Here is a 220702-nt window from a genome sequence, read left to right as displayed (position 1 = left end):
ATGAGATCGGCTAACTCACCTTCAGTTGAAAATTGAAAAACAATATAACTACTCCCCTCGTCACGACGAGAATCGAACCCAGGTCTTTTTCAATCGAAGGGTGCAGTGCTTTCTGTTCTATCAAAATATTTTATTTTCTCAAAAGCATCTATGTACATTCGGACGAACTATTTACATATATACAATAAGTACATAGCATGCTTATTTCAGTTAACAATTTTCATTTACAGCATGATAATGAATACAATAAAATAATTCCACACCTTCGGGACAAAATAATTTGTCCCGAAGGTGTGGAAAGAGGGGAAAATGGTTTCACTGCAAAAAGGAGGATCCAAGCCTACGGTTGCAAATTACCGACTGATCAGCATATCAGGAGTCGTTGTCAAGGTCTCAGAGAAAGTAGTCAAGGGAAAAATACAGGAATGGATTGATGAAAACGAGATACTGTACAGGGGACAGCATGGCTTTGTGAAGGGTAGATCATGCTTCAGTAACTTGCTCAAGTTTTATAACAAGGTGACGGCTGAACTGGATAAGGGAAATGGGTTTACAGTGATACTGCTGGACCTGGCAAAGGCGTTTGACAGGATACCACATGGAATACTAATCTGTAAACTACAACATATGGGAATGGATATAGGGTTGGTGAGGTGGATAGGTGGTTGGTTGATGGAGAGATATCAAAGAGTAGTTTATTCAGGAGTAGAGTCCAAAAGACGGCCTGTGACTAGTGGTGTGCCGCAAGGTTCTGTTCTTGGACCACTGCTGTTTAATCTGTTCATTAACGATATAGGGAAGGATCTAAGTGGAACAATTCATTTGTTTGCTGATGATGCAAAGTTGGGTAGGGCAATAGTGAATGCAGAAGATGTCAAAGTCTTGCAGGATGACTTAGATAGATTGGAGTTCTGGGCTAAGGAGAATGGATGTCAATTTAATGTGACAAAATGTAAGGTTATGCATTTTGGGGTGAAAAGATTAGCAGCAGTATATCACATTGGTGGAACTGTACTCCAAGAGATTGATGAGGCCAGGGACTTGGGAGTGTTGGTGGATAGGGAGATGAAGTTTAGGAGGCACACTGCAAAAGTAGCTAAATCAGCTCATCAACTCACTTGGTTGTTGAAAAATACCTTGACGAGCAGAGACAAGCAAGTTATTGTACCTCTGTACCGAGCCTTGATAAGACTTCATCTCGACTACTGTGCGCAGATCTGGTCACCTCGGTTCCTTCTTGACGGGGAGGAGGTGGAGAAGATCCAGAGGCGAGTGACTAAGATGATAACAGGTCTATGGAATGAACCATATGAGAACAGGTTGAAGATTTGTGGGTTGCAGAAACTAGTTGATAGGCAGAGGAGGGGAGATATGATTGAGACATTCAAATTGCTAAAGGGATTCTATAGGATTAATTCAGAGGATATTTTTGAGATCAGGACTGGTGGTGGGAGAACTAGGGGACACCTATGGAAGCTGGGCAAGAGTGTGGTTAGCAGGGGTGTTAGAGCTGGGTTCTTTATTTTTAGAGTGGTAAATGAGTGGAATAAGCTGCCAGAGTCTGTTGTGGGTGCTATGACGGTGAACGAGTTCAAGACAAGGTATGATAGATACTGTGAGAATGTAATCGCATAGTTGTGTGGGCATGATGTTTAGGGCCTCCCTCGATGAGTCTAAGGACTCCTGGAGTCGCCCGAAATAATAATAATAATAATAATACAATATACAATAACATATATGCAATAAGTACATGGCATGCTTATTTCAGTTAACATTTTTGATTTATGTATTTATTTATTTATTATTATTTACATTTTTTTTTTTTTTTTTTTGCAACATGATAACATGCCCAATATCTATTTTCACCTAGAGTCAAATCTAGGTGAAAATAGCTTTGACTATCTTTTGGGCAGTTATTTTGTCATTTAACATTCATTGAAATATTAACATATTTTTAACCAACTGAAAATTATAAGACATATACTTCCTCTTATGCAAATAGATCTGTTCATTACTATACAATATTTCTACACTTATATATACATATTTACATTATGTGTTTAGTTTTCTATTCCATTATTTTTTTCTTTCAGAGTGAATTGTATTGGCTTGTTTTCATGTTTTTTCTTTATGGTGGGTCTTTTTTTTCTATTATTTGTATGTTTTCTTCATATTCATCAGAGATAAGGCCTGTCTTCTGCCATTGGTGTTTGGTTATCTTTTTTCTGTTTATTGTGTCTGTTATGTTCATTTAGTTGTTTGTTAAGTTTTTGCATTATATCTGGGCCTGTATCTCTTCCATAAATTCTGTCACATCTGTATGTCCAGATAGAGTACATTGTTGTTATAATTACAATTGCTTTGGTTATTGTTATGTTTCCCTCCTTTAGCCAGAGTAGTGTGTGTTCTGTGACCGGTTCTTTGTGTTTTATGAATTTCTGAACAGTGTTCCATATTGGAGAGGTGTGGGGGCAGTATAACATTATGTGATATAGTGTTTCTGGTTCCGGGCAGAAGTAGCATTTGGCTGGGGCTTGAAGTGGAATACCTTTGTATGCGCACCACATTCTGGTGGGTAGGCAAGCGTGGTGAACCTTGTAATAAAATGTTTTTAGTTTCGGGTGTATGGGTAATCTGAATGCCTTTTTGAGTACATTGGATAATTTAATTTTACCTTTTTCAAACTCTCGGTGTTGTGGTGGTGGTATAACTGCTCGCGTGAGAATGATAAGTGCAATTTTTGGTTTCATTTTGAGGAAATCTTTTATTGCTATATGATTATTAATGAATTTGTACCTCTCCGTAACTTCAATCAACATTTTTGGTATTTTGCCATTCGATTGTGGAAGAGAACAAATTATTTGGTGGGGCATTATTCTTTGCATGTAGTGTATGATATATGCACTCCATGCTTTGTGTTCCGAGTAAGCTCTCTCTATGATTTTTGCTCCTGCGCTTAGAGTTTTAAAATGTACATTTATTAAACCAAGTCCTCCAGCTTCTATATCATGAAATATTGTACACCTTCGTATGGGTTCGTATTTCGAATCCCAAATAAATTTTGCACATTCTGTGAATTTTGTCAACTTCGTTGCCATTGTAATTAATGTTGGCTACAAGGTACCATATTTTTGATAGTAAGAGCTGGTTACATATTTTTGCCCTGCTTCTAATTGATAGTTGTCTGGGTCTCATTTGTGAAATTTTTTTAGTAATTTTGTTATGAGCTACTTCCCATTGCTTGTTATGATGGGTTTGGTCCCCTATGGTGATTCCTAAAAGAGGGAGGTGTTCATTAATTTTAATTTCGTTTGGCACGGTTGGCTTATTTGCCCACCTGCCGACGAACATCGCGTGGCATTTATGAAAGTTGAGTTTTCATGCGGATGCCTTTTCAAAAGATTTAAATACATTACAAGCAATCGTGAAGGACTCGGCTGTGGTTAGCGTTAACGTAACATCGTCGGCATAGGCTAGTACTTTTGTTTTACCTTCTTCTCCTATATGAGTACCCGCTATGCCGGGATGTCCCGATATCGCTCGTATCACCGGGTCTAAAGCAAGAGCATATAGGATCATAGATAGGCTGTCTCCCTGTGTAACCGAGCAGTCAATTTTAACAGGTGCCGACAGTTTCTTGTTGATTATGAGTCGTGACTGTGCAATGTTATATATGTTTGACATTAAGTTTTGAAATTTCTTCCCGAAACCTGCAGCTTTAATGACTTCTTTCAGGTACTGGTAACTAACCGAATCGAAGGCTTTTTCTATGTCCAGACTTACCAACAGGCATGGTTGTTGTGTTGCCTGGTAGTGTTCATATATGCATCTAACTGTCAGAATATTATCTTCTATTTTTCTGTTTTTAACGCCGCAGGTTTGGAATCCTGATATTATTTTATGTATGTGTATTTGAATTCGTTGTGATATGATTTTGGATAAGATTTTATAGTCTGTATTCAGGAGTATAATGCCTCTCCATTGTGAGTTTGCGTTGTTTGCGGTGTCTTTATTTTTTGGTATCAGTGTTATGTAACCGAGGTTGAAATATTCTGGGATGCTTTCCGAATTCTGTATTTCGTTCAGCATTTTCACAAATAGTGTCTCAAACAGGAGGTAATAAGCTTTATAAAATTCCGCAGTGAGACCGTCAGGTCCTGGAGATTTGTGTAGTGGCATGGACTTTATAGTATTTTTGCATTCAGTTTTTGTAATGGGGGAATCTATAATTTCAACTTCTGACTTTGATAATCTCGGTAAGGTTTTTAATAAATTTTGTGTTTCTGTTTTATCACTTTGTTTTTGGGAGAAGGTAGTTGTGTATTGTGAGTGGAAGAATCGCAGGAGATTTGCATCTCCCTCGACCTCTGTCCCCTCATGTTTTATTTTATGAATGGTGTTTTTTTGTTTTCTCTGCTCTTCAAAGAGCCAAGCTGCTTTGGACGTCCCTTCATCATGTTCCATTGTTCTGATTTTTGCACATATCCAGGCCCCTTCAGTCTCTTTTATTTCTATTTGTTTCAATTTTGCTTTAAGAGCGTTGATAGCTATTTTATTTTCTGGGAGGGTTGTCTGTGTTGTATTGTCGTGTTAGTTCTATTTTCTATTTCTGTTATGTTGTCTAATATTCTTTTTATTTCTGTTGTAAATGTGTCTGTGTTGATTATACTGTTGTTTAGCTTCCAGAGTGGGTAGTTTCGGTTGGTGTATGTGTTTTTGTCGTTAGCCCCATGTAGTGGTGACTAAAAGTCAATGGCAAGTGGCAAACCTCCTTAACGGTTAATCCCATATATCTGCTTATGTACATTTTGTCTAGCCGTGAGGCATTGGTGGGGGAATAATGAGTATAAGCTTTACATGTTGGATATAATTCTCGGAATATGTCTTTGAGTTGACATCGCTGTATAATGTGTGAAAAATTGTTTTTTGTTGTAGCATTTTTTACTTCTATGTCTAATATATTGTTTTCAACAAAATTCATGTCTCCGGCCGCAATTATATTTCTTGAGTTTGCTAGTTTGGTTTCTAGGGTCTCCCAAAAGTGTTTTTTTGTGTGTGTTCAGCCAGCCGGGCCGTATACGTTAATTGACGACACTATTTGATCTTCCCAGACTATTTCAACCTCTAGCACTCTGTGTTCTATTAGAGTAGAATGTGATAATAATTGTATGCTACTTCTCTTACTTATCAAAGTCATTAAACCTGCAATGCCATTACTTTGGGCTTGTTCACCAAGAATGTAGTAGTGGCACTGCAGATTTCTGTGTAGTTTTTGTTCTGCTTCTGAATTTTGTTTTAATCTGGTATCTTGTAGCATTACTATATCTACTTGGGTCTGGTATATTGTGTTTGTTAGCAATATTTGTGAAACCTGGTTATTCAATCCATTACAATTCATTGTAATTATCTTAATTGGCTTATTCTTCATTTTTTGTATATATATTAGCAGGCTTTATTTCTTTCTGTTTTTCCTTTTTCTCTTTTTGCTTTTACATTAGGTACGAAGTTGATTTTTTTACGTCTCCCTGGGGTAGAAGCACTGCCGTTTGCTTCATGTTTTCCCCTTTCGTCAGGTGTCATATTCTTTTCTTCCTCTTTTCTCATAGATACCTGATCTTTATCTGTTTCTAAACCAGTACTATTCCTTTCTCTTTCTTCCGTTGTTTTTTCTCCTTCTGGATCCACTGGTTGTGATGGCACAATTCATGTATTTTGAGAATCACCCCACTCCAATTCCTCCTCGTTGGTGCCTATTTGGTTTTCTTCTTCTAGATGATGTACAGTATTATTATTTTCTTGTACATCATCTACTGACACTAGCTCTTCTTCTTGGTTTGGTTGGTTTACTGCTGGTCGTTTAACCAACATTGATGCATATGTTTGCCCTTTACAGTCTTCCGTATCATGTCCGATTCTTTTGCATTTATCACACTTAGGTGCCGTACACTGCTTTCGCAAATGTCCAATTTTCCTGCATCTGAAACATGCCGGAGGTCGTCCTGGAATTATGATTATTCCGGTCATTTTTTGAACCTTAATTACGTACGGTGTATATCTTCTACTTTTGTATCTTCGTTCAGAGTTATAGTTAATTTTTTCTTATTAGAGAGAACATGGGCCCACTCTTTATCTTTACAACTGGCAATATTTTCTAAAAATTCAATTTTCCCGAATTTTTCAAAGTGCATAGCTACCAATCTGTTTGATATTTGGGGGGGTAACCAGTGTATAACAATGTCAATTTTACGGCATTTACTAATAGGTATTATTTCACCTTTTAAATTACGAACAATAATTTCTCTTAGTTTAACAAATTGTCTTTCACAGATAGGTGTTTAAAAGATATTAGAAATACATAATTATATTTTAACGCACCTAGGTGCCACACATCAGAACCTCTTACCTTTGCTTTTAAACCTTCTATTATATCCTCCTCTGTGTATAGGGCACCGATAGGGTCGAATTTCAATATGCAGGCTTTTGTCCAGTCAAGTTCTTCAGGTAGGTTTAGCGAGTTCAAGACGTCCATTCCGATATCCTTAGAATTATTCGGCGACGTTTCTGGAGATTTCATTGGAGAATCCTTTACTTTATTTTCTTTTCCAAGTGGCCAAACTGGATACTGTAGACTTGCAGGGTTGCGTTACAGATTTAACTGTGGTCGACATTCCTACGGCAATTACTTGCGGGAACACGGGCAATCACACTGATGATCGGCTTAAGCCGAACTAATCCACTTACAATGGGAAAATAGCTTAGACACCGAGCACAAAAAAACACGTCTGCACTGGTCGCTATCCAAACAACTTCTTGTTCTATCAATTGCGCTACGGACGTCAAACAATTATGAATTTTCTGGCAGTTAATATTATGCACAACAAGTGAATCAAATTTTAAAATCTTTCCAAACAATCTTTCCAAAAAATGTATCAAACATTTTAGTAATTACTTCATAAATTTTGATAATATTCAATCGGATGTATTAAATTAGAATAAAATAAATATTTCGAAAAATAACATTTCACATGCTCATTTTACCTAAGCAACCTTTGAAATTAACAATTAAGAGAAGTTCTAAATGGAGCTTCTCCATTGGAAGGAAATGGTATGATACTCGTCAGTATTTTAAAAAATTCTAGATTGAAATCCCATTTACACCAAAAATATGCAAATTGCGCGTTCGCATCGTCGCATGATAAGAATAAATCAGCAAAATGAAAATCGAAATAAAAGCATGTAGAATCCTCTTTTGAATCAAATATTTTTGAAAGAAAAATAAAAGTTCATTCGTAAACCCAATTATGGCTTATTCAACATAGAGCTCCAACACTACTGAATACTTTTGAGATTGTGAAATGGGACTACAGTTCTCAACACGAGTTTCACCAAAGAATGCAAATGTGGATAGAAATGTCGAGCAACTTTTGCTTTCACTTCGAAATGTTTGTACAGAACATTGATGAAAAACAAAATGATTAATATATGCCACTTAATAATATAAATGTTATCCATGCTCATGTTATGCATTTATGTTACTGCAAATAGTTAATTAGAGATTGAGCACAAAGAGAAATAATAAAGCAGCATATTTAACTGTTTTAGTATTTCGTCTCTGTCACAGAGACATTTTCTGGAATACAATGTTAAAATTGTAATAATACACAAAAAACAATAAATGGAATAAATAAAATTAGACGAAATGAAGACAAAGACTTTTAAGAGAGTTGCAATCTATGGGTGCTAAAGGAAAGCTTTAGTATTGGGTGGAAGGCATAAGAATTAAATTTTTCCAAAATCTTGGGAAATGTAATAGAACCATATTTATTAAGAGTGGGCTGGGTTTTTTTTTTCTGCTACTGGTTTTTAAAGCCTGTTTGAATCGTGTTTCAAATTTGTATATGAAGGATCATCTGCTATTTCCGTCGTGTACTCCATAACAGGAGCATATAATACAAAACTATCTTCTATAATTTTCTTCCATCTGATTCTGTGTGAAGAACATTGGTGCAAATTAAAGGAAATAATATTAAATTCGGCAGAAAAAACAATAGGTTACACAGAAAGAGAAAGTAAAAAGGATTGGATCTCGAATGAAGTAAAAAGGTCAAGCGAACAAAGGAAAAGCATGAAACTAAAACAGAACTATAACAGAAATAAATATAATCGATTAACCAGAGAAATTAGAAAACTAGTTAAAAGAGACAAGAATAACTGGTTAGAAGAAAAAAGCAAAATGGCAGAAAAGCTATCAGAAGAAAATAACCTTCATGGATTATACAAACAAACAGAATAAATTAGTGAGACACGGACAACAAAAATTATAATAATCAAAAACAAAGAGGGACAACTAATTGAAAGAAACAAAAATAATGGCCAGATGGGAAGAATACTTCAAAGATTTGTATAATAAAAACAGCTCCCAGGATATTACGATTCCAGCCACTGAAATGGAAGAGGAAACAAATATCTTTACCAAAGAAATAATAGCTCACAGCATAGAAAAACTCAAAACTAGGAAAGCACCTGGCATTGTTCAAATCCGTGCAGAATTCATAAAAGCAGGAAGGAACAACTTTTGGAACCATTAAAAACATTATTTGAAAGGATCTACAAAAACGAAGCAGTGCTTACTGGTTGGACAAAATCAGTAATAACCCCTATATACAAAAAAGGAGATAAAACAGAATGCAATAATTATAGAGGCATTAGCCACCTGAGTATCCCAAGTAAGGTTCTTACGAAAGTACTCCAAAAACAAATTAAGCCGTATATAGAACTGGCACTAGGAGAAGAACAAGACGGTTTCAGACCAGGGTGAAGCACAATTGATCAACTATTCACCTTAAGACAGCTAATAGAAAAGACACTAGAGTACAACCAAAGTTGCTACATAAATTTCATAGACTTTCGTCAGGCATTTGGGAGGCTCAGGGTGGACAGGGGTACACAGCATGAGAAAGGTGGATACTCCGAGAGGAGGTGAGAGCATGTGTAGAAAGGAATGGGATGACCTGGGATCAAGAGGAAACAGTTGGAATTGAAAAGGGTTTTAAAATGAATAAGCAGAAAGGGAAATGGCCCCAGTCGAGCATTGAGAGATCACATCGAGTGGGTGATATCAGTGGAACTATCTGTAGATCCAGAAATGAGCTGTTGTGTTTGTATACAAATGCTAGAAGTATAAGAAACAAGGCAGAAGAAATGGTTGCATTAATTGCGTCTCTTCACCCAAATATTGTCAGAATAAGTGAGACATGGTTGGAAGAGGACGTAATCCTGACAGGAATAGACATGGAAGGGTATGTTGTGTTTCGTCAGGATAGAAAGGGTAAAAATGGAGGGGGAGTGCTATTGATGATAGAGAAAGAGTTATGTCCATACAAAGTAGAGATGCAAGACGGAAATAGTACCAGTGGTTTTGAGGCAGTATGGTGTGAGATGGAAGTGAATGGAATCAAATACTTGGTTGGATGTTGTTATAGAGCTGGAAATGTGGGTGGTGGTGGTGGCGGTGATAATGAAATGTATAATCAAATTAGCCAAGCAAATAAGAAAAGGGTGATCATTATGGGTAATTTTAATTATGGCAATATAGACTGGAATGATGAGATAGCAACTGGAAGCAAAGAAAATGAGTTTCTAGAGTTTTTGTGGGATAACTACCTCAGGCAATATGTAACAATGGGTACGCGAGGATTGAGGATCTTGGATTTAGTCATCTCATCAGAGGATGTAATTATAAATGAGGTGTCAAATCCACCAGTTGATGATAGTGACCATGGGGTGATTACCTGGGTGGTTTCCAGCAGTGTGAGGACCTCTGTGAGAAAAGGGTATATGTGAAACTAGAAGGGGGTGATTATGAAGAGCTCAGGAGACAGCTTGTGGGTGTAACATGGAATTAGGAGTTAGCTGAAAAAGAGATCAATGCAGCTTGGGGGTTTTCAAAAACTATCTAGTAGATGCAATGTCTAAATATATTCCAAGGGTGAGAAGGTTAAATAAAGTAGTTGTGGGATGGATGAATAAAGAGATTAAGCATGCGATACAGAGAAAAAGGGCATTGTGGAGGCAGCATAAGAGAAGTGGAAATAACTAATTCCATGAGGATTACAAAGGCCAGGCAAGGTGGATGACTTGGTTGGTAAGTATAGCAAAAGTGAGGTATGATCAGCCGTTAGCTAATGAAACCAAAAAGAATCCTATGGAGCTCTTTCAATATGTAGCCAGCAAAAGAAAGAATGATTATGGAAGGATGACATTGATTGGAGAAAATGGTATAAAGACAGCTGTTGCAGAAAATGTGTGGTGAAGATACTTAATCAGCGGTTCATACAGGTCTTTCAATCTTGTGAATGTGACTTCATGGAGAGATTGAGAGCAGTAGATGACAGGGAGGAGAGACTGACTGTAAGTGAGCAAGAAGTGTATGGGGAGTTGAGTAAACTAGATGTTAATAAGGCTGTGGGACTTGATAATATATCCCCGCGTATTCTGAAGGATTTTGTGCCAGGGAGTTGACACCTGTCTTGACATATTTTTTTTAGTACGAGTCCTGCACTCGGTCAAGTCCCTAAGGAGTGGAAGGAGGGCAATATTGAGCCACTTCATAAAGGAGGTGATCGAACCTCAAGCATTAAACTGTAGGCCTATCTGTGTGTCAGGTGTTGTGGTTAAGTTGTTGGAGAAGCTTGTGAGACCTAGAATCCAGAGTTGGGTTGACAACAATGGTATCATCTTTGATGAACAGCATGGATATGCTAAAGGGAGGTCATGTTTTAGTAATCTACTTACTTATTACAATAAAGTGACTGCTTCTTTGGACAGAGGAGAAGGATACACGGCGATATACTTGGATTTCGCAAAGGCTTTTGATAAAGTACCTCATGATAAATTGATAGTCAAACTGGAGCGGATTGGGTTGGATATTAGATGTGCATTGGATTGTAGATTGGCTGTCTGATAGGTATCAACAAGTTGTGTGTGGGGGTACGATATCCAGGAAAAGGAAAGTCACTAGCGGAGTGCGTCAGGGATCTGTTTTAGGGCATTACTATTTAACTTGTATGTTAATGATATTGGTGAAGATTTGGAAGGATATATTCAGTTGTTTGCAGATGATGGAAAGTTGGGACGAATCATGAAGAGTAGTGAGGATGTTGTAACCTTGCAGGAAGACTTGAATAAATTGAGTGATTGGACACGGAAATGTGGATGTGCGTTCAATGTTGCAAAATGTAAGGTTTTAAAATTTGGAAAACAAAGATGGGATGTATAATTTATGCTTCGTGAGGATATATTGTTGGATGTGAAAGAAAAAAGAGATCTGAGAGTGATAGTGGATAAGGATCTGAAATTTAGAGGACACATAGCCAAAATTATGAAGACAACACAAAGGCTTCTGGGAATGATGCGCAGGACACTGCCGTGTAGAAGTAGGGAGATTCTTCTTCCGTTGTATAAGGCTTTGATTAGGCCACACATGGACTATTGTGTCCAGATTTGGTCACCTGGTTTTCAGAAGGATGAAGAGATGTTGGAAAGGGTCCAAAGTCGACTGACTAAGGTAGTTTCTGACCTCTGGAATGTCGAGTATGAGTAAAGCTTGAGGAGATGCAATTTGCAGGGTCTGGTGGACAGGAGGAAGAAGGGGGGGAGATATGATAGAGACCTACAAGTTAGTACGAGGTTCTTATAGGATCAATGCTGGAGAAGTTCTACAGAAAATAGTGGGAGATCGGGGGGAAACAGAGGTAATCCCTGTAAACTGTATAAAGAAGGTGTGAGTAGGGGAGTGAGAGGTAAGTTTTTTTCGTGCAGAGTTGTAAATGATTGGGATGCCTTGCGTGAGAGTGTGGTGTCTGCAGGGAGTTTGAATGTGTTCAAAGCACGGTATGATGAGCTGTGTGTGTGTGTGTGTGTGTGTGTGTGTGTGTGTGTGTGTGTGTGTGTGTGTGTGTGTGTGTGTGTGTGTGTGTGTGTGTGTGTGTGAGAGAGAGAGAGAGAGAGAGAGAGAGAGAGAGAGAGAGAGAGATAAAAGGACCTCCCAGATGAGTCTTTGACTCCATGAGGTGTTGGGTAATAATAATAATAATAATAATAATAATAATAATAATAATAATAATAATAATAATAATAATAATAATTTGATTCAATCTGTAGAAGAGAATTAGGGAAACTATGGAAGAATTTGGAATTCCCAACAAAACCATAAGAATAATAAAGAATCTGTATGGGAAATCTGAAAGTGCAGTACGAATGGAAGACACCTTAACCAACTGGTTCCACACAGAGAGTGGAGTAAGACAGGGATGCAATATGTCACCAGACCTGTTCAATCTTACACTGGAAGAAGCAACCAATAAGGCCTTAAACAATGAAAACTCCAGAATCAAAATATATGGGAAAAATTTGACAAAATTAAAATATGCAGACGACATTGCATTACTTGCAAGCACAGAAGAAACTCTACAGCGAATTTCTGATAAAATAAAGGAGGAGTGTATAAAATATGGATTAAACCTAAATATAGACAAAACAAAAATTATGCAAATAGGAAAAAGAAGCACCAATCTGAAAATTGAAATTGACAGTAAGAATCTAGAGCAGGTAGAAAACTTCACCTACCTTGGAGGAGTTATTGAGTACAATGGTGAAATTATAAAAGATATAAACAGACGAATCAGTTAAGCATCCCAAACATTTGAGCGACTTAATAAAATGGAAGGCAAGAGACATCAAACAAGTAAAAGTAAGAATCTGTGAAACAATTATTATTATTATTATTATAAAAATATCCATGGAGTCAAAGACTCATCATGGGAGGTCCACTGTCATACACACAATTTATCATACTGTGCCTTAAACATATTCACTGTCTCTGCGCACACCACACTCTCGGGCAAAACATTCCAATCACTCACCACTCTCCATGCAAAAAACCTGCTCCTCACTCCCTTGCTCACACCCTCCTTATACAGCTTCCAGGAATGACCTCTTGTTCTCCTGCTATCCTCACCCATTCTGTGCAAAACCTCCCCAACATTAATCTGGTAATAACCTCTTAACAGCTTACATTCTCAATCATATCCCCCCCCTCCTGCTTTTATCCACCAATTTCTGCAAATTGCATTTTGTCAATCTGTCTTCATACTCTACATTCCAGAGACCAGAAACCACCTTAGTCAATCGTCACTGAACTTTTTCCAACGCAATTTCATCTTTTTGAAAACCAGGTGACCAGATCTGTGCACAGTAATCCATATGCGGCCTGATCAAAGCCTTATACAAAGGAACCATAACATCCTTACTTCTACAAGTCAATGTCCTCCGCATCATTCCCATTATCCGCTGTGTTGTCTTCACTATTTTAGCAACATGTCCCTGAAATTTTAGGTGCTTGTCTACAATCACTCCCAGATCTCTCATTTCCTCTACCTCTTCCAAGATATTTGCACCGATTATGTACTTTACATCCTATCTCTGCTTCCCAAAATTCAGAACTTTATACTTTGAAAGATTGAATTGACATCCCCACTTATTTACCCATTCATCCAGTGTATTCATGTCCTCTTGCAAAGCTACAGCATCCACAGTACTCCTGATAGCTCTCCCCAACTTTGCATCATCTGCAAACGACTGCACATCACCATTTAGACCTCTTCAGATATCATTTACATACAAATTAAACAGCAATGGACCCAAAACAGACCCTTGGGTTACACCACTAGTAACTTTCTTCTTCTGGGATATCGCTTCTTCATAGACAACTCGCTGATTCCTATCAGACAGCCAATCTCCAATCCAGCGAACCAATCTACTTTTCAGCCCCATCCGTTCCAATTTAATTACCAGCTTGTCATGTGGCAATTTATCAAACGCCTTTGCAAAATCTAAATATACCACTGTATATGCAACACCCTTATCCAACACATTTGTCACTTTATTACAAAAAGTAAGCAGGTTGCTAAAGCACGATCTTCCTTTAGTAAATCCATGCTGTCCGCTATAGAGTATTTTTCTGTTGTCAACCCAATTCTTAGAATCTTATTCCTAAATAACTTCTCTAATACCTTGACCACAACTCCAGACACACAGACGGGTGGGTAATTCAGAGCCTTACTCTTATGACCTCCCTTTTGAATTGGAACAATTTTACCCTCTTTCCACTCTTTTGGAACTTGATCTAGTGAGAGACTCATGTTGAAAAGATACACAAAAGCTGTAGTTAACTCTCTAACACATTCCCTCAAGACACGGGGTGAAATAGCATCAAGTCCCACAGCCTTCTTTACATCAAGTATATTCATTCCTCATATACCTCCTGTTCACTTACTAACAGTTCCTCCTCTTCCTTCTTTCCCACTGCTTTCAAGCTCTGCATGAAGTTCACTCATTCACAAGAATAAAATACCTTTAGAAATTGCTCACTAAATATCTCAACTATATCCTCCGCAGCGGTTATCATGCCTCCGTTTTCACCAATCAATCCCATCCTACCATAATCATTCTTTCTTCTACTGGCGACATATCGAAAAAACTCCTTAAGATTTTTTTTGGCCGCTTTAGCTAACTGCTGCTCATACTGCATTTTTGCTACCCTTATCAAGCTAGTCACCTTTCTCGCATTCTCTTTGTACTTCTCATGCAACTGGTTGTTATAAATACTCATTTTGTGTTTCTTCCATAATACCTTCTTCTTCCAGATTGCATACCTTATCTCTTGATTCATCCATTTTACACCCACTCTATTTATCCTCTTGACCCTTGGAATACACTCTGATATTGCCTCCACCAAATATTTCTTGAGTATGGCCCAAGCAGCATTGATATCCTTTCCATCCAGTTCCTCTTTCCAATTTATTATCGCAAGCTGTTTCCTGAGCTTTTCGTAATTACCAGTCTTATAATTCCACATATATACCTTTCTAACAGACGTCCTTGAATGACGGGTCACCCTGCACGTGATCACTTCGTGGTCACTCTCACCAACTAGTGGAAGATTTGACACCTCATTTATAATAACATCGTCTGATGAGATGATAAAATCCAATACTCTTGATCCTCGTGTACCCTCCGTTACGTGCTGCCAAAGGTAATTATCTTTCAAAAACTCTAAAAATTCGTTTTCGTTACCTCCAGATGCAGTCTCTTGCTTCTAGTCTATATTACCATAATTAAAGTCGCCCATAATGATAACTTGTTTCTTGCTAGCTATGCCAATTTGCCTATACATTTCCTTCTCATTACCCTCCATATTACCAGGTCTATAGCAACACCCAACTAAATATTTCATCCTATTTACTTCTACCTCACACCATACTGCCTCAAAACCGTGACCACTATTTGCACCTTGCAATTCCACCTCAGATGGGCACAACTCATCTGCTACCATTAACAGTACTCCTGTCTTTCTTCCCTGTCTATCTTCACGAAAAATATCATATCAGTTCATCTCTATTCCTGTCAGGATGTCATCATCATCTAACCACGTCTCACTTATACCAACAATTTTGGGACGAACAGACTCGAGCAAAGCAAAAATTTCGTTCCCCTTGTTTCGAATACTTCTAGCATTAGTGAATAAATATAAGAAATCATTACTGCTTCTACAAGTCCTACAAATGTCACTCCTACGATTGAACTCTTCAACACCTTTTCCAGTCATTTTCTGTGTATGTTACCACCAATTCTACAACTTTCCTCATACCTAAACTCTTCCCACCCATCCCAGGCCATCTCAATCTGTGTTTGTCTGCTTACATATTCACCTCTGAATTCAGCACCGGCATGTTTCATAAAGCTTCTCCTCCCAATACTCCTCTATGGAAGTGAATGCTGGAATCTCAAAAAGGCTGAAGAGAAAAAATTATTAGTTACTGAAATGGGTTGGCTAAGAAGATTACTTGGAGTATCTCTGCTGGATCGACTAAGAAACGAAGACATAAGGAAACGACTAAAACAAGAAATAATAATAATAGACAAAATCTAAAAAAGAAGGCTGCGATGGTTTGTGACCAGAATGGGAACAGAAAGACTACCATCTAAAGCCCTGAATACAACGATGGAAGGTAAACGATCGAAAGGACTGCCCAGAATTAGATGGATAGACAAAATAAAAGAGGACCTGAAAACCAAATCACAACAAGCGACACCAAACTGGACAGAATTGTTCGGGCTCTCCCGGGACAGTTGGAAGTAGAAAGAGTTCATTCGGCCTCATCATTATCCACATAGATGATGGAAGAGAGAAGAGAGAAGAAGAAGACGATGCTGTGCAATGTATTTAAGCATGGTCTGCTACACCTGCCTGAATATAGTTATGGCGATGGCAAACGTATTTCTTCTGTTCTTCTAGGTGGATGTTAGCAGACCTGTTGCTAATATGATTTTGCAAGATCAAAGAACCTTGAAAACACCTGGAATAGGGAGGAGAGGAAGAGGATCCTTAGGAGAGTGGAAGCCACTTCAAACGAGGTTTGACAGCGGTGTAGAATACTGTATATCTTTAATTTTCTGGATATTAATCAGAGTATGAGTATCAGAGAATCGGTATCAGAGTTTATATCAGTAGTCGGAAGGATAAACAGAGTTGGGATTAAGTGGATGACTAGCAATATAAAATGCAGGAGCTGAAAAGAAAAAAAAAAAACATTGTGGAAGGAATACAAAAAGGTGATCAGCATGCCCATTAGCAGTATAAAGCACGAGCAAGAAGGGTGATTAGTATGGTAAGGATGGCTAAATCATATATTGAGAGAAAAATTAGCTAAGCAGGCCAAGTATATTAATCCAAAAGTTCCCCAGGGCTTTGTTCTAGGACCATTATTGATACAGCAGAAGATTTGAAGTGGGGGGGGGGGTATTCATTGTTTACCGACGATACAAACTAGGGAAATAGTTGATAAACTTGATGGAGATTTCTTACAAGATGATTTATATAATTTGACATTGTGGACAATAGTTTTCAATTTAATGTTGTAAAATGTAAGGTAATGATTGCACTTTAGGATGAAAAGATTACATACTTCGTATTATTTATGGTACCCGATTAGAGGAAATTGATGAGCTAGATATTTGGGGGTGATGATGGATAGAGATTTGAAATTCAGAGGAGATATATTGCAAGATTTAGCAAAATAGCTGAAAGAATTACTTGGATGTTCTTCAACATCCAAGTAATTCTTTCAGCTATTTTGACAAGTAAAGATAGGGAGGTTATTATCATTCTTCATAAGGCTATGATTATGCCAAATGTTGACTAATGTGCACAGATTAGGTCACCCGCATTTCTTGGGGATCGGGAGGTTGCAGAGAGAATTCAAAGACGAGGGACCTATCTGGTGACAGGTCTATGGAATATTCCATTTGAGAATAGATTGAAGGTTTGTGTGTCGAAGATTTAGCTGACAGGCGAATGAGAGGGGATATGATAAAAACTTATACGTTACTAAAGGAATTCTATAATAAGATTTACACGGAAGACATTTTTCAATATGGGGGAATAGGAGGGGACAAGGGGGTCATACTTGGAAGCTGCCTAAGAGTGTGGTTAGGTTCCTTTCTTGGGAGCGGAGAATAAGTAGAATAGGTTGCCACAGGTGGTTGATGTATGATAGGTATGATGTATCAGGAGATATATGATAGGTATTGTATTAATAAATACAGTAGCTCTCCCCCGATGAGTCTTTTGACTTCATGGAGTGCCCATATAAATAATAATAATAATATTTTAAATTAAGGGGATATAAAATCCACATTGTTTCAAAACCGAAATTTCGGTTTTGAAACAATGTGGATTTTATATCCCCTTAATTTAAAATATTGTTTATATCGCCGAAATGAAGCTTATTAGCTCTTTATATTTAAGTAATAATAATAATACTTTTTTTTTTTTCTGAGGTGGAAAGGACAGAAATTTTACAAGGGTTTTGATGACACCATATTGGTAAGAAGGGAGATTATGGCAGTTTATATATGTATTTACCTGTGATGGTGAGTTTTCTGTAAACTGCAAAAGAAAAGATGCCATTGAGCAGAGGTGTGATTAAGTATTTAAAAGGGCAAGCTGTTGTTATTATACACGAATTATACATGGAACCGCGAACAGATGCAGCTAACAAGTGCCGCCATCTCATGGTCTCTAATTTTATTGTCTAAACACAGTGTGGGTTCTACGGTCGATTTTCTTGAGTTTACGGACAAAAAACACGCGTTTCTGGAAGAAAAAACCTGATTACCCGTGGCAGAGATCGACTAACTATGGAACAGGTCGATAAAAGGCTTAGTAAAGGTTCCTCTAGAATAGAAAGCATTTTTTTCAAAATGCTCCATATGTAAATTGGCCAGAGGGCGAAGGTCTAAGGAACCGTAGAGGCAGTGGCGGGCTCGTGGCTTAAAATCGTGATGGGGGGGGGGGGTGCTGCAACTTTCGAAATATACATACACACTGTAAGTATAGTGTATACATGTTTGGATAAAATATCAAATTTATGGTAAAAATTTAAAAATAATTAAACATGAAAAAATATTGTTTATTATCGATAAAATTATACAGTTTGGTATAATTCAAAATTACTTAAAAATAAAATCCATTCCTTCAATTGTAATTAAAGGAATGGATTTACAATTTTTGGACATTACAATTAAATGCTTTAATTATAATGTCCAAATATTTAAAGAGACGGAGTAAACACGATAAGCACTACGAACGAACACTCCACTACTAGCTCGAACTGCATATAAACAACAATGGAACTGCGCGACGGACAGTGCCGCATTACGCTAATAACTCGCATCTCACTATGACGTGCATATGTTTGCGGGCGTTGCAAATACTAGCAATATGACACTGTGGTAAACACAATGCTGCTAGCGTCCTTCGCCCTCCTAAGTGCTACAAGATGGATTTTTATCATTTTTTATACAAAATAAGAGAATCATATAGGATCGTTGATGATAAAATTAAATATTACAAGCAAATATAAATAAATTAATAAATATATTTATATATCGAGAAAAATTGGGGGTGCTCCAGGTCCGTAGTTCCTATGCACGAGCCGCCCCTACATAGAGGGCACCCATCATAAGACTTTGGTCTACATTTATTCTAATTTAATTTCTTCCAGTTATTGTTTCTTGTATATATTGTATGTGATATTACACTTTAACATTGTATTCCTGAAGATGTCTCTGTGACAAAGCGATATACTGGAACGATTGCTCCTTAATAATGCTATTTAATTATTTCTTTTTGTGGTACAATTATTCCATTAAACTGCATTATGAGAGCAAAACATTTCATAAGCAAGATTTTGGCTTAGATGTAACAAAAATTGTGCAAGTTAAAAAAACCTAAGAGCCTTTGTAGCTCAGTGGAAGTGGAATTTACATTCCATAGCGCTTAATCGCCGAAGGAAGACATAGGTTCAAATCTAGTCGCCGACTAGAGGAACATTTTCTAAGTCTTTTTAAGAGACATCTCCGAGTTAATCGATCTCTGGCACTGGCAACGGGTTTCTTTTCCTGGAAACTCGGATTTTTCGGAACTGTAGTTTGACTTTGGATGCACTTCCACCTTTGGTGAAATAGGACAATAGCCGATAGCTTAACCTATCAAAAAATTAATGCACTGACACCCCTCTGTCTCTCTCTCTCTCTCTCTCTCTTTCTTTCACTCTCGTGCATTAAAGTCAGCTGTCAATTACTAAAAATAAAAAGTATGTAAAACCTTAAAATTGTTTGCCGCTGCTGTGAACAAATACACCTCGTGAGGTCAAATAAGAATAATTAAAAGTGTTCATTACTAATTATAATGAAGAGCCAAAGGCTTCAATTCGGCGACATGAACTTATTTAAGTTAAGGGATATTATATTATATCCCATATTGTTTCTTAGCCGAATAAGAAACTCAAAGAGTTTCATGCCGAATATAGAAACTATATAAAGTTCGGCGATTCCTTCGCTACAAACTTGGTATTAACTAGATCTACCTATCACCGATGAGACCTAAAAAAAGGTCGAAACCGGTCTGGGTAGTGACCTTCTCTCATAATGTTGAACAATAATACAGCTCCTAGGAGTTAAGTTCACATTATGGGTAAATATCAAGAATAGTGATAGGAGCTTGCTCCACCCTTTCTATGAGTTGCCTCAGCTTGCACTACCTTCAAGGGTCAGTTGCTGCACTATCCAGGTATTTGCTTACGCTTGGAATCGCCGAACTTTATATAGTTTCTATATTCGGCATGAAACTCTTTGAGTTTCTTATTTGGCTAAGAAACAATATGGGATATAATATAATATCCCTTAACTTAAATAAAAGTGTAAATTTTATTCATTTGGTTGATACTATATTTTATCGTGATTATATGTCTCTATTTCATTTTCGAATTGCTATTTAATTTCGAATTGCTATTTAATTTCGAATTGCAATTTAATATAATGAATTAAACATAATAGGGAAACATAGTCTGTGTGGTATTGGCTACCTATCACTATCATATGTTTGATTTTATACAATACCGATAGGTAGCGTTACAATATGAAAATGTTTTCACTCCTGTTTGCAATGTTCGTTTGTAGATCAAAAAAAAAAAAAACAATTTTGCTTTCAGATATCTTACAGACAAATTTCTCTTCGAATTTATCAGCAATCTTTTAACTATGCAACAAATTTCAGTTGATCGCTTGATCTACTGGAATTTGTTCCGTAGTATATCTAATGATCGCTGACACAAATAATGAAGTACAGAACCACTACGTACTGTACTTTAATCGCAATGATCATCACCATCTGCAAATTTTGTGCAGTAACTCTTGTTTGCTGTTGAATATTATATTACCGATAACCCACGTTAATTCGACTTGGATAAAGACAGAATCTATCAAATTTAAGCGTTGAATCTAATTAATGAAGGAACTAGAACTCTTAGAAAAAAGCGAGATCTATCGCTTTTGTTCTCCTCCTCCTTTAATCCGAAGCAGTCATAATGTAGGAGGGATAGTGCAGCTCAAGCTACGTAATACGAAAATTACGTGTGTTATAGTCAAGTAACTTGTTTCCATATAAATATTAGTGTCATGACAGTGTAGTTAATCACAACTGCGAAGTATTTTAGTATTTGCTTTGCCGAAGCATATATTCCTAACTAGTTTGTTCGGATTGCAACTGAAAAACCCGAGGAACACCCTACCATCTCCTTATGAGATTGGCTAACTTATTTTCTTTTGAAAGGACATTATAAAGATTCTACAAGACCTAGACGCAATTCGAATGGCGATATTTTTAACCAAATGGCATCAACGATATCAAATGAGCTGTAGAGTTATGAGGCAGACACCACGATCTTTGTGAAAATGAATAATAATAATAATAATAATAATAATAATAAGCTGATTTTTATAAACGTCAGACAAGCAGTGGTTCTAAAACTGCAACCAACACCCTGTTTTCTCAGTCCTTGCTTTTTCTTGAATTCTCAGAGATAAATTTTTCATGTGAGTTTTTCATAAAGTATAATGTACTTATGCGAGTATAAGTACATCATACTCATTTTAGAAGCAAGTATATTATATTTGCTTCTAAAACTACAACCAACACACTCTTTTCTCAGCACTTGCTTTTACACGATTTCTTAGAGCTAAATTTTTTCATGTGAGTTTTTTATAAAGTATGCTATACTGTCTATTAGCAATTGGAAGAACGGCGATACGTTGCACCCTTCGATTAAAAAAAAAGGCATAAATTCGATCCCCGTCGTGATTAGAGGTTTCTCGTGCATTAAAGTCAGCTGTCAAATACTAAAAATAAAAGTATGTAAAACCTTAAAATTGTTTGCCGCTGTGCTGTGAATAAATACAATTCGTGATTATGCGTCTCTAATTGAATGCGAATTAGTTGATCTCATACTGAGGTAGCAGGTTTTTTCTCTGGAAAACAAATTGGCCGTGAGAACAAACATAATTTACAGAAGAAAATACTAGTGTGGGAGTGGGAAATAGATGACGGTAGTGGCGTTTTGTGTAGGTGGTAGATTAAACAGTGAAGATGAACAGCTGTAGAGTTGAGTGGCCTCCCTCGATGAGTCCTTGGATTCCTTGGAGGTATCACGTAATAATAACAATACTAAATGATACTGTTATATTCATTTATATTTTACTACATTATAACAATAAAAGTTCGCATGTGAAGTAACTTCATGAAATACTTTTTTTTTTAATATAGTTATGATGAAATCCAGGCCTGTGTAGCTCAGTGGAAGTGGCGCTTGTATCCTACGTCATATGCTTCATATGCTATGCGTCTAATCACCAGGGGCGAATTCTTCATGCTTGCTATGTTTGCTGCGCAAGCTCATTACTTGAGAAAAAAGTAATATTTATTTGTTAATAAATGCATGCATTTTTAAACATTCTATTTAGGCTTTTATTTTTGTAGACAGAAGACGTCTTAAGCTTGCGCGGCAATAATTGAGCTTTGCGTTGTGTATCGAAGGCTGATGCTTGCTCGTCTAGTCAAAGCTATCTTGGCTTGATCGGTTGTCGGAGCTTCCTGGTCCTCGCTACAGCACTCTGATTTCATGCGCGCGCATAGCCATTTCCGCTCCCTTCACGTAGTCTTAAACACAGGCCATATGCAGTCAAAGTAGCTCTAGCCAGTGAGCTTCAGCCAGCCTTTACAAGTGCGCGTGTTACTTGGGAAAATTAAGTTACAACCAACTTTTTATGACGATGTTATTGACCAGTTCATAAAGAAGAACCGTAGGGTAGAATTTGTATTCAAGTAGCTAAATTGAAAAAGATAGAATATCATTTGTAAAATAAATGTTGTATTTGTATGATTAAATATACATAAATTTCTAAATATATAGTTTTAAATGGTCAGTAATTCATTATTCCGCTAATCAGTTTTCAATCACACCTCTCGTTCCCTGAATGATAACAAGAGCAAGCGTGAATTTCAAGACCAGCATTTTCCCCTGCTAATCACCACCTGAAGGAACTTTTTCTAAGCCTTTCTTCGACCGGTTCCGTTTTAGTCGATCTCTAGCACGTCAAGCGGTTTTTTTCTCCTGGAAACTGTGGTTTTTCTTTCCTGTAACTGAAAACATTGACCCTAGAACCCACTCTATATAACATATCCTGCTGGATTAGGTACCAATAGATGGCAGCACCTGTTTTACAGTCACTTCATCGATTACTGCTTATAATTATCTTATAATGATAATCTGAAGGTAGTGACAGAATAGAGTCTGTGTGAGAGAGTAATCGTTAATTCACAAAATCGCTCTCTTCTAAACAACATCTAATTTGAAAGAGAATTTTAGGTGTACCTCTCCAAATGTTAAAGTAGTACAGTATTCAAAAGTTGGGAGAATTTGAGACTTGAACAGAGGAAGTAAATGTGCAGATGATAAGTAATGTGTTGAGCGAAGTAGGATATCAATTTTTCTTGAAACTAAAGATGATTTAGAAGTGATGTGATTAGGAGTTAGAGTCCTTCCGAGAAGAGTGAGGTCTGATCTTGACTGTTAAGTTCAAAATTGCCACAGGTAAGGATGAAGAGCTATGTTTTTTTTTTTGTTGTTGTTGTTGTTGTTGTTGTTGTTGTTTTGCTAGAAAAAACACAAAATTTGTTTGGAAGAATTGAAGGTGACTATGTTGTTGGTGTTATACCCCCCCCCCTACAAGATAGTGTAGAGATCAATGTTTAGGGTCCTTATTGTAGACATAACTGAAGGCTTGACATTTGCGAGCTATAAAGTTCGTTCTATTAGTAGGAAAGACGTACAGTGCTAGCCCTTAAAGTACAGCGACTCTTTCATTTTCCAGTGTGAAATGTGAAATAGATATTTATGAAATATCGTCAGGTGGTACACAGTTTTTTTTTTTTTTTTTTTTTTCCAGGATAACTTAGAATACTGTCTGAATATTGGAAATCTGAACAAAAAATTCCATATCTGGGTTTCATCAGGATTGCTGGATTGTATAATTCTCAGTCAACTCGTGTACTAAAATGTGATACGAGTTGAGGTCCACTTGGATATAATAATAATAAAAAAAAATTTTAAAAATTTCATCTCGATTATGCAGTTTTTAATATAATAAATATAAATTCATTAACGCCCTTTTATTCCCAAAGCCTGTATTACAATTTGGCCAAACAGGTTCAAATGAAAATTCTTAAAAAGAACAGGCATGTTACACTACTCTCTACGTCTTGTACCCTACCTCTCTTTGTGTGAATATCACATTACGTATTTTATTTTCAACTAAAATGTATGGGGAAAAAAAAGAGAATTCGCATAGTGTTACTTGCAGTGGCGGCTCGTGGCTTGAAATCGTGGGGGTGCTGCAACTTTCGAAATATACATACACACTGTAAGTACAGTGTATACGTGTTTCGATAAAATATCCAAATTATGGTAAAAATTATAAAAAAATAATTAAACATGAAAAAATATTGTTTATTATCGATAAAATTATACAGTTTGGTATAATTCAAAATTACTTAAAAATAAAATTTGGACATTACAATTAAATTCTTTAATTGTAATGTCCAAATATTTAAAGAGACGGAGTAAACACGATAAGCACTACGAAAAAACTGCATATAAACAACAATGGAACTGCGCGACGGACAGTGCCGCATTACGCTAATGGCTCGCATCTCACTACGACGTGCATATGCTTGCGGGTGTAGCAATATGACACTGTGGTAAACACAGTGCTGCTACTAGCGTCCATCGCCCTCCTAAGTGCTACAAGATGAATTTTTATTATTTTTTATATAAAATAAGAGAATTGTATGATAAAATTAAATATTATAAGCAAATATAAATAAATTAATAAATATATTTATATAGAGAGAAAAATTGGGAGTGCTGCAGTTCCGTAGTGCCTATGCACGAGCAGCCCCTGGTTACTTGTGTATATATCGGAATATACACATGTTGATATACATGTAACTATCGTCAAGACAGGTTCACGAATTCAAGAATTCAGTCATTTCGGAATCAAAAAAAAATTTTTTTTTTTTTAAATTACAAGCCATTATTAACATTATTATTCATATCTACTTATTTACTTTACATACTTGTGTACATATCAGCATACAAGTACTTTCACATAAGTTATACGCATCTACGTTCTAATGATGACAATAATAATAATATAAGAAGAAACCGGAGAGGGGAAGTGGTTGAAATCACAGCCAAACAGCAAGATTTAAACAGAAATTAATTTAATTTCCTTAATGAAAGTGGAATAAAAAAGCAGAGGATCTTCTCAATGAAATTAAGTTATTGCTGCTATTATTGTATGATACTTACTTGAGTCAAAGGACACATCGAAAGAAGCAGTCTATACCAGTGCTTCCCAAACTTCTGGTTGTCAGGGCCCCCTTTGGAAAAATTAAAATATTTCACGCCCCTCCCCTTAAAAAAGCATAATATAGACATATATTATTATAATATTTATTGTATTTATATTCAATACAAAACATACACAGAGAATATTTCAAAAATCAAATGCAATATTACATTTTTAGCATCTTACATACACATTTGACATGGCACATTATCTCATATTTTTATATAGATAGATATATTGTTATTGTACATTTGCAGTACAAGCACATGAAACTTAAAACGATTAGTAATAAAGAAATAATTAAAAACATAAAAGAAGTTTAATAACAATTTAATGTGATGGATGTGTTTCAATACTGCTGCACAAAAAGTCAATATCAGGTGAAATATTTGAAACTGCAATTCTTAGATTTCTGCTTTGAAATTAAACTTACATGAATAAGCATATTCATATGCTTATTCATTAAGCGCCGAAATACGCAGGAAGCGAAATTTGTGAACCCGCACCAATGTGTGATTTTTTTCCCCATTAAATTATAAAAAATAACAAATAACAAAAAAGAAATAATAAATAATAAAAATTAAATACGTTTCTTTTAAGATAAAAAAATCTACTTAGTCTTAAAACATTTTCAATTCGTTTTCATTATTTCACGGCCCCCCACCTCAACAAAACCTACGGCCCCCAAGGGGGGTCGCGCCACAGTTTGGGAAGCGCTTAATTCTCCGCTATACGCTACTTAATTCTCCATCTACCTCTAGAGTGGTCAACTTCAAAAATTCACAAGTCAGAAAATTATATATATATATATATATATTTATTTATTTTTTTCCCAGTAGTTTGTAATTTAAGGCTTGTTTTATTAATCTTTCTGTTTTCATGTTCCATCCATTTATGTTTAATTTTTTAATTTTTTCTATCACTGATTCCTGGTTCAATTCTTTCATAATTTCTTCGTTTCTTTTGTGATCAAATAGAGCATACTTTGCAGGGTTTTTTCATAAATTTCATTTCAGTTGTTATTAATCTTTGTTTGTCTTTTTGTTTTATTGTCCAGATTTCGCTTTCATACATTAAGACTGGTAGGGCTAATGTATTGTATACTTTTAGTCTGGTTTGTTTGTGAGCATCTGTTATTTTTAAATATTTTGCAATTTTTGGTTTATATCTTTTTCATTTTCATATGTAATCATACAACCTAGGTAGTTAAATGAATTCACCTGTTCTAAGACCTTGTTATCTATTGCTATTTTAGGTCTTACTGGATCTTGTCCTTTAAAGGCCATAGTTTTTGATTTTTCTGTTGATATTATAATTCCATAATATTTGGCTATCTCATTTAGATTTAAAATAAAATATTTTCTGTAAGTTATCTTCAGAATTTGTAATTATTATTTGGTCACCAGTTTGGTCAATAATAATAATAATAATAATAATCACTGGCTTTAACAGGCCAAGTCTTGAATTTCGTAACTATAACTTCAGAATAAGGTGGTTAGGCCCTATGCTTATTAAGTTTTATTGTACAATGAAACCTGTGGAGAATTCATGACTAAACAAACACACGTAATAACCCTAGTAATAAATTTTAATAAGTAAATATTTCATCCTAAGTATCTTTAGGACATCGTCAGTACAGTTAATTCAAACAATACTAGGAATAACATACAGTTAGGGCGCATGATTAGAATGGAGTCCCAACATGCGTGCAGTAGCGTGTTATAGAATTAAATTAAAATATATCTGGAGGGGAAAAAAAAAGATTACATTAAAATAAGATAACATATATAAAAATTATTTTTACACAATTTTGTATGACAATTTCCCATACTTTAGGAATAGCAAGAACGTCATTACGGTTTAGATTAGGTCTGTGAAGTAGGGCTTCAGCACTTTCTTTATATAAACGTTCATATTTATATAAGTTTGAACAGACAGGTATAACAGAGGATTGAGTATCTTGTCCGAGTGAGTACAGACGTGTTTATCAGCGCTCCTTGTAGTTTTACAGCAGTGAAGTTAAGTTTTGTTTTTTAATGCTAAATTTAGAGTTACTTTCAACATTACAATTAAATAGTGATTATTGATGCGTCAACAGCGTGCTCGATCATCAGAGCAGGTAAGACTTTTTATTTTCACCTTCAAAAACATTTACCAGGTTCTCTCCTGTTCCCCGCCCAGTACAACACTCGGTGGTTGAAGGGACAAGGCAGGTCCTTCACCCACTTCAAGTCTAGATTATGGATTCACCATACGAAGATCTCTCCTTCAAAGAACTTCTAGCTATCTTTCGGCAAATTGGTAACATCTTACACACAAAATGGCCAGGAAAGGTAGAAGTTCACCAGATTATGGAGGTCGAGAAAGAAGACCCTCAAACCTCCGAACTTTCTCCTCGCCCTACACATGACAGCGTCATTTCTTCCGCTACAACTGACACAGACTCTAATGATTATCAGGAAGTCAGCAGAAAGAAGAGAAAGAAAGAGTCTCTTGCTGCAGAACATGAATTTGCCTCTCAAATGGACACATCAGCAAAATCTAGTGCAAGCACTGAGACAAATATACCGATACAGCCCAAAGAGAGGATCCCACCAGTAGTCCTACGATCTAAGGAAAAATGGTCGTTGCTTGCAGAGACGATGAAGAAAAGTAACATCAAGTTCTCGTCAGCCAAAAACACAGATGACGGAGTACGCATACAGCCTGAAGGAACAACGGACTACCGCCAGCTCATCAGACTTATGGACGATCATAAATTTCCATACCATACTTACCAACTTAAGAGTGAAAAGAACCTCAAGGTAGTGATCAGAGGATTGGTAGAAAACATAACAACAGAAGAAATAGCTACTGACCTCAGATTACAAGGCTTGGAGCCGATCAAGATTTCGCGAATGTATCGAGCAGACAAGCGCCCCATGCCTCTGGTCTTAGTAGAAATAAGTAAAGACCAGAGAGAAATTTATGATCTTAAAATAGTCTGCAACTTGGTCATCAAGACAGAACCACTACGAAGAAAGGCATCGGCTGGTCAATGCCATCGCTGCCAAAAATTTGGGCATGCGCAAATGTTATGCAGAGCAGACTACAAGTGTGTGAAGTGCGGTGGCAACCATCCCTCGCACACTTGCGTCAAGCCAAAGACCACACCTGCTAAATGTGCGAACTGCAATGGCCCACATCCTGCAAACTACAAGGGTTGCTCTCTCCACCCATCCAACCTTCAAAAGCCTAGACAGGAATTAACCCAGCCCACTCAGAAAAATATTGTGAGATCTGTGCCTGAATTCCAAGCGCGAAAAGTTACGCCAGATAAATCCTATGCTTCTGTGGTTTCCTCGAGTAACACTAAGGTACTCCCTGCAACTAACAGTCCAAATTCTTCAGCAATACTCGCTGCCTCACTTGGGGAGATGCTAATGGCCTTCAGCAAAACAAATCCAAGCCAGGCCGACACCAACAAATTCCTTAGGAATACTCAAGTCATCTTCTCCATGATTAATGACTAATCCGGCTTTAACATCAAATTCTATGCAGATAATATTCTGGAACGCAAACGGTCTCAACAGCAAAATTTTGGAATTACAGGAGCTTACAGATCATTTACAAATTGATATTCTCCTCATTAACGAAACACACCTACGTCCCTGCGATAATCCCAAACTCAGAAACTACTCTTTACTTAGAAATGACAGACTTAATGCCAGAGGTGGAGGCACTGCCATCTTTGTCAGAAGAAACATTCGCTATAATGAGACTAAGAAGATTAATACATCTAACCTCGAGGAGACAGGCATAGAAATTCTTACCAACAATGCAGGCAGCTTAAAAATTTATTCTGTATACAACCCCCCTGGCAAACCTCTACTCCCCTCTGATCTCTCTCAGCTACTAGATACAAATGAAGCAGTAATTGTAGCAGGAGACCTCAATTCCAAGCATCCTTTATGGAACAGCAAAAGCTTTAACAACAACGGAATGATCCTCTACAACTTTGCCTTGAAGAGAAATATCGTTATTGCAGGCCCGATTGAGCCAACACACTACGGAGCGATCGGCAGACCTGATGTTTTAGATATTGCTATTTTTAACAATATTTCTCATCATTTCCGACTTCAAGTGATTGACGAGCTAAGCTCAGATCACAATCCAGTACTCTTAAGTTTAGGGGAGGAACCTGAGCTCATTCCCACACAAACTTTGCAAAATTCAAGACTAAAATGAACACTATCATAGACTCAGTACCGACTATTTCCACCCGTGAAGAAATTGACGCGGCAGTCAACAATCTTGAATGTAAAATACAGGCTGGCTTATCCGCAGCTTGCTCTACTTCTACCCCAGCTCAAGTTAACTTACTCCCTGCAGAAATCCTTGCTCTGATAAGGAACAAAAATAGGCTCAGACGCCGCTATCACAACACGCTATCTCCGCAAGACCGTCGAGAACTAAACAGAGCGTCGAACCTAGTCCGTTACGCTTTAAAAGATCACAGAAACCAGCAATGGGAAAGAAAACTCTGTTCTCTCAAAACTGAAGATAATTCTCTGTGGAAGTTGACTAAAGCTCTCCGTACAGATCGCTCTAACATCCAGCCCATTCACGGAGAAAGAGGTCTTGTTTACAGAGATAACGAAAAAGCGGAAGCTCCCGTTCACGCCCTACAACTTCAGTGCCGTCCTAATTATGCACACGCGGATCTAGTCTTCATAGAAAAAATACATCGTAGGGTACGTTCTGTGCTTCGGCGATCTTGTAGCTGTGAAAATATCTGCCCCACCTCACCTAAAGAGGTCTATTCAATCATTAAGAAGCTTAAAAACAAAAAAGCCCCTGGTCCAGACGAAATTACCAACAAAACAATTAAAGCCCTTCCACACAAAGCTGTCATGCATTTAGTAGCCATTATAAATGCAATTCTGAGAATTAATTATTTCCCCTCAAGATGGAAACAAGCCGATATTTTCCTTATTCTCAAGCCTGGTAAAGCACCTCAGATGCCACAGAGCTATAGACCCATCAGTCTTCTATCATGCCTAGGAAAAATAGCAGAAAGAGTCATTCTCAACCGACTTAATGAGGAGGTGAATAAAAATAACATAATCCCGAAAGAACAATTTGGTTTCCGTACTGGACATAGCACTACACAGCAAATTCACAGACTGACTGAGTTCATCACTACAGGCTTTAACTGGAAACAGCACACAGGAGCTATCTTTCTAGATGTTGCAAAAGCTTTCGATACGGTCTGGCACAAAGGTCTCATCTACAAATTAATTGCAGCCAACATCCCTCTTTATCTTACCAAAATTATTAACTCCTTTCTACAGGACCGAAAAATTCAGGTTAAGTTGCGTGGAATTAGATCCTCACTGAAAAAAATCACTGCTGGTGTCCCTCAAGGCTCGCTGCTCTCACCGCTGCTTTTTAACATCTTTGTTTCTGATGTTCCTAGCACATCACTAACCACTATAGCTAGTTATGCGGATGATATGGCTATTCTTAGCAGATCACTCAGTCCTAATATAGCTACTCAGCGATTGCAAACTGCAGCAACAAATCTAGAGGACTGGTTCAAAAAATGGAGAATATCTGTAAATGCAGATAAAAGCACTGCCATTCTATTCACAAGAAGACAAGCATCTCACTTTGGAGAAGTTAAACTTTTTAACACAGCCATCCCATGGAGATCTAGCACCAAATATCTAGGCATTCAACTTGATAACCGTTTAAACTTTAACTCCCACATAGTTTATGCATGCAAAAAAGCAAACTCTGCAATTGTACAACTCTACTCTCTCCTCAATAGAAGAAGTCAAGTCAGCACTGATAACAAACTACGGATCTACAAAACAATTATCAGACCATCGTTAACTTACGGATCGCCAGCCTGGGGTCACACTTCCCCCACTAACATCAAAAAGCTACAAGTTATACAAAACAAGTGCCTCCGTATGATCTTCAACGTTCCGTGGTTTGTAAGAAATACTCTCTTACATCGAGATGCCAATATTCCAGATATTCCCACTTTCCTCCATGACAGTGCTGCTGCTTATTTTGCCAAAGCAGCTGTTCATCCAAATCAACTCATTCAAGAGTCATCCAATTATGACGAACACGATAGGTGGAAACATAAGCGCCCGAAAGCTGCTTTGCTTATCGATTCTGGTACCTCCGTACAACCCTAAATAGGGTGAGCCAGGTGCTCGCTAACACTTAATACATGATTATTTCATACCGATTAAGGGATCGAAGTCCACGGGACTGTAATCCATCAAGCCATATCAGGTTATCAGGTATAACAGATCTACCTGTCTGTTCATAGCAAGACGATTTACAGGAGCATGGAACCTCATACACGCCAGGTAGCATCTTATTACTTATTACTGTGGTTATCGTGTGTTTGTTTAGTCATGCTTATTAAGTATTCTTTGTCTGTAAATTGCATGTGTTCTACTGATCGGTTGGCTTGGTTGCAGACGAAAAACCAGCGTTTCTGGAAGGAACCCCCCCCCACCCCACCCCTCTTCTACCATCGTATGAGACCGACTAAATCACCTTCAGTTAAAAAGACCAGATAAAGGTTCTTCGCGTCCTAGAGTGCAGTCGAATCCAGGTCTTGAATCCAGGTCAAAGGGTTTCGTCTGTACCGAATGAGCTACGGAGTCTCAGAAGAAGAGGATCTCCATTGTTATTTTCTTTATCGTTTCGTTAGCATACAGCAATTCTTAGCTTTACACGGTTAATATATCCCGTGAAAAAGCAGTGCTAAGCTAAACCGTGACCGTGTTAGTCGAGTATACTAATCAATGAAACAAAAAAATTGTAACTCATTCATGGGCTTCGAAATCTTTACTTTTTTTTTTTTTTAATACCGCTATAACTATAAAAGACTAATAAGATGTTGTTAAAAGATTTTTTAAAAAATAAAAACATGTATTAAAAGAAAATTATAAGAAATACTTCGCACTGAGTTTTGTTTATTTATCTATTTTTATTTTTTATTTTTGTGCGTGTGTATATTTAGCAGTAACAGCTCGTAGCTATGTCTATATTCTGGCAACTTGCATACTGCGCTCACAATTAGACCCAATATCTATAATAAGCTATTGTTTAAAAATATTCAACAATTTGAAATAATGATTTAAATTCCTTTATGTCTTTTATTTAGCTATGTCCTTCGTTTTTACTTCTGCGTCGCAATCATCTTGCTACTCGCACGCCCGTTCATTGATATTAAGGAGGTTATCCCTCAGTTCTTTGGAATGAGAGTTTAATAATTCCCGAACATTTATTGAATGAGACAAGAGTTTGCACTTTTATCTTAATTAGTCCAAAATATTACGTGCAATTTTTGTTTTCGTATCTCTCATGTCTTATACAGTATATCTTAATTGCAGACAATGTATTCTAGTGGTGGTAGTATTGGGCGGTAGATGGCGCTGATGATAGTAGTATCGTGTAATTGGATGATTAAATAAGAGAGACGGTGAGTAGCTCAGCGGATGTGGCGTTTGCACACCGCCGCGCTTGGCTGCACGAAGGAAGACTTGGTTTCGAGTCTAGTCGGCGACTAGAGGAAATTTTTCTAAGCCTTTTTTCGACCGGTTCCCGAGTTAGTCGATCTCTGGCACGGGCAAGCAGGTTTTTCCTCCCGGAAACTCGGGTTTTTCGTCCTGTAAACTCAAGAAAATCGGCCGTAGAACCCACATTTTTCAGACATTAAATATATTGTGTTAGGGTTAGGGACCACGAGATGGCGGCACATTTGAGCCGTCTCTCTTCACTGCGTACCGCTTAATTAGTGATAGTCTTGGGCCATCTGTCTCTGATTGGGTACCAGTGGAGATTGAACTGCCCACTCAGTCTCCAAAAGTTAGATAGGGCTAAATGGCCTCGCCTAATCCCGTATACGGGAATAAAAAGGCGTTAGCTGATTTTTTTTTTTTTTTCTGACGGTGAGTTGTAGTGGAGTGATGGTCCTCTAACGATGAGTCCCTGGACTCCTTGGAGGTGCCAGGTAATAATAATAATCATAATCATTCATTTCAGTTTTCTCTCTAAAACGATACCTTTTCAATTATTTTTATTATTGACACTCACTACTTCATTCTGCCTTTTATCCATAGTCAATGTTAAAGGATAATTTAATATAAAAATGGTTATAATAAAGCAGTAGACAATTACTCAGTACGAGCTTATTTAATGGTGTATGAGCTACAAGGCTTACTAAGTCACAGTACACATATTCGGCATATACATCCACGCTCTTGTTAAAGTAACTCTTGGCAAAAACAGCGGGAATTAACTCACAATGAATTATTATACTGTAGTTCACGACAGGGCAGTGCCTCCGCATGTTTCTCTTCAAGCGGGAATTCATCCGAATTTTTTTGTGAACAGTTACAATGATATAGAAAATCTCAAATCTTTTGAAATGTTTTCTTTAGATAAATCGTTTGGTTTCTCATCCAATGATTGCACTATAAACAGGTGTTACCACGTGCTTTATGCAAACTGAAAATTAAAGTTGTTGCGAGGACAGTGTATTTATTATTATTAATAATATTATTATTATTATTTGACACCCCCAGGGAGTCCAAAGACTCATCGAGGGAGAGTGTGCCAACAGCATCGAACGATTGGGCCCCTTCCAACTACTTTCTTCCGTTGTATGCAGTATAGTGTCCGTGAGGAGGGAGCTGTTTTTTATTATACAAGATCAGTTTCATTCCAGTTGTCGCCAAATATAGTACTCGTACATAGATTCTGATTTTCCCTGTGCTATATTCAGTGAATATACACAATAAAGCTATGCAGCTATGCCTCACTTGGAAGTCAAGGACCTGACCAGCAGGAAGTGAATGTGCTAAGTGAATTTTTAACCCGTGTTAAATAAATTGTGGTATTAATTTATTAGCCATGATAAATCGAAAAGCATGTTATTCGAAACCGTATGAAAAGAGGGATTCCAGTATAAGATTATGAATAATATAATATTATAACTATTAATAGTATTGTTTATAAATAAAATGTATATTTTATATAGATTACATGTTTCAGATAAATAATGCTATTAGGAATTAGAATTACAATCCTGTTACATCGTAATGAAGAGCGATTTAAGTATAAGTAAGAATATGTAATCGTGACTCAGACGATCAGTCTGCGAACCTGTGGAATAGAAAATGAATGAATGAATGAATGGGTCACTCGTACGTTCATAAGCACTAAATGTCCATTGCTAAAATGCACCAACTGAAATCAGAAGATTTCAGTTGGTGTCAACAATGGTGTCAAACAGAAATGAACACTGTATTCACAGCTTTAATACAACCTCCAGTTTACAAAATTCATTTTCCTTATTTTATTTTAATGCCTAGTTCGTGAAATTCAGGACTTTCACATGTGTTCCGGGATGCGGGACAAAGGGTAAAGAATACAGGAGAGTCCGGAACGGTTGGCACCATATTTGCAATATTTTTTTTTGCAACAAAAGCACTAATACTATTTTCTGATAATTGCGCATGTTCTGTGGCTGGTTTTCGTGTATGTTGGATGAAACATGTGCATTTCTGGAAGGGGAAACCCTTGCTGCCTTTTTTTTTTTTTTTTTTTTTTTGGAAAAGCCATATAAAGGTGCCCTGTCGTTCTAGGGAGACTCTTAAATTTTTAATTGTATAATTAGCTGACATCGCGGTGAAATATTCAGTAAAGTATTACTAATTTTCATAGTAATTCAAGTACAATTTTGTGCAATACTAAAAATATTTGCAAATTAAATCCTACAACTACTTTTTTTTTTTTTAACTATTCAAATTCTGCGACACTTGAAATAGAATAATAAACCTAATAATTCTTGGCATCGTTAACCTGTCTTCCATCTTTCAGTTGTATTCATTTAACGAGAGAAAATTTGAAGTACCTTCCTTGGTTTATCTTACTCAAGTCTGTACTTGTGACATTCCTCAAAGATGTCTCATATTTCAGTTCTAAGACAGCAGTAATAGTTCATATCAGGAAAGCCGTAATGTGTAATATACTTCTCTTTTATGAACCTGAAAAGACAGCAAATTCAATGTAGTATGTAAATTAAATAGCTATAATTAATATAGGTGGAAAAAGTTATAAATTATATAGATAGAAATGAAAGTGTAATATTGCAGTTCTAAATGTGTTGTAAATTTTTATGATTCAATAATTCATTAAAAGAAAGGTGTGAATACTTTTATTTTGTTTTTTAAATAACAGATTAACTATTTGAAATCTGGAATTTTTTGTGTAATCTTAAAATACATATAACGAAATAAAAATTCTAGAAGATATTTTGAAGAAAAAAATTGCTTTTTTTTTTACGATTAAAAGTTTTAAGCATTTTTCTTCTTGAAAAAGAATATATGTCATGTTTAACGATTTCCTCAATGATAAAAATGAATATGTCACTGAAAGAATGAGAAAGGACTAGTTTTTCTTAAAAGATAGGGAACAACAATAATAACAACAGTTCTTATTATTATCATCAAACTCGATGGAAAAATACAGAAAGCTCAGTAATTTAAAACAAATTTAAAAATAAATAAAAATGGCTATTGTAATTTTACTTCAGTTTTTTTTTTTTTTTTCGGTGTTCTTTAGTACTTTTCGAAATGCGCGCGTGAGTGTGTGTATTTTTATATTGCATTTTTCTATATATACGAAAGTGATTCCATACGTTTCCTGCCTGACTAACTTTTAGTGATGATAGAAAGAAAACAACTGTGTCACTTTTCATCATAATCTCCCTTTACTTCAACGCACATTCTGGACAACTTCCCAATGCGTGGAAGTATTTCAATAGTGACCCTTATATGTTTCAGCACGTCAGTACTACTGCACTGAGCGTCCGAGACTAGTTTCTACAAAGCAACATTGGAGTATTGTATTGGTCGGCTCAGAAATCAGACCTCAATCCCATCGAACATCTTTGGGACAAATTAGAACCTGCGAATTCGTTCAAGACTACAGCGGCTGTGATCAGCATAGAAATTGGAAGAGCTTTACGCGAGAAATGGAACAATATTCCTGTTATGACGTATCAGAAATTGCTCGCAAGCATGCCCCGAAGGGTAGTTGCTATCATTCAGTCCAAAGAGGGCCCAACTCGGTACTGGAAACGTAATAAAAACACATTTTTTTGACCCAAATTAAGTATCCAAATATATAAAAAAATATATGTATATATATTCACCTTGCAAAAGCTGATATTATTATTATTATTATTTTATTCACATAATAATAATAATAATTATTATTATTATTCGTGACACCTCCAAGGAGTCCAAAGACTCATCGTGAGATGACACCTACTATACAACTGTCTCAACCACTACACCGAACCTCTACTATCAATCATCTCCATCAACGCCATCTACCGCCCACCACCACCACAAATAGTATATATATTTTTTCAATTGCGTGTGTTCTGAATGGCCGATTTCTCTGGATGCGGGATGAAAAATCCGAGTTTCCGGGAGAAAAAACCTTGCTACCTCCGTATGAGATCGGCTAACTCACCTTCGATAGAAAAAGTCTACATAAAGATTCCTCCCTTCACGACGAGAATCGAACTTAGACCTATTCCAATCGAAGGGCGCAATGTACACACAGTCAAAACAAGATATCATATAAACAAAAATTTGACTGGTGATACAGAACAATTCAGATTCCACCCAAGAATCTAAGAATAGTCCGTCAGGTAGCGTCGTAAAATATGGACTGTTCCAAGTAATGCTGTTTTTTCGTAGGTCATATGGGGTCACTTCTTTGATGTTTAATTGCTATAAATAGTTGGATATGAAGTTGCACCAAGTGCACCGATAACTATTGGGATGACTTTGGTGTGTTTAAGCCACAGTCTGCCAACTTCGATTGCCAGATCTCGATATTTAGTAATATTTTCCAGTTCTTTATTGTAAATGTTCTTATCACTGGGTACTGCGATATCAATAATCCAAACCTGTCGAAGTTCGATAATTGTAATGTCAGGTCTATTGTGTTCCAAATGCCGATCAGTTTGTATTCGAAAGTCCCGGAGAATTTTTGCTGTTTCGTTTTCCAATACAGTGTCTGTTTTATGCTGCCACCAGTATCAGAAGTAGGAAAGCCATATTTTTTGCATACATGCCAATAAATTATTTTGGCCACTTGATCATGGCGGTATTTATAGTCAGTTTGTGCTATTTTGCTGCAGGCACTGATTAGATGTTCTACAGTCTCATCTTTCTGATCGCATCTGCACTTGCTGTTATTATTGATGTTAATTTTTTTTACTTTGATTGCATTAGTTTGTAATGCCTGTTCTTGAGCTGCTAGAATAAATCCTTCTGTTTCTATTTTAATGTATCCGTATTGTAGCCATTGCCGTGTCTTGTTCACGTCAATTTTTTCCTCAATATCTCGAAGAAATTGGCCATGCAAGGGTTTATTTTTCCAGCGCACATATCGGTTATTTTGTTGTTTCTTTTTGTAATCGGATTTGTTTCCTGTTGCTTTTAGAAGGCCTTCTTATGTAATTGCTTGAAGCATTGGCTTAGAGTTATTGTCGATGTAACTTCTTAAACTAATTTCTTCTTCTTCCACAGTCTGTCTCACTTGCAGCAGACCCCGTCCACCTATTTTCCTCGGTAGACACAACTGGTCAACATCACTTCGTGGATGTAATGCATGATGCATAGTCACTAGTTTTCTAGTTTTGCCGTCCAGTCTGTATAGGATCTATTATGCCATCTGTGTATCGGATCACTGGTATAGCCCAAGAATTCATTGCTCTAATCGTGTTTAATCCATTTAGTTTTGTTTTCAGAATATTTCTAACTCTTTTGATGTATTCCGATGCTGCCTGTTGTTTAACTTTCGAGTGGAGAATGTCATTGGCTTCTAATATTCCTAGGTATTTACAGTGTTCGTCAGCTGAAATTGCTTTTATATATTTCTCTTGAGTAAAATTAAAACCTGCTAGTGTCATTAATTTTTCCTCGTTTAATAGATAAAATTGCGCATTTATCTAAACCAAATTCCATTTTGGTGTCCTGTATTAAACTTTATTAAAACAAGACCTGTCAAATTGCGTTTATTTGAAAAGCTTTGTATCGATATAGATTCACAACACAGACGGCTGCTTTTACACACTGAGGTAAATATTAAATTAACACTGAGGTAAAATTTAAAGAGTTGATGATGAGATTGATCCATGGATTAATTAAAGCAACTGTGCATGATGAGTGATACAACATTAATATGCAACTTTAGTCATTCAAGTCTGGAATTGACAAGTAATAATAATATCATAACTAGCTTGATACTAAAATCTGAAATTCCTACTCTACTCTCTAGACATTGCGACTAGAATGTTATAGTTACAAATAATAAAAATATAATTATGGTATTCCACTCTCCAATCAAGAGGCTGAGGATTCTAATCGTAGTGTGAGCATGAATATTTGTAATTGTCTTTAGCTGGAAGATGAATTGCATTGATGAATTGTGAGACCACTGCATCACTCACTGGAGGACTGAAGTGTCTTGAAAAAGTTTCATATTCGGTCTCTAGAGTAAGCATTATGAATTATGTAAAAATAATTAAAATAAATAAATAAATAGAAAAATCCTAAGCTTGTCCACAATATTCATGAGCGGTTCATATAAAGGATCTATAGCACCTTTCACGGGCGGAATTAGAAAATAAAAAATAAAGATAAATAATTCAGCTTTTTTAAATAGTTTTTTAAATGTCTCTTTAACCACGAATAAATGATGTGTGCATTCTAGCATAGTTTGCTCAAAAAAAAAAGAAAAAAAGGAAAAAAAAGACAGTTATATGTTCGTTTCCAGTCGCTAATTATTAGGTACTTTTTTACCAGGCCTTTCTTCGGCCAGATCTTTGGAACGGGAAGGCAGAATTTTTTCCTGGAATTGTTGTTGTTGTTATGATTCATCGAGAGACGTTTCCGACTCCTGGCGACTCCACGAACATACACTCTTCATTCCGATCTGTCCCTGACCATATCTTTCAGAACCTCCAAGCGCACTCCAATTGCTTCTTTAACTCTATCCACCCATCTAATTCTTGGCCTTCCTCTTCTCCTGCTTCCACCAACTTTAGCAAGCATCATCATCTTCTCCAGATTGTTATTTGCTCGCATAATATGTCCGAAGTGTGACAATTTTTGCTTGATGATCATAGCTTCAAGGGAGCAATCTAGCTTTATTCTGTCTATCACTGATTTATTTGTTTGCTTTGCAGTCCATGGTATTCTAGTAAGCGTCTCCAAACCCATAATTCAAATGCATCTATCTTCCTTCTTTCACTCTTTCTCAGGGTCCAACTTTCACATCCATACAGCACCAAAGTGCTGTATGGATGTGAATAAAAACGGAATACTATTTTTTTAACGATTCTGATTTTTGTTGTGAGGCTAATATCCTTATCTTTAAAGATCTTTCTTAAATTTGTCATTGCTTTTTTTCCGAGTAATAATCTTCTTCTAACTTCTTCGGTACAATAACCATCTTTATCAATTCGGGATCATAGAATTCCTTTTCCTGGAATACTGGAGTTTTAATCCCCACATCTCTAAAATCGACAGAGAACTCAGACTATTAATGACAGTAATGTGTTACTGTTTGATTCATTGATAGCATAAGCTCACCATCAGTGAAAGCAGAAGGATGGAGACTGGCTGCAAAACATCTTTGAAAAATGAGGTAGGGCTAAAAGAGCACTGCCTATTGCCTTTCGAAAAAAAAAGCATTACATAAATTTATTTATTTGGTGTTTTTTTTAATTTCCCAAAGAGAGTAGATAATACCGTTTAGCCATATCTTTTTGAAATATTGGTTGGTGGCCAGCTTCACCATCGCCATGAGTAGAAAATCATCTTAATCTCCACCCAGCATACTATAGATAAAAGTGTATTAAAATATAGCAGAAAATTGCAGGCATGTCTTGTTTCTAATCCTAACTGTATTACTGTTTAGAGAGAGAGAGAGAGAGAGAGTTTTGGGATTATAAATCCGATTTTCTTTTGTGAGTTAATACACCTACTTAGCTGTTGGAAGTTTTTTCCCACTTGGTTAGACTTTAATAAATATTTAGTTTAATCCTTTATCCAAGTGTAAGCAAACAAAGTTTGCACCTGAAGTATCTTCAGGACTGAGGCAACTCGTGGTAAAGTTGGAATAAGCTCTCATCACTTGTCTTAGTATCTCCCATGGATAAAGGGTTAAACTAAATTTATTATAGACTAACCAAGTGGAAAAAACTTCCAACATCTTTCTCTAGATCCAGAGTAATTTAATAATATGGTGAGACACCTTTTGGCAACTCGTATAGGTAAATATGATTTCTCCATTACTTCTACCTTAGTATCACCACCTCTGGGTCTGGCTCCCACTGACGAGACCTCAATAAAGGTCGAAACCGCTCTGAATAGTGGCCCTTCCCTTAATGCGTAGCATTATACATGTCCGCAAGGAGATGTGGTTTGCATTATGGGAAATACTAAGAGAAGTGATGAGAGCTTAGTCTACCTTTTCCAAGAGTTTCCTCAGGCCTGAAAATACCTCAGGCCAAACGTTGTTTGCTTACACTTGGATAAAGAGTTAAACTAAATTTACTACTTAGCTGTGTCGAAGAGGACTAGCTTAGGAGGTAAAGAGGAAAAAATCGCCTGACAAAAGTTTTATAATCAAACCGTTGATTTAACGTCTTTACATTACCACAAAACTATGTAAATACTGTAATAAGCTAAAAATATTAAAATTGAGTACTTCTAGTTTAAAAAGAGGATACTAATTTGTTATTTGACATTTGAAGTGAGATTAGTTTATGACAGTCGGGAATAGGATTTAAAAATCCGGAAAATAACATTACATAATTTAAGATTTCCTATACTGCAGTAATAAAATCAGTGCAACCGCTGTTGATATGATTGAGGCTTACAAATTTCAAGGATCATACAGGATTTCAATGATGGAATTTTTCAATTCATGGAAGGTGGGGAAAGGACGAGCGGTCATCCTTGGAAGCTGAGAATGAAGGCCGCCAAGAGGAGTGTGAGGGTTAGATTTCTCTCTCTGATGGTGGTGTGTGATTGAAATGGATTGCCATTGGATGTTGTGAGTGCAAGCAGTGTGAATGAATTCAAGAACAAGTATGACAACCTGTGCAGATATTATGTGGCCTCCCTCGGTGAGTCTCTGACTCCTTGGTGATCTCTCTTAATAATAATAATAATAATAATAATAATAATAATAATAATAATAATAATAATAATAATAATAATAATAATACTCTAGTATGGCCAATATTACTAGTAAATTATATATATATATATATATATATATATATATATATATATATATATATATATATATATATATATATATATATATATATATATATAAACTAAATACTTAAACAAAAAAAAAAAAACGAGTGTGGTTACTGTATATCGTATCCTCTTAGCTGTATATTGAAAATATGGAAGATTATCACTCTTCTTGTGCATTTCTCTTCCATGTACTCAAAACGTTTTCATGCACTTCTATAAGCTAAATACAGTACAGATTAGATTGGATACTTTCTTTGACAACTTGAAAGCACAATGGAGGTCCTATTTTATTGCATAAATACTGAAGCAATAACTTATTTGATTTTATATTGCAAAGACAGTTCTACTACGAAAGGAAGTGGGCGTTTCTTTCTCACATCCATGAAAGGTTTTTGAAATCTATAATATATTCGTACTGTCGGTTGGATAAGGATCTATTTTTATTAATTTTATGTAAGTTTTGCATTTTTATTTATTTATTTAACATAGTAAATAAATTCTACTATTCATGCGAAATAAATTTTTCAAGCTACTTCAACGCTTCAATAAGAAAGGCGTCCTCTCACACCAGGCGACGAAATTCATTCCCCGTCTAAAGAAAACAAAATTCGTTTCGAACCCGCTATAACATGTTGGTTAAAGTGCATTCTAACCATTCAGTCAACCGGACTGAAATAAGATAAAAGATAACTACTACATCTACTTAATGGCCTGAAAAATAATACATAAATTAGGTCTTCGGCTCACTAAATTTATATTTAACCAAGATCAAGTAACTCAGAAGCTGACTGGAAAAAAAAAAAAAAAAAAACCTTAAGAAATTCTTGAAGTCAGTGGCATTGTAAGGATTTTCTCTACTAATCTGGAGTCGGATTATTTACCATGTGTCAATAATGCCATGCAAAACTCGCACTGTTATTTTTACCTTTTTGAGACGGGAGGACAATCTCTGCCACTGCCTAAGCATTTTGAAACAACGCTGCTTCAAAATGTTTAGGCAGTGGCGAAGAAAAGAGCAGGAAACTATCATATGACAGTAGATGAAAAGGACAAAACTCAACCACCAGTATGTCCAGAAAGAGAGGTATTCTACACTTCAGAATTTATTTTTTTGTGGGGACTATTGCTTTATACTGAAGCAGGTCAATACAAAATTTGAATAATACCTACTATTACAATATTATATATTAACAAATATAATATTACTTTCCTCTGCAGGATAAAGACCATTACTGATAGTCGAAATACTAAAAACACTTCCGTACATCGACAACAGACCAGAGTCCCAGACTTTGTACTCAGAATGTGGCTCATATTTAACCCAGGAAACATCTGTGGAATAAGGCCGGTTCTGCGAAGTCAGAAGGAAAAAAACGACGCTAGGAACCAACATCAAACGAAACTGCAATCTCCATAAAAGTAGAACGTAAAGAAAGTGTTCCTACTTTTATCCAGCGCGCCAATGAACAATGGGCGAAATGGTCACGGCCCACAAAAACTGTAAAATAAATTTCAAGAAAGCCAGGAACACGGACAAGGGAGTCCGAATGCAGGCAGAGACGGTAGCCGACTATTGGGCACTCACTAAACTTTCAGACGAAAAACGTCTAATACCATACGATCGCTTTAAAAAAGCGAAAAAAAAACATTCAAAATGATACTCTGCAGCATAACAGAATCCATTGCCTCCGAGGAAGTCACAAAGATCCCAAAATCGCGGATTAAACCCTATTCAAGTAAGCCGTACGCTACGAGCAGAAAAACAGCCAACATCTCTTGTCCTAGTAGAAATCAGCAAACAATGCAGAGAACTTTACTACCTACACACGGTTTGCGACCTAGCTGTTAAACCAGAACCATTACGACGGAAGGCATCAACTTGATTATGACACCGTTGTCAAAAATTCGGCTTCGGCCACTTGTAACTGCTGCTAGGCAGATTTCCGCTATGTTAAATGCAGAGAAAACTACGAAGGCCTCCTGCAAAAAATCAAAACTGGAGCCATTAAATGCGCCAACTGCGGACCACAGGGTACGAGGGTGAAACCAATACTTGGCCACCCACAAATCAACAAATGAAATGCAAGGGCATCTTCACCGCAATGCTGATAACCTCAATGGCACAACAAACTACCCAAACACGTGCCTTCTACGCAAACGTTGTGGCTTCAAAACCTGCAAGAAACTAAACTCCAACGCCCAACCAAATCCAGCAAAGCTGCAGTCGTGTCAGTCATTCATGGCGAAATGTTAATCGAGTTCAGCAAAGCAAACCACAACCAGAACTCCACAAACAATCCTCACTGCACTACTCGGTAGTTATCAAGTGTAAGGCCAAACTCTATGCAGATTGTACTCTGGAATGTCGATGGTCTAATAAACAAAATTCGCGAACTACAAGAATTTACGACACGCTATTGTGCTGAGGATGTCTGTTCTATAGGGCAAAGCCATATTTTTCAAGCTCAATATTAAACACATCATTTGAAATGATGTGTTTTATATCTTGCCACTGCCAACATGGAAATCAAAGGAGTGTAGATCCAAACTACAAATGAAGGTTCCCTGAAATATACTCCGTATATAACTGTTCAAACAAGCCGTTACTGGAGGCCGACTTGACTGAAATTCTAGACACCGTGATCATAAGACCTCCAGAACCCATGTACTGCAATGTGACAGGACTTGCTGATGTGCTTATAATAGCAATATTACAAAAATATCACGTATTAATGCAAATAAGTGCGATGGACACCCTTAGCTCTGACCACAACTCAGTTTTATTTCATCTAGGCTTACAACATGAGAATATTCCAGATATGATCCAACTATCAATCGAACAAAATTGAAGACGGCCATAAGCGAATCTGTTTGCTCAGTTCCAACCATCGGCTCAAAAGAAAAAATCGAGGATTCAAAATTTTCGATCATAGCAAAGCAGATAACAACTGTATTAACAGTTGCCACTGCGGATGTACATCACACAAACTCATACCGACTTCTGGATGGGATTAAAATCCTGATTCGTGAAAAGAACAAAGCCATGTACTAATACCACAGAACATTGACCCAGAACACTGACAAGCACTCAATAGGGCTACAAATGAAGTTCGATATGCGTTTAGAAAATATCGAAATCAACAATGGGAGATAAAGCTCCAGTCCTTAAACACAGTGGACCAATCGCTTTGGAAAATGACCAAAATTCAACACGCAGATCATCAATCTCTTCTACCAATCCATTGTGAACATGGTCTGTTTTACATAGACATAGACAAAGTCAAAGCTTTTGCCGACAGCCAAGAGAAGCAGTGAAGACTTCATCACTAAAGTAAGCACATGGATATGTTATATGCTAAAACACGAAGCTTACACAAACTCCATTCAACTGACATCACATGCTGAGGTACGTGAAGCCATCACCAAACTGAAGCACCAGGCTCAGATGGGGATTTTTAACAAAATCATCAAATGCCTGCCAGAGAAATGCAATATTAATGGAACATTAAGGTATCACTACTTCCCCATTGTGCAAAGTAGGACATGTAATCTTAATCCCAAAACTAGGAAAAGCAGCATACCTTCCCCCAAGCTATTGCCTAATCAGCCTGCTTTCCTGACTAAGAAAAATAGCTTTGAAAGAATACTAATTGCAGAAAGTCATTAATTAATTAAATGGCGTCCCCAATTAGCCCAAAACCCTTACTGTCTATCTACCACCTAGATAGACTAAAGCAAATATCTCAGGACAAACATCTCAAAAAAAAAAAAAAAACTTATTTGGAACCGAACAAATGTTTATATATATATTTATAAACTAGTCTGGTAAGAAACAAAAGCAGATTATGAAAGGAACTTAGCAACGCAAGCTAGAGTGAATCCCAAACAGTTCTTTCGATATGCTGCAAGTAAAGGAAAAAATGTATACGGCAAAATGATTTTAAGGAATGCCGATGGCAGGGAGGTACCTGATTCTGCTGAAATGGTAGAATTACTAAGTGAACACTTTGCAATAGTATATCATCCAGGCTTTGACATTGGGGATGAGAGAACGAATGGCTGAAAGGAATTGAAGTGAATGAAATGGAAGTGAATAGTATACAGAACCTTAATGTAAATACATCTGTGGGATTGGATTGTATGCCAGCTCAAGTCTTATGTGAAACAGCAAAAGAATTGTCAGTGCTCTGGACTATATTGTTTAATCTAGGTCTCAGCTCTGGGTTATTCCTGAGGGGATGGAAAGAGGGGAAAATAGTTCCATTGGAACTATTTTCCCATAAAGGAGGTTTCAAGACTGCTGTTGCAAATTACCGACCGATCAGCATATCAGGAATCGTTGTCAAAGCTTTGGAGATATTAGTCAAGAGCAAAATACAGGATTGGATAAATGTAAACGGGATGCTGTATGGAGGACAGCATGGTTTTGTGAACGGTAGATCATGCCTCCGTAACCTGATCACGTTTCTAAAACATTGACGGTTGAAGGGAAATGGATTGGCAGTGATAATGCTTGACTTTGTAAGGCCTTTGAAAGGATACCACATGGAATTCTAATCAGTAAACTGCGGCACATGGGGATGGATATAGGGTTGATGAGATGAATAGGAGGGTGCTATTGATGGAGAGATATCCGAGAGTAGTTTATTCAGGAATGGAGTCTAAAGAAGGCCCTGTTACTAAGTGCTACAGGGTTCTGTTTTAGGACCACTGCCGATTTAATTTCTTCATTAATGATATAGGAAAGGATCTGAGAGGAACTTTTCATTTATTTGCTGATGATGTAAAGTTTGGGTAGAGCAATAGCGAGTGCTCAAGATGTAAAACTTTTGCAGGATGATTTAGATAGATTGGCAGTCTGGGCTAATGAGAATGGATGTCAGTTTAATGTAGCAAAGTGTAAGGTTATGCATTTTGGGGTGAAAAAATTAGCAGCACCATATCACATTGGTGGAACTGTACTCCAGGAGGTTGACTTAGGTGTGTTGGTAGATTGGAAGTAGACATTTAGGGGGGCATATAGCAAAAGTGACTAAATCAGCTCATCAGATGAGTTGATTACTGAAGAATACTTTGACAAGCAAAGATAAGAAAGTTATTGTTCCTCTTTATCGAGCTTTGAAAAGATCCCATCTTGACAACTGCGCCCAGATCAGGGCCAATGGTTTTCTTCTTCATGGGGGAGGAGGTTGACAGAATCCAGAAGCAAGTGACCAAGATTATAGCTGGACTATGGAATGAACCTTATGAGAACAGATTGAAGATCTGTGGTTTACAGAAATTGGTTATAGGCAGAAAAGGGGTGATGTGATTTTCAATTACTGAAGGGTTTTTACTAGATTAATTCAGCGGAAATTTTTCAGAACAAGTCTGGTGATGGGAGAACTAGGAGCCATCCATGGAAACTGAGCAAAAGTGTACTTAACAAGGGTGTTAGAACTTTGTTTTTTACTGGAGATTGGTGAATGAGTGGAATAAGTTGTCAGAGTTTGTTGTGGGTGCCATGACTGTAAATGAGTTCAAAGCAAAGTATGAGAGATACTTTGCTTTGATGGGAATGCCGAATAGTGTTCTTGATATGATGTTCAGGGCCTCCCTCGATGAGTCTAAGGACTCCTTAGAGTTGCCTGTAATAATAATAATAATAATAATAATAATAATAATAATAATAATAATAATAATAATAATAATAATAATAATAATAATAATAATAATAATAATAATAATAATAATAATAATAATATATAAAGAAAAGGGAGAGAGAAAATACTCACCAGTAGTTAATAGGTCCACATGGACGAGCCAAATCCAAATTGCATTCTTTAATCCAGAATTTCGCTGCAAATCCGATAAAGGAAGAAAAGATTACATGTCTAATCAATATCATCTTGCCAGAACAGTTACAAGTTTTGGAACACCACCTGTTATATAACATGTCTGAATAATACACATAGGCTATGGTGAGAGAGTGGATAAATACAATTCCCAAAATATTAAGGTCAAAAAATTACTTTCACTCCTGTGGACCATGAAACGTTGGAGGTGCCATTTTTATTATTTTTTTGACAGTCAGTGATATATCTTGTTAGGGTTAGTATTCGATCTACTTAAATACTTTGTTTTTAAGTAGATTGAGGACTTCTTCTGTGGGCACATTTGTAAAAAGTGAGACGATTTCAAAACTAACCATTCTGTCCGAATTCACGAATTTTAAACTTGTCGTCTTCTAATGATATCTTCAGAGTTTTTGATATAAGAGGAGGAATTACCAATGATATGTTTTAAGTAAACGGCAAGGTATTTGGACAGGCTGTAAGTTTCCAAGAAAAATTTTGCTTTATTAACACACTGCAAAAACTGCGGCTATTTCTCTTTTGAAGGAAAAATATGTAAAGAAACCAGAGGCTTAGCTATGGGCACCCCATTATCTCCGTTCTTAGCCAATATTTTTCTAGAAAATTTTTAAGAGAGAGATATTTCAAACGCAGCATGAAAACCTAAACTGTGGCTGCGATATATAGACATCTTCTTTATCTGGGAATATGGTCTAGAGGAGCTACAAACCTTCCTAGATCATTTAAATAATCAACACCTCTTCTTCTTCTTCTTCTACAGCTTCTCCCACTTAAGTGGGATCACTGTTTGTTATGAGTCTCCTCCACACCTTCCTGTCTTGGGCTGTCACTACATCCAAGTTCTTCATCTTCAAGTCCTCTTCTACCAGCTCCCTCCATCTCTTCTTTGGCCGCCCATGCTTCCGCCTTCCTTGCACATCCATCTGCATGACCCTTCTTGCCACATATTCGTCCTCCCTCCTCATCACATGACCAAACCATCACAACCTTGGCTCCTGTATTTTCGCTCCTAAGTTCGTAACTTTCACTGTTCCCCTGACATAATCATTTCTCAGATGATCCTTTCTGGTCACACTGCACATCCACCTAAGCATTCTCATCTCTGCTACTTCCATTCTGCTGATGTTATTTTTCCTCAGGGCTACAGTTTCTATAGCATGTCATAGCTGGCCTCACTACTGTCCTATAAATTTTGCCTTTCAGATTGATCGGCACCCTCTTATCGCATAACACTCCAGCCATCTCCCTCCAGTTCCTCCAACCTGCTTGTATCCTGCATCCCACTTCCTTCTCAGCTCATCCATCTTCTTCTACTGTTGAACCTAAGTATCTAAAGTCTCTCACCTTTCTGATGATTTCCTTCCAGCTCCAGATCTGTCTCCTGGCCACCGCCCATTGTGCAACACATATACTCTGTCTTACTTCTGCTCAGTCTCATACCTCTCTCTTCCAGTACTTTTCTCCATCTTTCCAGTTTAGTTTCCGCTTCTTCTCTTGAATCTACACACAGCAAGATGTCATCTGCATACAACATTGTCCAAGGTGCATCTTCTCTCACCTCCTCTATTACCACCTCCATCACAATATTAAACAGAAACGGAATTAATGCTGACCCTTGATGCAAGCCAACTGTTACTTGAAAACTTTCTGTCTGTCCCAAACAGGTCCGAACACTTGTCTTCACATTTCTGTACATTTCCCGAACCAATCTGACATATTTCTCCGGCACCTTCTTCTCCCTCAGACACCTCCAGACTTCTTGCCTTGCCACTCTATCGTATGCTTTCTCCAGATCAATAAATACCAGATGTAGCTCCCTTTGTTTCTCTTGATATTTTTCCATCATCTGTCGTAACCCAAAGATAGCATCTGTTGTTGATCTACCAGGCATGAAGCCAAATTGTTCCTTTCCAATCTCCACCTCCTTCCTCAATCTACCATCAAGAACCCTTTCTAGGATCTTCATTGTGTGGGACATGAACTTTATTCCTCTGTAATTTTTACAGTCTTGTGCATCCCCTTTACCCTTGTAGATGGGAACAAGAGTACGCTCCTTCCATTCCTCGGGTATATTTTCCTGTTGGCAAACTTTCATGAACAGGTCCCACAGCAGGTCAATTCCCTCTTCCCCTAGTGCCTTCCATGCCTCCACTGGAATTCTGTCGGGGCCCACCGCTTTTCCATTCCTCATCCTCTTCATGGCCTCTGTCACTTCCATTCTGCTGATGTTCTGCACCATCCCCTCAGAAGGCTGCCCATCTCCTCTGTGAGTCCTTGCATTTTCCTTATTCAAAAGTCCCTCAAAGCATATTTTCCATCTGTTTCTTATGTCCACATCCCTCCATAATACTCTTCCTTCAGCATCTTTGATCTGCCTCACATGTAAGATGTCCTTAGCTGCTTTATTTCTACATTTCGCTAGTTGGTAAATTTTTCTCTGTCCTTCCTTTGTTTCTAATTGATCATACAGATCTTGATATGCCATGGCCTTCGCCTGTGTCACAACTCTCTTGGCTTCTTGCTTTCTCTCTTTGTACACCTCTCTGTCCTCTTCCACTCTTGACTCATCCCACTTCTGCTTTGCCTTCCTCTTAGCTGTCACTGCCACTTGTACATCATTATTCCACCACCAACCCTCCTTCTGCTCTCTAATCTTTCCAGATGTTCACCAAGCACCTCGATTGCACAGCTCAGGATTACTTTTGAATTATGTTTCCACCAATCTTGTACACTTTCCAGTCCATCCGAAATCCTCTCTAACACTCTTTCCCTAAAACGATTCCTCACACTCTCCTCTTTTAAGCGAAACCACTTAATTGTCTTCATCCCATGGCAACCAGAAGTTCTTATCTTCGATCTTATTTTAAAGTCTGCACACAGCAGTCGGTGTTGTTGTGCTACTTGATCTGTTGGAATTACTTTACAATTTGTCACAACCTTAAGATGTTTTCTTCTAGTCAAAATGTAGTCAATTTGTGAGCTGTTGTTACCACTTCTAAATGTTATCAAATGTTCTTCCCTCTTGAAGAAAAGCTAGTTCACAATTGCCAGATCAAACGCTACTGCAAAGTCCACAACCCTCTCTCCTTCCTGGTTCATCATTCCCACTCCGTGGCCACCATGCACCCTTTCACAGTCTCTATTCTGTCTTCCTATATGCCCGTTCAAGTCTCCTCCGACAATGACCATCTCATTTTCTTCCAATTCCCTCATTTCTTCATCTAACACGTCCCAGAACTCATCTTTTTCCTCTGCTGTACAACCAACTTGCGGGGCATATACGCATAATACGACCACCCGCTCTTCTCCAAGACCCAATTTCATTCGCATGATCCAGTCGTTCCTTCTACCCACGTCCAGTGCTTCACCCTTCATTCTGCCACATACCACAATTCCTACACCATTTCTTCCCTCGTTATTCGCTCCAGAGTAGAACAATTTATATTCATCTGCCAGTTCCTTTGCCTTTCCCCCTTTCCACCTTGTCTCCTGCACACATAAAATGTCCAACTTCCTCTTCCTCATCATGTCTGCCACCTCTCTTCCCCTTCCAGTCATGCTTCCAACATTCAGTGTTCCCACTCGCAACATCCTCTCCACCTGCTGGGCTCGCTTCTTTAACCGCACCCGCCCTTGATGCGGTAGCCCTCGTCCACTTCTCACAGCTGTAGGGCGATGTGGCTGCGCGTCGCTTAAGGGGTACGCCATAGCCCTTATATCATTTTCTCTTCGACTCATAATCATAGTTTGAGTTGGCACTGAAGTTTTCCGACCGGATGCCCTTTCTGACATCAACCTTCGCATTCATCCGGGCTTGGGACCAGCACTTATTGAGGCTAGCTTGCCTCCTTCGGTGGCTGCATAAGACGAAATGACTTAGCAAGATAGGAAAGACTCACCCCTAGCCCTCGAACACTCTAATAGCATTATGTTGAAGGAGCAAGGAGAGGAGAAAGAAGCAAAGAAAGAAGAGGAGCGATCAGTCTACAGAATAATATAACAGATATATATTACACGAAGTAAGGCATGGTCCAGCATCAGGTACCTCGGGTTTGCCATGCCCATACTCACTAAAGTGAGCCCTTGATGTACTGGTGTTGATTATTTAAATAATCAACACCAGTACATCAAATTCACATCAGAACTAGAGATGGACGGCGTCCTCTCTTTTTTGGACTTAAAGATCTCTAGAATACCTGATTGGCTTAAATTTTCGATTTTTCGAAAAACTACTCACACAGGTAGTACTTGCATGCCTCTTCTCATCACTTCCCTACAGAGAAACTTGGTTTTATTTCCACTTCTAATCTAATCACTTCTAATCTTCTAATCACTTAAAATCCACTTCTCCACCCTACCAAAGCTTCGTCCTTTTCTGAATTTCCCCAAACCAAAACACAACCAGCTTCAGTTTCCTGGAGTTTATAAAGTCGTCTGCAACTGTACTAAACCTTATTATAGACAGACTGATAAGTCTATTTCACTACGTCTTGAGGAACACCAGCGTGACATCTCTTACAAAAGAACCCATTCAAACTCACTCTCCAGTCATGTCTTTTCTCTGCTAACTCTAATCTAGAAGAGCTTCAACACCAGATAGCCTGCAATCTTATGATCAATATCCATAAATGCGGTGACGAACTTGAGAGACGTATCGTAGAATCAAAAGAAACAGTTCTGGATCCATCACACATAAATAACAATTTAATCTACAGTTTACCTGACGCCCACAGCGCAGTGATTGAGTTCTGGCGCTCTCGAATCAGTTGCCACTCACTTACAACTCACGCTAGTCCTGCCACGCGGACACCAGTTTAAATATGACTGTTGCTAGTCCTATTTTGTTAATTTGAGAAGTCCATGTTTTTACCTTGTTATCTTTCCAGTTTTTTGTTATTATTTACATACCTGAAGAAGTCGGCGTTCCGACGAAACTACTTGTGTTACATTAAAGTTTTCTTGCCTTTCTCGGTGTTCTTAATCAGTATAATTATTAATTTTTAAATTATCTACAAGCCAAGTAAATACTAGTCACAATATCAGTCTACCTTCTGATGAGGTAACTCTACAAAACATCAAGGAATATCAAAGATTCTGGACTTTTCATCAATAGGTTTTTAAAAATGATGCAAGACTTTTTAAAAATGATGCAAGTCCCACTCTGTCATCCCTAAGTTCTTAGATTTTAAAGAATCTATTCGCACAAAATGTGCACATAATATCTACCATAAAGCTAAACTAGATCTGGATTGCAGACACTAAATTTACTTAAGTTTCAGCCTATTCTAAAAGAGGTGCTTTAGAAAAAAACCTGAGTTCATCCATACACAACAGTGACTGGAATGAGATTAAAAACATCAGCTCACACCGTACTTCTAGATCCTGATACACCAATAAATTAACTCTCATCGGGAAATTCAGTCGACTCAGACAGGAACAAACTCGTCAATCTTCTATTGGTTTACAGAACCTGGAAATTGTTGTGATTAACAAATACTCACATACCCTTTCTTCAGCATAAATTAGCGTTTCTAAAGGGCTGAACTTCGTCCCGTCCCTCACATCCATTGCTAAGGAACTCTTTCTAACCAAAGTAGAAAAGGCTGCCTCGCATTTGCCAAAACAAACAGCGAAACTACTCAAAATTGAAGCTATTTTTACCATAAACAACAGTCGTCGTCCTGCAGATAATTTATCCTTGGCTGAACGAAGAGCTATCCACCATCTTCGTAATAACGACGAAATCATTATCCTACCTGCAGTCGAATGGAATGCAACTATAGGCTTAGACAGATCTGATTACCGTTCCAAGAGCAACAGTTTATTAATATCTGATATCTACTCTCTCTCAGTGGCGCACTCAGGATTTAATCTTGGAGGGGGTCGAGTTGAGTAGACGTTTTGCGAATACACACTACACATCGCATATGACCTATAACTGAGCATCTGCAGTGATCGCTAATTCATAAGTAGCACACAACATAAATAAAAAAAAATGAATTTTAATTAGGAAAAGATTTTTGGAAATTTTTCTAGTGCTTTTTCCTTTTCTTTGGGGGGTGCCCGGGCCCCTTGGCCCCCATCTGGGTGCACCACTGCTCTCTCTCTTACAAAGTGACCCTAAAAGGTAGCTTCATAACCGTACCAACAACCTTCTCAGATCTACTTCAGAAATTCCTAGACACACCAGACTATCTCTCCATTCCCTTATTCCCCGTTTGCACAATCTTCCGAAGATCCACAAGGCAGACACACCTTTAAGACCAACAGTTGAAGGTATTGACTCATATACTTACAGCCTGTCCAAATACCTTGCCGTTTCCTTAAAACATCTCATTGGTAATTCCTCCTCTTATATCAAAAACTCTGAGGATTTCATTTCAAAGACGAAAAAAAAAATCTTAAACTCGAGAATTCTGACAGAATGGTTAGTTTTGATATATATATATATATATATATATATATATATATAGGGCCGGCGGAAGCGAGCATGCAGAGCATGCTGGTGCCGCCTAGGTACGGTTCATAAGTTCATTTTTACGAAATAAAATTTTTTTCAAGAAAACAAAAAATTCTTAGAATGATCAATATTAAAATAAATAAGGCCGGATACACCGAATAAAAATTTTAAAAAATTGTATATTGCTGCCTCTTTGATCAGCTGGCTGTTTAGAATTTTGCAGCGAGAGCAGGCTAAATGCTTGCCTGCAAAATTTTGTGTCTGCTGCAGTCTATCTAAAGTGAAACGGTGAACGGTTTTTATGCGCAGAAACGAATTTTCGTACAAAACATTTGTTGCTAGTTAACCAGTCATATGGTACGCATATCAGTAGGCTACTGACAGTAGCGCAGTGCGGACTATTATTTCGTCTCTGTGTCGTGTTGTGTAATAATTTCTTGTAGGTATAAAATAGAAATGGAATCAGAAATTTAAAAAAAAGTTATCCGGTGCACAAAATTGTAAGCGTACTGAGAAAGAAGCAGATTTTAAGAAACAAACTGGGGCTCTTAATCAATTTGTTAAAATATTAAAACATTCTGATGTAGATTGTAACCAACTTGATACATCAGAAATCAGAGTTGAATAACCGTGAACATCATCCATCTTGCATGAAAAGTACTATCGCAACTATTGAACAAGATAACAAGACGTATGACTTAAATGAAAAACAGTTAGGAGAAGATTTAGTTGTAGTTGCCCATAAAACTAACACATTGTTAGTCTCTGTAAATTTAGAAGATCCAGGTGAATGGGGAAATATTGATGAAAAATTACGAGTTGTTTTAATTAAAATGGAGCCTGTTCAAAAGAAAAATATAATATATCCCAGAGATGCATAGGGGTGTAAATTTGGAGACACTTATTATAGTAGAAAAATGGAAAACGGGGATCTCGTGCCAAGAACATGGCTCATTTATTCCGAAACTTTATTTATTTATTTTTTGCTTTTGTTGCAAACTTTTCGCACCTACTGAATCAAGTAGTGCTGTAGAAGGTTATAACGATTGAAGAAATGCAAGTATAACTTTGCATAGACATGAGACTAGTTTAATTCGCATGAAAAATTTCTTAAAATGGAAGGAACTTGATAAAAATTTAAAACACAAAACTACTATTGATTGCCAGACCCACATGTATGAAATGGAAAAGAAACATTGGACGAGTGTTCTAGAACGCTTGAATGTAATTATAAAATTCCTTGGTAGCCAAAATTTAGCTTTTCGCGGATCATCTGATAAATTATATGAAAGGAATAACGGCAATTTTTTAAAATTAGTCGAACTGTTTGGGAAGTTTGATCCCGTTATGGAAAATCATGTTGAAAGGGCCCTACAACGAAACAATAGAGTACACTACTTGAGTAAAGACACTCAAAATGAAATATCGGAAACTTTAAGTAACGCAATCAAGGATACAATTTTATTATCAATTCGAAAATCTAAATATTATTCCATAATTTTAGAGACTGCACAACTGATGCAAGTAAAACAGAACAAATGACCATTATTATTCGCTTTGTTTCCTGTGACAATGGAATTGTCAAGATCAGGGAAAACGTTTTAGATTTTGCAGATATATCAGATTCCACAGGACGTACTTTATGTGCAACAATAGGGGAACAACTGGAAAAATGGAACATTCCCATTGAAAACATGCGAGATCAAGGATATGGGCTTCAAAAATTGCTTTTGAACAAAAATCCTCGAGCTTTTTTACGTACTATATGCAGCTCATACTCTAAATTTAATCATTAACGATGAAGCCAAAGTGAATGCAGATACAATTACTTTTTGCAATTATTCAAGAAATATACAATTTCTTTTCATTCTCTTACAAACGTTGAGCAATCCTTTTAAAGTTCGTAAAAAAATTAACATGGAAACAGCCATCAGAAACACGATGGAAAAGTAAAATTAATGCAATCCGCCCTCTACGATATCAGTTAGGAGAAATTTAGGATGCACTTTTGAAATTTTAAATAATGAAAATTTTAATAAAGAAACTCAGCATGAAGCACAAACATTATGTGCTAAAATAAAGGACTACAAATTTATTTGTTCTCTTATAACTTGGCATGATTCTTAACAGAATAAACCCTGTGAGTAAAATGCTTCAAGACAAAAATATGAACATTACACTTGCTTTAGAGTCTATCGAAAACTTAAAAATATTCTTACAAGAGTGTCGATCAGACACAAATTTTAAAGAAGTTCTAAAAACGGCAAAAGAACCGAGTGAACAGGTGGATGGAGAACAAGAATTTAAAACTGGTACGGAAATTCGACGACGAAAGAAGACGCGACAATTTCACTACGAGCATCGTGACGAAACGCCACAATTATAGATTACTACAAATTAATAACGAAGATTTACGAAAAAATTGTGACGATTTAGAGATTCTCTTGAAGGATTGCGAAAATAAAGACGTAAATGCAATAGAACTAAACGACGAGATGTGTGCTTTCCGGGATATGTTTCGGAAGGATAATTTAAATATTCAAAACCCATTCGATATTCTTAATTTTATTGTGTCCAATAATTTATCTTTCCCTAACTTTTCAATTGCTTTAAGGATACTATTAACCTTGCCTGTTAGTGTAGCGAGCGGTGAACGTTCCTTTTCCAAGTTGAAAATTATTAAAACCTACTTAAGAACAAAAGTATGTCACAAAAAAGGCTTGTTAGTTTGGCGTTAATAGCTATCGAAAATGATAAAAGCTCCTGGCCAGACGGCATTACTAATCGGGTGATCAAACGTCTGCTTCGAAAAGCAGTAGTGCCCCTGACCAGTATAATAAATGCAATTTTAAGATTTCACTGTTTTCCTTCCACCTGGAAACTGGCTGACGTAATTCCTATACATAAGCCAGGCAAAGACCCACACCTACTGAAAAATTATCGTCCAATCAGTCTCATCTTCAATCGGGGTAAGGTTGCAGAGAAGGTCATCCTCTCACGACTCCAAACCTCAGTAAATGACCTAAACATCCTCCCTAAAGAACAGTTTGGTTTCAGGCAACACCATAGTACTACCCAGCAAATCCACAGAATTGTGGAATACATCACCACCAGCTACAACTGGCGCCAGTGCACAGGAGCTGTTTTCCTAGACTTATCCAAAGCATTTGACAAAATCTGACATTTTGGACTCCTGCACAAACCTATCTCAGCCGGTACCTCACTAAAAATGGTTCATTTAATCCATTCATATCTTCAGAATAGATCAGTGCAAGTAAAAATCAACGGTTCTACATCCTCCCAGCGCCACATCTTTGCTGGAGTGCCGCAGGTATCTCTACTGGCTCCATTGCTGTTCTCTATATACATGTCAGACATCCCGCACAATCCGATGACTTCCATTTTGGCCCTGTATGCGGACGATACGGCAATACTAACCAGATCTCTCAGACCCCATTTCATTACCAGAAATCTTCAAGAAAACATTCTAAAGCTGGATGGTTGGTTCTCTAAGTGGAGAACCAACTTTTCGCGTTCTTTTCTCAAAAAGGCCAATGTCTCCTGTAGGAGATGTGTTACAATTCAATACTAAAATTTCCTGGCAGACAGAAACAAATTACCTGGGTGTAATTCTCGACAAAAAGCTATCTTTCAATCAACACACCAAGTCTGCATGCACAAAGGCATCTAAAGCCATAGCTCAGATCTGTCCGCTAATTAATAGAAATAGCAAGCTTAGCAACAGAATCAAATTGCACCTATACCAGATGACGATTCGTCCTATAATCACCTATGCCTCTCCAACCTGGAGATGCACCTCTAATACTAACATTATCAAGATACAAAGAGTGCAGAACAAATGCTTGAAAATGATTCTGAACGCTCCGTGGTATGTTAGAAACAATCAACTTCATAGAGATGCAAATATTCCCTATATTTTCTCTTTTCTACAATCCTTAGCATCCAAGTTTTTCCTAAAAATGTCCACACACCCCAACGATTTGGTTCAGCAAGCTGCAGCATACGAGGCAACGGGCATATTGAAATATAGAAGACCAAAAGCTATATTAGTATCCTATAGCGATGCATAATCTCCATGCCCATTCAGGGTGAGCAAACTGCTCATAAATTTTACCCTTACTGTAACCACAACAGATAGTGGGGAATATGAAAAGCATCTTGCTTCACCCCTAAAGACATAAATGTCAATTGTCAAATTTGAAACTTTTTTTGTCTTACCAGCTTACCAGCCCGGAACTCGGGGGGGGGGTTGGCCGCCGTAAGCGCCAGGGGGGGGCCTAGTATGTATATATATATATATATATATATATATATATGTTAAAGATACCAAGCTATATATATATATATCTATATCTATATAGCTATCTATATCTATTTATATATATATATATATATAGAGAGAGAGAGAGAGAGAGAGAGAGAGAGAGAGAGAGACTTGCACTAAAATGTACTTGTACGGTACAAGCCTTCAGCTACACACACACAGTGCCATCTAGTGCGCCACTAATAGCATCTGCCACCCTTCTGTAAGTTAAATGTGGGCTAATTTGTATGTATGTGCGATGAAAAGTCCAAGTTTCTGGGAGAAAAATCCCTGCTACTCTCGTATGAGATCAGCTGACCCACCCTCAACTTTAAATAAATAAATATAAACTCTGAGAAATTATATATATACAATTATTAATATAATTATTGTAGAAATTATACATATATATAGAAATATAGAAATTATATACTGTATATATAATTTCTCAGGGTGGGAGAGAGAGGGATATTTCACTTACTTACTTACTTACATTTATTATTATTATTATTATTCGTGACACCTCCAAGGAGTCCGAAGACTCATTGCGGGAGGACACCTACAACTGTCTCAACCACTACACCGAACTTCTACTACGAATCATCTCCATCAACGCCGTCTGCCGCCCACCTCCACCACTACCACAACTAGTATTTTTTGTCTGTAAATTGCGTGTATTCTGAAGGGCAGATTTGTCTGTATGCGGGATGAAAAACCCGAGTTTCCGGGAGAAAAATCCTGCTACCTCCGTATGAGATCGGCTAACTCACCTCCGATTAAAATCGTCCAGATAAAGATTCCTCCCGTCGCGACGAGAATCGAACTTAGGCCTGTTCCAATCGAAGGGGGTAATGTACCGTTGTTCTTCCAATTGCGCTACGGAGGCGCTATAAAAATTTTTGGAATAAACCTGTCGCCTCATACGACATGTATGGGCTACAGTGAGGCTATTCTTATCCTGGCTACCACACGAGGCTATGTCTTTATACAAAAAAAAGAGCATAAAATAAATGCCCGCAAAAATCTACAATATATTTAAATCTAAATAATTTAATTTAGAAGTATTTAAAATTTTACTTACTTTTAATAAATAAGTAAATATATGGCTTTTTAATTGAGATAGCTTAATAAATGCAGACTTTATGATGTTCTCGTTTTAACTTTTTTAATAAAAGTAAAAAAAAAATAAAAAATATATTTTTTTGAAACTTTTGGACTTTCTAGATATGTCGATAGCTCAGATTTCTAAATCCTCTTAGTATATGAGGACCTGTTCATCTTGTAAAGCTCTGCGCGACTATATGTACTAATATTCTGTAGAAATATTAAAATATATACATCAATAATCTCTTGAGAATGCTTAAATCCAAGTGAGGCTGCAAACTGGATATCAGCTAAGGCCTTTTTTATTATTATTATTATTATTTTTTTATTCCCGTATACGGGAGTAGGCGAGGCCATTTAACCCTATCTAACTTTAGGAGACTGAGTGGGCAGTTCAATCTCCACTGGTACCCAATCAGAGACAGATGGCCCAAGGCTATCACTAATTAAGCGGTACGCAGTGAAGAGAGACGGCTCAAATGTGCCGACATCTCGTGGTCCCTAACCCTAACACAATATACTTAATGTCTGAAATAATGTGGGTTCTACGGTCGATTTTCTTGAGTTTACAGGACGAAAAACCGGAGTTTCCGGGAGGAAAAACCTGCTTGCCCGTGCCAGAGATCGACTAACTCGGGAACCGGTCGAAAAAAGGCTTTGAAAAATTTCCTCTAGTCGCCGACTAGACTCGAAACCAAGTCTTCCTTCGTGCTGCCAAGCGCGGCGGTATGCAAACGCCACATCCGCTGAGCTACACAGGCTCCAAACTGGATATATCAGTTTTTTTTTTTTTTTTTTTTCTTTTTAAGATGTGTCCAATAAGATTATGAAGTTTTCCCACCCTTTCTTTGGTATAATCAATGTTTTAAAGAAATTCCATTTGGTGTCGTTATTATTATATTTTCCTTTCAAAAAGTCGACCTCTGTTTAAGCATAACCAGTAATAAAACATGAAAAAACGATATTGAAATTTTGAATTCTTATTACCTGGCAGAGGAAATTACCAAAATATCTATACTCGCGATTTGAAGATAATGGGGATAAAGCAGTGTTTGTTCTGACATATATGTATTTATGTATTTGTCAAAATCATACCCTTCCATACTTAATTTTTTTTTTATTTTTTAAAGTGACCTTTATCATCACACTAGGACTGAATATTCTCTCTACGGCTTCGGTATTATGTAATGAGGCATATTCAGTAGCTTGACTATATAAAGCAAACATGTTATGGCTCTGGAGTTCGTTGTAGTATGTGATTACAAAAATTGTTTGGTTTAATTTGTGTCGTTGTATTCGATGAAATAGTACAAATGAAAGAATATACTTTATTTAATTAATATTGTATTGATTTTATGAAATTCTGCAATAATCAGGTACAGAGGAAATAAAAGTAGTCCAGGAAGATCACAATCGTTGATTACTACTTCGTGAAAAATAAATAAAATAAATTCCACGCATCCGTTTGTACTTATTGTAATATGTTAGAATAACCTTGAGTTGGTTGTTACTTTCCAGTATGGTGTGTTAGGTTGTAGGATTTTGAATTAGTTTTTATTTTCTCTGCATGCACTTTTTCGTTGATATCGAGGGAAGAAGAGAATATGTACGTGAGATTAAAGAAAGCCAAATGTTTATTTTGTGAATATAGCTCTTATGTTTCCATTGATTTTTGTCATTACCTAATGGAACATGAACTGAGTACTCTAAACAGCATAACATTTCTTCCAGTTATAATGATATTTGTATGCAAGTATGTTTTCAAATGCACTTTGTTCCTTTACAAATCATGTGATTAGCGTTAGGTATTGATAAGATTTTGAATTACTCTTTTAATGGTAATTGGTAAAACGCTTGACTGCTATTTAGGAAAGAATATCAATATATGCATGCTTTTAAAATTTAAAATTGCTAAAATTACATTATATAAAGAATCAACAAAATATAATAGCATACGTTCATTAAAAAAATCATGTTAAGCTTCTTGAATTATCACAGGAGTGAGTTGTTATAAAAAGATTAGAACTGCATAAAAACAGATAGTCCTCGCTGTTTTAGTTATAAATAAATAATCTTATTCGTTGCCGGTATTGCATCGCGATCACACCTGCTTTTTTTCAAATATATTTGTCATAATCTGCAATGCGCTGGGTACTGCATGCTACCAGACTAATAGTAGTTGTTTATGTCAAACGAATATGAAGATTAGTCATTACCTCTCCCACCCAACACCCAAGGTTTGCTCCATAAAAAAATGAACATAAGTTTATAGTTCTGTTTTTCTTCTTTAGAAGCAGAATGATTCTTCATAATTATCATCTTATCCTTCATGACATGTAAAATTTGTTTATCTCCTGAAGGAGATAAACATATTTTTCGTTCTCACTGCAATTTCATAATGTTTTTTTTTTTTTTTTTTTCATATTAATTTGAAATTCAATTTAGAATGAAGTTGTAAACTGTAAACTCTTTTTTCAATCTGCTGTGTAAAGGGATATTATATTAACGAAGTAAAAGTTTCTTGGACTGTGTGTGTGTGTGTGTGTGTGTTTGTTTGTGTTGGTGGTAGTTGTGTAGTTGGAGAATTAAGCAGGAAAGGCAGTTTGTTGTGATTTAGTGTGTCCTCCCCTAATAATAAATAATGATCAAAGATAATGAATTGATCATGGCACTGTACAAGGTTTTGATTAAATTACATTTGGACTGTTGTGCACAGATTTGGGTTTCTAGATTTCTATGTTTTGGAAAATTTCAGAAGCAGGGAACAAAGACAGTTTCAACTTTATTGAACATTGGTTATGATGGCAGGTTTAAGGCATGCTTTTTTAGGCAAGTTTAATCTTATCATGAGAATGGTTGAGACATAAAGTGTTAAGAGGAGTTTATCAAATAGGTAGCTGAGATATTTTTCAAAAAGTTCAAGAAAAGGGAAGGAATAGAAACAAGAGGTCATTCCTGGAAATTGTATAAAGGTGTAGTGCATTATGCAGCATGATTTTTTTTTTTTTTTGCATGGAGAGTGGTTAGTAAGTGGAATGCTTTGATGAGGTGGCAAATGCACATAAATTGTGTCATTTAAGTAATATACAGCAGATACTGTGCCTGTTTTGTACTCACCTCTTTCAGTGAGTCTTTCACTCTAGAAGGTGTTAGTGAAATAATAATTATTATTATTACATGACATTTCCAAGGACTCCTTCAAGGTGTCATGTTGCATTTTAAGAATAATGCTGCTATGCTTATTACCTAACGTAAAGTAGACTATAACATTTTTATAACTTCATTTTCAGTGCAGATTATCATGAAAAGTTTCATGTTTTTAATGAAATTATTTAATTTCATTAAAAAATGAAATTTTTTATTTCATTAATACATTTTTTTAAAAAAAAATTTTTCAGAAAATTTATTTTCAATAACATCTGCTTAGAGTAGAGCTTAATATCTCATATATTGACATTGGGTTTAATATCACTTTCCTTGGTAATGTTCTTATAGATTATAAATAACAGTGGAGACCTACTGTAATCCTCATTTATTACCAACCTTCTTTCTGTACATCCTTAAAATCTAATAGCCAATTTGCTATTTAAGTGTGAGCCGTACATGTTCTGTATAAGGTTTTGTTTATTTGATTGGTTGATTTGCTCAAAAATTGTTGATGCAAATGAAACAGTAAGTTGAGGATGATATAGAAATAAGATGGAGGATAATGATGTTGGAGAGGTATCGTGGAGATATGAAGTTGAAGTTAATGTAAAGTTAGATAAGCTATGAAGAGTAAATTATTACTATTATTATTATTATTACTATTATTACGGGCAACTCCAGGGAGTCATTAGACTCATCGAGGGAGGCCCCAAATCATATTCATCACAACTATCTGACATTCATACAGTATCTATCATACCTCGCCTTAAACTCATTCACTGTCACAGCATCCACTACAGACTCAGGGAGCGCATTCCACTCATTCACTACTCTAAAAGTAAAGAACCCAGCTCTAACACCTTTACTAACCACACTTTTGCCCAGTTTCCATGGATATCCCCTAGTCCTCCCACAACCAGCCCTGTTCTCAAAAATATCTTCTGAATTAATTTTATAGAAACCCTTCAGTAATTTGAATGTCTCAATCATATCTCCCCTCCTCCGCCTATCAACCAATTTTTGCAACCCACAAATCCTCAACCTGTTCTCATACGGTTCATTCCACAGACCTCCTATCATCTTGGTCACTCGCCTCTGGATCCTCTCCACATCCTCCCCATCAAGAAGAAACCTAGGTGACCAAATCTGAGCACAGTAGTCTAGATGGGGTCTTATCAAGGCTCGATAGAGAGGAACAATAACCTGCTTGTCAACGTATTCTTCAGCAACCAAGTGATTTGATGAGCTGTTTTGGTCACTTTTGCAATGTGTCCCCTAAATTTCAATTCCCTATCCACCAACACTCCTAAATCTCGTGCCTCATCAATTTCCTGGAGCAGGGTTCCACCAATGCAGTAAACTGCCTCCAATCTTTTCACCCCAAAATGCTTAACCTTACATTTTGCCACATTAAACTGACATCCATTCTCCTTAGCCCAGACCTCCAATCTATCCAAATCATCCTGCAAAATTTTGACGTCATCTGCATTCACTATTGCCCTACCCAACTTCGCATCATCCGCAAACAAATGAACTGTTCCTCTCAGATCATTTCCTATATCATTTATGAACAAATTAAACAGCATTGGTCCAAGAACAGATCCTTGTGGCACACCACTAGTCACAGGCCGTCTTGTGGACTCTACTCCCGAGTAAACCACTCTCTGATATCTCTCCGTCAACCACCCTCCTATCCATCTCACCAACCCTATGTCCATTCCCATATGCTGCAATTTACTGATTAGAATTCCATGTGGAATCCTGTCAAAGGCCTTGGCAAGGTCCAGTAGAATCACCGTAAACCCATTACCCTTATCCAGTTCAGCCGTCACTGTGTTATAATACGTGAGCAAGTTACTGAGGCATGACCTACCCTTCACAAAACCATGCTGTCCCCGATACAGTATCCCATTTTCTTCAATCCAATCTTGTATTTTCCTTTTGACTATTTTCTCTAAGACCTTTACAATGATTCCTGATATGCTAATCGGTCGGTAATTTACAACAGAGCAGGGAGGTAAAGCAGGACGATTTAAATAATGACTGTAGGCATATCACTGGGCTGCCAATTCAGTGTTGTGAAGTGTAAAGGTTGAAATTCTGTAAGCAAGGATTGGATGTATTATGTATTGCATACTGTGGCACATCCTGCATTCCATCCTTGCCTACTGAATATCAACTTGGATAACTGTGCACAGATTTGGTCATTTAGTCTTTGAGGAAATGAAGATAAAAAAAATTTAGTAAAGTTCAAAGAAGAGTACCAAGTTTTTGTATGTTTCTGGTATGGTTGGTGAAGACGAATTGAGTAATGCTATTTACAGAGCCTGATGAATAGAAGTGATATAGCCAGAACATAAATGGATGAAGGGTTTATACTAAATTAACCCAATGAGTTGCATATGTGTGCATGTGCACAGTAGAGTGAGGAGCAAATCTTGCTCGTGGAGAATGGTTGATGATTGAAATGCTTTGCCTGTGAGTACACTGGGTGTGAAACAGTTGAAGAAATTCATGATTTGATGAGGATTGTTTGTGAGAGATGGTCTCTCCCATGACTGCATAAAGATCTGATGATACAGTTGGTACTCACTATAGCAAACAGACAAACACTCACTCACTGTAATGAACTTCCATGAAGTCCTGACCATATTCCAATAGACAGTGCAATTTCTAAAGGAAATTTATCACATCAAGCTATTCCTGCGTCTGTTGTCTGTAATAATAATTTATACCATGCAGAGTTGGTGTTTTGAAGAGTTTCTTTCTTGGATTGTTCTCTTCATAGCCTTATCAACATCAAAAATTTAGAGAATGTTATCATATCTGCTTTTTTTTTTTTCTTTGCATCGATTTATCAATTCATCACGACAAGAGTTAGTATGATTTTTCCTCCTTGAAACTTGAGTTTTTCATCTAGTAGAACAGCCAAATTGGCCAGAAGAACATATGAAATTAGCAGACAGAATATACTGACCTTGCTGCCTTCAATGCTCAAGCCATTATTCTAAAACAGCAAATCTTTACATATATATTTTTTATGACTGTAGATATCTGTGTGTGTGTGTGTTCGCAGGGTTAGTTTGCCTGTTCTGAGGGACAAAAAACCAGAGTTTCCAAACCAAAAGGGACCAAATAAAAGTCCCTCATATCATAGATGGGAATCACACCCAGGTCTTTCTGAACAAAGAGTTTGATCGAGCCTCTGTAGTTCAGTCTGTACTGACTGAACTACAGTCAGTATAGACTGAACTATACTGACCCTTAGCTTATCCATTTTGGATAGGCTAAGGGTTAAATAATCTGGGTATCCTTACTATACAGACTGCGGTTCTGTTCATCTTACTTTGGGTTCCAGTGATCAGGGCTATTTGATACTGGATAACAAAAATCATCTAGCTAGATGATTTTCTTCAATGCCACAATGGAATTTTCTTAAACAGCTAGTAAAGATTGTTAGTTTTTGCTTTTAGTTTTCTTTTTCCTTTTTATAAATTGGTAAAATGAGTTCAAGATGACTTCAGCTGTCTGAGATTCAACCTTTGAAGTATTTTGACCTATGCATCGCAACCACTTTAAAACTTAGGTCACTTATGGTTTAAGTGACCTAAGTTTTGACCTTAAACCATAAGTGACCTAATTTTAAGGGTCACTTATGGTTTAAGGTCAAATATCATGCATGCCAGCCAGCTTTCCATATTTTCGATTTCTGATAGTTTTTCCATATTTCCTGTACTGAAATACTTATGATTCCATTCCTCCTGATACTTCTTTGTTACTGGATATTTCATTTAATTACTTTTCAAAGCAGTTACTTCAGACATTCCAGCATATCCTTCAGTTTTTATAATACCTTCATTGTATTTGACTAAACATACACATGTATCTATAGTAGTAGTAAGATTTTTTAATAAGTAAATATTTCATCCTACGTATCATAGGACATCTTCAGTATAGTTATTTCAAACAGTACTAGGAATTACATACAGTTAAGGTGCATGCTTATAATGGAATTCCTCTATGCATGCAGTAGCATGTTATAGAATTAAATTAAAATATATCTGGATTAAAAAAAAGAATTACATTAAAATGAGATGACATATATAAAAAAACTATTTTACACAATTTAGGATGATAATTTCCCAGACTTTAAGGATAGTAAGACCATCATTACATCAAATTAGGTCTGTGATGTAGGGCTTCAGCATTTTCTTTATATAAACATTCATGTTTATATGAAGATCTATGTAGAAGTTTGGTCTTCTTCCAATGGATCCTATGGTTTGAGTTTTCAATTTCGTCTTGTGCGAGGCCAGATTTCTGCTGTTTGATAAGATGGATATGGTCTTGATGTTCCGAAATGCGTTTGCTAATGGATCTGCCTGTCTGTCCATAGTAGGTCAATTTACAGGAGCATGGACCTCATACACGCCAGGTAGTATCAGAGGTGAGAGGTTGTCTTTAGTAGAAGGTAACCAATTGTAGATTTGATTGATTTGTAGGTAGCAGCCAATTTATATTTCTTCATAATTTTTGAAAGATGTTTGGAGATGCCATTGACATAAGTTAAGGGAATCCTACAGGTTTGTAGGATTTATCTTGTCTAGGTTAATGCGTGGGGAAGTGACTGATTTTTGAGTTGTTTTTTGATTGCATCCATTTTGTATGGCTGTATTTTTGATTATTTCCAATTCTTGGTTTAAAGATTCTTCGGAGGAGCAAAATCTGTGCGCTCTGGTTACTAATGATTTAATGATGCCAAATTTTGAGATGAATGATGAGAAGAATTTTGAATATAACATCCTGAAAAAGTCAGCTTATGATAGAAGTAAAGATGGAACCATCTTCTTTTTTTTGGATGTGTACATCCAGGAAGGAGATATCCTGTGGAGATTCTTTTTCTAGCATGAATTTGATGCGAGGATGAAGAAGGTTGATTTTATCTAGAAACAAGTGTAGTTCTTGTTCAGAATGACCCCCTGACAGCAAAGACATCATCAATTGTAGCCAGATTTTTGATTTAGGATTAAACGTGAAAATTTTATCTTCAAGATGTTCTAGAAAAAAAAGGTTGGCTAAGTTTGGTGATAAGGGAGACCCCATTGCTGCTTCTTCCTCTTGCTTGTAAATTTTCTCTTTCCAAGTGAAGTATCCAGACATAGTAACAAATTTGAATAAATTGACAATATCGGATGGAAATTTTTGAGTTAGCAAGTCTATCGTTTCCTTATGGGGAGTATTAGTGAAGAAGGAGATAATGGCGAAGCTAATTAGCATATCAGTTTCCAACAGTTGAATGTCTTTTATTTTTGAATGAAACTGCAGAATTTTTAATTGACGAAGCTGAGTGGCCTATGAGAGGATGGAGAAGGTTAGATAAAAATCTTGATAATTTGTAAGTCGGGCTGCCAATAGAATCCGAAATGGGTCTGAGTGGAATGTTATTCTTATGAAGTTTAGGTAAATTGTATATTCTAGGAGGCCTAGCATGGTATGTCCTGAGTTTTTTTTTTTTATTGTTTCTTGATCTAAGGAAGTGGTTTCATCTAATAACTTGTTTAGTGTCTTGAGCTGTCTTTTTGTAGGATCATAATCAAGTTGAGCATATGTATTACAATCTTGGAGTAGTAAATTAATTTTTCAGTCATATGAATTAGTATCAGGACAACAGTGGTAAATCCCTTGTTGGCTCTGGTGATAATTATGTTCCTATTACATTTTAATAGAGGTATTTTGCGTAATAGAGTAGCCTACGTATTTTACATAGTAGAGGTATATTACGTTTTAATAGAGATATTTACTATTATTTTTAGTCCTGTACTTTTCTCTAGATAACCAAAACATAACTTTGTATTCCTTTTTGAGTTTGCTCTTTAGATCTTCAAGAACCAGCTTATTCTTTGTTAGCTGCTCTTTCCAATAACTCAATATATTGGAAAATTTCATTTATTCTATAAAACTCCTTTAGTAACTAGTGTTTCTTTCATCTCCTTTTCTCCATTTCTGTATTTTAACTAAACTTTGCAACCCACAAACCTTCATCTAGCCTTATAGGAGCACTGTCCATATTGCTGGTGATGGTAGCTATATGCTACCATACTAGGGAAATGATTATGAGCAAGTGGTTTCCCATTACCTTCCAGATAAACTGGTGGAAAAAATCCTGCTGTCCATGCCCAAGACCGGCTAACTTGGCTATGGCCAAGTTTGCCGGTCTTGGTTGAACCTAGTTCTATTGAACCTAGAATCTTCCTCAGGAAGATCCTGAGGAAGATTCTAGGTTCAATTCCTGTACGTTGTCGACAGGAATTGAACCTAGAACACTCCTTCCCCAGGCATATAGTTGCGAAGCGCATAGCCACTAGGCTAACTGCATGAACATAGGAGCATTCTACAAACAATATTCATGAAGAGGATTCAGAGGCCACCTCTGAATCCTCTCCATGACTTTGACATTCTCAAGCCAAGATGATCAGATCTGTGTACAGTAGTCCAGATTATAAAGATGTATAATGACTTCCTTATCCCTGTAAATTAAAGATACCAAGAAATTGTATTCTTCGTTTCATTTTTTATCCAAGTGCAAGGAAACAGTTTGAGCTTGAAGTAACTTCATGACTGGGATACTTGTATATAGAGGTTAATGACTTCTCATTAATTGCATTAGTATCCTATAATGCAACACACACATCCTTAAGGACAAATATAATGCTATGCATGCACTATGAGAAGGGCCACTATCCAGACTGGTTTTGACTCATTGATGGGACCTTTATTGAAGTCCCATCAATGGGAGTCAGACCCAGAAATGATACCAAGGTTGAAGGAATGCAGAAGTCACACACACACATATATATGTGTGTGTGTGTTTTTCCCCCTCTATATCTGTCTTAATGCACACTGTGTGATGAGAAGGGCCACTATCCAGACTGGTTTTGACTCATTGATGGGACCTTTATTGAGGTCCCATCAATGGGAGTCAGACCCAGAAATGATACCAAGGTTGAAGGAATGCAGAAGTCATACACACACACACACACACACACACACATACACATATAATATATATATATATATATATATATATATATAATGTGTGTGTGTGTGTTTTTCCCCCTCTATATCTGTCTTAATGCACACTGTGTGATGGTGAATGGTTCCTTATCCTCTCGCCAATCCTTTTCCTTCTATATATATCAATATCCTACTTCAGTTGACCTCCAACCCAATACAGTTTTGCAGTTGACAACACATTGCACTCATAGTTTTCGTTTGATTAACCTTACTCTACAGAAATCACCTTTGCCTATAGAGCATCAGCCATCACTGCTCTGAATTCTGATTTTCAAGTCATCCTCCAGTGGGGTTCAGATAACCTCATCAATTTTAATGCTAACAAAAGCAGTTCTGCCTTATTTCTCACATAAAAAATAAATTAAAAAAAAAAATTTCTTCCAATATTACCTTTTGACAATACTCAAATTTCCAGACAAGATGAGATTTCTCTTCTTAGAATCATCCTGAAATCAAGTCTCTCCTGGCATAAACACATCACAACCCTTGCATCCTCATCTAAAAAGACTAGGATTTCTCTTTTGCCCAAGATGTTATTTCACCTCTGAATAGCTGTTATTCTTATACAAATCTGCTCAGCTATTGAATACTGCTCTCATATTTGAAGTAGCCCCCCCCCCCCCAAGAGCTTTCACAAAATGCTTGACTCAATAGAGAGGAGAGCAATTAGATTGATTAATTGATAACTCAACTCTTACTAACTCCTTCCTCCCATTTTCACACAGGTGTTTGGTTTCTGTGATTTGAAGCAATGTGTATTCTATAAATATTTCCATGGCAAATCTTCATATGAAATAGTGTTAATAATTCCTCCACTCAGTACTAAGTCCATTGAAACACATGCAACTGCTGACCAACACAGTGGTGCAGCTAGTGCTTTGGCTGCCTGGGACAGTCCCTGAGTTTTTCGCCCCTCTCAACATCAAAAATACCACAAAACGGTGTATAGGGAAAATTAAAATTAAAACACCATGTGTATTTTTGAAGTAAAACTTTAATTCCAGCATTCTAAAATGTTATTTTTCTTGCTTTTTTGTTAGCAAAATCGTTGATAATATTGTCAAAGTCTATTTCATCACTCAGTTGCTGTTCTATAGACAGTATGGCAAGATTTCTTCAATGCAAAATGCCGCTCGGGGCGGACCCCCCTCCCCCACAGCTGCTGTGAAGGAATGTTGGTTTCCCTTTACAGTACACTTTGATACCCACAGAACAAGTTTATTTTCCTCCTCCTTCATCCCTTCTACTTGTGTATTGTGGAACAGTTTTACCCCCTTATGTGTTTCCCAAGAAATACAACATATAGGCTTCTAAATCAAATGTAAACAAGTTTCTCTCTCCTTTTCCCAACCCACTATCCATACATTGTACTAAACATTCTATATGTTGATTAACTCACTCATGTATAAGGGCTCAACTTAAAATGAAAAATTAATACATACACACAAGTAGTAAAAAGGTGTATCATCTTATGACTAAATTATTCTGGATCAAAGATAGAAGTCGAAAGCTTTTTCACATGGTTATACTATAAGTTAAAGATGCCAAGAAATTATATTCTTCATTTAATCTTTTATCCAAGTGTGAATATTTCTTGGCATCTTTAATTTATAGTATAACCAACTGAAAAAACTTTCGACATCTATCTCTGATCCAGAATAATTTAATAGTAAGGTGATATACCTTTTCGCTATTTGCATATGGGATATATATAACTTCTGCATTACTTCAACCTTGATGTCCTGATTATTTGTTCAGCTTTTGCTCATGATACTTGTTGCTGTAGAGATTCTGAATTCTGAGGTGCCTAGTGTGTGGTTGTTGATTATGATCTCAAAAAAATTATATTATAGTTATGTTAATGTGAAAATAGATATTATACTCTAGTTTTGATCTCTCCTGTAGCATCAGAAGCATGCTCATTCAGCAGAGCAGGTAAGACTTGTTTTCGGTAATGCAATTTTTCCGGTAGCGGTCAGAAGGGACAAGGCAGGTCTTGCCTCCCACATTAAAGCTTTCACCTTGACATGGATTTGCCTTTTGACGATCTCAGTTTTAAAGAACTATTGGCTCTTTTCAGACATTTAGGCAACATACTAAACACAAAATGGCCTGATAAAATTGGAAAACACCAGGTTCTTGAAGTGGAGACAGGGGACCTCCAGCCCTCTGAACTTCCTCCCTCTTCACATGACAATGCCAGCGAGCCAGCAACAACAACTGAAGACATCCCTAATTCAAACTCCAGTGGCTTTCAGGAGGTCAGATGGAAGAAGAGAAAGAAAAAGTCCCCCGCAGCAGATCCTGAAATACTACCCCAGCCCTTGAAAAGTACAGCTCCAATGGACACAACAGCACAACCTGTTGAAGAAAGAGTGACGGACTCAGGGGCACAGCCCAAAGAGAGGATTCCTCCAGTTATTCTAAGATTGAAAGAAAAATGGTCATCAATCGCAGAGACAATGAAGAACAGCACATCAAATTTATATCAGCTAAGAACACAGGTGATGGAATCCGAATTCAACCAGAAGGGGCGTTGGACTTCCGCCGGATCACCAGACTTATGGACAAATTGAATGTCCCATATCACACATTTCAACTCAAGAACGAAGAAAACGTAAAAGTAGTAATCAGAGGTCTGGCAGAAACCATTATATCTGATGAAATAGCTACTGACTTCAGATCACAAGGCCTTGAACCAATTAATATCTCGCACAGACAAGCACCACATGCCTCTGGTTTTAGTGGAGATTAGTAAAGACCACAGAGAAATTGACGACCTTAAGATTGTCTGCAGCTTAGTCATCAAGACCGAACCACTCAGAAGAAAGGCATCTGCCAGTCAATGTCATTGCTGCCAAAAATTTGGGCATGCAAAAAAAGTTATGTAAAGCAGATTACAAGTGTGTAAAGTGCGGTGACAGCCATCCCTCGCATTCTTGCAAGGGATGGCTATCACCGCAAGCCATCCACACCTGCTAAATGTGCAAATTGTGGTGGCCCACATTGAGCTAACTATAAGGGTTGCTCAATTCACCCTTCTAACCTACAGAAGACAAGAGTGGCGTTAGCCCTGCCCACTCAGAATCAAGCTATGAAACCTGCGCCAGATTTCACAGTGCGGGATGTTACAGCGAATAAAACTTTTGCTTCTACGGTTTCCCTGCAAATTTTACCCGGAGCCTCGGCAGCTTATAGCCAAAACTCTACACTGATTCTTGCTGTCTCACTAGGGGAGATGCTAACAGCCCTTAGCAAAATGAACCCCAGCCAAGCCGACACCAACAAATTCCTCAGGAATACCCAAGTCATCTTCTCCATGATCAACAAGTGACATGCTCTCCTGCATATCGTTGCTGATATCTCAGATATTTCCTCGTTGCTCCGTAACACTACCACTACTTATTCACCTAAGCAGCTTTTCATCCCAAGCAACTCATTCAGGAGTTTTCTAAGCTCGAAAGCTGCTCTGCTTTTTGGTTCAGGTGCTTCTGCACTGCCCTGAATAGGGTGAGCCAAGTGCTCGTTAATCTTTAATACAAATCTATTTCCTAGCAATGAAGGAATAATAATCCATGGGATTGAGGTTCATCAAGCCCACAGAAGTTAACAGTAACCTTGATGTCCTTAGAAGGTTCCTCCAGTCATTCTGTGCAATAAAAGCAAATGGACATTGGTCATATCAATCATCAGCTACCAAAATATCGCGCAGAAAATACAGATGAGGGCATAAAAATACAGATAAATACAGTTGGCAATTGCCGTCGACTGACTAAATTGATGGATAATCTTACCTTACAATATCATAAATTTGTAATATTGTGGTGTTTGTTACTATATATATCTTATATCTTATCTTATCTCTGCTTATATATTTCTTTGTATCGTTTAATTATATATATATATATATATATATATATATAATTAATCTTTATTTCTTATCATATATGTGTTTCTTTAACTTAATATTCGTTTCCTATTATTTCTCTTCTTTATTGTTCTATCTTAAGTATAATTTTTCTTGCCTGGGATCTCCAGATATTTATTTGATTGAAGACTGCGCCTCTGAAATTCCCCTATGGATAAAAGAAAGTTTTTATACCCTAGTAGATCAATTAATCACTTATATCCTATTTTAGCCAAGGTTTGCAGTCATGGCAAAATTTACTCATAAATCACTACTAATCATTGGGGTTCCGCTATCAGGTCCGAGTTTATTTTTGAATCAGTGCATTGCTCAATCCTTTTGCAATGCACTGATTGAATCGAACAACTATTTTTATCAACAATAACAACAAGTTTAATTTCTGATCAAATAATTATACATATCACTTGAAATCACAAGATTCATTTATGAAAGGTAATTCTTAGTCTTTCTCAATCACTCAACTTGGTTTCTATTGAATTCTCTCATGCTTACTTAGTTAGACCTTCAACAAGCATACTTTATATTACAAATATCAGCAAGTTATGCCTATAACATGAAATCGTTAGTTGCGCTTGACGTTCCTAATTTAGCATCAATCAAAATACAACTTACATGTTTACAAATATATCTCTCAGAATCTCATTCCTTTCAAACACTTAATCACAATCCAATTTCACACACTTACTTAGTTAGACCTTCAACAAGCTCTATATTATAAATATCAGCAAGTTACACCTATAACATGAAATCGTTAGTTGCGCTTAACATTCCTAATTTAGTATCTGTCAAAATACAACATACATGTATACAATTATATCTCTCAGAATCTCATTCCCTTCAAATACTTAATCACAATCTAGGTAAATATATTTATACAATCCGCCTCATTGAGTTTCAAACATTCCAATGGTATGATATCAAGAACATACTCTATCATAAGATTCAGTCATAAGTACACATATAATCAATCAAAGAAATTTCAATAGCTCAATATTTTCTCCCAGGGAAATTAACTGCGCTCATGCTTCACTCATTTGCGATTACATAGGTTAATAAGAAATATTAACAAAATAAATGCTATCTCCTTAAACTGAATAATTTAACAGTGCGATAGGGAATTCTTTCTTAATTCACAAACAAAATGAATATGTAGACTCACATGGGTCTCTTCCTATCTTGCATGTGTAATTCAATCATAAGTGCACCTATAATTCATTAAAGTAATTTCAACAGCTCAATATTTTCTTCCTGGGAAATTAACTGCGCTCAGGCTTCATTCGTTAGCGATTACCCACACTTACTCTAAATACTATCTCTTTAAAACTAGACAATTTAACAGTATGATAGGGAATTCTTTCTTAGATCATAAACAGTAAATGAACATGTAGACTCACATGGGTCTCTTCCTATCTTGCACGTGTAATTCAATCGTAAGTACATCTATAATTCATTAAAGAAATTTCAACAGCTCAACATTTTCTCCAATGGAAATTGACTGTACTCATGCTTAACTCATTTGCGATTATACACATTTACGAGAAATATTAACATTCTAAATACTATCTCCTTAAACTAGACAATTTAGCAGTTCGATAGGGAATTCTTTCTTAATTCACAAACAATAAAATGAATGTAAACTCGCATGGGTCTCTTCCTATCTTGCATGTCTTCCGTCCTTCTGGTTTCTTATTCCGACACTTGAGTGGGGTTTCTCTCCTCCATTCCGTGTTTTGGAATTCTCCTCGAAGCGACATCAGGGCACCGATGAATAGTCGTAGCAGCATGTGGGATATAGGGTAGGCGTACCAGTGTCTTGAACTGCCCGGTGAAGGATTTCTGCATAGGCCTGGTCGCACTTACATGACTACAGGACCTTTACAGCAAGATTTCTCCTTAGCTATCACCTCCAAATATCTTCGGCTGTGACTGGAACAATATCGGTGGATGGGTCTCTCCACCCTCCCCTCCGGAACTTACACCTCTCGGATCCTCAAACTCTCGTGAATAGTTCACTCATGATGAAGAAAAGAAAGCCCTTCACATCTCCAAACCAACCCTTTTCTACACCAGAGTCCCTGCACCTTTGATTTAGTTTTTGGGACCCCTAGCGTCCCCGTGCAAGTCTTGCTAGTAGTTTGGAGAATCCTGTATAATGTTTCTCGAAAATTCGCCAACAATCTTACTTCTTCCCTTTACTGCCTTAATCTTGCCTACAGGCCTTTCTTTTTGATTCGTGCTGCACCCTTTCAATATTGACCTTGAAGGTCACCTGCAATGGGTCTTATAAACAATCTTCAAAAGACATGCCGAATTTCGGGCGATGCTCTTGTTTTCCATACTTCTATATCCCTTCTTAAACAATGAGCGAGTTAATTCCCTTTGGGCTTATTTTGCTCTTTATACAAATGGCTTTACATAGAGAACTAAAATATATATTTGTACAAGAAAATTCGGGTGAATTCCTACTGTAAAAAGTCGATGTTTTTAGATAATTTATTTTAGCAACATCGAAATTTTTCACATTCTCCTTAAGTAGTGAAAGAAACCTAAAGGTTGTACTTAGAGGAGCCACTGAGGGTATCGCCTCAGAAGAGATTGCAATAGATCTTATCAATCATGGTTTGCCTTTAGTTAAGGTCAGAAGTATCAAGCTGACAAAAGACTGGTACCACTTGTGTTAGTGGAAATCCACAACACCCAGAAACACATGAGTTAATTTCGACCTGTGGTCTAAGAATTACACCAGAACCCCTGAGAAAAAAGACATCATCAGAGCAATGCCATAGATGTCAGAAATTTATTCACATCCAGAAGCTCTGCAGAGCTGACTGCAGATGTTCGAAATGTGGTGAAAACCACCCAGCTAACTCCTGTGTGAAGCCAAGAACCGTATCTGCATATGTGACAATTGCAACAGCCTCATCCTGCAGATTACAGAGGATGTAATTTCTTATCTAAAAACCAAATGACAATGAGAAATACTCACGCCTTCCCAATCGTCCACCCAAGTAAAGGAAGCTGAACACCCTGTGTCTCAAACTCTAAAAACCAGGAAGGTAGGCTACAACCTAACAAAATGTATGCTGATGTGGCATGTTCCAAGAATTTGACATGCCATAAACAAACAAATCCCAACTTGACTGCTTCACTTGCTACAAGACTTGAGTAAATCCAGCCTTCACTAACCTCTACAAAAAGATTCCTACAAGAGCTACACTCCATTCTATCTGCAGTTAGCAATGAACAGAAACAAAATTTGCATACTAATGGACTTGTAAATCAATTCGCTAACACACTGGTACTATATTCCTGGACATTGCGAAGGCTTTTGATAAAATCTGATGCTATTGTCTCCTAATACAAACTCATTAGGGCAAACATATCAATGAATATGATATGTCAAATCATACCTTACCGATAGAAAAATGCAGATCAAGATTAGTGGAATAAACTCTACCCATTGCAAAAACCATAGCTGGAGTTCCACCAATCTCCTTATTGGCTCTGTTTTTATTTTCAATCTACATGGCAGATATCCTATGGTGTCCATCACAGCTTTATGTGCTGGTGATATGGCAGTATTAACAAGATATCTCCGTCTGTACCTTGTAACCAAGAAACTTCAGGGCAGTATCTCTATGCTAGAGAAAGGGTTCTTAGATTGGAAGCTACTAGTAAACCGTCAAAAAAGTACAGTCACACTATTATCTGCGAAATGTACGCTTTGCGGAGTGGGGTCAGAGTGTGGTTAGATGATAATAAAGGAGTGAATGTGTGTGTAGAAAATGTAGAGAGAATGAGGAATTGAAGTGTATTTCGGATCGTGAGTGTGATATTTTTGTCAAACTTCAGAATGAAGAAAATAGGGATATGACAAGAAACGGCGAGGTTGTACCAGAGAATTGTGAGAGAGTGTGAATGATAGTATTAACGGTTTTACAGAGAATAAAAAAAACGAGATAGATGCAATAAGTGAGATCGCGTTGTTGAATGGTGCGATACAAAGGGCAAAACAGCAGCTAGAGCGTATGAGCAAAAGTCAACTGAATGAACCAGCCAATAAAAAGTATGACAGGAAAAATAGGCATATGAGTATGAACATGAACAAAATGAAGAATAGAGTGCTGTATGGAGACTCGTTATTATGAGGTGTGTTAGTAGAGGATTTGACAAAATCATACCAACCTGGTGGATGTAACTGAGTCTATTAGAGAGCAAAAGGAAAGGGAGAAAGAAATGATTGTTGTAGCAGGTACAAATGATTTGAAAGGAGATAAAATGGAAATGATAGAAGACCTGAATGAATTGTTTGAGGTAGCAAAAGAAAAGAGTGAGAGAGTTAGAATGATTAGTCTTTTACCACGGTATGAGAGTGAAATGTTTAAAAGGAGGGCCATAATTGCGAATGACTTTATGCGTGGGTTATGTATGACGAGTGGTGTGGAATTTGTGGATGTTGGAGTGAGTTCGATGGGCGAAAGGATCTATATAAGATGGATGGCTTGCGTTTGAATGGTTACGGTGTAAGGAGACTTGAGAAAGTGTTGCTGAATGTAGTGGATGTGCAAATTCAGGGAAACTAGATTTATTAAGGGGGGGGGAGATATACAGTCCTTAGGGAGGCAGTTAAATGTATGAATGAATATAATATGCCCGAGCGAATAAGGACAACAAATCAGAGTGGGATAGTTAATATAAGGCATCAAGGTAGGGTTGCGGCTAATGGGGGTCTTAAATTCATGTACACTAATGCTAGGAGTATTAAGAACAAGAAGGAAGAGTTTTTGGTCGTGGTTGGCACTTCCAGACCACAGGTTATTGGTATTAGTGAATCATGGCTGACTGTAGATGATATAGCTAGTGGGATTGAATGTGATGGATATAGTGTGTTCAGGAATGACAGGGAGAATAAAATGGGGGGGGAGTATTGTTGATGATAGCTGATGAGCTACAGCCAAGGAGAATAGAAGTTGAATTGCAGGATAGAGAAAATAGCACATTTGAGGCCATTTGGTGTGAGATTGTGGTTAGCAGAACTAAATATACAATTGGGTGCTGCTATAGACCAGGTGATGGAAAAGATGGTGGTGACAGTATGCACAAGCAAATAGAAGAAATGAGTGGATGGAGGGTAATTATTATGGGAGATTTCAACTATGGTCACATTGATTGGAGTGAGGAGAGGACACATGGGAGGAAGGAATTTGATTTCATGCGGTTATTAAGGGATAACTATCTGCGACAGCATGTAATGGAAAATACTAGGGTTCAGAGAGTGCTTGGCCTAGTAATTACATCTGAGGATTTGGCTGTAGCAAATATGACCACATTGCCACCAATTGGTGAGAGTGATCATAGGGTCTTGACTTGGGAGGTGGCTAAAGGTGTGGAATTTTCAATTAAAACAGGATACACGTGGAATAATCGGGTTGGAAAGTATGGCAAGTTTAGGAGTGTGATTGGTTCAGTGCCATGGCATGTACAACTGCAAGGACTAGAAGTTGATAGTGCATGGGAGGCAGTTAAGAAGTGTTTGCATGAAGCAATGGCTGACTGTATACCTAGAGTCCGAATCAAGTAGGGGTTAAATGGATGAATAACACCATTAAACTTGAGCTGCAAAAAAAGAAACAACTATGGAGAGAGTTTAAGGAGAAAGGTGACTGGCAGGCTCATGAACGGTATAAAGCGCAGGCCAGAAGGGTAACGAGTGTGGTAAGAAAAGCAAAAAAGGATTACGAAAGAACATTGGCCATGCAGGCTAAAGAGAATCTTAAACAGGTTTTTAGATATGTAGTAAGTAAAAGGAAAAATGTACATGGCAGAATGATTTTAAAGAATGCTGATGGTAGGGAGGTAACTGAATCAGTTGATATAGTTGAGTTACTGAGTGAGCACTTTGCAAGTATATATCAACCAGGTGGTGACATTGCAGAAATGAATAAACTAGTAGATTATACAGGAATTGTGGTGAATGAAGTGGAGGTGAGTAGTCTATTGCATAACCTCAATGTCAATACATCCGTGGGATTGGATGGTATACCAGCTCGTGTCATACGAGAAGCAGCTAAAGAATTGTCAGTACCCTTGACCATTTTGTTTAATTTAAGTCTCGGGTCTGGGTTAGTCCTGAGGGGGTGGAAAGAGGGGAAAATAGTTCCACTGCATAAAGGTGGTTCCAAGACTGCTGTTGTAAATTACCGACCGATTAGCATATCAGGAATCATTGTCAAGGTCTTAGAGAAATTAGTCAAGAAAAGAATACAGGATTGGATAGATGAAAATGGGATATTGTATGGGGGACAACATGGTTTTGTGAAGGGTAGATCATGCCTCAGTAACTTGCTCACGTTTTATAACACAGTGACGGCTGAACTGGATAGGGGTAATGGGTTTACAGTGATACTACTGGATCTTGCCAAGGCCTTTGACAGGATGCCACATGGAACCCTAATCAGTAAACTGGAGCAGATGGCGATAGATATAGGGTTGGTGAGATGGATAGGAGGGTTGTTGAAGGAGAGATACTAGAGAGTGGTTTATTCGGGAGTGGAGTCTAAAAGACGGCTTGTGACTAGTGGTGTGCCGCAGGGCTCTGTTCTTGGACCACTGCTTTTCAATTTGTTCATCAATGATATAGGAAAGGATTTGAGAGGAAGTGTTCACTTGTTTGCTGATGATGCAAAGTTGGGTAGAGCAATTGTGAGTGCACAGGATGTCAAAATTTATAGGATGATTTGGATAGTTTGGAGGACTGGGTTAGGAAAAAATGGATGTCAATTTAATGTGGCAAAGTGTAAGGTTATGCACTTTGGGGTGAAAAGAATAGCAGCAGTATATCGCATTGGTGGAACTGTACTCCAGGAGATTGGTGAGGCCAGGGATTTGGGAGTGTTGGTGGATAGGGAATTGAAGTTTAGGGGGCACATTGCAGAAGTGACTAAATCAGCTCATCAAATCATTTGGCTTCTGAAAAATACTTTAACATGCAGAGACAAACAAGTTGTTGTTCCTCTGTATCGAAGCTTGATAAGACCCCATCTGGACTACTGTGCCCAGTTATGGGCACCAGGTTTTCTTTGTGATGGGGAGGAAGTGGAGAGGATCCAGAGACGAGTGACCAAGATGATAGCAGGTCTGTTGAATGAACCTTATGAGAATAGGTTGAAGATTTGTTGGTTGCAGAGATTGGATGATAGGCGAAGGAGGGGTGATATGATTGAGACATTCAAATTACTGAAGGGTTTCTATAAGATTGATCCAGAAGATATTTTTGAAAATATGACTGGTGGTGGGAGGACTAGGGGCCATGCATGGAAGCTGGGCAAGAACGTGGTTGACAAGGGTGTTAGAGCTAGGTTTTTTACTTGGAGAGAGGTGAATGAGTGGAATATGCTTCCAGAGTCTGTTGTGGGTGCGACGACCGTGAATGAGTTCAAGGCAAGGTATGATAGATGTTGTGTCAATGTCGAATAGTTGTTCTTGACATGATGTTAGGGCCTCCCTCGATGAGTCTGTCGACTCCTTGTAGTTGCCCGGAACAATAATAACATTAACAATAGCACTCGTCACCAGAAGGCTAGCATCCCTCAAAGAGGATATTCAACTATTTAATGCTAAAATCCCATGGCAAACAAACTAAATATCTCGGGATACAATGAGATACAGGACTGCTATTCAATAGTCACATCAAACTCATTTGTGCGAAAGTATCCAAAGCTCATCTCTGTGCCATGATTAATCAGCGCAGCAAATTAAATACAAAAAACAAACTATTACTTTATCAGATGGTGATTCGACTATAATTACCTATGCCTCACCAGCTTGGAGCCATACTTTGAAATCCAACAAACTAAGATTACAACAAGTGCAAAACAAGTGCTTGCAGATGATACTAGATGCTCCATGGTTCATCAGAAATGAACAGATTTACCTGATACCAATATCCCATGTATCGCCTCATTACTTCACTCTCTAGCAGTAAAGTTCTTTTCAAATGCAGCCTTGCACCTAAATCAACTGATCAAACAAGCTGGTGACTATAATGAATATGACCACTACTAAAAGGATAAAAGACCTAAAGCCATTTTACTATTCAATGACTGTACTTAATCTCACAGCCCCCACAGGGCAAGCTTAATGCTCACAAATTACCCTTAACAGTGCATCTCTCTAATCAGATAGCAGGGAATATAAAAAGTAGTTAGTGTCACCCTTTATAACAGTACCGTTGAAGTTTGAAGAACTTTGATGCGAACAATGCAGAGGCGAATCGCCACCTGAAGGTGTCGATTTGCCTGTGTAGTGTTTAGGTGAAATAATGTGGATACAGTTTTTGTTGGATTTGACTTCAAGTACCACTGCTTGAAGTACTCTTCCAGGATGTTCAGGTCTGTGTTCAAGGTTGATTCCAGGTTGGCAAAGGAGGTAGATTGATGTAGGATCGCCAGGTCATCAGCGTACATATGCTTGTTTGAGCTAGTATGTGGTAAGTCATATACGTAGGTGTTAAAGAGTAAAGGGGGATAACACAGAGCCCTGTGGGAGACCATTGTGAAGGAATCTGGGCCTTCTCTTTTTTCCGCCAATATGGACCTAGATCTTTCTGTTAGAGACAATGAGTCAAAAAGCTGGAAAGTTTTTTTGCACCTTATAATATTTCCTAGCTTTAGGAGGAGGCCCCTGATCCAGAATATGTCATAAGCTGATGTTAGGTCAATGAAAGTGGCTCTGGATTTAAGTTTCTTTTGGAAGCCTGCTTCAATCTAGTTGCCAGGACCTGGTCGCGCAACTTCTTCCTGGCCTGAAGCCAGCTTGTTCAGTCGGGAGTACTCTTTCGATGAGTGGTGAAATTCTTTCAAGGAGAATTCTTTCAAAGAGCTTAAAGATGGAGCAAAGCAAGGAGATAGGTCATAAATTTTTTACATCATTTGAATCTTTACCTGGTTTGGGCAGCAATTATTTTGGCTTCCCACCACAGATTTGGTAGTTTTCCAGTCATTATAATTTTTGAGAAAAGGGTGGCCAGCCATATTTGGCCTTGTTGACCAAGATGTTTTAGAAACTCTAGGAGGATACAATCCACTCCTGCAGCCTTGCCATTCTTGGTGAGTTTTAAGGCTACCTGTACCTCTTCCCAAGATACTGGGTGTACAAGTTCAGGTAGCTTGGGGCCCGTCTTCAGGATTTGTCTAATGGAAGATTGCACAGTAATTTTCCTGATAGAGCTGGGACATATCTTGGATAGGTTTTCAATAAATGATTAACCATTTGAACAGGAGTTATCTCTGTTGTGTTGTTGGTTTTTCCCCCACCTAATTTTCTCAGAAGTGATCAGCTTTTCCGGCTAGATGTGGTGAAATCGAGTTCATGGATGGTTGAGATCCATCTTTCCTTTCTGTTTTTATCCAGCATTGCTCTGAGCTCCTTAGCAACAGTTGGGTCTTCAGTTTCTTCATATTTGGCTAAAAGTTTCTCTATTACAGCATTGGATGTATTGTTTTCTGTAGCCTCTAGGAATAGAGGCTTTGGCTGCAGTTTTGATTAGTTTGAAAATCTTGGATAGCATTTAGAGGCGGAGGGAATTGCTCTAATGGTTTGCTCGATTTGTTTCTGAAATGCATTCCATTTGGACTGGCGAAGATTAGAGACTATGCACAGATCTGGGGTGTAGGTTCTGTTCCATCTGGCTGAGTGGAGAGTGCTTTCCTGCTTGGCATCGTAAATCAAATAGGTTATATGTATCCATCCAGTTATCTAGATTATTACGTCCCAGTTGTTAGAGGAATAGCCTCACATGGCATGATGAGAGTTGAAGTCACCAACATAGATAGCGGGATGAGGTGGTGGATGGTCCATCTGATCAGGCCAGGATTGCGATGGTGGTTTGTAGACATTGTAAATGATGGTATTTTGAACTTTAATACCTAATGGAGTATTCTGCATCAGGTAAACTTTAGGTTATGTCCTTGAGGCCAGGCCAGATGTAGGTTGCCAGGCCATGCTTAGGATGGCAGTTATAAGACACGAGAATTAGGCCTGGGATCTTTAGTCTGTTGAGGGCTGTGTCAGGCACATGGGTTTCCTGGCGAGCCAAGACATCAATTGCTTTGTCTTTGGCTATTTTGCCAATGACTTTGGATTTAGATAGTCCTTCTATGTTTAAGGAACGTATCTTGAGAGGGTGTTGTTTAGGGGGGACTGTAACTTATTTTTCGAAGCTTGCTCTCCACCCAAACAAGCAATGCAATCCTTGTTATTCCAGGTGACGATCGAGCTGGCATGGGGCTTTTTAAGTTTATTCATCATAGTTGCTGTAATTGGTCCAGGAGGCTTGGTACCTTTTGGATGCCTTGTTTGAGACATTAGCTTCATGATATCTGAACCTGATAACACACGGTTTTGATCAAACTCCAAATCACTGATACATCGACAACTGCAGTGCACATTAATTGTCCAGAGTACTCTATATGATTCCTTCCACTAAAAGGATGGTACATATGCTTTTGTGCAATCTGATATTCCTTTCCAGGGAATGCCAAATTGTGAATCTTCTCTTTTTGATCTTTTGTGGCTTAGGATTTCCTTGACCCATTTATGTATCATTCATTTGCTGTCTCTACTTCTGTACTTCTGAAAATCATTCTGACCTCTTATCTTTGATTTCCTGCAGTTCTACCACCCTAACAGTGAAGTCACTTCCTTGGGAATTTTAATGTCCACAACTCTAGCTGGATCCCTTTTTCCCAGTTCCACTGACCAGTCTGGAAGTCAAGCTAAAGTATTTGCTGTAAGCAACATACCTAAAGTAAATTGCTCAAATGAAGGCCCTTCATTCCCTACTCTTCAAAATTCCTGCCCAATATCCATACTCTGCTTTCTTGGAAATGTGGCAAGTCAGTCTAAGGATATTGTTAAGTGGCTCAAGACAGAAACTTCAGCTGTATTCAAATAATCATTAACAAAGCTTAGTATGATATTGAAAGAGCTAAATATGGAAAATTTGCAACTTGAATAAATGATAGTCTTGCCTTCTGGTCCTTTGCTTTACGTTTAAGACCACTGGGTTCAATTTCTGTCCATATGTGTTTGCCCCTCTCTCTCTCACCTAGATGGCACTATTGCATCATCATTCTTCTCATGCATCTCCTGCATAGGCGACCAAGGAAAATCACCTCCAACTATTCCTGGAACATTGCTCTGCATACTTCCTGTGACCTTCTGTCAGAAAGATCAGAAGAATTTAGAACATCCTGAATAATAAAAGGTTCTTAGGGTATTCCACAAGTTTTACTCAAAATTCAAATGATCAATTTCTGAACCCTGTTCTTAATCATCTCAGCATTTTATTATACCCCACTGCATGCAAGTAAGCCCATATTCAGCTGATTCCAAAAAAAAAAAAATGAAAAAAAAAAAAAAGTTTTTGTCATCCAAGTATCAACCTATTGCTTTCAACCTGTAGTGTCGATGATGTATGTCATCCCAGCAATTCAGATCTTAACTTAGTGTTGATTTATTCTCCCATGGAGGAACATTAATATTGTCATTTTCATTTCATTCATGTGTTGGCGTGATAAATATAGGAGGTGGAGTGATCTGCGATGCCTGTGTTTCATCTGTAGTTGGTTTATTGGCTTTAGTCTTCTGATCCAAACTTTGGCATCATATTCATCACTGAAACAATTCTTATGGGTATAGAAACGGTCTCCATTCCACTTTAATTCTCTGTCTCTAATCCAAGTATGGCTCTCCATGAAGTGTTTCAAGACATTCAAGAGAATAATCAAACATACAGTTAACTTTTATCAAAATTCTATCCTCCTTTTCTGCCTATATACTGAAGCTTGAATTTTGCAACCAAATTAAAGACAAAGCAGCCAGTTACATCATGTTCAAATATAAGCATGTTTTTTGTTCCATTGACAGTGTTATTGGCTGTACCTCTGTCCAACCTGCTTCGATCTCTTTAGTGCTCGTATTATTCTGTTGCATCATTGTCACCCTCATTATTATCATTATACAAGTATCTTTGTGGAGTCAGAAGACTCATCATGGGAGATCCATTATTCACACACTAGCCATCATTCATAAAATACCTGTCACACTTCTTAAACTTTTTCACTGATGAAGCACCCACAACTACCTCTGGCAACCCACTCACCACCCTCCAAGCAAAAAAATCTAGTCCTAACACCCTTGCTAACCATACTCTTACACAACTTCCACTGGTGACATTTCTCTCTCCTTTCTTGCTATGTACTGAAAAATGTCTTCAGTGTCAATTCTATAACTCTCCTTTAATAATTTAAATGCTTCTATCATGTCTCCTCATTTTTTTCTCCTATTGCTGGTTTTTGAAGCCTACAAATTGTCAATCTATTCTCACAGGGAGCATTCCACAGACCTGCCCACAATCTTTTGTCTCTCGCCTCGGAAACCTCTCCACAACTTCATCACTCCAAGATTGCATAGTGATGAACACTTTAACAAGCAGGGATAAAGGTTATTGTTCTCCTACATCTGGATTACAGATCTGTGCTCAGTAGTCCAGATGTGGGGGGGGGGGAACAATAACCTCTATTCCTGCATGTTAGAATTTCAACAACCACATATAATATAATGTGCTGTTTCTGATGTGCCAACGTGGCGTTCACTTTATTTTGGACATGAAATATAGAAATTTCCTTGCCTTGTAAAGATAAATTAAAACTATTTAATACAGTAAATATATCTGCAGGTATGCTAGTTGACTGATCCAATTGCTAATTTACATAATCCAATTATGTAAATGCTTTTTTAATTCAAACTTTTCATCAAGAAAACTTATAGTTCATTCCGAAGTTAATATAAACGAGTAAGGACTTTTCCACGAGAAAGCCAACAAACATCGGTATGGAAAAGAAGTTGTGTATAGTTGCTTCCCATTTCTTTGCAAAGTTGAGAGAAAAGTCTGGCGTTTAGAGGACGGCCTTTAATATAATTTATGATTTTTACAGCTTCATCAAGAACTTTTCTTAGATCTGCAGACATCATATGTGTAGCCAAAGCCTCCCTGTGTATGCAGCAGTGTGTCGACTTTGCATTTGGTGCAACAGCTTGAATCAAGTCCTTTTTTAGATCCGATCATGGATTTCGCTCCATCTGTGCTTATTCCAGCACAACTTTTCCAATCAAGCTTGTTTTGATGCATAAAGGTATTTATACTGTTGAATATTTCTTCTCCTGTTGTATGTTCTGGCAAGGGTTGGCAATATAAAAGGTCGTCATGAATTTTTTAATTTTTTTTCGTACCTAACGAACACTAGAAGATTTGCAAAATTTGTAATGTTGGTGGATTCATCTACCTGCAACGCATAATAACGACTCTTACATATATCGGATAACAATGTTTGTTTTATATTTTCAGCCATTTCAGTGATTCTTTGATGAATGGTACTATTTGAAAGGCAAATCTGATCAAAAGATCTTTTTGCATTATCTCCACTATTACTTTTGCTGCAGGCTTGATCAAAGTTTCACCAATTGTTTCTGCTGCACCACTTTTTGCTATTAATAGCGACACATGATATGAAGCTTCTAAAGCCTTCATGTTTTCACCTCCTGACACGATCGACTTCACTTTTTGAAATTCTTTTAAATTTTTTAGTTTATTTTGAAAAAATTCGACAGGTTTGTCCTTGCATTCATTATGTTTAGATTCAAAATGGCGATTTAAATTACATGGTTTCGTGCTTTCATTTTTTAAAGTTTCACCGCAAATTACACATAATGGATAAGGTTCCTCTTCGTTTCCCGTCCATGAAAATCCACATTTCAAGTAATTTATATCGTACTTACGAAGTTTTCTCATATTCTTCCTAGTTGGTTCTTTAGAGATGTCAGACGACACACACGCTTATCAATTTCACTTGATCCAGATACAATATCAACATTTTCTTGTTGCTGACAGCTACTTGTATCTATTATGTTCCTCTCTTTTGCGCATTTTAAAAATCCAGTCTTTAACCAGTGATCCATACTTAAGAATTTGAAAGCTAAAAAAAAAAATTACTGTATTTAACGAACAGTCCTTCAACAAATGGCTAGTGAAAGCAGAACTCGAAACAGACAGCAATGGTAGGCCAGTAGAGATAAAGCAGCTATGAAGACATTCATATGATTGGTGCGGTATTAACAAAAGATCACGCTACTAATTGACAAAGACAAGCCGACAGTTCAGTTGAAATGCTAATTCTCTTCAACCGAATTCCGTATATAATATCTGAAACACATTCATTATATATTTCTTAGTTTTAACACGTTCACTCACTTAGTTCCGTTTTAATCCCAATTTTCTCTAATTGCACTGTTTGTTGAGAAACATATTACACAGTCTGCAGATGTCTCTGTACCTTATTCAGTGATACAATGTTTTATGATCTTAACTTAAAATTTATTCCATGCCTTAATGATGCATAGCCGAAAATTTCTATGGCCCCACCTGAAGACCTTTCACGGCCCCCCCCTGGGGGGTCTGCGTACCACACTTTGAGAAATACTGCTCTAATCCAAAGCACCAGATTCATATCTGTCCCAATTTTCTCTAGTTTATTCAATAGAGTTCTGTGTGGAATCTTGTCAAATGCCTTTGCAAAGTTTAGTAATATCACTGAGTAGCCATTCCCTTATCCAACTCCATTGTCACTTGATTATAAAAAGTAAGCATATTATTAAGGCAAGGCCTATCCTTCACAAAACTATGTTGTCCCTTCTAGAGTATCATATTCTTATCCACTTAGTCCTGAATTCTGTCTTTCACCAATTTCTCTAATACCTTAAACACTACTCCTGAGATGCTGATTGGTCTATAATTTACTACTTTTGTCTTAGCGCTTCCTTTATGCGATGAGACTAGTTTGTCCTCTTTACACTCCATTGGCACCTTCCCATTACTGAGGCTTAAATTAAACAGCTTGGTCAAGAAGCTGATAATTACCTTGCACATTTCTCATAATATATGGACTGATATGGGCTAATATATGGGCTTATGACCTGCAGGCACATGAATGGTATAAAGCACAGGCCAGAAGGGTAACGAGTGTGGTAAGAAAAGCAAAAACCGGATTATGAAAGAAAATTATCCATGCAGGCTGAAGAGAATCCCCAAACAGTTTTTTCGATATGTTGCAAGTAAAAGAAAAAATGTATACAGCAGAATGATTTTAAAGAATGCTGATAGTAGGAAGGTAACCGAATCGGTTGATATAGTGGAATTACTGAGTAAGCACTTGGCAAGAGTATATCATCCAGGTGGTGACATTGCAGGAATGAAGGAACAAACAGCTTATACAGAATGGTGGTGAATGAAGTGGAGGTGAATAGTCTATTACAAAACCTCAATGTCAATGCATCTGTGGGATTGGATGGTATACCAGCTTGTGTTTTACTTGAAGTGGCTAAAGAATTGTCAGTGCCCTTGACCATTTTGCTTAATTTGAGTCTCGGGTCTGGGTTAGTCCTGAGAGGGTGGAAAGAGGGGAAAATAGTTCCACTGCATAAAGGAGGTTCCAAGACTGCTGTTCTAAATTACCAACCGATCAGCATATCAGGAATTGTCAAGGTCTTGGAGAAAATAGTTGAGGAGAATACAGGAATGGATAGATGAAAATGGGATTCTGTATGGGGGGGCAGCATGGTTTTGTGAAGGGTAGATCATGCCTCAGTAACTTGATCACGTTTTATAACACAGTGATGGCTGAACTGGATAACAGTAATGGGTTTACAGTGATCCTACTGGACCTTGCTAAGGCCTTTGACAGGATACCACATGGAATTCTAATCAGTAAACTGCAGCATATGGGAATGGATATAGGGTTGGTGAGATGGATAGGAGGGTGGTTGACGGAGAGATATCAGAGAGTGGTTTATTCAGGAGTAGAGTTCAAAAGAAGGCCTGTGACTAGTGGTGTGCCGCCAGGTTCTGTTCTTGGACCCACTACTGTTTAATTTGTTCATTAACGATATAGGAAAGGATCTGAGAGGAACTGTTCATTTGTTTGCTGATGATGCAAAGTTGGGTAGAGCAATAGTGAATGCACAGGATGTCGAAATTTTGCTTGATGATTTGGGTAGTTTGGAGGGCTCCGCTGAGGAGAATGGATGTCAATTTAATGTGGCAAAATGTAAGGTTATGCATTTTTGGGTGAAAAGATTAGCAGCAGTATAACACATTGGTGGAACTGTACTCCAGGAGATTGACGAGGCTGGGGATTTGGGAGTGTTGGTGGATAGAGGGTTGAAGTTTAGGGGGCACATCGCAGAAGAGGCTAAATCATCAAATCACTTGGTGTTGCTGAAAAATACCTTGACGAGCAGGGACAAACAGGTTATTGTTCCTCTATATCGAGCCTTGATAAGACCCCACTAGACTACCATGCACAAATTTGGGTGCCAGGGTTTCTTCTTGTTGCGGAGGAGGTGGAGAGAATCCAGAGACGAGTGACTGAGATGATAGCAGGTCTATGGAATGAACCTTATGAGAACAGGTTGAAGATTTGTGGGTTGCAGAAATTGGTTGATAAGTAGTGTTAAATTGTGATTGAAGAATTTTATGATTATTAATACTTCATTCATGATTAAACCTGAATTGCATTTCTTGAGCTAAGTTTGCTACTAAGTAAATTAATTATTAATTTAAACTGTTTTTAATTAATTTAAAAACAGTTTGGCCCTGCTGTTTTTTGTTCATTGAAATAATAATTGTAATTTTTTTTAGTTATCTTATATAAATTCTTTATATTAACTTGTAAATGTATCCTAAGTGAATTGTAGTATATGCAGTTTATTTGTTGTTACTGAAAATGAATAAGGGACCCTGCTAATGTGATTTGATTGGCTGCTGTCAGAAAACTATGTTATTTTGAGATAGCACGCCTTAGTGTTGGGAACTGTACAATGATCATGTGAGAATTTAGTTGTAAACTGAAAGAGCGAAAAAAAACAAGTTTGGGTGGGAAAAAGAAAGTGGATTTTTGAGATATAATAAGAAGGAACCAGAAGAAAAATGGAGAGAGAGTGTAGGAAGGTCATGAGATGTGATCTAACCTGGGATCATATGACGTAACTAAGATTTGGAAGCTTGTTCCTATTTTAATGAATCTTACTTCAAACTCATATTTATTTATAGTTTCCTGTCACCTTGTAAAGGAATTTACCCAAGTGAAGTAAATATATGATCAAGATTTATCGTAAGATAAGTTATTACGAGCAAGAAAATACATTTTCCAGTCTTAACAAATAAGTTATTGAACTCAGGGATACTATAAGTTTTGTGTTGCCTACAGTGGAAGATTATCGAGTGCCTAGAAGTATTGTAAGAGTTTTCCATAATGTGCAAGCTAAGATGATCATACTGGTAAGAATATCTATTCTATAACTAACGTGATAGTGTTGCTTGTGTCCAGAGAACTTGGTCAAATTTCATGTTGCTGAAGCCAGCTAGTCAAGCTTGAATGAGTGATATTATAAAACACTTCCTTGTGAACTAATGTCAGAAACTTTATTGAAGAATTAGTTTGTGTTTGTATATGTTATCTCACATTATATATGTAAATTCAAGACTGAGCCTTTTAAGAACTGTTATAATTCTCTAATAGCTATTGTGATGTCAGCTAAGTATTTGATAAAATTGAAGTTTGTGATTATTCTATGAGACTAAAAGGAATTAATTTTTAAGTGTTTTGCTGAATATTGTTGTTGATTAAGGTGAAACTAAATTGAAATCCTAACGGATGAGAATTGTGAAAGCCTTATATATAAGTTCTAGCAGTTAATGATGCACTCAGCTGAGTAGAATCTAAATACTTCATAGAATGCATAAATTATTTTCTAATTATATTGATCTTAATAGAGTTCTTGTTTCTTATGTAAGAATAATTTTGTGAGAGAATTAAATACCTTGTTCAACTTGATTCTTGTGCTTGCCTAATTTCAGTTTCATTGCATCGCTCATTAAAATATGAATCTTGTGGGAAACCCTATGTACAAGTAAGAAAATTTCGGCCTGTAGTAAGTTCACGTTTCTGTTGTGCTATTTGATGCTTGATTCCTTCACAATAACTGTGTGATTTCAAACATAGTGGTGCAGTTTAATAAAAAATTTCTTTATGTTTGAATGTGGGGTCAACTAGCAGATATAAGGTTGGATGAAAGACAAAACCAACAGTAGAAAAGGGGTGATATGATTAAGACATTCAAATTACTGAAGGGTTTCTATAAGATTAATTCAGAAGATATTTTTGAGAATAGGACTGGTGGTTGGAGGACTAGGGGGCCATCCATGGAAGCTGTGCAAGAGTGTGGTTAGCAGGAGTGTTAGAGCTAGGTTTTTTGCTTGGAGAGTGGTGAATGATTGGAATAAGTGGCCAGAGTCTGTTGTAGGTGCCATGACTGTAAATGAGTTCAAGGCGAAGTATGATAGATACCGTGTGAATGTTGAATAGTTGTTCTTGGCATGATGTTAGGGCCTCCCTCGATGAGTCTAAGGACTTCTTGGAATTGCCCGTACTTCTACTACTAATAATAATATGCCATCTAATTCCCTGGCTGTGTTCATATTGAGGTTCTGCGATATTTTGAGCACCTCCATTTCTTCAACTTCTATTTTCCTATCAGTCAAGGTCATTTGGCACTGCAATGTCACCACCCAGATTGTACACCCCTGCAAAATGCTTACTCAGTAATTAAACTATTTGATTTGGTTCTGTTACCATCAACACTTTTTAAAATCATCTTTCCATAGTCATTCCTCATTTTACTTGCCATATAGTGAAAGAACTACTTAGGGTTTCTTTTGGCTGATCAGCTAGCTTTCTCTCATAATTAGTTTAGACCTTCCTTACCATACTGGTCACCCTAATACCAGTTGCATCACTGGTTATGCAGATACTGGTGGCATCATTGTTACCCTCCTTATTCACAGAAAATGCTGATCTGCTGCCTTCTTACTTTTCCTTGAGTTCTTGGATTGATGATATCAGTGAATCCTTCCTGTTCCAGACTTGCAACATTTAATCTTTTTTGGTGTTGATGGCATTTCTCTGATGAAGTTTTAAGTGGTGTATGTCCCAGAGCTAATTCCTGTATTATGCTGCCTTTTTATACTCTTCTGTTCCACTGGTATTTATCCTGCAGCATGGAAATTATCTAATATTCCACCTATTCATAATAAGGATAAGCACTTATCATTAATATTATCCTAAGACCCTATGGAATCAAAGACATACTAGGAGGTCCCTTTGTCATACACACAGCTCATCATACCTTCCTTTAAACACATTCAAATTCTCTGCAGACACCACACTCTCAGGCAAGGCATTCCAATCATTCACAACTCTGCATGCAAAAAACCTGTCTCTCACTCCCTCCCTTATACAGCTTCTGGGGATGACCTCTTGTTCTCCCGATTTCCTCCCATTTTATGAAAACCTTTTTGACATTGAGTCTATAACAACACCTTACTTGTACGTCACTATCATATCACCCCTCTTCTTCCTATCCACTAGGACTCTGTAAACTGCATCTTTAAAAAAAAAAAAATTTTTTTTAACCTAATAATTATTATTTGACACCCCCAGGGACTCCAAAGACTCATCGAGGGAGAGTGTGCCAACAGCATCGAACAATTATCCCCATCCAACTACTAACCGCACTCAAACTTACTTAACTGAGCCATTATTAGCAGAGGCTCTACCAATCGACCAACATAATTATTCTAATCTTCTCAACCTTTCCTCATATTCATCATTCCAGAGATCAGAAACTACCTTAGTCAATTACTTCTGGACTGTTTCCAACATCTCTTCATCCTTTTGAAAACCAGTTGACCAAATCTGTATACAGTAGTCCATATGTGGCTTAATCAAGGCCACAGTGGAACAAGAATCTCCTTACTTTTACAAGTCATTATCCTCCAAATCATTCCCAGAACTCATTGTGTTGTGTCCTCACAATTTTGGCAATGTGTCCTCTAAATCTTAGATCCTTATCCACCATCACTCCAAGATTTCTAATTCTTCCACAACAATATATACCCACCAAGCATAAATTCTACATCCCATCTTTGTTTCCCAAGTTTTAAAACCTTACATTTCTCAACATTGAACTGCCATCCCCACTCCAGTGACCATTCACTCAATCAAGTCTTCTTGTAAGGTCAGAAATCTGCTGTACTCCTCATAGTTCATCCCAACATTGCATCATGTGCAAACAACTGAATATCTCGATCCAAATCTTCTCTAATATTATTAACATCAGCAGTGGCCCTAAAACAGACCCCTTATGCACGCCACTAGTGACGTTCTTCTTCTGGTATTGCTCCTCCATACACAACTTACTGATACCTATCAGATAACTAATCTCCAATCCAGTTCATTAGTCAAATATCCACTCCCATCTGCTTTAGTTTGACTATCAACTTATCATGGGGTAATCTATCAAAAGCCTTTGCAGAATCTAAGTATGCTACTGTGTATCCATCTCCTTTGTCCAACAAATTTGTCACCTTATTGTAATAAGTAAGTGAATTACTGAAACATAGGCTTCCTTTTGCAAATCCATGCTGTCTATCAAAGATAATACCACTGTTGTCAACCCAATTCTGGATTCTAGTTCTCACCAGCATCTCCAACACTTTAACCACAACAACTGAAGTCGCACAATCTTGCCTTCCTTCTACTCTTTTTGAACTTGACCCAATGCAAGACTCATTAAACAAATATGTCGAGGCAGATACCAACTCCCTAGCATATTCCTTCAAAATACACGGTGATCTATTATCAAGTTCCACAGCCTTACTAGCTTCAAGTTTGCTCACTTACAGTCAGTCTCTCTTCCTCATCATCAACTGCTCTCAAACTGTCCATGATGTCATCACAAGAATGAAAGATCTTTATGAACTTCTCATTAAATATCTCAACTATATCTTCTGCAGCAGTTGTTCTTGCATTTTTTTTTTTTTTTTTTTGCTCGCTACATATCAAACGAACACCCTGAGATTTGTTTTGGCTTCATTAGCTAACTGCTGCTTCTATTGAACTTTTGCTATCATTACCAACGAAATCACCCCCCTTGCCTGTTTTTTGTAATCCTCATGGAATTGATTATTACAGCTCCTCTTTTGTTGCCTCCATAATGCATTTTTCCTCTGTATCGCATGCTTAATCTCTTCATTCATCCATTTCACACCTATCTTATTTAACTTTCTGACCCTTGGAATACATTTAGACATAGTTTCTACTAGATAGTTCTTAAATATCACTCAAGCAGCACTGATCTCTTTTCCATCCAACTCCTAATTCAAGCTGTCTCCTAAGCTTCTCATAATCACCAACCTTGTAATTCCACATATACCCTTTCCTCATGGAAGTTCTCACATGGCTGGCAACCACACAAGTAATCACTTCATGGTGACTCTAACTGGAGGAAGATTTGATACCTCATTTATAATGACACACTCTAATACAAGATGTTCAATCCTTGCATGTCCTCTGTTACATACTGTATGAAGTAGGTATCCTTCTGAAACCCAATAAATTCATTTTCTCTTCTTTTGGTTGCTATCTCATCATACCAGTCTATGTTACCATAATTAAAATAAACCTTTTCCTATTTGCTTGGCTAATTTGCTTATACATGGTGGCTACCCTGCACATTACCAGGTCTTTAGCAACATCTAAGTATTTCATTATATTCACCTCTATATCACACTATGCTGCCACAGAACTACTGCTAGTATATCCTCCTTGTATCTCTACCTTGTATAGACTCAGCTCTTTTCTAACATCAAGCAATCCATCTCCCTTTTTACCAATTCTGTCTTCATGAAAAATTATATCCTTCTATCTCTATTCTAGTCAGATTGCCATCCTCATCCAACCATGTCTCACTTATTCCAACAGTTTTTTGGGTGAACAAACTCAGTTAATGTGACCATTTAATTGTCCTTGTTTTTGATACTGCTAGCATTTGTATACAAACATAACAGCTCATTCCTGGATCTATAAGAAGTTTCACTGATACCACTTATTTGATCGGGCTTCTCCATACCTTTCTAGACCCATTTCTTTTCTCCTTACCCATTCTAGAACTTTCTTCAAATCTAAATGCTCATGGATGGCCTGGGATATAGGGGAACATTTGTAATTGATAATCCTCTCTCCTTTGAATCTGTTATAAGACATGCTGCTCAACACCTCTTTACAGTTAAATTCTCCAAACTTATAGGAAGGACAACATTTTCTTCCTTCTCTGTCTGTCTTTTGGAATGGCCTTTGCTCTTATTTCTTCCAGTTATCCAGTTATTATTACTCACTATCACAAGACACTGACTGTCATACTTCTCCCTAACTCAATCATCAATAAACAGATTGCCAGAGGTGGTCATTGATGAATAATCACCTCTGGTAATCTATTCCTCTCAATTACCACTCTCCAAGCAAACAAATAAATCACCTTTAGTAACTTATGTTTCTCTCAGCCCCCCCCCCCTCCTCCTCCTCCTCCTCTCTGTTCTGCTTATCAACCAAACTTCTTAACCCCTAAATCATCACTTGTCATCATTCACATCAGTTACCATTTTGGTCACTCACTTCTGAATCCTGTTTGCAATTTTTGCATACACAAGAAACCCAGGCAACCAAATGTGTGCATGATAGTTTAAATATGGTCATATGAAAACTGATAATTTTCTTATCCTTGCTTGTTGTTAGTTTTTCTTAACACCCATATTATCTTTTGTACTATTTTATCCTATTTGATCATCTGTATTATTAAATTACTTAAGGAATTGAACAACGTAGATACTAATATAAATTAAATTACACTTTAATAAATATTTCCGATATTTCAGCAACGTCACGTTGCCATTTTTAAAAGAAACTTGCAAAAAAAAGGCACGTGCATGTAGGCACTACAACACAGTAACTGAGAAGGAGGAGATGAAGCTATTATTCTCCTAAAAGTCCTGATGGTGCCCTCTAGCAGGCTAAGTAGGTGTTCTTGGCCGTTGGGCTGAAGATCCGCTGATGTAAGCCTCCCAAATTTGGGGCAGTCGCATACAACCAAATTTGTTGAGGTTTGGAGAGTTTCTTAGGGCTGAGGCTAATTCCATAAATAGTCTTTCGAATTTGTATTTGCTACGGTGTATTACTGTAGCTTTCTTCCACCGTATTTCTTCCAAAAATTTAGCTTATCCAAGCTAAATTTTCTTATCCAATTTTCTTATCAGGAGAAAATTTAGCTTATCCAAGCTAAATTTTCTCCTGATATCTCAGCCCTATTTCAGTTCACAATGAACTCAGGCTATTTCTTTTGGCAGGGAAAATTCTACAAATAAATAGAGGGGACAGCCATGGGTTCACCACTCTCCCCACCCTTGGCCAATTTCTTTACGTGGAGACCTTTGAAGAAAAAGCCTTAGCCTCTGCCCCACAAAAACCAATCATATGGCTTTGCTACATTGATGATGTGTTCGCTATTTGGCCACATGGCTCTGAAACACTCTCCTCGCCTTCTTAACACACTTAAACAACCAACACCCCAGAATCAAGTTCACCCTGGAAAAAGAGGAAAACAACAGCCTCCCTTTCCTAGACATACTAGTCCCTTCCCCCCTCCTCACAACAATATGGAGTGGTGAAAACACGATATAACAGGGCTAAACTAATCTGTTTTAATGACATGGCCCTAAACACTGAACTAAATCACATCCTCAACACTTTCTCAGCCAATGGCTACCCCCCACCCCCCCAAAAAAATCCAAAAAATATTAAAACCTACAAACCACAGCCCTCCCCCCCCTCCACAACAAGGATTCTAAATAAATAAAAGGAATCTGCCACAGCATTATAACATTCACCAAATTTGATCAAATTCGGCTTCCTCACTCTACCTAAAATATGAGTGAGTTAGTTGACACTTCAGTGAATTTCCAAAAGTATTAGTTTATTAGCTAAATAAATTTAATTAGTAATTATTATCTTCTGACATGTTTTTTTTTCCACTAAACTTCAGCATGAGTGGTAATCAACTTCTAAATATGCATACTAGAACAATGTGATTGGGTATTTTTTGTTCATGACTTATTTTTTAATGGTATTAACAACACCAAACACACTCTTTTATAAAAAAGATGTTTTATTAACTTGCTTATATTTAGCTGGATTTCAAATCAGCATCATCAGAGGACAACACAACATGCATACACGATAGTAAGTGAAACAGTACAATTATAATGGACAAAATATCTAAAGTCTTATCTAAGGCATCCTCTAATGTTGTAGGGGAAAAAATAAATAAAATAAAATACAGCTATGTGGGAGTTGCTCTTAGGATAAGTCTCCCAAATTTTTGGCAAATTATTGAACCATATTTGTTCAGGTTAGGAGAATTCTTCATAGCCATGGCTGATCAAAAAATAATCTTTTGGGTCTTAACGTGGTTTTCTTCCACCTAATCCTGTGTGAAGGGATGTCCAAAGCATGGTCTTCCAGTCCTGACTTGCCTTAATAATGGTAGTGAATATATTTTTTTATGTTTTTCCAGACGGATGTTAACAGATCTTCCTCTCTGCCCACAGTAAGCCAAGTCACAGTCACAAGGAACTTCATGCACTCCATGGTGTGCCAGCCACTCCTAAGACCAAGCTGTTTGGCCTATAATTTGTTACTTTTGTCTTAGTACCTTCTTTATGCAATGGGACTATTTTGCTCTCTTTCCACTCCATTGGCAACTGACGCCTACTGAGGCTTAAATTAAACAGCTTGGTCAGTAGAGCTGATAATTTCCTTGCATATCCTCATACATGGGTGCTAATATACAAGGTGTGATAATTTAATTCCCAGAACGGCCGTGTAGTGTCGCCCATGTGGTGATTTGGTTGGAGTCACATGAGTAATCATCTTTGTACATGTTTTAACTAATGTGTAATCTATGTATAAACTTTGGCATAAAAATGTGTGATCGAAATTTGGAGCAACGTGTTAATGTCAAATTCTGTGTGAAAATCAGCAAAACTGCTACTGAAATGTTGGAGCTGTTGAAAGTGACATATGGTGTGGATGCTCTGAAAAAGTCAAGTGTCTTTGAGTGGCATAAGAGATTCAAAGGTGGCGAGATGTGAAGGATGATCCCAGAAGTGGGCAGCCAAAAACAAAAATGACAAACACAAATGTGAACAGAGTGCAAGATTTGGTATGGTCTGACAGACGATTAAGTGTGTGATTAATGGCTGATGAACTGCAAATGAATCGAGAAATAGTAGGGATAATTTTAATTGAAGAATTTGGTTATGCAAAAGATTTCTGCAGTTTGTGCCTCAGATCTTGATGGATAAACAGAAGCAGCAGCTTCAAGTTATATCAACTGATATTTCTGCAAATAAGCTCGTGTTTCCAAGAGTAATTACTGGTGACAAAACCTGGCACTTCCGGTACAATCCCGAAATAAAATGCCAGCACATATGCAGTGGAAAACTCCGAGTTCGCCATGTCCGAAAAAAGCATGCATGTCATGTTCACAGTTCAGAACCATGCTGATGTGTTTCTTTGATCACAAGGGGATAGTCCCACTATGAATTCATTGAACAGAAACAACCAATAATGCTATTTAGAGGTTCTTAAAAGATTACAACATTCTGTTCAGAGAAAAAGATCTGAATTGTAGCCGAGCAAGTGGATTATCCACACGACAATGCAGATTCAGCATAACTAGATTAAATATGGTTAAGTTTGCTGATGCAGTATTCAGATCCAGCACTCTTTAACCTTGTTTCCTGTCCATTGCATGTTGCCTCGGGTAATTATTGATCAGCAGCTGTATGAATTTCATTTCATTTCCTAGATGAGTTATCCTGTGACCATTCCTCCTCCCAATCTATGTCCCCATAGTTGAAATCCCCCATAATAATTACTCAACCTGTACATATTATGCCAATTTGCATGTGCATCTACATTTTCACTTGTACTCCCTGAATTATAGCAGCAACTAATTACATATTTAATTATATATTACCAATTTTGATTACATATTTAATTAAATATTGCCAGTTACAGTTATATATTTTGTTACATATTATTAATTAGGAGTTTAGTTTCTGGCATTTACTTTTTATTTTGAATTTAAGAGTGTTAACTGCTTGGTATGAGTGTGAGGGAGGTAAATAATGGGTGTCTCCTTAGCACAATTGGAAGAACAGCAGAACATTGTACCCTTAGATTGGAAAAGTCCTGGGTTCCATTCTCGTCGCACGAGAGGTCACTCCTGCTACCATCAACCTTGGGAATTCTAGTTTCCCTGCATTGACACACCAACTCATTCAAAACAGCAATCTCTCCAGATGCCTTTGGCCTTCCTCATTCAGATGCAAGTGGTCTCCTGCATACAATTCCTCAAATGCCCTCCAAGCATCCACATATTCCATTCTGCTCTTCTGACACATTCTGGCTATTATGCTAATCAGTATTACTGCTCAGCTCGTCACTATCATACCTGGGCAAAACACACACACACACACACACACACACACACACACACACACACACACACACACACACACACACACACACACACACACACACACAATCTTTTCTCTTTGTGTTTTCTTTTGTACAACTTCAAGCAAGAATCTCAGATCTTTCGCTGCCCGATTTACATTTCCTCTCAAGTCATTCGTGCCACCATCACAGTCATTTCATCCATCCTTTCACCCCTCTTAATTGCCATAGCTACAGAAGGAATTTTGAATTATCTAACTTGGAACTCATCCTCACTTCTAATGTACTTCATATTTATACTATGAAATAGGGAGGGCTATGTTTATGCTCAATACTTTATTTTGAACTCTTATTATGCATCTTTAGTTTTAAAGAGAACATCCCACAGTAATCTGTTTTTCAGTTATTGTGACAGGCCTTGTGGTTTGTCACTTTATTAATTTTTTATGCATTTAATGCATTATTAAAATAATGCATTTTATGCATACAGTAATGCATTAAAAATTCTTTCTCACAGCTTAGTCAGCTTGCTGAGAACAAGAAAGGCTAAGTATCACTTCAATCTTGAAAATCTGACCTGCTAACAAACTCTGTTGATGTGCTAATTAAAATTACCTTTTGGCTTGGTGTTTCCTAATTGATTTAGTGTATGAGTCAAGATTCAATTAGAAGATTCTCTGCATATGAGGTTCATAATATAACATTTAAGCAAAACTGATTTTCTTGTAGAAATTCAAAACACAAAAGATTATTTAAATTGATAGATTAATATCCAAGAAAAATGTATCATCATCATACTTTCAAGGATTTAGGCCTAGAGTAGCTTATTCTGGTCTTAGGAGTCATTGTTGAATCTCTTTAGAGGATGTCCTGATTTTCTTTTTCCTAATGGTTTGTAATTTAAGACTTGTTTTGGTAATCTTTCTGTTTTCATTCTTTCAACATGTTCCATCCATTTATGTTTATATTTTTTGATTTTTTCTGGTTTAATTCTTTCATAATTTCTTCATTTCTTTTGTGATTGAATAGAGTATATTTTGCAGTTTTTCTCATGAACTTCATTTCAGCTGTTATTAATCATCATTTGTCTTTTCGTTTTATTGTCCAGATTTCACTTCCATTCAATAGGACTGATAGGGCTAATGTGTTGTATACTTTTAGTCTGGTTTGTTTTTGAACTAGGCTCGATTTTAATTTAGTTAATTACACCTGTTATTTTTAAATATTTTGCAATTTTTAGGTTATATTTTATTCATTTTCATATGTAATCATACATCCTAGGTAGTTAAATGAATTCACTTGTTCTAAAATCTTGTTACTTATTACTATTTTAGTTCTTATTGGATCTTGTCCTTTAAAGGCAATCATTTTTGATTTTTCTGTTGATATTAATCATTCCTTAATCTTTGGCTCTTTTATTTAAATTTAAAAACTTTCTGTAGTTATCTTCAGAATTTGTAATTATTATTTAGTCATCAGCAAAATGGAGAGTGTTTAAGTTCACAGTAGGTTCCATTTTATTATTATTTATGATTTCTAATTCTTCTTTAGTTATTTCCTTTTCATTTTCATCAAATGTTTGCCAGTTATCTTTTTTAAAATATTTATCTGTCTTCAATTCTGTATAGAAATTTAGAAATTCTTCTAAATTTCAATTTGGTGTTTAATTTTACATTTTCTTTAGTATCTGTACTTAAATGTTTCAAAATTTTGTATACATTGGGTCTTAATTTATATAAATCATCTTCTAAATTAGAAACAAAGTTGTTCCGTGATTCTCTGTCTTTTTCTGACTTCTCTTTTAGCTATGACTCTTATTATGAAGAAAGATTGAGAAGATGCAATTTACAGAGTCTAGTAGATAGGAGGAAGAGGGAGGGAGATATGATAGAGACCTACAAGTTAGTAAAGGGTTGTTATAGGATCAATGCTGGAGAGGTTCTACAGAAAATAGTGGGAGATCAGGGGAGAACCAGAGGTCATCCCTGGAAACTGTATAAAGAGGGTGTGAGTAGGGGAGTGGGAAGCAGGTTTTTTTCATGCAGAGTTGTGAATGATTGTAATGCCTTGCCTGAGAGTGTGGTGTCTGAAGAAAATTTGAGTGTGTTTAAAGCACTTTATGATGAGCTGTGTATATGATAAAAGGACCTCCCAGATGAGTCTTTGACTCCATGGGGACTTGGGTAATAATATTCTATTTCATCTTCTAATCTTTTACTTCCTAACCATTTATGATGTGCTTCTTTTTTCATTTTGATTATTTCTTTGATTGTATCAGCCCATATCTTCAGTTTTTCTTTTTATTGAATTTTTTTGGTCTTTCTTAAGCTTTCATTTGCTGCTTATTTTATTTATTTTGTGTGCGAACTACAGAAAATGTAAGAGCATACATATAAATGATTAAATGCATACATTTAAAGAAATAGACATTAAAAGAACTGGGATTAAAAGCATACATTAAAAGACAAAAATGTCACTTGCATGAAATATTAAGTAAACACATAAAATGTCAAATTTCACTCATCCAGTGGCTAATATACTTTAAAGCTGTTTCATTATGCTGCATTAAATCTTCTTGGGTACATATATTAATGTCTATTAAGCAGCATTGCAGAAGATGATCCGTATTTTGTGTTTCACCACTTGAGGCGCTATCATTATCTTGTAGCCCCATCTGGCCATATTCTGCTTTGATCTGCCCATTCTGGAACGAAGTCTATTCAATGACTTCCATTTTTGCCAGTCAAGATGTAAGCTAGAAGGAAGAGATTCGTTTAAGTTCAGGGCCTCTGGAGATTGTTCTTGTCACATTGTTAACCTTGTAGCTTTTATCAACCAACGGTTCCACTGAGTGAATAAAACTTTTCCTTGATCTTAGCCTCTTATGTACTGCAACATGTCCATACAAAGGATGTCGTTCATCATTTAGTGTTGTTTCCGCTCATATCTATTCTGTGTAGTCCTTCTGATGTTAGGAGGTGCAATACCAGATGAGTATAGATGGTCAATTCTTGTAGGCTTAAGGCAGCCGGTAATGTACTGACATGTTTCATTAAGAACCTTATCAATAATTTTGACATGATGATCTTTCCCAAACAGGGCTAGCATACTTGGCTATCGAAAAGCAGAGTGCCAGTGCAGAGGTGTGCAGTACTTGTGGATTTGCACCCCACCAAGATGATGTTAATTGGTGCAGAATATTATTACGTGTTTGAGTTTTAGCTGCTGTCTTCTTTATGTGTCGCTTATAATTTAGGGTCCTATCTAGTGTAACACCTAGGTAAGTTGGATTTGGATAATTGACCAGTTTCACATTATTCCATTCTATATTCAACTCTCCTCGTCTTCCTATTATTGAGATGGAAAAGACACATTTGGGTTTTACTGGGATTTGGTTTCGGTTGGTTTTTCTTACAGTAAACTGTAAGGGTTTCTAGCTCTTGTGTGAGCTGCTTCTCAATGTCATCAAAGGATTTTGCTTGATAAGCTATTGTCTGGTCATCTGCATATAAGAAGGTTCTTGACTGGGTTTATAGGTTGGTCATTAGTATGTATATGTGTGTATATATATATATATATATATATATATATATATTGAAGAGGAGGGGAGATAGCACACTTCCCTGAGGTAGACCAATTTTCTGGATATGCCATCTGCTCTATTTTCCTTGAAAATCAACAAAGAATCTTCTGCTATGGCAGCGACTTAAATATCTCCACAAACCGATAGCTGTTTGTCATGCTGTAAATTTTGACAATAAGCTTTCTAAGGTTTAGTGTGTCATACAGGAGCAAATTCTCCACTTGCTGCGCAAGCTCATTAATTGATAAAGAAGTAATATTTATTTCTTAATAAATGCATGCATTTATTAGGCTTTTATTTTTGTATACAGAAGACGTTTTAAGCTTACGCGGCAATAGTTGAGCTTTGTGTTGTGTATCGAAGGCCGATGCTTGCTCGCCTAATCAAAGTTACCTTGGCTTGCTCGGTTCTAGGAGCTTCCAGGTCCTCGCAACAGTACTATGATTTCATGCGCGTGCATAGCCATTTCATGTCAACGTAGCTCTAGCCAGTGAGCTTCAGCCAGCCTTTACAAGTGTGTGTGTTGCCTTGGAAAAATTAAGTTAAAACCAACTTTTTATGACGATGTTATTGACCAGTTCGTAAAGAAGAACCGTAGGGTAGAATTTGCATTCAAGTAGCTAAATTGAAAAAGATAGAATATCATTTGTAAAATAAATGTTGTATTTGTATGATTAAATGTACATAAATGTCTAAATATATAGTTTTAAATGATCAGTAATTCATCATTCCACTAATCAGACTTTAATCACACCTCTCCCTCCCTGAATGATAACAAGAGCAAGCATGAATTTCAAGACCAGCATTTGCCCCTGGTGTTCATATGCTACTGTCAAATGTATAAATACAGCTCCTTTTGCTGACCCCCTTTCAAAGCCGTCCTCAATAAACTGTGTTAAGTTTAATACTTGTCCAGTGCATGATCTTCCTGGTGTAAATCCTGCCTGTTCTTTTATCATCACTTTCTCTATTTTTGGACTTGGTCTGTTCAAGATTAACCTCTCATATAGCTTCAGTGTCATGCATAGGAGAGCTATAGGCCTGTAGCTGTTTGATTCTCAGCAGGTTTACCTGGTTTTAGGATAAGTATTATTTTCATTTGCATCCATATGCTGGGTATTTTAGCAAATTTCCAACAAAAGTTGAAAAATTCTAACAAATACTCTGTTGCCTTTTCTCCCAGATTCCTTAGTATCTAGTTTCTGATATCATCTATACTGGCAGCTTTTCCTGGTTTTAAGGCTTTTTAGGGTATTTTCTAGTTCCACTTTAGTAAATGGTGCTTCAAAGAGATTATTTTCTGAATCCCTAACTTTCTTAATATAATCTTTAGGTATTTTTCCTTCGGTACTTGGTTTACCATTCAGAGATAGCTAAGTTGCAATTTGGTTTGCATTTATATTAACTTCAGTTGCTGCTGTTGTGGGGTCACCAGATAATTTTTTTGAGTAAGAGTCAGGCTTTCCTGCTACTGTGTTTCATATCTAAACTTTTAATTTTCTCTGCCCATTGTTGACTTCTTTTTTGAGACATTGCTGCTATAAGTTCCTCTCCTGCATCAATTGTTTTTGATGAAAATGTATCTTTATCATATAGGTCACAATATCTTTTATATATTTCCATGTTGTGCTCTGTAAATCCTGAATGTAACATATTCTGCAACCTCTCGGGATGTGCCTGGTAGCAGACCATCTAATAGCGTTAAACTTTCCAAAATGTTCTGGTCTGGGTGAAATGTTGGTCAGGTTTATGTCTGATTCTCTTAAACTGTTCCCAGTTAGCTTTTTTAAAATTAAAGTGCCTTCTAAGTGGGATCTCCTTAAATCGGACTGGTGGGAAAACTTGCAGCATTATTGGTCTATGTTGCGAACTTGGGATTGGTACAAGTACCTGTTTAGTGCACAGATTAGTTATTCTATTACTAACAAATCCAAGGTCTAGTTTATAACCTCTTTTCCATCTTCCACTGTTAAATGATGATGGCTGTTTAAGATTAGTGTATAAGATTCATTTGATTGCTTTCAGTCTACTATTCAACTAACTCTCCATCCTCATTTGTTTTACTATAACCCCACTGTGTGCTATGACTGTTAAAGTCACCTATAATAATAGCAGATTTCCTTTGTGTCAAGTACTGGGACATTTCAAAAGCAAAAGTTATACTAGGTGGTTTATATACTGAGAAAACACTGATTTATCCAGATCTATTCCAAGGATTTCTATGTTATTTTGGTTTGTGATTAAGCATCCTTGAACCTGGAGCTTCTGCCGAGTGAAGATAGCACTTCCATACTTTTCATGTAGTATTTCTTTCAGCTTCATTCCAGCAATTTTAAGTCTAACTTGTTGAGGTCCTTTGTGTGTCTCCTGTAGACATAAAATATTACATTTTTGTTCTTTACACATTTTTGCAATAAGATCTTTTACAGAGGAGAGGCCCTCTGTATTGTGTGAGATGATTGTCAGGGTTGGTTCCCGAGGGCTGTTGAGTTTTAGTCATTGTGTCTAATAAAGAAGATGCTAATTGCACTATAAAACCATAGAAAACTATAGAAGACTGTATTGCACTATGCTATACATTTGCTGCTGTATTTAGTATAGTTTTTATATTAAGTCATTTTATTTATCTAAATATTGGTTAATTCTTTGTTCATATAGCCATTGTATATTTGTGTCATTTAATAATCTTTTAAATTAGTTTTATAAACAAATGTTTTAAATTTTCTTTCTGTTCTTGTTATGTGTAGCCATTTAGGTGGTAATCTTAATTTTATTTTAACAAGGAAGTGGTCGCTATTTATTTCATATCATCTGTGAACTTTAACATCGAAAGAGAACTTTGTCTTTTCCTTTAAGATAAAGTAATCTAATATTGATTTCCATCGTCTTGTTGCCCAAGTATATTTATGTATGTCTTTATGTTTATAGAAAGAATTCATTATTTTAAGGTTATAAACTACAAAGTTGATCAATTATTTTTCATTCCTGTTTAGAGTATGTTCTCCATATATTCCTATATTATTATTAATTTTCGTGTTTCCAATTCTTGCATTTAAGTCTCCTGCTAATATTACATAGTCATTTTTATTTATCTTATTATATATATTTTGTAATTGATTATAAAATTCAATATTATCCTCTTCTATTCCTTCTTTGTAAATTACTGGGAAGAATTAAGGGAGACAAGATGAATGTAGAAGAAATGTTATTTTTTGAATGGTTAGTTACCATAGCTGATAAATCTAACTTTCCTACTAAATGTCATTCTCAGTGACTGTGGCAAAGCTTAAATTGACTATTGATAGACTGTTTATTCAAATTCCACCATGGCAGTGGTGGAATTTGAATAAATTTGAATATCAGCTCATCTGATAATAAAACTTATCAGATGAGCTGATGGTGTTTGGAAATTTATTGATGCATTAATCTCAATTATCTAGCGATTTTGTAAAATGGATTGCTGGTCAGTTCACCAAGGATGTGCAGTTAAATAGCACTATTCTACAAGTGAGTCTCTTGACAAACTAACCATTTCAAAGATTGGTCAACTGAGAGTTTGGTTAGAGCGTTTTAAGAAAATAATTTGCATTACAATTTATAGCTATTTTCATTGGCTAGTATATTACCACCTTGCTTATTTCATGCTTGAAGTAATATAGAAAATATATTTGGTCTGCATAGCAGAATTTGAGTACAGCACTATAAGTTTTCAACCTTAGTGGACATGCTACCAAAAGTGTTTGTGGGGTGGAGGGGGGGGGGTTCATGTCACGAAATTGCTGTGCTTGTGGAAATGTGATATTAGTTATGTGTATCTCTCCTCTCAATAAGTACCTTACTAAATCAATGTTTATTATTGCTACTCTACAAAATAATTATTCACTTTCTTAATTCCAGGTATATAATAAGGAAGGTGGCTCTTATTTCTTAGTATAAGGATGGTTTTTGTAAAGAAATCCTGTTCTCTTATCAAAGGTAGGTCATATGTGAACTGACATTTGAGTTATTGCTTAGAATTGTCTTTCGTGTTTTTTATGTTGTTGCTATTATTACTCTATGAGAACCTCTACCCATTACAGCAGGCCTACTTAGTCATTCAACATTTATCATACTTATTCTCTTTACATTCTCTCACTAATGTATTGCCAATTCTTATCATATTCAATATCATATACATTGAGAGAACTGAAGTTGACATTTGGTCTCTGTAACAGGATCTACAGTTTCCCTCACTCTCTCTTACAAGGGCATGCAAAACTTGTACACTGCAAGGTTTGAAAACCTCCTTGATTTTATATTACATCAGTAACTCTGTTTTACTTAGTTCCCCCCCCCCCCCTTCCTATCCTACAGCACAAATGTTAAAAAATTTTTTACATGGTTATACTATAAATTAAAGACGCCAAGAAATTTATATCCTTGATTTCATCCTTTATCCAAGTGTAAGCAAATATCTCAGTTGTGGAAGTTACTTCATGCCCAAACTTTGTTTGCTTACACTTGGATAAAGGATGAAACCAAGAATATAATTTCTTGGCATCTTTAATTTCTAGTATAACAAAGTGAAAAAAACTTTCACCTTCTATCTCTAATCCAGATTATTTCAGTAATAAGGTGTAACACCTTTTGGCTACTTGCATATAGAAATATGGCCTCTGCATTACTGCAACCTTAATATCACTTCTGGGTAGTGGCCCTGCCCATAATGCATGCATTATGCATGTCTGTAAGGATATGTGCGTTGTATTATGGGACACTAAGGCAATCTATATGTTATACAGATAGCCCAGTCACAAAGTTACTTCATGTGCAAACTTTGTTTGCTTATACTTGGATAAAATATATACAGATAGCCTAGTCATGAAATTACTTCACATGCAAACTTTGTTTGCTTATACTTGGATAAAAGATGAAACCACGAATATAATTTCTTGACATCTTTAATCTACAGCACATATAATTCTGCTACCACTTCTGTCTATCTAATGAGGAGTCACGACAAAATAATGCAGCCGGCACACCACTCCTCTGCTGCATATCTATTGGAGGTATTCATGACTGTAGTCCGTGTGTGTTTATGGGACCAGTTTGCCTGCTTGTGGGAGGAAAAAACTCCAGCTAAACTTGGGGGGGGGGAACCCTACTGCCTGTGCCCAAGACCGGCTCACTTGGCTATGGCCGAGAAAAGATCCTTGAGCTCCTCACATCACCGATGGGAATCGAACCTAGGACACTCCTTCCCCAGGCATATGGTTGTGAAGCGCACAGCCACTAGGCCAACCGCACGGGATTGCCACCACTTACTTAGCCATTAAATGGCAAAGTAAGTGTTGTCAGAATTATTTGCTAGCTGGGCTGGAAGCATCCTGGTGGGTTAAGTATAGTAGTATGCAGGAGAGATGTTATTTAAGGTCACACACACTGGTTAGGAGACTGAAGTCTCTCTTTGTGTGGGTGTAATACAGTACCATGGCAGATTAAAAAAAAACTTCAGAAAATACAATCCAGCAAAAAATCATAAGGAAAACAAAAATTCATCCGTCACAAACTGTTGTCTTTTTTTGGCTTTAATGCAATGTGAAGAAGACACAAACACAATCTGCTATTTCTAGTAGAACCTCAACTGATGGTCATTTTAGTGTAAACTTGAGGTGTTTTTAATCTATTTTGATATCCTTTATTATCCTTATTTCTTTAATATCTCTCTCTTCTCTATATTATATATCTTATCGTCAATTCCCAAATCTTTAACTTGTCTCTTTCCCTTATACGACTCTATTAACTTTAAACTTATATCCTCCTGTTCCTAATTTTTACCTCCAGTATTCCTATTTTTATTATACCAAGGATCTCTAGATATTTATTTGAATTAGTGATTGCACCTCAGGAAATCCTTTTATGGCATTAAATATTACTACTTTCGGTAGATATCGTTCCTTACTCTTGCAAATAAGTCGGTTTTTACTCTTACAGAATACAGAAACAAATGTAAGAAAGCTAAACAGTGTGTAAAACTAGCTAAACAAAAGTCATGGGAGGACTTTGGCAAGAATATAGAAAATAAATATCAAGAAGGTGGCAAAATATTCTGGAGGTTGTTGAAGAAGCTTAGGAATGGAGGAAAGAGTGCAGTAAAAGGAGTTAGAGATGATAATGGTGACATGAAAACAGGAGAAAAAGATATCCTTGAAGTATGGAGTAATTACTTTGAAAAACTGCTAAATGAAACAAGCAGCGATGACAGCACAGTCACAGTGATAAAAAAAACACTGACCAGCCATGCAGTCAGGAATACATATCCATACTTGAAGTAGAAAAAGCCATCAAAGGCTTGAAATGTGGAAAGGCAGCAGGAGTAGATGATATTCGACTAGAAATGCTGAAATATGGTGGTATAAAAGTCTTACAGTGGCTGAACTGCATAGTTCAGAAAGCCTGGACAGAGGGACGAATTCCCGATGATTGGAGTAGAGCTCTCATAGTACCCATATATAAAAAGGGAAATAAAACTGAATGTGAGAATTACAGAGGTATTTCCCTACTGAGTGTTCCTGGCAAGATCTATGCAAGTATACTTGAGAAACGGTTGAGAAGAATTGTGGAAGAAAAGCTTGGTGAAGAACAAGCTGGATTCAGGCCAAATAGAGGCTGTCAGGATCAGATCTTCACTTTACGACAAATAGTCGAGAAAGCATGGGAATACAACAAAGATCTGTATTTAAGTTTTGTCGATTTGGAAAAGGCATATGACAAGGTGCCAAGAGAGAAGCTATTCAATACGCTGCAGTTATATGGTGTCAATGGGGCATTATATCAAGCAATACTTTGTCTTTATTTGAGTTGTAAGTTAGCAGCAGTTAGAATTGAAGGATGTACAGGATGATGGTTTAATGTTAAATCTGGTGTGAGAGAAGGATGTACATTATCCCCTCTGTTATTCATTATCTATATGGATCACATTATGAAGGAATGTGGTATTAAACCTGATTTCAAAATTGGAGATGTTAATGTCAGCTCTTTGCTTTATGCGGATGATGTTATACTTCTAAATAAATCTGCTATAAGTCTGCAAGATGCCCTGACTAAATCGAATAACTGTTGTAATAGATATGGTATGGAGGTCAGCAATAAAAATACAAAGACAATGAAAATAGGCAGAATCATTGAAAATGTCAACTGTGTTGTGAATGGAGAACCTGTGGAACAAGTAAAACATTTCAACTACTTAGGCACATTTTTACTGAAGATGGTAAATTAAATATAGAAATAGACAACAGAATCAGCAAAGCTAGTATGGTGGGAAGTCAATTGAATAAATTCATATGGAATAAGAAAGAAATTAGTCAGAACATTAAATTAGCTGTATACAAGACAGTGTTCAAACCAGTTTTAACTTATGGATCTGAGAGCTGGGTCAGAAGTAAAACACTTGACCAAAGACTAGAGACTGCAGATATGAGAGTCCTGAGAAAGATTAGAGGTGTGAACAGATGGCATCAATGGCAATATCGTATTAAAAATGAGGATATTAGGAAAGAACTTGACATTGTCAGCATCCAGGAATGCATTAGCAGAGCTAATCTCAGGTGGTATGGTCACTTAAATAGAATGGGAGAGGAAAGATTAGCAAAACAAGTGTTCTCTGTCAGGTTGGCAGGAAAACGACCCAGAGGAAGACCAAGATATAGGTGGATTGATACGGTACAAAGTGCCTTAGACAATAGAAATATAAGATCTGATAATGTTGAAGTCTTGACAAGTAACAGACTGATTTGGAGGATAATTGTAGATAGGAAGTTAGTAATGATGTAATTTTTTCATGTAGTACTGTCATATCCTGTACACCCCTTGAGGGTACATGGCAGGAATTTGATGATGATGATACTCTTATATACAGTCGTGGCTATCCCTTTATCTAATTCTCGTATTAATTATCTATCTTCCCTGCTCACAAGCTCGGTTGTTTTTTTTTAGAACAGCGCATCAAAGAACTATAATATCAGGCAACACTCTATTAATATTTAAACAACAAAATTTTAATTCACATAAGACAAATTTTACATTGCATTTTCAATAATAAAAAGAAACATCACAATTGAAATCTGCATAAATAGACTCGTTAAGTTCCTGCATTTTCTCACACAAATCATATCACATATTTAACTAATTTTCTTAATACAACATAAATCATTTATACTGAGCAATGGTACTTATTGCTTAATTGTTAACTCTTACTCATCGAACACATAAACAATATCTTTTACACACAATTGCTCTTTCCTTTCTATGCTGGGAATATTCTATAGGCAAGTTTCAGCAAACAGTTACACTATGATTTATCTCAAACTACAAATTCCTGACACTTAATTACTTTACAATCCTTTAACTGTTAAATATGCCTCTACTTACAGTCCACTAATAAGAGTTCTCTTAAAAGCTCAAGGAAATTTAACAAATGGGTCAACTCGCTTTATAGCTGCTACCCTCTGTGTGCTTGGCTTCGAACTAGACTTCCGTTCTGTGTCAAGTTTTTCAATCCCTCTTTACGTCGGCGATGGGTCACTGATGCTTCCTTGGGAAGCTGTACTGCCGCACTTCGGGCGAAGATTATCGGCTTGTGGAATGCTTGCATGCATGTTGGATCAACGGAGCAATTTCTTCCCTCTGACAACAGCTCCTGGCGAAGACTCATCAATTCGTCGTCATCTATCAGCTTTGCCTGGCGGATCGGCTCCTCGTCATCTTTCTTTCAGATCACTGGCATGATTTCTCCTGACGTTGCATCCTCGATGTGACGTCGGGAGAAATTTTATTTTATTTCTCAAACTTTTTATTCCACTGTTGATTTTTTATTTGAATTCCTTTATAGCCTCTTTAATATAAATATTAAAGCATAGTGGCAAGAGCTCACCCTTTCTTATTTTAGCTTCTTTCCCTGTTTTCCTAGGACTGTGTTTTCATTTTTATATAGTAAATATATTAGTCTTCTATCAATGTAATCTGCCATCAGATTTTTGAGGGCTTTGAATATGATATTCCATTCAGTGTTGTCAAAAGCTTTTTCTCGATCAGGGAATGCCATGACTATATGTGTGTTGATTCTAAGTGGTCATTCAAAGAGTTATTTATGTTTATTCAAAGAGTTAATACACTTTCTCTTGTCTATTTCTCCTGAAGTCAAATGGTCATCAGATAGATTTCTTCTCTTTTTCTTCTGATATAGCAGTAGATAATTCTAGTCAGGATTTTAAGACCGTAGATAATGGACTTAACATTTGGTGTTCTTCACATGCTTGTGCTCTGACTTTTTTTTTTTTTTTTTTGGAATTGCTACCATAACACTTTGCTCAAAATCTTTTGGAATTTCTCTGGCTGTGCACATTTGATTGATCAATTTAAAGTTTGCTTTTTTGCCAAGTTCTTGTAGAATTTCTCCTGGGATCTGGTCTATTCCTGGTGTCTTACAATGTTTCAGTTCTTTTTAGGGCCTTATCAGATTCTGACTTTATCCTTTCCTACACAATAAATAACGGAAAAAACTCACGTAGAAAGATTATTTATTAGTATAATTTTCACCTGTGTGTCACAGGCATCTTCAGTACATTAAGCTCAAAATTAAACACTAACTGACAATTCCAAAAAGCGCCACCTAAGTAGCTGGTGTAAGATAACTAAAAAGGTCAATAACTTTCATAAAAAAAAAAAAAATTAATACAATAAAAAATTAGGAAAGATTAGCTGATTTATAAAGTACTATCTCTCATAAAGGGGATAGACGTAAGCCGTCGGATCTGTTTAAATTAGGAGAATGAAGTAGAGTTTCACGTGTTTCTTTCCTAACTTTTTATTGTATTAATTTTTTTTTTTAGGAAAGTTATTGACCTTTTTAGTTATCTTACACCAGCTACTTAGGTGGCACATTTTGGAATTGTCAGTTAGTGTTTAATTTTGAGCTTAATGTACTGAAGATGCCTGTGACACACAGGCGAAAATTATACTAATAAATAATCTTTCTACGTGAGTTTTTTCCGTTATTTATTGTGTACCGATATGTCTACTCACGGTTTACCTCGTTTAAAACTTTATCCTTTCCTTTAGTTACACAGTGATCAGCATTCAGTTCAAACAAATTATGGAGACTACAACTGTGTTACAAATAATTACTTTAATTTCCCAACGTTTTGATCTTCATGTTAAGGTCGTCATTTGGAGCATACACGTGTATATACAGAGATAAGCTATATTACATTTAAAACATTGTCAAAGAGACAATGATTTGATCAACTGTTATTTAATCTGGCCTGACCTCTTGTGAAAACACACACAAAAAAAAAACTACATCAAAGCTATATTTTATTTATAACATTATCAGAGTACAAATCCATATAGATAGTTTTAATACAGCAAAAGTGGTGTACTAATTTAACATAAGAGTTGTTATATTAGAGTTAAAATCCTGGATTACTTATTTATATCTATTTATAATTAACTCTTGGACAAAAAGGTTATGTGGGTAGAATATGTGCCTTCCATATTCTTGGGATTTTTAGACCATCATTATTATTATTAAGATTTAGGGTGGTTGATGAGAATTTCACAGGCCTCCTTAAATTTACATTCATACCATGTTTTGGTGTGATATAAACAACAGGTGCCTTTCCAGTTAATTCTGTGTAGAGTATTCAGCTGGAGTGGTATAGACGAGCTCCAGTTATCATCTAGCCAAGAAACTAGCTTCAATGCTCAAGGAGTTGGTAAGTCATTTCCCCCTCCTGTATTAAAACCACACAACACTTTGTAAACAAAATGAAAGACATTACACTGGGAAAAAGTGATTTATTAGGTCAGTTTTGATATCTCTGCCTTTTTCACAAATGTCCCAATCAATGACAATTCCTCTTTTACAAGGCATATTCCCACCCAATATCACAGAGTTTGCACATGTACTATGTTCTGGCTATTTTGTGTGGCAAAACACTTGCTACCTACAAAAAGAAGGCACAGCCATGGGCTCACTGTTTCCCCCCAATTGCTAGCTTTTATATGGAAGCTTTTGAGTAACGTGATTTAGATTCCTTTACTTTAAAACCCAAAGTCTGGCTTAGATATGTTGACGATAATTTTGCCATCTGGTCCCATGGCTGCCAGACATTAGATACTTTGCTCAGCTACCTAAACAAACAACACAATTCACAATTGAGATTGAAAGTCAGAACACACTTCCTTTTCTAGATACACTTGTCAAATGTCTTCCTTCTGGCAGTCTTTCCTTCACTGTTTCCTGGAAGCCTACACAAAGTGGCCAGCATATATACATGAACTCCTACCACTATCCAACACAAAAACTAGGTGCCATTAACACCCTAAAAAACAGGGCTTTGAGTATCTGCTCCAGTGAACAAGCACTTAAAAATGAATTAAAAGTTATCAGTAATGCCTTCCTGAAAAATGGCTGCAGCCAAAATACCATTAACAGAATTGTTCACAAGACCTCACTTAAAAACAAAAATAAATTAGATTACAATAAAACTGTAACCATTCCATACATTAAAGGAGTATCAGATAAAATAAACAGAATACTACAAAAATACAACCTTAATTCCACCTTTAAACCTCCTGTAAAATTAAAGAACTTATTCATTACACCTGTAATTTGCCTTATGTATGTAAAACAGGATGCGCAATTCCTATCTTAAAAAAGGAACATAAATGGCACATTAAATGTAATAAGTATGGTCAATCAGGTCTTTCTCATCATGCTCTGAATACTCTACATTGAGTTGACTGGAAAGGCACCTGTTGTTTACATCGCACCAAAACGTGGTATGAACATAAATTTAAGGAGGCCTGTGGAATTCTTATCAGCCACCTAGTCTTTAACAATAATGATGGTCTAAAAATTCCAAGAATATGGATAGCACATATTTTCCCCACATAACCACGAGTTGATTATAAATAGGACTGGTGGTAATCCAGTATCTTAATATAATAACTTAATCTTAATATATATCATTTTAAATTAGGACACCACTTTTGCTGTAATAAAACTATCTATATGAATTTGTTCTCTGATAACTGTTATAAATGGCCAGTAGAATAATGGTTGATCAAATCATTCTCTCTTTGGCATACTGTTTGAAATGTAATATAGCTTGTCTCTGTACATATATGTGTGTATACTCCGATGATGACCTTGATATGAAGGTCGAAATGTTGGGAAATGAAAGTAATTATTTCTAACAAGGTTGTAATCTCCATAATTTGTTTGAAATGAAAAGATTCTGACTTGAAGATGTATGGGCCTTTCTCATTTCCTCTAGGAGTGATTTGTCTAATTTTTCTCCTTTGTAAAGTTCTTTTATGGATTGCAGTTATCTTTGCTTTATTTTGTAATCTTCAATTAGCATTTTCCCATCCTTAGTCTTGATTTTACTCAGTGTTTTATCCTTTTTTTCTGAATTGATTTTGTATATCTTTGTATGCCCCATTGGTGTTACCTCTACTCATGTTTATATCTATTTCCTTGCATGTTTGTTTAATCCATCCTTCATTTGCTTACTTGGCCTCTCTTTTCTCCACATTCTGTATTTTCTATCTTTTTGGTTATTTACTCTTTTTGTGTTATTAACTCTATTTCTCCAGTGATCCACGGCTGATATTGCACTTTCTTCTTTTCCAAAATATTTTTCTGCAGCTTTATTTCTCTCTTTAAAGATTCCCACTTTTTATTAATTTAATTTCCACTTAACTTTTGGGTATTTACTAATTTGTCTGTTGCTTCTCAAAATTCTTTATGGGTGTTTTGATGATTTTTAATTTTACTACATTCCATTATTTATATTATTTTTTTTAAGATCATAATTGACTTATAATTAATGATGAAAATGTGGTCAGCATTGACATTCTTTTACTTTTACATAATTTCAATTGGCTATGATATTTTTTTGAATGAGTATGTGGTCTAATTGCTATTGTTCTGTGTTACTTGCTCCAATTCACATTTATTTTCTTTTTGGCTGTTCAAATAGTATATTTAGTATGATTTAATTTTGGCTTTTGCAGAAATCAGCGAGACTTTCTCCTCTGTCATTTGCCAAGTTTCAATCTATCAATAATCTTCTCTTCTACCTCTCCAACAACTACATTCCAATTTCCCATCAAGATCAAGTTTTCTTGACTATTTCCTCTCATCAGTCTAACAGATAAGCTTAGGTGTTGATGGTTATTCATGACTTATTTTTCACAGTATTAACAACACCACAACTTTTATCAACAAAGATGTTTTATTAATGCTTATGTTTCGCTGATTTTCAACTCGGCATCATCAGAGCACAACACACATGTAAACGCGACAGTGAGTGAGTGAAACAATGTAATTGCAAAAGACAAAAGATCTAAAGTCCTATTTTTTGGCATCCTCTAACAAAAAAGAAAAGAAAAACAGCAGTTATCCAGGAGTTTTCTTAGGATAACCGTCTCCCAAATTTTTGGCAAATTAATGCAACCATATTTGTTAAGGTTAGGAGAATTCTTCAAAGCCATTGCTGACTCAAAAAATAATCTTTCAGATCTATAATGACTCCTAAATAGCACATTCGTTTTCCTCCATCTAATCCTGTGTAAAGGAGTGTCCAAAGCGTGGTCTGCCAGTCCCGACTTGCCATAGTAATAGTAGCGAATGTATCTTTCATGTTCTTCCAGGCGGATGTTCACTGTTCTTTCTGTTTGCCCATAATAGTCCAATTCACAGTCACACAGAACTTCATACACTCCTGGGTGTGCTAAAGGGTGAAGTTTATCCTTAGGTGAGCGGATCAGAGTTTGCCAGCTTGACATGAGGTTTGAAAGTGGTGCAAAGGCCATGTTTCAACAATACTTTGGCTATCTTTTCCGATGTACCTCTGATATAGGGAATAGAAATGGTCATGTTGTATTCTTGTGTATTAGGGGAGGACAGAGTAATGGGCCTATGTAGTATTTTATCTATTTTGTAGGGATTGTAGCCATTGGCTAAGAATGTGTGGCGCAGGTATTGGAGTTCAGTGGTCAGAGCTGTATCGTTAGAACAAATGGCTCTGTGTGTAAGTGTTTTTAAAATGCCGTACTGTTGGACTGGATGATGATGTGATTGTTTATGTAGGTATCTTCCTGTGTGTGTAGGCTTTCTGTAAATAGAAAAAGATAGTGATCCATCTGAAAGGCGGGTGACTAATGTGTCAAGAAATGGTAAACATTATTTGATTCTTTTTCTACTGTGAAGCGAATTTTGAAGTGTTGGCTGTTTAGGTAGGTGACAAAAGCATTCAAAGTGTCTTGTCCATGGTGCCAGATGGCAAACACATCATCTACATAGCGTAACCACACTTGTGGCTTGTATGTAGCTGTGGTAAGTACTTTGTTTTCAAAGTGTTCCATGTAAAAATTTGCTAGCGGGGGAGAGAGGGGGGAACCCATAGCAGTGCCATTAATCTGTTTGTAGAATTCCCCCACCCCCATGTAAAGTAATCTGCATTCATGGTAAATTGAAATAATTCAAAAATATCTGGGGAAAATTTAGACTTGATTAAGTCAAGAGTGTCTATCAGTGGTACATTGGTAAATAAGGAGGTAACATCAAAACTAACCATTATGTCTGAATCTTTTAGGATTAAATTTTTAACCAGTGTTTTGAAATGGATTGAATTTTTTACAAAAGTAGAGGAGTTGCCAGTAAGGGGGGGGGGGCAAGCGACTTGGCTAAATGCTGGGCCAGTTTATATGTGGGACTATCTATGTTATCGACTATGGGACGTAGGGGAATATTAGTTTTGTGGATTTTTGGTAATCCATAAATACGGGGTGGTTTAACATGAATTGGTTTTATTTTCCTGATGATTTCTTTGGGCCATGATGTCACTTTTTTCAGTAATTTTCGGACTTTTTTCTTTTGAGACATCGTAGGGTCTCGATGTATAATTTGATATGTGGAACTGTCACATATGAGATCTTGCATTTTTCTGTTATACTCTTCTTTATTCATGATAACTGTTGCATTTCCTTTATTGGAAATTCTACAAACAGATTAACAGTACTGCTATGGGTTCCCCCCCCTCTCTCCCCCGTTAGCAAATTTTTACATGGAACACTTTGAAAACAAAGTATTTACCACAGCTACATTCAAGCCACAAGTGTGGTTATGCTATGTAGATGATGTGTTTGCCATCTGGCACCATGGACAAGACACTTTGGATGCTTTTGTCACCTACCTAAACAGCCAACACCTCAAAATTCACTTCACAGTAGAAAAAGAATCAAATAACTGCTTACCATTTCTTGACACATTAGTCACCCGCCTTTCAGATGAATCACTATCTTTTTCTATTTACAGGAAGCCTACACACACACAGGAAGATACCTACATAAACAATCACATCATCATCCAGTCCAATAGTACGGCATTTTAAAAACACTTACACACAGAGCCAGAGCCATTTGTTCTAACGATACAGCTCTGACCACTGAACTCCAATACCTGCGCCATACGTTCTTAGCCAATGGCTACAATCCCTACAAAATAGATAAAATACTACATAGGCCCATTACTCTGTCCTCCCCTAATACACAAGAATACAACATGACCATTTCTATTCCCTATATCAGAGGTACATCGGAAAAGATAGCCAAAGTATTGTTGAAACAAGGCCTTTGCACCACTTTCAAACCTCATGTCAAGCTGGCAACTCTGATCGCCCGCCTAAGGATAAACTTCACCCTTTAGCACACCCAGGAGTGTATGAAGTTCTGTGTGACTGTGAATAGGCCTATTATGGGCAGACAGGAAGATCAGTGAACATCCGCCTGGAAGAACATGAAAGATACATTCGCTACTATTACTATGGCAAGTCGGGACTGGCAGACCACGCTTTGGACACTCCTTTACACAGGATTAGATGGAGGAAAACGAATGTGCTATTTAGGAGTCATTATAGATCTGAAAGATTATTTTTTGAGTCAGCAATGGCTTTGAAGAATTCTCCCAACCTTAACAAATATGGTTGCATTAATTTGCCAAAAATTTGGGAGACAGTTATCCTAAGAAAAACTCCTGGATAACTGCTGTGTTTTTTTGTTTTTTTTTCCGTTAGAGGGCGCCAAAAAATAGGACTTTAGTTATTTTGTCTTTTGCAATTACATTGTTTCACTCACTTACTGTCGCGTTTACATGTGTGTTGTGCTCTGATGATACTGAGTTGAAAATCAGCGAAATATAAGCGTTAATAAAACATCTCTCATCAATGCTTCTTCAATCTGTTCATATACTTTTTTTTCTATTTCCTCATCGTGGTATCCTGTTGTTGACATTTATAATTGCATAAGGGCTAAGTCTCTTGGTATTGCCCGAATCTTAATTAAGATTGTTCTTTTACTGTATTCCCAAATGCTTTTAGTCTTATGTCCTAATTTCTTGGCTATATCCAACACCATTTGGAGAACCCAAATAGATTATTCTGTAATCTCCATTCCAAAAATAACCATAATCTGGTCATCCTACCTCACTTACTCCAAAAATGTCAATGTTCATTTGTTTCATTTTCATCTTGAAGTTTTTCTAGTTTTCCACATTGCTTTATGACTCTTGTGTTCCAAGTACCTAATTTGCAGGTATTTTGCTGTCTGACTACCTTAGAGCCCCTACAGTGGTTTTCTCTGGTAGGGAACAGCCCTCCAGTTCTCAGGAGACTTGGTTTCCCTAACTTAGTGATTTTAGTTCAACTTCCATGCTATATAGTCTTAAGAAAATAAGGTGGTACATTTCCATTTTCTTCTTTAGCCTCAGTCCAGTACTAGTAATGCTGTTACTCACTACCAGGCTAAGTGCTTTTATGGCAGCACTGATCGGGCTTAAAATCTTAAATATATTCTGATAATTTTTATTGTGTGTACGAGAAAGCTTCACTTTACATTCCGTCTATTTAAGAATATTCAAATTAATGAACATTTCAAAATCAACAGCAAAAAAAAATATATCAAAAGCATAAACAACAAACCAAGACAAAAACAAAAGTATAAATGCAGCATGTCAGTAATGCTTGTCCTTTGTTTTACATTTTACATTTGGTCCATCATGAACCACATAAGGACTGCTAAAAAGTGAAAGGTTCATTAATGTTAGTATTTAAACAATAAATTAAAATACTAATAAATGTACAACCAATTTGACATCTTCCTTGGCAAAAATAGGAGAAAATCACCATTGAGGAACGAATCAAAGTGATTTGACACACTGAATCAAGTGAGTGTCATTCTGTTATACAGTTTTGTTGTATGTTATTTATAAAAAATTATTTATATAAGTAAAATAATCATAATTCATTAAAAAATTGCAAAATTATTAACTTCATTCGGTGTTTTTGTATTGAATGAACAGTCTCGTTTAAATACATCATAAATTTGCATCAATTTACAAATGATTCCCTTTATGAACAGTGGGCAGGGAACCTACTCCTTCATAAAATGAGACTTTCTTGTGTGTGTACGCGCATGCTCATGCGTGCATGTACTGTATATGTTTTGTATAATACACAACATATACATGTACTGTGTATGTTGTGTATTATGATGTATGTCTGAGTATTCAGATGCTCAAAACTCAGTTTTTTAATGGAGCATAAATTGAATTTTAATAATCCTGGGAAATTAATCTGCTCTCCTTAGGAACAAAAAGATGATGTTTTAACTTCAGACCTTTCATTTTTTTTGTTAGACCACTTAAAATAGAGACAGAACATCAAATTTATATCTCTTATTCAATGGCATAGTCAACAAGCCGTGTTAGACAACAAAAGGCAGAATATTTCATATAAAGGAAATCTGAACTTGAGAAGAGTTCCATAATTTTGAAAGACAATTATGAAATTGATATTAAGCTACTGTTTACAGATAATTATTATGTGACATCTCCATGGAGTGAGTCCCAGAACTTATATGACAAGACTTATATGAAAAATGACAAGACATGCACTCCAACTGGAAAAGACTCGTCTTTTCCAGTTGGAGTGCATGTCTTGTCATTTTTCCAACTGTGCTATGGAGGTGCCATCATGATTACTGATTTTATTTGTTTAATAAGTATGTCATATTTATTTGTTTAATAAGTATGTCATATTTATTTGTTTAATAAGTATGTCATGTTTATTTGTTTAATAACTATGTTAAGATAATAAAGTACATGCATTTATGTTTATATTTATACATTAGTAATACCAGGCATCAATTTTTCATAAAAAATTGTAAAGAATTTTTTTTTTATTCTTTAGTAATCTCTTTCCTGCTTGTTGCATGCTGCCTTATTGGAACATACTATAGTTTATCTCTCATTTGGTTACCAACTGAAATAGTGCAGAATTCAGTTGAAGGTAAAAGTATTCGTGAGTATTTGTTTTTCCTTTTTTATGTGTGTGCTGGTATATGTGTGTGCGTGCACCCACCCACCCACCCACACACACACACACACTTTGAAAAATTACACTTTACAACTCTGCCTTAGACATTTCATTCTAAGTGGGGCATGCATATAATCCATTATAGCAAATAAAAGCTAACAAGAACTATATTACAAAACAGAGTAGTTTCTTTCATAATGCTAAGTACAGTAGTACTTTCATCTAATCTTCTGTTTAATGTATTAGGCTCACTGTCCTGTCACAGCCTAAGCAACTTGACTACATATTAGCCCAAGTAATGTCATGATAGAATGGATAATTCTGTCTCCATAGTCTACTGGGAGAGAGCATTATGAACATAATGCTTCTCAGAAAATGTCATTTATTTAGCTGTGGCTATACATCAATCTCTCGATTAATGCGCCTAATATACATCTTAAAAATAAATGTTACAGATTTTAAAAATTTTCGATCTATACATTTTTTATGGCTATTTAAACAATCACTTACCAGGATGAAATAATTTAGTTACTGATTTGAAACATTTTACAAAGCTAATAATAATATTTGGTTAACCGATCAAGTGTTGATCAATATTTTATTAATTAACTGGACCAACTAGTTTCACCTTTCCGTTTTTAGACATCCTAATCAAAAAACAAACTGATGGCAGTTTAAATCTATCGGTCTACAGAAAACCAACCAATACAGGTCGCTACCTACATTTTAACTCCTCTCACCACATATCACATAAACTCAGCATTATATACATGTTAAAAGAGCTATTTGCATCTCAACGGACAACAAGACCCTTCAAGATGAGTTAAAATTTATTTCCAACAATCTGCACTTGAACGGCTATCCAAGAAGACTAGTCAATAAAATCCTTTTCTCTGAACCACCACAAAGAGAACAAGAAGACATTCAATATATAAAAACGATAGCAATTCCGTATGTAAGTGGCATCTCCAACAAGCTCGCCAATCTCCTCAAACAACACAAAATAAGAGTAGCATTTCAACCTATAGATACTATTCGTAAACTACTAAGATCTCCAAAAGACAACCATCCTTTCTACAAATATGCTGGAGTCTATAATATTCCATGCTCATGTGGCTCTAATTACATCGGACAGACTTCTAGAAGCCTCGAAATCAGGCAAAAGGAGCACATTGGCTATGTCAAAAACAACAGACAGGACATTTCTGGGCTATCGTCTCATTTCTCCACAACTAACCATGTCATCGAGTGGGACAAAAGTTGTTCCCCCTACTTAGAGGAAGATTACCATTCAAGAATGTTCAAAGAAGCAGCCACAGTCGCCCGTTCTACTGTGAACCTTAACAGAAATCAAGGCCTAATACTGCCAGAGATATGGAAAACCCTAATCAGAGCCTTAAAAATGGAAGAAATGAACTTTAATACAAACTACAGAAGGTTCCTCAGCAACAGCTAGCTGATCTTGTACACGCGATACGTGTTTCACCCCACGTTCGATACTATTTCATTTGTAATTATTCTAGTCAGTTTTTATTCTTGTCAGTTTTGCAGTTACGCATAATTGTGAGAGTGTTTAAACCTATATGTTAGTGCCCTGAAGAAGCCAACAGATAAGTGTGGCGAAACTAGTTGGTCCAGTTAATTAATAAAATGTTGATCAACACTTGATCGGTTAACCAAATATTATTATTTACTATTTATGATCAAGAAAACAACCTTCGTGATTTTACAAAGTTATTTTTTAATGGCATACTACACTATTTCCATGTACACTATGTTCCAAATTTACTGCCAAAATTTATGTCGTCTGCTTTACTTAGCATTTTGCTGATCATATCACGTGCAATTGTTTTCCTTATTTTTTTATTTTAAATTATTATCCTAACCTTTAATCATGAGTAAAAGAATTAGTGAGCCAAAAATAGAAGTGTGAAAATGATTCGAAAAGTAATCTGATTGGAAGAAAAACTTGAAATAATAAAGAAATATATGAACAAGGCGAATCCACAGTAGAGATAGGACAAGAACACAAAAATAGGTGAATCAATTGCTGAATACAAAAAGAAAGGTAAGGCTGCTTTGAGTTCATCATGCATGCACTTGAAATCAAAGTATTATAATGATTGAATTAGAGAGACTTTTTTACATGGATCGAAGATTGTAACCAAAAATGGATCCCGCTAAACACTGGCCTTATTAAATCAAAAGTTGTCACGTTGTAACCTGGAAAGAAAGGGCTATCAATGATGGAAAAGAAGAATTCCACGTTAGTGCTGGGTGATTTGAGTGTTTCAAAAAGAGAAATAGCCTACATAATGTTCTAATCACAGGAGAAGCTACAAGTGCAGATATGGAGATATCCAGAGATTTTGAAGAAAATTGTGTAAGGAGACTATTGTGATCAACAAATATTTAATGTCGATGAAACCAGCCTTTTTTTTGGAAGCGAATGCCTTCCAAGACTTTTCTAGCCAAATCAGAGAAATCTCATCCTAGTTAGGAAGTCGCAAACTCGAATGAAATTACTGCTAGCAACGTGCGATCTGTTTGGAAGCACATTCTTCCACATTGTGCAAATGATCTTCAAATGAATCTAAGTTAATTAAATCTCATTCTGAGAAGTTGAGTGATTCCGACCTGCTAAATTTAGATACACAGCAGGAAGATCCTGAAGAATATGAAGAAAATTTAATCACTGACAAGCCCAAAGAGATTTCACAGAAACAATTTGAAAATAGTTTTCGTACATTCAAAGTTTTTAAGCAGCAATGCTCAGAAACTGATCCTGGTGAAGAGAGAACCAGTAAAATTTGCAGAAGAGGCAATAAAGCCATATTGTCAGCTGTATGAAAAAAAGAAACAGAATGCCTGCCAAACTACGTTAGCTCAATTCTTTGTTAAGAAGCAGAATAATAAATTTATATTCTTAATATGTTTTATTGTCTTTCAGCTTCATGGTTTTCCTTTAACTAGGCCCTGAGAATACTCTAATTCTTTTATAAAAAAAATTAAGGGTCAAAAAAGAAATCTGAGGAACAAATTATACATTTTCCCATAGGTTATTATATTCGATTAACGTGCCTGTTCTAAAGAACGCATTAGGCGCACTAATCGAGGGATTGCTGTACTTAATCCACCCCTCTTTTGTGAGTCTGCCAATTTTCAAGTCTCCATTCTCTGTACACTTCTACCATTGCTGAGTGAGATGCTGTATGCTGATCGGGACTCTTCATGAACAGCAAAATGGTGTGATCGGAGAGTGCTTCCTATACAATATTCCAGCTACATCCCTTGTGAGAAAACTGGATCAACTGTTGTCTTGCAGACAGAAGATGTCTTTCATATTTCTGGTTAACCAAACACTATACATGTATTTTTTCATTCTCTAAAAGACACTTGCGCCATGAGAGAGTTCTTTAAATTAACACACACACACACACACACACAAAAAAAAAAAAAAACAAGAAATAAGTAATGCTATTTATTTAAGCCATATATTTCAGCCTGAATATTACAGGCCATCATCAGTGGTGACAATAGTTAATTACAAAGTATAACCTGAACAATGGATTGATTTGAAAAAGTAAGAACCATGTGTTATACATAAAACAACGAAATGTATAACTGAAAAAATATTGCAATATTAATTATTCATTTACTAATTAAAAAAATTACTGATGTATGATTAAAATAAGCCATCATTCTGATTTAAGTTTAGGTGATGGAGTAAGATCTCGGCGCTTTCTTTAAACAAGCATTCAAATTTATAACGATATCAATGAAGTAAGTGCATTTCAGACCACAGGATGTTATGATTTGTATTTATTCTGTGCTGTGCCAAGCTAGATTTTTCAGATTTACTGTTGCTAATATTAGATTGGTGTTCATGTGTTTTCTTTTCTACAGAGCATTCAAAGTAAGACCGATGACAGTCACACCAGGGAGAGTTGGAGGAGTCTTTTTATCTTTGAAGATCAAAACCATGCTGATAATTTGTTGATTAGGAAGAAAAGTATCCACTAAATCGTATTTCTTAAGAATTCTGGAAATGAGTCCTGAGATGCTAGAAATGTATGGGATTGGAATTCGAAATACTGTTTCCTTGTTGGTTGAGCCAGGATTATAGAAATTAAAAGCTATTGCATGGTTGTTTCTGAGAAGCCATTGAGTTTCATATATCTTGATGTTTAAGAGTTCCTGCTGTAATAGTTGAGGTGTAGATCACATAGTATGAGCACTTATCAATAAAGTTTTTATAATTCCAGTCTTTTGTGATGGATGGTGAGCCAATTGCTGTTGAATGTAGTGTCCAGTGAGAGTAGGCTTTCGATAAATGGAAGTAATTAATTTGCCTGATGGTGAGCAGAAGAATAGAATATCTAAAAAGGACAGTTTGTTGTCATTTCCATAGTAAATTTAATTTGTGTATTTTGGTTTAAGCCAATAAGAATACGATTTGATTGGCTAAATCCCAAATTGCAGCCCATCCAGTTCATTCAGTATCCGGGTAGATACCTAACAGGGTGCACCATGAGAAAGTGAGGATTGGACATTAGGTCAGAAGACCTGGTCGGTTCTTGGCATTCCTTTAAAGGTTATGTAGAGATCTCCTCTCAGTTATACAGCTTTGACCCTTAAACACTCCTCCCTCTTAGGAAGTTAGTAATGATGTAAATTTTTCATGTAGTACTATCATATCCTGTACACTCCCCCCCCCCCTTGGATACATGGCAGGAATTTGATGATGATGATGATTTAATTTGTGAATGTATATTGTTTAATTAATATTGCAATATTTTCTCAGTTTTACCATTGCATTGTTTTATGTATGGCATTACTTGGCTCGCTCTTACTTTTCATTGTCTGTGATGTCTCCATGTCCCATTCTTAATTAAGTGTGGTGTTTCTGTACCCTTTCTTTTTCCAGGAATAATGAAGAAAGCAATACCCTTTCTTTTTCCAAGAATAATGTTGTCATGACTTTGTTTGTGGAAGGCTATCTTTTGCACTTCTTCTCCAGTCATTTGGGATGCTATTCCATCAACTGTCTCTTTGTCACGCTCAGCATTTTCAGATCCCACCATGTACAACCTTTGTTGTAGCCCAGATAATTGATGGTCATCACCGTGATTTTTTTCAATACCAACTGTATTGCACAGTTTATCAGTTATGATTCAGTGATCATCCTTGATTAGCCCATCAGTGCAACTCTTGTTTTCTTGTGTTGCTGTTATTGCTAGTTGGCACTTCAAGGCCTGTCTCTGATCTCAGTTTCACCATTCACTCTTTAAAGCACATATGAGCAACCCCCGGCCCTCTGCTTCTTTTGATCCAGCCCTAATCTATTTCAGCGAAGTTTGTCTGATTCATGGTGGGAGAAAACATGGTGTGTTCTACTAACTCACATTAAGTTGTCGTCATATGACTTGTGCAAAACACACTGTTTTCTCCAACCAAGGTCTCTTTCTCACTTTGACTAGTGGCGTGAGAAAGAGACGTGTTACAACATGTCAGTTCGGTACTTGCATTGGTGTTGTGCTTTGTTCAGTGCCTGCATTGATGTTATGTTCTGTTCGGTGCCTGTGTTGATGTTGTGTTCTGTTCAGTGCCTGCAGTGTAGGAGACAGTTTTGTTTGACAGTTCTCAATATCGCTTATAAATTTGGGACAATGTCAGGGGTTATTGCAAAAAAAAGAAAAATAGATGTAGAGAATCGTCAATTTTAAGACAACTGGACAGAGGATTATTATTTTATTCTGAATAAAGGTTTGCCTGTATGTTTGCTGTGCAACGAATCCGTATCCATCAACAAAGAACAACTTGAAGAGACACTTTACTTCGAGACATGCGGATCACCCAAAAATTGATGGACAACTATGAAAAGATGAAATACAGAAGTTGAAGAAGAACTTGGATACCCAGCAGCAAATGTTCAACAAGCAAAGAATGCAGCAGCAAAGCATTGTCAAAGCCAGCTTTGTGGTAAGCGAGAAAATCACTAAGCATTAGTCATTTGGTAAAGGAGAATTTATCAAAGAATGTCTGCTGGATGTTGCAAGTATATGTCCTGAAAAGAAAAAAGACTTAGAGAATATTCGTTTGTTGAGATGTACTGTTGTCCGATGGATAGAAGTTATGGCTGATGATATCAAAAGAAGTTTAAAAGAGAAGATTGCTAGATTGGAAGCATTTTCAATTGCTTTGGATGACAGCACCGATGCCTCCGATACAGCACAACCAGCAATATTTATTCAAGGAATTGATGCGGATTTCAACATCACAGAAGAATTATTGGCGCTTCGGCCATTAAAAGGAACAACTACCAGTGAAGATATATTTGAAACAGACAACACAGTCTTCGAGAGATTTGAGCTTAAATGGAGTTCACTATCTGGCATACGCACTGACGGAGCCCCTGCAATGGTTGGTGCACAGAAGGGAATTATTGGAATAGTTCATGAAAGAGCAATAGAACTACAGATCCATCAGGAAAATTTAACAAATTTTCACTGCATTATCCACCAACAATCTGTGTGCAAAATCGATTAAATTCACAAATGTTTTGGAAGTTGTAGTAGCCAGTATTAACTTTATTAAGTCACATGCACGTCATTGCTGCCAATTTAAGGAGTATTTGGCAGACCTATTTTCGGATTATGAAGATTATTGTGAAGTGAGGTGGTTGAGTAAAGATAAAATGTTAAAACGATTTTATGATCTGAGACAAGACATTGCAGATTTTATGGACATAAAAGGAAACACAATTAACCAAGTAAAAGATGATGAGTGGGTGTTTGATTTAGTTCCTTGTAGATTTCACCGGTGTTAAACCTTGATAAATTTACATTACTAAGATTCCACTTATCATCGTTTAACAAGGCAAAGACCCTATAAGAAAATTAAATATATGCTTGTTTCTAGGTAAGTGTTGTTGTGTACTTTGTATAATATTGATTACTTTAGTTTTAATAAGAAAGGAATTGTGAAATAACTCAGGGAGACATTATTTACTTGATGAAAGAAAAGAATATATAAAGAAAATATGCCAATGATAAGTGTGTGTTAATAATTTTGGTTTAGAGTTAATATTACCTTTGATGTAAAACAACTTGCAAGAGAAAAGACAAAGATAATCTGTGTGAACAAAAGTTCAAAGTTTGGGAGTAAGCAGACGGTTGCCTCCAGCAGTCACGTGCTCACGGGACGTGAAGAAAACTAGTGGAAAGAAATCTGACATTGTGAGGTCAGACCCAGTGTGAGGTGACGAAAATTTCTGTGTGCCAGGTGAACGACTTAAGTTACGGTGATGGCCGGTAGGGAGGAGATATAAAAGGGTTAGGAACCCCCCCTCCCCCACTTTAACTCTCTTCTTTTTTTGTTTCCCCTCGTGGTTGACCGGCTCTCTCTCTCTCTCTCTCTCTCTCTCTCTCTGAGTGCCAGGTCTTTTGTTGGCTGGACGGTTGCGGGAGCAACTCCATTCCTGAGCACTCAGATGATGTTTCTGTGGGAAAATCTAGTCACAGACTCCCGGGAAGCAGCAGCAGGCCATGCCGCTTAGAGTTGGAAGAAATATGCGTCCCAAAGGCTGAGACTGAGAGGTCATGAAAAGATCGTTTGAGCATATCAATGATCGGAGAATTCTAGGCCCTGAAACTAAAGGAAAATCCAATTGAACAAAAAGCAAACTGATGATGATGCAGCAAGAGTGAGGAACTATCGTGTGTGGATAAGTAGAAAATTTGTTCTTTGTTCGTGTAACCTGAACACTTAATGTTATGTGAAACTTTGATAGTGAAGGACTCAGATAGAATGATAAGACAGGACTATAGCATAATTTTGGTTATATAGGAGATCATGAAAGGATAATCATTTAACGAAATTGAATTATTGTACATGTTAATGGATGTTAAGAAGGTTCAGCCTATGGAATGAATGTTGATATGGATTGTTAGTATTAAGATTGAAATGTGGAATTTATAAATTGTGTGAGTAGCATAAGGTAAATTGTGTTTTGATGATCATATCTGTCGAGAGTGTTTATGTTGATTGATTTGATTTTTAATTTTTAACTTTGAATGGAAACTTTTCTTGTATTACTAACTGTATATTTAATGTTTAATAAACCTTGCTATTCTTTAACCAAGATTGTCTGTGTATGGAATCCGATGCACCACTTGTAAAATTGCTCTGAATCTGAGCAGGAAAATTTCTAAAGTACGATTAAGGTCATGATTGCAAATCTAGTGTTATTTCAGTACATCTTCTTAATCACTTCTTGATTAACGTAATTTATTTTAATCTAAGCATTCTAAGTGGCACAGCTAAAAAATATAAATTTCTTGGAAAACTTTAAGAGAGGTGGATTACGTAGGCTCTGCCACATTGGTTTTAGCTCGACCCTGCGGCAATCCCTTTGTGCTCCAGAGGTTCCACGTGACACACATAGGAAGGACTTTATATGTAAAATTGAGAAACTATGAAATTTAAAGAAATAGGACAACCCAACACCGGATACCTAAACGAACTGAATCTTAAATTGCAAAAACGAGGACAATTGGTTCATGAGCTGCATGGACATGTCAAAGCTTTTTGTAATAAACTAAGATTGTTGGAAAGTCAGATAAAAGCTAAAAATTGTTATCATTTTCCTACTCCAGCAACTCATAAAAATATCCCTTATAATTATGGAGATGAACTGAAGGCACTAATAGAACAATTTGATACAAGGTTTGCCGACTTCAAAAACAAAGACTCCGCATTCGCTATATTTGTTCGTCCAATGGATGCTGATGTAAATAATGTGCCAGAAAACTTACAGATGCAACTTATTGAGCTTCAGGCGGATTTAGTGCTAAAATTACAATTTAGCAGCATTGCTTTGATGGATTTTTATAAATTTTATTTGGTGGAAGAAAAATATACAAATTTATGCGCCTTTTCAAGAAAAATCATTTCTTTTTGGCAGCACGTATGTGTGAACAGTTTTTTCCGAAGATGAAATACAATAAATCAAAAATTCGGACAAGAATAATGGATGAAAACCTTGAAAATTCTATGCGATTATCCTTAAGTAATATTAACGTCAATATTGATATTTTTTTCAATATTAATATTAATTTTCTCGTAGTTGAAGTACAAGGCCAATCTTCACATTAAATTGTTATGTTTATATTATAAAATTCATGTAGAGCTTTAAACCAAAGCATTATATTATAAATAAATGAAATATGAAGTAGCAACTTGTTTTAATTCATTTAACATTAATTTATTTTATTTAATAATTTGGTCCGACCCTTGACTCGGAAACAGAATGATAATTTGGCCCCCGAACTAGGAAAGAATGCCCATGCCTGCTTTAAAGTGTCTTCCTGATATCAATAATATTGTGTCCATATGTTTTTCAAATATGTGAATTTGTGTTGGGTACTTGTATCGTTTGCAGTATGGAATTCAGTCACCACTCTCTACTTCATACATGTAGCTATAAAAAGCATTATTTTGAAATACTTGTGTATTATGCTTATGTGGCCAAATTGCAGCACTTCTCACTGCAGTGGACCTGGCTAGCCACTGCTGTCCACTGGGATTTATAAAGCTTTCTGTTCTGCTCAGATAGAGAAAAAAATAGATTTTACTCTCATACTACCCCTTGTCTATGAAATGCTCTACCCCATTGTCTATGAAATACTGCATACATTCTAGAGCCAATGTGTATTTTATTAAAGGAAAATCCAAATTTTTGACAGGAAACACCCTGTCAACTCTCTCTCTCTCTCTCTGCTAACTAACTTTCATTTGACCACTTTCATTTTATCACATTATTAAATGAACACTTTGCAAGAGTATATCATCCAGGCAATGATTTTGCTAGAATAAGGGAATTTATGGCTTATATGGGAACTGAGGTGAATAGCATATTACAGAAACTTAATGTGAATACATCTGTGGGATTGGAAGGTATACCAGCTCGTGTCGTACGTGAAGCGTCTAAAGAATTGTCAGTGCCCTTGACTATATTGTTTAATCTAGGTCTCAGCTCTGGGTTAGTCCTGAGGGGGTGGAAAGAGGAGTTGTTGTCAAAGTATTGGAGAAGTTGGTCAAGAAGAGCAAAATACAGGAATGGATGGATGGAAATGGAATACTGTATGGGGGCAGCATGGTTTTGTGAAAGGTAGATCATGCCTCAGTAACTTGCTCACATTTTATAATACAGTGATGGCTGAATTGGATATGGGTAATGGGTTTACAGTGATACTGCTGGACTTTGCAAAGGGATTTGACAGGATACCACATGGAATTCTAATCAGTAAATGGCAGGACATGGGGATGGATATAGGGTTGGTGAGATGGATAGGAGGGTGGCTGATGTAGAGATATTAGAGTAGTTTATTCAAGAGTGGTCCAAAAGAAGGCCTCTGACTAGTAGTGTGCTGCAGGGTTATGTTCTTGGACCACTGCTATTTAATTTGTTCATTAATGATATAGGAAAGGATCTCAAAGGAACTGTTCAGTTATTTGCTGATAATGCAAAGTTGGGTAGAGTAATAGTGAATACACATGATGTAAAAATTTTGCAGGATGATTTGGATAGATTGGTAGACTGGGATAAGGAGAATGGATGTCAGTTAAATGGGGCAAAGTGTAAGGTTATGCATTTTGGGGTGAAAAAATTATCAGCAATATACCACATTGGTGGAACCATGCTCCAGGAAATTGACGAAGCCAGAGACTTGGTAGTGTTAGTGGATATGGAGTTAAAGTTTAAGGGGCACATAGCAAAAGTGACTAAAGCAGCTCATCAGATCACTTGGTTACTGAAGAATACTTTGAAGAGCAGAGACAAGAAGGTTATTGTTCCTCTTTATTGAACCTTGATAAGACCCTCATCTTGACTACTGTGCTCAGATCTGGGTGCCAGGATTTCTTGGTGATGGGGAGGAGGTAGAGAGAATACAGAGACAAGTGACCGAGATTGTAACTGGTCTATGGAATGAACCTTACGAAAACAGGTTTAAAATTTGTGGATTACAGAAACTGGTTGATAGGCTGAAAAGTGCTGATATGATTGAGACGTTCAAATTATTGAGGGATTTTTACAAGATTAATTCAGAGGAAATTTTTCATAACATGTGTGGTGGTGGGAGAATTAGGTTCTATCCATGGAAACAGGAAAATCCAAGGGTGTTAGAACTAGGTTTTTTACTTGGAGAGTGGTGAATGAGTGGAATAAGCTGCCAGAATTTGTTGTTGGTGCCATGACTGTGAATGAGTTCAAAGCAAAGTATGTTAGATATATGATCTAACAGTATCTAACATACTTTGAGTATGTTAAAATCGAGAGTTTCTTGTAATAATAAAGTTATGTCAATAGTTAAAATTGCTGAGAGAGGTACAGGAAGATCAGGTGTAAGCTAAGGACATGCACTCTTCTTGTCTTACCTGATTTTATATCAGTATTGAACAACTATGAAAGAAAGCAGCACATTAAACCTGATATCAAATTTGGAGATAAGTATTCAGAATTCTTAAACTAAGTTGGATAACTGCTTTTACAAATCAGCAGTAAAAATACAAAACCTATTAAGCAGGAACATGAAAAACAACATCCATCCTGAATGGAAAACATATTTAAAAAATAAAAAAAAAAAGTAAAATATTTCAGCTGTTTATGCACAATGTTTAGCTTAGTGAAATGGTAAATTAAATTTGGAAATGTAGAATAGAATGAAATAAGCAAAGCTTTCTGATTGGAATTCAACCGAATAAATTTATATGGAATAGAAGAGAAATTACTAGCAATATACAAAATAGTGTTCAAACAAATTATTGTTCTGAAAGTTAGTTTAGAAATCAAGCAGTCAATTAGAGACTAGTGTTATGAGATTTCTAAGAAAATCAGGGGAGTGAGCAGATAGAATAAATGGCAGCAGCAGCATTTTAAAAATGGAGATATTAGGGAACTTTCCATTGCATTCAGGAATTTGTGAATAGATGCTACCTTAGATGCTGGCTAATCTAAGCAGAAATTGGTATTCTAAAGGAGATTGGTGGGAACTCCAAATAATAATCCTGTGGAATTCTGTAGTTATGTGGCTAATAGATAAAAGGATGACTATAGAAAACCAACTTTAATTGCTGGAGATGGTATATGAGTGATGACAACTGAAGATATAATAGAAATTTTAAGTAAATATTTTATCATTGTAATTCATCTGGTTTTACTCCATTTTTTCCAAGTAAGCAAACAGACAAAATGTCAAGTTTGCACCTGCAATTTATGCAAGACTAGCTGATCCCACAGGTAGTGCAAGACCAAGGCAACTCATGGTAAAAGTGGAGCAAGCTCTGATCACTAATCTTAATATTTACCCTTAATGCCAAAACACATCTCCAAGAAGGGGATGTATAATGTTTTGTATTAAAGGCAAGGGGCCGCTACCCAGACCGGTTTCGACCTTTATTGAGGTCTCATCAGTGGGAGCTAGGCTAGAAATACCAAGATTTAGTAATGCAGAGCTTGTAAGTATTTTACCAAAACAAGTTACCATAAGGTGTTATAACCTTATTAAATAAAAATCTCGGAGGAGATATAGATGTAGAAAGTATTTTTAACTTGGGTATAGTTATGTTAAAGATACCAAGCAATTTTAAACCTGGTTTTACTCCATTTTTTCCAAGTAAGCAAACAGACAAAATGTCAAGTTTGCGCCTGCAATTTATGCAAGACTAGCTGATCCCGCAGGTAGTGCAAGACCAAGGCAACGCGTGGTAAAAGTGGAGCAAGCTCTGATCACTAATCTTATCACTAATCTAAGGTTATAACACCTTATGGTAACTTGTTTTGGTAAAATACTTACAAGCTCTGCATTACTAAATCTTGGTATTTCTAGCCTAGCTCCCACTGATGAGACCTCAATAAAGGTCGAAACCGGTCTGGGTAGTGGCCCCTTGCCTTTAATACAAAACATCATACAACCCCTTCTTGGAGATGTGCTTTGGCATTAAGGGTAAATATTAAGATTAGTGATCAGAGCTTGCTCCACTTTTACCACGAGTTGCCTTGGGCTTGCACTACCTGTGAGATCAGCTAGTCTTGCATAAATTGCAGGCGCAAACTTGACATTTTGTCTGTTTGCTTACTTGGAAAAAATGGAGTAAAACTAGGTTTAAAATTGCTTGGTATCTTTAACATAACTATACCCAAGTTAAAAATACTTTCTACATTGTAATTCATCATCATCCAATTCCTGACATGTACCCTCAAGGGGGTGTACATGATATGATAGTACTACATGAAAAACTTATATCACCACTAACTTCCTATCTACAATTTTCTTTCAAATCAATCTGTTACCCATTAAGACTCCAACATTATCAGATCTTATATTTCTATCTTCTAAAGCACTTTTTACTGTATCAATCCACCTATATCTTGGTCTTCCTCTGGGTCTTTTTCCTGCCATCCTGGAAGAGAACACTTGTTTTGCTAATCTTTCCTCTTCCATTTTGTTTAAGTGACCATACCACCTGAGATTAGCTCTGCATAGATCAAAAATACTACAACAATATAATTTAAAGTTGCCTTCTGACCGCCATGAAAAGTAACCATGATGTTATGAGCGTCAGAACAATCTCATCTGCCTATGAAGAGACCAGGAGTAAACAAAATCTTTTGTAATTGTGGTGTTTGTTAGGTTGGACAGATAGGATGGTCTGGAGAAATCTGACAAAAAGAACATTAGAGATGTGGGGAAAAATGGACATATAAACATAGACTAGCTTTTCACACCAGCAGTGAAAACCATCAAGTTAATTGGCAATTCATTAAAATGCTGCACATAGAATTTAACAATTATGTATGTAAATTTAAGGAGGCAAGGAAGATTATAAGATGTCTGACCCAGTATAATAAATGCACAATATGTAGCCTCTCTCTCTGTCAAGTCATCCCTACCTTTCTGCAGTATAGCCTGTTTATGGAAACAGGCTATACCACATATAACCTTCCCCATCAATGCAGGAGTATCCCAGGTTTCTATTCTTTCACCCACTTTCTTCCTTTTATATGTAAATGACCTCTCACAGACTTCCAGTCCCATTTATATCTTTGCTGATGACAGTATATTCCATTCCTCCTTTTAATTTGGCAGTGCTCAAGTATTAGAATCCTCAAGATCCACCACCACCATAGTCCTTAATCCCAGTCTCCTGGCTGTGTCTCAATAGACAAGGACATCCTTGTAAACTTCAATGCCACCAAAACTCATTCCTGTCTGATCTCTCACAAGAAAGAGCCCATCCCTTACTTTCATTAATACTCAGATATCCAAATATAATCAGATTTCCCTTCTTGGACTGATCTGTACCTCCAGCCTTTCCTGGCACAAACACATTTCAATTATAGCTTTGGCAGGCACCAGAAAACTTTTTTTTTTTTTTTTTCCCACATAAGACACTGCTTCACACTTTCACAGCTGCTATTCTGTACCAATCTGACATCTGACAGCCATGGAATAATGCTCCCATATTTCAGATGGTGTGCTAAAATCCTCTAAGATTGCTTGAGTCTATTCAAAAGAAGACAATCCTTGTTTCTGCCGTGTGTCTCTTTTTTATATATACTTTCATGGACACTGGTCTGCTGAAATGACCACTATTATTCCACTCAAATCATTAAAGCTTGAGCCACTTCTAACCAACATCCTTTTACAGTGCATCTTGAAACTCTGCAAACCAACTTCACTGCCTTCTCTTTCAGTGGTTAAAAAAAATGTAGACAGGTTTCAACTTTCTTATTATTCTCTTGTCCACACATGGCACTGATCTTCTATAGGTGTGGGTCAGATATAGAAAAAATGCAAGGGAGGGAAGATTTGGAAAGTTCTGATAAACACCTAGAACAAAAGTGATATTAAAGCATCTTATATAACCACATGATAAAACATACTAGTAGCAGAGTTATGAAGGTAACGTATATTCTTATATCTTGTTGTTATATCAGTTGCTTTAATATCGTTTTTGTTCTAGGTGTTTAGCAGAACCTTCCAGACCTCCCTTGTAAGTGGTAAATAAATACAAATCAAGGTCTAATATTAAATCAACTTGGGGCAGCATACATAAAAGATTTATATATTAATGAATTAGGCTGTGAGACAAGCTATGCCATATCTTGCACCACACGTCTGATATGTTGTTCCTGCCATCAGCATTTGTCTCATGTTGAATGAATTTTAAAAAATGACAGATACTAATTCAGAAATCTCTTTGTAAATAACACTTTTAATTTGTATTCTGTCCCCATCTGAAGATGTACATAGTAGTGTTGTACGAAACTAGTGATTAATTTATTAAAGCACTTTACTTTTTTTGTACATGTTTTTTGCCAGTAATTAACAAAATAAACATTTTCTTTTGAGTCAACATTTTGATGTACACTTTTGAACACTGCCAAGTATAGTATCAAAAAAACAACAACAAGCATTTGCTTGAAGGCTGCTATCTTCTTGGATAGCATCTTTTGTGAATACTTTTGGGATTACAAATCTTGAGATATATGATAAATATTTTAGAAAGAAATCATGACTAAAACTGTGTCAGTTATTAAGTCAGATTTTTCATAATACTGCACAAACAGTATTATGAAAAATCCAGATATCATTGTGAAAAACTCCATAAAAACTAAAGGAATACTGAGATGAATTAAAATGCCAAGCATTAGTAAGAGTTATTATTATGGGCTACTCCATGAAGTACTTAGAATCACTGAAGGAGGCCTTAAATATCATGCCAAGCACTATCCAATATTTGTGCATTATCAGTTATACTTTGCTTTGAACTGATTCACAGTCATGGCACCTACAACAGACTGGTAACCTATTCCACTCATTCACCACTCTCCAAGCAAAAAAAAAAAAAAAAAACCCTAGTTCTGATACCTGTGCTAACTACACTTTTATTCCTTTTCCAAGGATCCGGACCTGTTGTAAAAACTTGTAAAAACCCTTCAGTAACTTTTGTGATATGTCTCAACCATATCATCCCTTTTCTGTCAACCAGTTTCTGTAAGCCACAAATCTTGAGCCTGTCATAAAGTTTATTCCATAGACCTGATACCATCTTGGTCACTCACCTCTGGATCCTCTCCACCTCATCCCCCAAGAAACCCAGGTGACCAGATCTGCATGCAGTAGTCAAGATGACCAGGTGACCATATCTGCATTCTTTAGTGACTTTTGCATTATGTCCTCTAAACTGTAGAGGACATAACGCAATATCAAATCATTGTCTTCATCCTGGAGTACAGTTCCATCAATGTGATACACAGCTGGTAATCTTTTCATCCTAAAATGCATAACCTTACACTTTGCCACATTAAACTGACATCCATTCTCCTTTGCCCAGACTGCCAGTGTGTGTGTGTTCTGCAAAAGTTTAACATCATCTGTGTTAACTATTGTTCTATCCAATTTTGCATCATCAGCAAACAGCTGAATAGTTCCTCTCAGATCATTTCGTATACCATTACTAAAGAAATAAAATAGTAGTGACCCAAGAACAGAGCCCTGTGCATGCCACTAGTGACAGGACTTCTACTGGACCCTACTCCTAAAACCATTCACTGATATCTCTCCATCATCCATCCTCTTTTCCACTCCACTAACTTTATATCCATCCCCATGTGCTGCAATTTACTGATTAGAATTCCATGTGGTATCCTGTCAAATGAATTTTTGTGAAGTTTTTTTTCATCAGTATGCAGAATAGTGTTATATAACGTAACAGAAATAGCTTTTTGCCAGAGCTTTTGACAAATTTTAGTTATCTAAAAATTATTACTGTGCAGTCTTATATGAAAATTTGTAAACTTAAAAATTTTCATATTTAAGCACATTCAGTGCTTAAATTGAATTTGTGTCAATGGTTTTTAACTGATAATTTTTCCAGGTAGTGTTTTAGTTGATATCATGTAGTAAATATTTTTGAAAAGCACTTTTCCTAATTTTTTTTTTTTTTCAAAGCTCTAATTGACAACTAGTGGTGCTATACCTAATGACAAAAGTCATCCATCACCACCTTATGATAGCTAACTTTTTCGTGTAATATGAATTATGGTTTTCATTTGTCTGAGCTCATATTCACATTATTTAATCTTTTTAACTTTCTGGAAAAAAAAAAATCCAAACAGCAATATTTTGTTTCCATTTTATTGGTTGGCCATGTCACTGTTTAGTATAGATCAGTGTTTCTCAACATGGGGCAGTTTGAATATTTTGGGGACTAATTAGAAAATGATGTTGCATTCGTCACCTCATCACTGATATACTAAAAACACTCGCCATTGTCGGCGAGGTGGTGGTGGTGGGGGAGACACCAAAATCTTTGAGGCGTTGAAGTGGGGGGCATGATCCAAAAAACGTTGGGAAATGCTGGTATAGATGCTGAATGAAATTTTTGATGTTTGTTTATTTATTTATTTTGTTTAGGTTATGTGTTTACGGCAGATGATTTTATTCAAGTTATGGTTACTGCAGATGAAGCTAGACTTGGTGGTACAATCGCTACAATTAATAGTGTCATAAAAAACACTGATAAACATGTGCATTTTTACATTGCTACAAAAAATAGTTCCGTGTACCATTTGCAGAAATGGATAGAAGATACAGAGCTAAGAACCATTTCGTATGAGATAAAAATCTTCAGAGAAGAATGGCTTCCAACTAAAATAATTAATCAAGATCAGTCTCAAGAAAATTACGTAAGTACTTTTTTTATTATTAATTTTATATATATTTTTGGATTTTTCTTCATATTTTACCTAAACCTTGCTCTAAAGACCAAACATGGAGTTTTTTCAAAATAAATTCATCCTCCAATAAAAACAGGCTTTGGTCTCTCACTGGGTGATGAAATTCATAAATAACCACTCAGTCAACTAGGCCAGCATTTCATTGCATTTTAAAATATCTTAAATATTTTTGTATGTACATCCACCCACAAATGGATGTAAACTTATACATTATTACTGTGGATAGGCCAAAGGTTAAGTAATCTAGTTTTGTTGTAGAGACCAAATATGGTGCTTCAGGCCAGTAAGCTGGATAGTGATCTGACATTAAATAATGAAAATCATCTACCAGTGTGAGACCAGTAAAGGTTTTCACAAAAATCCATGTCAATATGGGGTTTGAAGCCACGTCCTGTTGGTTGGAGAGTGAGTATGCTATTCACTTTGTCATCCAGGTTTGCATGCTTTGTAAAATACTGTACAATTAGCTCTCACTATAGTAAATAGTGAACTGACTTGCTATGACAAACCACCAAAGTTCTGGCCAAAATCTTATTGCATCAGTGCTGTACTAAAAGTAATTCGCTGTTGCAAACCTTCCACTGTATTGTATAATTTCTTTTGGTTCTTACAAGTTTGCAATAGTGAGAGTTGATCACATAAGTTTCATTTTTAAACTTTAGACACGATTATTTTTCAGAATGCATTATACCTTGATGTTTAATGACCTATAATTATACCCATTTGCAGGTCATATCATGTCATAGCCTTGAGGATGTGCTATTTGCTAATCTCACCTTTGGACATGAATTGCAAGAAGATTTTGACTTAAAGTTTGGTTTCTACCTGTTGATGACTGCATCTAATTTGAAAAGCTGGGCATCCCAGTGAGACCTGTAAATGTACTATTATTGTATTGTTCTGTTGTTTGGAGCCACAGACTGTTGCTTTGATAATCTGTATCAGTGCACTCAGCATCTGTTCTTGGCACTGCATTCTGCTCATTACTAGTCTCTGAACAATAAATCTACTTTTCACTCCTTTACACATGAAAAGTTTGATACAGCTTTTTTTTAAATAAATGCTGAAGAAATATTTGCAATATCTCTTCAGCATTTATTGACAGTAGGCACTAGCTCTGTAATTCCCTAGGGGCCAAAGAAATATTTTGTTGTAGTGGAAGATTTGTAATAGTGCATTTAGAGGGGAAAAAAGTGATCTCCCCACACTCCATTTCCAAGAAACAAAGAAAACAGCAGAAAACAAAGCACAAAAGAAATTACTGAAAATCACGTGATAGTAGAACACAAATGAATTTAAGTGGTGCTTGGCATAGATGTAGACTATGAATACTTGCACAAAAGAAAGTTTATCATCATCATCAAATTCCTGCTATGTACCCTCAAGGGGTGTACAGGATATGATAGTACTAGATGAAAAATTTACATCATTACTAACTTCCTATCTACAATTTTCCTCCAAATCAGTCACTTACCTTTCAAGACTCCAACATTATCAGATCTTATATTTCTGTCTTCTAAGGCACTTTCTACTGTATCAATCCACCTATATCTTGATCTTCCCCCTGGATCTTTTTCCTGCCAACCTAGCAGAGAACACTTGTTTTGCTAATCTTTCCTTTTCCATTCTGAAAAGGAAAGTCTGTCTTTGTTTAAGTGACAATACCACCTGAGATTAGCTCTGCTAACATATTCCTAGATGCTAACCAGGCAAGTTCTTTCCCAATGTCCTCGTTTTTAATATGATACTGCCATTGAAGCTATCTGTTCACACTCCTAATCTTTCTCAGGACTCTCATATCTGTGGTCTCTAGTCCTTGGTCAAGTGTTTTATTTCTAACCTAGCTTTCAGAGCCATAAGTTAGAATTGGTTTGAATACTCTCTTGTATACAGCAATTTTTTAAAGTAATTACACCATACTTCAAGGATATCTTTGTCTCCAGTTTTCATGTCATCTTTATCATCTTTAATTTCTTTTATAGCACTCTCTTTCCTCCATTTCTGTGCTTTTTCAACATCCTGCAGAATATTTTGCCATCACAGACATTTATTTTCTATGTTCTACCAAAGTCTTCCCATGACTTATTATAATTACAGCTATTATAGCCTGTTTTTGTTTAGGAGTATCCCTTATTTAAATACATTGGATATCAATACTCAAGAGGGGTATATATATTTAGGGCATTATTGGTGAGTATAGAAGGCAATTAAGGTAGAATAAAAGAGGTGGAAAAATTTGGTACATACCTTTTTTGATTCTACGATGTCTTCCACGATCTTGCTGAAGGTTTACAAATGGGGGGGAGAAGAGGGAGGGAGCGTGGGGGGTGTTTAGATGCAGGAAAATAAGTTTGGATAACCTGGGTTAATATTAATAATATATATATAAATGTATACATATATTACTTTGAATTAGGGCGCATTTTTGTGTGTGGGGGGGGAGGGTATACTTATGTGGCAACTAGGACAGGGTTAACGGGGTGTGGAACCATTTCGGTGGTATGACCGTCCTCAGAACTTTGTCGGAAATGAGAGGCACTCATTTCCGACAAAGTTCCGAGGACAGTCACACGACCGAGACAGTTCCACATCCCGTTAACCCTGCCCCAGTTGCCACATACGTATACCCTTCCTCCCCTTTCCCCCCCCCACAAAAATGCACCCTAATTCAAAATAATATATGTATACATTTATATATATATTATTAATATTAACCCAGGTTATCCAAACTTATTTTCCCACATCTAAATGCACCCCCCCCCGTTTGTAAACAACCTTGAGCAAGATCATGGAAGTGGAAGACATCGTAGAATCAAAAAAGGTATGTACCAAATTTTTCCACCTCTTTTATTCTACCTTAATTGCCTTCTATACTCACCAGTAATGCCCTAAATATATATACCCCTCTTGAGTATTGATAGCCAAAGTATTTAAATAAGGGACACTCTTAAACAAAAACAGGCTATAATAGCCGTAATTATAATAATAGTGTTTAAGAGGAGTAACATGGGAATTTTCCCAGAGACTATACTTAATCTTCCCATGACTTTTGTTTAACTAGTTTTACACAGTGTTTAGCTTTCTTACATTTGTCTCTGTATTCTCTAAGAGCACAAGCTGACTTATTTCCCATATACTTTCGATATGCTTTCTTCTTTTCACTGCCTCTTTAACTTCCTGTGTCCACTGTGGAGTTCTAATTTTTTATCCTTGCACACAACCTCACCACATGCCTCTCTAGCTGAATCAGTCAAATCAGGGTTTGCCACCGAATCTCCAAGGGTAGGTTCCTGTTTTCCTCTTTCATTTTTTCTTGAATAATGTTTGTGTATTTCACATCTCAGAACTGCTCAACTTTTATTCATTCTTCACCATGAAATTCAATTTTATCCTGCTCAAGCCTAAATGGTGATCCCTTCCAATTTCAAATCCTCTGTATACTCTAGTGTCTTGGACCAGTGAGAAACATCGCTATCAACAATAACATACTTCACAAGACTTTTCTTGTTCCTTGCCTCTTCTCTCCTTGTGAATTTGTGCACATTTTTATGTTGGAACATTGTGTTAGTAATAACCATCCATGTCCTCAGCCGAAATCCAACAGGTATTTGCCACTGCTACTTAGATCCCCAACAAGGACCAACATTTTCTTTTTCATCCTGTCAGTTGCTTTCTCTAAAGCCTCAAAAAATTCTTCCATTTCTATCTTAATAGATCCGTCTGTGAGATCATAGGCACAAATAAGTCTCAATGTCCAGTTTTCCCATTCTGATATTTACCTACATCACTACTTGATATTGCCTGCAATTCAAGAAGATTATCCTTGTGTTAATGTTGGATACCGTAGCTACTCCTTATTAACTTGAATGAATATCACTTACCTGAAATCTTGATAATGAACTAAATATACATATATATGTGAAGTGTATACCAATTAAAATCAAAAATAACATGAAAACCTCAGTAGTCAATCATGTTTAATAGATCACTCCCACAAAGTGAAGCAGACACAAGTGCTAAATAGCTAGCCTGTATTGTCATCCTTATTATTATTATCTAAGACCTCCAGGGAGTCAAGGACTCATCGAGAGAGGCTGTAAATTACTCAACCCAGCTATCATACCTTCCCTTAAATTCATTTACACTAGATGCACTCACTCACTGCTCTCTAAGAAAAAAACCTAGCTCTTACCTCCCTTTCTTGACTGAGAACAACCTTAACTTCCATGGATGCCCCCCCGTGTTCTCTCCCCTCCTTTCATATAACGAAAAATTTCATCATTTGAAATGCTATAGCACCCATTCAAAAGTTTATAGACCTCTATCATATCACCCCTCTTTCTCCTGTTAACCAGAGTCTGTAATCCACATACTCTCAATCTGTCCTCATAATCTAAGTCCCATAATCCGGATATAATCTTTGTAACTCTTCTTTTGCACCCTTTCCACAGTTTCTTTATCCTTGGAACCTGGGAGACCAAATCTGAGCACAGTAATCCAAGTGTGGTCTTATCAAAGCCTTATAAAGAGGCAAAATTACTTCCTTATCCTTACATGTCATGGTTCGCTTCAGCATAGAAATGATCCTCTGAGTTGTATTTGCAACTTTTGCTATGTGACCTTTGAACTTTAAATTCTTATCGACCAATACACCAAGTTCCCTTGCCTCTTCAGTTTCTTGTAGCATAACCCCGCTAATATAATATGCCGCTGGATCTCTAATCACGCCAAAGTGCATATAACTTTACACTTACTACTATCATTAAACTGACAGCCATTTTCGTTTGCCCAGATTTCCAGTCTATTTAAATCATTTTGTAATTGCTGAATATCAGTAGCATCCCTGATTGCTCTGTTTATTTTTTGCATCATCAGCAAACAGTTGCAAATCTGATGATAGACCTTGCTTGAAGTCATTAATGTATAGATTGAACAATAATTGCCCAAGGACTAAACCCTGAGGTACACCACTGGTTTCCTTAAATCTGGCAGATTCACACCCACTGTATACCACTTTTTGATATCTGTCTGTTAACCATCCCCTGATCCAAGTCAAGAGATTATGTTTGAATCCCATATTCTCCAGTTTATGCAACAGCCTATCGTGTGGTATCCTATCAAATTCCTTAGAAAAATCCAACATTATCATAGTATATCCATTTCCTTTATCCAACTCGGCCATAGCATTGTTATAACATATGAGCAAATTGCTAAAACATGACCTTCCTTTAGTAAACCCATGCTGTTCCCTGCAGAGTATAGAATGATTGTCTACCTATTTCTGTATGCGAGTTCTTACTAGCTTCTCTAAAATCTTTACTACCACACCAGAAATACTAATAGGTCGGTAGTTAGACACATCAGTTTTTGCACCACCCTTGTGCAATGGAACTATATTACATTCCTTCCATTCCTGTGGTATCATTCCTGAGATGAGACTCAAGTTATACAATGTGTGAAAGGCCTAGCCAATTCAGCTGAACATTCCTTTAACAAATGGGCAGATATTCCATCTGTCCCTATTGACAAATTCTTATCCAGGTTATGCAAAAGCTCTTTAACCTCATTTTCATGAACCTCTAACTCTTCATCCAACGTAGCAGTAGCATTGTGCACCATACTACATACTCGCAAGTATGTAGTATGGTGCACATGCCTATTATTCAGGCTATGTGTTTCTAATTATATAGAGACCATGGTCTCATTAATATCAGCTGTGCCAATCTTTGTCCTTAGGCTTGACTGATGTATGCTAGCTGTTCATTACTCGTGTCCCCCTCCCTCTTTCTGATTGGAGGTGACCTATTATATAGTTGACTGACTCCTTAAGTTTTCAGGTTTGGTACAGGCTGCATGTGTTCTTCTTTTCACTTTGAGATCACGATAAAGATTTCAGGTAAGTGACTTTAATGTAACATTTCAAAATTTAAACTGTAAACACTTTATTTTCATTTTTATATTCTTTTAGTTGTTTCTTATATGTCCTCCATTATTGTTTGCATTTTATAGGGGACAGCCATGGGTTCTCCACTCTCCCCACCCTTGGCCAACTTTTATATGGAGACTTTTGAAGAGAAAGCCTTAAACTCGGCCCCACAAAAACCAACCATATGGATTCGCTATGTTGATGATGTGTTCGCTATTTGACCACATGGCTCTGATGCACTCCTCTCTTTCCTAACACACTTAAGCAACCAACACCCCCAGAATCAAGTTCACCCTGGAAGAGGGAAAAAAATAACTGCCTTCCTTTCCTAGACACACTAGTCACCCACCAGCCTGATGTAACCTTGGTTTTCTCGGTTTATAGAAAACCCACCCATACGGGCAGATACATTCACCAACAATCTCCCCCCCCCACACACACACACAACAATATGGAGTCATTAAGACACTACACAACAGGGCTAAACTTATCTGTTCAAATGATAATGCCCTAACCACAGAACTAAACCACATTGTCAACACTTTCTAACCTTCACCAAAAAAATCCAAAACATATTGAAACCAATAAACCACAACCCCCTCCCCCTTTCGCAACAAGGATTAGTCTAAATCTGTCACCATTCCCTATATCCAAGGCACCTCTGAAAAAATTGCAAAAATCCTAAAAAAACATGACTTAACTTTTTTTTACAGACCTTATAAAAAATTGGCATCCCTTATCCGTTCCACTAAAGACCAACCTCCCCCCTAGACCTACCTGGTGTATACCAAGTCCCTTGCAGCTGTAAGCTGTCCTACTTTGGCCAAACAAGCAGGACAATTAATATCAGAATTTCAGAACACAAGGACTACATCCGGTTTCACCAATACAGTCACTCTGGTCTTGCAGACCATGCGCTGGATTCCCGCCATAGAATACGGTGGAAGAAAGCCACGATAATACACCGTAATAAATTCAAATATGAAAGGCTATTTATGGAATCAGCCTCAGCCCTAAGAAACAATCCAACCCTAAACAAATTTGGTTGCATGAGACTGCCCCAAATTTGGGAAACCTACATCAGAAGATCTTCAGTCCAGTCATCCAAGAATACCAACATTGCCCACTAGGGGGCACCATTAGGACTTTTAGGAGAAAGAATCGCTTCTTGCTTCGTTCCTCATTTACTGTGTGTTGTGCTTGCATGCACGAGTCTTGTTTTTTAAGTTCCTGTGATAATGGCAACGTGATGTTGCCGAAATATTGGAAGTGTATTAAAATTTATTTTAATGTATATTCTATTGTATGTTGTAATTTCCTTAAGCTATTTAGTAAGAAGGTTTATGTGTGATTTCTGTCAATTGTTTCTTTTTTTGTCATTAGTTCATGATTTCCTGCTGCTTTCCTTTGTCCTGTTTCCTAATTTTCTGTGTCACTGTACAATTTCCAGCCATTTTCTTTCTGTACTGATCTGAGCTACATGTAGCTTTCTCCCTTCTTTTATTTTCAAGTTTTAATACAGACTGCAAGTAAGCCTTGGCAGTGATTCCCACAGTACTACTGAAAACATTTTGTAATATTATTTTTAAGGAAATTTAGTCCACTATCATGAAGGTCTTGTGCTTTTACTGTTTTCAATATTTAGCTTAAAATAGCAGTTGTTCTATTGTACTTATTCCAGATCTTTTCTGTAGTTTTGTTATGTCACATCATATCATTATAGTAATGTTCACTACAGTATACATCTACTATAATATGTTCCTCTCACTGACTTCTTTCATATCACCTTTGAGTGAAGCACATTCCCTTAGTCTATTGTATATTTAACATTCCATAGTCACACATTTGATAGAGGTAATTTAGATGCAGTCTGATTATAGCAATGGCACTGTCACCTTATCTCTTCTTGTTAGTGTGTCCCCTGAACTTCCATTTCCTATCCTTTATCACTACTAAATCCTTTGTCTCTACTTCTGAAAGTGAAAACCCAGGAAATGAATATACTCCATTCCATCTCCCATTGCTGTTGTGCATGCTAGGCATATTTAAAAGCAGTACCATATTTAAATTCTCTTGTAAGAGCATCAGAGTTCTCCATTGTTCTCGCCAATTTAGCATCATTTACAAAGAGTTTAATGTCTTGCTATAAATTCTGAACTATATCATGAATACATAAATTAGATAGTGGCTGTAGAACATAATTCTGTGGTACTCTGCTTTTCACTCTTCCCTTTGAAACATTACTCCATATACAAAACACTGCTGCAGCTGTCAGTCATCTCCCTTTATCCCAACTACCAGTTGATGGTATATCTCCCCTTCCTCAATAACACAGGAATTTATCAGTTGTTACCTAAATAAATAAATTGTTTCACCATCTAAAAGAGTACTGGTGGCTTCTTCAGTGTGTTAGACACATCAAAACAAATACTAATACAAAGATCATGAAGTTGATTAAATGCTAAAAAAACATTACAATACAAATAGATAAGTTCATGCTAGACAGTAAACATAAAAATGCATGGCATTCATTAGCTGTCTACAGTTAGTAATAGAAGGTGATTGTTGGAAAAATTGAAATTTCTAATGTTAAAAGATTTAATGAGAGATTTCCATATATCATTTAGCTTCATACTTTGATCTTTTATGTAGTGATCCATGTGAATGGATGACTGCAACATTCCTTCAGAAGTCTCTAATAAAAGTTCTCTTCTAAATAAAGCATGGCAGAAAGGTTTCAATCAACCACATGGTTGATATTGGAAGTATAGCTATCCAAACCAGATCTGTCTTTTCTTTTGTGGTTAACATCAACATGTTCTTTCTCTTTCTCAACATAAGAGTAACTTTTAAACCAATTGAAACTGTTTGTAACCCTTTGATAAACTTCTTTTATATGGTATTATGATGGAGTCTGGGAATAGAAAAGTTCGAAAAGAAAATTGTATTGGATGTTGTCTTGGAATAGCCATTGAGAATTGAAATTAGGCATAATCCACATACTAAAGAATAAGGCAGTTTCTTTTATACAGAATGATGACTGACTCAAGACAAAACTCCAGACTCTGTAATTTCTTTGTTTTCAATGGCTAGTTCAAGGAAACATTTGATAGGATTTTATTTTTCCACTCTTACGTCCACAATAACTAGAATATCCAATATCTTCAGTATGTTAACAGTGGAACACAAAATAAAATGCAATAAAATAATCAAATGCCACTACACATAAGTAAGACAGCAGACAGTAAATTCCCAATTTAAAAATAAAATAAAATTAAATAAAAATAATATAATAAGATAATAATTAGGAATTTACATAAGATTGTTACAATAATATTTCCCATAAAGGGAATAACCCAAAGGCCATCATATCTGTGTAAGTTCAATTGGTGTTGAAAGACCTCACAGCTCTCCTTGTATAATAACCAACCCACACAAAATCTACTCTTGTGTAAGAGTTAAGTTTCTTACAAAGAACCCTACATTTAGTCGAGATGGCATGTTCTGCAAGACTGCCTCAAGTTCAAGATACTAGATATATGATTTATGTTTCTCATGATGGACAGCTGCAGATCTGCTAGACTGCCCAAAGCAAGGATTCTGGTAGACATGGAAAGCTGAGTGGCGAAAGTTTGTCTTTGGGTGAGGAAAGGAAGGTAGAAGTCTTCCTGGCAGGATGAAAGGATACTGCAGTATTAAGAGGTCCTAGAACTTTAGCAATATGAAGTTCAGAAATTCCTTTAATATATGGAAGTGGAATCCAAGAGGCATTTTCAGGAGATCTAGAGACTGGTGACTTTAAGCTCTTAATGGCTTTCTTGATAAAGGACTCATTAAAGCCATTTTTGATAAAGGCATTTGATTTGATATCATTCAATTCCTACTGTAGAAGATCTTCAGTGGAACATATATTTTGAGCATGTAAGGGCTTAATGATTCCAACTTTTTGACTGGGATGATCATGAGAATTAGCATGGATATAACTATCAGTACATGTTTCTTTTCTAAAAACTGAAAATTGTAAACTACCCAGGTGACAACAAATTAATATCTATAAAGGAGGAAAGCAATCAACTAGCCTTGCTAGTTGATTGCTTTCCTCCTCCTCTAGAGAAAAAAATTGAATTCTAGGAGTGAAGCATATTTATTTTTGAGATAGTTTCAAATCTGATGGAGAACCATTTCATATTCCAAAAATATCATCCACATATCTGTGCCATTCTGAAGGTTTAGGAGAAAAGTCTTCAAGAAGATGATCTTCAAAATTCTCCAAGTAATAATTGGAAAGAGTCGGGGGAGGAGACTATCCATAGCTGTGCTTTTGAGCTGCTGAAATAATTTGTTTTGTACACTGAAATAACTAGAGTTGATTACAAAATCAAAAAGTTGGATAATATCCAGAGGAAATCTTGTTTAAGTAAATGAATAGTATATGCCAAAGGAATGTTCGTGAAAAGAGACACATATCAAGATTAATCACAATATCTAAAGGTTCTAAATGCTTTCTTGACACTAAAAGCTTATTGTATGTGCTACATTGCTTAGATACAAGGTCTCTGTAAAGTGATAATTTCTTTAATGTAGGTATGTAAGCTGTCATGTTTGCAAAAATAGACAGAAACTTATATTAAGTAAATTTATTAGGTATATTTATTTATATGTTATTTAGCAGAAAATTTTACAGAGCCTGTATCTAAGCAATGTAGCACATATTGCAAATTTTTAGTCAAAAAGCTAAATAGGATTATATTATTGGAGGTTGCTCGAGTGCCACTTAGTGAAAGACTGTTGAAAAGATGTTTTATTTTTGTCGGATGTTTGGATTTGTTTTGATGTAGTTTCATTTATTTGTCATAGCTTAGCATAACTGAATGATTGTTAAACTTTGTGTGTTTGAGACAGACATTTTTTTTTTTTTTACTATTTTTTTGAAGCTTGTGATGAATAACAACAAAATGACAGTATATGTGAGATCTACACATTGCACAGTGCAAAAATCAAATATAATTAAACAGCGTGGATTTTCGAGAATTGTTCATCGTTGTGAATGCAATATGTACACATGATAGAATGTGGAGAGTGTGTCTGTGGCAAGACTGAACCGGAGATGAGAGAGAGGGTATGAATATATTGAAAATGTGATATTCTGTTGGACTGAGTTATCAGTAAATGTGAAACTGGCTGATGGAATGAAAGTCTGTAATTGCAACAGCAAAAACATATGAGTCATGGATTGGAAGCAAGCATAATTGTGGGAGCAAATCAATGTATAAATCACAGAACGGAAGCAAGTGAGACTGCAGAAGTGAAAGGAAGTAGGGCTGAAGAAACAAAAGCGAGTGACACTGTGAAAGTGAAGAAAATTGGAAATGAGAGAAACAAATGACAGACTGACAGATTGTGTCTTACCAGCATGCAAGACTTGAAAAATTGGTTTATCTGAATGAGAAGTGAAATGAAAATTATGCTTAGTGAGATGAGAAGTTTGGTGGATAAGAATGAATGGGTGCAGAAGGTTAGGATGAATGACTCAAGAATAGTAACTTATGGAGATAACATTATTAGAAGTGAGGTAAATGAGAGATTCCATAAGGTGTGTTTTCCAAGAGGGAGAATTAACAGGATAATTGATGCTTTAGATATCAGAAGCAGATGAGCAAGTGAGTTGGTGGTAGTAAGGAACAAATTACTTGATTGGACATGAGGAGAATGTGAGGACAGATATCAGGAGGTTGTTGAGGAGAGCAAAAGATAACAATGTGGTTGGAAAGGTAGTTAGTTTGCTGCCAAGGTATGATAATGATGAATTGAGATGAAGAGTAGGGATCTTGGCAGAGCAGAGTCTGTAAATGTGCAGGATACATTTGAGGGAAGGATGGAATTGTACAAAAGTGGTGGGTTGCATTTAAATAGATTTAGTGAGAGTCAGAGAGACTTGTTGAAAGGAGGAGCAGCGAGTGATGAGAGCAGAGAAAGTAAGAGGAGAAGAGAAGCAAAAGATCAGGAGAGAGTTACTGTGAGACTGAAGTGGCTGTAAATGAAATTAATAGTAGTGTGAGAAATAATGATGAAAGACAAGAATGCAAAATGGATAAGGAAATAGGGGAAGTCAGGATATACAGGGTAACATGATATAAGGAGAGTAGATGTTGGAAGTAGTAGTGAATGTGTTTGATGGATCAGTATGGGAATTGGATAGCCTGTGGATAGCAGTTGGGCCCCAAAAATAGCATGGGCAGAACTGATTATAGGTTTAAAAGTGAATTGCTGTGTTTATTTACGAAAATGCCAGGAGTATCAGAAATGAGGGAGCTGAAATAGTTTCATTGATTCCATTCATTCACCTGAAAATTGTTGGAATAAGTGAAACATGGTTGGATAAGGATGATAACCTGGCAGTAATAGAAATGGTACGGTATGATGTTTCTTGTGAGAATAGAACAAACATGAAGGGAGGTTGGGGTGCTGTTGATCATAGGTGAATGTCAACACAAAGTGGAAGTGTGAGATGGAGATGTAATTAGTTGTGATGGTTTTCAGTTAGCATGGTGTGAGGTAGAAGTTAACAGGAAAGGATATTTAGTCAGATACTGGTATAAGCCAGGGATTATGGAGGGTGGTGAAGATGAAATGTATAAACAACTTGGGATAGTGAACAAGGGAAGAGTGATTATTATGGGTGATTTTTAATTATGGCAGTATAGAAGAAGAGATAGCTTTGGGAATAAGGAAAATGAATTTCTTGAGACAGCTATCTTAGGCAATATGTAAAGGAGGGCACACAAGGATCAAGAGTTTTATATCTGATCATTCCATCAGAGGATGGGATTTTGCACTTTCCTCCAGTTGGTTAGAGTGATCATGAAGTGATCACTTGGATTGTAGCTATTCATATGAAGACTATTCCACATATACATCCTTTCCTCACAATAGTCTTCATATGAAGACTATTGTGAGGAAAGGATGTATGTGGAATTACGAGGCTGGCGATTGACAAGCTTGGAGACAGCTTAGAGCTATAGCATGGAATGAGGTGTTAAACAGGAGAGAGATAAATGCTGCCTGAGAGATGACCAAAAAGATATTTAACAACATGAATGTGTGAATATATTCCAAAGGTCAAATGGATGAATGAAGGAATTAAGCATGAAATTTAGAACTGTTTGCTACCAAGGAATACAACCTCTTTGTTCAGATTCCTTCATTTTCTTAATCACATGAATACTGATCTCATGTAGGTTTTATGGTTGTCATGTGTAGGGTTGATGGATATATTATAAAAACCTTAACATTAGTTCTGAAACAACATAACCTGTATTTTAAAGTAATTGTAATTTATTTTAAAATACAGGTTAAATAAATAAAACAAAACAGGTTAATTAAATAAAACAAAATTTCATTTCCAGTAAGTTAGTGGCATTATTTTATATCCGAATGGTGATGAATGCAAGTGGATTATTGTGTGGGTGTTTCAAAAAGGGCAGGTATACAACTTTGAATGATAATAGAAGGTAAATCGATAGATGATTGTTCATCTATCGATATAGATGCAAATGTAGTATAACACTTGAGGTTTCAATACCAACAGTTAAAGTTTGATGTGACTTCCTCCAGTAATTCTGCAGATGTCCCATCTATAATTAGTTTCCTGCCATGCATGGCAGAGCATATCTGACATAACCTCAGCAATAATTCTGGAATGCAGCTCATCCAAATTGGCTGGTAGTGGTGGTACAAACACTCAATCTTTTGCAAAGCCCCACATGAAAAAATCTAACTGTGTAAAGTTGAGGGAACTTGGGGGCCATGTCACAGGCATTCCTCTACCAATCCATCTGCCTGGAAAACGGGTGTCGAGGCACAACTTTACGCACGCCCTGTCAGGTAATGAGGAAATGTAAGCATCTGTCGTGGCCATCGTCGTCTAATTGTGGTATTAGGTACCCTTGTAGCATGTCCAGATACACACCACCAGTAACGGTAGACTGGTGGTGTGTATCTGAAAAAAAAAAAGAAGGGTTTATACACTTACTTCTTCTTATGGCACAAAAAACGTTTGACTTTGGGGTGCTGCGAACATGCTTTATGAGCTGTGTGGATTTTCGCTTCCCCAAATTCTGCAGTTGAGTGTTTACTTGTCCCCTTACGTGAAAAGTGCACTCGTCACTTAAAATGATCACATTTTTCATTTTGTTTTCATTTTGTTTTATCCTACTGATCATTTCCATACAGAAATCCTGGTGTATCTTCTTATCGTCTTTCTTCAAATGTTGTATGAGGGTAAATTTGTAGAGCCTTAAATGTAGACACTTGTAAAACACATCATACAGTCACATGTGAAATTCCAATTTGATGAGATGGCTATCTGTTTGACTTTTCAGTGCTTTTCTGGAAACTTTCCTGAACTTCTTCCACAACAGCATTGGCAGCACACAGCCTTGGATGACCTACAGAACAGCCTGTTTCCACAAAATTCTTGTGCTGCATGTAGATCATATGCCTACTATGAAGTCCTTTGCCATATTGCATGCAGAAATTCCTCTGAACTTGCGTTGCAGACTTTGTTTTCTCAAACCAAAACGCACAACATGCTCGCTCTGCACCATCGAAAGTCGCCATTTTCAAATGGTGTGACATATCATGCCATCTAGTGTTGTCATTTGGTAATAAAGTTACGTGACCAAAAATGAATGTGTTTCGCTACATTATGACACTCGCTCAGCTTTTGTACATCTTTTGAGTTATTCTCTGTTCTCCTGCAAAATTGTATACATCCTTTTGAAACACCCTGTGTGTGCGTGTGCGTGCGTGCGCACACGTGTGTATTTTATTTATTAGCCTTGAGTTGAATATCATCAGAGTTAACTAGAATATAGTTCAATTCATTTTGTTAACTAACATAATACACTGAACTTAGAACTTGCCGATCTTTATATGCTATTTTAATTATGTTTGCACATATCATCCTTTGAAATTCCTTCTATGTTACATCTGTATATTTTTATACATGCAGCTCATCTATGCAAGGATGTTTGTTTCTAAATTGTTTCCACAAATCAAAGGAAGACTAATATATTTGGATGATGATGTTATTGTTCAAGGTAAATTGTTATTGATTTTATAAAACCAATAATGCCATGTAGATGGGTATTTTTATTATATCAATAATTTTCTGATATCCACAACTGGCAAATTCATTTGCTGGAATGGAAAATGCAAAATGAAAATATTTTTAGCAAATATAAGTTTTCCAGAGCCTTCATAGCATGCCCTATGGTTGGAAATACTTTGGTTTCAGCCCCATCTAAGGCATGAAGAGCCTTTATCAAAGCTTTTAATTGAAGGTGAGTCAGCTGGCTCATACAGAGGTGATTGAGTATTTTCTCCTAGAAACTCTTGTTTTTCATTCTGTAAAACAAACAAACTGGCTCAACCATACACAGTTGATAGCCATAATCCACAGATAGGACTTTAATCACACTTTTTCAAATAAGCCAAGTTACTTGGCCATGATATGCAATTGCACCTAACACGTTAGGGAAAATGAAAATGGAATAATTTTTCCATATGAATACTCATGATTGGAGGGGGAGAAAGATTTCATTCCTAACCTAATACATTCGAGTGGAAATTTATTTTACATTAACAGATTTTATATGATGCTTCCAAATATTCTTACTGGTAGAGCACATGTAGTCAGTGATTTTTTTAGCAAATTCTACTATGTAGAATTCCTTCACTATTATAAAATATACCAAAAAGTCTGGTCAAAGCTCTGTAGTAGTAATATTACTTTAAATTAAATTCATACACAGTTACTCCAAAACTCAGAATAACTTCTGGGTTCTGGAGTAACTGTGTTCTTAGACATTCTGAGTTCATACATTTAATACAAAAAATTCTGTTACAAATTTTTTGTATTAAAATTTGCTGTTTGTAATCCTTACAAAAACATGTTGAGCAGTTCCTAGTTTCACTGTATTAGACTTTCCACCATAACAAACTATACAGATTATCACTATAATAAACACAGATCAAAGATCTGCAACTACTTGTTATAGCAATAATGAACTATACTGCTGTATATGTGAGTTCACTATCGATATATTACATATATATTTAAATATGTGTTTTCGATATTGCTGAAGCAAGTAAATTATTTTTGCTTTGCCACTTGTTCTTATCTATATAGTAAATTTAAATTGGACAACTTTTAGTATTCAAATACAAAATTCTGAATAAAAATTCTCTACAGATATAAAGGTAATTCCTGTTATATGGAATGTTATTATTATTGGCAAATGTTGAGTGCATGTTGTTATCTCGATAACAACACGCACTCAAAGTAGATAGTGTACACACAAAGCTTCTTCATCGTTGTGCTTTCTTGTAAATTGAGGACTGATAAATTCATATTATACTTTACAAATCAGTTGTCTTGAATTAGTAAATTATGCTATATTCAACCACTCATTAACAATATGCCATATGACTTGTATTGTAAAAATTATCTCTGTGAATGATCTGACAAATGATGAGTTAGTAACTGGCATTTTCTAACTCGTCATTAGTGTTATCATTGGTCAAAATGAGTGGCTGGATAATGTGTAATTTATTTATATTAATACCTTTAGTATAAGTCAAAAATTACTGCAAGGAGTTCTAATAGTTGAATATCCAGGAAGTTTCACAATTTTCAAAAAGTAATTCCTTACTTTCTGAACCATGAAAGAATTACAATTTTTTAGTGTTTGTGGTTTCTTAAAACATATTGAACTTTAAAAATACTTTAATTTATTTAGTTTTTCATACTTTCTAATAACATAGTTTAGTAATTCAGCATGCTTTTTAATTGCATTTCCCTCATTGCTTATCTATATCCCCTTACATTAATTGTGTGCTTTATTTTACATATACCCAAATAGCACTTCATTCCCTTCATGCTGTTGCCTGATTGGCTTCCTCCACTTAAGCAACATCATGAATGAAAGTTTCATATTAAACTTTGAAAATACATTTTCCATGTATTTTCAAAGTTTAATATGTTTAAAAAAAACACCAAACACTAAAAAATTTGTGATTCAGGCAGCATCCATAGATCAACACCTGAGAGTGCACATTTTGAAGTTTAATTCTTGTTATGAAAACTTTGAAATGTCCAAGGGAATAGTTTGCTCTGAACTAATATTTTGGCAACAACTGATACATCCTCATTATTGTTTGAATAATCCATAAAAAAAGTTTCTGATTATTTGATTAAAAAATAATGCAATTACATTAAAAAGGGGTGCTTAAGGGTCAATATTGTATAACTGAGAGGAGACCTCCACATAACCTTTAAAAGAATGCGGAGAAATGACAAGGGCTTGCAACCTAATGTCCAATCCTCACCTTCTTGTGGTGCACCCTGTTAGGTATCTGCCTGGATACTGAACGAAAGAGGATGGGCTGGCAATTTGGGATTTAGCTGACCAAATTGTAATTGTAAACCCCTTTCGAGTCTTCAAAATTCGAGTCATCAGAATTCAAGGTGAACTGGCCTATCAGTCCAGAACTCGGCGGGTTGGGTGCCAGGGGGTGGAATCCCCCTTTTGAGTCATCAGAATTCAAGGAGAACCGGTCTGCCAGTCCGGAACTCAGGGGGTTGGGCGTTGTAGGCATCGGGGGGGGGGATAACAGAACTAGAAAAGGATATATTTAAGCCACAACCGAAAAACCGATGAATAAAATACTTGAACAAAGAAATAAAAGAAAAGATTAAAATACAAACAAAGAATGACCTAACAAAAAATATCACAATGTTTAAACTGAAAAATACAATAAAAAAGATGAAAAATGCAGGTGAAAAATTTAATGAAAGATTTCTGAAATTTTTTAATATGGTTTGGATGTCTGGAAAAACTGCTAACTCTTGGAAAAAAGCACTGGTTATTCCAATTTTTAAAAAAAGGAAATAAAGACAATTGCATTAACTAGTGCTTTTAACTAGATTACCTAAACTTAACTTTTAACTAGACTAAGTGAAATATATGATAGATAATAAAATATTAGAAGAAGTAAATATTTTCAAATACTTAGAATGTGATTTATAATACAAAGAAGAAAAGACCTAGACAATAAAATTCAAACTTTGTCAAAGTAAATGACATAATACAGTAGAATCTGCTTACTGTGATTTCGGATAATATTATCATTCGGCTATTGTTATCAAAATCTGTTGGTCCCAAAACCATTTAAAATGAATTAAAAATAATCCGTTTATTATAATCAAAGTTCTGATTATTGTTATCAAAATCCTTGAATGTTTTGGCCTTTTGCTTCTCAGAATTCTAAAAAATATGGGTTAATTAGGAGAAAATTTGACAAAGAACATTTTTCGAAATCTGACTTTTATGATAATCTTATTCTTCCCATAAATCATATATCTTCCAGGCAAATGCAGAGGGGTATAAATACAGTCTAATTGTGATTTTTTGAGTTTAATTTTGTGCTTTCTTTCAGTAAGTGAATTTGACTTAAAGTTAAAACAGTCCTTAGCATTATGACAGAAGCAAGTAAAAAACGCAAAGATTCATCTTTTCAAGAAAAGGAAAGAATTTTGGAGTGATAAGTTGCCCAAAATGAATCAGGGTAGTTGCGGCTGTACATTTAAAAATTTTACGACCACTCTTATGTAAGATATCAAAAAACAGATCAAACATTGAAACTTCAGCCCTTACTAATGAGAACATGGTTCAGAGGAGAGCCCGATCTGATAAGGATCATCATCAGTTGCATCAGTCTTGGGACTGGTAGCTCAGCAGCAATTTTCTCCATTCTGCTCTGTCATTGGCTTTCTTCTTAAACTCTTGGTAACTCCTCAAACCCATGCTGTCTTTGACTTGGTCAAGAAATCTTTTCCTTGGTCTGCTTCTTCTTTTCCCCTCTGCTCAAGTTGAATCAGCATTAAAAATTTGGTTTAGTAATATTCGTGAAAAGAATGCTTCAATTAATGAGTCTTTGATGCATCAAAAAGCAGAACTTGCAACAATGGGCAAAGAAAATTTTACCACAACTGATGGATGGTTTAACAGGTGGAAAAAGCGAGAGAATATTATGTACAAACATATTTATGGTGAGGAAAAAAGTACTGCTTTTTTATCAGCTGATGTGTGGATTAAGACCAAGCGGCCAAAAATTATTGCTGAATATTCTCCCGAGGATATTTACAATGCAGACGAAACAGGACTCTATTTTTGTGTAATGCCTGAGCATACTTATTTGTTTAATAATGAAAGTACTAAAGAATTTAAATCTTCAAAAGAGCCACTGACAGTTCTTTGTTGTGCTAATATGAAAAGTGAGAAATGAGAGCTTCTAGTGACTGGAAAAAGTAAAAATCCTCGGTGTTCTAAAGATGTCAAAAGTTTGCCTGTTGACTACTGTTCTAGTGCAAATTCTTTGGTGACTAATGACATTTTCAACAACTGGTTCAGTGGGATCTTAAATTAAAGCAAAAAATTGTCTTGTTAGTAGACAACTGAACTGCACACACAAACAATTTATTGTTAAAGAATATCAAGGTAATCCTCTTGCCTTCGAACACTACATCGTTAATTCCACCATGCGACCAAGACAATGAGCTTTTAAAACTTACTATCACAGGAAAGTTTGTGCAAGAATAATAGTTGAACTTGATTATATAAAAGGCCAATCTGATGCCAGTGCAATTACAAAAAAGATTTCCCTTCTTGATGCATTCCATTTGGTAGCAATGTCACAGAAGCAAGTCTCAGAGAAGACTTTTGAAAACTGCTTCCTCTGAAATTCCCTCTTCCGAAGAATTTGTATATCTCACAAATGAAATTTTTGATAAATTCCAGATGGTGTGTCTAAAGAAGAATTTGAAAATTGGTTGGATATTGATAACAATGTTGGAGTGGTGGCTACAATGATATTGTCGGAAATGTGTCAAGCTGCTTCCACTGAGAACTTTAAACTAATAGAACAAAGTGAACCTAATACAAGTATAGAAGAACAAATTTTAGAAGCTCCTCCAACCAATGCCTGCCTAGATGCAAGAAGTTCTACGAATACTTTGTCGCGATGTGCAACATAGAGTGACAAACTTCGAAAGGCATTATGAGTATGAGCAGTTTATTCGTGAACTATATTCAAACACATGAAAGATTATTGTTATCGAAAAGTGACTGTCCCAAAGTAATCACAGTAAGCAGTGTGTCTACTGTATATTTAAGCCATCCCTAGTACAAAAACACACTAGAATCTGACTATATAATGTCTTGTCAAAACCAGCTTTATTATATGGAAGCGAAACATGGACCATAAAAAGGAAAGATAAAAAACTAATTCAAGCAGCAGAAATGAAATTTCTCAGAAAAACAGCTGGATATACCAAGTGGGACCATAAAACAAATGAAGAAATTTTACAATTCTTGAATATAAAACTAATTAATTACTACATAAGACAGTATAAACAAAAATAGATAGAACATTTAAATCAAATGGACACAGCAGACTAACGAAAATATTATGCAGGTATAAAATAAGTGCAAAAAGAAGAATCGAAGACCAAGAAAGAGATGGCAGACTGGAACAGGCCACCTGGCCTAAAATCCATGCTAGGAAGAAGAATAAGAGAACTGAAGATATATTTGCATGGTGAAGTATCAGAAATTAGTTGACATGATCATTTTTAAAGAGTTAGTGAAGGTTTGGTTATTTGAACAGTTGGATAATTAAGAAATCACTTTACTAAGTTTTACATCTTTATTACCCAATGAAGCATCACCAGTCTTACCTCCTGAAATGATGATTGATCTCTAGAGCAGGAGTCCTGGATGCTGTTCCTTTCCCCCCACCCCTTACATACATTGTCAAGTTACCTACCAAAAACCATGCTGAACTGTGGAGACCCAGAACTATTAAGATACTGAAATAGATTTTCAGGCTAGCTGCTTGATACCAATCCCATATTCCCTTGTAGGTCAAATTTAATGGCTTGTCATGGCCAAATAACTTGGCTTCTTTTGAAATTTAATTAATGCTATGATAGGATCATTTAACCTGTCTGCATCATATGCATGTCTATTTTTGTGGCTAGTTTTCCTGGTTTTTGTGGAATGAAATACCTGGGTTTCTAGGAGGAAATACCCCCTATCTTCATATGAGACTACATATGAGATAGCTCATCTTTAGTTGAAAGGCCCAAATATAGGATCTCTATTTCCTGCATCTGATAGTACCTAAAAGAACCCCCCCCCCCCTTCAGGCATTATCTGATGGGGACTGAGACCATGGAAGCTATATTATGGTTAAGGTATTTTCCTCATCTCCAAAACCAAGGAAAGCAACTTAATAATTATAACTGTACTGTGATTATGAAAGCATTCTCTTTAAAAAAAAAAAAAAAAAAACATGGAAAAAATTAATCTCTCTGCACCCCCCCTTCCCAAAACAAAACAAAACAAAAAATTCACATCTACTTCACAAATATATCAGAATGTACACTACAACTTAGAGACATCCGGTTTGACTTCCTATTCTTTCCCCTAGGCAACTTCCATCTATAACAGTTGCTCCCAACTACACCCAGTATGCTTCCTTCTGTGAAAGAAGTATTATCTATACATGTGACATATGATATTCCATGCCAGACTGAGAATCCTCATTTTTTTATCTTCTATGGGATTCCCTTTCCCACTTCTGTTGCATGCATTTGCTGTGTTAACCACCCTTCAAATTCTGAAAATCCCTCTGACTGCTTTAAATTTTTATTCGTGAAGCTTGACTTTATGCCCAAGCTGGAAGAAATGCTGTGTTAAGTTACTCTTTAGAGTAACTTCACACACAAACTTTGTTTACTTGCACTTGGATAAAGGATTAAACCAAGAGTATAATTTCTTGGCATCTTTAATTTATAGTATAACCAAGTGGAAAAACTTTCAAGAGTATTTTAGTAATAAGGTGTGACACCTTTTGGTACTTGTATATGGAAATGACTTCTGCATTACTTCAACCATGGTATCATTTCTGGGTCTGGCTCTCACTGATGAGACCTCAAACCAAGAAGTTAAAAAGGAATTTCTTCCATTATCAAAGAAGCATGGAGGATTTGGACATCCAGTCTTAAAATTCTGCTATTTAAGCAAAACAGCTTCAAAAATCCATAAAATATTCAGACCAATCACACATGTGCAGACCTTCTCTGGTACAACCTGGGTTTTCATCTTCCCCTGTTTGGAGTAAATGATTATAAAGTTTCAAAAGCTGAGATTGTTCCTGAATACCGCAACACTCTGTGCTTAACTTGAAGACTGCTAAAACACACTGGCATTGATATTCTTTCCATTAAAAAAAAAAAAAGAGTAAACTTTGGTATAAAGAAATCTTTAATCTCTTTTGTCACAAACTTCCACAGTTAGGTTCTGACAACACTTTGTTTCATAACTTATTCCAAGAATACCCTAACAGGAGGGATCTTGCTAGGAGAATTGCATATGGCCGCCTTCCAGTCATTATTACCATCAAATGGAGGTACTTTAACATTGGAGATCCAATTGGAAACAATTGTCACAGATTGAATGTCCAATGTTAAAGAACCTGCATTCTACAGCTACCCTTCATATTTGGAACAGATTGTCTAATGTGTTGGGCATTCCATTACTTACAACAGAACAGGTTCTTTTTTTTGCAGCACCCATCACCTGTCAGCAATGAGAAGAGAATTTTGATTTTTATAATTAATAAATTTATTTATTTATTCGTATGGGGTACCCCCGTTCCTCATCCGTCCCTTAGGACTGGTTGAGCCCTCCTAATGCGGGATTAATTATGTATTTATTTATGACTGTAAATCCATGTGTTCACGGGCCAGTTTGCCTGTTCTGAGGGATGAAAAACCCGAGTTTTTGGGTAAAAAAACCCTCTACATGAGACTGACTAACTTATCTTTAGTCAAAAGAGACGTTAAGGTTCCTCGCATCATTGACAGGAATTGAACCAGGTCTTTCCGACCGAAGGGCTTTGTCTACCTACTGAGCTATGGAGGTTCTATTAATGAATTAAAATACTATTTATGGAAAGTTAGAAAGAAACATGGATTTGAAAACCAGCAATACGACATCAAAATGCTTTATATTGTATTATGGAAGTTTTATTGTTCAGCCAGACAATTTTTTGTACTTAGAAAGAAGCATTCAGAGACATAGGGCTAACCACCTTATCCATGATACTGTAACGATTAAATGTAAAAAAATCGCGACACCGTAAGGTAAAAGAGGAGGGAAGGAATGAAAAGAAGCATTCTATCAAATTTTTGACTAGATAGTGTAGACCATTTACGTTATGCAATATTCACCAGGGGAGATAAAATTCTGTCTCTATTTTCTATGAGAGGTTTTTTAAATGGTTCGATCATCTTAATTCAATGTGATCTTATAGTCAATTGCAGGGATGACTGGATAGCAATCCTGGGCAGAGAAGGACAACTCAAGGCAGTTAACTGATAAGGCTAGCCACCTGGGTATCAGTCATCTTTGTGCTTTCGTTTCAATTGGTCTTTTGGTTGTTCATCTATATGAGATTGGTGAAAAAGGAAAACTGATAGCCTTTGGCTATATGATGATATAAAAGAAGCTGAGGCCTTTTTTTCTCTCTCATACTATCTAATCTATCTGTCTTTTCTTTCTCCTAATATTATCAGTCTCTCGCACCCCTGTACTAACTATTCTAGGCCTATGATGAGCACCCCCTTTAATTTTTCACCTCAATAAAGGTCAAAACTGGTCTGGGTAGCGACCCTTCCCACAATATTGCATTGTACATGTCAGTAAAGATATGTGTTTTTTCATTATGGGACACTAGGGCAATGATGTGAAGTTATTAGCCTCTATATACAAGTTGTACAGTCGAGAAGTTACTTCATGTGTAAAGTTTGTTTGCTTACTCTTGGTTAAAGGATTAAAACAAGAATATAATTTCTTGGCATCCATAGAAGTTAAACTATTTAAAAAATTCTCTCACTCCACATCACTTGCCTGTATCCCATGTGAAGTCATTAGACTGTATATGAGTTGCCCAGTTGTGAAGTTACTTCATACTCAAACTTTGTTTGCTTACACTTAGATGAAGGATTAGACCAAGAATATAATTTTTTGGCGTCTTTAATTTATAGTATAACCGAGTGGGAAAACTTTCAACTTCCATGGATACTCCTGTGTTCTCTCCATGATGATAATGATCAGCCTGTTTTCCACCCACTACAGGGTGAAGGCCTCCCCTCATTGCAGAAGGGTTGGATCTACTTCTCCCATGGTGACCCAGTCTGTCTTGGGAGAGAGTATATATATGGATGAATGAAGGTGGAAGACAATCACAAACATCCATGCCTAGGCAGGATTCGAACCCTCAGCCTCTTGGCTTGAGAGTGGATATGCTACCCACTCGGCCAACCAGGTTCTCTCCATACCTTTCACATAACAAAATATTTCATCAGATGATATCCTGTATCATCTGATGATACAGGATATCATCTGATTTTTTTTTAATCCATTTACATTCAGAAGTTTACAGAAATCTGCCATATCCTCTTTCTCCTGTTAACCAGAGTCTGTAGTTCACCACATACTCTGTTCTCATAATCTATAATACCACCCCCCTTTCCACTGCTTCTTTTTTTTTTATCCCCTTGGAACACAAGAGACCAAATCTGCACACAATAGTCCATATATTTAAAAAAAAAAAAAAAAAATGTATCATTAGAGTTGCAATCAGTGTGATGTAGAAGGATTCTGGCATTTTCTTTAAAAAAACAAATGTTTGTATTTACAGTAACATCTATGTAATAATTTAGTATTATACCAGAGGATCCTGTGGCTAGTATTTGCAATCCCATATTCTGCTTGATTACATTTCTCAGAGGCAATGTAGGATTTATGTATAGAGATTCATTTAGAAGCAGATTAGCCTGGCTAATATTGAATTAACCAGGGTGAATAGTGCAAAGTCCGACACTGGAACAAACCCCAGAAAACATTCCAACTCAACATCAGCAGAGTTCACGATTGGTACTATCAGCATAAGAAGCATCAATCGAAAAAGAAATGAAACTAGCAAAAGAATTGGATAAGTACCAGATCGACATAATAGGCATGAAACAAAGAAGACAAAAAAAACAAAAAACAGGTGAGATCTTTCTAAGCAACAAATACAAAATGTTATATTGAGCAATAATAATCAGGAAAAAGGAGTAGCAGCTATAGTATTCAACACTAAGTAGGACGATAATATTGACTGGCAGGCAATATCGATAGAGTGATGTGAGCAAATATCAGAATGGGGAATTCGACATGAAACCTATTTGTGTCTATGGTCCCACAGAAAATTCTACTAAGGAAGAAATGGAGTAATTTTTTGGTGCATCAGAGAAGGAAGCTACAACAATGAAAAAGGAAAAGTTGATCCTTGTTGAAGATCTGAACAGCAGAGTAAGAAATGATTACCTATGATATATATGATTAATTAAATGATATATAGAAATGTTTTGGGAACTTTTGGAATAAAGAGCAAAGCTAATAATGATAGTTAGTGCCTGCTGGATTTCTGTTACAAGATATAAGATACAAGAAATAAGAAAAGTTACCGACTATGCTATAGTTGATAGCAATGTTTTCCCACTAGTTCAGGACACAAATATATTGAGGATTTGAAATAGGAAGTGATCACTATTTAGTTTAGAGCAAAATAAAAACTGAATTTCATATTGAAAAGAAGAGTGTATAAGAAAAAGTGAACTGTTGACTCAAAAACACAAACATCGTTCAAGAAAAAATGAAAGCATTCGAAAACAAGAAACAAATCTTTCAGATGCCATGGCAAACCCTGAAGAAAGCACTGACTGATTCATCCAGAGAGAGAGAGAGAGAGAGAGAGACACATGTGTTGAGATTGTCTTTAAGGATAGAAAAATCTGAACTCCATGTTGTACTTAGGAAGTTTAAGAAGCAGTCAAGGAAAATAAGAAAGCATATCGAAACTTTCTGGCAAGTCAGCTTGTGGCCTTACAGAATACAGACAAAATGTAAAACAGAAATATCAAAAAGGTTGCACAGTATTCTGGAGGCTATTGAAAATGCTTAGAAATGGAGGAAAGAATACTGTAAAAGTAATGAGAGATGATAAAGATAATCTAGATGTCTGGAGTAATTATTTTGAAAGATTGCTAAATGAAACAAGTAGCATCAGCACCATGGCAGAAAACTCCCAACAGGAATGCAGTAAGGAATACATATCCATACTTGAAGTAGAAAAAAGCCATCAAAAACTTGAAATGTGGATAGACAGCAGGAATAGATGAAATTCAATCAGAAATTTACTTTTACTTTTACAGTTACTTTTATAGTGACTGCACTGCATAATTCAGATCTCATTGTCAGAAGGTTCAATTCTGAATGATTGGAGTAGAGCTGTTATAGTACCCCTGTATAAAAAGGAAAATAAAACAATGTGAGAATTACAGAGGTATTTCCCTGCTGAATGTTCCTGATAAGATTTATGCAAGTAGACTTGAGAAACAGCTAAGAAAAATTGTGGAAGGGAAGCTCAGTGAAGAACAAGCTGCATTCCAGCCAAATAGTTTATATAAGTAGGTTATCACAATCAGATTTTCACTTGAAGACAAATAGTTGAGAAATCTTGGGAATATAACAAGGATTTGTATTTAAGTTTCATAGATCTGGAAAAGGCATATGGCAAGGTGCCCAGAGAGAAGCTTTATTATTATTATTATTATTATTACGGGTATCTCCATGGAGTCAGTAGACTCATCGCGGGAGACCCAAACTAGCAAAACAATATCTGTCATATCTCTTCTTGAATTCATTTACAGATGAAGAGCTCACAACAAAGTCAGGCAATGAATTCCACTCATTCACCACCCTCCAGGCAAAAAACTTTGTTCTGACACCTTTGTTAACCACACTCTTCTTTAATTTCCAGAGATGACCTCTTGTTCTTCCATCACTATCACACAGCTGAAACATTTCCCCTGCATCAATCCTATAAAAACCTTTTAGTAATTTGAATGTTTCTATCATATCCCCTCTTCTTCGCCTATCAGCCAATCTCTGCAATCCACAAGCTCTCAATCTATCAATGTAGGGAGCATTTTTTATATCACTCACCAACTTGGTCACTCTTCTCTGAACCCTCTCCACAGCCTCCTCATCTCCAAGGAATCCAGGTGACCAGACCTGGGCACAGTAATCCAAATGTGGAAGTATCAATGCTTTATAAAGGGGAATAATAACCTCTTTATCTCTGGATGTCAGTGTGTTCCTCAACAACCAAGTAATCCTATGTGCAATCTTGGACACCTTAGCAATGTGTCCTCTGAACTTCATCTCCTTATCTACCAATACCCCTAAGTCCCTAGCCTCATCAATCTCTTGGAGTACCTTTCCATCTATGTAGTACACAGCTGGTAATCTTTTAATCCCAAAATGCAAGACTTTACACTTTTCCACATTGAACTGACATCCATTTTCTTTTGCCCATTTTACCAGCTTATTTAAATCCTCCTGCAAACTTTCAACATCAGCTTGATTTTTTATTGCACTACACAACTTTGCATCATCAGCAAACAACTGAATATCTCCCTTTAAGCCGTTTCCTATATCATTTATATACAAATTAAACAACATTGGCCCAAGCACAGAGCCCTGAGCACAGAGCACAGAGCTTTTCTAAACAATACAGTTATATGTGATAAATGGAACATTACAAAGACGATGAAAATAGGAGAAACATTGAAAACATCAAAGGTATCCTGAATGGTGAACCTATAGAACAAGTAAAAAAATTTGGCTATTTAGGTACAATTTCCAGTGAAGATGGAAAATTAAATATGGAAATAGACAACAGAATTAGTAAAGCTGGAATGGCAGGAAGTCAGCTGAAAAAATTTATATGGAAGAAGAAAGAAATCAGATGTATACAAGACCCATGTTCAAGCCAATTTTAACTTATGGATCTGAGAACTGGGTTAGAAATAAAACACTTGATCAAAGATTGGAGATCACAGATATGAGAGTTCTGAGAAAGATTACTTTACTGAACAGATGGCATCAATGGCAGTATCATATTAAACAAGGAGGATATTAAGAAAAAACTTGATATTATTAGTATTTAAGAATATGTTAGCAGAGTTCATCTCAGATGGTATGGTCACTTAAACAGATGGGAGAGGAATGATTAGCAAAACAAGTGTTCTTTGACAGGAAAAAGAACCTACAGGAGGGTCAAGATGTAGATGGACTGAAACAGTAAAAAGTGCCTTAGAAGACAGAAATATAAGCTCTGATAATGTTGGAGAGTTTGGACAAGTAACAGATGTGGAGAAAAATTATTGATCGGAAGTTAGCAATGGTCTAACTTTTTGATGTAGTGCTATCATAATTATCCTATATACCCAAGGGTACATAGCAAGAATTTGATGTTGATGATGAAAAGCTTTATTAACAAATTGAATGTACAGTCACAGGCTGTCCAATTTCTCCTATCTCTGCCAACTCCTGCTTGGAACAGTTGGAAGAAAATATATCCATTTATAATCCAAAACCTTTCCTGTGACTTGGCTATATAGATGATGTTTTTGTTATCTGGAATAAATTACCTCAATAACTAGAAGTCTTCTTACAAAAAATTAATCTTCATCACAGAATCAAATTCACTATAGAACTATATCCTTCCTAGATGTCTATATAAAAAGGGAATTAGATAGTCCCTTAACATCTATTATAAACCTTCCTTTTAGGGTTTATCAGACATTTATCACACTTCTGTCACCATCCTTCACAGAAATATGGTATTATAAAATGTCTTCTTTCAAGAGCCATATCGTTTGTTCCTCATCTGAACTACTGCAAAAAGAAATTAATTTCTACAATCAGAGAATTGGCTATTCTCAACAGTTACAACTCCAAAACAACAGAGAAAAGTATCAGTCCCTTAAAGGTATTTCCCTTTAAGTGATTTACCAGGCAAAGCCCCAGCCAGCATGAAATTCTGTCTTGTTGTTCCATCATTTTACATTGCAGTTTAAGCAATAAGACTACAATTTCGTCAGCTAAATCCCGAATTGCCAACTCATCCTCATTTGTTCAGTATCCAGATAGATACCTAACACCACAAGAAAGTGAGGATTGAACATTAGGTTAGAATTCTGGTCAGTTCTCTGCATTCCTTAAAAGGCTATGTGGAGGTCTTCTCCCTGTTACACAGACCCTGAAGCACCTCTAAAACTTTTCATTCTACCTAAAATATCCAGAATTCATGATGAACTTAAAAAAGGTCTAAATATCCAATGGAAATTTTGATAATAAACAATCCAGGATGTCAGCATGAGAAACATTAGTAAAAATTGAAGCTATTTTGAAACTTACTAGTAAATCTGTGGAATCAAGTTTCAAACCATAATCCATGATTTTTTAATATAAAGTCACTGGTATTTTTAACATAAGAGAAAGAATGGCCATTTAAGAAAGAGGTGAAATATCAGAAAAATACTGATATTTCGTATGTCTAGAGGATATTCAGGTTTATGTAACTTAGGAAGTTCATAATTCTAGGTGGCCCTTGCATGTGATTTTTAAGTTTTTGAATTGTATTTGGATCAAGTGAAAATACATTGCATAGTCAGGAACTAAGTTCTTTAAGCTGGCTCTTAGTTGGATCTCTGCCGATTAATGTACAAGTTTTTTGGTGTCAAAATAAAATGCCCATTTTATGTTGATATTCAAAACAGTCTGAAATTACAGTAATATTCCCTTTGTCAGCTTTAGTGTTAATAAGATTTTTATTTTTCGAAGATCACATAAGGAAAATCTGGAAAATAGACAACAGAATAAGTAATGCTGATATTATAGGGAGCCAGTTGAATAAATTTATATGGATAGAATAAGAGAGAAATTAGCTAAAACACCAAACTAGCAGTATGCAAGGTGGCATTGAGACCAGTTTTAAGTTATGAATATGAGAAAGGGGTTAGAAATGAAGAATTTGATCAAAGACTAGACCCCACAGATATGAGAGTCCTTAAAAAAATTAGGGGCCTGAACAGATGACATCAGTTGCAGAATCATATTAAAAATGAAGACATTAAGAAGGAATTTGGCATTATGAAAATTCAAAAATGTTTGAGCAGGGGTAATATAAGGTGGTATGGTCACTTAAACACAATGGGAGAAATTAGCAGAACTGATGTTTGATACCAAGAGAGGGGAAAAGATCCAGAGGAAGACCAAGGTCTAAGTGGCTCAATTCAATCAGAAGTACCTTAGAAGAATGAAATGTTAGATATAACAATATTGTTGTTGTGGAGTCCATTGAAGAGCTTCTAGATATGACCATGGATCTGTAGAATTGCTTCAGTGGAGTAGAGCTTTTCTAGGTTACAGTCAATTTTCTGTAGAGCAAAGCAATTGCTGGACAATAATAAATATGGGCAGGTGTTAGTTCAACTCCTGGACAGTTTTTGCATGTTTCACAGCTCCTACTACCATCTGGCTGAATTTTCATGCCTTTAAAATGTTCCGTTCTTAGTCTGGTGATGATTGTCGTTATTTCTCTATTTTCATTAATTTCACTGATTTCATTCTTCTTCTTGATAGTTTGTTTCACAAATGTTATTTTGGCAACAGAGTTAGCATCAGTTAGTGATAGTGGGTGTAATTTTTGAGGTAAGTATCTTGCTTCTTTGGCTAGTCTGTCTGCTCTTTCATTGCCTTCAATATTTACATGGGCTGGTATCCATTGCAGCGTGCAGTTCTTATTTTTCAAATTTAAGGTTGTTAGTATTTCATGAATTTCCTGCGTGAATTTTGTTTTTCCATTTTTTAATGCCTCGAGTGCAGATTTTGAGTCATAGATGGTGTTGGTTAATAAATAAATAAATGATTTATTACTGGATATGAGAGAGAGAATTTGAAAGCTGTTTGTATGGCTGTTAATTCACAAGTGAAGTTTGAAGCTATTTTGCCAGTTGTGGTTTTGATTTGTATTTCCTCGCCTCCAGGTAGAATTAGAAAACTCCCCGAACCTCCTTGGTTGAGTGTTTCATCAGATGATCCGTCAGTGTAGGCAATAACATGGTTTGGATTATGTAAGTGATGTATAGTGTCAAGTCTTTTTTTTTTTTTTTTTTTTTCTTACTGTGAATCCTTTTTTGAACAAGGTTTGAGGAGATTTAAGTTTATCATTGTGTTTTTTGGTAGAATAATGGAAAAGAATGGCTCTTTGCTTATTTCAATGGATGGGTACTCTAAGTCAATCTATTTTCTAATTTCTTGATCATATTGTAACATAGATGATCTCTTTAGTCTAGATTTTCTTGTCCAAACTCTCCATAATTACAGAAAGAACTCTACTTCAAATAGTATATGAAGCTGAATGGCTTTTCTAAAAGAACTACACAACACAGTCCTGAGTGAGATGTGATCCTGTTGGTGGCTCCTGATTCTGTTAGTGAGTTTAACTGTGGAGAGTTTTCTTGTCTTCTAGTATGTGAAGCCCCCCCCCCCACACACACACTCTTGTTGAGCTTTTAAATTATTTGTTGATGAGACTGCATCTATGATAATTTTTGCTGCTCTTGAATGTACTTTGTCAAGTTTTTCTTTTGAGCTAGTAGAAGCTGGAACCCAGATTGATGAGGCATATTCCATAGTGGGTCATATGAGTGCTGTATATATAGTTTTGAGTGTCTTCAGTTTTGCACCCCACTTTGTTCCACAAAGCCTTTTGATGATATTAAGCTTTTTAAGAGCTTTATTAGATATATTTGTAATATGAGTTGTAAATCTCAGTTCAGTGTCTAGGGTTAGGTCTAAGTATTTTGGAGACTGTTTTTTTCTATTTTGATATTATATATTTTGATTTGAGGGTTGTAATCATGTCTATTTTTTCTATCAGTGGAGAAGATGCTCAGTTTTGTTTTTTCTGAGTTTATCTGTAGTTTAAGTTCCTTTGGCCATCTTTCTAAGCCTTTTATTGAATTATTTAGGACTTTTTCAGATTGTTGAGGATTACTGCTTGTGCCAGATTGCTGTATCATCTGCATAGCATGCTATTTTTGTGTCATTTATTATTGAGGATGGATATTGTTCATATAGATGAGAAATAGGAGCAGGCTTAAAACAGAATTTTGTGGGACTCCAGCCCAAGTTCGTTGCATGTTGGAATAAATTCCATTAACTTTTACTTTAATTTTTCTTCCTTTCATGAAATCTGATATCCAAATTAATGCATTTCCCCTTATTCCAGTATCGTATGCAGTTTTTATTGACTTTTGTCTCCAGACTTGATCCTAGGCAGCTGTGAGATCCAGGAATATTGCTATTGTCTTCTTTGGTGTTTTTTCTTGAAAGCCATCTATGACTGATTGGCAAAGATAAAATAATTGATCTTCTGTACTGTGTTGAGACCTGTATGTAGGTTGGTAGAAGTTGATTTTGTTATTTTCTAAGAGCCAATTCATAAGTCTGGTTTGTATTATTCTTTCTATTAGTTTACAGAGAGTGCTAGTCAAAGCTATTGGTCTGTAGCTGTTATAGTCACTAGGGTTTTTGTTAGGTTTTAGTAAGGATATAATGACTGATGTTTTCCAGATTTTTGATGTTTGCCTGCATTCCAAGAGGTGTTAAATATCTTCAGAAGGCAGTTTTTGGCTATTTTTCCCATGTTTTTAATCATATGTCCAAAGATAAGATCAATTCCACGTGATTTGTCAGGGTCAATTTGACTAATTACTGTTTCTAATTCTGTCATTGTGAGGTCATGAGTAAAGATGTCTTCAGAGGGATAGGTTCTGGATTGTATTAGCAGCTGTATTGCAGCTTGCTTGCATTAGAGTAATGTTTGGCTAGTAAGTTTGCCATCTGTTTGTTGCTGTATTGGTTCCTGAGGAGACTGTGTTTGAAGAGTGATCAGTATCTGGAAGTGTTGCATTGTTTAATAATCTGATGATGTTCCAGTGTTGAGTCTTTTCTTGGGTGTAGTCTATTGCAGAATTCTTCCCACTTTTTTTTGTTTGCAGTTAGAAATTTCATCTTCTATGTTTTGAGTTAATTCTATTAACTTCTTTCTGTTGTCTTCTGTATTATTTTGTTTTAACTGTTCATTGATAATATCTCTTTCAGTGATCATAGCACTGATATTGTGATCTTTCCAAAATGGAACTCAATTGTTTTTCCTGAGATTTTCCTGAGGAATTGAATTTTTTACAGCTTTCTGTATGTGTTGTTAGTTAGTTCTAGTAGTGCTGATCAAGTTCTTTACTAGTGGATATGCCAGTGCAATATGTTTCTAATAGTTGTGTGCATTTAGGCCAATTTGCTTTTCTGAAGAGTTCCAAGATCTTTTTGTCAGTGGTTTTTTGTCCAGCTGCAAATTAATGGTTGTGATAATAGTTCTATGATCACTGATGGCATTCTTTAGTATTTTCCACTGGGTAAGACTCACAGTTTCATAATCTACTGCTGTGATGTCTAACGCTGATTCTGTGCCTGTTTTTGACAGATATGTATTTTGCCTGTTGTTTATGATCTCAAGGTTTAGATCATCAATTATGTCTTCTATTTGTGCTCCTTTCTAATCTAGTTGTGGGGAGCCCCAAGTTGGGATTTTGGCATTTAGATCTCCTAAAACGATCTTTGTGTCCGACTTAGTTGTTGAAGTAATTCTGTATTTATATCTGTATTATCTGGGTGATATGCATTGACTATTGTAATAATACGTTTTGGTAGAAATATCTTGACTGCTCGAGCCTCTGTGTTACTATTTATACTGCCGTTTGAAGTTAATATAATTTCTTTATATTTGATGTGTTTGTTCCATAGGAGTATAACTAGACCTCTGCCAAAACGATCCGATCTGTCTTTCCTTACTGTTGAATAGCTTTTGATTTAGATTCGTTTCTTGTGAGCATGCAATGTAGATGTTATTTTTGTATAAAATGTTCTTAAGCTCTTCTATCTTTTTTTTGAGTGCCGTTGATGTTTACCTGAAGTATGTTGAGAGTCCTCATAGCATATTTCTCGTCGAGATCCTGGACTGCATTTCTCAATGTGTCGGCTACCCCAGACGCGGTAGTAAGTTTGTGATCAGAACAGATGCTCTTCATGGAATTGGGTTTGCCAGAGCCCCATTAGCCAGCAATTTTCAGGGTTCTCTGCAGGGTTTGATGTAACAATCTGAGTGAAAAAAAAAAAAAAGTGGTAGCAGGATTAGACAAAAGAAAACTTTTGTAAGATACTAGAAAGTTTTCTGGGTTTGGTGTAACCATCCCACTCTTAAAAAACACATTGGCGCTTCAAACCCCTACTTCTTGCCACTTCCGCCTTGCATGCGAGCAAATGCCTCGGACGTGGGGTTGGATTTCTGCAAGGCAATATTGTAGTGCTGACAAGTAATAGACTAATTTGGAGGAAAATTATTGATAAGAGATTAATAATGAAGTACACTTAATTAATTATGTAGTACTGCCATATTAGCCTGAATACCTCTTGAGGGTACATATAAATTGATGATATATTTGTACTATAATTGAGTTGTTTTTATTAGCGAAACTGTTTTCAAATTATAAGATCACAGCTGTAATGAGCAAAAAGCCATATTCTTGTTGAGAGGCTTATACGCTGGTTAAACATGATAACTAATATTTAAGGAATTGACAGCGTATACTAGAAATATAAATTAAATAAACTTTAATATATACTTTCCGATATTTCGGCAAACGTCACATTGCCATCTTCTTGGGAACTTAATTGGCATCCCTTGTCCGCTCCACTAAAGACCAACCACTTCCCCTAGACCTACCTGGTGTGTACCAGGTCCCTTGCAGCTGTAAATTGTCTTACTTTGGCCAAACAGGCAGGACAGCAAATATCAGAATCTCAGAACACAAGGATTACATCCGATTTCACCAGTACAGCCACTCTGGGCTTGCAGACCACGCTCTGGATACTCGCCACAGAATAAGATGGAAGAAAGCCACAGTCATACACTGCAGCAAGTTCAAGTATGAAAGACTATTCATGGAATCAGCCTCAGCTCTTAGGAACATGCCAAACCTCAACAAATTTGGATGCATGAGACTGCCCCAAATTTGGGAAACAATTATCAGAACTTCAGCCCAAAGGCCAAGAACCACCAATATAGCCCGCCAGGGGGCACCACCAGGACTTTAGGAAAACATTAGCTTCCTAGCTTCAGTTCTCATTTGCTGTTATGTAGTACTTGTGTGCACGTGCCTTTGTATTAAGTTCCCAAGAAGATGGCAACGTGACGTTTGCTGAAATATCGGAAAGTATATATTAAAGTTTATTTAATTTATATTTCTAGTATACGCTGTCAATTCCTTAAATATTAGTTATCAAAAAGCCATAATGATTTTAATGTACACATATTTCCATACAATTGCTCACTTTTATAATGAGAGTACTGCATGAACATACCATACAAATTTTGGTAACTGTGCAAACATTGTAAATTGCTTGCATAGTTTTTGGAATAGACAAAAATGAAAGGAGTGACTTAGCTCTTATTTCATTATTATTAGCCAGTTTATAACCTAATCTTGTTCTTGGGAGCCATTCCCATTTTACCTACATGTCCAGTATCTAGTTTCCAGTCCACTTCCCTCACTTTACCCGAACACTGCCACAACTGTAAAATCAGTTATAACAAACCTTTCCATTGGAAACTTGTATTAAAAGAAAGTCTCTCTCTATTTGTGAAAAGTCAAAATTCTTTGTGGGTTAGAATGCAGTGCAAAAATTGTTGAAGTGTTGAAAACATTTTCTTTGTGCTCTTCAACATTATCAGCATTGTGGAGGAATAAAGATATATATTGCCACTAGAAAATTACATAACCAAAACAAAAAAAAAATTTAGGAAGCACGAGCTTACAAATATCAATGTAGCATTGCTTCAATGGTTCACTACACAAAGAAGTGTTGGTTTCTCAATAGATGGTCTGATCCTGAAGGCTCAGATGGAAAATCTGCTGAACAATATGGGCATGCTGATTTTGTATGTGACAAGTTGGCTTCATCACTTTAAAAACCAATATAACATTGTTTGTTTGCGATGTTCTGCCACTAATTATGGAGAAGTAAACTCTTTAGTATTGATTGTATGGTTTAAAAATTATGGACAAATAAATTATGTTTAATATTACATGTATTGTCATGTATACAAATAATATCTTGGTGTTTAATTATATTATTTTTTTCTCTCAAATATATATACATATATTGTATTTTTGAATATTTTTATCGAGTTATTGATAATTAAAGAAAAATAGAAGCTAGATTTAAATCATTATTGATATAGTAAGTAATTGTTATAACGAGGAAATTTTCTCAGCTCCCTGGTGATTGTTATAACCAAGTTCAGCTGTATGATAATTCCTCCCAAGCTTGATGAAATTTGGTATAAATAATATAAACAACAAATTACATGATAACCAGTAATTCACTTTAATGAAAGTACAGATATTTTGTACTGAAAATAACAGTTCATTGTCTGTCCATAGAAACAAGCAAATCAAAGAAACGGGAATACAATGTACATACAATAATTGGTTTACCATTTAAAAATGATTGCTGCATGCTAAAATTAATAATAAATAATATTAAAACTATTTTTAATGTTTTCTTTCTTTCTTTTTATTAGCTGTATTCTTAACTAGGCTCTACTTTTTTTTGCATAATACTTTTATAAAACTAATTATACTTTAAATTAGGTGATATTTCTGAGTTAATCAATGCAACTATGGAGGAGAATCATCTGGGAGCATTTTCAGCAGATTGTGATACTGTTTCCAAGCACTTTAATGATAGAGGAGTGAGTATTCCTACTTATTTTAGCAAAGGCAAACTGCAGTTATAATTTTTTTACTATTAAAAATTAATAGAAACTTATAATCATATGTAACTATGGGTCATATGCTAAGCACTGCTTTATAGAGACAAGGGTGGTGGGGAGAAGAAAATTTTGGTTGCCTGAGAAGATCCCTCCTTTAGGTGGGATCTTCTCAAGCTACCAGAGTTTATTTATATATTTTTGGCAACCAAGATTTATTTATATATTTTTGTGCAAGATTTGAGGACATCATCAGTTATAAAATTGACGATTCTTCATGTTGTTTGTGCCTTGTTTAATATTTGAATTTTGTATTGATGATGCCCAATACAAATAATAATCAAGGGCATCATCAGAATAAATCTGTATAAATATGCCTTGTGTAATTCTTCTATTGCTGTTAATTGTTTATGCTGATTGTAAATGAGTCTTGCAAGGAGCATTACCAGTGTATTTGAACAATGTTAAGAAAAGTGTTTTTTTTTTTCCCTTAATTATATTGTGCAGATTTTTATAATAGGACTTTTGTGTGATACTCAGGCTGGATATAGGTATTGTATACTGTGGTATTGTGATTTTAAGTGTTTGCCTCAGTTGTTGTTTTGATTAATGTGGAAATGCTAGTTAGGTTACAAAAATGGATATAATGCAATAGTTGTTACATGTATGTGCCTAAAAATGTTATGGAATTTTATGTTAAGAGAGGAAGGAATGTATTACAGAGTGTGAGGAGAAGTGCGATGAAAGGTTAAATCATTCTAAAAATGAGAACATTCACCAGGAGTAATCAGAAAATAGATGAAGTGCTGGCAACAATAGTAATAGAAGTAACGTGAAACAGCTTAGGCAAGAGGTAATGAAAATAAGAGTGAGGTTAAACATGGAGGAGGAAATTGAACATTTAAAGAAAAGATTAACTGGTGTAAATGAGAAGGAGGTTAACAGGAAAAAGCAAGTATTTAAAGATGATAGGGTGACTTTATATGGATATTCAATCATTAAAGGTGTGCTAAATAAGATACGTAAGACATTTTTCAAGTAGTACAATGAAACAATACTGAATGATACCGAATGACAAGATGACTGAATTGTGTCAGGCCAAGAGTGTTCATTTTGTGAATGTATAGAGTGAATTTGAAGGGAAGTTAGATGGATTACATCTGAATGTGTTTGGTGTTGAACATTTGAAAAATTCTGGTTTGCTTAAGAGTACACAGGATTCATATGAAATTATCACTTTCAACCAACTGCTTTCTGACCCTTAGTGATACTAAGGGTCAGAAAAAGGTTGGAAAGCAGGTTGTGGAAGGACAGAAAGAAGATGAATACAAATGTAAGGAAGTGATTATGGCAAAGCATAGTGATGCAGTGCAAAAAGATGGGGATGATAAGGGTATAAGTGAAAATCAGTCAAAATCAGGAAAATGGGGGATGGTCAGATCAAAGAGAGAGAGAGAGAGAGGCGGACTATAAAAGGGAGAGTATGAAGTGATGGTGTTGGTGGGATGGCTTCAAACAGTGAGGAATTGTTATGTTTGTATACTAATGCAAGGAGTATCAGAACATTGATCAAGTCAGCATGCCCAAAGATAATTAGTATAAGTGAAACTTTGTTGTCTGAGGATGATTTACTGTTAGGACTAGAAATGATAAGATATAGAATTTTCCAGAAGGATAGGAAGGCGAAGAGAGTAGGGGAGTACTCTTAATTATAGTAGAGAAATTGTGTCCTTCAAGAGTGGAAGTGGAAAATAGTACGTGTGAAGATTTTCAAAGCTCTTTGGTGCGCAGTTGAGATTAGTAGTATTGTATATTTAATAGATTGTTGTTGATATAGGCCAGAGAATGTGGAGAGCACTGATTGTGAAATGTCTAGACAAAGTAGTTGGGCAAGTAAAAGGAAGGCAATCCTAATGAGAGATTTGAATTGTAGGAATCTGGATTGGAAAGAAGAAGCAATAGTGTATGATAACAAGGAGAGTGAATTTGTTAAGTTTTCTGTGGGTTAACTAACTGAAGCAGTATTTGATGGAAGCAGTACAAGGTTTTCAGGTGTTGGATTTGGTGATATCTTCAAAGGATGTGGTTGTGAATGAGGTATAAACACTGCCACTTGTTGGTGAAAGTGATCATGAGGTATTCTTGGAAGGTAGTCAAACAGGAGAAAGTAGTTATCAAGAAGGTCTGTGTGTGGAATTATAAGGTGGGTGATTATCAGAAGCTCCATAGTAGTCAACTAGCATCAATACATTGGGTTTGATGAATTGTGTAGAAAAGATGTTGATAGTGCATGAGAATGATAAGACAATATCTGACTCAAGCAATGCATAACTGAATACCAAGAGTTCAGCAAATAATTAGAGTGGGAGTGAGATGGATGAACAGTGAAAGCAGGCAAGCAGTACGACAAAAAGAAGTTGTTGCTATAAAGAAGAGAAAGTACAGAACAGTTTGTTGTGAAAAGATGCATGAAGAATATAAACTGCAGGTCCAAAAAGTGACGAGCATGGTTAAAAATGAAAAAGTAGAATATGAGAGGAGATTAGTCAGTCAGGTGAAAGATAATCCAAGAGAATTTTTCTGCTATATAACAAGCAAGAGGAAAAATAATCATGGCAGGTTGATACTGGTGGATAGTTATGGTAGCATAAATTAAAGATATCAAGAAATTATATACTTGGTTTAATCTTTATCCAAGTGTAAGGAAACAAGCTTACTGTTTGCTGGACTTGGACAACTCATATATAGGAGCTTATGAATTCACATCACTTGCCTTATTATCCCATAATACAAAGCACATATCCTTATGGGTATGTATAATGCTATGCATTATGGGAAGGGTCACTACCCAGACCGGTTTTGAACTTTATTGAGGTCTCGTCAGTGGGAGCCACACCTCATCATTCCTGAAAATAGTTCAGGTGCAAACTTGTTTGCTTACGCTTGGATAAAGGATTAAACCAAGAATATAATTTCTTGGTATCTTTAATTTATATTATAGTAGGTATCTTTAATTTATATTCCAACAAGATGGCAGAATTTCTAAAGGCTGTTAAAACAGAGATGATAACTGTGATATTAAAATTTAAGATAAAGATATTCTGGTATTTGAAGTAATTACTTTGAAAGATTATTAAATGACAATCTGTCCATGGAATATAGCTTCCATATCTGTAGTGGTGGCCCCAAGAACTCCCTAAAGATACAAAAAAAAAAAGAGCAGTCAGACTGATCATTGATCCCCCACTCACTGATACACTACACTCACTTTCACACAGGCTCTCAGTTTCCACTGCTTTCATCTTATATGGTCACTGTTCATCAGAATTAGCTTCAATCATACCCCCCCCCACTCTGTCAAATCAGTTCAAACATATGAAATAACCAGCCAACACTCCACTTCACTCCCTCACTGTTCATCTCCAAACTTATAAAACATTTCTCCTCCTCCTTATTCATCCTTTTGACTGCTGCCCACTGGAACAGTCTGCTATCTTATATGTTTCCCAAGGAATAGAATACACAGTTTTTCATGATAAATGGAACAAGTTCATTCTTCGCCAACCACAATAATATCGTACTGTAGGTTGACCAACCTCTCATGGATGGGTTTCCCATAATAAATGTTCAAGGGGAATACAATCAGGAGTACACATTAATCCTTAAAATAGAAAAGCCCATTAGAAACATGAAATGTGGAGAGGAAACCAGAGTAGATGATATTCAAACAAAATGCTCAAATAATGGTGTAAAAGGTTCACAGTCGCTATGCTGCATACTTCAGAAGGCTTGGTCAGAAACTCATGTTCCAGATGGCTAGAGTAGCTCTCATAGTTCCCATCTATAAAAAAGGATAATAAAACTGCGAGAAATATAGAGAAATTTTACTACTGGGTGTTCAGAGTTATATTTATGTAAGCATACTTGAGAAGTGGTAAAGAAACATTTTGGAAGAGAAACTAGGAAATGCAAGCTAGGTTTATCAGATCAGAATCAGATTTTCACTTTGACCAATAGTTAAGAAATCATGGTAATATAATGTAGATCTGAAAAAAGCATATGACAAATGCCAAGAGAAAAGCATTTTTAAAATGCTTCAGTTATGTGGTGTAAATGGAACATTATACAGAGCAATTGGATTTTTAATGGCACTTCATAATTATTAGAAAGATCATCATCAAATTCCTGATATATACCTTCAAGGTGTGTACAGGATATGATAGAACTACATGAAAAATTACATCATTACTAACTTCCTATCTACAATTTTCCTCCTTCCTATCTACAAAATTCCTGATATATATACCCTCAAGGTGTGTACAGAATATATGATAGTACTACATGAAAAATTACATCGTTACTAACTTCCTATCTACAATTTTCCTCCTTAAAATAACCAGTCTGTTCCTATCAACACTGCAGCTTATCAGATCTCATATTTCTATCTTCTAAGGCACTTTTTACTGCATCAATCCACCTATATCTTGGTCTTCCTCTGGTGTCTTTTTCTTGCCAACCCTGCAGAGAATACTTGTTTTGTTAATCTTAACTCTCCCATTCTGTTTAAGTGACCATACCACCTGAGATTAGCTCTACTAACACACTCCTAGATGCTGATAATATCAAGTTCTTTCCTAATATCCTTGTTTTTAATATGATATTGCCCCTGATCTTTCTCAAGACTTTCATATCTGCAGTCTCTAGTCTTTGGTCAAGTGTTTTACTTCTAACTCAGCTCTCAGATCCATAAGTTAAAATTGGCTTGAATACCATCTTGTATACATCTAATTTAGTGTTTTGGCTAATTTCTCTCTTATTCCATATAAATTTATTCAATTGACTTTCTACCATATCAACTTTCTTGATTCTGTTGTCTATTTCCATATTTAATTTACCATCTTCACTAAAAATTGTGCCTAAGTAGCTGAAATGTTTTCTTGTTCTATAGATTCTCCATTCATAATGCAGTCAATATCTTCAATGCTCTTGCCTATTTTCATTGTCTTTGTCTTGTTATTGCTGACCTTCATACCATATCTATTACAACAATTATTCAATTTAGTAAGACAATCTTGCAAACTTGTAGCAGATTTATTTAGAAGTATAACATCATCTGCATAATGCAAAGAGCTGACATTAACATCTCCAATTTTGATATCAGGATTAATACCACTTTCCTTCATAATGTGATTAATATAGACAATGAATAACAGAGGGGATAATGTACATAATTGTCTCACACCAGATTTAACATTAAACCACCTTCCTGTGCTTTCTTCAATTCTAACTGCTGACTTACAACTCAAATACAGACTAAGTATTGCTTGATATAATGCCCTATTGACACCATATAACTGTAGTTTCGAATAGCTTCTCTCTTGACACTTTGTCATGTGCCTTTTAGAGATCTATGAAACTTAAATACAGATCTTTGTTATATTCCCATAATTTCCCAACTGTCTGTCGTAAAGTGAAAATCTGATCCTGACAGCCTCTATTTGGCCTGAATTCAGGCTTGTTCTTCACCAAGCTTCTCATTAACAATCCTTCTCAAGCATATCTCAAGTATACTTGCATATATCTTACCAGGAACACTCAGTAATGAAATGCCTCTGTAATTCTCACATTCAGTTTTAATTCCCCTTTTTTATATATGGGTACTATGAGAGCTCTACTCCAATCATATGGAATTTGTCCCTCTGTCCAGGCCTTCTGAACAATGCAGTGCAGCCACTGCAAGACTTTTATACCTACATACTTGAGCATTTATGGTCGAATATCATCTACTGCTGCTACCTTTCCACATTTCATGCTTTTGATGGCTTTTTCTACTTCAAGTATGAATATGTATTCCTGACTTCATACCTGGGCAGTGTTTTTTACCACTGTGCTATCACAGCTTGTTTCATTTAGCAATTTCTCTAAGTAATTACTCCATACTTCAAGGATATCATTTTCTCCCATTTTTATGTCACCTTTATTATCTCTAACTCCTTTTACAGTACTCTTTCCTCCATTTCTAAACTTCAACAACCTCCAAAATATTTTGCCACCTTCTTGATATTTATTTTCTATGTTCTTGCCAAAGTCCTCCCATGACTTTTGTTTAGCTAGTTTTACACAGTGTTTAGCTTTCTTACATTTGTCTTTGTATTGTCTAAGAGCACAAGCTGACTTATTTGCCAGGAACTTTTAATATGCTTTCTTCTTTTCCTTCACTGCCTCTTTAACTTCCTGTGTCCACCATGGAGTTCTGATTTTTCTATCCTTGCAGTCAACCTCACCACATGCCTCTCTGGCTGAATCAATCAAGGTTTTCTTCAAAGTTTGCCACTGAATCTCTAAAGTTTGGTTCCTGTTCTCAAACTCTTTCATTTTTTCTTGAATAATCTTTGTGTATTTTAGTCAACCGTTCACATCTGAGAGCTGCTCAACTTTTATTCACTTTAAAACTTTCTTACATGTTATTCTTTTCAATATGAAATTCAATTTTATCCTGCTCAAGACTAAATAGTGATCACTTCCAATTTCAAATCCTCTGTACGCTTTGGTGTCCTGCACAAGGGAGAAAACATCACTATCAACAATAACATAGTCAATGAGACTTTTCTTATTTCTTGCCTCTTCTCTCCATGTGAATTTGTGCACATTTTTATGTTGGAACATGTTGTTAGTAATAACCAGTTCATGTCCCTGAGCAGAAATTGAACACGTTCTTGCCATTATTAGCTTTGCTCTTTTCTCCATATTTTCCCAATATATTTTTGTATGTCTGATAATCATTTCCTACTCTGCTATTTAGATCCCCAACGAGGACCAACTTTTCCTTTTTCATTGTGTCAGATGCTTTCTCTAAAGCCTCAAAAAATTCCTCCACTTCTACCTTAGTAAAACCTTCTGTGGGACCATAGGCACTAATAAGTCTCATTGTCCAGTTCCCCATTCTGATATTTGCCCACATCACTCTACTTGAGACTGCCTGCCATTCAAGAAGATTAGCCTTGTATTTTGTGTTGAATACTATGACCACTCCTTCTTTCCTTGATTGTCATTGCCTGAATATAACATTTTGTATTTATTGCTCAGAAAGATCTCACCAGTTTTTGTCATTTTTGTGTCAGTCACCCCTATTATGTCGATGTGGTACTTATCCAGTTCCTCAGCTAGCTCCCTTTTTTTGCCATTCAGGCTTCTTATGTTGATAGTACTGATTTTGAACTCTGGTGTTTTGGGGTGAGTTTTAGGATTTGTTCCAGTAGCTGATGACTTTTCACTGTTTGCCCTGGTTCCCTGGCTAAAACAATGGTGGCCTTGTTTAACCAGGCAACGCCCCAGCCAGCATGAAATGCTGTCATGTTGTATCATCATTTGGAATTTTGGTTTAAGCCAATAGGAATACAATTTGGTTGGCTAAATCCCAAATTGCCTGCCCATCCTCGTTCGTTCAGTATCCAGGTGGATACCTAACAGGGTGCACCACGAGGAGGTGAGGATTGGATATTAGGTCAGAAGCCCTGGTCGGGTCTCCACATTCCTTTAAAGGCTATGTGGAGGTCTCCTCTTATATAGCTTTGACCCTTATGTACCTCTTATTAGAAACATGTATTCACAAAAAAGACTAATAAGTTTATTAGAACAAATATTTTGGCCTGAAATTAAAAAGCCACCATGAGTGCATCAGCATGTATGCAAGGTGAAGGAATATTATTCCTTCATCTTGTGTTCATCAAGAAATAATATGAAAAAAGAGGAATATTATTTTTTTTTTTTTTCCAGAATTTAGCTAAGTTCTGGTATACCACCACATGGTTGATTACAAAATGAGATGAGATTGCAGTTGAAACTAAAATTAAAGGAAATTAACTTTAATATACAATGAAATAACATTAGGTAAATAATTTGTAATGACATGATATTTAAGGAAAATATCTTTGGAGCACTTAGAGGGAAATGACTTCCCTCTCAGTGTTCTCCTTCCTCAAATAATGACCATGGGCTAGGTGGATTGATTCAGTCATAGGTGTTCATGAAAACAGAAATATCTGATAATATTGGGGTGCTTACATGTGACAGAAGACTAATTTGGAGGAAAATTGTTGATAGGAGATAAGTAAAAATGTAAACTTAATTGTGCTGTATTGTCATAGTATTCTATATATTTCCTTAAGGATATAGATATTAGGAATTGAATGATCTTACAGTTGCAAAAAATGTTTTTACTTATGTAAATCATATTAGCTATACTAGCATACAAGAATCTGTGTACTTTTATTATTATTATTATTATTGAGACCTCGAGGAAGGCTATAAATCACCAAAACCAGCTCTAATATCTTCCCTTAAATTCATTCACGCTAGATGCACTTACTAAAATTAAAGGCAAACTATTCCACTCACTGCTCTCTGAGAAAAAAACCTAGCTCTTACTGCCCTTTCTTGACTGAGAACAACGTTAACTTCCATGGATGCCCCTCCCTGTGTTCTCTCCCCGCCTTTCATATAACGAAAAATTTCATCATTTGAAATGCTATAGCACCCATTCAAAAGTTTATAGACCTCTATCATATCACCCCTCTTTCTCCTGTTAACCAGAGTCTGTAATCCACATACTCTCAATCTGTCCTGATAATCTAAGTCCCATAATCTGCATATAATCTTTGTAACTCTTCTTTTGCACCCTTTCCACAGCTTCTTTATCCCCTTGGAACCTGGGAGACCAAATCTGAGCACAGTAATCCAAGTGTGGTCTTATCAAAGCCTTATAAAGAGGCAAAATTACTTCCTTATCCTTACATGTCAAGGTTCGCTTCAGCATAGAAATTATCCTCTGAGTTGTATTTGCAACTTTTGCTATGTGACCTTTGAACTTTAAATTCCTATCTGCCAAGATCCCTTCCCTCCTCAGTTTCTTGTAGCATAACTCCACTAATATAATATAATATGCCGCTGGAAATCTCATCATGCACAAGTGCATAACTTTACACTTAGTAACATTAAACTGGTAACCATGTTTGTTTGCCCAAATTTCCATCCTATTCAAATAATTTTGTAAGTGCTGAATATCAGTAGCATCTGTGATTGTCCTGCATATCTTTGCATCATCAGCAAACAGTTGCACATCTGATGTTAGACTCTGCCTGATGTCATTAATGTATAGACTGAACAATAATGGCCCAAGGACTTAACCCTGAGGTACACCACTGGTCACCTTAAATCTGGCAGATGTAAGGTGACCCACTGTATACCACTTTTTGATGTCTGTCTGTCTGTCAGCCATCCTCTGATTCCAAGTCAAAATTTATATTCCAATCTCATATTCTCCAGTTTATGCAACAGCCTTTTGTGCAGTATCCTGTAAAATGAAGAATCCTGTAGAAAAATTCAACATTATCATAGTGTACCCATTCCCTTTATCCAACTCGGCCATAATGTTGTTATAACATATGAGCAGATTTCAAAACCAATCTTCCTTTAGTTAACCCATGCTGCTCCTTGCAGAGTATAGCTTGTTTGTCTACCCATTTCTGTATGTGAGTTCTTACCAACTTCTCTAAATGTTACAAGATTGCAATCTTGTAGCATGTTTCATACTGTGGGTGGGTTAAAGTTTAGGTAATCTGGGAATCCTAAAAACCAAGTTCACCAGTAAGCAAAGCACTCCCACACCAGGTGACAAAAATCATCTACTTTCTAAGGGCTTATGTAAAAACATCCGTGCGAAAGTGGGATTTGAATGTGCAACTTGTCACTTGAAAAGCAGAGTCATTATTCACTTGCCACTCAGGCTGGCATGTTCATCCTTTTTTCTTAATTCCATAATATGGATAAAAGTAAAAATATCTACTTTCACTACAGCAAAATTGTACAGATCACTAAAATGTTCCAGCTGAAGCCCCATAGACACAATAGTATTCCAAAGGAAATTGACTGTAGAAAACTGTCCACTATAACAAATGATTCACAGACTGAAATATTTATATTGAGTTTAATTTTACTAAAATATCTTTACTGTGTTTACATGTGTGTGTTTGTATCTAAACTATTTCTTGGTTCCTATGAGTTCATATATTGAGAATCAGCTATAGCTTGTTTTAGTGAATTTCTTTTATAATAACTAGCAGTGTGCTTCTGAGGCTTTGGTTAGACTTTTCTGTCTTATCAAAAAATGCTATAACCATCATATTCTATTCTATTCCTGAGCACATCACCTTTTTTAACCACGTTTCATTAACAGAAATGATTTGCAGACTGACTGTGTCAAGGTCACAAACTCTGTATCCTTATTCTTGATACTCCTTTCATTAGTGTATAAGCACAATATCTTGCCCCCAATATCTAGTCTCCTTTCCTTCTCATGATTCAAGTCCTTTAACTTTGTTGCTCCCATTGAGGCTATGCTTGCATCCTAGTCTTCTATTCCTTCATCTTTTATCACACATAGTCCTGTTATCTTATGCTTACAGTTTTACTGTCTAGTTTTGGTTTACCTGACTGGTCACTTACTCTATCCTCTTCATCAGCAGTGATCTCGCACCAGGTAGTGAAATTCATCTCTCACCTAAAGGCAATCATAAATGACCATATCCATGACAAGATTTAAAATCTCAGCCTGTTGGTTGGAGAATAGATGTGCTAATCACTCCATGCTGACAATTTAATGTTCCGATATGTTCATTGCAGTCACTTAAGTAGAATGTATTATGTACGTATGTGCAGTTTATTAAGTATACATTAAAAATGTATTCATGTTATAAAAGAAATATATTTCTTAGCTTCATTTTTTTATTCATTTTTACATTTCTTGTTTTTTCCTTTCTTCATCCAAGATGTCAGTGGCAGGTTCTAGTTATACGAAAATTCTGGGACTTAACAAAGCTTTATTCATGAAACTAGGAAATATCATCCTGTGTATCTGTTTTTAATGCTGTATTTAGCTCTGTAGTACTTCTTGTTTAACCATACTGGAATGTACTTATGACTGCATTCTTCCTGGATGTTTTCTGCCACTGTTCTATTGCTGCTTATCAAATTTAGTAATTTTTCAAAATACTTATTCCAAACATCCAGAATATCATCTCTGATTACTTTTACAATACTTTTTCCTCCATTTATAGCTTTTTCAGTAATCTCCAGAACATTTTGTTCCCTTCATGATTTTTAATATATATATATATATTCCCACAAGTTGCAAAACCTACTGCAGATCAGTATTTTGTGTGAGTAGGAGTCAAGAGAAATCTGTCTATATTCTCTTTGAAGAATTGGAAGTTCTAATATTTTGAGTAATACTTCATGGGAAAGGCTATTCTAGAGGACCGAAGTAGATTTAATGAAAGATGAATGGGAGTAGCAGATTCGGTGGGTTAGCAGTTCAACTGTAAATAGATGCTGAACAGCTATTGTTCACGTTACTGTAGGTTTAGCAGTTTGAACATGGGGGGGGGGGGGATAAAGGATGCCATTTCTGCTGAACTTCACCTACAGAAATATCTGTAGAATAGACACAGTGCTGACGATATGTGAGACAATGGCTGGAGAAAGGAGCCATTAGTTAGCCAAACAGTCTTTATGATCGGCATCAAGAATTTTTTAGAGAAGGTTTTTGGTGCACCATCCTAAATACGAGCAGCAGTCCAATGTTGGGTGGATTTAGGATTTGTGCAGAGTTAGAAACTTGACAGATGAGAAGTAACAAAAACATATGATGTTTTTGTACCAGTAAAGGCTAAGGGTAAGTGCCACTCCAAGGAGAGAGAGAGAGATGGTCTTGAGCATTCTGAAAGGTACGTGGAGAAGACCTAAAGTCTTTTTTGTGATTGATTAAAAAAAAAGACAAAATTGTTTTGGAAGCATTGAAAGTTACTGTGTCATCATCTCATTAAAAGATGGTATGCCAATCAGGGTTTAGAGTACTAGTTGTATTAGATCTTGAAGTATGAGATGTCTAAGCATTGCAAGACTTGTCACATGAGTAGGAAAAATGGATAACTTTGAGATTGAGAGCAGGTTGTTGATGTATCTAAGGAAGAAAATGGTTGAAATAACAGAGCCTGAGTAACACCTGCATTAGTAGAAAACTACAGATAGAATATCCTTCACCATTGCACAATAACGAATGGCCTGACTTTTGTTACTTTTACTCATAACTTAGCTTTTCTACACTTTCTCTGTATTTTCTGCCTCATAGCCTTAGTTGCTTCAGCTCTAATAACTGTATTCTCTAAGAACATGCTGACTTTCTCTTTCCAGGAACTTTTTATGTGATTTATTTTCTAGAACTGCCGTGAAGTTCTGATTTTGCTATCCTTGCAGACTATCTCGGTATTCATTCCTGGCTGAAAATCATTGTTTTCTTCATATTTTGACATTGGTGTCTAAGTATGGTTCTTGTTTTGGACATTTATTTTTCTCCAGTAGGTGCATATTTGAGTCTGAAGTTCACATCTGAAATCTGCTCAATTTTAATTCTTTTTAAAGCTTATATTCATTTTCCTTTAGGTCTGTGGAAATGGTGTTTGCATTCATAATATGGCTTCTTGAAGGACTGCACTAAGTTCAATTCTAGTCATCAACTAGAGAAACTTATTCTTAACTTTTCTTTGACTTATTCTCAAGTTACTCAAGCTCTGGCACAGAGAAGTAGGATTTAACCTCTGGGAAACTCAGGGTTTTAAACCTTGCAGCTGAAGAAAATTGACCACAGAATTCGCACTAATTTCAGACATGAATATATAGGGTTAGGGACCCAAAATGGCAGCAGTTGTCTGTCATACTCTTTTTCCCAGATACCTATTAAAATCATTGATAGTCTTGGGTATAGTCCTGGCTATCTGTGAATGGCTAAGAATGGAAACCCACCCTGAAATTTCCAAAAGTTAGTAAGAGCGAAATATTCCTATTTTCTTTAGGGAATAAAGGGTGTTAGCAGATTTTTTTTTTTTTTTCATTTTTTTATTCATTTAATTTTCAGTATGATACTCATTTTTATCCTTTTGAGCAGAAATTTAAATTGGGCTGCAGATTTCGTTGTCATCAATAACTGTGAGGCTTTTCTTATTACTTATGTTTGTTTTATGTGAATTTTTGGACATCTTTATATTGGAACATGTTGTTAGCAGTGACTTGTCTGTGTCCATCCAACAAGTACTTGAAAGTATTTTTAGCCCTGCTCTCTCTCTCTCTTCTCTGAATATACTTATAAGTATGTGTTTCATTTTCTACTTTCTATTTTTGTCTTAGTTCTTTAGCTTATTGTAATTTTGTTATAGATTATGTTCATATTCATCTTTTTTTATTTTGTAATTGTTATTTTCACAGTAATACCAAACAGAAGTGATTTTACTGTAGTCCTCTAAATTTTACAAAATTAGGTTCATAAATTTATTTTTTATTTTTTTAGAATATGTATGGAAATTTCGTTAACCTAAAAAGTCCTTATCTGAAAGATTTACATATCAATTCCAGTAGTTGTACTTTCAATCTGGGTGTGTTTGTTTTGAACATGTCATTATGGAGAAAGGAGGATATCATGGATCAGCTAGAAACCTGGATGACATTAAATACAAAGTAAGTGTTTTATGAAGTTATGCTTATGTTATTTTAAATTTTAGTGCATATTTAAAAGATGTTAGCATATGCTACATAGTCAAGACTGGTTGACCTAGTGGTTATCTTATCTGCTCGCCAACTTACAAGTCATAGGTTTGAATCCTACCATGAATGGATGACATGAGTGTCTTTAGGTTGGAGATGAATTTCATTACCCAGCTTCAATAAACACCTCCCTGTTTATTGAAGGCCTGAATTGGCTTGAAAAAAAAGTTCCACTCTAGAGCAAGTTTCCAGACTTTTTAAAAATTAAATTTCAAAAATGCAAATATAAAACACACACACGCACACATATATATATATCATCATCATCAAATTCCTGCCATGTACCCTCAAGGGGTGTACAGGATAGTACTACATGAAAAATTTACATCATTACTAACTTCCTATCTACAATTTTCCTCCAGATTAGTCTGTTATTTGTCAAGACTCCATATTATTAGATCTTATATTTCTGTCGTCTAAGGCACTTTGTACCGTATCAATCCACCTATATCTTGGTCTGGGTCATTTTCCTGCCAACCTGGTAGAGAATACTTGTTTTGCCAATCATTCCCTGCCCATTTTGTTTAAATGACCATACGACCTGAGATTAGCTCTGCTAACGCATTCCTGGATGTTGACAATGTCAAGTTCTTTCCTAATATCCTTGTTTTTAATATGATATTGCCATTGATGCTGTTCACACCTCTAATCTTTCACAGGATTTTCATATCAGTGGTCTCTAGTCTATGGTCAAATGTTTTACTTCTGACCCAGCTCTCAGATCCATAAATTAAAACTGGTTTGAACACTGTCTTGTATACAGCTAATTTAGTGTTCAGACTAATTTCTCTCTTATTCCATATGAATTTATTCACTTGACTTCCTACCATACCAGCTTTGTTGATTCTGTTGTCTATTTCCATATTTAATTTATCATCTTCAATAAAAATCGTGCCTAAGTAGGTGAAATGTTTTACTTGTTTCAGAGGTTCTCCGTTCAAAATGCAGTTGACATTTTCAACGATTCTGCCTATTTTCATTGTCTTTGTCTTTTTATTGCTGACCTTCATTCCATATCTATTACAACAGTTATTCAATTTAGTCAAGGAATCTTGCAGACTCGTAGCAGATTTATTGATAAGTATAACATCGTCCGCATAAAGCGAAGAGCTGACATTAACATCTCCAATTTTGATATCACGTTTAATACCACTTTCCTTCATAATGTGATCCATATAGATAATGAATAACAGAGGGGATAATGTACATCCTTATCTCACACCATATTAAACATTAAACCATCTTCCTGTACTTCCTTCAATTCTAACTACTGACTTACAACACAAATAAAGACTAAATATTGCTTGATATAATGCCCCATTGACACCATATAACTGTAGCGTATTGAATAGCTTCTCTCTTGGCACCTTATCATATGCCTTTTCCAGATCTACAAAACTCAAATATAGATCTTTGTTATAGTCCCATGATTTCTCCACTATTTGTCGTAAAGTGAAGATCTAATCCTGACAGCATCTATTTGGCCTGCATCCAGCTTGTTCTTCACCAAGCGTTTCTTCTACAATTCTTCTCAACTGTTTCTCGAGTATACTTGGATATATCTTACCAGGAACATTTAGTAGGGAAATACCTCTGTAATTCTCACATTCAGTTTTATTTCACTTTTTATATATGGGTACTATGAGAGCTCAATTCCAATCATCAGGAATTTGTCCCTCTGTCCAGGCTTTCTGAACTATGCAGTGCAGTCACTGTAAGACTTTTATACCACCAAACTTCAGCATTTCTGGTCGAATATTATCTACTCCTGCTGCCTTTCCACATTTTAAGCCTTTGATGGCTTTTTCAACTTCAAGTATGGATATGTATTCCTGATTGTATGCCTGTTGAGTGTTTTGTACCAATATGCTATCATTGCTTGTTTCATTTAGCAATTTCTCTAAGTAATTACTCCATACTTCAAGGATATCATTTTCTCCCATTTTTATGTCACCTTTATCATCTCTAACTCCTTTTACAGTACTCTTTCCTCCATTTCTAAACTTCTTCAACAACCTCCAAAATATTTTGCCACCTTCTTGATATTTATTTTCTATGTTCTTGCCAAAGTCCTCCCATGACTTTTGTTTAGCTAGTTTTACACAGTGTTTAGCTTTCTTACATTTGTCTTTGTATTGTCTAAGAGCACAAGCTGACTTATTTGCCAGGAACTTTTAATATGCTTTCTTCTTTTCCTTCACTGCCTCTTTAACTTCCTGTGTCCACCATGGAGTTCTGATTTTTCTATCCTTGCAGTCAACCTCACCACATGCCTCTCTGGCTGAATCAATCAAGGTTTTCTTCAAAGTTTGCCACTGAATCTCTAAAGTTTGGTTCCTGTTCTCAAACTCTTTCATTTTTTCTTGAATAATCTTTGTGTATTTTAGTCAACCGTTCACATCTGAGAGCTGCTCAACTTTTATTCACTTTGAAACTTTCTTACATGTTATTCTTTTCAATATGAAATTCAATTTTATCCTGCTCAAGACTAAATAGTGATCACTTCCAATTTCAAATCCTCTGTATGCTTTGGTGTCCTGCACAAGGGAGAAAACATCGCTATCAACAATAACATAGTCAATGAGACTTTTCTTATTTCTTGCCTCTTCTCTCCATGTGATTTTGTGCACATTTTTATGTTGGAACTGTTAGTAATAACCAGTCCATGTTGAGAAGAAATCCAACAAATATTTGCCATTATTATTATTAGCATTGCTCTTTTCTCCAAATTTTCCCAATATATTTTTGTATGTCCGACAATCATTTCCTACTCTGCTATTTATATCCCCGACAAGGACCAACTTTTCCTTTTTCATTGTGTCAGATGCTTTCTCTAAATCCTCAAAAAAATTCCTCCACTTCTACCTTAGCAGAACTTTGTGTGGGACCATAGGCACAAATAAGTCTCATTGTCCAGTTCCCCATTCTGATATTTGCCCACATCACTCTACTTGAGACTGCCTGCCATTCAAGAAGATTAGCCTTATATTTAGTGTTGAATACAATGGCTACTCTTTCTTTTAGATATATATATATATATATATATATGATAAAGAAACCAAGAAATTATATACTTAGTTTTAATCCTTTTCCTAAGGAAGCAAAACAATTTTGGATGTGAAATATATTCACGTCTAAGTTACTCATATATAGAGGATAATGACTTCATATCACTTGCTTTAGTATGTATCCCATAATGCAAAGCACACCCCACCTTTTGTGCATGTATAATGCTCTGCATAATAGGAAGGGCCACTACCTAGACCAGTTTTGAACTTTATTGAGATCTCATCAGTGGGAGCCAGACCTAGGAGAGATACTAAGGTTGAAGTAATGCAGAAGTGATATATATCTCATATACAAGTAGCCAAAAGGTGCTTGACCTTATTAATAAAAAATCTATTGGTGAGAGAAAGATGTAGAAAGGTTGTTACCTTGGGTTTATTATAAGTTAAAGACACCAAGAAATCATATACTTGGTTTTAATCCTTTTCCCAAGGAAGCAAAATTTTTCACACTCCAAAACAATGTTTTCTGTGTGAAATATAATAATAAACCAAAGATAAACTTTGGTTTATTATTCTATATCTTTCTCTCATCCAGAGGTTCTTATTAATAAGATTGAGCACCTTTTGGCTATTTGTATATGAGATATATGTGACTTCTGCATTACTTCAACCTTGGTATCTCTCCTTGTTCTGTGTAGTGACCCTTCCCATTATGCATAGCATTATACAAGGGTGGTCTGAAAAGTTCTCAACCTAACGATGAAAAAAACGAATTTATAATTTCAAAATAATTTTTTAATTTTCAACATAATCTCCCTTAAGACTAATACATTTATTCCAACGATGCTCCACCACCATTATCCCGTCCCTGTAGTGGCTCTAAGTAAGATCTGCAAAATACCAGTCTACAGCTGTAATAACCTCTTGATTCGAAGAAAAACAGTGACCAGCGAGGAAGAGTTTTAGTTTTGGAAAGAGTTAGAAGTCAGAGGGAGCCAAATCTGGGGAATGGGGTGGATGTTCCAACAATTCATAGTGCAGATCCTTTAATTTTCCCATTGCCAAAACACTTTTGTCAGCAGGTGCATCATCCTGATGAAAGATGATTTTTTTCGTCTAGTCTGGTTAAAAGGTCGGAATAATATTCCCTGGTTATTGTTTTACCCTTTTTAAGATAATTAATAAACAAAATTAATAAACCTTTAGCATCCGAAAACACCGATGCCATGACCTTTTCTGCTGATGGAACCGACTTTGTCTTCTTTGGCGCTGAACAACCGGCTTCTGTCCACTGTTTTGACTAATGGGATTCTGGTGTGTAATGGTGAATCCAAGTTTCATCCATAGTAATAAATCGATGCACAAAATTAGGTTTATTCTTGTTAAAATGCTCCAAGCACTGTTCAAAGATTTTCATGCGAGTGCGTTTTTGATCTGCTGTGAGCAAGTATGGCACCCATCTTGTGCAAAGCTTTTTTTTTCGTTTGCAATTCTTCATGCAAAATATATCCTACACGTTCTTTTGAAATGCCTGTAGTCTTGGGAATTTCATGAACTTTGATTTGCCACTCATCCAATACCATATCGTGCACTTGATCAATGATTTCTGGTGTTGTTATGTTACACTTTTTGGACGTCCTTCACGTGGATCATCTTCAAAGCCAGTATGGCCACATTTAAACTCAGCAGCCCATTTCTTAATTGTCGAAAATGAAGGAGAAGAATGCCCATAGACTTTTATGAACTTCGAATGAATTTCATTTGGCATTAAACCTTCTTTTACAAAGAATTTTATAACCACATGATACTCAGTTTTATCCATTTCAAGGGATACAGACAACACTTGCTTCAGACAGTTGTATAAAACAAACTACTTGATAGAATGACTTGCAATTTCACATGGATGCTTATGACAGATGTACCAACTTAGAAAAAAAATCTTGCTGATAGTGTTGCCATCTATGGTCAAGGCCGAGAACTTTTCAGACCACCTTTGTACATGTCCAAAAGGTGGTGTGCTTTGCATTATGGGATGCATACTAAAGCAAGTGATATGAAGTCATTAGCCTCTATATAGGAGTAACTTATATGTGAATATTTCATGCACAAAACATTGTTTTGCTTCCTTAGGAAAAGGATTAAAACCCAGCATATAATTTCTTTGTGTCTTTAACGTGTAATAAACTCAAGGTAAGAAACTTTATATATATAATTGAAAAGTAGAAAAAAAAATCCTTAGCCAGCCCACAGCACAAATGTACTATAAGTTTACTGAAAACCTTTCATGGATGAGAGACATATAAAAATATATCTATTACTAATGAAAATACTTTATTTGTATTTACTAAGATAAATTATAGCTATGGAAACTTATGTAAGAGTTTATAGAAATAATGATTTAATGTCAATTTAGGAGAATTATGATAGACAATATAGCATATGCATTAAGCAGTATAAAGTGCAGTAGAAGTGAAGAAATGTGGTAAATTAGAAAAATGACAGAAGCAGACTCATTGCGGGAAGTCCCTCCTAGGAAACACAGTCTCTCATCCCACTCTTTGAACTCATTGACCATTCTTGCTCTCAGCACTCTATTATCTGAGGATAAACCAAACAAAAGCAGATGAAAAGAAATCTTTGGTTATGTCACCAATAGAAAGTAAAATTACATGAAGAATAATTTGGAATGGAAATTGGTAGATAGGTAAATATAGCAAATAGTAAATTTTGAAAACGTGTTGAAACTGTACATTTTGAAAAAATATGAGTGAAAATTATATGATAAATGAAGTAAATACAGGGCTATACACTTGACTCTAATTGTAATAAAGTTGTTGGGAATGTATTTATTTAAATAAGAAGACCATGTTTTGCTGTCAGCAATCTGGAGCAGTACCAGGATAAACAAGTATAAAACATCTACAAAGCTCATAGAAAATAATTATATTTATAAAAAAGCGCAAAACAGTTCAGAGCTGAGAGCAGACTCATACACATGGAACATCTTATCCATTTGCCCATATGATGTTCATTGTTTCACACATATTTCATCAAGAATGGATGAATAGCATTAGTGCTGTGTAGCTCAACTGAAGTAGTGTATACCGTTAACAACACCAGACTGCCCAAAGAGAGAGTGCAATAAGTTCAATTCTAATTGCAATTAGGGGAACTTTTATTAATCCTTTTTTATTTTTTTAACCAATTCCCGATTCAACCTCTGGCAAGGGCAAGTGGTTTTTTCGTCCTGTAAACTTCAGGAAATTGACTATAAAACCCGAACTATTTTCAGACAGTAAACACAGCGTTAGGATTAGGGACCACAAGATGGCAGCAGTTGTCAACTACCTCTCTTCACTGGATGCCATGTATATTAGTAATAGTCTTGGGCAAGCTATCTCTGATTGGCTACTAGTGGAGATTGAACTGTCCCTTCAGTCTCCAAAAGTTAGATAGAGCTAAAATACCTATTCCCTGTAGGGAAATAAAATGTGTTAGCTGATTTTTGATGAATGACTTCCAAGAAGAGTCATACAGAAAGAGACCTTGATTCCTGTTCAGAGTGCAGTATGAGTAAAAATCTTCATGAGACTCCTCAAAGAGACATGAAGCCATTGACCACTTAATTTGATGTCCTGTGACCTGGCTTATCCTTCTGAACAGTGTTGCTATGGTCTTAATTTAATCAAATTTTGTAATTTTTCCTGTTTGGCCTGTGCAAGTTTACCACAGGAACAGTACATTTGATAGGAATTAGGATATTTCCAGAAAGAAATATTACATTAATTATTACTTTTAGTAATAATCAATATCTGACTGGATTATAGGAGACTGATACCTACATTTTGTGGTATAGAAACGATGTACTGCTCTGGCTTATCCCCACAGATGAGATAACTCAAACTTTCCTGCTATGTTTTTATCAGTCCCATATTGGTAAGGACTGAGACAGAAGAAATGTATTGATTTCTTGACAAGTTGAAGATTGTAGTTGTTGGAAAAACCCTTTGAGGAAGGCTGTTCCAAAGGACAGAGATAGTTGAAATAAATGAAGAGAGGACTGGAGAAGCAGGTTTGATATGTTTGTAAGTTAGACTGAAAAGGAATGTTTGGCAGCTCTGCTCTTGTTTTAACAGGCCCAGCATAGTGAAGGAATGATGGTTGTCTCTTTAGTGGAGTGACCGTGGAAGAACCTCTAGAAATGACAGAGCTGAAACAGTGCATCTCTGAATAAAGCAGGTCTGTGAGGGGGGGGAGGATCATCTATCAGCAAAGGCTAATAAATCCATTTATTTATAGGTGAAAAGTAGCATCTTGAGCTGAAACAAATGCCTAGATGTGATGTTTGTTAGGAGAGGCTGGAAGTAAATGTCAGTCCAAGGAGAAAAATCTAATCCTGTCTGGTTATTTGCATGTCATGGGGATAAGGGTAGGTGAAGTTGAGATTCCCTTTTGCAAGGAAAAAAAAAAGGCAACACTGCATGTTGATAACATTGAGAATCACCAGATTATACTTTCCCCATTGAAGATGGAGATCAATGTTTAAAGCTCTGGTTGCAGACAGTCTTGACACTTGGGATGCCTGAACACTGCATGCTTTGTCAAATGACCAGTGGGATGAATGAATGAAGTGTACTATCATCCGCGAAGCTTTGGATAAGATTGTTGGTGACTGAGAGTAGGTCATTTATGTATAAGAGAAAGAGGATAGGTAATGAAATAGAACTTGAAGGGACCACCGCATTAGTGGAGAATCTCAAAGAGAGAGAGAGAGAGTGAGCCATCCACCATGACATGCAGCACATGAGCAGAGAGAAAGTATGCTACCCATTTGCAGAGGGCTGCAGGTAAACAGTAACCAAAGGATGTGGATTGTTTTATAAAACTATATAAGTAAATCTCAGTGCCAGACACAATCAGATGCCCAGTTGTCTAGAGCGACAGCAATTTCTCCAAACCTTTCCATTGCATATGTTCAGTATTGGGTAATATTAGGTTAAGAGGTCAGCCATAGATCTAGAATGGCTAGTACATACCAGCAGTCATTGATTAACTGATAGGCCTCTAAGTAGTTGAAGTGATGTTGATTGGTCACTAGTTGGATGCCAAGAATTGCTCTCCCTTTTCTGTAATTGGGTGGATATATCCTTGTCTCCACTCATTGAGATAAATGCCAGCTGAGTATTACAGATTTTAGAAACTGTCTAAGGTAGGTGTTGGTTCTGGAGCACAGTGCTCAGTACAATTGGAAAGATACTGATGTTGTTTTTGTTGAAAAACCACAGGGGACATATGGTGCACTGGTATTGGAAGTTAGTTTACCTTGGTCATCTGTGGAGGAGTTGGAGGAAAGGAGTGATGCCAAGTGGTTAGCTTTATCTTTAAGTACCGTGATGTAACAGTGATTCCAGCTGGATGGGGAAAAGGGAGAGCAGTGGAAACAGTTGAGCAGAAGTAGGTGACCAGAAGGCACCACTTCCATTTGGGGAGGAATTGAGTTTGCTACTATTATGAAGACCAATTTCAATTTGCTGAGAGAACTATTTTGCATTTAGTACATGCTTCAGCATAGGTTGAGTAAGAAGCTGAGGTTCTTGCTTCAACTGCTTTGGTGCATTTTTTGTTAATGACTTGGAAATTGGTCAGGAATTTTGGATGGAATGGGAAATGAAACTCTTCTTAAGAGCCAGTGAGTTCTATGAGAGAGGAAATTGTGATCTGAGTACCAAGAAGTGACTGTCTCTACAGTACATCTGAATAGGGAACTAGTTAAGAAAAGATCAATGTTGCTTGGGGGAGTGGAAAGAAGGATTAGGTATTCATATTAGTAGATGTATGATCTGCACTAGATCATTGCTTATTGCCATTACTTTCACATCTTGTCTAGCTTGATCGCTAGTGTTGGAAAAGGGAGACCGTTTGAAGTTATGACATGTCACCTAGGAAGATGACTTCATTATATAAGGGTAGCCTTATTCCATGCTCTTGATAGATCATTTTTTCTTCAGGCATAGGATAAAAAGTTTTGCCAAGATTTTGTAGATCACTTCCCCATTTTCTTTTAGAAGTTTAGCTGTGACACCATCCCACCTGCATCGTTTTCATTTTGCATGCTTTCAATGCTTCGCATAACTTCTTCTGGTAGAATTTTGTGGTTACTTCAGTTATTACGTAGTTGCCTTCTTCATTATCTTTGTTGTCCTGATATAATATAGAGTAAAATTCTTTGATTCTCTTTGCTATAGCATATCTATCTCTGGTGTTTATGTTCCCATGTTATAGTTTAACTACGGCCATTTGTTTATTGCTGTTCATCGATTGCTGTTTAGCTTTTTTTGAGGATGCAGTTGTCTTCCATTATTTGTTATGTTTACAGTTGAATTTTCTTATTTCTGTGTTGATACATTTTCTTATATTTTGCACAGCTCAGTGTATTCAGTTTCATTCAATAAGTTATTAGCTTGTTTCATTTCTCTTTGTTGCTTAGTTGTCTTATTTCTGTTCTGTGGTACCAGCTATTTCAAGTGAGCATTGCAAAATGTTTGTGGTAATAATGTCATTACTTTGTGATGAATCAGCATTGTTGCTTATATTAAAATTTTAAAATCTGTTGTTTAATTCATGTTGAAATATTTATTTTTTAATATTGAGTTTGTGTACATCTATGTTTTGCTTTGATCTTAGAAACATTTTCTTCTTTCTTTTTGATAATTTATTTGAACTTTACTGTGCTATACAATAGTCACTTCCAGTGTTGAAATTGCTGATAACAGAATCCTCCTGAAATATGTTTTTCCTGTTGCTGAGGATAAAGTCAGTTTCACTAGTTCTTCCATTTGGACTTTTCCATGTAAACTTCCTATGTGTTTTTCTTGAAAAAATAATTCATTATATAAAGATTTCTTTTTCAGAAAATGCTCCTGTTCCTCCATCTCTCATGCCACATCCAAAATCTCCCATTTATTTTTCATCTTATTCTTGTGTTAAAAAATCATGAAAGCTCAGTTCTGGCATTAAAATCTTTCATGACAATTTTGAAATGATATTTTCCTTTGTTGTAAAGTTATGATACATCATGATAGAAGTTTTCAATTTTATCAGTATGACTTATGATTAGCACAAACTTACATGACCTAGTGTGTCTTATTGCAATCTGGACAACAATACTTGCTGTTTGATCAGAGATACTGTCAGATTCTATTATCCTGTTCAATTTTTTTTATTAATCATGAACTCAGCTCTATTGATTCTTTCCTTATCTTGACCATTATAGTACAGTAGGTATCTATTTTTTAATTGAAGAACTTCACTGTTACATGGAACTCCACACAATCCAAGAATGTTCCATTTTAGTCTCTTTAACTCTTTAATTAATTCAGTTATAGCTGTGCTTCACTGCTGTTATTCCTACTACAATTTAAAGTTCCAAAGTGTGTTTTCTAATGGGGATTCTTAGCACCCTCTGCTTTCATGTTTAACTGCCTGCTCCCTGTAGATAGTAGCAATCTGGCTTCCAAGTAATGATGGCCATTTTATTCCTTTCCAGTTCATCTTGGAAGTTTGAGCCATTATTCCACCATGCTGGTCAGCTGTAGAGTCCATTGCTCTTTTTCATTATATTCAGAGCTGTCCTGATATCCAACAGAATAAAGGTTCCCCTTATCCACCATTTTGTATGCACTTGGTAGCTAGTGAAAGTTCCTGTGAGCTATACATAATTCTAATCACTGAATCATTTTAATTGGGGTTGATTTGTTTAGTCCTCCTGTAAAATAAGCTTTTTATCTGTTTTATTGTTGTTGATGTTTCATGGAATGAAACAGACAGTTAAATCTAATAATTAAATAGCTAAATTTATTTAGTTACTTAAATTACTCATCTGATGTATTGCCTTTGTCACCAAGGCACCTTCATGGGTACAAAGAGATGTATTAAGCACTTGACATATGCAGACACATTAGTAGGTAGACAAACATAGACTGATTATAGTAGTCAGCTCTTAAACTCCTAACTGGCACCCTCTGCACATGTAGTGATTTGCACTTGCTGAAGGTTTCAAAATAATGGATGAAAGTTGTACAATAACTTTCATTTGTGCACTATGGGAAGGGGAGGCTTCCCATTTCATAGTGCAGACTTCACCTAAATAAAAGATAGAAGCAATTTTTTTTGATGGTGTAAGCAATCTGTATTAATGTATTAATTAAGAAGCTAATCATCATCATCATCAGCCATTGTTAATCCACTGCTGGATGAAGGCCTTTCCAAGATTACTCCAAAACTGTCTGTCCATGGCTCTCCTTTCCCAAGTCACTCCTGCAAATCTGATGATATCATCAATCCACCATGATTTAGGTTGACATTGTGGTCGTTTTTCCTCTCGTGGAATCCAGTCCAGTACTTTTTTTTGTCCATCGTTGATCTTGTCTTCGAGCAGTATGCCCAACCCATTTGCCACTTCAGATGTTTCATTCTTCCTATGACGTCAGAGACTTAGATTTGATATCTTATCCATGTATTCCTTTTGTAATCCAGTCTTGTGATACCAAGCATGCTTCTTTCCATACTAAATTGTATTGTTCTTAATTTTTGAATTTCCTTTGCCTTTGGTGCCCATGTTTCAGTCATATGTCAATATAGGAAGAATATATTGGTTAAAAACCTTTCTCTTCAGGCATAGTGGTAGTTGGCTTTTGAATATTGAATGTAATTTTTCAAATGCTTTCTATCCAAGCATCGTGCATCTTTTAATTTCATCAATGATATTTTGTTTCATTGATATCTGTTGTCCTAAGTATATGTAATAAAGTATATGTACTTGTTTAATTTCATCATTATTGATTTTTATTATTTCTGGTTGGACATAGTTATTTAAACATAACATGGATCTTCTTTAGGTTTATCTTTAGGCCAGCTGTTTTGCTAGTAATTTAGAGTTAATCGATACAAGTCTGTAATTCATACGCAATTGAAGTAAAGATAACTATGTCATCTGTAAAGTGTAAATGGCTTAAATAGCTTCCATTTATCTTCTAGACATGCTGTGGATAATTTTGGAGATATTGTGTCGCTCTGTATTTCCACAGTAGAGATGTTTCCATTGAAATGAATTGCTGCTGTGGCATTGGTGTATGCTGATGTGATGGTCATGATGTATCGCTCCTCCACCTGTTGGTTTTGTAATGCTTTAAGTATTGTAAATGTTTTTACTGAATCAAAGGCTTTCTCATGGTAACTGATATTTCATTATGCTGTTCAATAATCTGTTGTACAACTTGAATATGGTCCATTGTACTAAAGCCACTTTGAAAGCCTTCCCATTCTTTTGGTTGTGCTAGGTCTAGAGTCATACAAAGCCTATGAACCAAGACTTTTGTAAACACTCTGTAAATAACCTATAGTAGACTGATGGGTCAGTAGTTTGTCAAGTCTTCCACTTCATCCTTTTTATGTATCAGAATTAGGGTAGCCTTCTTCCATGTTCTTGGTACATCATTTTTATTCAAACATAAGGTAAATAGTTTTGCTAAGATTTTGTAGATCATTTCTCCACTTGCTTTTAGAAGTTCAGCTATAACTCCATCCTCATCTGCAGCCTTTTTGATTTTTCAAGCTTTGGATACTCCACATAACTTCTGGTAGAATCTGTGGTACTTCGACAATTTTGTAGTTGTCTTCTTCATTTAATTCGTCATCGTGATATAATACTGAGTAAAATTTTTCAATTTTTTGAGGTCTCATTGGGAACCAGATCCAGAAGGGGTACCAAAGTTGAAGCAATCATAATTTTCATATATCAGAAATCATATATTTCCCATACAAGCATTAAAAAGGTGTAACACTTTATTATTAAAATACTCAGGATTAAAGTGAAAAAACTTTCAACAAGCTCAGGGCCGGTCCGAGAATATCTGATGCCCCTAGGCAAAGAAAATTTAGGTGCCCCTATATGTTGTCTCTCTCTCTCTCTATATATATATATATATATATATTGTCATACTCACACAAGCACATGTACACTACATCTTAAATAAGTGTTAGTGTCCCTAGGTTTGCCTAATGGTAAAACTGGCCCTGAACAAGTTCAGTTCAGGTACCAATAAAGCATATAAAGTGCTATATAAAGTAATAAATAAGTTATTTTTGTTCTTTTGCATGCATTATAAAGTTTTTTTTTTTCGTTTTTAATGAAATTCAAATATTCAACACATAAATGGGAAAGCATGATTTCATTTGGCATCTAGTATGTGAAAAAAAAAAAAATCCACTCTCCAAAGACATTTCCCAAGCTATCTGGATAACACAAAGCTCGTTGTAGTTATAGTAATACTGTTTCACTACCCAATCCAATTCATATGCTATGGGTTGAATTATTTTTCATAACTGAAAAGGTTAAATTACTAGGAGCCTCCATGAAAATATAATGCACGTGCATGTGTTTTATCAGTCTCATAAGAAAGGGATACATAAAAAAAAAATTAACTCACTAACACGGTGACAGATTACATGCATTTAATATTAATGAATACTAAATTCACTGTCAGTCTAAAGTACAGTTTGGGCAGATATAATGCACTATTTGTATAAATTTGTTACAGATATAATAGATTTATAAATATTTTTCAATATTTTTATAAGGGAGCATATTTATCAAGGAACTGGACCTCTACCACCTCTTCTTATTGTTTTATATAACAGAATATCATCATTGGATCCCTCCTGGCATGTCAGACATTTAGGTATGTGAATTTCCTCTTAATAATATAAGCATGCAATTTGAAACAATACAGTGTAAAGAAATGTACTCAATTCGTGCATTATCACAACCATTATAATGAACTTGCTCAGTAACTTGAACAGAAATGAGTTTGCTTTAGTGAGTTATTAGAGCTTCCCAAAAAGTCATAACCAGAGCATTAGAGCTCTGGTTGTGACTTTTTGGCAGTTTCTTGTAGCAAGTGGATTTATTATAATTGTATCTGCTGTAGTAAGAATTGACAGCTGAAGAGTCCTAGCCACTCAGCAATCTTAACTGTAACAAACTACATTTGATTCTTGCTACAGTGAACTTACACATAACTCTCTTATAGTGAGTTATGCGAAAGTTCACTCACTCACTATTACAAACTACAAAAATATCCTATCCAATGATGTATCACTGCTATTTCTAAAAAAAGAAATTCATGGTAACATCCAACAAATAATTCCTTTTGTCTTTACAATTTCTTGATACTTAGAGTTGATTATATTCCTTTGGTCTTGTGAGTTTCCTCTGTAAAAATTGGCTGTATAAAGTAATTAAGAAATTAATTATTGTGTCAATTAACAGATATTTGAACTTTTAAATATGCTATGCATGATAGATTTTACTCAGAAGTTTAAAGTCTTCAAATTTTTATATATGCAAAAGTATCATCATCAGTTAAAATTGACAATAATACCTCTTTGAAAAAAACTCAGGGCACAAGAGTGAGTATATGGGAGATTTGAAATAGGAAGTGATCACCATTTAGTTTTGAGCAGGATAAAATTGAATATCATATTGAAAATAAAAGTGTAAGAAAGTTTTATAAAAAATCAAAGTTGCTTTCAGAGGTGAACTGTAGACTCGGATACACACGTGTTATTCGAGAAAAAATGAAAGAGTTTGAAGACAGGAATCAAACCTTTGAGACTCATTGGAAAATCTTGAAAAAAACATTGATTGATTCAGCTAGGTAAGCATGTGGTGAAGCTGCGTTCATGGATAGAAAATCAGAACTCAGTGGCAGATTTAGGAAGTTACAGAGGCAACTATAGAAAATAAGTCATATCAAAAGCTGCTAACAAATTAACAAATAAATCAGCATGTGCTTTGAGAGAATACAGAAAGCAATGTGTTAAAGCAGCTAAACAAGTCATGGGAAGACTGGTGAAAATATAGAAGATAAATATCAGAAACATGGCAAATGAAATCATGGGTGCATAGCAAGGACCAGTATTTCAATCTGGCATATCTGAAAAAGAAAAAGAAAAAAAGCAAAGGTAATAAGAGAAAGGCATTTTCAAAATGCTACAATCATATGCTGTAATTGAGACATATCAAGCAAGACAATCAACATGTGAGCTTGTAAGTCAGCAGGTTGAACTGAAGGAGGTACAGAAAGATGATTTGATGTAAAATCAAATGTGAGACAAGGGTGCACATCATCTCTACTGTTACTCATTTATATGAATCACATTTTGAAGGAAAGTGGTATTAGGAAGATATCAAAATTTGGAGATATTCATCACCACTTTACTTTATGCAGATGATGTTGTACATCTGCAGGATTCGATAAAACTAAATTGAATAACAGTATAATAAATATGGTATGAAAATAGGCATTCAATGGAGATCCTATATTCAATGGAGAAAGAAGTAAAAAATTTCATCTACTTAGGCACAATTTTTAGTGAAAATGGCAAATTAAAAATGCAATTAGACAAAAGAATTTGCAAAGCTGGTATGACAGGAAGTCAACTGAACAAGGCAGTTTTTAAACAGTATTAACTTATGAATCCAAGAGCTGAGTTATAAATAAAACACTTGATCAAAGACTAGAGACCACAGATATAGGAGCTATGAGAAAAATAAGGAGTATGAACAGATGGCAGAACTATATTAAAAAATGAGGATATTATGAAGGTATGTGACATTGTTATCATTCAGGAATGTGTGAGCAGAGCTAATCTAAGGTGGTATGGTCCTTTAAACAGAAATAGAAGAGGAAAGGTTGGCAAGAAAAAATTAAAGAGTTTGAAGACAGGAATCAAACCTTTTGAGACTCATCAGGAAACCTTGAAAAAAACATTGATTGATTCAGCTAGGGAAGCATGTAGTTAAGTTATCTTCATGGATAGAAAATCTGAACATTTTTTTTCTACTCAAGATAATAGGACCCAGAGGAAGATCAAAATCTAGGTGGATTGATGCAGACTGAAATATAAGATCTAAATCATATTAGAGTCCTTATAGATAGCAGATTAATTTGGAAGAAATTGGTAATGTAAACTTTTCACATAGTACTATTGTAATATCCTGTACACATTCTGAGTCTACATACATCAAGAATTTGATTATGAGAAAAGTATCGTCTTCAGTGATATGGATTTGGTGTCATCAATAGGAATGACTTGCTTTTCTCTGTGATGGCTTACAACACCATCTATCATTTTATAACAGAATTAAAGCAAACTGAAAAAGTAGTCTTTAATATTACTTCTTTAATGTTACAAACTGAAATATTACTTCCATTATCATCATCAAATTCTTAATATGTACCTTCAGGCAGTGTACAAGATCATTATGATAGTACTACATGAAAAAGTTACACAATTACTAATTTCTGATCAACAATTTTCCCTCCATATTAATTTGTTATCTGTCAAGATTCCAATATTATCAGATCTTATATTTCTGTCTTTTAAGGCACTTTTTACTGTATCAATCCATCTACATCTTGGACTTCCTCTGAGTCTTTTCCCTGCCAACCAGACAAAGAACACTTGTTTTGCTAACCTTCCTCTCCTATTCTGTTTAAGTGACCATACCACCTGAGATTAGCTCTACTAACACATTCCTGAATGCCAACAATGGCAAGTTCTTTCCTAATATCTTAATTTTCAGTGTGATATCTGTTCACTCCACTAATCTTTCTCAGAACACTCATGTCAGAAGTCTCCAGTCTTTGATCAAGTGTTTTATTTCTATCCAAACTCTAAAATCCATAAGGTAAAATTGGTTTGAACACCGTCTTGTATATACAGCTAATTTAGTGTCAAAACACTAAATTAGCTGTTTTGACTAACTTCTTTCTTATTCCATAAAAAATTATTCCGCTGAATTATAAATTTATATGGAATAAGAAAGAAATTCCATTATTGATACCTGCTTAATGTAAATCCCAGTAGTCATTTAGAGTTTTATCTGGAAAACAAGTTGTGCAGGATATAACCAATTAATGTAGACAGCAATGAATTCATACTGCTCCAAAAGTATATTGAAACCTGAAGTAGCTTGAAAAAGTTCTGTGTTTGGTCTCTAGAACAAAATTTCTGGACTATGTAAAAATTACAAAAAATATACATATCATTATCATTATTATATGGGGTGCTTAAGAGTCAAAGCTGTATAACTGAGAGGAGACCTCCGCATAGCCTTTAAAGGAATGCAGAGAACCGACCAGGGCTTCTGACCTAATGTCCAATCCTTATCTTCTCATGGTGCACCCTATTGGGTATCTACCTGGATAGAGAACGAACGAAGATGGACTGGCAATTTGGGATTTAGCCAACCAAATTGTATTCTTATTGGCTTAAACCAATATAGAAAATGATTGTACAACATGACAAAATTTCATGCCGGCTGTTGCGTCGCCCGGTTAAACAAGGTCCCCGTTGTTTTGCCAGGGAACCAAGGCAAAAAGTCAGCTACTGGAACAAATCTGAAAGCACACCCCAACTCAACATCACCAGAGGTTAAGATCAGTACTATCAACATAAGAAGCCTGAATGTCAAAGAAATGGAGCTAGCTGAGGAATTAGATAAGTACCAGATTGACATAATAGGGGTGACTGAAACAAAATTGACAAAAACTGGTGAGATCTTTCATCATCATCATAGGTATCAAGGATTTAGGCTTAGCATGGCCTGTTCTGGCCTTAGAAGTCATCGTTTAAGAGGATCTCCTGGTTTTCTTTTTCCTAATGGCTTGTACTTTAAGGCTTGTTTTGGTAATCGTTCTGTTTTCATTCTTTGAACGTGTTCCATCCATTTATGTTTATATTTTTTAATTTTTTCTATTACTGGTTCTTGGTTTAATTCTTTCATAATATCTTCGTTTCTTTTGTGATCAAATAAGGTATACTTTTCAGTTTTTCTCAACTTCATTTCTGCTGTTGTTAATCTTTGTTTGTCTTTTTGTTTTATTGTCCAGATTTCGCTTCCATACATTAAGATTGGTAGGACTAATGTATTGTATACTTTTAGTCTGGTTTGTTTTTGAACTAAGTTTGGTTTAAATATAGAGTTAATTGCACCTGTTATTTTTAAATATTTTGCAATTTTTATGTTTATATCTTTTTCATTTTCATATGTGATCATACATCCTAGGTAGTTAAATGAATTCACCTGTTCTAAGATCTTGTTATCTAATACTATTTTAGTTCTTGCTGGATCTTGTCCTTTAAAGGCCATAGTTTTTGATTTTTCCATTGATATTATCATACCATAATCTTTGGATATCTCATTTAGATTTAAAATAGCTTTCTGTAAGTTATCTTCAGAATTTGTAATTATTATTTGGTTATCTGCAAAGAGGAGAGTGTTTAAGTTAACTGTAGGTGAAAGTTTAATTCCTTGATGTAAATTTTTACTCCATTTTATTATTATTTCATTTAAGTAGATATTAAAAAGAGTTGCTGAGAGGGGACATCCCTTGGTTTATCTCTCTTGTATATGAGAGCTCGTTATTTAATCTTATTTGTATTTGATTATTTTCATATATACTTGTGACAGCTTTTAGGATATTATTTGGTATTTGTCTTTTTTTTAATATGTTAAATAATATGTTTCTTTTAACTTTGTCAAATGCTTTTTCAAAGTCAATAAATGCAATATATGTTTCTAAATTATATTCTGTTCTTTTCTCTATTATTAATTTTAGGCAGAAGGCTGGGTTTATACATGATCGTCCTTTTCTAAATCCATTTTGTACCTCTAGAATAAAGTTTTCGGAATATTTCATTAGTTTGTTATTTAAGATTCTGCTATATATTTTGTAATATGAATTTAGTATACTGATACCTCCTATAGTTTTTAGGGTCATCTCTATTACCTTTCTTAAAGATAGGAATCACAATTGCTTTTTTCCATTCTATTGGGGGGATACCAGTTGAGTAAATTTTATTTAAAAATAATAAGAGTCTTCCTTTGAATCTTGTTCCTGCATATTTATATAGTTCTGAACCTAGCTTATCTTCTCCAGGTGATTTTCCGTTTCTTGTTTCTTTCAGGCTGATTTCTAATTCTTCTTCAGTTATTTCCTTTTCATTTTCGTTAATTGTTTGCCAGTTGTCTTTTTTAAAATATTTGTCTGTCCACAGTTCTGTGTAGTAATTTAGAAATTCTTCTAATTTCAATTCAGTGTTTAATTTTATGTTTTCTTTCGTATCTGCATTTAGGTGTTTCAAAATCTTATATACATTGGGTCTTATTTTATATAAATCATGTTTTAAATTAGAAACAAATTTATTCCATGATTCTCTGTCTTTTTCTGACTTCTCTTTTAGCTATGGCTCTTATTCTTTTATATTCTATTTCATCTTCTAATCTTTTACTGCTTAACCATTTGTGATAGGCTTCTTTTTTCTTTTTGATTATTTCTTTGTTTGTATCATCCCAGATCTTCAATTTTTTTCTTTTATTGAATTTTTTGGTCTTTCCTAAGCTTTCATTTGCTGCTGCATTTAGTATCGTTTTTATATTAAGCCATTCTATTTCTATTTAATCATTTTGCTTTATTTTATCTAGATACTGGTTAATTCTTTGTTCATATAGCCATTGTACATTTGTGTCATTCAATAGTCTAATTTTATAAACAAATGTTTCAATTTTTCTTTCTGTTCTTGTTACTTGTAGCCATTTAGGTGGTAATCTTAATTTTATTTTAACAAGGAAGTGGTCACTGCTTATTTCATATCCTCTGTGAACTCTAACATCTAGTGAAAATTTTGATGTCTTTTGATTTAATATGAAGTAATCTAATATTGATTTCCATCCTCTTGCTGCCCAAGTATATTTATGAATGTCTTTATGTTTATAGAAGGAATTCATGATTTTTCATTCATTCATTTCATTATTTCATTTAAATAATGAAATTCATTATTTAAATGTGAGATCTTTCCGAGCAATAAATACAAAATGTTATATTCAGGCAATGATAATCAAGGAAAAGAAGGAGTAGTCATAGTATTCAACGCAAAGTACGAGGCTAATATTCTTGAATGGCAGGCAGTGTCATGTAGAGTGATGTGGACAAATATGAGAATGGGAAACTGGACAATGAGATTTATTTATGCCTATGGTCTCACAGAAGGTTCTACTAAGGTAGAAGTGGAGGAATTTTTTGATACTTTAGAAAAAGCAACTGACACAATGAAAAGAAAAAGGAAAAGTTGGTCCTTGTTGGGGATCTGAATAGCAGAGCAGGAAATGATTGTGAGACATACCAAAATATTTTGGGAAAATTTGGAGAAAAGAGCAAAGCTAATAATAATGGCAAATATTTGTTGGATTTCTGCTCAGGACATGGACTGGATATTACCAACACCATGTTCCAACATAAAAATGTGCACAAATTCACATGGAGAGAAGAGGCAAGAAATAAGAAAAGTCTCATTGACTGTGTTATTGTTGATAGTGATGTTTTCTCCCTTGTGCAGGACACCAGAGTGTACAGAGGATTTGAAATTGGAAGTGATCACTAGTTAGTCTTGAGCAGGATAAAATTGAATTTCATATTGAAAAGAATAACATGTAAGAAAGTTTTATAGTGAATAAAAGTTGAGCAGCTCTCAGATGTGAACAGTTGACTAAAATACACAAAGATTATTGAAGAAAAATGAAAGAGTTTGAGAACAGGAACCAAACTTTAGAGATTCAGTGGCAAGCTTCGAAGAAACAATTGATTGATTCAGCCAGAGAGGCATGTGGTGAGGTTGTCTGCAAGGATAGACAAATCAGAACTGCATGGTGTAAAGAGGCAGTGAAGGAAAAGAAGAAGGCATATTAAAAGTTCCTGGCAGATAAGTCAGCTTGTGCTCTTAGAGAATACAGAGACAAATGTAAGAAAGCTAAACACTGTGTAAAACTAGCTAAACAAAAGTCATGGGAGGACTTTGGCAAGAACATAGAAAATAAATATCAAGAAGGTAATAAGATATTCTGGAGGTTGTTGAAGAAGCTTAGAAATGGAAGAAAGAGTACTGTAAAAAGAGTTAGAGATGATAAAGGTGACATGAAAATAGGAAAAAAAGATATCCTTGAAGTATGGAGTAATTACTTTGAAAAACTGCTAAATGAAACAAGCAGCGATGACAGCACAGTGATAAAAAAAACACTGACCAGGCATGCAGTCAGGAATACATATCCATACTTGAAGTAGAAAAAGCCATCAAAGGCTTGAAATGTGGAAAGGCAGCAGGAGTAGATGATATTCGACCAGAAATGCTGAAGTATGGTGGTATAAAAATCTTGCAGTGGCTGCACTGCATTGTTCAGAAAGCCTGGACAGAGGGACGAATTCCCAATGATTAGAGTAGAGCTCTAATAGTGCCCGTATATAAAAAGGGAAATATAACTGAATGTGAGAATTACAGAGGTATTTCCCTATTGTGTCTTCCTGGCAAGATCTATGCAAATATACTTGAGAAACGGTTGAGAAGAATTGTGGAAGAAAAGCTTTGTGAAGAACAAGCTGGATTCAGGCCAAATAGAGGTTGTCGGAATCAGATCTTCACTTTACGACAAATAGTCGAGAAAGCATGGGAATATAACAAACATCTGTATTTAAGTTTTGTCGATCTGGAAAAGGCATATGACAAGGTGCCAAGAGAGAAGCTATTCAATATGCTACAGTTATATGGTGTCAATGGGGCATTATATCAAGCAATACTTAGTCTGTATTTGAGTTGTAATTCGGCAGTTAGAATTGAAGGATGTACAGGATGATGGCTTAATGTTAAATCTGGTGTGAGAGAAGGATGTACATTATCCCCTCTGTTATTCATTATCTCTATGGATCACATTATGAAAGAAAGTGGTATTAAACATGATATCAGATTTGGAGATGTTAATGTCAGCTCTTTGCTTTATGCAGACGATGTTATACTTCTAAATAAATCTGCTACAAGTCTGCAAGATTCTCTGACTAAATTGAATAACTGTTGTAATAGATATGGTATGAAGGTCAGTATTAAAAAGACAAAGACAATGAAAATAGGTAGAATTGTTGAAAATGTCAACTGTGTTAACAGGCAACCTGTGGAACAAGTAAAACATTTCAGCTACTTAGGCACAATTTTTAGTGAAGATGGTAAATTAAATATGGAAATAGACAACAAAATCAACAATGCTGGTATGGTAGGAAGTCAATTGAATAAATTCATATGGAATAAGAGAAAAATTAGTCTGAACACTAAATTAGCTGTACAAGATAGTGTTCAAACCAGTTTTAACTTATGGATCTGAGAGCTGGATCAGAAGTGAAACACTTGATCAAAGACTAGAGACCGCAGATATGAGAGTCCCGAGAAAGATTAGAGGCATGAGCAAATGGCATCAATGGCAATATCATATTAAAAACGAGGAAATTAGGAAAGAATTTGACGTTGTCATCATCAGGGAATGCGTTAGCAGAGCTAATCTCAGGTGGTATGGCCACTTAAACAGAATGGGTGAGGAAAGATTAGCAAAACAAGTGTTCTCTGCCAGATTGGCAGGAAAATGACCCAGAGGAAGATCAAGATATTGGTGGATTGATACATTCAAATTACAATGTGTCTTAGACGAAAGAAATATCTTCTCTGCTTCTTCTGCAGCTTCTCCCACTTAAGTGGGGTCACTGTTGATAATGAGTCTCCTCCACACCTTCCTGTCTTGGGCTGTCACCACATCCAAGTTCTTCACCTCAAGTCCTCTGCTACCAGCTCCCTCCATCTCTTCTTTGGTCACCCACGCTTCCTCCTTCCTTGCACATCCATCTGCATGACCCTTCTTCCCACATATTTGTCCTGCCTCCTCATCACCTGACCAAACCATCTCAACCTTGCCTCCTGTATTTTCGCTCCTAAGTTCGTATATTTAACTGTTCCCCTGACATAGTCATTTCTCAGACGATCCTTTCTGGTCACACTGCACATCCACCTAAGCATTCTCATCTCTGCTACTTCCATTCTGCTGATGTTATTTTTCCTCAGGGCCATAGTTTCTATAGCATATGTCATAGCTGGCCTCACTACTGTCCTATAAATTTTGCCTTTCAGATTGATCGGCATCCTCTTATCGCATAACACTCCAGCCATCTCCCTCCAGTTCCTCCAACCCGCTTGTATCCTGCATCCCACTTCCTTCTCAGCTCCTCCATCTTCTTACACTGTTTAACCTAAGTATCTAAAGTCTCTCACCTTCCTGATGACATTTCCTTCCAACTCCAGATATGTCTCCTGCCCACTGTGCAACACATGTACTCTTACTTCTGCTCAGTCTCATACCTCTCTCTTCCAGTACTTTTCTCCATCTGTCCAGTTTAGTTCCCGCATCTTCTCTTGAACTGCACACCGCAAGATGTCATCTGCATATAACATTGTCCAAGGTGCATCTTCTCTCACCTCCTCTGTTACCACCTCCATCACAATATTAGACAGAAATGGACTTAATGCTGACCCTTGATGCAAGCCAACTGTTACTTGAAAACTTTCTAACTTTCTGTCTGTCTCAGACAGGTCTGAACACTTGTCTTCAGATTTCTGTACATTTCCTGCACCAACCTGACATATTTCTGTGGAACCTTCTTCTCCTTCAGACACCTCCAGACTTCTTGTCTTGGCACTCTATCGTAGTTTCCCGTTGTTTCTCTCGATACTTTTCCGTCATCTGCCGTAACCCAAATATAAGATCTGATAATGATAATATTGGAGTTCTTGACAAGTAATAGACTGATTTGGAGGAAATTGTAGATAGGAAGTTAGTAATTATGTAAATTTTTCATGTAGTACTATCATATTCTGTAATCCCCTTGAGGGTACATGTCAGGAATTTTATGATGGTGATTATTATACAGGCACCTCCATGGGATCCAAAGACTAATTGCAGATGACCTAAACTATCCATACAGTCTATTATATCTCTCCTTGAACTTAACAAAGCACAACTGACTCTGGCAACCCATTCTATTCATTCACAACTCTGTAGTCATCAAATCTAGTCCTCACATCCTTATTAATTACCTTTATTCAACTTACTGGATTGACCTCTTCTTTTGCCCCATCTAGTCAAGTGTTGAAACATTTTCTATCCATTAATCCTATAAAACTGTTCAAGTAACTTAAATTTTTCTATATTCTGTCTTTTCCTCCAATCAGCCAACTTATGCAATCCACACACCCTCAATCTATCCTCATAGAAAACATTACACAAACCCCTCACCATCTTGGGCGCTTGCCTCTGAATCTTCTTCACCGCTTCCTCATCCCAAAGAAACCCAGGAGACCAGACTTGAGCATAGTGATCCAGATGTGGATATCAAGACCTTATAAAGAGGAATAAGAACTGATCTGTTAAGTAGCCACCCTTTTATCCATATAACTAGTGTCACATCCGTCCCCAGTTGTTCTAATTTGCGTAACAGAGTTCCGTGTAGTATTCTGTCAAATGCCTTTTGCAAAATCTAAGCAGCATCATCATGTAGCCATTTCCTTTATCCAGCTCAGCTGTCACTCTTTTATAAAAAGTTAATAAACAGGAGAAAGGGGATGATATGATTGACACTTATAAACTTCTGCAGGGATCACACAGGATTTTAGTTGATGGAATTTTTCATTTTATGGAGAGTGGGAAAGGACGAGAGGGCATCCTTGGAAGCTAAAAATGAATGCCGTCCAGAAAGGGATAAGAGCTAGATTTTTCTTTTAGTATATGATTGAAATGGATTGCCATTTGATGTTGTGTGTGCAAGTAGTGTGAATGAATTCAAGAACAATTATGAGAGCTGGTGCTTGTAGTATGCGGCCTCCCTCAATGAGTCCCTGACTCTTTGGAAGTCTTTTTCTTAATAATAATAGTAATAATGTGTGTGTGTGTGTGTGTGTGTGTATATATATATGTGTGTGTGTGTGTGTGTGTGTGTGTGTGTGTGATGAAATTGGCAACATAAGAGGGATAAAATTTCATTTAACATTTCTACACTAAGTTGTATAGTACACTGCTTCCCAAACTGTGGGCTGCAGCCCCCCCCCCCTTGGAGAGACCATCAGTTTTGTTGAGTGGGGGGGGGGGGGGCTGTGAAATAATGAAAACAAATTTAAAATGTTTTAAGATTAAGTGTACCATGTCAAATGTGTATTGTAAGATGCTAAAAATGTAATATTTTCATTTGATTTTTGCAATATTCGCTGTGTATGTTTTATATTGAATATAAATACAATAAATATTATAATAATATGTCTGTATTACAATTTTTTTTTCTATGGGGATGTGAAATATTTTAATTTTTCCAAAGGGGCTTTTACATCCACAAGTTTGAGAAGCACTGGTATAATACATTGTGCCAAAGAAATAATTATATTCTCGTTTTCAATTATAGTTTACTCAGGTATATGCAAACATTAGTTTGCACATGAAATTATGTCATGATGTGTTTTATTCCCTTCATTTTACAGAGCAGTGGACTTTATTACAAAGTGCTCTATCTGTTATAAGCAGAGGTAATCTTCAACCTTTTTCTGCTACATAGTGCATTAGCAGTTATCCTTGACTTTGCAGTTTATTTTATTTTAAATATCTGGGTTTATATATATGTATGTATGGCTTTATGCGGTCAAGAAAGGAGTGTATATACTGAATATACCCACGGAATATACTGAAAATGTTTCAGATAGTTAAACACTTCTTTAGGAAATTATATGCATGTGCAATTTTCTGGTTGAATTTCAAATTTTAATTTTCCATGTTTGATAGTTTTACAGGATTTTGTTTCATTCTGTTTCATTTATATATAAATCTATTATTAATTCGCAAACTGAATTAGTTAACTACCAGTTTTCATTAAAATTCTTTCTTCCAAAATAGTATCCACAGCCGGCCTAGTTGGCCGAGTGGTTAGTGTATCTGCTCTCCAGCCAAAAAGCTGCGGGTTCGAATCCTGCCATGGACATGGATGTTTGTGATTGTCTATGAAAATATTAGTGGTGGTGAGCAGTAGATAGCATTGGTGTAGTTGGTGGATTTGCTGGTGGAGACGAGAGTCGTGGAGTAAGTGCCCTCCTTCGATGAGTCTTCGAACTCCCTGGAGGTATCACATAATAATAATAACGTGGCCAGTGTGGTTGGCCGAGTGGTTAGCATATCCACTAACCACTATATATAAAATATATAAAAAGAAAAATAAATTTTTCTTTTTATATATTTTATTAACAAAGTGTGTGTGTGTATGAAAACAATAATGATACTCATTCACACACACATTCATGAACTTAAACTATTGTATCTTCTGGCATTAAATACAAGATATCTTCAGAAGCAGAAGTTAACATATTTTGGTCAGAGATTCATGCAGATATTCACAGAAAACTTAGCAATCTTTCTCTGGAAAATCAAAACAAAAGTTTCTCATCGATCTTTAAGATCATTGAGAGAAACAGCAACAAATTTTCTTGCAAACAATCACACAAGAAAATGACAACTCATACCTGTATTCAACACATGCCTTACTTCAAGCATATTTAGTTATAACTTAAACCAAGTACCAAAAACATCAATAGTTTTCTTCATAAAATACAACTATCCAGCATTGAAACAAACAACAGCTATATGGAACATTCCAGTTATTTTCACACTGTCAGTTCCACAAACAAAGAATAGCTTTCCATCCAAACTTCACTCAAAAAACCCAAAAAATTACAATGAAGATACATAAACTTCTCGATAGGAACTTGAACAAATAAGGAATCAACAAAATACAACTATTCCTTTGTTATATTTTTCTTTATTTCTTAAAGGGAATTATTTTGAACTCTCCCTTATATTCTTCTGTCTATTCCATTTTTTTGCATCTCTCTCTCTCTCTCTCTATATATATATATATATATATACACACACACACACACACACACACACCTTCTCTTTTTTTTTCTCTCTCATGTCCATTAGCTTTTGTTTTCATATGACAGTTGTGCATATGCTGTATTTCCTCAGTTGTGACTGCTTGAAATCTCATCACAATAGCTGTAGGTATCATCAACAGCAAATAGAAGTTTTTTCAGTAATGGTGAACTGGATACTTTTATTTGCGGTATGGTGAAGTTTCTTTTCCACTTGATTATTTCTTTGCACCGGTATAAAAGAAAACATCTACAGTTATTTTAATTCTAATGCTGTAGGAGGTATGTATATCTTGCCGATTCTTCATGTTGCTGAATGATAAGCTGTTTCCATCGTTAACATAGCCAGAAGGCACGGTTCGGCTTAACAACCTTGCTAGTCAAAGTAAAATTTCTTAAATTTGTTAAAGTAAAATATCATTTTAAGAAATATTTTATCACCATAACAATATATTATACATCTTTCATTTAGTTTTAATTTAAATTACTTAAACTAACAATAATATTTTCCATAAACAAAATTATGTTAAGATATTTAAATGATATTTAAACAATGCTCAATTAATAAATTACTGCTGGTGTGGATTCTCTTTCAGTATGGTTTTGTTTTTGACTCTTTTTGTGAACTTGTAGTTAACTGCTGTGTATGTATTAGTATCAGGATACCACACAGTCACATATAGTTCATGACAGAAATAGAAAAACTTAGCTCTCCCTACCTTTTTTGGTTATGTTTGCCATCCATTGGACTCTTTGTCACTTCAAGTTTATTATAAACCTTCCAGCAAAGATTGGTCGATTGGTAGAGCCTCTGCTACTAATGGCTCAGCAAAAAAGTTAAGCAAGTTTGAGCGTGGTTAGTAGTTATAAGGGGTTCAATCATTCCATGCGGTTGGCACACTCTCCCTCGATGAGTCTTTGGACTCCCTGGAGGTGTCGCACATAATAATAACATATCTGCTGGTATATGAGTTATAAATGTATCTAAGAAAGGTAGTTTTATTTATATTGTAAATTATATGTCATTTCTTTAAATGGCTGAAGAATGTGTTCGGGCTTGCTGGTATGTTGATTTGCTCTAATGAAGAAGAACTCAAAACAGGGTTCTCTCTTTTTTTTTTTTTAGTTAAAAAAAACTGATATAATAAGAAGAATTTAAAAAATTCTTAACATCAACAAAAAAAAAGCACACTGGAACAGCCATTGTTACAGGAAAGGCTACACTATTGCCTATATTAAAGGTCTATCAGAAAAATATGCAAATATTTACAGAAATATGAAAGCTGCCTTTAAACTCCCTATAAAATAAAAGCATTTGTTCAACATAACCTTTAACCTCCCCCCCGCCACATCCAGTAGTATACCAAATTAAATGTACTTGCAACATTTCCAGAATATCTGAAATCAGAAAAGAAGAGCACAAAAGTCATATTTTTTATACACCTTGAGAAAGCAAGCCTTTCTAATCGTTCTCTGAAGATTCCATAGGACTGATCAGAACGGCACGCAATTCATGTGAGACTCTCACTGAACAAAACTAAATCTAAATAATGATGGTCCCTTAAAATTTCTAAGATTTAATCTGTCTCTTAAAGCAACTCACTCATTCAGATTGTCCAATGTACCAAACTATAATAATGCAAAATTGACAATCATATCCAACTTTCCAAACAAAACTATTGAAATTTTTTATATAGTGAAACCTGTGGAGTTTCCATAACTATAGAATAACACGTGCCACAGTAAATAAAAACTATTGAAGATTGCATCAGCAGTTGGCTACTTTTGTTTGGACAGATTTATGTGATTAATGACATGTCAACAAGCATTCCATTTTTTTTTTTCCTCTCTCCTTCAGTATGTCTGCACAAACTTCTTTTTTCCATCATGCCTGAAATAATAAGACTTCAGGCATGATAACCCAAAAGGACTTACCTATGGGAAAAGGACTCTAGGCCATCGTGGTTTTGGTAATATAAAGTGAAAGGACTAATTCCAAGTGATAATAACAGAACGAAAAAAAAAAAAAATTCTGATTTGGGCCAGCATTTATTTTTATTTTATTTATTTATTTTTTTATTATACTACAAGAGGTCATGCTATGCAGGTTTATTGTTCCTAGACATAGTGTAGCTTACATGATATAAAGATTGAAACATAGCATAATTTTAATTAACATTATTTAACTGAAAACAGTAACTGAGTCTATAAAAGCATGAATACTGCTTATCAGTATTCATGCTTTTATGAATGGACTCATCTTTTATCAATGGACAAAGTGAACACTGTATGAAAGCGTTCACTTTTGTCCATTAAAGAATAGTAATGTTTCATTTAATTATTATTATTTGCCTCCTTGAATGGCTGCGTGTAATTATAAAATATTGTATACAAAGTTATATTCCTTACTGATAACTGTATCAGCAAAATGTTATGATTTATTATGAAATTATAAATTGAATAAATATTTTAGAAATTACTATATATTGATAATTGTGTATTGGAAATGTGAGATTCTTTTTAAACTTATATTTTGTTCTGTGTACATTTATTTTTTGTTCTGATTCTGTATATTAAAACAAAATTATCTGGGATTTAGTATTCAAAGCTTCCATTTTGTTTTGAGTTTTTACTTATTTATTTTATTATGAATGTTGTAGGAGTAATGGCTGGATCTAGATATTCCCAAGCTTATCTGAAAAAAGCCAAGCTTCTTCACTGGGATGGACATTTTAAACCTTGGAAACATCGAGCTCCTTATGCTGAATTTTGGGATAAATACTATATCCCTGATCCAGTTAATAAATTTCATCCTTTAAGAAAGTTCAAGAAACATTCATGGAAATTATGAAATGCTGAAAAGGAATTTGATTTTCTTATATTAGGTTTATTTTTAACATTTTGTAAGAGATTTCTGTAATTTATCATCATATATTAATTATACATATCATTCACTTTTAATTTAACATATCATTCACATATCTTAATTTAATAATAAAAAAAAAACATTTTTGTTCTTAAATATATAAACTCTCTCTGTGTTTTATTAGTACTCATTCTACTTTAAGGTATAAAATTATAAAATACAAAATTATAAAAATATAAAAGATATAAAATTATTTAAATGTTGGAAGTAAATAAAGTATAAAATAGAAAGAAAATTAAAAACATAAATTATGTACAGCTCAGCTAATGCCTTTTATTCCCTTATAAGGAGTAGGTGAGGCCTTTTTATGTACAGTTACCTACTAAATATAAGAGGCTACTAAAATTGAGCACCTTTATTTTTTTTTATAACAGTTGGATCTCTGGATGCAC

The 220702-nt window shown here is 36.0% G+C and overlaps 1 protein-coding gene across 2 annotated transcripts; it reads left to right on the top strand.

The window, feature by feature from the left end:
* The first annotated feature begins 60608 nt into the window (after nucleotides 1–60608).
* LOC150109388 (glycosyltransferase 8 domain-containing protein 1-like) lies at nucleotides 60609–220345 on the top strand. Of its 2 annotated transcripts, none has more exons than XM_090407807.1 (9): nucleotides 60609–60738; nucleotides 107648–107725; nucleotides 122047–122157; nucleotides 139656–139927; nucleotides 154918–155005; nucleotides 176707–176807; nucleotides 190225–190391; nucleotides 204125–204225; nucleotides 220045–220345. In XM_090407807.1, the coding sequence occupies exons 2-9, from the start codon at nucleotides 107689–107691 to the stop codon at nucleotides 220233–220235; spliced, it is 1068 nt and encodes a 355-aa protein (XP_090263933.1). In that variant the 5' UTR covers nucleotides 60609–60738; nucleotides 107648–107688; the 3' UTR covers nucleotides 220236–220345. The 2 variants fall into 2 exon arrangements, with proteins under 2 accessions (XP_090263933.1, XP_090263937.1); XM_090407811.1 differs by lacking the exon at nucleotides 60609–60738 and adding an exon at nucleotides 60948–61093.
* Nucleotides 220346–220702: the final 357 nt, after the last annotated feature.

Source organism: Typopeltis vanoorti, chromosome 2, assembly GCF_054136105.1.
Source record: "Typopeltis vanoorti isolate ZY-2024b chromosome 2, IOZ_Tvanoo_1.0, whole genome shotgun sequence".
NCBI classification, from domain to species: domain Eukaryota; kingdom Metazoa; phylum Arthropoda; class Arachnida; order Uropygi; family Thelyphonidae; genus Typopeltis; species Typopeltis vanoorti.
The sequence above is the reverse complement of the archived record's forward strand: the minus strand, read 5'-3'. Positions and strand labels throughout refer to the sequence as shown.

Excerpts from the sequence above, each read along its gene's own strand:
- LOC150109388 (XM_090407807.1), top strand. The coding sequence starts at position 107,689 with ATGGTTTTTGTAAAGAAATCCTGTTCTCTTATCAAAG. Across the intron at positions 122,158-139,655 it reads AGTTGAAGGTAAAAGTATTC|GTTATGTGTTTACGGCAGAT; the intron begins GTGAGTATTTGT and ends TATTTTGTTTAG. Across the intron at positions 190,392-204,124 it reads TGGATGACATTAAATACAAA|GGAGCATATTTATCAAGGAA; the intron begins GTAAGTGTTTTA and ends TATTTTTATAAG.